This window comes from Scyliorhinus canicula, chromosome 13 (assembly GCF_902713615.1).
Source record: "Scyliorhinus canicula chromosome 13, sScyCan1.1, whole genome shotgun sequence".
NCBI lineage: Eukaryota > Metazoa > Chordata > Chondrichthyes > Carcharhiniformes > Scyliorhinidae > Scyliorhinus > Scyliorhinus canicula.
In genome coordinates, this window is record NC_052158.1 from 10,322,324 (window position 1) to 10,526,185 (window position 203,862).

The window sequence follows — 203,862 nt, forward strand, 5'->3', positions numbered from 1 at the left end:
TCAATTTTCCGGGAGCCCCTGACTGTTCACAAGTATTATAGGGAGAGGGGTTTGGCCCAGTCTCCCAACCTTCCCAGTGGCTGTGATTTGCTCCGAGGTCAGTGGGAACCCATCCCTGTTTCTGCATTTTGTCAATGACCTTTCGATATTTTCGTGTGAAGTGAAGAGATATCGACCCCTCTCACCCCCCCCCCCCCCCCCCCCCCCCGCCCTGCGGCCACTTCAACTTCAGGGGCGTCCCCTCCACTCCCTTCCTCTGGTCTACTCTCAGTCCAGATTCACCCTTTTTTGAAAGGCTGTTGGTCAGGGGCAGTTCCCGGTCACGACTATAATCAGGAAAAGATAATACTGACCAGAGCGGAGTCATGTCTCCACCACCAGCCCAAGTCAATCCGAGTCACGGCACCAAATTGAAGAGGGAAAAATGACCAGCTATTTGACTGTAGTGTACTTCACCCTCACTCTCTTCAGAGACCAGACGAAGACTTTTAGAGTTACAAAACTAGCTTTTATTTCTCAAGCTATTGCGAGGACTTTCGATATTCCCATTTGGACACCAAAAGTCCCGATTTAATGATAATACAGATAGTTATACCTCAATATATGATTGCGAAATTAGCATATACCAATCATTTGTTAAGAGTTATCTATGTCCAATTATGACTGTCGATTAAGGTTACATCATGCCGAACTGACAGAGAAATTTCGGCTAGCCAGGGGGGAACGAGCTACGGTACCTGCAGCTCAAAAACGTCTTACGAAAGGAGACAAGGACGTACCCACAACCGCCACGACAGACACTACTGGAAGACCTACTGGACGCAAGTATCCTAGAGAAAGGGAACTGTAGCGACATGTATGACCGACTGGTAGAAAGGGACGACACCGTACTGGACGCAACAAGAATGAAATGGGAGGATGACCTGGGGATTGAGATAGGGTGGGGACTCTGGAGCGAAGCACTGCATAGGGTCAACTCCACCTCCACGTGCGCAAGGCTCAGCCTGACGCAACTAAAAGTGGTACATAGAGCCCACTTAACAAGAAACCGTATGAGTAGGTTCTTCCCGGAGGTGGAGGACAGATGTGAACGGTGCCAAAGAGACCCGGCCAACCACGCCCACATGTTCTGGCCTTGCCCCAGACTTGTGGAGTACTGGACAGCCTTCTTCGAGGCTATATCCAAAGTGGTGGGGGTGAGGGTGGAGCCATGCCCAATAGTGGCGGATTTCGGGGTTTCAGACTAGCCAGATCTATTCCTGGGGAGGAGGGCGGACGCCCTTGCCTTTGCCTCCCTGATCGCCCGCCGTAGAATCCTGTTTGGCTGGCGGTCAGCAGCACCACCCAGAGCAGCAGACTGGCTGTCCGATCTCTCGGATTCTCTCCAAATGGAGAAAATCAAGTTCGCCATCCGTGGGTCAGACGACGGCTTCCACAGAACGTGGGAGCCATTCATGCAATTGTTCCGGGACCTGTTTGTGGCCAACGAACAAGAGGAAGAATAGTCGGGTGGCCAAGAATCAGGGGAAAATGGACGGGAATCGGGGGAAGGTAGCCGGGGGGGGGGGGGGGGGGGGGTGCTACGGGTTCGTTATGGGGGTTTGATGGCAAGCTAAGGCCCAAAACCAAACTGTAAATAAATGCCTATAAACATGTGCCTCGGCCATATTGGGGAATGTAAAATATGTATGCCGGCTAAAGGGGGCGGACACAGTTGTTATTATGAAGATGCTTACCTGTAAATATACATGTTAATTTTTGCGTGTTTTTTTCTTTTTTTTTCTAATAATTTGTAATTTGGTGGATATAAAATATGAAAACTCAATAAAAAACATTTTTTAAAAAAGGTTACATCATGCATAGTATATAAAATAATGAACCAATCATATTAAAGGTCCGCATGCTTAATTAAACTATCCAATCATTACAAAGGCACGTATGTTTCTCGAAATTAGAAAATATCAGTGATCCATTATCTGGGGTGTTGCCATCATTCAAGTTTTCTCCCCATTGCTATCAGCAGACATACTGGGCCATCACAATGGTTCCTTGTTACACATCGCAGAATAGAGCTTGAATTGTAACAGGCAGTTTCTCTGCCTGAAACTGGCTTCTCAATGATACATTGTGGGCTGGATTCTCCATTGGCGGAACCTCAGTTTTGCCGGCAGCGCACTCACACCCGTGGATTTCCCAACAGCGTGGGGGTTGCCCACAATGGGAAACCTCATTGGCTGGCTGCTGGGATGGAGAATCCCGCTGCCGGAGGGGGCGTCACACCAGTAAATGGGTGCTTCGGGACAGAGGATCCCGCCTCTTTGTAATATCTGACAGTCTGAATTGAAGAATTCAGCTTCCTCAGTAAAATGGTGGAACTGTAGGTTTTAAAATGGTTGCAGTATAATATCTAATATCTCAGGATGCCCAAATTGTCATCTTCACCCTTAATAACAGGTGCTCCGGTCATGTGTTTCTTTGCTGTGTTCACGTTGACTGATGTTCTTCCCAACATTGTCTGGCCCAAATTAGTGATAATGGTTCTGTGGTACTGGTATTAGCTAATGTGGTTCCATTATTCCAGCAGCAAAATAGGGATAAACCAGGGAATTGCAGGCCACTAACATCAGTGTTCTGGAAATGATTGGAAAATACTCTGAGGGACAGAATTAATCTGCACTTGGCGAGGCAAGGATTAATCAAGGATAGTCAGCTCGACTTTGTCAGGGGAGATCATGTCTAACAAATTTGATTGTACATTTTGCGGAGATGTCTCAGTGTGTAGATGAGGGCAGTGCAGTTGATGTAATCCACATGGATTTCAGTGAGGCTTTTGGCAAGTTCTCACATGAGAGCCTGATCAAGAAGATAAGAGCCAATGGGATCCAGAGCAATTTGGTAAATTGGATTTATAGATAGGTTTAATGGAATGAGGTAGAGGGTGATGGTCAAAGGTTGTTTAGGTCACTGGAAGCCTGTGTCCACCTGTGTTCCACAGGGATCGATGCTGGTCCCTTCCTGTATGTAGTATAAATGAACAATCTAGACATGAATTTGGGGGGTATGATCAGAAAGTTTGAAGATGACACAAAAATTGATGATGTGGTAAATGGCGAGGAGGAAAGTCTTAGATTACAGGGTGATGGGGTGGTACCTTGGCGCAGTGGTTAGCGCTGCTGCCTCACAGATACATAATGGGTAAAAGGGTTACGAGGGAGAGGGTAGGGCCTCTTAAGGATAAACAAGATCATCTATGTGCAGATCCTAAATGAAGGCATGGTTAGTAAGTTTGCAGATGACACCAAGATTGGTGGCATAGTGGATAGTGAAGAAGGTTAGATAAGATTGCAACAGGATCTTGACCAATTGGGCCAGTGGGCTGATGAATGGCAGATGGAGTTTAATTGGGATAAATGTGAAGTGATGCATTTTGGTTGATCAAATCAGGGCAGGATCTACTCAGTTAATAGTAGGGAGTTGGGGAGAGTTACAGAACAAAGAGATCTGGGAATACAGGTTCATAGACCCTGGAAGGTGGAGTCGCTGGTGGACAGGGTGGTGAAGAAGGCATTCACATGCTAGGTTTTATTGGTCAGAATATTGAATACAGGAGCTGGGCCGTTGTTGAAGTTGTACAAGACATTAGTAAGACCACACATGGAATACTGTGTTCAGTTCTGGTCACCCTATTATAAGAAGGATATTGTTAAACTAGAAAGAGTGCAGAAGAGATTTACGAGGATGCTACCAGGACTTGATGGTCTGAGCTATGAGGAGAGGCTGGATAGGCTGGGACTTTTTTCCTTGGAGCGGAGGGGGCTTCGGGATAATCTTATAGAGGTCTATTGTAGCCACTGAAGTTGGCCATTTCCCTGAATACAAAATGGAGGAACGCAAAGCATATAGGATAAAATGGACAATGTTTGCAGCCCCAGCAGGCTGCACCTAGCAGGTGTGGATTCTGTCTGCTCAGAGAGCAGACAGCACCGAAACGAACATTCCGCATACTAATGAGGCAATCACCGGGATAATTAGCATGTTAATGGAACACAAATGGGGAAGCAACTGCAACATTGTAAAGGATACCAGACACTCAGGCACCAACAGGGTTCGAAAACAAAGAGCCTGAGAGCCCGCCCAGTAGCTAAGGAACAGCCTCAGTATTGGGGGGATTCAAAGAGACCCAATCGATTCCAAGCTGGTAAGGTAGTCCTCCCAAAAGGGCGCGGATCCCTGAGACCTATAAAAGACAGGTCCCACACATGGGTCAGTCTTCTCATCCAGCCCTCCGCTCTCTTTGACCAGCACTCCTTCGTGGACCAGCACCTCGACCAGCTTTTGCCAAGAAGACCCTGAAGGAGAGAGAGAGAGGTTCGGACAGTAGCCGCCAGCAAGTAAGTGTCTCACAACGATCGCTACCAGAGATAGACACTCCTGACCCCTTTTAACTTATACCAACCTGAAGTCTGCAGACCAGAGCAGAGCAAGAGGCCTTGTTCCCTGACCCGGCAGTTCCTTCGAGATAAGTATTAGTTTATTTAGCGGTAGGAATAGCTTAATCCTTTTAGCGTGTGCATGGGTAGTTATTATAATTGTATTATAATAAACTCAGTTGTTTGAACTTACTAATTGGTGTATGGTTTTATTGCTTTGAACTTCACCTTGAACTTGTGGCGGTATCTTAATGATACCTGGCGACTCCAGAGCTAAGTAAAGAAACAGAGCCAAATTGAGTGTTAAGCACACTCACCCAGAACGACCAACACTATAAAATAATGAGGGGCATAGATAAGGTAGATAGTTAACATCTTTTCCCAAAGGTAGAGGAGTCTAGAACTAGAGGGCATAGGTTTAAGGGCATAGGTTTAAGGTGAGAGGGCAGAGATACAAAAGAGACCAGAGGGGAAATTTCTTCACACAGAGGGCGGTGAACATCTGGAACGAGCTGCCAGAGGCAGTGGTAGAGGCGGGTACAATTTTTTCCTTTAAAGCACATGTAGACAGTTACATGGGCAGGGTGGGTATAGAGGGATATGGGCCAAATGCGGGCAAGTGGGACTAGCTTAGTGATAGAAACTGGGTGGCATGGACAAGCTGGGTCAAAGGGCCTGTTTCCAGGCTGTAAACATCTATGAGTCTATGTTCTTTCTGTCTCCAAAGAACTGGCCCTATGTATTATGATATGTAGCTCCTAGACATGCAAATGTGCCACCTCTTAGCCTGACTAACAATCTTTAATTTGTAATTCTCAGCACACTGAGGATTATGTAGATAATATTGTAAATATCAAATTCATATACCAGCAGCAACACAAGAAGTATTCGCCACTAACAGGATGCTGCCATCACGACAAACACATGTTCTTTCCATCACGGGCAGCACGGTAGCATTGTGGATAGCACAATCGCTTCACAGCTCCAGGGTCCCAGGTTCGATTCCGGCTTGGGTCACTGTCTGTGCGGAGTCTGCACATCCTCCCCGTGTGTGCGTGGGTTTCCTCCGGGTGCTCCGGTTTCCTCCCACAGTCCAAAGATGTGCAGGTTAGGTGGATTGGCCATGATAAATTGCCCTTAGTGTCCAAAATTGCCCTTAGTGTTGGGTGGGGTTACTGGGATAGGGTGGAGTTGTTGACCTTAGATAGGGTGCTCTTTCCAAGAGCTGGTGCAGACTCGATGGGCTGAATGGCCTCCTTCTGCACTGTAAATTCTATGATTCTATGATCACACAAATGATTAATGTTGTCGATGGATTTCAATGACAGTACGATGGTAGGTCATGAATGGCGGATTATAACAAGCAGAATGTCCCTTTTCCTCTTCACAATGGGCAAGGTGTAGACTCCATCCAACTAGCCTGCGCTTGCAACACTCAAAACACGATGTCCAAAACTAGTTGTGATTGGTTAAATTTGCGACATAGGCCTCAGTATACTAAGAATTACACAGACAACCAATTTCAGATTATCAGTTGCATTCACAATGTGATATATTCCCGTAGCAGCCTCCCCGAACAGGCACCGGAATGCGGCGACTTGGGACTTTTCACAGTAACATCATTGAAGCCTACTTGTGACAATAAGCGATTATTATTATTTGCATGTACTGGAAGCTGCATATAGTAATACACAGAGTCCTGTTCTTTGCAGATAGAAAGAACATGTAGACACATTGTGCTTTGTTATTGAAAATATGGAAAGATGTGTCATTTGAAACATGGAAGTCTGGCAATATCTGGTCTGAGAGAAACATGAAAGGGTACAGGGAAAGATCACACAAAGGGTTAACAGCAGCTGCAAAAAGCAGGATTATAAAATGCAGATTCCTTCTCCCAAGCAAACACACAGGATTTTTGTATGAAGCTAAAAACAATGGCTCACACCTTCAAGTAACTATCTTAGCAAGCATCTGGAAAAGCATGGATGAAGGTTTCAGTTGAATTAGGTGACAAATGTTTAAAGCAGGCAGGTCTTTCAAGTTATAGCCAAGTGCATTTTTAGCATACAGCTAAAAGCAATGTTTGACATCTTCATTGAAATTAACTATCTTAGTAAATAGCTGGAAAGGAAAGAATGAGGTTCAGTTGAATTTGCTGACAATTCTAAGTGTGAAGTTCTCCCGATATCAGGTAAATTAAAGAAAATTGGAGACAACCTGTCTAAGAGAAACATAATTTAACGACAAAATCAAAGTCAAAATTATGAGCTGGGGACACAATTGGAAAATAAAACTATAGAAATGACAGGAGCCAAACCAAAATTCACATCTCTATTGAAACCAAAGCATTTTTGAATATCACAAAGGAACTTTGAACATCACAAAGGATAATGTAATCAGATCTGAGGGCTGAGGCCATGCCCAAACTGAATACTTAGTTGTATTAGAATGTTTAGATCAAAGATACTTTTTACAATCAAAGTGAAATGATAGTTACTTGACAATAAGGTCATAAAAACTTAATAACTGGTAGACAGAGAATATAAACCCAGAGACCAGAGCAGGAACCAGCAGAACCAGAACCAGAACTCAGAGAGAAGGAGAGAAGGAACAAGAGAAGCAAGCAGAGTTAGCTCGGTCATGGGAAAGATAAGACATAGCAGCCGAGCTAAAACAGCTAATACATCGAAGGAAGACTAGAGTTTAACAGGAGGCAGAGTCAGCTCAGAGATAGCCAGCTCTCATAGCTCAGTACATGGGATCGCCAAGACACGGCAACTGAGCGAACCAGCGAATACATCAAAAGAAGACCAGACTTTAAAGAAGATCGATTGTCAAGGTGGGCCTGAAGGTCCCTTCAACCAACCAGAAGGATCCAGAAGTAAGATCTTTTTAACTTTCTGTAAAGAAAGTGATTGCAGCTTTTAAAAGAAAAAATATATTAATAAAATAACTTAATTTAACCTGAAACAGTGGTTATTCCTAAATCTACTTTACTTACTTAGCAATGTGGGACCCAGGATCGACGCTACTAAGTGGTAAGTAGATTAAATCTTTGGTGAAGGTATGGGTTATACCGGGGGATAACTTGAAAATATAGTTTGACCTGAATAGCACCCACCGAAGCCTGCATCAGAGTCAGGGAGTGAGAATCCCTGTTCACCATTTAGAATGTCGGCCCTTTTTGGTATGGGGGAATTCTAAGAATAGTGGTGAGTTTTCAACAACAGCTTGTTTCAGCTAAACAAAACAGCTGACAGCTATTCACTGGTTCATTCCTCCTCAGGACAATGTCTTGACCAATCATTGTCAAACTGCCTGGCTTAAGGAAGGGGGCATTCCTTCTTCTCGCATGTATATAGGGCCTACTCTCGGATTGATTATTTTCGTGGTTAGTCAGGCGGTGCTGATGGGGATGATAGAGGTGGAATATGCGGGAATTGTGATCTCGGATCATGCGCTGTACTGGCTGGAGGTGAAGCTTAGTTTGGGACAGCTGCAAAGGCTGGGATGGAGGTTGGAATTGGGACTTCTGACAGATAAGGTGCTTTGTGAGAGGCTGAGAGTGGTGATTAAGAACTATATGGAACTTAATCAGAATGGTGAGGTGTCGGTGGGCATATTTTGGGAGGCGCTGAAGGCGGTGGTCCAAGAGGAGATTATTTCATTTAAGGTTCATAAGGGATGGGAGGAGGAGCACTAGCGGCTGTTAGACGAGAGAGTTGAGGTGGAGAAAAGATACTCGGCGGCGCCCACAAAGGAGTTGTTGGTGGAAAGGAAGAAGTTGCCGGGGCAGTTTGATAGGTTGATGACGGGTAAGGCAGTGGGGCAGCTGCAGAAGGTGAGTGGGTGCAGTATGAGTATGGAGAGAAGGCAAATCGTATGGTGGCCCACCAGTTGTGGTGTCAGGCAGCGTCTGGGGATATTTTGTAGGTAAGGATGGAGAAGAGGAAACTGGTGTCAGAGCCGGAGAAGATAAATGAGGTGTTCAAAGCATTCTGCGAGACGTTGTATAAGGTGGAGCTGGTTGGAGAGATGGGGGACATGGGAATGTGTCTGGATTGGTTGGAGTTCCCAGAGCTTGAGGTGGGGAAGAGGCAGGCACTGGAAGAGCATTGGGGCTGAGGGACGTGATGAATTGTATCAGTTAGATGCAGTCAGGGAAGGCCCTGAGGCTGGATGGCTTTCTGGCAGAGTTTTAGAAGCAGTCTGTGACAGAGTTGGCCCCCCACTTGTTGGGGATGTCCTCTTTTTTTCTTTATAAATTTAGAGAACCCAATTATTTTTCTTTCCAATTAGGGGCAATTTAGCGTGGCCAATCCACCTACTCTGCACATCATGGGTTGTGGGGGTGAGACCCACGCAGATACGGGTAGAATGTGCAAACTCCACACGGACAATGACCTGGAGCCAAGATCGAACCTGGGTCCTCGGCGCCGTGAGGCAGCAGTGGTAACCACTGCACCACCGTGCTGCCCCTTGTTGGAGATGTTCAGTGGGGTGGTGGATAAGGGAGAGTTGCTAGTAACATTATCACAGGCGTTGATCTCGTGGATCCCAATAAAGGGTATCTCGTTGATCCCAATAAAGGGGAAGGATCCACTGGAGTGTTGAACACAGATGTGTAAGTAATGGTGAAGACGCTGGCATGTAAGTTGGAGGGGTGTGTGTCAGAGGTGGCCTCTGAGAATCAAACAGGCTTTGTGAAGGGTAGGCAGTTCTCCAGTAACATTAGGAGGTTGCTGAATGTAATTATGACTCTGTCGGGGGGGGCGAGTATCTGAGGTTATTGTATCCATGGATGCAGAGAAGGCTTTTGATCAGGTAGAGTGGAGGGTCCTGTTTGAAATTCACGGTAGGATTGGGTTTGGGCTGAAGTGTATGTTGGTTCCAGTGAATACGGCTGGGTGGGGGACTATTTGGGGACATTACCATTTAAGGTGGTAAGAGAGTAGTTCAGGTATTTGGGGATTCAGGCCACGCATGAATGGGCCACAATGCAGTTGTGGAGCTTGACAGGATTTGTGGAAGAGGTTCAGGGGCATTTCGTTTATTGAAAAAGATTTTATTGAGGCCTTTGAGTTTTAAATTTTAACACAATGAACAGCAACACAGCCCCAAACAGCCAGCATGGCTGTACTCATCCTTACACACACTCTCATCCTCACGCGCGCACACTCATCCTCACGCGCGCACACTCATCCTCACGCACACACACTCATCCACACACACTCATCCACACACACACCCTCATCTTCACACACACGCACACGCATCCTCACACACACACGCATCCTCACACACACACACTCATCCTCACACACACACACTCATCCTCACACACACACACTCATCCTCACACACACACACTCATCCTCACACACACACACTCATCCTCACACACACACACTCATCCTCACACACACACTCATCCTCACACACACACTCATCCTCACACACACACTCATCCTCACACACACACACTCATCCTCTCACACACACTCATCCTCTCACACACACTCATCCTCTCACACACACTCATCCTCACACACACACTCATCCTCACACACACACTCATCCTCACACACACACTCATCCTCACACACACACTCATCCTCACACACACACTCATCCTCACACACACACTCATCCTCACACACACACTCATCCTCTCACACACACTCATCCTCTCACACACACTCATCCTCTCACACACACTCATCCTCTCACACACACTCATCCTCTCACACACACTCATCCTCACACACACACTCATCCTCACACACACACTCATCCTCACACACACTCATCCTCACACACACTCATCCTCACACACACACTCATCCTCACACACACTCATCCTCACACACACTCATCCTCACACACACTCATCCTCACACACACTCATCCTCACACACTCATCCTCACACACACTCATCCTCACACACACTCATCCTCACACACACTCATCCTCACACACACTCATCCTCACACACACACACTCATCCTCACACACACACTCATCCTCACACACACACTCATCCTCACACACACACACTCATCCTCACACACACACTCATCCTCACACACACACACTCATCCTCACACACACACTCATCCTCACACACACACACTCATCCTCACTCACACACACTCATCCTCACTCACACACTCATCCACACACACACACTCATCCTCACACACACACACACACACACATCCTCACACACACACACTCATCCTCACACACACTCATCCTCACACACACACTCATCCTCACACACACACTCATCCTCACACACACACACACACATCCTCACACACACACACACACTCATCCTCACACACACACTCATCCTCATACACACTCACAATCATCCTCACACACACACACTCATCCTCACACACAAACTCATCCTCACACACACTCTCACCCTCACACACACACATTCTCTCACACATCCTCTATCTCACACACACACATCCTCTCACACACACTCGTCCTCTCACACACACACTCATCCTCTCAAACACACATCCTCACACACACACATCCTCACACACACACATCCTCAAACACACACTCATCCTCAAACACACACTCATCCTCAAACACACACTCATCCTCAAACACACACTCATCCTCAAACACACTCATCCTCTCAAACACACATCCTCACACACACACTCATCCTCAAACACACACTCATCCTCAAACACACACTCATCCTCAAACACACACTCATCCTCAAACACACTCAGCCTCTCACACACACATCCTCTCACACACACTCATCCTCTCACACACACACACACTCAGCCTCACACACACTCAGCCTCACACACACACTCACCCTCTCACACACACTCATCCTCTCTGCCTCACACACACACACTCAGTGCTGACTCCCTCCAAACGTCTCTTTGCCGCGGGTCTTTCTGCTCAGCAACAACCAGATTGAATAAATCAAATGGGCCAATCACAGTCAGCCTATCACCACCCAGAGCTCCCGGAAGCCTTGCTCTGATTGGCCTACTCGATTTTATAATTGTTTAAAACTTTGCTCGTTTGAACCGGCGGCCGCCAGCTCCACGGACCCACTGGGGCCTTCACCGCAGTTTGGGAACCCCCTGGTCTCGGTCATTAATGTGAATCAGGAGGAACAGGGATCCGAGCACTGACCCCTAACAGAGGCAAATGGAGAAAGGGGAAAGAAATGGACAGAAAGTAGATCCTAATATTAAAAAGCTGATTGTTCTGTATACGATGCAGAGAAGGGGAGAGCACATTTGGTGGCACAGTGGTTAGCACTGCTGCCTCACAATGTCAGAGACCCAGGTTCAATTCTGACCTCAGGTGACTGTGCAGAGTTTGCATGTTCTCCCCGTGTCTGCGTGGGTTTCCTCCGGGTGCTCCGGTTTCCTCCCACAGTCCAAAGATGTGCGGGTTAGGCGGACTGGACAGGCTAAATTGCCAGGAGAGTGATGTGAACGATCGACCTCGGTCTCCTCTGTAAGCCTTCAGTAAATTTGATTCACCTCCACATGATATCAGAAACAGCTGAAGGCACTGGATACTGCAAAACTCTGGACCCTGACAAAATTCCAGCAATAATCCCAAAGACTGGTGCTCCAGAACTTGCCGCACCCCTCAGCAAGCTTTTCCACTACAACTATAACACTGGCAATGTGGAAAAATTCCCAGGTATGTGCTGCACACGAAAACGGGTCAAATCCAACCCCGTCAATCAGTCAACTCTCCATTATCAGTAAAGTGGTGGAAGGGGTCATCAATAGTGCTATCAAGCAATACTCAGCAATAACTGTGGTGATCTTTGTGAGGGTATCTCCAGGATGGAAGGCGTAGTGATCACAAAGACACTTGATGCTCTTTTCATGAACTAAGCTAATTTTATTTACACTACTTAAATTAGAGTTTGACATTAATTCCAATAGTAAACAAATATATAATTAAACTACAGCCACTAACACTATCTCTATATTCTAACTATAACTATATCCCATCTTCTCTAGCTCTACAATGCACTTAACTCCAGTATTCTCTTACTTTCCTCTCCTCTCTCCTCCTCCCCTTCTCTCCCAGAAGCCTAAGAGTCAGTGCAATTTATAGTATTGTCCCTTACCTCCATCTAGTGGCTAATTTTAACATAACATTAACTCTTCACATGCTGTACATTTGAACAATGTCACAATAACCTGCTCACGGACAGCTTCAGTTCTTCCTGATGTTCCTCACAGTGAAGTTTAAGTTCCTTCTCTTCCTGATTCAGCTTTTATTTTTGAACTTTCTCGACCACATTCACTAAGGCCCAATTTATACTCCGGTTTCTTTCCGGAAACACCTCTCCACGTTCCGAGCAGGAGTTTATCTCCTTCGGATTCCACCAGATTCACTCAGCTTCTGACTGTCTTGTTATGCTCTTTGCGTAGCATAAGCGGCCTCCTTGATGTGCACGCTGACAAAGGAAGGTTCAGACGTGGAGATAACTTCAACACGTTTATTAAACTATTTATAATTCTCTTACTCGTGATCGCCACTACTGTTAATCCTTCTATAGCTACTCAGACTGACAAACCAGTCTGCTACAATCCACGTGGTGGGTGTGATATTGAATCAACCCTGTGTATCTACTCACTGAGTGTCTCCACTGGAAAGAGGAAGATCATATGTGCTGTGTCCTTTATATATGGGTTGGTGTAATGCCCCCCCCCTGTGGTAGTATAATCTCTGTGTGTATCATGAATGCCCATTGGTCATGTCCTATCTACTGACCTATTGGTTGAGTGTCTGTGTATCATGTCTCTGGTGCTCCCTCTAGTGCCTAGCTAACCTACGTGTATTTACATTAACCCCTTGTGTATTTATAGTGATGCATATCACCACATCCCCCCTTTTTTCGTGTTACATATTTTCTGTACACTTGAAGAAAATTGAACAAAAAAAACAGGTAGATAAGCGATGCTCTGTACAAGTTATGAGAACAGTCATTAAACAATAAGTCCAAATCATATGTGTGAGTCCAAAACTCATTATCATGGTCGAATGTCTTTCTTGTTGGGTTGGTGAGTTGGTGATTTTGACAGTGGCTTGTCCTTGTGAACGCCATCAGTGTCCCGATGCATCAGGAACCAAGAAGTGGTCGAATCACTTTGTTGTCTGATTTGGAGTCTTTTTTTCTTCCGATACTTGTGATAGTGATGTTGGATGGCATCTGTCCTGAAAGCCAGGTTGCCTGTTGGTAGTGCAGCACATGTGAATTGGGAAGATGCATCTTCCAGCCATGGTATGTCATTGTACTGAGCTGAGCAGTAACAGTGTCCCTCATGGGCAGAGTTGTACCATGTCATGCCAGTCATAGTTCCATTGGTGTAGTCTTTGTCGTGCATGCTGTCGACAATGTTGTCTTTGGTATGCGTCGTGTCGTTGTCTTTGATATAGTTTTCATAGGTTGTGATGTTGTGTTGGTTGGTTCTGTTGTTGTGTTCGCTGCGCTCAAGGACCACACGCTGTGGATAATACGATCCTTCACACAGTTACTCGTGTCAGTGTGCGTTGTGGCATCTGCTGTCACCTTGAGCGTGCCGTCACTGAGGTTGCGGCGCTCCCTGCCTGGAGTCATGTCTGGCTTACGTGAATCAGCTTTGGCTTGTGGCCGCATCCTATCTGGAGTCTGGTCTGTTTCGCAGTTTGTCGATGCTCCCCGTCTGGAGTCATAGCAGATTCACTGGAGTCGGCTGAGGTTTCTTGATGCTCCACGTCAGGAGTCAAAACATTCAGGAATGCATTTGCTTGTGGAGACGCTCGAGCGAATGAGGCTTGAAGTAACGTGGTGTCACCGGAGTCACCAGTGGTCTCACTGTGATTGTCGAGTGCCTCTGTACACACTAGCTGAGGTCTGTCACATTGCACATCTTGTATGGGAAGTGGGATGCTGTCATCATTCGTCTCACACATAATGGATAGATCCTCAGTAGCTTCTTGTTGTTCACTTGAGCACGGCAGACTGTCATAGTCTTTCTGTTGTTCACTTGAGCATGGCAGACTTGCATCATCTGCTGCCGGTTGCTCAGAGGAGGTTGCTAAACCCTCATGGTCTTGTTCATGCAACGGACTGCGCTTTAGAGTCTTGCGTTGCTCCTATCGTGGAGGCTGTCCATGAGCTCGCTGTGGAGGCTTGTGTCACTGGAGTCACTCCTTGTGTGGAGATGTGCATTTGTCTCACTGTTGAGTCTTTCATCGCGTCCTGTGTAGAGGCTGGGACCCTTAGCGGTGCATGGACCACTCTCTGTGTAGAGGCTGGGACCCTTAGCGGTGCGTGGTCCACTCTCTGTGTAGAGGCTGGGACCCTTAGTGGTGCGTGGTCCACTCTCTGTGTAGAGGCTGGGACCCTTAGCGGTGCGTGGACTACTCTCTGTGTGGCAGCAGGCCGCTCTCTGTGGGCTTGTACCGCTCTCTGTCTCTCGGTGTCAGGCCTCAGCATGATCCTGCACCCACGAGTCGGGATGTCATATATGCTGGGCTGAAGATCCTCAAATTCGAAGAACGAATCCGCGTCTGTGTCGGATTCAGTACGGGGGTCGCCATTTCTAATGAAAAACCCTTCATCTGAGTCGGAATCTTCTAGGGCAGCATGGTAGCATTGTGGATAGCGCAATTGCTTCAAAGCTCCAGGGTCCCAGGTTCGATTCCCCGGCTGGGTCACTGTCTGTGCAAAGTCTGCACATCCTCCCCGTGTGTACGTGGGTTTCCTCCGGGTGCTCCAGTTTCCTCCCACAGTCCAAAGATGTGCAGGTTAGGTGGATTGGCCATGCTAAATTGCCCTCAGTGTCCAAAATTGCCCTACGTGTTGGGTGGGGTCACTGGGTTATGGGGATAGGGTGGCGGTGTTGACCTTGGATAGGGTGCTCTTTCCAAGAGCTGGTGCAGACTCGATGGGCCGAATGGCCTCCTTCTACACTGTAAATTCTATTCTATGCTCTATAAGACCATATCATCGCTACTTGTGTCGGAGCTGGCTCGTGATGTCCAGAGAAGAAATAAAGGTCAGTGTCGTAGTATTCAAGGTCTGTATCATCTCTTTGGGCGGTGCTAACTGCTTGTTGCACGGTTCTGCGCAGGTTACTTTCAGTTCCTGGTTGAATTTCAGGCATTGTGCTGTCATTCCAGCTGAAAGAAGCTTGTTTACGGCTTTAAGAAATTTTCCCCGAATTTTGGGACATTTCCCCTTTAAGTGGGCGTGGTTCGAGGCCTCTGACGTCATGGCGCATGTGATGTCGGTCGTTGGAAGCGAGTGGGCATGCTCAGATAGGGGTTCCTTTACTTGGAGCCATTTTCTCCACTGCGCATGTGCAGCACCTTTACTAAGATGGCTACAATTCAAAACTGCCGATTTCTGCTGCAAGCCGACCTCGTGGTGAGTTTTGCTGCTTCTTTTACCGTTTTTTTTTGTATTTTCCTCGCAGAATTCTTGGAATTTTTCCAGCACTGCCTGGAAATCGCTCTTGTTTTGCCCCTTTGGGTATTTGAAGGTCTGGAAGATTTCAGCTGCTTCTGGACCCGCGATGGTGAGTAGAAGCTTTATTTTCTCTGCATCTGCCACGCCATCCAGGTCGATCTCGAATCTCTGCCGGAACCAACGCCAGTTTTCACTGAGATTCCCTTGGCACCTGAGCTACTGCGGAACCGGAATCCCGAACATCGTCTTGCCTGGCTGTTGTTGCTGGTTGTCACTGTTTGCTGAGTTGTAACTATATGGATTGAAACAGGTCACTCCTGTGCACCATGTCTTGTTATGCTCTTTGCGTAGCATAAGCGGCTTCCTTGATGTGCACGCTGACAAAGGAAGGTTCAGACGTGGAGATAACTTCAACACGTTTATTTTTTAAAAAATAATCTTTATTCAAATTTTTCAACAAAAGATTTTCTCCCCACAGTTAAAGTAAACAAGGTGTGATTCTACACCGAAACAAGAAAAGAAATCACCCCCAAAACAAAATAAAAAATAATAACAAACAACAATACAAGAAAGAAGAAAATAACAAGCCCACCGTCGCAAAAACAAACCCCCTTCAGCAGCCCCGAACCCACCGCCCCCCTCCGTTCCCTCCCCCCCCCCCCTCCCCCGCCAGGTTGCTGCTGAGGCTGGCCACCCTCTACCCCTTCACCTGGAAATCGAGAAAGGGCTGCCACCTGTAGCCACTGTAGCCACCTAAAATGGACACTGAACTAAACAAAATGGAGAATCGCTAAGACTGCAGGGAAAAACAGTTTAGCCAAGGCAGCAGCCTGCAAACACTCATTAGCATTTTGCAAGCAGCAAAACTAGTTTCTGGCCAGGTGGAAGATCTCAAACCAAAGGTGATAATGGCAGAACGCTTTACATACTAATGAGGCAGTCCAGATCTAGGGACACACAATGGCAACATTTGGGTTTGAATAAGATACTTTAAGTGGATGTCCAGACAGAGCGGCACCAGAAGTATCCACTATAGAAACCGCCCCCGCCATCAAGAGAGACCCTCACATTGGAGGAATTCATAAGATATCGATTGGGAGCGATCCAATCAATACCTGAAGGTAAAGCCCGCCCAGGAAAAGGCAAGGACATTGGGGACCCCTATAAAAGTAGACCCCCACACATGGTCCTGTCTGTTGTTTCGTGCTCCGGCTCTGACCAAGAACTTGAACCTGTATCCTGACTCCAGCCGTTGAGCACCAGCCGCCGAACCGTAAGTGCCAATACGACGCTCGCTACGCGAACCAGGCCCACTAGACCCCCAGTGACCAGCACGCTCTCTGAAGGTTGCAGACCAAGACCGGAACGAAGGCCTCGCTCCCTGACCTTGCCTGTTCCTGTTTAGTTAAGTATTCTGATTGCTTAGTTTAGTCATAGCTTAGTCCCTTAGCGTGTGCATGCGTATTTATTATAATTGTATAATAAATATTGATCGTTTGGAACTTACTAATCGGTGTATCGTTTTATTACTTTGAACCTGACCTTGGAATATTTGTGAGGTGTCTATACGGCATCTGGCGACTCCTGAGCTGAAAATACATATACAGAGCCTAGTAGTGTTAAGCACACGGCCTTTAAACGGAGGCGTGTTAATACACTCCAATAAACGCGTTTTACACCCATAGCAAAACGTGCAACATTTAGTGGCGACATCCTGACGGGACACGGTTATAAGTGGTACCCCCACTCCGTCGAGGACCCTGAAATTTTAATTAGAAATCTGGTAAAGAAAAAGGAAAGAAATCACAAATATTCAAGGTGTTCAAAGGAATAAACGTAATTCAGAAGTGTGTTTAGTGCATGCGTACTAACAGGGTTGTAAGGAAAACCTGAAAGCATTTTTGTTGCGACAAACTTTCGGTAGTTTTGTGAACGGAACATAGCGTAAGCCTTACCCGTTTCGTGAGACATAACCTCAACACCCCCTGTTCCTAAATTTAAAGTGAGTCAGAAAAATGGCCATGCAGGCAATGGAACGCCTCATGAACCCAGAACGGTTTGTGGTCGCAGCGACCAGCAGTAGCCGGGTAGGTCAGTGTCCCGTGTGGGAGCTGGAACTCCGCAAATATCTGCAAGGAAAGGGATGGCCCCTTTGGAAAGAGTTTTGTTTGAATGAGGAGACAGGTCCCGGAAGTTTAGGACATACTTGGTGGGAGAACCTCTCTCAAATTCACAAGAAAAACATGAGTAAAGCACGTAAGCCGATGGCGATTGTGTCCTGTTTGGCACAATTGCGAGGCACAGAGGAGGTCGTTCAGACGCTCCGGGCAGAATTAGAAGAAAGAAATAGAATGAGTAAAGTGGATGTCAGGGACATCGAAAAGGAAAATATGGAACTTAGAGGGAAGTTGGCAGAGAAAGGTAGAGAGGTGGATGATGCCAAGAGGGCACATCAGTCTTGTCTAGCCCATCTCAGCAGTTCCCAGACCCAGTACGAAAAGGCCTATCAGGACGTGCAACGTGCCGTCCTGATAAGAGAAGAATCAGAGAAGCAGGTAGAGGCTTTGCAGAGGCAATGCTCTGACCTTAAAGCAGCTTTGAGAGCACTCCATGCTGCCACCACAGAACAAAGACAAAGTACTGTAGACCACGCGAAATGCAGGAAGCAGATTGCAGAGCTGCAATCGCTGCTTTCGGTGCAAAATGGGTTTCAAAGCACCTTTGGAACGCAGTTAGATGAGGAGAATGCCCCAGACTGGAAAGAGTTAAGTGAGACAGCGCAGCGTTATGTTCAGGGAACATGTGCGCCAGCAGCGCAGCAGAAAAGGCAAGCACCCCAACCCCCCACAGATCAGCTCGTTACCATTCCAATGAATCCAGTCACCACCCAGAGAAAAGCGACCATAGACGGCGCACCCGATATAACTTACACCACCCCCTTAACTGTAACCCAACTAAGGGACGCGTGTGAGAAGATCACTCTGTTTCTCCCCACCGCAGACCCCCACCAGTTTTTCGCAAAGGTAAAGCAACAGGCTACCATGTACGGCCTGGACGAGAGAGAGCAGGTTAAACTCACAGTTCTGAGTTTGGGCCAATCGGTTGTAGCAGCCCTCCCCGACCCACAGAACGTTGGCGGAGGCACCCTAGAGGAAATGCACACCTCCATTTTAGATGCCATAGGGTATAATCGAGGTGACCCCGTAGAAGGACTTAATAAGTGCCGGCAGAAGAAATCCGAGCACCCCACAGCATTCGCCGGAAGGCTGTGGATCCATTTTAACGCAGTATTTGGCGATTTAAATAGAGCCCATTTGAACCGTGAAAATATGGTTAAATGGACACGCACCATAATTTCTCATGCAACAGAAGCAGGACAGAGCGCTTGCAACAGCTATGACCCCTCAGAGGAGGCCCATAATGAGAAGTGGGTCCTGAAAAGATTGTCCCGCGCTTGGGAGCAATCAGTTCAGGGCAGAGGTAAAGTGAAATCCCCAGAAGAGGCTCTGGCTGCAGCAGACATACAGGCAGTGAGAGCGCACCAAAACCCCGCATGGGTGAATGAAGGAAAGAGCAGTCCTCCACAGAAGTCGCAGGAATGCTACAACTGTGGCCAGTTAGGACATTGGGCTAAGGAATGTAACGCACCCCAGAGATCACAGAGAGGCCAGCAGACAGGCACTCTGAATCGCAATAAAACAAAACCAATCCATAGTATAGGGATCCAGTCAGGACAGACCAATGTGGACGGAACGGACTGACGGTGTTCGGGCTCCCCCACTTGGGTCTGTGACACACTATGGGATCCATCAGGAAGACCGGTAGTCACGGCAAAGTTAAGAGGGAAGCCCATAGAGTTACTTTGGGACACAGGAGGCTCCCGCACCACAATTAACTCCACCACCACGGCACAAGCAGACACGTGGCCGACCACCTCCACCATCACACTTAGCGGGTTCACAGGACACTCGCAGCAGGGACATATCACAGCACCCGTAGCAATCCAGCTAGGGAACATTTCCACCAAACACCCCGTTGTTCTAGTAAATCTTCCCCGGACAGCAGAACACATCCGAGGGATAGATTTTATGAACGCACATAGCCTGTCGTTTGACCCAGTGAACCAGTGTGTCTGGCGAATGGCAAGATCGGACAGAGCACCCGCTACTCTCACAGTAGGAGACTACGCTAATCGGATTAGCGCAGTGGGAGAATACTCATTTGACTTGACTAGTTGAGGCAGTATTAAATAAACACAGGACAGCATTTGCCAGTCACCGGCATGACTGCGGCAGAATGGCTGGACAAATTCACGTTACCGGACCTGACCCCCGACCACAAAAACAATATAGATTTCCCCTAGAAGCAGAGGGAGAAATAGAGAAAGTGAAAGGTAGCTTATTGGAGCAAGGTGTGCTTAGAACAGTAGCCTCGACCAATAATGCCCCTATTTGGCCAGTGAGAAAGCCCGACGGATCATGGCGTCTGACCATTGATTATCGGGAACTCAATAAAGTAACCCCAGCAGTAGCCCCCACGGTAGCAACAAGTCCCGAGACCATGCTCAAACAGGGACTCAACTCCAAATATTTCACGGTTTTGGACATTAGCAATGGCTTCTGGTCAATCCCATTGGCAAAGGCGTGCCAGTACAAATTTGCCTTCACTTTTAAAGCTCAACAGTATACGTGGACATGCCTTCCACAAGGATTCCACAATTCCCCCTCCATTTTCCACCGACAGCTGGCGAATGGCTTAGAAAAATTTTCCCGCCCCGAATGTCTGGTACAGTATGTGGACGACCTACTACTGCAGACAGACACAAAGGCAGAGCACATTACGCTTCTGGCCGAACTCCTGGAACTTTTAACCGAGATTGGATGTAAAGTTAACCCAAGAAAGGCCCAGATTTTGGAAAACAAAGTGATGTATTTGGGAACAGTCATCACACACGGCAAACGCGAGATCGAATTCAAAAGAATTGATTCGATTGTCAAATTACCCCTTCCCCAGAATGTTTCAGCCCTCCGGTCGTTCTTAGGACTGGTTGGTTATTGTCGGAACCACATCGACGGATTCGCGACAAAAGCCGCCCCACTCTCAGACCTCCTTAAGAAAGGAGTCCCCTGGGAATGGCTTCCGCAGCATACAGAGGCTGTGGAAGAGTTAAAGAGAGCCCTTAGCGCAGCACCCGCGCTACAAGTCCCAGACCAACTTTCCCCCTATGCAATAGAGGTAGCGAGCACAGATCTGACCCTCTCGGCCGTGTTACTTCAGGAACGGCACGAGCAGCTAAGACCAGTGGCTTATGCCTCCCGACTGTTAGACCCAGTTGAACAAGGATTTTCAGCCTGCGAGAGGCACCTCCTTGCTGTCTTCTGGGCAGTACAATATTTTTCCTACATTACCGGACTCAACCCCACCACCATTTTGACCGAGCACACCCCCACACAGTTACTCCTAGACGGTCGACTGAAGGACGGTTCAGTTAGCCAGATTAGGGCAGCTAGGTGGACACTACTCTTACAAGGACGGGACATTACAGTAAAACGGACCCGCACACACACATTTTTAGCCGACAACCTCCAATACCCAGGACAGCCCCATGAATGTGAAATTGTAGCCCCCTTACATAACACAGGACCCTTTATAGCGAAGACACCCCCCAGGAAGATAGGGAACCCCAAACAAAGCCCCCAACCCACAGACACGTGTGGACCACTACGGATATACGTAGACGGTTCATCCACGGTTTTAGAAGGTGAGCGTATCACAGGATGCGGCATCTATGTCGAGGACGCGCAGGGGCGCGCTCTCGAAGAGATAGCTTTAAAATTACCAGGACACTTAGGCGCGCAGGCAGCAGAGCTCGCGGCCATAGCTTATATAGTGGACCACCCCGATTCTTTCCCCAGCCCAGCGGACATATATTCGGACAGTCTATATGTCTGTAATAGTTTAACAGATTTTCTGCCCCTGTGGAGGACACGAGGTTTCGTCTCCGCAGATGGGAAACCCCTTCCATCAGCCCCTTTACTCCAACACATTTTAGAAAAAGCGAAGGACAGGACCTTCGGCATTATCAAAGTAAGAAGCCACCATAGGTCATCCCCCCCTGGGAATGTAAAAGCCGACGCACTGGCTAAGGCAGGTTCCAGGCGAGGACACTTGTGGACACCCCCAGCTAGCGCACCAGCTAGCGCCCCTGTGAGCACAGTTCAAGTCTCACAGACCAATATTAAGGATTTAGTAGAGGCACAGAAGCAGGATGAGGATCTCAGGGAGATTTTCAAAGGCAACTTTGTGCCACAGTATGACAAATTCAGACACGCACTGACCACACATGAGGGTGTGATCATAAAGGATCAGCTTTATGTGGTTCCGCAGCAGGACAGGAATGAAATGATTGCTTTGTTCCATGATGGACACGGGCATCAAGGGATCGACGCAACCACGAGGCACCTCAGGCAGCTCTGTTGGTGGCCTAACCTAAGGACAGATGTAGGTCACTACATCGAGAATTGCCTTATTTGCGGCCAGAATAACCCGGAGAGGTATTCTAAAAAGGCACAACTTCGGCATACTCGACCAGTTAATGGCCCCTGGACAAACCTCCAGATCGACTTTATAGGACCATTGCCCCCTTGTAGGAATGGCTATAAATACGTTCTGGTGGTCATCGATACCTTTACCAAATGGGTAGAGGCATTCCCCTCTAGAACGAATACAGCTAAGACAGCTGCAAAGATCCTGACCCACCACATCTTCACGAGATGGGGTTTACCCCGAAGCATTGATTCGGACCAGGGATCTCACTTCACAGGACGGGTCATGAAGAACGTCCTGACAATATTTGGCATAAAACAAAATTTTCATATTGCGTATCACCCACAGTCCAGCGGGATTGTAGAGCGCATGAATCGGACCCTAAAATCCACGCTTCGAAAAATGGTTCAAGAGAACAACTCCACATGGGATTCAGTGCTCCCATTTGCACTCATGTTCATCAGAAATACAGTTTCAACTTCCACAGGATACACACCACACACACTCATGACCGGACGCCCTATGAAAGGTACAGAATTCCTTTTAGGACTGGACATGACTAGCCCCGAAGTGACGGCCCTCACACACGAAAAGACAGTTAAAGACCTGGTTGAGACTGTGAGGTCTGCACAGATTGCAGCCGCAGTTCAGCTAGGGAAACGCCGTAGACAAAGCACAGCTTGCTTTAATAAGACCGTACACCCCACAGAATTCCAGGTTGGGCAACAGGTAATGCTATCTGTATACAACCCCAGCAGTTTTTTGGCACCAAAATATTCCGGCCCATACTCAATTTCGGATAAAATTAGCCCCTCAGTTTATAGGATAAAATATCCTAATGGTAAGACCGCGTGGTTCCATATCAACCAGTTAAAGGCATATGGAACACAGGCCAACCATGCACACCATGTCCTGCTAGACGCAGCAGAACACCTCACCCCACCCACTAGAGACACGTTTCCACCATCCCCCTCACAGACCAGTTCTTCATCGGACTCGCCCACGACTCCGCCCACTGACCATGACAGACCACGCCCCGAAACGCCCACAAGCTGCCGCGGCAGAGACAGCGATACAGACACTGCCTCTGAGGACAGCCACAGCACACCACACTACAGCCCACATTGCAGCGACAATGACCCCGACTACAGTGACCCCATGGAAGTCACTTACATTAAAAACCCAGACCCACCACCCGACCCCGACGACCCCGACAATACCCATTCACTTTTGGACCCAACACTCTGGCACAGGGACAATTCGTACCGACTTGTCCGCAATGACGAACGTGACCCCCGGTCACACAATTCAAAGATATCATGCCTGATCCACACAAGGGTGTGGGATCCGGGAGAGCAGGACGACACGGTGTCTGAATCCCGATACGGCAACCCCTTTGTGACCCTGTTCACAGAGACAGAGGAAAAGTGAGGTGTCCAGATGATGTAAAATAGGAACCGCTTGAGGGAAGCGATCTCCTTTCTGATGGAACCTGCACGCATGTTTGTTTGTCAGTTTATGTTTGTTTGTTAATATGTTAAGAGATTGATTGCAGATCTTTTCAGCTGAAAAGATTGTGACCACCTCACACACCCGTTAGCTTGTCCGCAAATACCTTTGAGAACTTCGGTTCGCAAACCAACCGTTTGATTGGAGATCTTTTCAGTTGTAAGGATTGCGACCACCTCGCACGCACTTTAGTTTGTCTGCCGAAACCTCTGAGAACTTTCTATGGTGAGCAGCTCACCGTATCGTCTAAAATGTCTGAAGCCCAGCTCATTTTTCAGAAGGAGCATCTTGGCTCCTCCATTGTTTTTAGGTGCCCCTCTATTCGGCGAACAGAGGCTGCAAATCCATGGTAAACACATTCTTGCCCGTTTACTCCAGGTTACTCAGGCAGTGGAGAAATGGCACTGAGGACCCGCCCTGTCTGAGAACCCACTTTGGTCAGCCAAGCTCGGGTACGGCACAGCACGCCCTACCCGGGGATCCCATTCAAATCGTACCCATAGCGGCCCATACGCAACCCATTCGACCTTTTGTTTCCAATTTGTTTTCATTTTTCGTTAGGCAGCCCTTAGGCCGCCATCCCACATGCTATTTACATCCAGGAACATTCGGATGGTAAATGAGCAACGCCTGCGAGACGGCTCGCAGGAGGAAAGTTGTTAGGTGTATTGTGTTCATTAAATTCGCTTTTGAAAAAAAAATGAGGGGAGTCACAGGGTGTGACTTGGCCAGTCATTTTTAAGGGGTCAATTGGAATTGAAAGACAGATACACTAACAAGTACGGATATTAAGCTGTATTGACAGATACTGTGCTTGATCCCACAGCTTTCGAAGGATGAAACAGAGATCACAGCAAGGATCGGCCATACAGGAGGAAGAAAAGAAGGAGAACGAAGAGAAGATGATGGAAGCCTACTTATTGCTTTTAAATGTTATATTTGTTTGTGTGGAAGCAAGACACGTTTCCCCCACAACCCCCGCCGTAGGGGCAGCAGGGTAGCATGGTGGTTAGCATAAATGCTTCACAGCTCCAGGGTCCCAGGTTCGATTCCCGGCTGGGTCACTGTCTGTGTGGAGTCTGCACGTCCTCCCCCTGTGTGCGTGGGTTTCCTCCGGGTGCTCCGGTTTCCTCCCACAGTCCAAAGATGTGCGGGTTAGGTGGATTGGCCATGCTAAATTGCCCGTAGTGTCCTAATAAAAGTAAGGTTAAGGGGGGGGTTGTTGGGTTACGGGTATAGGGTGGATACGTGGGTTTGAGTAGGGTGATCATGGCTCGGCACAACATTGAGGGCCGAAGGGCCTGTTCTGTGCTGTACTGTTCTATGTCTATGTTTTATGTAAATGTTTCACTCACAGCAACCCCCCAGTGCTCAGCTCTGATCAGTGAGGTTCAGACCTGGTGCACAAAATTTATGACATGGTACTCCATGTCATACGTGATTGAATCACTGCTAGTGATTTCGATCCTCGTCATACTCGTACAGACCCTCAGGTTGAGGAAATGGAAAAGGAGAGCCTCCCGTTCCTGCCCCTCAACCGTCTATGGAGTTCAATCTCCTATCTTCGGTTTCCACCAATCCCCCCAGCCCCTCAATGAATAATAAAGCACTGTGTGAATAAAATAAAATATACCCATGTATTATATTGTCCTGAACTCGACTGCCGAGTCAGGAAATGTTATGTGATGTGGTATGAATGGATGAGGTTTAGTCTGTAATGAAATGTTTAAGGTAAGATAAGGATAGTTGTGATAGGTAGAGGTTCCCAGTTTTTGGTAATGCATGTCCCCTTTGACATAGCGCCAAGAAGAGATGTCAGTTAAAACATTTTTCTTCCCATAGTTAAGGACAGAGTAGACGCTCAGGAGCTTGCCGAGGTCAGGGAACACAAAGAAGGCAACCCAGATGCACTCGAGGCAACGTACATAGGTGATCTTTCACAATATTTTGATTGTGAGGATCACAAGGAGGGAATGTAGCCACTGTAGCCACCTAAAATGGACACTGAACTAAACAAAATGGAGAATCGCTAAGACTGCAGGGAAAAACAGTTTAGCCAAGGCAGCAGCCTGCAAACACTCATTAGCATTTTGCAAGCAGCAAAACTAGTTTCTGGCCAGGTGGAAGATCTCAAACCAAAGGTGATAATGGCAGAACGCTTTACATACTAATGAGGCAGTCCAGATCTAGGGACACACAATGGCAACATTTGGGTTTGAATAAGATACTTTAAGTGGATGTCCAGACAGAGCGGCACCAGAAGTATCCACTATAGAAACCGCCCCCGCCATCAAGAGAGACCCTCACATTGGAGGAATTCATAAGATATCGATTGGGAGCGATCCAATCAATACCTGAAGGTAAAGCCCGCCCAGGAAAAGGCAAGGACATTGGGGACCCCTATAAAAGTAGACCCCCACACATGGTCCTGTCTGTTGTTTCGTGCTCCGGCTCTGACCAAGAACTTGAACCTGTATCCTGACTCCAGCCGTTGAGCACCAGCCGCCGAACCGTAAGTGCCAATACGACGCTCGCTACGCGAACCAGGCCCACTAGACCCCCAGTGACCAGCATGCTCTCTGAAGGTTGCAGACCAAGACCGGAACGAAGGCCTCGCTCCCTGACCTTGCCTGTTCCTGTTTAGTTAAGTATTCTGATTGCTTAGTTTATTCATAGCTTAGTCCCTTAGCGTGTGCATGCGTATTTATTATAATTGTATAATAAATATTGATCGTTTGGAACTTACTAATCGGTGTATCGTTTTATTACTTTGAACCTGACCTTGGAATATTTGTGAGGTGTCTATACGGCATCTGGCGACTCCTGAGCTGAAAATACATATACAGAGCCTAGTAGTGTTAAGCACACGGCCTTTAAACGGAGGCGTGTTAATACACTCCAATAAACGCGTTTTACACCCATAGCAAAACATGCAACACACCGCCGAAAGAACCCCTGAACCGACCCCCTCAGGGCAAACTTGACCTTCTCCAGCTTGATGAACCCAGCCATGTCGTTAATCCAGGCCTCCGAACTCGGGGGCCGCGTGACACTGTAACAGAATCCTGCGCCGGGCTACTAGAGACGCAAAGGCCAGAACACCGGCCTCTCTCGCCTCCTGCACTCCCGGCTCCGATGCTACCCCAAAGATCGCGAGCCACCAGCCTACAACCGACCACTTCGGACAAAGTCCCCGCCACCCCCTTCCAAAACCCCTCCAGAGCCGGACATGCCCAAAACATGTGGGTGTGGTTCGCCGGGCCTCCCGAACACCTCCCGCACCTGTCTTCCCCTCCAAAGAACTGGCTCATCCTGGTCCCTGTCATGTGCGCCCTATGCAGCACCTTCAGCTGAATTAAGCTTAGCCGTGTGCAAGAAGAGGACGAGTTCACCCTTTCCAGGGCGTCTGACCACGTTCCATCCCCAATCTCTTCCCCTAGCTCTTCCTCCCACTTCGCTTTAAGCTCCTCGACCGAGGCCTTCTCCCCCTCCTGCATCAACTGATAAATTGCCGAGATCTTCCCCTCACTGACCCACGTCCCCGAGAGCACCCTATCCTGCACCCCCTAGGCGGCAGCAGCGGGAACTCCGCCACCTGCCGCTTAACAAATGCCCTGATCTGCATATACTTGAAAGCGTTCCCAGGGGAGAGGTTCCAGCTCCTCTAGAGTTGCAAACTTCCCATCAAGGAAGAGGTTCCCCATCCGTCTGATGCCTGCCCTGTGCCAACTCCCAAATCCTCCATCCATTCTCTCCGCTGCGAACCGGTGATTGCCCCGTATCGGGGCCCAGACTGAGGCCCTCACTGCCCCCCTATGCCGCCTCCACTACCCCCAGATTTTGAGGGACGCCACCACTACCGGACTCGTGGCGTACCTTGCCGGGGGGAGTGGAAGTGGGGCCGTCACCAAAACCTCCAGACTCGTGCCCACACAGGACACCACCTTCAATCTCTTCCATGCGGCACCCTCCCCCTCCATCAACCACCTGCGAATCATTGCAACATTCGCCGCCCAGTAATACCCACACAGGTTGGGCAACGCCAAACCTCCTACCTCCCTTCTTCGCTCCAGGAATACCCTCCTTACTCTCGGGGCCTTCCACGCCCACATGAACCCGAGAATAGACTTATTCACCCTTTTGAAAAAGCCTTCGGGATCAATATGGGGAGGCACTGGAAAAGAAACAAAAACCTCGGGAGCACCGTCATCTTAATCGACTGGACTCTGCCCGCCAATGAGAGCGGCAGCGTGTCCCACCTCCTGAAGTTAAGCCTGTGCATGGCCCCCCCAGGTCCTAGCTATCTGGACCCCAAGATATCTAAAGCTCCTGTCCGCCCTCCTCAACAGGAGTTCCCCTATCTCCCTCTCCTGATCCCCCAGGTGCAGGACCATCAGCTCACTTTTCCCCACATTGAGCTTGTAACCCGAAAACCTCAAGTATCTTCAACACCTCTGGCAACCCCTCAGCCGGATCTGCAATGTACAACTGTAGATCATATGCATACAACGACAGCCAGTGTTCCCACCCCCCCCCCCCTCCCCCCCCACCCGCACAATCCCCCTCCAGTTCTTCGAATCCCTCAGCGCCATGGCTAGGGGCTCAATCGCTAATGCGAAGAGCAGGGGAGACAAGAGGCACCCCTGCCTCGTCCCCCTGGAAAGCCGAAAGTCCTCCGACCTCCTCCCGTTCGTCACCACACTCGCCACTAGGGAGCTGTAGAACAACCTCAACCAGCTGATGAATCCCTCACCAAACCCAAACCTCCTCCACACTTCCCACAGGTAACTCCACTCCACCCTATCAAAAGCTTTCTCCGCATCCATCGATGCTACTATTTCTGCCTCCCCAGCCACCGGCGCCATCATCATAACATTAAGGAGCCGCCGTACGTTGACATTCAGTTGCCTCCCCTTTACAAAACCCGTTTGGTCCTCATGGATTGCCATCGGGACCACAGCATCCACCCTTCTGGACAGTACCTTTGCCAACAACTTGACATCCACATTAAGGAGCGAAATCGGCCTGTAAGACCCACACTGAAGGGGGTCTTTGTCCTGCTTCAGGATCAAAGAGATAATTGCCCTGAACATCGTTGGGGGCAGAGCCCCCCCCTCCTTTGCCTCATTCAGGGTCCTCACAAGCAGCGGGCCCAGCAGGTCTGAAAACTTCTTGTAAAATTCCACCGGGAACCCGTCAGGCCCCGGCGCTTACCCTGTCTGCATACTTCCCATCGCCTCCATCAGCTCTTCCAACTCGATTGGGGCCCCCAGACCCTTCACACGCTCATCCTCCACTCTTGGGAACTCCAGCCTATCCAGAAAGCGGTCCATCCCGCCTGCCTCACTAGTGGGCACCGCCCGGTACAGCCCCTCATAAAAGGATCTGAACACCCCATTGATGTCCTTGCCACCCCGCACCAAGTTCCCTCCTGCATCCGTGACTCCTCCTGTCTCTCTCGCTGCCTCCCGTTTCCGGAGCTGGTGGGCCAGCATCCAACTTGCCTTCTCCCCATACTCATACACCGCCCCCTGCGCCCTCCTCCACTGCGCCTCCGCCTTCCGGGTGGTCAGTATATCAAACTCCGCTTGGAGATTGCGCCACTTCCTCAAAAGCCCCTCCTCCGGGACATCCTCATACCTCCTATCCACCTTTACCATTTCCTCCACCAGCCTCTCCCTCTTGGCCCTCTCCGCCCTCTCCCTGTGCGCCCAAATGGATATCAGCTCCCCTCTGACTACTGCCTTCAGCGCTGCCCAAACCACCCCAACTTGCACCTCCCCGTTGTCGTTGGCTTCAACACGTTTATGAAACTATTTATAATTCTCTCACTCGGGTTCGCCACTATTGTTAATCCTTCTATAGCTACTCAGACTGACAAACCAGTCCGCTACAATCCATGTGGTGGGTGTGATATTGAATCAACCCTGTGTATCTACTCACCTGAGTGTCTCCACTGGAAAGAGGAAGATCATGTGTGCTGTGTCCTTTATATATGGGTTGGTGTAATGCCCCCCTGTGGTAGTGTCACCTCTGTGTGTATCATGAATGCCCATTAGTTGTGTCCTATCTTACTGACCTATTCCGACTTCGGGGGCTTTGAGTCCCTCCAAGCTAATAGTATCCGTCTCCGGGCTACCAGGGAAGCAAAGGCCAGAACGTCTGCCTCTTTCCCCTCCTGGATTCCCGGATCCTCCGACACCCCGAAAATCGCCACCTCTGGACTCAGCGCCACCCTTGTTTTTAACACGGTGGACATGACATCTGCAAATCCCTGCCAGAAGCCCCTAAGCTTCGGACATGCCCAGAACATGTGGACATGGTTCGCTGGTCCTCCCGCACACTTTGCACACCTGTGTTCCACCCCAAAGAATCTGCTCATCTGGGCCACTGTCATGTGAGTCCGGTGAACGACCTTGAATTGTATCAGGCTGAGCCTGGCACATGTTGTGAGCGCGTGGACTCTACTCAACGCATCCGCCCATAGACCATCCTCTATCACTCCTCCCAGCCCCTCCTCCCATTTGTGCTTCAGCTCCTCGGTCTGCGTCTCCTCTGACCCCATAAATTCCGTGTAAATGTCAGAGACGCTCCCTTCTCCTACCCACCCTCTGGAAACTACCCTGTCCTGAATCCACCTTAGTGTCAGGGGTGGGAAGGTTGACACCTGTTTACGTAGGAAGTCCCGCACCTGCAGACACCTGAATTTGGTTCTCCTAGCCAGCCCAAACTTCTCCTCCAGCGCCCTCATACTCGGAAAGCTCCCCTCTATAAACATATCCCCCATCGTCTCAATCCCTGCTCTCCGCCATATCCGGAACCCCCCATCCATACTTCCCAGGGCAAACCGGTGATCGTTACAGATCGGGGACCAGACCGATGCCCCCACTGCTCCCACATATCTCCTCCATTGCCCCCAGACTCTCAGGGCCGCCCCCACCACGGGGCTAGTGGAGTACCGTGCCGGCAGGAACGGCAGAGGCGCAGTTACCAACGCCCCCAGACTGGTGCCGCCTCCATTTGCTCCCATGCCGACCCCTCCCCACCACCCGCTTCCTGATCATGGCTATATTCACCGCCTAGTAACAGTTACTAAAATTTGGCAGCGCCAGCCCACCCTCTCCCCAACTCCGCTCAAGCATTCCCTTCCTTACTCGCGGGGTCTTGCCCGCCCAGACGAAGTCAGTGATTACATTGTTGACCCGTTTAAAAACGGACCGCGAAATAAAGATGGGGAGACACTGAAATACAAACAGGAATCTCGGGAGGACCGTCATCTTCACCGTCTGCACCCTCCCAGCCAGTGACAACGGAAGCGCATCCCATCTCCGAAAATTGTCGTTCTGTTGGTCTACTAGTCGGGCCAGATTTAACTTGTGCAGCCGGTCCCATTCCCGCGCCACTTGAATGCCTAGGTACCTAAAGCTTTCCCTACTAAACGGCAGCTCCCCCAATCGCCTCTCCTGTCCCCTCGCCTGGACCGCAAACATCTCACTTTTCCCCATGTGTAGCTTATACCCCGAAAACCGGCCAAATTCCCTGAGAATCCTCATGATTTCTTCCATACCCTCTATTGGGTCCGATACATACAGAAGCAGGTCGTCTGCATAGAGCGAGACTGTGCTCTCCCCCCCAGGACCAGCCCCTTGAGGCTCTCAGAGCAATTGCCAACAGCTGTATAGCTAGCGCGAACATCCTTGTCTCATCCCCCAATGCAGTCTAAAATAGTCCAATGTTGTCCTATTCATCTGTACGCTTGCCACAGGAGCCTGATACAGCAACCTGACCCAGTCAATAAAGCCCTGCCCAAATCCGAACCCCCTCAGTACCTCCCACAGATATTCCCATTCTACTCGACCAAAAGCCTTTTCTGCATCCATTACGACCACTACCTCCACCTCCCAACCTTCCGGGAGCATCATGATCACGTTTAGCAACCTTCTTACATTGGCCACCAACTGCCTACCCTTAACAAACCCCATCTGGTCCTCCCCAATAACGTCCGGAACACAATCCTCAATCCTGGAGGACAAAATTTTGGCCAGCAATTTGGCGTCCATATTCAACAGGGATATAGGCCTGTCGGACCCACACAGCTCCGGGTTCTTGTCCCGCTTCAGGATCAGCAAAATCGTGGCCTGTGACATTGTCGGGGGCAGCACCCCTCTTTCCCTTGCCTCATTGAACATCCTCATCAACACCGTCCCCAATATCCCAGAGAGCGTTTTATAAAACTCCACTGGGTACCTGTTCGGCCCCGGGGCTTTACCCGACTGCATGGCCTTCAGACCCTCCACTATCTCTTCCAACCCGATCGGGGCCCCCAGCCCTTCTACCAACTCCCCGTCCACCTTCGGGATATTCAGCCCCTCCAAGAAGTGCCTCATCCCCTCCAGCCCCGTAGGGGGTTCCGATCTGTACAGCCGACTGTAGAAATCCCTAAATGCCTTATTCACCCCTGTTGAATCTCCCACCAGGTTCCCATCTCTGTCATTTACTTTCCCTATCTCCCTGGCTGCCTCCCTCTTTCTAAGCTGCTGTGCATGCATTCTGCTGGCCTCTCTCCATGCTCGAAGATCACCCCCTCGCCTTTCTCAGCTGCTCCGCTGCCCTCCCTGTGGTTAACAAGCCGAACTCTGCCTATAGCCTCCGCCGTTTCCTTAAATGCCCTGCCTCTGGGGTATCTGCATATCTCCTATTGATCTGTAATATCTCCTTTACCAGTCGGTCCATCTCTGCCCTGTCCACCTTCTCCCTATGGGCCCGTATCGAGATCAGCTCCCCTTTGACCACCGCCTTCAGTGCTTCCCAGACCACCGCTGCTGAAATTTCCACTGTGTGGTTGACCTGCAGGTAGCTCTGAATACATTTCCTCAGCCACTCGCACATCCCTTCATCAGCCAAAAATACTACATCTGACCACCATCACGGGTGCTGGTTACTGTCTTTACTAACTTGCAGGTCAACCCAGTGCGGAGGATGGTCTGAGATTGTGATCGCCGAGTACCCCGTGTCCACCACCCCTGCCAGTAAGGCGCTGCTCAAAATAAAGAAATCAATCCGGGAGAACACTTTATGCACATGTGAATAGAAGGAGAACTCCTTCATCCTGGGCTGCCCAAATCTCCATGGATCCACCCACTCCCCCCATCTGCTCCATGAACCCTTTTAGTTCCTTTGCCATTGCTGGAACCCTGCCCGTTTTTGAGCTTGACTGGTCCAAGCCAGTGTTCTTGAAAATGCAGAAAAATGTGTCATTTGAAACATGAAAGTCTGGTAATATCTGGTCTGAGAGAAACCTGAGAGAATACAGGGAAAGATCCCACAAAAGGTTAATAGCAGCTGCAAAGAGCAGGATTATAAAATGCAGATTATTTCTCACAAACAGGTTTAGCAAACACATAGGATTCATGTATTAAGCTAAAACAATGGCTCACATCTTTATTGAATGTAACTATCTTAGGAAGCATCTGGAAAAGCATGGATGAGAGTTTCAATTGAATTAAGTGACGAATGTTTAAAACAGGCATGTCTTTCAAGTCATAACCAAGTGAAATTTTAGCATACAGCAAAAAGCAAAGATTTCACACCTTCATTGAAATTATCAGAGAATTATCATAGAATTTACAGTGCAGAAGGAGGCCATTCGGCCTATCGAGCCTGCACCGGCCCTTGGAAAGAGCACTGTAACCAAGGTCAACACCTCCACCCTATCCCCATAACCCAGTAACCCCACCCAACACTAAGGGCAATTTATCATGGCCAATCCACCTAACCTGCACATCTTTGGACTGTGGGAGGAAACCGGAGCACCCGGAGGAAACCCCCGCACACACGGGGAGGATGTGCAGACTCCGCACAGACAGTGACCCAAGCTGGAATGGAACCTGGGACCCTGGAGCTGTGAAGCAGTTGTGCTAACCACAATGCTACCCTGCTGCCCATATCTTAGTAAACAGCTGGAAAGGATGGATGATGTTCAGTTGAATTTGGTGTCAATTCTAAGTGTGAATTCTACTAACATTAAGTAAATTAAAGAAAATTGGAGGCAACCTGTCTATGAGAAACATAATTTAAAGTCAAAATCAAAGGCAAAGTTATGAGCTGGGGACAATTGGAAAATTAAACTATTCAAATGACAGAAATTAAAAGTAACACCTATTGAAACCAAAGCATTTTTTGAACATCACAAAGGACAATGTAATCAGATCTGAGAGGTGAGGTTATGCCCAAAATGAATAATTAGTTGCATTAGAATGTTTAGGTCAAAGATACTTTTTAACAATCAAAGTGGAAATAAGTTAATTGACTCTAAGGTAATAAAAACTTAGTAATTGTTAGAAAGAGAATATAAACCAAGGGAGCAGAACCAGAAGCAATCGGCAAGGGGAGGAGAACTCAGAGAGGAGAGAAGCATATTCAACATTCACAGCTCGGTCATGGGAAAGACAAGACGAGCAGCCGAACTTAAACAGCTATACATCTAAGGAAGACTAGAATTTAAACAGGAGTCAGAGTCAGCTGAGATAGCTAGCAGAGTTAGCTCTTATAGCTCAGTATGGATCAACAAGACACAGCAACAGAGCTAACCAGCGAACACATCCCAAGACGACCAGACTTTAAAGAAGATTGATTGTCAAGGTGGGCCTGAAGGTCCCTCCAACCAACCAGCAGGATCCAGAAGCAAGATCTTTTTACCTTTCTGTAAAGAAAGTGTTTGCAGCTTTTAAATGACAAAAATATAACAATAAAATAACTTAACTTAACCTGAAAAGTGGTTATTCCTAAAGTCTACTTTACTTACTTAGCAATGCAGGACCCAGGACATCGATGCTACTAAGTGGTAAGTAGATTGAATCTTTGGTGAATGTATGGGTTATACCGGGACATAACTTGAAAATATAGTTTGACCTGAATAGCACCCACCGAAGCCTGCATCGGAGTCAGGGAGTGAAAATCCCTGTTCACCACTTAGAATGTTGGCCCTTTTTGGTATTGGGGGAATTCTAAGACTAATGGTGAGGTTTCAAAAAACACCAGGGTCAATAACTGTGTTGAAGTCCCCTCCAATGACCAACCTGTGAGAGTCCATTTCCGGTATCTTCCCCAGCATCCTCTTTACAAACTCCACATCATCCCAATTTGGCGCATACGCATTAACTAATACCACCTGCACCCCCTCCAGTTTCCCACTGACCATAATGTACCGACCTTCCACGTCCGAGACTATTCTACCCGCCTCAAACACCACCCACTTATTGATCAGGATCACAACCCCTCTCGTCTTTGAGTTTAGTCCCGAGTGAAAGACCTGACTGACCCAGCCTTTCCTCAACCTAATCTGGTCAGTTACTCTGAGGTGCGTCTCCTGCAACATTACCACGTCTGCCTTCAGTACCCTAAGATGCGCAAACACACGTGCCCTCTTGACTGTCCCATTTGATCCTCGAACATTCCAGATGATCAGCCTAGTTGGGGGGCTCATTACCCCCCCCTTGGCCGATGAGCCATCCCCTTTTTTGGGTCCGCCTCCAGCCCATGCTCTGCGCCTCCACCGGTCCGCCCCCAGGCAGCCTCCGCCCCCAACCTCCTCTCTGTCCCTTAGCCCAAACCCCTCCCTCGTCAGCAGAACATTTAATCCCCTCCCCTCCCCAAGTAACAACACTCTGTAACCCAAACCCTTTAATAAACCAAACATATGCACACCCCCCCCCCCACTGAGCTTCCATGAGCTAGTCCGCCCAGCTAGCTGGCGCCGGATTATCTCCCACCTCTTGTTCCCTCCTGACCGGCCCCGCCCCAGCTAACCCTCAAAACATTTAAGCAGCATTTAGATGAGCGCGAGAAATGCCAAAGCACGCAAGGCCACGGACCAAGTGTTGGAAAAATGGGATTAGAATAGATAGGTGCTTGATGGATAGTGTGGACCTGATAGACCGAAGGGCCTCTCTCTGTGCAGTAATAACTCTATGTTGCTCTGACAACAGTATCTCCACACTGGAAATACTTTGTGGCCTTTAACACATCTGGGGCGTGCAGAGGTTGTGAAAGGCGCTATATGAATGCAAGACGTCCTTGCAAATAAATTTGAACCTCACAGGCCCAATCCCTGAAAAGATCTTCTCTGTATCTATCATCGAGAATGACTCCGTGACTTTTCCGTCTCTTTGTGTTTAAGGCTGAGTGGCTGCAATCATGAACACGATTCAGTTTCTGAATCTGGATCTTAGCCCGTGTTTCACCAGAGGCTCTGTATTCGGCAGCAAGTTCGGGCTGGGGCAGAGGGCAATGTAATATCAGTCCCCACCCTCCAACTCCTTCCTCCTACACTGCCAACACCCCATGGACCTTAACCTGGCAGCCAGGGTTCAATCCGCACTCCCTGTGTTAAATCGAGTTGTCCTTCAACAGAGTACGGTTTTATTTCTGTCCGTGGGACAGTCACCAGGACAGTAAATAGTTTTTAGTAAGAATTATCGAAGTATTGTAGTGAACCTCATCAGGAAATCGCGTAATTGAAGGTGTTCAGGAATCAGTAACATCTAAATTAAAACCGGTTTGAATCAGGAAGTGCTGAGTGTGAACATGGCTTCCAGACCACAGGTCCAGAGTTTGGCCGAGGAGGCAATTTGTCCCATTTGTCTCGATTTCTTCACTGATCCGGTAACACTGGGTTGTGGACACAACTTCTGCCGCTCCTGTATCTCCCAGTGTTGGGAAAAGAAGGAGATAAACTCCTGCCCGGAATGTAGAGAGGAGTTTCCGGAAAGAAACCTCAGGATAAATCGGGCCTTGGGGAATCTGGCCGAGAAAGCTCGAAAATTAAAGCTGAATCCGAAAGACAAGGAAAGTAAACTTCACTGTGAGAAACATCAGGAAGAACTGAAGCTGTTTTGTGAAACTGACAAGAAATTGATCTGTCTGATTTGCAGAGATTCGCAGGAACACAAATCTCACAACTTTGTGCCGATTAAAAAATCTGCTGAAATACTCAAAGTAAAAGAAAAAATATTTCATAAACTGATAGTTTTATCACATTTTCCTGCTCCAACATTTTCATTCTGTGATTTTCTCTCCCAATCCCAGGGTCGGGTGAAATCCTCCTTAAATTCTCTCACAGAGAAGAAATCGGCGGTTCTACAAACGGAACTGATACAGAAAAGGAAGATTTCTGAAGTTAGGGTAAGGTCTCCCTGTGCTGATTTTCTGGGATCTCGGTTAGTTTTTTTCCCTTTATCGCGGGACATTAATTAGGTTTCACATTTCATTTGGTAGGAACAGTCGAGCAGTCTGCAGACCCACATCACATCCGAGTTCTGTAAAATGCACCAGATTCTCACTGAGAAAGAGCAGCGTTTACTCTGAGATCTCGGGGAAGAAGAGGAGAGGATTCTAGGACCAATGGAGAAAAACAAACGAGAGATTCAGGAGAATTTAAATTCTATTGAGGAGAAACTCTCCAAGATGTGGGCAGCAGGGTAGCATGGTGGTTAGCATAAATGCTTCACAGCTCCAGGGTCCCAGGTTCGGTTCCCGGCTGGGTCACTGTCTGTGCGGAGTCTGCATGTCCTCCCCGTGTGTGCATGGGTTTCCTCCGGGTGCTCCGGTTTCTTCCCACAGTCCAAAGATGTGCGGGTTAGGTGGATTGGCCATGCTAAATTGCCCGTAGTGTCCTAAAAAGTAAGGTTAGGGGGGTTGTTGGGTTACGGGTATAGGGTGGATACGTGGGTTTGAGTAGGGTGATCATTGCTTGGCACAACATCGAGGGCCGAAGGGCTTGTTCTGTGCTGTACTGTTCTATGTTCTCAGTTGCAGAAACAGATGGAGCAAAAAGACGAGCTGATATTTCTGAAGGTGAGGGAATATATTGCGGGTCAGTTCAGTGAAACATCACAGTCACAAAGCAACTGATGATAACTGTGAAATAAATATAGAATTTACTGACAGAATAGAAAAATAATTAAACTGAAATTGTTTCAGATTCCCGGGAATACCTGTAACCTCCTGAGAATGAGTTTTCCTGATCTTCTTCACACTTGCTTTGCGATTATTTCCATGTTCCCCAAGTTTAATTTTCTCCTGGAACTCCCATTGTAATCCAGTTCCAGTTTCATGTTGTGAGTGTGTGGGTGTGTCTGGTACGGTGTGTGAGAGTCTCTGGGCGAATCGCCCGGGGCCGGAGTAAGTCCCGCCCCAGCCGTGGCCGGAATTGTCCGGCACCCGGGAATTGGGGGGCGGGAATCACGCCGTGCCGATCGACGTGCCCCCCACAGCGATTCTCCGGTCCGCGTTCGGCCGAAGTCCCGCCGCTGAGAGGCCAATCCCGCTGACGTGGTTTCAACCACCTCTGGTGGCGGCGGGATTGGGCCCCCGGGGTCCTGGGGAAGGCGCGGGGCGATCAGGGTGAGGATGTGCCCCCACGGTGGCCTGGCCCGCAATCAGGCAGGAGAAAAAGAGTGCCCCCCCTGCACTGGCCCGCCCGCCGATCGGTGGCCCCCAATCACGGGCCAGGCCACCGTGGGAGCACTCTTTTTCTTCCGCCGCCGCCACGGCCTCCACCATGGCGGAGGCGGAAGAGAACCCCCTACCGCGCATGCGCCGGTGGTGATGTCAGCGGCCGCTGAAGCACCGGCGCATGCGCGAACCGACGAAGGCCTTTCGGCCAGCCCCGACGCCAGGCGGCGCCGTCAAAAGCCATTGGCGCCGGTTTTAGCGCCAGTCGGCATGGCGCCAAACACTCCGGCGCGAGCCTAGCCCCTAAAGGTGCGGAAAATTCCGCACCTTTGGGGAGGCCAGACGCCGGAGTCGTTGGCGCCACTCCACTACGCTGGGACCCCCGCCCCATCGGGTAGGGGAGAATCCCGGCCTCTGTGTCTGTGAGCGGGACTGATGCTCAGTTCCTGTTTATTTGACTCTCCACAATCTTCCTTCCAAAATCCATCACTTTCCACTTCCGTGTCAAATCTCATCTGCTCGGAGTCTGCTCATTTCACCAGCCTGTCTAACTCCTCCTGAAATCTGTTACTGTCATCCTCACTGTTCCTCATTCATTTCTTTCAGGAGGCAGCTTGTCGGAAGAGAAGGTAGGACATGTTGTTTACTGAAACTCTGCAGTTTGATAAAATAACTCAGTAAAGTGTGCTAATGGATTTATTTATTGGTTGTTGTCACAACTTTAGAACATAGAACAGTACAGCACAGAACAGGCCCTTCGGCCCTCAATGTTGTGCCGAGCCATGATCACCCTACTCAAACCCACATATCCACCCTATACCCGTAACCCAACAACCCCCCCCTTAACCTTACATTTATTAGGACACTACGGGCAATTTAGCATGGCAATCCACCTAACCCGCACATCTTTGGACTGTGGGAGGAAACCGGAGCACCCGGAGGAAACCCACGCACACAGGGGGAGGACGTGCAGACTCCACACAGACAGTGACCCAGCCGGGAATCGAACCTGGGACCCTGGAGCTGTGAAGCATTTATGCTAACCACCATGCTACCGTGCTGCCCCAGGATAAAGGATTGTTCTTCGGACGCCAACATTTCCATTTATAATTCACACACAACTGCTTTATAATAACTATCTTAATGTCCGTGATTAAACAGTGTTAGATTTTCTGTAACTGTTCTACAATATTGTACAAATGACAAGATGTCAGGTAAATAATACAGCCTGGTTCCCAGGCTGGAGGTGATCACTTGCCTGATGTTCGCTGTTAGTATCTGTGACCTTCCGACTGACCCTGAGAGAACCGCACGGTCCATGTATCCAAGGAGTGGGTCATCCATGTCTCTGCATGGAGCCTGAGCAACCCGAGAACGTCAGACGTTAAAGGGGGAACGGGTTCTATTTTTATTCTATAATATAAACTGGTTCCGTGTCCTTAACAACCACAACAGTCGTTGGCGCCACTCCACTACCCTGGGACCCCCGCCCCATCGGGTAGGGGAGAATCCCGGCCTCTGTGTCTGTGAGCTGGACTGATGCTCAGTTCCTGTTTATTTGACTCTCCACAATCTTCCTTCCAAAATCCATCACTTTCCACTTCCGTGTGAAATCTCATCTGCTCAAGACTTGTATTTATATAGCGCCTTTAATGTAATATAAAGTCTGATGGAGGTTCACAGGAGCGTTAATAAGCCGAAATTGACACAGAGACACATAAGGAAATATTAACCCGGATAACGGAGGTGGAGTTTAGAGAGAGTGATTGAGGAAGAAAGAGAGACAGAAAGACGGAGAGGATCAGGGAGGGAATTCCAGAGCTCAGCATCTCGGCAGCTGAAGGTCCAGCTCCCAATGGGGGAGTGACTAAAATCAGAGATATTCAAGGTGCCAGTAGAGGAGAGCAGGATTCTCGGTGGATTGTGGGATCAGTTATCACAGAGTAAGGGCAGCACGGTGGCCTAGTGGTTAGCACAACCGCCTCACGGCGCTGAGGTCCCTCACGGGGCCTCACGGTAGCATGGTGGTTAGCATCAATGCTTCACAGCTCCAGGGTCCCAGGTTCGATTCCCGGCTGGGTCACTGTCTGTGTGGAGTCTGCACGTCCTCCCCGTGTGTGCGTGGGTTTCCTCCGGGTGCTCCGGTTTCCTCCCACAGTCCAAAGATGTGCGGGTTAGGTGGATTGGCCATGCTAAATTGCCTGTAGTGTAAGGTTAATGGGGGGATTGTTGGGTTACGTGGGTTTAAGTAGGGTGATCATTGTTCGGCACAACATCGAGGGCCGAAGGGCCTGTTCTGTGCTGTACTGTTCTCTCTCTCTTCTCTCATAAGGAAATATTAACCCGGATAACGGAGGTGGAGTTTAGAGAGAGTGATTGAGGAAGAAAGAGAGAGGGAGAGACGGAGAGGATCAGGGAGGGAATTCCAGAGCTCAGCATCTCGGCAGCTGAAGGTCCAGCTCCCAATGGGGGAGTGACTAAAATCAGAGATATTCAAGGTGCCAGTAGAGGAGAGCAGGATTCTCGGTGGATTGTGGGATCAGTTATCACAGAGTAAGGGCAGCACGGTGGCCTAGTGGTTAGCACAACCGCCTCACGGCGCTGAGGTCCCAGGTTCGATCCCGGCTCTGGGTCACTGTCCGTGTGGAATTTGCACATTCTCCCCGTGTCTGCGTGGGTTTCGCCCCCACAACCCAAAAATGTGCAGAGTAGGTGGATTGGCCACGCTAAATTGCCCCTTAATTGGAAAAAATAATTGGTTAATCTAAATTTAAAAAAAAAAAGTTATCACAGAGTTGAACATTGAGTTCTAGATTATTTCGACCTTTGTCTTTGTTCTACAAACTTTGGGCGCGATTTTACTACATACAAATAAATCCCATAGCGAGCGCGTGTTTCCCGGCGATTCGCATTTGATAAGGGGCCTCAACGAGGAATGCGTGGTCGAAGCCCAATGTAGCTCCATTTTGTACACTGAGGAGCTCTGCTCACCGGAGCTCCCTTGCTCGAAGGCCCCCAAGCGACCCCCAAACCCTTCCCAACGCCCCCCCCTCCCCACAGGGCATCCTCGGCCCGATCGCACCCACACAAAAAATGTTTGTTTGGCAGTACCAACTTGGCAGTACCACCTTGGCAGTGCCAGGCTGGCACCCAGGTGGCAGTGCCAGGGTGCCAGTGCCTGGGTGGCACCAGCAGTGCCAGGGTAAAACAGCAAGTGGACAGGCTAAATGTTTCTCTTCTCCTGTGATTTGTGATATCCCGGTAACTAATCTGTTATCAGACTGTGAACCTTTTTCAGGACATGGGGCTTTCCATTCTCTGCCTTTGAATTTCCAAGTTTTCCCTTTCTCAGTTATAGAAACGTGATTAATATTTCACTTTGTTCGGATCATGCCCCTGGGTGGACCTTGAGCTGGGGGAGGAGAGGGACGAGCGCCCGCTCTGGCGCTTGGAGGTGGGGCTGCTGGCGGATGAGGAGGTGGGCGGGTGGGTTCGGGGGTGTATCAAGAGGTACCTAGAGGCCAATGATAATGGGGAGGTCCGAGTGGGGACGGTTTGGGAGGCATTGAAGGCGGTGACTAGAGGGGAGTTGATTTCCATCCGAGCCCATAGGGAGAGGTTGGTGGGGGAGATGGTGAGGGTGGACAGGAGATACGCAGAAGCTCCAGAGGAGGGATTGCTGGGGGAGTGGCGTAATCTTCAGGCCAAGTTTGACTTACTGACCACCAGAAAGGCGGAAGCTCAGTGGAGGAAGGCACAGGGAGCGGTGTACGAATATGGGGAGAAGGCGAGTAGGATGCTGGCGCATCAGCTTCCTAAGCGGGACGCGGCCAGGGAGATTGGTGGAGTGAAGGATAGGGGAGGGAATGTGGTGTGGAGGGGGTTAGACGTTAATGGGATCTTTAGGGACTTTTATGGGGAATTGTACCGGTCTGAACCCCCAGTGGAGGGTGGGGGGGGGGGCGCGAATGGGGCGCCTTTTGGACAGTCTGAGATTTCCGAAGGTGGAGGAGGGGCAGGTGGAGGGGCTGGGGGCGCCGATTGAGCTGGAGGAGCTGGTTAAAGGGATAGGGAGCATGCAGTCGGGGAAGGCGCCGGGGCCGGATGGGTTTCTGGTCGAATTTTATAAAATGTACGCAGACCTGCTGGGCCCTCTGTTGGTTAGGACCTTTAATGAGGCAAGGGAGGGGGGGGCTTTGCCCCCGACTATGTCATGGGCGCTGATTTACTTGATCCTTAAGCGGGACAAGGATCCCCTGCAGTGTGGATCATTGATGTGCCATCAATTGCACGAGAGACGAGTTGCTTTACAAAAGTTAGGCTTTAATAAACTAGAACTTAGCCCTGCGGTTGTCTACAATAAAATGGACGACCGCCGGGCGTTTGACTATTTATACCTCGGCAAGGAGGCGTGGTTAACTCAGCCTCTCGACCAATTGGTCGAGAGGCACATGACCGACCAGGGCCAATGGTAAGCCGGTGTTCTGCCCCAATGGCAGACAGGTATGCAAATCATATCACCACAATCATATAGGCCGTGTGGATGCCAAGCTGTTGGCGAAGATCTTGGCCACAAGGATAGAGGACTGTGTGCCGGGGTCATTCATGAGGACCAGACGGGGTTTGTGAAGGGAAGGCAGCTGAACACCAACATACGTAGGCTTCTGAATGTTATAATGATGCCAGCGGTAGAAGGGGAGGCGGAGATAGTGGTGGCATTAGACGCGGAGAAGGCCTTTGATAGGGTTGAGTGGGGGTACTTGTGGGAGGTGCTGGAAAGGTTTGGGTTCGGGGTGGGGTTTGTCAGTTGGGTGAGGCTGTTATATGCGGCCCCGATGGCGAGCGCAGCCACGAATAGGAGGAGGTCGGAGTACTTTCGGTTGCACCGGGGGACGAGACAGGGGTGTCCCCTTTGCTCTTTGCGTTGGCAATTGAGCCTCTGGCCATGGCGTTGAGGGATCTGGGGAATTGGAGGGGTCTGGTGCGGGGTGGGGAGGAGCACCGAGTGTCACTATACGCAGATGACTTGTTGCTATATGTGGCGGACCCAGTGGGGGGAATGCCGGAGGTGATGAAGATTAACAGGGAATTTGGGGGCTTTTCAGGGTACAAGCTCAACCTGGGTAAGAGTGAGCTGTTCGTCGTACACCCAGGGGATCAGGAGGAGGGGGTTGGTAGGCTCTCACTGAAAGGTGCAGGGAGGAGCTTTCGGTACCTGGGAGTCCAGGTGGCTAGGAGCTGGGTGGCCCTTCACAAACTTAACCTCACTAGGCTGGTGGAGCAAATGGAGGAGGAGTTTAAAAGATGGGACATGTTGCCGCTGTCACTGGCTGGCAGGGTGCAGTCAGTCAAGATGACGGTGCTCCCGAGGTTTTTGTTCCTGTTCCAGTGCCTCCCCATCCTTATCCCGAAGGCCTTTTTTAGGAGGGTCAACAGGAGTATTACAGGATTTGTATGGGCGCATGGGACTCCGAGGGTGAGAAGGGTGTTTTTGGAGCAGGGCAGGGAAAGGGGGGGCTGGCACTGCCCAACCTCTGTGGGTGCTATTGGGCTGCCAACGCAGCGATGGTGTGTAAGTGGGTAATGGACAGGGCAGGGGCAGCATGGAAGAGGATGGAGTTGGCGTCTTGTGTGGAAACGAGCCTGGAGGCGCTGGTAACAGCGCCGTTGCCGCTCCCTCCAACGAGGTATACCACGAGCCTGGTGGTGGCGGCTACCCTCAAAATGTGGGGACAATGGAGACGGCATAGGGGGGAGGTGGGGTGCTCGATGGAGTCCCCGATACGGGGGAACCACCGGTTTGTTCCAGGGAGCATTGATGGTGGGTTTCTTAGCTGGCACAGGGTAGGTATTAGGAGGTTGAGGGACATGTTTGTAGATGGGAGGTATGCAAGCCTGGGTGAGTTAGAGGGGAAGTTTGGGTACATGCAGGTTAGGGCGTTTGCCAGGCGGCAAGTTGAGGGGTTCCCTCTGTTGCCCCCACGTGGGGTACGGGACAGGGTGCTCTCGGGGGTTGGAGGAGGGAGGATTTCGGACATGTACCACGTAATGCAGGAGGTAGATGAGGCCTCGGTGGAGGAGCTGAAGGGTAAATGGGAAGAGGAGCTGGGTGAGGAGGTTGAGGAGGGGACGTGGGCGGATGCACTGGAAAGAGTGAATTCCTCCTCTTCTTGTGCGAGGCTTAGCCTCATACAGTTCAAGGTGCGACATAGGGCTCATATGACCGGGAGGAGGATGAGCAGGTTCTTCGGGGGCAAAGACAGGTGTGCTAGGTGCTCAGGGAGCCCAGCGAACCACGCCCATATGTTCTGGGCATGCCCAGCCCTGGGGTATTTTGGAAGGGGGTAGCAAACACAGTGTCGAGGGTGGTAGGATCCAGAGTCGAGCCAGGCTGGGGGCTCACGATATTTGGAGTTGCAGTGGAGCCGGGAGTGCAGGAGGTGAAAGAGGCCGGTGTCCTGGCCTTTGCGTCCCGAGTAGCCCAGCGGAGGATTTTGCTTCAGTGGAAGGATGTGAGGCCCCCAAGCGTGGAGGCCTGGATCAATGATATGGCAGGGTTCATCAAATTGGAGAGCGTGAAATTCGCCCTGAGGGGATCATTACAGGCGGTGGCAGCCTTTCCTTGACTTCCTGGCAGAACGGTAGGAAAATAGGCCGGCAGCAGCAGCAACCCGGGAGGGGGGGGGGGGGGTTGTTTCGGTGGAGGGGAGAAATATGTATACGTGTTTATTGAATATGTCGGGTGCTAATCTATTTCTTCTTTTTGTAGTTACTTGGGGGGGGGGGGGGGGGGGGTTTGGGGTTTTTTTCTTTCTTTTTTGTTGTTAATATTGTTTACTTGTTGATATTTTCTGTTTTTGATATTTTGTGAAAAATCTCAATAAAAATTATTTTTAAAAAAAATATTTCACTTTGTACGTTTTCTCTATCATCAAAAATGCTGAAAACGTGACTTCCGGTGACGGAGATGTGCTGAGCAGTCGCATGTCAGGTGGCTCTCCTCCAGAATACAGTAAAATAGGTACTTTTGGCCGAATTCCGCCCACAAATTCAGACTTATTCTACTCCTGAACAGAAAAGGCAAAGAATAAGAGCAATATGTAGCAAGCAGTATCTCAAGAGGCCGCCGGGAAGCGAGAAATGGTGGAAAAAGGCTGGAGCAGCAAGTGAGGTGGCGGACCCACGAGGCAAGGGGTCCCCGACCACCCCCGAGAGAGGGAAACCGATGACCTGGACACCGCCAACCCCCCCCCCCCCCCCTTTTGGAAGACATTCCAAAGCAAGGAATTGGCCGTGATGAAGGAAGAGATCAAAGTGGAACAGGGGGCGGTCAAGGTGGCCATGACCGTGGAGCTGGTCACCATGTAGACGGCACTCAAGGAATGCGGAAGAAGCTGGAAGCTCAGGGGAATACAATCCAGAAGTTTGATGTCCCAAGACATTGGGCAGACCTGGCAAAGCACAGGGCCGGGTTCAACCAACCAAAATCAGCCCTGTACAAGGACAGGCTGAGTGACATTCCAGAATAATGAACATTATTCCCCCCCCCGCCACCCCGGCAGAGGCAGACGAGTTTGTGCGGATGAATGGCCCAGATGAAAGGCAAACAAAGCAGCGATGGGAAAGGTGCAGGGAGAGAAAAGGAAAAGAAAAGTGATGATATGAACAATGTTTGTGCGGGACAGTCCTGCCTTGCTTTGAGCAAGAGTACGAGCTCACAGGGAGGAAGGGGCAGCGGAATGCAGGAGAGGGTGAAGAGGAGACAGAGAGGATGGCAACTGATCGGACATAAGGAAGGGGAATAATCAGCCCCGGGAGGGGGGAACCACCACACTAACAGGGAAGGTTAACGCCAGGTGGTATAATAGAGAGTGGGGTCGCTGTGCATGTCCCACCGGTCAAACATAAAGTACAACTGGACTTTACACTGATCTTGTTCATAAAATAGTTAAAGTTATACATGATTGCATCAGTCATAAACAGCTCCGGAGGTGCCAGTCTCTGAAGTCTACGATTTAAAATATTTATACACAATACATTTAATACTCTGCTGCGGTCAGAGTTGCAAATCTAGGTCGGAACAACGGTGAAAGTTCTGAGTGGAGTCTAAGTATCCTCACAGGCAGACATTGCTGGCGGGGTGATGACAGGCATCGGGGGAAATGTGGGGGTGCACAGGGGGTGCAGGGAGGGTAGAAAGGGGATAGAGAGGTAATTGGGACTGTGGCGTGGAGCTTAATGATAAGGAAGGGATGGGCTCTAGATTTGCTTCAGCAAGTCGGGTTCGGGTTGTGATGCGCTAACAATTACACACAAAGACTCAAATCGGTACAAGAGAGGCTTTATTACCGTGAGATATTTATCCTCCGACTGCAGCTGGTAGAATGGCAGCTCAGGAGAACACATACATATTTATACGGGCGGAGCTAGCCGGCAGGGGCTACCGACAACCTGTAATACAGGTACTCACATATTTACACAATGGTGGATCACCACATTCACCCCCTCTTAAGAATGAGTCCGGCGGGGGTGACGTGGAACTATATACATAATCCGTGATTTATTTACAGAGGGGAGGGGAAAAAAATTAAGTGTCCATCTTGCAACCCGGTGCCCGTCATAGGTTGAGTCTGACCGGTGTTCTTACTGTTCGTTGAGAGCGACGCAGCAGTGGTGGCGACGTCTGCACAGGCGGTGTCGGTGTCGACGGCATCGGTGGTGGCGGTATTGGTGCTGGCCAGTGGCTGGACGACTCCGGGAGCGTGCCGAAATCTTCCATGTCCTCTAGTGTGGGCAGGGGAACGAGGGATGGACCTGGTGGGGCTGATGCTGGGAGCGCCGGGGGAGGGGAGGGTGGCGCGTGGGTGGGGAGGTGTGTGGGAGTGGGATCGGCACCCGAGGGAGCCAGGTCCCTGACAGAGACTGTATCCTGGCGGCCGTCGGGGAACTCCACGTTGGCATACTGGGGGTTTGCGCGGAGCAGGCGTACGCTGTCCACCAGAGGGTCTGCCTTGTGGAGCCTGACATGCCTACAAAGAAGGACCGGCCCTGGAGCAGCGAGCCAAGTCGGGAGCGACACCCCGGATGTAGACTTCCTAGGGAAGGTAAAAACACGTTCATGGGGTGTCTTGTTGGTAGCGGTGCACAGCAGTGACCGAATGGAGTGGAGGGCATCAGGGAGGACCTGCTGCCAGCGAGCGACTGGGAGGTTCCTGGACCGTAGGGCCAGCTGGATGGCCCTCCAAACCGTCCCGTTCTCCCTCTCTACCTGCCCGTTTCCCTGGGGGTTGTAGCTTGTCGTCCTGCTGGAGGCGATACCCCTGCTGACCAGGAACTGACAGCTCATCGCTCATGAATGAGGATCCCCTGTCACTGTGGATGTAGTCGGGGAAACCGAACAGAGCGAATATGGAATCGAGGGCCTTGATGACGATGGCAGACGTCATATCCGGGCATGGGATGGCGAAGGGGAACCTAGAGAATTCGTCGACCACACTAAGGATATAAGTGTTGCGGTCGGTGGAGGGGAGGGATCCTTTGAAATTCACGCTGAGGCATTCAAAGGGGCGGGACGCTTTCACCAGGCGCGCGCGGTCTGGCCGGTAGAAGTGCGTCCTGCTGGAGGCGACACAGACCTGGCAGTCTCTGGTGACTGTCCGTACTTCCTCGACGGAGTCGGGCAGGTTGCGGGCTTTGACTATGTGGTACAACCGAGTGACCCCCGGATGGCAAAGGCTATCGTTCAGGGCACGGAGCTGGTTCACTTGTGCGCTGGCACATGTACCTCAGGAGAGGGCGTCTGGGGGCTCGTTGAGCTTGCCGGGGCGAGACAAGATCTCATAATTATAGGTGGAGAGCTCGATTCTCCACCTCAAGATTTTGTCGTTTTTGATCTTGCCCAGCTGCGTGTTGTTAAACATGAAGGCTACCGACCGTTGGTCAGTGAGGAGAGTAATGCCTCCAGTGCCGCACAGCCTCAACGATAGCCTGGGCCTCCTTTTCAACAGACGAATGTCGAATTTCGGAGGCATGGAGGGTGAGGAAAAAAAATGCCACGGATCTGCCTGCCTGGTTTAGAGTGGCGGTAAGTCCGACATCTGAAGCGTCGCTCTCTACTTGGAAGGGCAGTGACTCGTCTACTGCGTGCATCCCGGCCTTGGCTATGTCTGAGCGAATACGGGCGAAGGCATGTTGTGCCTCGGCCGTGAGGGGAAATTGCGTGGACTGGATCAGTGGGCGGGCCTTGTCCGCGTATTGTGGGACCCACTGGGCGTAGTAGGAAAAGAACCCCAGGCATCGTTTGAGAGCCTTAGGGCAGTGGGGGAGGGGAAGCTCCATGAAGGGGCGCATGCGGTCGGGATCGGGCCCCAGTAGTCCGTTTAGGACTACGTAGCCGAGGATGGCTAAGCGGTCTGTGCTGAATACGCACTTCTCCTTGTTATAAGTGAGGTTGAGGAGAAATGCGGTGTGGAGAAATTTTGCAAGGTTGGCGTCATGGTCCTGCTGGTCGTGGCCGCAGATGGTGACATTGTCTAAGTACGGAAACGTGGCCCGCAGTCCGTACCGGTCAACCATTCGGTCCATTTCTCTTTGAAATACCGAGACCCCGTTAGTGACGCTGAAGGGAACCGGAAGAAATTGATACAGTCGACCGTCTGCCTCGAAGGCAGTGTAGGGACGGTCCGATTTACGGATGGGGAGCTGGCGGTAGGCCGATTTCAGGTCAATCGTCGAGAAGACCCGGTACTGTGCAATCTGATTGACCAGTTCAGATATGCGAGGGAGGGGGTACGCATCGAGCTGCATGCACCGATTGATGGTCTGGCTGTAGTCCACGACCATCCTGTTTTTCTCCCCAGTTTTAACCACCACTACTTGGGCTCTCCAGGGGCTGTTGCTGGCCTCGATAATACCCTCCCGAAGCAGCCGCTGGATTTCGGACCTGATGAAGGTCTTGTCCTGGGTGCTGTACCGTCTGCTCCTGGTGGCGATGCGCTTGCAATCTGCAGTCAGATTGGCAAAGAGGGAGGGAGGGTCAACCTTGAGGGTCGTGAGGCCGCAAACGGTGAGTGGGGGTAGTGGTCCGCCGAATTTGAGGGTGAGGCTCTGTAGGTTACATTGGAAATCCAGGCCCAGTAAAAGTGAAGTACAGAGGTTGGGGAGAACGTACAGGCGGTAACCGCTGAATTCAACGCCTTGTATGGTGAGGTTGACCAGACAGAAACCCCGGATCGGGACAGAGTGGGATCCAGAGGCCAGGGAAATCCGCTGGTTGGCGGGATGGACCGCAAGGGAGCAGTGCCTTACCGTGTCTGGATGGGGGAAGCTATCGGTGCTCCCGGAGTCAAGTAGGCAGTAGGTCGCGTGGCCGTTGATGAGCACCGTCGTTGAAGCGGTAGCCAGGTTGTGAGGACGGGATTGGTCGAGCATCATGGAGGTGAGTAGCGGGCGAACGTCCGAAGAGTCCGACGAGGAGCGGCGGCGACCCGGGTCCCATGGTCCAGTCCCGAGGGGAGGACAAAATGGCGGCGTCCGAAGTACCTGCGGGGGAGAAGATGGTGGCACCCAAGCAGTGCACGATGTGGGAGTGGGGCAAGATGGCGGCGACCATGGAGCGCACATTGCGGGTGCGGGGCAAGATGGCAGCGCCCACTTGCCACACGTGGACTTGGGGGGGAAGATGGCGGCGCCCATGGTGTGCACATTGCGTGGGTGGCGCAAGATGGCGGCGCCCACTGGCCGCATGTGGACCTGAGGGGAGAAAATGGCGGCGCCCACTGGTCGCACGTGGCCCCGGGAGCAGCAGACGGCGGCAATCATTGCGCGATCGGCTGAGGAAAGGGGGAGAGGTCGGGCGCGATAGCGGCAACAGCGCGGGCTTGACACACCGCTGCAAAGTGGCCTTTCTTGCCACAGGATTTACAGGTCACGGCACGGGCCGGGCAGCGCTGGTGGGGGTGCTTCTGCTGGCCGCAGAAGTAGCAACGGGGACCCCCAGGGTGCGCGGTGTGGCGAGCATTGCAGGCATATTGCGTGGAAGTGGCCCCAGTCGGGGGGTTGGTTGCGGGATCCACGCGGGGTAGGATGGGTGGGCTGCGCGGCAGGTGGGGTAGGATTGTACGTTACGTGAAGCGACCATCATGTAGAGCGCTAAAGCCTTTGTCGCTGTTAGGTCGAGCGCGGTCCCTTCCAGCAGTCGTTGCCGGATGGGATCCGATGCAATCCCCGTCACAAATGCATCTCGCATGAGGAGATTGGAATGTTCCGTGGCCGTGACGGCCTGGCACTCGCAATCCCGTACTAGAGGGATAAGGGCCCGCCAGAAGTTCTCGATCGACTCACCCGGTAGCTGGACGCGAGTGGCGAGTACATGCCTCGCAAACAGAGTGTTCGTTGGCTTGACGTAATTTTCTTTGAGAGGTTCCATGGCGCGTGCGTAGTTCAGCGCGTCCTGTATCAACAGGAACACGCTGGAGCTCAATCTGGAGTAGAGGAGTTGAATTTTCTGAGCCTCCGACGGTGCAGGGTCCGCTGAGGCTATGTAGGCCTCGAAGCAAGCCAGCCAGTGATTAAAGTCTTTTCTGGCGTTTGGCGATTGCGGATCCAGCTGCAAGCGATCAGGTTTTATTCTGATGTCCATGATGCGGAAAATCTCACTGTAATAAATTGTAGCGCTAACAATTGGACACAAAGACTCGAATCGGTACAAGAGAGGCTTTATTACCGTGAGATGTTTATCCTCCGACTGCAGCTGGTAGAATGGCAGCTCATATTTATACTGCTCCCTGTGGGCGGAGCTGGCCAGCAGGGGCTACTGACAACCTGTAGCACAGGTACTCACATATTTACACAGTGGTGGATCACCACAGGTTGATGGAACAAGATGGCAGCGTAAGAAGCCATTTTGGAGGGTCCCTGAATAAAGAGAAACCCCGGAGTGCAGGGGCTCACCCACGTGAGTTGGTGGCCATATTGGGTGTCCCCTGGACAAAGGGAAATCCCAGAGCGCAGGGCCCCAGCCTCGTGGTGAAAATGGCGACTGGGGCCATTTTGGATGGCCCCACAATAAAGGGAAACCCCGGAGTTCAGAGGCGTATTCACCAGGTAAGTATGGTTGATCCCGCAGGAGTGGGAGGCCAGAAACCGCCCCCCCCCCCCCAACCAGGGTAGTCACCTGGAACGTTTAGGTCCTTAACGGTCCAGTGAAAAGATCCAGAGTCTTCGCCCACCTGAAGAGTATGAAAGCCGACATAGTCTTCCTCCAAGACACACACCTGAGGGAGACTGTGGGTAAGAAAGGGCTGGGTGGGGCAGACGTACCATCACTGCTACAGGATGAGGGATAGGAAGGGGTAACCATATTGATAATTACGAGGACAGTGGGCGACATGATGGCACAGTGGTTAGCACTGCTGCCGCATGGCGCCAAGGACTCCGGTTCGATCCCGGCTCTGGGTCGCTGTCCGTGTGGAGCTTGAACATTCTCCTTGTGTTTGTGTGGGTCTCACCCCCACAACCCAAAACATGTGCAGGGTGGGTGGACTGGCCATGCTAAATTGCCCCTCAATTGGAAAAAAATCATTGAGTACTTTAAATTAAAAAAACTAAGAGGACAGTGTTCATGGCAACAAAAATGATTGTGGACCAAGGGAGACGTCATGCTCAGCGGTGTCCTAGATGGGGCACCGGTGGTCCTGGTAAATGCGTACGCACCCAACTGGGATGACATGGAATTTATAAAGAAGACCATGGCGGAAATCTCCAACATTGATACACAGTGAGAAATTGGGGGGACTTTAACTGTGTACAGGACCCACTGACGGACAAATCAAACCACAGAATGAGGAAAACAACAGGAATGGTGAGGGAACTGGGAACGTTCATGGAGCAGATGGAGGCAGTGAACCCAGTGGTTCCTGCACCCAGGTGAGAAGGAATTCTCATTCTACTCACCAGTACATAAAGTCTCCACCCGAATAGAGTTCTTTGCAGTGGGGAAATCGGTGCCACCAGAAATAGTCAGGGCAGAATATTCCATTTGTAATCTCCGACCACACTCCACACTACATGGATGTGAGGTTGGAGACGGACCGTGCCCAACACCCCACATGGAGGTTGGACATAACCCTCTTGGCCGACAAGGTCTTTTGCCATCAGCGAGTATGTTATGAACTTCCAGAACGGAGAAGTTTCACCTTCCACCTTCTGGGAGGCACTGGCTGGTGATTAGGGGAGAGATTATAGCCCACAAGGCTCGTAGAGACAGGAAAGACAGGGCGGCTCGGCAGCAACTGATCGTCTCCATCCTGGAGGTCGACAGACGGTATTCTGAGGCCCTGACCGTAGAGCTTCTGGCAGAGAGGAGGAAGCTACAAATGGACTTTAACTTGCTATCCACCAGGAAGGCAGTGCACCAACTCTGTCAGGCATGGGGGACCTTATATGAACCAGGAGAGAAGGCTAGCCACCTGCTGCCTCACCAGCTGAGAAAGCAGGCAGCCACGAGAGAGAGAGCCCAGGTAAAGGACAGCAGAGGTAACTGGTAGCCGAACCAAAAAAGTTCAATAAAGCATTTGAAGCCTTCTTCCGAGTGTCATGTGAGAGTACCTTCAATAAATGGGTGTTTAAGAAATGTACCTTTAGGAAATAGGTGTTTATCAGTGATGTCAGAGTGTGGGTGGAGCTGGGCTGTCTGTCAGCTTTTTACTTTAGTTTTAGGCTGTTTGCTGCAGGATGTGTTTTAGTTTTGTTTTCAGAGCTGGAGAGCTGCAGTCAGCTCTCCAGCTCTCTCTGTAATCTAAAAACTGTAATTCGATCATGTGGTGATTTAAAACTCAGAACTGCTCTCAGTAGTGACTTTAATCTGATGTGCTTCTGTTAAAAGTTCTTTTTTAAATCTTATGGATTACTGAAGGATTATTTAGTGTGGTATTCTTTGGGGGTTGTTTTTGAATTAATTGTTGTTAAGGTGTTCACTGTTTGTTTTAAAAAGTTTAACTTGAGTTCACAGAATAAACATTGTTTTGCTTTAAAAAATACTTTTCCATTTCTGCTGTACCATACCTGCAGAGTAGGCCGTGTGCCCCCCCATACCACGATCTATTAAAAGCTGTGGGTCAGGTGAACTCCATGATACACTTTGGGGTTCTCTAAACCCTGGCCCACAACACGAGTGCTGTCCACCTTTGAGCAGCCCCCACCCCCGATGAGGATTTGGGTATGAAATGGCTCCTTGACAGACTGGACATGCCAGTTTTGGGGACGACAGATGGGGGGAGCTGGATGCCCCAACAGAACTGGAAGAGGTCATGGAGAGCATCAACTCCAAGCAGCGGGGAAGACGTTGGAAACCCGATGGGTTCCTGTCGGACTTCTACAAAGATTTCTCACTGGTTCTCACCCCACACCTGCAGGAGATTCTTACAGACTCACTAATGTGCAGACTCCGCACAGACAGTGATCCAAGCCGGGAATCCAACCTGGGACCCTGGAGCTGTGAAGAAACTGTGCTATACAACTGTGCTACCATGCTGCCCAGAAGACCAGACAGTCATTGTTAAGGGTAGACAGCTAACTGCGAACATCAGACGGTTGCAGCTTCTGAGTGAAACCAGATGAAACATGACTTTGGTTTAACCGACGTGTTCACCATGGCCCCCATCTGCGGCAACCACAGGTTTCCACCAGCCATGCCAGACGCCACCTGTAAGAGGTGGAGACAGGACGGGGGATACGAGTAGTTCGAATCATCGGGTCATAGAATTTACAGTGCAGAAGGAGGCCATTCGGCGCATTGAGTCTGCACCACCCATGGAAAGAGCACCCCACTCAAGCCCATGCCTCCACCCTATCCCTATAAACCAGTAACCCCTCCTCACGTTTTGGACACTAAGGGCAATTTATCACGGCCAATCCACCTAACCTGCACATCTTTGGACTGTGGGAGGAAACCGGGGCATCCGGAAGAAACCACCGCAGACAAGGGGAGAATATGCAAACTCCACACACTGACAGTCACCCAAGGCTGCAATTGAACCAGGTCTCTGGAGCTGTGAGGCAGCAGTGCTAACCACTGTGCCGTCATGCCTCCCAAGGTTTAGGGTTTCTACACAGGACACAGAGTTGTGACGTTAGAAGAGCTGATGGAGACACTGGAACTACCGAACAGACAGGATCTCTGATATTCACAAATCCAAAACTTTCTCCGCAAGGAGATGACGAGGTACCGGAGGACCCTGAGAGACACAAAGTTGGGGCAGCTACTGGACACAGACAGTCTGGAAAAGGGGAACTGCAGAGACATATACGGACAACGTTTAGAAAGGACATGCTCCCCACTGGACGGAAGAAGTGGGAAATGGGAGGAAGATTTAGTTACAAAAGTAGGGTGGGGCCTCTGGAGCGAAACACTAAACAGGACCAACTCCACCTCCTCCTGCACAAGGCTAAGCCTCATTCAGTTCAAAGTGGTGCACAGAGAACATCCAACAAGAACCCAAATGAGGAAGTTGTTCCTGGAGTTGGAAAACAAATGCGAATAGTGCCAAGGAGGCCCAGCCAACCATGCCCACATGTTCTGGGCCTGCCCCAGATTTGTCGGGTTCTGGACAGCCTTCGGCGAGGTGATGTCCAAGGTTGTAGGGTGAGGTTGGAGCCATGCCCGAGAGTGGCAATCTTTAGGGTATCAGAACCACCAGAACTACAAATGGGGAAGAGGGCTAATGCTCTGGCCTTTGCTTCCCTAATCGCTCGCCAGAGAATCCTGCTCAGTTGGCGATCAGCATCACCACCCACAGCTGCAGGACAGGCTGGCAGACAGAACGGAATTTCTCCATCTGGAGAAGATTAAGTACACCATTCGAGGGTCAGAAGAAGATTTCAACAATGCGTGGGGGCCATTCATCAGCCCGTTCCAAGACAATGGGGGGGAGGGGGAACGTGGTGGGAATGCACAGGAACCAGCAGGGCCACAGAAAACAAACAGGAATGAAGGGGGGGGGGGTCAAAAGGGGGGAGAGACCCAAGGAAACGCCGAAGGGGAGCCCAGGAAGAGACTGACACGGTGACCAGAGGGCCCCTCACAAAGCTCTCAGAGTAAAACATACGCCTGAACAAAACATCTGTGGTGAAAGGAAGGGCCCAGGATAGGACCCGGAGACAGCAGAAAAGGGGGGGGGGGGGGGGGGGGGGGGGGGGGGGGGGGGAGTGGGGGGCAAAGGGGGGCGTGGCGGGGGACTGCCGAAAAGGATAATATGTGTCAATAATAATTGTTTCATCCATTTCTTGCCCAGTGTAAAAATGCAAACTTCAACAAAAATATATTTTTTTAAATGTTAAAAATTTCAACATTTACATACGTTCTAAAACTTCTAACAGACAAATTTATTGCACCTTTTTTTAACATACAGGATTATTGAGGATTATCACACACTCTCAGTATCCGCTGCCGCCCTGTCTATCGGAAAGTTCAAAGGCCCTTTACAGTACACAGCGTGGAGAGAAATGAGAAACTCCATTAACCCCGGTAAAACTCTTCTATTCATTTTCCTGATTTTAAATCCAGTTGTGACTGGACTAAAGGGTCTCCAAGGTCCCAGATTAAATATTCACTTTGCCGGTTGTTAATCCTCGGGAGCCTCTCCATTCTTATATTTTACTCTCTGTGGGTTCCTCTGGGTGAGTGTCTGAAGCCATCAGCACCGTGTGTCAAAGCAGTGAAGGGATCTGTATAACCAGAGGAATAGAGCACCAATCTCAGGATGGGAAACCCAATTTGTAGAGGAGACTGGACTGGTCCCGTCTATCATTCTGGGGAACATTTTTTATCATCGTTTATCGGGAAGACATTCAGACATTAGAGAGCAAGTGTTAAACGGCAGAGAATCTGGTTGGTGGAATTGGAGACCTTCATCAAGAGTAGGGGCTGCAGAAACTGTGAGTCTGCACTGGATAAGGGAGGGAGTGTGGTGATCTTATTGAAATGTTCAAGGTTCAAAACAGAAGGGAGAATGTAAAAATCCACAGGTTTAACACAGTCACAGACTCCAGATCAAAGTAGGTATAGTTTTAAATCTAGAATAGGGAGTTAGTATTGAGTGAGGTTGATGTTTTGAGTGACTCCATTGATGGAGCAGGTAGTGAACCAGTGAAGCCGCTGTTCACTCTGTGAATTTGCTCAGAGGCCCAGTCCATTCTGAGGGCTGATCTTCAGAACAATATCACTGTCCACTTTCCCACGGGTTTGCAGTGTGGGAAGATGTTCTGTGGTTCCTGAGGAGGGGCCAGGAGACAGGAAATCCTCCTCTGACTCCGGTGAGGAGGGTAGGGGTGACATGAATATACAGCGGGGGTGAGAGAGGGAAAAGAGCGGCGAGCAGCAGTAAGAAAAATCTCACCTCCTGGTCACAGAGAAAACATTACAACATAGGGGAAAAAATAGACCTTGAACTGAAAAACTGCCCTCATTCCGACAATGTGACCCAAAACACTTCCGTACCAGTGGAATATTGTTGAGGAACAGTCACTGTTGTAATGTAGGAAATTAGAAAACCAATTTGTGAACAGCAAAATCCCAGAAACAGTGTTGGCCAATCATGGAGTTTTCTGTTTTGCTGATGTTGTTTGTGGTATAAATATTGGCAGGACATGGAGAAATTGAACTCTTTACATCATTTCCGATGGAGTTTCCGGAGGTCACTTTCAGGCCAGTGATTCAAACATTCTACAGACTGTTCCTCTGGGTGGGGCATCACCATCCAGTGGCAGATCAAGATTCTGTTGACTCCCCATCTGAATCAAATGTCTCCAGTTTGTGTCGACAATGAGGCTTCTTCTTGTCTTCAGTGTGGGAACACCGGATACATATTTTGCAGCTGCTACATAACTGCAGAGGGTTTGGAGACATTAGTGGGAGTTGGGTAGTAAGTACTGAGAGTGAGTTTGGTGACCTTGCTCTGTTTACTGTGTAAATCTGGAGGATTCTGAAATGCAAATCACTCCAAATAGTTTATGTGGAGGGTGTCAATAGTAAGGGATGGTTTTTGCCTGAATAATCTGGGTCATTCCCATGTTCACCACACCACATTCCCACCTGTCTCCTGCGTGTCCCTGACAGACACCTTGAACATCCGTAATTGCAGACAACCGAGTTGTAGGGGTGGGGAGGGGATGGTGCGGGGGTGGGGGAAGAGGGGGCGACATGCAAAGTGAAATTGGTGACCCCAGAGGTCATCAAGGAACTCAAAGGGGATTATAAAAAGGTGGATGCCTTTGGAACTCCTCTTTGAGGTTCTGTTTCCTGGGGAAGCAGTCAAGTGGAAAATCGAGATGTTGTTTATCCTTAGAGGCGTTCAGAGGGTGAGAGAGACAAAAGGAAATGTCCTGACTCGAGAAAAGCAAATAGAATCTGCTCCTGCTGCTGATGATCGGGGTCATTGATTAGTAAGTTTGCAGACGACACAAAGGTTGGTGGAATTGCGAATAGCGAAGACGACTGTCAGAGGATACAGCAGGATTTAGATCGTTTGGAGACTTGGGTGGAGAGATGGCAGATGGAGTTTAATCCGGACAAATGTGAGGTAATGCATTTTGGAAGGTCTGATGCAGGTAGAGAATATACAGTGAATGGTAGAACCCTCCAGAGGATTGAAAGTCAGAGAGATCTAGGTACACAGATCCACAGGTCACCGAAAGGGGCAACACATGTGGAGAAGGTGGTTAAGAAGGCATACGGCATGCTTGCCTTCATTGGACGGGGCATTGAGTGCAAGAATTGGCAAGTCATGTTGCAGCTGTATAGAACCTTAGTTAGGCCACACTTGGAGTATAGTGTTCAATTCTGGTCGCCACACTACCAGAAGGATGTGGAGGCTTTAGAGAGGGTGCAGAAGAGATTTACCAGGATGTTACCTGTCATTGAGGGCATTAGCTATGAGGAGTGGTTGAATAAACTCAGCTTGTTCTCACTGGAACGACGGAGGTTGAGGGGCAACCTGATAGAGGTCTACAAAATTATGAGGGGCATAGACAGAGTGGATAGTCAGAGGCTTTCCGCAGGGGAGAGGGGTCAATTACTAGGGGGCATAGGTTTAAGGTGCGAGGGGCAAGGTTTAGAGAAGATGTATGAGGCAAGTTTTTTACACAGAGAGTACTGGGTGCCTGCAACCAGCTGGCAGAGGAGGTGGTGGAAGCAGGGACGATAGTGACATTTAAGGGCATCTTGACAAATACATGAATGGGACTAGAGGGATACGTACCTAGGAAGTGTAGAAGATTTTAGTTTAGTTGGGCAGCATGGTCGGCACGGGCTTGGAGGGCCAAAGGGCCTGATTCTGTGCTGTACTTTTCTTTGTTCTTTGTTCTTTTGTTTGTCAATATCAAGGAGGGTCTCCAAGAGGTGAAGAGTCAGCATGTCAGGCAGATGAACTTAGCGCTTGGATTAGTACTTGGAACTATGATGTTGTTGCCATTACAGACACCTGGTTAATGGAAGGACAGGATTGGCAGCTAAACATTCCAGGGTTCAGATGTTTCTGGCGGGATAGAGGGGGATGTAAAAGGGGTGGAGGAGTTGCGCTACTGGTTAGGGAGAATATCACAGCTATACTGCGGGAGGACACCTTAGAGGGCAGCGAGTCTATATGGGTAGAGATCAGGAATAAGAAGGATGCAGTCACAATGTTGGGGGTTCACTACAGGCCTCCCATCAGCCAGCGGGAGATAGAGCAGATAGATAGACAGATTTTAGAAAGGAGTAAAAGCAACAGGGTTGTTGTGATGGGAGACTTTAACTTCCCCAATATTGAATGGGACTCACTTAGTGCTCGGGGCTTGGACGGGTCAGACTTTGTAAGGAGTATCCAGGAGAGCTTCTTAAAACAATATGTAGATCGTCCAACTAGGGAGGGGGCTGTACTGGACCTGGTATTGGGGTATGATCCCGGCCAGGTGGTAGAAGTTTCAGTAGGGGAGCATTTCGGGAACAGTGACCACAATTCAGTAAATTTTAAAGTACTGGTGGACAAGCATAAGAGTGGTCCTAGGGTGAATGTGCTAAATTGGGGGAAAGCTAATTATAACAATATTAGGCAGGAACTGAAGAACCTAGATTGGGGGTGGATGTTCGAGGGTATATCAACATCTGACATGTGGGAGGCTTTCAAATGTCACTTGAAAGGAATTCAGGACCGGCATGTTCCTGTGAGGAAGAAGGATAAGTACGGCAAATTTCAGGAACCCTGGATAACGAGAGATATTGAAGGCCTCGTCAAAAGAAAAAGGAGAGAGACTCCGGTGGTGGCTATGAGGGAGTAAGTCGTACACTTGGTGGCTCCCACTCTGGCTGGACTTTTGGGCCTTTCCCCTGACTTTTTTTCGATTTTACGCGCTGAATTTGAAGGCAAGGGCAATTGGGCACCTGTTCCACACATTGGTGTATGGAACAAAGAACCAGAAGGACACAATAAGGTAGAAATAAGAAGACAAGGGCTGGGTTGAGGCTGCAGCAGAAGACAATATGGCTAATGACCGGACCTCTGGTGTGACGGCCCAGCCATCAACGGAACAGTTGATGCAGGTCATCCAGGATGGTTTTGCTAAGCAGAAACGGGACTGCCTAGATCCAATAAAGGAGTTGATCGATCGGCTGGAGCACAGACTGGACGCCCAGGATCGGGCGACCCAGAAGCTGGAGAAAGCTGGCGGATCAGGAGGAGCACCAAACGGTGGTGGAGCTGGAGGATCAGCAGAAAATTCTTCTGGAGAAGGTAGAGGACCTGGAGAACAGGTCCCGTCGGCAGAATTCTAGAATTGTTGGTCTCCCGGAGGGGGCTGAGGGAGTTGGTGTTGGCGCTTATGTTGCGAGTATGTTCCAGAAGCTTTTGGGGGATGGGGCTGTTCCCCGACCGTTGGAGGTGGACAGGGCGTACAGAGCGCTGGCGAGGATGCCGTGTGTGGGGGACCCTCCAAGGGCGAAGGTTGTCAGGTTCCACAGGTTCCTGGACAAGGAGTGTGTTCCCCAGTGGGCCAAGCGCATGCGGAGCTGCAAGTGGGACAACAGCATCTTGCACGTTTACCAGGATCTGAGCGCGGAAGTGGCCAGAAAGAGGGCAGGTTTCAACCAAATCAAGGCAATCTTGTTCAAGAAGCAGGTGAAGTTTGAACTGTTATACCCGTCGCGTCTTTGGGTTACATACGAGGACCAGCACCATTATTTCGAGATGCCCGAGGACGCAATGGACTTTGATAGAAGAAAAGGGCTGGTGCCGAACTGAAAACTTTTTGATTCAAGTTGCAACTGTTTGAGTGATGTTTGTATGTTTGTCCTATTTTTTCTCTTCTGTATTGGAGTTCTGATGGAGAAGGAGGAAATAAAAGTTATTTGGTTTTTGTGTTTTCTGTGTTTTGGTGGGGGTGGTTGGCAGTGCCTTTTACTTTGTATTACTTTGAATTGCACTACTGTGGGGGTTTCCTTTGTGTTTATTTTTACTGGGCGATTGTTTGGGGATGGTTTAATGAGAGAAGTGCTTTCGATGAGTGGGGGGGGGGGCGAGTGAGGGAACAATAGGTGGGAGACTTCTTTCGCCGAAGGCGAGGGCCACCAGGCTAGCTGGGTGAGCTAGTCTACGGAAACAAAGTGGGGGGTGTGTATATGGTTAGTTTATGGCATGGGTTAGGTTACAGAGTGTTGTTGCTGGGGGAGGGGAGGGGAGGGGTGTAGTTGCTCTGCTGACAAGAGAGTGACTTGGGTCGAGGGACAGAGAGGAAGTCGGGGGTGGGGACTGCCGGGAGGCGGGCTGATGGAGGCACGGTGCATGGGCTGGAGGTTGGCCCAGGAAAGGGGATGGCTGATCAGCGGGGGGAGGGGGGGGCACAGTGCCCCCAACTAGGCTGATCACTTGGAATGTTAGAGAGTTAAATGGGTCGGTCAAGAGGGCACATGTGTTCGCGCATCTGAGGGCTCTGAAGGCGGGTGTGGTAATGTTGCAGGAGACACACCTGAGAGTGGTGGATCAGGTTAGATTAAGGAAGGGTTGGGTTAGTCAGGTCTTTCATTTGGGGCTGGGCACAAAGACTAGAGAGTTCGCAATTTTGATTGACAAGCGGGTGCAATTTGAGGTGGGCAGTATAGTCTCGGACGGGGGAGGTCGTTATCTCATGGTCCCCGGTAAGCTGGAGGGGATGAAGGTAGTTTTGGTTAATGTGTATGTGCCAAATTGGGATGATGTGGAATTTATAAAGAGATTGCTGGGGAAGATACCTGACCTGGACTTGCACAAGTTGGTCATGGGAGGGGATTTTAATACAGTTATCGATCCCGGCCTGGACCGGTCGTGTTCAAAATCGGGTCGGGTGCCAGCAATGGCAAAGGAACTGATAGGGTTCATGGAGCAGATGGGGGGGGGAGGGGGAACGGGTAGATCCATGAAGATTTAGGCAGCCGACAGGGAAGGAGCTCTCTTTTTACTCACACGTTCATAAGGTTTATTCCCAGATCGATTTCTTCACCTTGAGCAGGGATTTATTGGCAGGGGTGGTGGATACGGGGTATTTGGTGATTACTATTTGGATCATGCTCCACATTGGGTTGAACTGCAGGTCAGTGAGGAAAGTTTTCAACGCCTGCAATGGAGGTTAGAGGTTGGGCTGTTGGCGGACGAGGCGGTGTGTGAGAGGCTGAGGAAATGTCTGCAAAGTTACCTGCAGGTCAATAACACGGGGGAAGTCTCAGCGGCGGTGGTCTGGGAGGCGCTGAAGGCAGTGGTGAGAGGAGAGCTGATCTCGATTCGGGCTCACAGGGACAAGACAGACCGACTGGGAGAGGAGATCTTACAGATAGACAGGAGGTATGCGGAGACCCGGGGACAGAGCTCTTAAGGGAATGTCAGAGGCTGCAGGCTGAATTCGGTGTGCTGTCCACAGGTAAGGCAGTGGAGCAGCTTAGAAAGGCGAGGGATGTGATCTACAAACACGGGGAGAAAGCCAGCAGAATACTTACACAGCAACTTAGAAAGAGGGAGGCGGCTGGGAAATAGGGAAGGTAATTGATGGGGAGGGAAACTTGGTAGGGGATTCGGCAGGGCTGAACAAGGCATTCAGGGACTTTTACAGTAGGCTGTACAGGTCGGAACCCCCCATGGGGCCGGAGGAGATGAGGCGCTTTTTCGACGGGCCGACTTTCCCAAATGTGGGCAGAGAGCTGGTAAATGGACTAGGGGCCCCAATTAGGGCCAAAGAGATATTTGAGGGTTTGAAGACCATGCAGTCAGGTAAAGCCCCGGGGCCGGATGGGTACCCGGTGGAGTTCTATAAAAAGTTCTCTGGGATAGTGGGTCCGGTGCTGGTCAAGGTTTTTAATGAGGTGAGGGACAGAGGGGTTTTGCCCCCCGACGATGTCACAGGCCACTATCTCGCTGATATTGAAACGGGACAAGAACCCGGAGCTATGTGGGTCCTATAGGCTGATATCCCTGCTGAATGTAGATGCCAAATTTCTGGCCAAACTTTTGGCCTCCAGGATTGAGGATTGTGTGCTGGACGTTATTATAGAGAACCAAACTGGGTTTGTTAAGGGCAGGCAGTTGGTGGCCAACGTGAGAAGGCTGCTAAATGTGATAATGATGCCCCCGGAGAGAAGGGAGGTGGAGGTAGTAGTGGCAATGGATGCGGAAAAGACTTTTGACCGGGTGGAGTGCGACTATTTATGGGAGGTGCTGGGACGATTTGGATTCGGGGGGGGGCTTTATCGACTGGGTCTGGCTGCTCTATCAGGCCCCGGAGGCTAGTGTAAGGATGAATAGGACGATTCCTGACTACTTTTGATTGTGCCGGGAGACAAGACAGGGATGCCCCCTCTCCCTACTGCTGTTTGCGCTAGCTATAGAGCCGCAGGCAATTGCTCTGAGAGCTTCAAGGGCTTGGAAGGGGCTAGTCCGGGTGGGGTGGGGGGGGTACCGGTGGAACAGAGAGTCTCGCTGTACGCGGATGACCTGCTCCCATACGTTTCAGATCCAGGGGAGGGGATGGGCGAAATCATGGGAATTTTAGTGGAATTTGGCCAGTTCTCGGGGTATGAACTGAATATGGGGAAGGGCGAGATGTTTGTAGTTCAGGCGAGGGGTCAGGAGGGACGGCTGAGGGAGCTGTCGTTTAGGTTAGTAGGGGATAGTTTCAGGTATTTAGGGATATAAGTGGTGCGGGACTAGGGCTGGTTACATAAGCTGAACTTGTCCCGTTTAGTTGAACAAATGAGGGACGAGTTTCGGAGATGGGATGCGCTCCCGTTGTCGCTAGCTGGGAGAGTGCAGACGGTAAAAATGACCGTCCTCCCGAGATTTTTGTTCGTATTGTTCATTGAAGGGAGCGTTCCGAGCATGGAGGAGAAGTTTGGGTTGGCAAGGTGGAACGATTTTAGATATTTGCAGGTGCGGGACTTTCTGCGCAGTCAGGTATCAGCCTTCCCACTCCTGCCACTAAGGGGGATCCAGGACAGGGTAGTTTCCAGAGGACGGGTGGGGGAGGGGAGCGCCTCAGACATCTACTAAGAACTCATGGGGGCGGAGGAGACGCAGACGGAGGAGCTGAAGCATAAGTGGGAGGAGCAGATGGGAGGTGAGATAAAGGATGGCCTGTGGGCGGATGCGTTGAGCAGAGTCAACGCGGCCGCAACATGTGCCAGGCTCAGCCTGATCCAATTCAAGGTTGTCCACCGGGCCCGCATGAGTAGCTTCTTCGGGACAGAGGGCAGGCCTGCAAAATGTGAGGGAGGACCAGCGAACTATGTCCACATGTTCTGGGTGTGTCCAAAACTCAGGGGATACTGGGGGGGGGTTCACTGATGTCATAGAACGATACAGCGCAGTACAGGCCCTTCGGCCCTCGATGTTGCACCGACATGGAAAAAAAAAACTAAAGTCCATCTAACCTACACTATGCCCTTATCATCCATATGCTTATCCAATAAACTTTTAAATGCCCTCAATATTGGCCAGTTCACTACTGTTGCAGGTAGGGCATTCCACGGCCTCACCACTCTTTGCGTAAAAAACCCACCTCTGACCTCTGTCCTATATCTATTACCCCTCAATTTAAGGCTATGTCCCCTCGTGCTAGCCACCCCCATCCGCGGGAGAAGGCTCTCGCTGTCCACCCTATCTAACCCTCTGATCATTTTGTATGCCTCTATTAAGTCACCTCTTAACCTTCTTCTCTCTAACGAAAACAACCTCAAGTCCATCAGCCTTTCCTCATAAGATTTTCCCTCCATACCAGGCAACATCCCGGTAAATCCCCTCTGCACCCGTTCCAAAGCTTCCACGTCCTTCCTATAATGAGGCGACCAGAACTGTACGCAATACTCCAAATGCGGCCATACTAGAGTTTTGTACAACTGCAACATGACCTCATGGCTCCGGAACTCAATCCCTCTACCAATAAAGGCCAACATACCATAGGCCTTCTTCACAACCCTATCAACCTGGGTGGCAACTTTCAGGGATCTATGTACATGGACGTCATGTCCAAAGTATTGAAAACAAGGGTGGCGCTGAGTCCAGAGGTGGCGATTTTTGGGGTTTCGGAGGACCCAGGAGTCCAGGAAGAGAAAGAGGCTGACGTTCTGGCCTTTGCTTCCCTGGTAGCCTGGAGACGGATACTGCTGGCTTGGAGGGACTCAAAGCCCCCGAAGTCGGAGACCTGGTTATCGGACATGGTGAGCTTTCTCGGCCTGGAGAAAATTAAGCTCGCCCCGGGAGGGTCGCTGTTAGGGTTCGCCCGGAGGTGGCAAACATTCATCAACTTCATCAGAATTAATTGTCAGCAGAGGGGAGAGGTGGAGGGGGGGTTAGGGTAATGTAGAATAGGGTGTCAATTAGGCGGGTCCTTGTGGGTTGGGAGTCAGCTATTGCACTATGTGTATTGTTCTATATATTGTTTTATATTGTTGTTGTTTGCAATGCCAAAAAATACCTCATTAAAATTGTTTATTTAAAAGAAAGAAGAAAAAGGAGGCATTTGTCAGGGCTAGAAGGCTGGGAACAGACAACGCCTGTGTGAAATATAAGGAAAGTAGGAAGGAACTTCAGCAAGGAGTCTAGAGGGCTAAAAGGAGACACGAAAAGTCATTGGCAAATAGGGTTAAGGAAAATCCCAAGGCTTTTTACAGGGATATAAAAAGCAAGAGGGTAGCCAGGGAGAGGGTTGGCCCACTGAAGGACAGGGAAGGGAATCTATATGTGGAGCCAGAGGAAATAGACAAGGTACTAAATGAGTACTTTGCATCAGTATTCACCAAAGAGAAGGAATTGGTGGATGTTGAGTCTGGAGAAGGGTGTGCAGATAGCCTGGGTCACATTGAGATCCAAAAAAGAGGTGTTGGGCGTCTTGAAAAATATTAAGGTGGATATGTCTCCAGGGCCTGATGGGATCTATCCCAAAATACTGAAGGAGGCAAGAGAGGGAATTGCTGAAGCCTTGACAGAAATCTTTGGATCCTCACTGTCTTCAAGTGATGTCCCGGAGGACTGGAGAATAGCCAATGTTGTTCCTTTGTTCAAGAAGGGTAGCAAGGATAATTCGGGGAACTACAGGCCGGTGAGCCTTACGCCAGTGGGAGGGAAACTCCTGGAGAGAATTATTCAAGACAGGATCTACTCCCATTTGGGAGCAAGTGGACATATTAGCGAGAGGCAGCACGGTTTTATGAAGGGGTGGTCGTGTCTCACTAACTTGATAGAGTTTTTCGAGGAGGTCACAAAGATGCAGGTAGGACAGTGGATGTTGTCTATATGGACTTCAGTAAGGCCTTCGACAAGGTCCCTCATGGCAAACTGGTACAAAAGGTGAAGTCACACGGGATCAGAGGTGAGCTGGCAAGATGGATACAGAACTGGCTCGGTCATAGAAGGCAGAGAGTAGCAGTGAAAGGGTGCTTTTCTGATTGGAGGGCTGTGACTAGTGGTGTTCCACAGGGATCAGTGCTGAGACCTTTGCTGTTCGTAGTACATATAAATGATTTGGAGGAAAATGTAACTGGTCTGATGAGTGAGTTTGCGGACGACACAAAGGTTGGAGGAATTGCGGATAGCAATGAGGACTGTCAGAGGATACAGCAGGATTTAGATTGTTTGGAGACTTGGGCGGAGAAATGGCAGATGGAGTTTAATCCGGACAAATGTGAGGTAATGCATTTTGGAAGGTCTAATGTAGGTAGGGAATATACAGTGAATGGTAGAACCCTCAACAGTATTGACAGTCAGAGAGATCTAGGTGTACAGGTCCACAGGTCACTGAAAGGGGCAACACAGGGGGCGAAGTTAGTCAAGAAGGCAAATGGCATGCTTGCCTTCATTGGCCGGGGCATTGAGTATAAAAGTTGGCAAGTCATGTTGCAACTGTACAAGGTGCTGGACAAATGACAAGTTCACTTGTGTGTCCTGGCAGGCAATTGTGATGAGGCCCAGTGTGTTAAATTGGTAGAGGCACTCTGGTCCAGAGCATCAGATCAACCTGATTCAGGTGAGCATCAGTGCCCTGAACAAATAACTTCTGGTACTTTAATGACCGTCATGTATTACATCATCCTTTTACAATTAAAGGGATTATTCTGGATTTTTTTTGTTCATTAACTATCTTATGAAGCACCAAGATCAGCTCCCAAATTCCCCAATCTTTCCTCATATCCATACCTAACCTGCACGTTCTCCCCGTGTCTACGTGGGTTTCCTCCGGGTGCTCCGGTTTCCTTCCGCTACCAGAGGAGGTGGTGGAAGCAGGGACGATCGTGACATTTAAGGGGCATCATGACAAATATATGAATAGGATGCGAATAGAGGGATCTGGACCCCGGGAGTGCAGAAGATTTTAGTTTAGACGGGCAGCATGGTCGGCACAGGATTGGAGGTCCGAAGGGCCTGTTCCTGTGCTGTACCGTTGTTTGTTCTTTGCTCTTTATGAAATGAAATGAAATGAAAATCGCTCATTGTCACGAGTAGGCTTCAATGAAGTTACTGTGAAAAGCCCCTAGTCGCCACATTCCGGCGCCTGTCCGGGGAGGCTGATACGGGAATTGAACCGTGCTGCTGGCCTGCTTGGTCTGCTTTAAAAGCCAGCGATTTAGCCGAGTGAGCTAAACCAGCCCCTATGACTCGCTCTTCGCTGCAGAGGCTCCAAGATTATCATTCATTCCAGACTCCGCTCACGTTTCATCTTCCACAGGTTACAGAGAGAGAGAGACAGAGAGATAGAGAGAGAGACAGAGAGAGAGAGAGAGAGATCTGTGTTGAACAGCCTGAAGGAAGAAGTTGGTTCAGTGAAATCATCGCAGTCTGACATACTGAGGATCAGCAAATCCTTTTGTGTCAGATTGTGCGACATGAAGCCCACAGACAACACCCCCCACCCCCGTCCTTACTGTCCTCTATCACAGAAATCTTAGATGACACGATAAAAAACACTCATTTAGGACGGGTTGGCACAAACTGCCAGCTCCTTGAGAGGAAGTGACCGTTCATCAGGTCATTTGTGTTTGACTCTGTGAGACTGGATCAGTCCAGTGTGTGAGAGTTTGATTCTGACTGATAAGATTTTAGAATCCATGAGGAAAGGCTTCCTCACCTTCATCTACAAGTGGAAGGGGAGAGAGAGGAATTAGAAATTGGTGACATTTCACTGCTTAACATGGACAACAGAATTCTGTCCAAGGTCATCAATCGAGTCAAGTCTGCTCTAGAGTTGGTGATCTACTTTGATCAGACCTCTGCTGTATCTGGAAGGAAGATCTCTGATAGCCTTGTGCTCCTCAGGGATACAATCACCTGTATGTGGGTCAGGATGTAGACACCTGCCTCATCAGCTTGGACCAGGGGAAGGCCTTTAACAGAATATCACACACCCACATGGTCAATATGCTCTCCAAAATGAAGTTTGAGGAGTAAATCTGCAAATGGATCCAACTGCTCTCTCCAAACGAAAATACCGCAATTTCCATCAATGTGTGAAACTGAAAAGCTTTCCAGTTAAATCTGGAATCAGACAGGGCTGTGTTCTCTCTCCGATCTCGTTCCTGTGCTGTCACCTCCTGTTAAATTCCTATTCAGATTTTTAAGGCCCATTTCAAATTCCCAATCTCGATCCCTCTGTATTTATAATTGATCTCTGACCTTACATTCTTCTACAAAGTCTTCCAGAAATTAGCACTTCTGAAATAAATGTCCAATTTTTCTGCACGTCGATGTTTGAACCACAGCAACCAGATTTTCATCCCAATCACAGCCCAGAATGGACCCAATAAATGAGACACATAACGAGTATAATACATTATCCCTCCTCATCCCTCTGAACCTCTCTGCAAACATTGACATGGTCAACACCACCATTCTCCTCCAAACTATCTCCTCTATTGTCCGACTCTGTGGCTCTGTCTTTATTTGGTTCCACACTTGCCAATTCTATCACAGCCAGAGTATCTCCAGCAATAGTTTCACTTCTCACCTCCATACTGCTCCCCACAGACTCAAACATTTTATCCTTGATCACCTCCTTTTCCTGATCTACTTGCTGCCACTTAGTAACCTCACCCACAGAAAGAGGGACAGTTTTCAAATGACACCCAATTCTACCTCTCCATTACCTCCCTTGACCCCCCCCCCCCCCCCCCCCCCCCCCCCCCCCCCTCACTGCCAGTGTCTTGTCAGCTGATCTGCAGCTCCAACAACACGAAAGAAGCTCAACACCATCCAGGACAAAGCAGCCCGTTTACTCGCTCCCCCTTCCACAAACATGCAATCCCTCTAACAAGGACGAACAATGTCAGCCGTGTGTACCATCTACAAGATGTACAGCAGAAACTCGCCAAGGCTTCTTAGGCAGCACTTTCCAAACCCACAACCGCTACCATCTAGGAGGACAAGAGCAGCAGATGCCTGGACACACCACCACCTGGAAGTTACCCTCTCAGCCACACACTGTGCTGACTTGGAAATATATCGCCATTCCTTCATTGTCACTGGGTCAAAATCCTGGAACTCTCTCCCTAACAGCACTGTGGGTGTACCTACACCACATGGACTGCAGAGGTTTAAGAAAGTAACTCACCATCACTGTCTCCCACCCCTGCTTTCTCCCACCCCAGCCTATTTAGACCTTTTCCCCTCTCCATCACTCTATGCCTCTCCCCTTCTGCTCCCTAATTCTCTCTGCTCTCCCACTCATCCAGAAGTTGCTGCCAGCCATCTCCCATTTCCATAAGACCATAAGACATAGGAGTGGAAGTAAGGCCATTCGGCCCATCGAGTCCACTCCGCCATTCAATCATGGCTGATGGGCATTTCAACTCCACCTACCAGCATTCTCTCCGTAGCCCTTAATTCATCGCGACATCAAGAATTTATCTATCTCTGCCTTGAAGCCATTTAGCGTCCCGGCCTCCACTGCACTCCGCGGCAATGAATTCCACAGGCTCACCACTCTCTGGCTGAAGAAATGTCTCCGCATCTCTGTTCTGAATTTACCCCCTCTAATTTTAAGGCTGTGCCCACGGGTCCTCATCTCCTCGCCTAACGGAAACAGTTTATTTGCGTCCACCCTTTCTAAGCCATGTATTATCTTGTAAGTTTCTATTAGATCTCCCCTTAACCTTCTAAACTCCAATGAATACAATCCCAGGATCCTCAGGCGTTCCTCATATGTTAGACCCGCCATTCCAGGGATCATCCGTGTGAATCTCCGCTGGACACGCTCCAGTGCCAGTATGTCCTTCCTGAGATGTGGGGCCCAAAACTGGACACAGTACTCCAAATGGGGCCTAACCAGAGCCTTGTAAAGGCTCAGTAGCACATCACTGCTTTTATATTCCAACCCTCTTGAGATAAATGACAACATTGTATTCGCTTTCTTAATCACGGATTCAACCTGCATGTTTACCTTTAGGGAATCCTCGACTAGCACTCCCAGATCCCTTTGTACTTATTATGAATTTTCTCACCGTTTAGAAAGTAGTCTATGGTTGGATTCTTTTTTCCAAAGTGCAAGACCTCACATTTTCTCACGTTGAATTGCATCAGCCATTTCCTGCACCACTCTCCCAAAATGTCTAGATCCTTCTGCAGCCTCCCCACTTCCTCAGCACTACCTGCCTGACCACCTAACTTCGTATCATCGTCAAACTTCGCTAGAATGCCCCCAGTCCCTTCATCCAGATCATTAATATATATGGTGAACAGCTGCGGCCCAAACACTGAACCCTGTGGAACACCGCTGGTCACCGGCTGCCATTCCGAAAAAGAACCTTTTATCCCAACTCTCTGCCTTCTGTCAGACAGCCAATCCTCAACCCATGCCAGTAGCTCACCTCGAACACCATGGGCCCTCACCTTACTCAGCAGCCTCCTGTGTGGCACCTTATCAAAGGCATTTTGGAAATCCAGATAGACCACATCCACTGGGTTTCCCTGGTCTAACCTACTTGTCACCTCCTCAAAGAATTCTAACAGGTTCGTCAGGCACGACCTCCCCTTACTAAATCCATGTTGACTTGTTCTAATCCGATCCTGCTCTTCCAAGAATTTAGAAATCTCATCCTTAACGATTGATTCTAGAATTTTACCAACAACCGAGGTTAGGCTAATTTGGCCTATAATTTTCCATCTTTTGTCTTGATCCTTTCTTGAACAAGGGGGTTACAACAGCGATCTTCCAATCGTCCGGGACTTTCCTGACTCCAGTGATTTTTGAAAGATCTCAACCAACGCTTCAGCTATTTCTTCAGCCACCTCCCTCAGAACTCTAGGATGTAGCCCATCGGGGCCAGAAGATTTGTCAATTTTAAGACCTTTTAGCTTTTTTAGCACCATCTCTTTTGTAATGGCAACCATACTCAACTCAGCCCCCTGACCCTTTATAATTTTTGGGATATTACTCATGTCTTCCACTGTGAAGACAGACGCAAAGTACTTATTAAGTTCTCCAGCCATTTCCTCGTCTCCCATCACTAGCCTTCCAGAATCAGTTTGAATTGGCCCAATGTCTACTTTGGCCTGTCGTTTGTTTCTTATGTATTGAAAGAAACTTTTACTATCATTTCTTATATTACTGGCTAGCCTGCCTTCATATCTGATCCTCTCCTTCCTTATTTGTCTCTTTGTTAACCTCTGTTAACCTCTGTCTTTCGCTGCAGTTTTCTCTCTCACCTCCCATTCCTCTGCCCTCTGTCCCCTCCATCTACACCCCTTCTGCCCACCACCCACAACTCTCTCCTCGCCATCTCACACATGCTCTGCTCCCTGTACATCCTCTCTCCCACTGTCTTCCCTCCCCTTGTCTCCATCCCATCCCTCTCCCCATTCTGCTATTCCACACCCCTCAATCCCACACTCTCTCTCCTACCCCTCCTTCCTTCACTTCCAGCTTCCCTAACCGTCTCTCCCCTCCCCTCCAGCATCTGCCCTCTCCCTTCCAGCTCACTCAATCCTCCCTCAGTCCATTCACACTCTACCCGACTCCAAAGTGATGTTCATCGTAGAATTTACAGTGCAGAAGGAGGCCATTCAGCCCATCGAGTCTGTACTGGCCCTTGGAAAGTGCACCCAACTTAAGACCAGGCTTCCACCCTATCCCTGTAACCCAGTAACCCAACCTAACCTTTTTGGACACTAAGGGGCAATTTACCATGGCCAATCCACCTGACCTATACATCTTCGGACAGTGGGAGGGAACCAGAGCACCTGGAGGAAACCCACGCAGACACGGGGAGAACGTGCAAACTCCACACAGACAGTGATCCGAGGCCGGAATTGAACCTGGAGCTGTGAGGCAGCAGTGCTAACCACTGTGCCACCGTGCTGCGTGTTGATAGTTCAGTTAGTAGATGGAGTATAATGTGTGAAAAGGCAGGAAGAATATAAAGACGATATATTAATCACATGGAGAGGGTGAGGAAATATATATTTCTGGAGATTGTCTTGTGTTGGTTTTAAGTGAGGATCACCTGTGGGAGAGACCTTTGAGTTGACTGGAGATTGTAACATTTAAGGTTCAGAATGTCCCGAGGGTTGACACATTCAGATCCTGTCTCAGGGCAGGAGGCTGAACCCTGATGGGAGGTCACAGGTCAGCTCAAGGGTCAGTGAACAACAGTTTGTGTTCAGTTGTGTTTAGTTTAAGGAGCTGGGAGCAGCAGTTGTTGGCAGCAGCTCAGCTGAGGAGCTGGGACTGTGGGACCGACAGGGCCAGGGGTGAGGGGATGGGGGGAGGGAGATGGGGGGGTCGATCCCGCAGTGCCAACCGGGGCCACCGTGTAGCCCTGTGGACCTGGTTGGAAACGGGGGGGTACGCACCATGCTAACGCATTGACCTTTCACCCCCTGCAGACAATGGATATTGGAATTCAACCAGCAATGGTGGCCTTCCTGCTGGTCGCCGCAGCCCTGGGGGATGCCCCGCGGCTGTACGAGCGGGAGCTCCTTGAGGAGGAGGAAGCTGCAGCAGCGGAGCAGGCAGCAGCAGAGCAGGCAGCAGCGGAGCGAGCAGCAGCGGAGCAGACAGCAGCGGAGCAGGCAGCAGCTCAGCGGGCAGCAGCGGAGCGGGCAGCAGAGGAGCGAGCAGCAGCAGAGCGGGCAGCAGCGGAGCGGGTAGCAGCGGAGCGGGCAGCAGAGGGGCAGAGGGCAGCCGCCCAGGTTGGAGAGCCGGCTGTCCAACAGGCCGAGGAGGGGGAGGTGCTAAGGAGGCGCCACATGAGGCCTTGTGTCTACTGGCACCGCCTGTCATTCGAGGACCTGCCGGACCGGGCATGCCATCGAAGACTCCCGATGATGGCACACCTGGCACCGCGGGGATAGGGGGGAGGACACCCACTCCCAAGGTGACGGTCGCCTTGAATGTTTATGCCACAGGGTCCTTCCTGGCACCGAATGGGGACCTGGATTTCACAGACGTCGGTGCACAAGTGTATCCATGCCGTCACGGAGGTCCTATATGCCCAAGCGGATCAATACATCCACTTCCATGTGGACCGAGCCCACCAGGATATCCGGGCAGGCTCGGGAGGCCAGGGCCTCCGTGCACTGGACGGTCAGATCGCCTCCAGGTTCGCCGACTAGGAGGCGGGGGAGGGGGGGGGGGGCAGGGGCACGGACACGGCATCCCAACCTCACACCCCCTCACTTCCCACCTCGGCCACCCCCTCCCCCACCTGCAGCCCCCTCCGTGATACAGACCCGCCGCACTACGGGGTGGGGACCCTGGGATGGAGGATGATGACAACCCGCTCTGCGATGAGCTCTGCTGCTCTGCATCGTATGACAATGTCTGACTCCTGCCCACGGTAACACTTTCCACCGTCCACCTGGGTGATCCCTGCCTGTGAGCTGGTCATTCCTACACACGGTCCCATCGAATCCCTGGGGTGGCGGTGGTCGGAGCGGTCAGGGTGAGGTGAGGAGGGTGGGGATCACGGGCCACCCACAGGGTCCACACCATATCCCAGATCCCCCCCAACATTCACCCATTCCCTCCCCTCCCCAGCCAGCCCAGGCTAGCGCCCCCCACACACCCATCAGACAGAGCACCGAGGCAGGTTGTAACAATGGTATCAGGTGTTTATTGTCCAGGTTTATTCCCTCGCCCCTATAACTAAACTGTGCCCTGCACCCGCGCCAACTTAACTGGTGTTTACTTTTCTGGCCTTACGGATCCTAACGATATGTCTCGGTGGTTCCCCAGACGGTACAGCAGGAGTGGAGGCGGCCTGCTGTGACTCCTGCCCTTCGACCTGGGTCCCCGTTGGCCGGCGTCTTCTGGGGCAACCGGGCCCGGATGGACCCGGCCCCTGCTCAGGTGTCCCAGGTGGCGTGGTGCCGCCATGTTCTGCCCGCTGCCCACCAGATATGCCAGGGACAGGAGGGAGGAGGAGTCCAAGGTGCTGTTGTGTTCTGGCACCTCCCCTGCGGGAGTCACCAGCACGGGCCTCATCACCTCCTCCTCCCTCGGGGTGCCCAATGGCCCCTGGGCTTCTCTCTGGGACTGGGGTGTGAGGGGAGCTACCCCCTGAGGCTCCCCCGCCACCTGGCACTGCCAGTCCTGGAGACCCGCTTTGGTTCGACCAGGGTCTGCATGCTGGAGGCCAGGGAGCACAGGGAGTGGACCATCTCCCTCTGGGACTGGGCCACCTCCCTCTGTGTCTCCGCCATGTTGGTCAGTGTCTGGGCAATGCTGCTGACGTTCCCAGCCATGGCCTGCTGTGACTGGGCCATGCTCAGGAACGCCGCTGCTATTTCCAGGTGGCTCTGGGACATGGTCGTCTGTGAGGCAGCAAACCCTGTCCTGGGCCTCGGCCAGCGCCTGCACAGAATGCCCCAGGCCTTGGGCATCGCCGATCCATAGTCCAAACCATCGCCCCAATGCCTCCACTGCGGACGCCACCCATGGAGTGTTGGCCGGGGTAACAGGCATGGTCGGCACCACCTCCTGCTCCTGCACGCGGTTGGACTCCTCCACCTGCGCCTGCAGGTGTTGGATGCTCACCGACATCCCCTCATGTAGTCCCTGGCTCTGTGACTGCATCTCCACTATCGATGGGACTGTCTGTTCCAGAAGCCCCAGACCAGACTGGACGGCAGCTAGTCCCTGGGGTGGAGGGCTGGTGTCCGAGCTGCTCCCATCACTGCTCGGCTCATGGTTGGGGGGGGGGGGGGGGGGGAACGGTGTGGGGATGGGTGGTGTTGGGATGGGTGAGGGTGGTGAGGAGGTGGTGTGGGGGTGGTGTTGCGGGGCATTGTTCACACACGTGTCCTGGGGAACCGCAACTCAGCGTGGTCTCATTTCCTCGCCCGTGGCCGACTCCACCTCGGTGACCGCCCTTTCCTCGGGCCGCCGGCCACTTTCAGGACCCTCTGCTCTGCCATGGTGAGGGGCCACAGGTCTCGTGGTCCCCCTCCTGGCTTCACCCGCTCCCAGCGTTTGTGTGCAGCCTTCTCCTGAGTGGGTGGGTGTTAGTGCCAGGGGCTCAGTGCTGCCTACTCACCCTGGCCACCCTGAGGAGGTTGTGCAGTTTTTTCTGCCGTGTATGTGGGGCTGCAGCTTGTCAGCCTCCTGAGTGTCAATCACGGACCCGGCAGGTGTGGCGCCGATTTTTCTGCCGTGAAGTCCATGGATTCTCTGTTGGTCTCAACACTTAGGGCTGGATTCTCAAATCACCGGCGCTGAAATCGCACTCTGCAATCGGCCGGAGAATCCAAAATCCAAAGGCCAAAATCGGGGACGGCGGCATTTTTCAGATGCACCGCCCCCCTCCAAAATGGCGTCAGCGGTGGGTATGCCACACGCCATTGGGATGGCCTCAGGACGTCACCTGAGGACGCATCACCGCAACCGGAAGTCCAGATTTACAAAAAGTTAGTCCACAGATGCAGCAAGTGATCAGGAAAGTAAATGAGATGTTGGGCGGGATTTTCCCATCATGCGGCTAAGTGTTGACGCCGGCGTAAAACGAGAGTGTTTTACTCCGGCATCAACAGGCGTTTTGGTGCCCGATTCTCCTGGCCACAGGGGGCCAGCACAGCTCCAGCAACTGACCTTGGCATCAACTGGGCATCGCGGGATCTGTGCAAGCGCAGTGGCATCGGCGCCAACGCACGCAGTGGCTCCCTTCTCTGTGCCAGCCCCGACGCCAAATGGGTCGGGCGACAGGGGCCGGCGCAGAGAAAAGGAGCCCAAGAGGCCGGCCCGCCGATCGCGGGCCAGGCCACAACTACCCCCCCCCCCCCGGCATCGGGGCAGCATGCCGCGATTTGTGCGGCCCCCCCCCCCGGCGATTCTCCGACCCGGCGCGGGGTTGGAGAATCCCGCCCGTTGTTCATTGTAATAAAATATAAAAATATATAATTGTTGTTGCAGCAATCCAGGGCCTTAATGCGGTCACATCTGGAGTATTCTGCACCATTTTGGTCTCCTTAATAATTAAATTATATCATTACATTAGAAGCAGTTCAGAGAAGGTTCACTCGCCTGATTCCTCGGGTGAAGGGGTTATCTTATGATGAAATGTTGAGCAGGTTGGGCCGATACCCATTGGGGTTTAGGAGATTGAGAGCTGATCTTATTGAACATATAAAACGCTGAGGTGACTTGAGAGGGTGGATGCTGAGAGGATATTTCCCTTATGGAGGAGTCGAGCATGAAGGGACAGTTTAAAAATGAGGGATCTGACATTTGAGACTGAGATGAGGAGAATTTGTTTGCTGTCATAGGGTTGTTTGTGTTTGGGAATCTCTTCCCCAGTGAGCAGTGGTGACTGGGTCATGAAATATATTCAATCAGATCGGCCATGATCTTACTGAATGGTGGAGCAGGCTCGAGGGGCCGAATGGCCTCCTCCTGCTCCTAATTCTTGTGTTATTGTAATGTAATTTCTGTCTGGTATCTTACAGGCTCGGATTGTGTACAACCTGTGCAGTGACATCGAAACGCTGCTCAGTGGAAATATCACTTCCCACCCGCTCTCTCTCCAGCTCTTTCTCTCCTTCCCTCTGTTCCCTCTCCCTCTCTCCACAATCTTGCCTTTCCCCTCCCACTCTCCTTCTCACAATCTCTCCTCCATCTCTCACATTCTCTCTCTCCCCACTACCCTGCTATCTCATTGTGTCCAATCCTGTCCCTCACACTCTGACTGGCTAGGGTCACTCCTTCTTCTCCCCCTTCCTTCCCTCCATCTGCACTTTCCCTCTCCCCTGTTCCTCACAGCCTATTACTCCCACACACGCTCTCTCTCTGTTTCATATCGGCTCTCCTTACCTCTGTCCTTCCCATGATGATCTCTCTCTCCCTGCCATGCACTCATACTCTCCCCTCTGCTCAATCCAACAGCTTTCCCTCCCACTCTATCTCCTTTCCCCCTCCCACCCTCTCTCTCAGCCCCTTCCATTCTCTCTTCAACCTAACCACACTCTCTCTTCCATTTCTCTCCTTCCCTTCATCATTCCGCTATACCTCTCCCTCCACCCTCCCCTCCTCCCGCGCTCTCCCCCCTCGCATCCCCCCCCCCCCGTCCCTTCACTTTCTTTCTTATCCCATCTTGTACATTCTCTCCCCCACTCTCTCTCTTACCCTCCCATTTCCCTCCCGCCTTCCTACTGTTAGAAACATCCCCTCATCTCTTTTTCACACTCTTGCACTCATTCCTCTGCACTCTCTCTCTCACCCTCACACTCTCCCTGCTAACCTGCTGTCTCTACTCCTCCACCTCAGTCTCTCACACCCTCCTACACTCCCTGTCACTTCCTGTTCTCCCTGCCACACCCTCTATTTCTCAACCCTCTTCCAATCTCTCTGTAATCCGGCTTCCACACTCTCAAACCCTCCAGCTTTCCATTGTAAGAAGTCTTACAACACCAGGTTAAAGTCCAACAGGTTTGTTTCAAACACGAGCTTTCGGAGCACGGCTCCTTCTTCAGGTGAATGGAAAGGCTTGTTCCAGAAATGTTTATATAGACACAGTCAGAGATGCCCCGGAATGCGGGCACCTGCAGGCAATCAAATCATCAAAGATGCAGAGAGAGAGGTAACTCCAGGTTAAAGAGGTGTGAATTGTCCCAAGCCAGTTCGGTCGGTAGGCCTCTGCAAGTCTACAAGGAGGCCTTCAGGAGACGCGACAACGCAAAATTGCTGAGCAAAAACTTATAGCTAAGTTCCGCACGCATGAATGCGGACTCAACCGGGATCTGGGATTCATGTCGCATTACATTCGGCCCCCACCAACAAGCCTGGACTTGCAGAGGCCTACCGACCGAACTGGCTTGGGACAATTCACACCTCTTTAACCTGGAGTTACCTCTCTCTCTGCATCTTTGATGATTTGATTGCCTGCAGGTGCCCGCATTCCGGGGCATCTCTGACTGTGTCTATATAAACTTTTCTGGAACAAGCCTTTCCATTCACCTGAAGAAGGAGCCGTGCTCCGAAAGCTCGTGTTTGAAACAAACCTGTTGGACTTTAACCTGGTGTTGTAAGACTTCTTACTGTGCTCACCCCAGTCCAACGCCGGCATCTCCACATCACAGCTTTCCATTGGCCACTTCTGCCTCACTTTCACTCCATTCTCACACTCCCTCTCTCCTTTCCTGCTCTCTCCCTTCACCCACTCCCTGGCTCTGCTGCTCTGATTTCTCTCCTCTGTCCCCTCCCCCTCCCTCACTATCCTCTCCCTCACCTACCCCGTTTGCCCCTCTCTACCCCTCCCTCTCTCTTCCCTCCCCCTCCCTCTCTAAATCACTGACTGTGTTATTTTAACTTTCCCCCAGCTCCAGCCTCTCTGACTCTGGATCTGAACACAGCGAATCCCCGGCTCATCCTGTCTGAGGACCGGACCAGTGTGAGACTCGGAGACAAACGGCAGCCGCTTCCTGACACCCCGGAGAGGTTTAATCAGTGGCCCTGTGTCCTGGGATCAGAGGGATTCACATCAGGGAGACATTACTGGGAGGTGGGGGTGGGGGGGGAAGACTCAGTGGTGGCTGGGAGTGGCCCGAGAGTCTGTGAACAGGAAAATGGGAATCTACCTGAACCCTGAGACTGGATTCTGGATTGTGGAGCTGGACCCCGGATTTGGTTATTTTGCCGCCACCTTCCCCTCAAAGACCCCCCTCACCCTGAGTGTGAATCCCGGGAAGATCGGGGTTTTCCTGGACTATGAGGGGGGACAGGTGTCATTTTACAATGTGGACAACATGTCCCATCTCCACACTTTCACCCACACTTTCACTGAGAGAATCTTTCCCTTCTTCAGTCCGGGAAGGAATATCGACGGGAAAAACTCGGCCCCGCTGACAATCTGCGGGATTAAAGATCACTAACAGATCCATCCCATAATTTCACACCATCTCCCTGCCTCCTGCCAGCTGTAAACTGCTGGGTGTGGGTCTCAGTCACAGGGGGTGCGGATGGTTCAAATGGTTCCTGAGCTCAGGGTGATTACAGCTGAGGGACAATAATGTTTTGGTGATTTTGTTTTTTGTTTCCTGACTCGGTGAGGAGCAACAAACACGCGGTAACTTTTCCAGTGAATCCTGGAAAATAGATTAAAATCCCCAAGATAATGGGGAATAATCAAAGCGCAGAGACGATGGAGAATTAAAACACAGACAGAAATAAACTCAGGGTCTCAGAGACTCCAGGTGGGAAATTGAACGTTAAGAGGGGCAGGGAAGAGGAACTCGGGTGAGATTGATCACCAATGGCAAGGAAATGACAAAGGAGAAAATCCAAGAGCAGGAAAATTCAATAATACCCAGGGAAGTACAAATTCTAAATTAAACAGAAGCAAAATCAATAGGGAACAGGCAGGAGAATCAGAAACATTCACAAACCAGGAGTTTCCCCGGAGAGAAAGGGAGAGAGAAATAAATGCAAGAGGGCGGGGGCGGGGGGGCGGGGGGGGGGGGGGGGGTCCACTTTGTATAAATTCCCAGGAGTTAGTGTTAGTTCTGCATTGAGCAGCTGTCAATATTTCCACCCCAAACCTCCCGAATCCTCTCCCTTCTTCACGGTGATGGACATTTCACTGTCATGGTTTTCAGCGGTGAGTCTCACATTGACTTTCAGTCGGAGGGGAGGGGAGGGGAGGGGAGGCGGGAGACCAGCTGCTGCTGTGATACTCGCTGTCTTCAGTTTGGGCTCAGGCAGTGAGTAAGTGCCGCTATCCAGCTGCCCGGCCTGCTGAGTATTTCCATCATTCTCTGTTTATGTTAATCTCCAGTTGGTTTGTTTCTTGTAATCGTGATAAATCTGTCAGTTTGACTCACTTCAAACTCTCACCGTGTTTCAATAATGTAACTTCCTTGTGTGATTAAATAACACTGACAAACTGGACTGGGTTTGTACAGGTCTGTAAATATTGTCCAGAATGTCATGTTCCAGTGGGGAATGTGTAATAAAATTGGAATATAGGAAAATCGTGTTTCTGGGAGTTTTTATTTTACATTAATACAGTTTAAAGATGTAAATGATGTGACACTGCTGTGAACACTGATCTGACAGTCTGTCTGTATTGAACATGATGTGTGAACTGATGGGATTTGTGAGACATTAACAGATAATGTTTAACCAGATGAAAAGCAGTTCAGTTGCTGCACTGGAATGTTAGTGGAGTCTCAGTTATCATTTATCTCTGGTTAGTCTGCTCTATCTCATCACTGTCCACATCAGAGAAATAATCCTGAAATCACGAGTATGTAATTACCTGTTTTATTAAAACATCATTAATGTCTCTGTAAATGGAACCTGTTCATATTGTGGTTATTATATAGAATTATAATTTACATTGGAGGGTACATGGTTACGTTTGTAAAATGATTCTTTAAACAACACAAAACAATCTGACAACCACTGGAATAGAAACAGTTTTTCTCAAAGTTTACACAGTTCATCATTAATCCAAGAAGCAGAAACTCAACCTGTTTGTGTCGTCACTGAGTCAGGGGGGGCGGGTTTCCGCTGAATATGCAAGCGGATTGGGCAGAAGGCCTGTCACTCAGAGTGAGGGAGGCGAGTTTCCCGAGACGACGTATGCTGATTGGCCGACATTCCGGTCACTCAGCAAGTGAGGTGGGTTTATGCTGATTGTTCAAGGGGATTGGTCGTTTGTCCTGTCACTCAGCCTAAGGGAGGCGGGTTTCCGGGGAATACGGAAGTGGATTGGTCAAAGTGCCACTCACAAAGATGGACCGAGAAACCGAACGTGGTACCGGAAGTCGATTTGTCAGTTATTCGGCCGCTCATCATGAGGGAGGCGGGTTTTCTGGTAACGTAGAAGCCGATTGGCCAATCGAACTGTCACTCAGAGCGCGGAAGGCGGGTTCCCGCAGATGGGGAAACCAATTGGTCGGAGCTCCTGTCACTCAGAGTGATGACGCCATGTTGCTGGCAGCAGAGGTCAGTGTGAGGTCAGTGAAAGTCAGACCTCACCACAGCCTGAAGGCCCCACCCAGCAAGAGCGGTTACTGGGAGATCAGATTGGGAGCCGACAATGGGAGAAGGAGGAATTGTCCACCCGGTAACAGGCCCAGGTAAGAGGGGCTTCCTTTTCATTGAGGCTGTGTGGGGAAGGGGGAATGTCTTTCTCACAACACCTGAATCATAAAGAACACATTCTTTAGGAGTTTTCACTGCCCTGAACTGTACAGAATATTGTGTCAGAACAATTCAGTGTCTTTTACACTCATGGAGTTTGAGGCTAAATTCTCCTTTAAAAGAAATGAAGAAATACAATGGACAGAATTAGCCTGAGAAAGTGGAATCAAATTATTTGCTGTTGTTTCTTGTTCCACCTCCACTAAAGGCTCAATGTCTGTGACATGAAACAGACTGATTGTAACTCAGAAAACCCAAATTAGATTTTTCCTGAGCTGGTGTAATACAGTTAGCCTCAGTATCCCTAGTTTGAGATTGGGAACATTTAGCCATGATCCCCACTCCTAATAGTGATTGTGTCTTGCTGTCAAGTGCCCTGTAATGGACTTAAAGGTAAAACATGGTGTTCATAAAGAGCACCCCTCCCTCCCCCATCGTGAACGTTGCAGCCAGCACACCGCCCTCTGTGCATCGAAGCCCAAACTCCCCTCTTCCTCCTTGCCAGCAATTCTGGTGTCTGATTGATCGAGTTTTGGCGGCCCACCTCTAAGATAGTGTCTGCCAACCTCCGCCTCCCTGTGCCTTACTCTCTAACGATTAGCTTCAGTGTGTCCCATAGCGTGGAAGGGGAAATCTCTTCACTCCTATTAAAGCTCAAATATTCATCGATGATAGGGAAAGCAGAAAGTTGTGATCAATGGCTTTTTAAAGTTTGGAGGAAGGTTTTTAGTGGAGATCTCCAGGGGTCTGTATTGGGACCCTTGTCTTTCTGAGATATCTGTTAATGACCGACACACTAGTGTCCAGGGCTTGATTTCATAATTTAGAGATGACACGAAGATTTGAATCATTGCCGACTGTGATGAGGATAGTCTTGAACTTGAAAAGGAGCATTGATATATTTGATTGGGCAGACAAGTGGCAAATTAAGTTCAATTCAAGTGTGAAGTAAATCATTTTGTTAAGAATCATCATCGAATCGTAGAATTTACTGTGCAGAAGGAGGCCATTCAGCCCATTTAGTCTGCACCAGCCTTGGAAAGAGCGCCATACCTCCATGCTACCCCCACACCTCCACCCTATCCCACCTGTCCTCTTTTGGATACTAAGGGCAATTTAGCATAGCCAATCCACCTGACCGGCACATCTTTGGACTGTGGGAGGAAACTGGAGCACCCGCAGGAAACCAATGAATATAGAGAGACAGTCTAAACTAAAGGGAGAAACTCTAAAGGAAGTTTAGGAACAGAGGGACCTTGGTGTCCATGTAAGTAAGTGATTGAAGCTGCCAGGACATGTTTGAAAGGCAGTAAACAAATTATTTTGAAATCAAAGTTCTAAACTGGGGGCAGACCGCCTTTAATAATATCAGAAATGATTTGTTCAGAGTGGACTTAGACTGGACACGTTTAGATTAATCTGTGACTGAACAGTGGGACACATTCAAGAAGGAAATAGGGAGAGTGCAGGGCCAACATGTTCCAACAAAGAAAAAGGGTAAACCCTGGATCTCGTGGGATATAGAATTAATCTGTATTTGGAGCGGCCTTGGGTAAAAAGAGAAAGGGAGGCTTATGACAGATAGCGAGAGCTCAGAACAGCAGCACCCTCGAGATGTACAGAATGTGCAAAAAGGAAGTTTATAGGTGAGAGAATATGAAAGGATAGTGGCAGGTAAAATAAAGGAAAATCCTGAGTTGCTTTACAAGTCCATTTCAGGGTAAAAGGGTAACTCGGGAAAGAATTAAGGCCCAGAATGGTAATTTGTGTGTGGAGCGGGAGGACATAGGTAGGGTTCCACATGAAAACTTTGTGTCAGTGTTTGCTAGTGAAAGTGACGTTGTGGCTACAGAAATCAGGGAGAACGACTGTGATTAAAATCAAAGAAGTTAACATCGATTCTGAGTGGTCTGGCAGACTTATAAATTGGCAAATATCCGGAGCCAGATTAAATGTATCCCAGACTTTTGAATGAGGTAAGGGAGGAAATAATTTTCAATTCTGCTCTGACAACAGGAGAGGTGCCAGAGGACTGGAGGATAGTCAATGTGGTCCCATTATTCACCAAGGGAGGAATGGATAAACCAGGAAACTACAGACCAGCCAGTCTAACATATTGGGGGTAATTCTGAGAGACAGAATTAATCTGTGTTTGGATAGGTAGGAATTAATCAAGAAAGTCATCATGGTTTTGTTGAGGGAAGGTCATGTTTGACCAACTTGATTGAATTTTTCAAAGAGGGCAATACATCTGACGTAATCTACTTGGACTTTGATAAGGTTCCAGATGGGAGACTGATAACGAAGGTAAGAACGAAGAACAATACAGCACAGGAACAGGCCCTTCGGCCCTCCAAGCCTGCGCCGACCATGGTACCTGCCTAAACTAAAACCGTCTGCACTTAGGGAGTCCGTATCCTTCCATTCCCACCCTTTCATATATTTGTCTGGATGTCCCTTAAATGCCACTATTGTACCTGTTTTCACCACCTCCCCAGGCAGCGCATTCCATGTATTAACCACCCTCTGTTTAAAGAAAAACTTGCCTCGGATATTTGATCTAAACTTTTCCCCACGCACTTTAAAACCTGTGTCCCCGAGTATTTGACTCTCCTACCCTAGAAAAGAGCATCTGACTATCCACTCTGACCATGCACTCATAATCTTGTAGACATCTATCAGGCCGCCTCTCAGCCTCCGCCATTCAAGTGAGAGCAGACCAAGTTCATCTAACCTCTCCTCATAGCTAATGCCCTCCATACCAGGCAACATCCTAGTAAACCGCTTCTGTACCTTCTCCAAAGCATCCACATCCTTCTGGTCGTGTGGCGACCAGAATTGTACACAATATTCCAAGTGAGGCCTAACTAAGGTCCTGTACAGCTGCAACATGGCTTGCCAATTTTTATATTGAAACCCCGACTGATGAAGGCCAGCATGCCGTATGCCTTCTTCACCACTTTATCCACGTACGTTGCCACTTCCAGTGATCGCTGGACATGCACGCCCAGATCTCTCTGCCTGTCAGTACTTGCAAGAGTTCTACCGTTTATTGTGTAAAAACCCATGGGATCCAAGGAAATTTAGCAAATTTAATCCAGAATTGGCTGAGTGGCAGGAAGCAGAGGATGATGGGCGAGGGGTATTTTCCTGACTGGAAGCCTGTGTCCAGTAGGGTCCGAAGGGATCAGTGTTGGGGCCGTTGCTGTTTGTGGTTTGCAGATAGATTTAGACTTGAATGTAGGAGGGTTGATCACTAAGTTTGCGGATGATAGGGAAATTAGTGGGGCAGTAATTAGTGAGAAGTATAGCCTTAGATTACAGGAGGATATAGATGGAGTGGTCAGATGGGCTGATCAGTGGCAAATGGAGTTCAATCCAGATAAGTGTGAGGTGATGCACTTGGGCAGGACAAACAAGGCAACGGAATACAGGATAAATGGCAGGACTCTGGGAAGTACTGACGATCAGAGGGCCCTTGGTCTGCATGTACACCAGTTTCTTAAGGTAGGAGGGCAGGTGGATACAGTGGTTAAGAAGGCATGTGGTATATTTCCCTTTATCAGGTGAAGTTTAGAGTTGAATAGGCAGGGAGGCTATGCTGGAACTGTATAAAATGTTGATTAGGCCACAGTTACAGTATTGTGTGCAGTTCTGGAATCCACATTGTAGAAGGGATGTGATCGCACTGGAAAGGGTGCAGAGGAGATTTACCAGCCTGTTGCCTGGGCTGGAGAGTTTTAGCTGTGAAGAGAGATTGGATAGACTGGGGTTGTTTTCCTTGGATTAGAGGGGCCTGAGGGGGAACGTGATTGAGATGTATAAAATTATAAAGGGGATGGGTGGAGTGGACAGGAGAACCTTTTTCCCTTGGTTGAGGGATCAATGACCAGGGGGCAGAGCTTTAAGGTAATTGGCCGAAGGTTCAAAGGGGATGTGAGGAAAACCTTTCCACCCAGAGGGTGGTGCGAGTCTGGAACTCACTGCCTCAAAACGTGGTGGAGGCAGAGACCCTCATAACATTGAAAAAGTATTTAGATGTGCAGCTGTGATGCCAACAGTAAAGTCGACACAAGGAGAACACTCGGGACCCTATTATCCGTGTTCACGTCAGTGGTGAGCTGTTAACGGAGCTTCTTGAAGGTGTAGCTGATAAAATTCATCAGTGATTGACTGTGGGAGCGGACAGACTATCTTCACTGGTCATCCTGTCTGTGGAAAATGATGTGACTCCAGTATCTTGGTGAACAAGGTTTTATTTTTATCATTATCGTTATTTATTAGTTCAGTGTTTACTGTTTTGATTATTTGCCACTTGGCTGCAATGTTATTCTTGTTCTTTATAATTTCGATCATAAACTTCTGAGATTAGATTTATTTCTGAAACATTCACTAAATATTCCTACAAACAACTCAAAGGGCATCAAAATACAAATTTCTCCTGAAAGATCATAAGAACAGCAGTGGGAGGTATTTAACCCTCAAACCTGTTCTGTCTTTCAGTGAGACATTGGCTGAGCTACGATCTAACTCCAGATACTCGCCTTTCCCATTAACCTTTACTTGACAAACATCTCTCTATCTCGGATTTGAAACTCAATTCGATCCAGCATCAGTTGTCATCTGGGGAAGAGAGTTGCAGACTTCTACCACCCTCTTTAACTTGAAATATTTCCTCATTTCACTCCTGTGAGGTCTGGCTCTAATTTCCAGAATAATTCCCATCTGTTCTTACTTTGTCATTTACTCCTTCCGGCTCCTCCAGTACCTTTTGTCATTTATCTTCAATGTGCACAGATCTGTCTTCACGTAACTAACTCCATCATCATTCCCACACATCACAACCCACAGCCAGAATCTCCCTGCACTTTCCCAACTCCATCTTTATCGTAACCACGTTCTCTAGGTTCAGAACTATCACCATCTCCATGACTGGGTCTCTTGATTTAATGGAATTATGGGACAGGCTCAAGGGGCTGAATGGCCTCCTCCTGTTCCTGTAGTTTCACATTGTTGTGCCTCTCTTGCTGTCTTTACAAGTGTTCTTCCTGGTGTCAGTACATTCTCTATTATTTTCTGTGTTTGGTTTTCCCCGGCACTTATTTCTTTTCTTGCTGACCCTGTGCCTGTCGGTAAAAATCCCTGTCACAGTTCTCCAGTGATTCACCCTCAATATTGAGCACCAGCCCGTCCACTTCACTGAACCTTTACTCAATTATTCCTGTATTATTCACTCGCCTTTTCTAATTCGCTTTCCAATCGCTTCCTTCCATTAATTCACATTCACTCCTGTCCAAGACCCAAAACTTTCCCTTCAGCTTCTTGGCAGCTGAGATCAGCAATTTGCTGAACATTTTACTGTTGACTCTCGTCTTCTTTCACGCTGGAAAGTCGAGGATTTTTCTTCTATTTGTGGGCGGCCATCAGTTTACTGTGTGTTAACATTTGTGTTTTTGTTTATTTCAGACGACACGTTCTCCAAAAATAACTGAGCAACATTATAAAGTAACAGATTGATGTGTTTGTTGTATTTTCTGTTATTAAATATTTCATATTTGCATAATTAGTGAAGAAGACTATCAGCCAATCCCAGCAGAAGGCAGTCTGTCTCTGGGAGCATTTAAAGGATGCAGCCAGTATGGAGAATGGAGACGTGTCAGAGACCTTCTCAAACCCGGGACTGAGATCTTTTCCTGTTCTCTTATTTAACCCAGAAACCCCTCAAGTGTCCACATCTACTGAATATCAGACAGAATGTAAATATTATTCATATTGACTTAAAATGAGAAATAAATGAAATGTTGGCTTTTCTTTATCTGATTATTGGATTTGAATATAAATAATAATTTAAAATATTTCAGAAAGAAAAGAGGAAAGAAACATTTTGCTCTCGGCGATCGACCTGTCTGAAAGAGCACCTTTCAGAGACCCACTCCCCCGCCCCATCCCTGTAACCCCACCTAATCTGCACAGCTTTGGGCTGTGGGAGGAAATCAGTGCACCCAGAGGAGACTCCCACTGACGCAAGGAGAACGTGCAAACTTCACACAGACAATCACCCAAGGCTGGACTTGAGACGAGGTCCCTGGTGCTGTGAGGCAGCAATGCTAACCACTGTGCCACCGTACAAGTAAGAAATGGATTTGAAGGGTGTGGAACATGAAAGTTGAAAACATTTAATAACTAATTGAAGTAAATCAGAAGGCTCATGTGTGCAATGTGTTTATAAAACCTAGAGGAGAGAGGGATGTGAGGCTAGAATTTCTCCATCAATGTGTTGATTGATCCATTTTCACCAAAAGGAAGGATTCCGGTGTCACAGGTTTGGTTTAGGGAAATCCATCCTATCACACAGAGGAAATCTTTATAGGGGAGGGAAATGTGACATTCGGTTTCGTCTGCAAGGAAGCAAAGAACAAAGTTTCTTTCACCGCTCCTGGGGTCGCTGAGCTGATCTGAGATCAGCGAGATCCCTCTAATTCCGGTTATGTGCCACTCTCTTCTCACTCAGCGATAAGGGCACTGCCACTGAACCACAACCTCTCCACCCTGTGTCCTGGTGGGGTGGGAGGACATACTGGAAATCTTAACTCTTCAGAAGGTTAAGTTTTGAACATCACGGGGGGGAGAGGTTGCTGTATGTGTTAATGGTGACAATGGATGATTCCTGATTCCTTTTTGTTGTTTGCTAATGTTAACATGTGGGCTGAGGTTTGGAGGGAGGATGGGATTGTTGTTTTTGATATGGGGATTGACATTTTATTCGTTACTGCTTATTGTCTATAAAGAAAAGTCTTTCATTGTTACAAAGAACACCGCTGCCACCTGCTGACAGAATGTGGGTGCTGCAGGAAATAATTCCCCATTAAAACAGCCCAAGAAATGGGGAGTGTCTGAAGTTTCACAGACACGATGGGCCGAATGGTCTCTTTTCATTGTGACATCATATTGTGATTGTTGCGTCACTGAGATTCGGATCGGATCAAATCCACATTTTCCAAAGTTGATTTCAGCTGAAATGAACAGAGCGCGAGGATCCCGAGACAAAGAGAGCGCGGGAAGAAGCGCGGCTCTGATTGGAGGATCAGGGGCTCTACTCAGCACTGCGTCATGTGGTGGAAAGTGCGCGCGCAAGTGGGAGAGGGGAGCGCGGGAAAGGCCTCGGAGCCCCGGGCTTTAGAGAGTGACAATGTCCCAAATTCAGCTGATTCAGGTTTCTCACCACATTCTGTCATCCTGAGTCCCACTGATTCCCCAGCTCCATTCAAACATTACACACACTGATACACACCCACACTGCAACATTACATTGTGCTCTTCATCTTGTTATTCCTCTGTTCACATCATTCCTGCCCAAAACACACGGGAAACATCTCCAAATTATCACCAAGTTTAGTTGTCAGGCGGCTACTTTACGGCCCAACAGGTGACCATTAAAGACACAAAAACAGAAAATACTGGACAATCTCAGCAGGTCTGACAGCATCTGTGCAGAGAGAAGGGAGCTAACATTTCAAGTCTGGATGACGCTTTGTCAAAGCTGGAGAACTGGAAATAGGGTCAGATTTATACAGTTGGGGGGTGGTGGGGGCGGGGGGGCGGTGCGGCTGGATAGGGGGGGCGGGGGTGGTGGAGCTGGATAGGGGGGCGGGGGGGCTGGATAGAGGGCCAGTGATAGGTGGAGATTGACAAACATGTGGACAGAAAGGCAAAGAGAAAAGCAGCGTCGAGGAAGGGAGGTAACTCGGGCTCGTCGTTGAATGAGAAGACGAGCATAAGTGCTGACAAGATGGTGGATGTTGGACCGCATGGTGGGGCCGCACTACTTACAGTGGAGAAGATGACCGAGGTGATGGCAGTGGAGCTAGAAAAGCAGTTTGCGAGGCACATGGAGGCTTTGAGGAAGGAGATGGCGGTCACATTGAAGCCAATGATGGAGGAGGCAATTGCCCCGGTGAGAGTAGCTGTGGCAAAGATATCGGCCGAGGTGAAAGAGCTGGGCAAGAAGATGAAGGAAGTGGAGGAGGCCGCATCGCAGCACAGCGACCAGTTCACCTCGATGGGGGACGAGCTGCGGAGGACGGAGGAGGTCAACGGAGGGCTCCGAGCAAAGCTTGAGGACTTGGAGAACCGCTCGAGGTGGCACAATCTAAGAATTGTGGGCTTGCGTATATTGTAATTTACTTCTCTTCACATTGTTACAGAATTCAAGTTATTAGTTGGGTTGATTGGCATTCTGTGCTGCGACGGTTATATCTTAGTTTAGTGAATTGTATGTGTTGGATTGGTGTTTCTGTTTTTTCATTTTCTGCGACTGGGTGGGAGGGGACGGTGTAGCATGACGGGAGGAAACACCCGCGATTGCTAACTAAAGTCAGCTAGTGAACGGAGGTGAGAGGAGGGCAACAGATATTGGAGCCTGGTTGGCAGGTTTCGATGGGCCTTCGAGGCGACCGAGGCGGGGTGGGGGTGAAGGGATTGATGCTGGAAGATGTATTTTCGAGTGGAAATGTTTGGGAGGGGGGCGAAGGGGTTCGATGTTAATAATTCATAGGGGCAGGTCAGGCGTATGGGGCAGCACCCGGTGGTGGATAAGAAGGAGGGGGGAGGGGGGTGAGAGACCCCCAGTTAGGATAGTCACATGGAACATGAGGGGGTACGAGGTCCGGTCAAGAAGTGAAAGCCGATGTAGCAATGCTGCAGGAGACTCACTTGAGGGTGAAGGACCAGGTGAGACTTAAAAAGGGCCGGGTTAGTCAGGTGTTTCACTCTGGACTTCACGGAAGGGCTTGAGGGGTAGCGGTGATGGTCAGCAAAACAGTACGCTTCCAGATGGAGAAGGTAGTGGCAGATCAGTGGGGTAGATATCTGATTGTGACAGGGGCGCTGGAGGGGAGGTTACTGGCGCTGCTAAGTGTATACGGCCCCAAATAGGAGGATGTGGGATTCGCAAAGAAGGTGTTTGGGGCCATTCCCGACTTGGACACACGAGCTGATTGTGGGCAGGGACTGGAACTTGATGCAGGAGCCAAGGTTGGACAGGTCACGGCCACGCTCACTGGTCCCATTGGGGGAGGGGGGGGGGGGGCGAAGGCATTAACTGGGCGAATGGTGGAAATGGGGGCGTGCAGCCGAGGGAACAGGAGTACTCTCTTTTCTCTGCAGTCCATAAGGTATATTCGCGGATCAACTTTTTCGTGGTGGGGAAGGCTTTGCTGGCTGGGGTTAAGGGGTCGGAATACTCGGCAATTGCAGTGTCAGATCATGCTCCACATTGGGTGGATATGGTGCTGAAGAAGGGGGGAAGCGCAGAGGTCGGGGTGGAATTTAGATGTGGGACTTTTGGGGGACCAAGTGTTTTGTGACAAAATTGAAAAGGAATATGTAGGTTTCAACTGTACGGGTGAGGTATCGAAGGCGGTCGTCTGGGAGGCTCTAAAGGCGGTGGTGAGGGGGAGGGGATCTCGTTTAAGGCCAGGGTGGACAAGGAGGAGAGATTGGAGCAGCAGAGGGTAATAGTTGAGATGCTGGAGGTAGATCGGAGTTATGCAGAGGATGGGGACCCAGCAAAGCTGGAGAAGAGGAAGGAACTACAGGCGAGTTTTGACCGACTATCTATCAGGAAGGTGGTCCGCCAACTGAGACGAGCAAGAGGTGCAGTTTACGAATATGGAGATAAGGCTGTTAGCAGGTCATCTCCGGAGGGAAGCAGCAGCAAGGGAAATTGTGCAGGTGAGGGAGAGGGCAGGGAAGTTGGTGGTGGCTCCAGAGCTGATTAACAAGGTTTTTTAGGAGTTTTATGAGAGGTTGTACAGGTCAGACCACCGGGGGAGATTGTGAGATGCAGGAATTTCTAGATGGGTTGGAGTACCCGAGGTCAGGGGAGGGGGACAGGGCTACATTAGAAGGAGCGATAGTGGAGCAGGAGATCACGGATGCGATTGGGAGGATACAGTCGCGGAAGGTCGCAGTGCTGGATGGGTTTCTGGTGGAATATTATAAAAACTCAAGGATAAGCTGGCACCCCTGATGGGGATGTTTGAAGAGGCGCTAGGGAAGGGTGTGTTGCCACAAATCTTGGGGCAGGCATCGATTTCCCTGTTGCTAAAAAAAGATAAGGATCCGACAGAGTGTGGGTCGTATAGGCCCATATCGTTTCTGAATGTGGACGCAAAAGTATTGGTGAAGTTACCAGCGGGTAGGCTGGAGGAGTGCCTCCCGAAGGTGATAGGTGAAAATCAGACTGGGTTCTTGAGAGGGAGGCAGCTCTTTTCAAACACTAGAAGGGTATTGAACGTCATTATGGCACCGGCAGAGGGGAAGGAAACAGAGGTGGTTGTGGCATTGGACGCTAAGAAGGCATTCGACCGGATAGAATAGGAGTACTTGATGGCAGTTCTGGAACGGTTTGGGATTGGACCAAGATTTGTTAATTGGGTAAAGCTACTGTATAAGGAGCTGAGGGCGAGTGTCCGCACAAACAACATCAGCTAGAGATACTTTTCTCTCCACCGTATTAGGCAGGGCTTATCCATAAGGGATGGCTTCTTTAATGTGTTTTGGGTGTAAGCTGGAGAAGTGGAGCATTGTGGACAAGCCCTCCGTATACACAGGATCTGCTCAGATGAAGAGGAGCGTAACAGACACCGACAGATGCTGAAAGATGCACTCGTACGAACGGGATATGGCGCTCGACTCATCAATCGACAGTTCCAACGCGCCACAGCAAAAAACCGCACCGACCTCAGAAGACAAACACGGGAAACAACTGACCCTTCATCGTCCAGTACTTTCCTGGGGAGGCCTTCAACACATCATCAATGAGGATGAACATCTTGCCAAGGTCATTTCCACACCCCCACTACTTGCCTTCAAAAAACCGCGCAACCTCAAACAAACTATTGTTTGCAGCAAATTACCCAGCCTTCAGAACAGCAACCACGACACCACACAACCCTGCCAGGGCAATCTCTGCAAGACATGCCAGATCATCAACATGGATACCACCATTACACATGGAAACACCACCCACCAGGTACGTGGCACATTCTCGTGCGACTCGACCAATGTAGTCTACCTCATACGCTGCAGGAAAGGATGTCCCGAAGCGTGGTACATTGGCGAGACCATGCAGACACTGCGACAACGAATGAACGGGTATCGTGCGACAATCACCAGGCAGGAATGTTCCCTTCCAGTGGGGAAACACTTCAGCAGTCAAGGGCATTCAGCCTCTGATCTCCGGGTAAGCGTTCTCCAAGGCGGTCTTCAGGACACCCGACAACGCAGAATTGCCGAGGAAAAACTTACAGCTAAGTTCCGCACGCATGAGTGCGGCCTCAACCGGGATCTAGGATTCATGTCGCATTACATTCACCCCCCACCATCTCGCCTGGACTTGCAAAATCCTACCAACTGTCCTGGCGAGAGACAATTCACATCTCTTTAACCTGGGATCACCCCCTATCTCTGGATCTGTAATGATTTGATTACCCGCTAATGCCCGCATTCCAAGCATTGTTTGGCATCTCTGACTATAAAAATGTTCCTGGAACATACCTCTCCATTCACCTGAGGAAGGAGCAGTGCTCTGAAAGCTCGTGTTGAAACAAACCTGTTGGATTTTAACCTGGTGTTGTAAGACTTCTTACTGTCTTAAACTTGTGACTTCTTGACCTTCTCCTCCTGATACACATGAGTAAACTTTACCCACACAAGTCAATTATTTAAAGAGATCTGGCACCTTCTTATCAATCACCTCTTGATCAGGCTGTACAATCTTTTGCATCTCCTTCACTTCACTTGGGCTTTCCTTCACCACTTTAACAAACCCCACTGTCTTATCCTGTTTTACCACATCAGCCTTCCCAGTGCTTTTCTTCCACCACCAACACTGTGACTTTACATGACCTAGTTTATTACAGTGAAAATATTTGAAACATTTCATGTCTCTTCCACCCTCCTAGATTTTGTTTCTAACCTGAGGTACACTCTCCTTATTATCTCCCATCAGATCTCCTTTACCTCTCCCATTATCGGCTAGAAACTGTTGCACGTTTTGCTATGGGTGTAAAACGCGTTTATTGGAGTGTATTAACACGCCTCCGTTTAAAGGCCGTGTGCTTAACACTACTAGGCTCTATGTATGTATTTTCAGCTCAGGGGTCGCCAGATGCCGTATAGACACCTCACAAATATTCCAAGGTCAGGTTCAAAGTAATAAAACGATACACCGATTAGTAAGTTCCAAACGATCAATATTTATTATACAATTATAATAAATACGCATGCACACGCTAAGGGACTAAGCTATGACTAAACTAAGCAATCAGAATACTTAACTAAACAGGAACAGGCAAGGTCAGGGAGCGAGGCCTTCGTTCCGGTCTTGGTCTGCAACCTTCAGAGAGCGTGCTGGTCACTGGGGGTTTAGAGGGCCTGGTTCGCGTAGCGAGCGTCGTATTGGCACTTACGGTTCGGCGGCTGGTGCTCAACGGCTGGAGTCAGGATACAGGTTGGAGTTCTTGGTCAAAGCCAGAGCACGAAACAACAGACAGGACCATGGGTGGGGGTCTATATTTATAGGGGTCCCCAATGTCCTTGCCTTTTTCTGGGCGGGCTTTACCTTCAGGTATCGATTGGATCACTCCCAATCGATATCTTTTGAATTCCTCCAATGTGAGGGTCTCTCTTGATGGCGGGGGCGGTTTCTATAGTGGATACTTCTGGTGCCACTCTGTCTGGACATCCACTTAAAGTATCTTATTCAAACCCAAATGTTGCCATTGTGTGTGCCTAGATCTGGACTGCCTCATTAGTATGTAAAGCGTTTTGCCATTATCACCTTTGGTTTGAGATCTTCCACCTGGCCAGAAACTAGTTTTGCTGCTTGCAAAATGCTAATGAGTGTTTGCAGGCTGCTGCCTTGGCCAAACTGCTTTTCCCTGCAGTCTTAGCGATTCTCCATTTTGTTTAGTTCAGTGTCCATTTTAGGTGGCTACAGTGGCTACATTCCCTCCTTGTGATCCTCACAATCAAAATATTGTGAAGGATCACCTATGCACGTTGCTTCGAGTGCTTCTGGGGTGCCTTCTTTGTGTTCCCTGACCTCGGCAAGCTCCTGAGCGTCTACTCTGTCCTTAAACTATGGGAAGAAAATTTTTTTACCTGACATCTCTACTTGGCGCTATGTCAAAGGGGACATGCATTACCAAAAACCGGGAACCTCTACCTATCACAACTATCCTTATCTTACCTTAAACATTTCATTACAGACTAAACCTCATCCATTCATACCACATCACATAACATTTCCTGACTCGGCAGTCGAGTTCAGGACAATATAATACATGGGTATATTTTATTTTATTCACACAGTGCTTTATTCATCATGGGGCAAAGGGGATTGATGAAACCGAAAAATAGGGGATCGAACTCCATAGACGGTTGAGGGGCAGGAACGGGAGGCTCTCCTCTTCCACTTCCTCAACCTGAGGGTCTGTACGAGTATGCCGAGGATCGCAATCACTAGCAGTGATTCAATCACGTATGACATGGAGTACCATGTCATAAATTTTGTGCACCAGGTCTGAACCTCACTGATCAGAGCTGAGCACGGGGGAGTTGCTGTGAGTGAAACATTTACGGCGGGGGTTGTGGGGGAAACGTGTCTTGCTTTGACATAAACAAATACAACATTTAAGAGCAATAAGTAGGCTTCCATCATCTTCTCTTCGTTCTCCTTTTTCTTCCTCCTGTATGGCCGATCCTTGCTGTGATCCCTGTTTCGTCCTTCGAAAGCTATGGGATCAAGCACAGTATCTGTCAATACAGCTTAATATCCGTACTTGTTAGTGTATCTGTCTTTCAATTCCAATTGACCCATTAAAAATGACTGGCCAAGTCACACCCTGTGACTCCCCTCATTTTTTTTTTCAAAAGCGAATTTAATGAACACAATACACCTAACAACTTTCCTCCTGCGAGCCGTCTCGCAGGCTTTGCTCATTTACCATCCGAATGTTCCTGGATGTAAATAGCATGTGGGGTGGCGGCCTAAGGGCTGCCTAACGAAAAATGAAAACAAATTGGAAACAAAAGGTCGAATGGGTTGCGTATGGGCCGCTACGGGTACGATTTGAATGGGATCCCCGGGTAGGGCGTGCTGTGCCATACCCGAGCTTGGCTGACCAAAGTGGGTTCTCAGACAGGGCGGGTCCTCAGTGCCGTTTGTCCACTGCCTGAGTAACCTGGAGTAAACGGGCAAGAATGTGTTTACCGTGGATTTGCAGCCTCTATTCGCCGAATAGAGGGGCACCTAAAAACCAAGGGAGGAGCCAAGATGCTCCTTTTGAAAAATGAGCTGGGCTTCAGACAATTTAGCTGATAAGGTGAGCTGCTCACCATAGAAAGTTCTCAGAGGTATCTGCGGACAAACTAAAGTGCGTGCGAGGTGGTCACAATCTTTTCAGCTGAAAAGAAGGTGTCCAGCCTCCAACTGAACCAATAATATTCAATACAAACAACATAAACTGACAAGCAAAAACATACGTGCAGGTTCCATCAGTGGTGGCGTGGGGCTGTGAAAAGCTGTTTAAATTTAAACACTGAACATTTAACAAACACATACAAACAAACATGCAACGAATATCGTGCAGGTTCATCAGAACAAAGGATACTGTAAATTACATTTGGCTGGGGGTGTAACTAGCATATGGAGCCAGTGCAGTGTGACCGAAGAAGAGGGGAAGGAGAGAAACAAAAATGAACTGGCATTGCTGAGGTATCCCTGCCATGAGAAGTGGTGGGTAAGCGTTCATAGTTTGCATGGGGCAGCTGGGACCTTGTAGCTGCTGTGGGTGGTGTTCTCTTTCATATCTGGGGGCGGGTCTAGCTGGTGCTGGGTGTCTCCTGCAATCTCGGGAGAAGTGTCCTGGCTGCCTACAGTTGTAACATGACCCCTGAGGCACATAAGGCGGAGCAGGCACTCTGGTGCATTGTTCCCTTGTGTACTGTTCCCTGAGTGGGGGGTTGGGGCTGTTGGTTTCATTGCTGCTTCGGGGGGCATTGGTGGGCTGATTCTGTTGCTGTTTCGGGGGGGCTTGACATTCTCAAGCGTAATGTCCTAATTGTCCACAGTTAAAACATTCCTTTGACTTGATCTGCTGTGGGCTGTTCCTTCCCTCATTTACACATGCGGGGTTTTGATGTGTTTTAACTGGATTCATGTCTGCATCTGCCTGCTCTTCGGGATTTATAAATGCTGTTTTATTGTGGACGGATTGCTGCCAAATGCGGGACAATCTTTTCAAGGCCCATTTTTCATTATGGGCTTCCTCTGAGGGGTCATAGCTGTTGCAAGCGCTCTGTCCTGCTTCTGTTGCATGAGAAATTATGGTGCGCGTCCATTTAACCATGTTTTCACGGTTCAAATGGGCTCTATTTAAATCGCCAAATACTGCGTTAAAATGGATCCACAGCCTTCCGGCGAATGCTGTGGGGTGCTCGGGTTTTCTTCTGTCGGCACTTATTAAGTCCTTCTACGGGGTCACCTCGATTATACCCTATGGCATCTAAAATGGAGGTGTGCATTTCCTCTAGGGTGCCTCCGCCAACGTTCTGTGGGTCGGGGAGGGCTGCTACAACCGATGGGTCTAAACTCAGAACTGTGAGTTTAACCTGCTCTCTCTCGTCCAGGCCGTACATGGTAGCCTGTTGCTTTACCTTTGCGAAAAACTGGTGGGGGTCTGCGGTGGGGAGAAACGGAGTGATCTTTTCACACGCGTCCCTTAGTTGGGTTACAGTTAAGGGGGTGGTGTAAGTTATATCGGGTGCGCCTTCTGTGGTCGCTTTCCTTTGGGTGGTGACTGGATTCATTGGAACGGTAACGAGCTGATCTGTGGGGGGTTGGGGTGCTTGCCTTTTCTGCTGCGCTGCTGGCGCACATGTTCCCTGAACATAACGCTGCGCTGTCTCACTTAACTATTTCCAGTCTGGGGCATTCTCCTCATCTAACTGCGTTCCAAAGGTGCTTTGAAACCCATTTTGCACCGAAAGCAGCGATTGCAGCTCTGCAATCTGCTTCCTGCATTTCGCGTGATCTACAGTACTCTGTCTTTGTTCTGTGGTGGCAGCATGGAGTGCTCTCAAAGCTACTTTAAGGTCAGAGCATTGCCTCTGCAAAGCCTGTACCTGCTTCTCTGATTCTTCTCTTATCAGGACGGCACGTTGCACGTCCTGATAGGCCTTTTCGTACTGGGTCTGGGAACTGCTGAGATGGGCTAGACAAGACTGATGTGCCCTCTTGGCATCATCTACCTCTCTACCTTTCTCTGCCAGCTTCCCTCTGAGATCCATGTTTTCCTTTTCGATGTCCCTGACATCCACATTACTCATTCTATTTCTTTCTTCTAATTCTGCCCGGAGCGTCTGAACGACCTCCTCTGTGCCTCGCAATTGTGCCAAACAGGACACAATCGCCATCGGCTTACGTGCTTTACTCATATTTTTCTTGTGAATTTGAGAGAGGTTCTCCCACCAAGTATGTCCTATACTTCCGGGACCTGTCTCCTCATTCAAACAAAACTCTTTCCAAAGGGGCCATCCCTTTCCTTGCAGATATTTGCGGAGTTCCAGCTCCCACGTGGGACACTGACCTACTCGGCTACTGCTGGTCGCTGCGACCACAAACCGTTCTGGGTTCATGAGGCGTTCCATTGCCTGCATGGCCATTTTCTCTGACTCACTTTAAATTTTGGAACAGGGGGTGTTGAGGTTATGTCTCACGAAACGGGTAAGGCTTACGCTATGTTCCGTTCACAAAACTACCGAAAGTTTGTCGCAACAAAAATGCTTTCAGGTTTTCCTTACAACCCTGTTAGTACGCATGCACTAAACACACTTCCGAATTACGTTTATTCCTTTGAACACCTTGAATATTTGTGATTTCTTTCCTTTTTCTTTACCAGATTTCTAATTCAAATTTCAGGGTCCTCGACGGAGTGGGGGTACCACTTATAACCGTGTCCCGTCAGGATGTCGCCACTAAATGTTGCACGTTTTGCTATGGGTGTAAAACGCGTTTATTGGAGTGTATTAACACGCCTCCGTTTAAAGGCCGTGTGCTTAACACTACTAGGCTCTATGTATGTATTTTCAGCTCAGGAGTCGCCAGATGCCGTATAGACACCTCACAAATATTCCAAGGTCAGGTTCAAAGTAATAAAACGATACACCGATTAGTAAGTTCCAAACGATCAATATTTATTATACAATTATAATAAATACGCATGCACACGCTAAGGGACTAAGCTATGACTAAACTAAGCAATCAGAATACTTAACTAAACAGGAACAGGCAAGGTCAGGGAGCGAGGCCTTCGTTCCGGTCTTGGTCTGCAACCTTCAGAGAGCGTGCTGGTCACTGGGGGTTTAGAGGGCCTGGTTCGCGTAGCGAGCGTCGTATTGGCACTTACGGTTCGGCGGCTGGTGCTCAACGGCTGGAGTCAGGATACAGGTTGGAGTTCTTGGTCAAAGCCGGAGCACGAAACAACAGACAGGACCATGGGTGGGGGTCTATCTTTTATAGGGGTCCCCAATGTCCTTGCCTTTTTCTGGGCGGGCTTTACCTTCAGGTATCGATTGGATCACTCCCAATCGATATCTTTTGAATTCCTCCAATGTGAGGGTCTCTCTTGATGGTGGGGGCGGTTTCTATAGTGGATACTTCTGGTGCCGCTCTGTCTGGACATCCACTCAAAGTATCTTATTCAAACCCAAATGTTGCCATTGTGTGTGCCTAGATCTGGACTGCCTCATTAGTATGTAAAGCGTTTTGCCATTATCACCTTTGGTTTGAGATCTTCCACCTGGCCAGAAACTAGTTTTGCTGCTTGCAAAATGCTAATGAGTGTTTGCAGGCTGCTGCCTTGGCCAAACTGCTTTTCCCTGCAGTCTTAGCGATTCTCCATTTTGTTTAGTTCAGTGTCCATTTTAGGTGGCTACAGTGGCTACAAAACTGATGTCAGAAACCAAGCTTTGATTTAGCTCACAAGGCTAAATCGCTGGCTTTTAAAGCAGACCAAGCAGGCCAGCAGCACGGTTCGATTCCCGTACCAGCCTCCCCGGACAGGCGCTGGAATGTGGCGACTAGGGGCTTTTCACAGTAACTTCATTGAAGCCTACTCGTGACAATAAGCGATTTTCATTTCATTTCAATTCATAATCATCTGCCATTTCTACTGCTAACCTCTCAGTTTTGACCCTCTGCTCTTCCACATGAGTTGTCTCTATATCAGGAATTTAATTTTTAAACTCCTCCAAAAGTATAATTTATCTGAGAGCTTCATACGTTTGGTCTATTTTCAACCTATCCACCTGTCAAAATGACTCTGTTTGATCAAATTCATTCCTTAAATTTCTAAACCTTTGTCTGTAGGCTTCTGGCACTAGTTCATATGCACTGAAGATGGATTTTTTCACCTCCTCATTCGTCCCAGATACCTCCTCTGATAGTGATGCAAACACTTCACTAGCCTTACCTATCAGCTTTGTTTGAATCAGTAATACCCACATGTCCTGTGGCCATTCCATTTGTTTAGCCACCTTCTCAAATGAAATGAAGAAGGCTTCTACCGCCTTCTCATCAAACCTTGGCAATGCTTGGACATATTTAAATAGATCCCCACCAAGCCTACGACTGTGACGCTCTTTCTCTTTATCCTCATCACTATCCATCAACTGTACGTTTCCCTTTACATCCGCCAATTTTAACTGACTGTCATGTTTCATGGCCATTTTCTGAAGTTCAAACTCTCTCTCTTTTTCCCTTGCCTCTCTCTCTTTTTCTTTCCCCCTGATCTGTACCTCCCTTTCTCTTTATTTTTGTTCTGCGAGGGCTATTCTTTCTTTGTTTAGTTCTTCTCTCTCCTTTTCCCTTTCCCTGATCTGTACCTCACTTTCTCTCTCTTTTTCTCATTTCGTATTCAAGCTGCTTTAATTCTTTTTCATGTTCAATTTGCTTGATTTGTAATTGAATGTTTGCCATTTCTAATGAGTCTGACTGTATCTCAGGCAATTTTAAATGTTCAGCTACCGCCATAAGTACCTCTTCTTTTCGTATGCTGTCAGGTAATGTTAGCCGCAATGTGTTTGCCAAATCTAAAAGCCTTTTTTAGTCTCTGTTCATAACGTACTGCTTGTGACCTTATCCACCCGCAAAAACTTTGGAAAGAGCCATTGTCCACAACACACTCCCTACTTAAACTGATATACCACACCTGAAAAGTAACCACAAATATGCTCACCCCTCACTATCTTTAAGTTCACTAAGCCAATCCAATCATGATAGATAGACTTTTATCCCTCGAGCCGCCAATTTGTTTTGGGCCAGAGTTTAGAGAACACTAAAGTGTATCATGGAGTTCACCTGACCCACAACTTTGAATAGATTTTGGTTATGGGGAGCACAAGGGCCACTCGACAGGTGTGATGCAACAGAGATCTAAAGTACTTTTAAAACAATACCATGTTTATTCTATGAACCCAGTTAACATTTTATAAACACAGTAAACATCTTAGTAACTATCAAGTCAAATACTCCCCCCCCCCCCAACGAATACATGTAACCCTTAATGTTTCCCAGCAACATCCATAAGACACATACGCTCTTTAACAAAGATACCAGGTTTCAATTCTCTGCTGAGAGCAGTTATCACTTTTAAATTAGCAAGTGATCTGAAGAATTTATTTTCATCAAGAGAGAGATCAAAATGACACCTTGTTTTTCTGGATGCAGCTCCAACTCTGAAAACGAAACCAAACACACAAACACTAGCTTTTTGCCCAAAGCGAAAGTAAAAAGCTACGGACCAAAACCCAACTCCACCCATACTCTGGCATCACAGCAGCTATTTGATAAACACCCATTTCTTAAAGGTACACCCACTACAGCTAATTGATAAATACCCATTTCTTAAAGGTACTCTCACATGACCGTTGCCTCCTGGATGTCAGAGTCAGGGATGTCTCGGATCGATTCTACAGGATTCTTAAGAGGGGGATCAGTCGCAACCAAAAGTCGTGGTGCACGTAGACACCAACGACACAGCTCAGAAAAGGGATGAGGATCTAAAAAGTGATTTTAGAGAGTTAGTTTGGAAGCTAAAGAGTAGGACGAGCAGAGTAGTAATCTCAGGATTACTACCAGCAACACATGCTAGTGAGACAAGAAACAGAGAGCGAGTGCAGCTGAACATGTGAGCTACAGGGCTGGATGGAAGGCTTCAGATATGTAGATCATTAGGATACCTTCTGGGGAAGATGGGACCTGTACATGTAGGACGGGTTGCACCTAACCTAGAGGGGCACCAATATCCTGGGTGGGAGGTTTGCTAGACATCTTTGGGAGGGTTTTAACTAATTTGGCAGAGAGATGGGAACCAGAGCTATGGATCAGAGGACAGAGTAGCTGTTGAACAGGCAGAAATAGTATTTCTGCTATATAGCCCCCCCCCTCGGCGGACCCCCCCTCACCCCCCCCCCCCCCCCCCCCCGGCCCCCCGGCCCACCCTCGGCACCCCCCCCCCTCGGCCTCGGCACCCCACCCCCCGGCCTCGGCCCCCCTCCCCCTCGGCCCCACCCCTTGGCCCCCCTCCCCCTCGGCCGTCTCCCCCTCGCCCCGCTCCCCTCGCCCCCCTCCCCCTCTCCCCTCGCCCCCTCCTCCCTCGCCCCCCCTTCCCCTCGCCCCCCCCTCGGCCCCCCCTCGCCCCCCCCTGGGCCCCCCCCTCGAAGGGCGCTGAAGTTCAGCTTGCCCGGGGCGCCAGCAACCCTAGGGCCGGCGCTGTTTGTGATGGACACCAGAGCTTATAAGGAGGAAGTTTTAACACATCCAAAGTACATCAGACGAGCAGTTTGACAACACAGAGACAGTGGACGGATTGAGTGAGATGTTGGTGAGGTTGATGTTGGTGAGGGCCTCAGTTTTCATGAGGAACCAGGAACAGCGAGTGGTAAATCTTTGAAATTCTCTACTCCAGGGGAGTATGGAGACTCAGTCATTGAGTAAATTAAAGATCTATAGACTTTTTACATGTTAAATATATCAAACAATATGTCGATAGTGCGGGAAATCGGTGTTTAAACCTCTCCTTCTCGTTCAACTTTAAAAACTAGTCAGTGCAATATTGTCACCTGCTGGCAGTGAGCGGTATTGCTGTCAATAAATTATCCCACAGGCGGCGCTGAGAATTCGGTGCAATGGGTACAGCACCGCCACTGCCTGGCGGGAGACGGTACTGCAGCCAAATATCATTCAGTGCCGATCACATCCACCAGATGGCGCTAATACAAATGCAAAGTACCTGGGCTGCTGGAAATCCGAAATAAAAACAAAACGCTGGCAAATCTTAGCAGACCCGGCAGCACCTGTACAGAGAGAAGTGGAGTTAACGTTTCACGTCTGTACCTTATTATGTGAACTCGATAAAAGGGTTAAGATGTGACGGATTTTAAGCATGTACAATGGGAGACCTGTAATGGAGGGAAGGTGAGATTAAATGACAAAACGTGATGATAACGGGACAAGTAAAGAAACAAAGTTCACATCCAAAAGTGGACACAAATGACAATCGCAGATTCTCTCTGAAAAAATAGGGATAACATTTACGATCTAAGATTGTTGAACTCGATGTTGAGTGATCTGGATGCTGAAGAGCCCAAACAAAAATTGTCCTTTCTTTGATTAAGCTTCATTGGAACAGTGCAGATGGGCAAACAGCAAAGTTGCAGTGAAATTGGGACAGAGAATGAAAAGGACAGGTAACTGGGAGCTCAGGGTCTTGCTAACAGACTGAACAGAGATGTTCTGATTTGGCAATCTGCATTTAGAGACAATCTCCAGCAGTGAATACTGTACACGAACTTAAAGGAAGCACAATAAATCACTGTTTCATCACGGGAGATAGTTTGTGACCCTGGACTGTGAAAAGGTGCTGTGGAGAATTGGACAGCTTGTTTCTCGTGTTTTCTTGTTTTCTGTGCATTTCCACTTACTTTACAACATCAAATGTCTCCCAAGTCAGCATGACTTGCCAGTTTTTATACTCAATGCCCCGACCAATGAAGGCAAGCATTCCGTTTGCCTTCTTGCCTACCTTCTCCACCTGCGTTGCCCCTTTCAGTGACCTGTGGACCTGTATACCCAGATCCCTCTGCATGTCAATACTCTCAATGGTTCTGCCATTTACTGTACATTTTCCACCTGTATTTGATCTTCCAAAATGCATTACCTCACATTTGTCTGGATTAAACTCAATCTGCCATTTCTTTGCCCAAATCTCCAACTGATCTATATCCTGCTATATCCTCTGACGTTCCTCATCACTATCCATACTAAAATCAGCAATGGTCCCAGCGCTGATCCCTGTGGAACACCACCAGTCACAGCCCTCCATTCAGAAATGCATCCTTTCACTGCTAAACTCTGTCTTCTATGACTTAGCCAGTTCTGTATCCATCTTGCCAGCTCACCTTTGATCGTGTGAGACTTCACCTTCTGTACCAGTTTGCCATAAGGGACCTTGTCAAAGGCTTTACTGAAGTCCATGTAGACAACATCCACTGCCCGACGTTCATCAATAATCTTCGTTACTTCCTTGAAAAACTCAATCGAGTTATCATAGATTATCATAGAATTTACAGTGCAGAAGGAGGCCATTCGGCCCATCAAGTCTGCACCGGCTCCTGGAAAGAGCACCCTACCCAAGGTCAACACCTCCACCCTATCCCCATAACCCAGTAACCCCACCCATCACTAAGGGCAATTTTGGACACTAAGGGCAATTTATCATGGCCAATCTACCTAACCTGCACATCTTTGGACTGTGGGAGGAAACCGGAGCACCCGGAGGAAACCCATGAACACACAGGGATGATGTGCAGACTCCGCACAGACAGTGACCCAAGCCGGAATCGAACCTGGGACCCTGGAGCTGTGAAGCAATTGTGCTATCCACAATGCTACCGTGCGCAAGAACAGGCTCTTCAGCCCTCCAAGCCTGTGCCGATCATGATGCCCTTCTAAACTAAAACCTTCTGCACTTCCGGGCCGTATCCCTCCCATTCATAAAACCTCCCATTCATAAAACTTTGCTGCCTCTCGCTAATAAGTCCATTTGTTTCCAAATGAGAGTAAATCCTGTCCTGAAAAATCCTCTCCAATAATTTCCCTACCACTGATGTAAGGCTCACTGGCCTGCAGTTTCCTGGATTATCTCTGCTACCCTTCTCAAACAAAGAAACAACATTAGCTATTCTCCAGTTCTCTGCAACCTCAACTGTAGCCAATGAGGATACAAGGATTTCTGTCAAGGCCCCAGCAATTTCCTCCTTTACCTGCCTCAGTATTCTGGGGTAGACCCCATCCGGACCTGGGGACTTATCCACCTGAATGTTTTTCAAGATGCCCAACAAAGAACAACATGTGTCCCATTTAGATAACGCAGAACAAGGTGCTGGTTCTGGGTCCTCAGAAATTGCGTCTTCTGTTCTAACATAAAGGACAAAACGACAAGAGCTCTGAAACAGGAAACCCCCATCACACAGGCCAGGAAAATAATCAGCTACGGTGGGAACAGCTCCAAGAAACAGACAGGGTGGTGAATTACTAATCCTGCATGAATTGTACGAAGAGTGTTCTGTAGATGCTGATCTCCATCATCCAACAGCCTCCATTAAGATGCTCCATGAAGATTCCATTGGAACGGATTTAGAAATCAGATTACATCAGCTCCCTCCAAGTCACTCCCCATCCTGACTGGGAAATATGTCGGCCGTTCCTTCAGTGTCGCCGGGTTCAAATCTTGGAGCTCTGTCGCTAACAGCACAGTGGGTGTACCTACACCTTAGGGACTGCAGCGGCTTCAAGAACACAGCTCAGCACCACCTTGTCGAGGGGCAGTTAGGGATGGACAATAAATGCTGGTCTAGCTGATCACACCCACATCCTGGAAATGAATGAGACATGAATTACCAGAATGACACACATCATATTAGTTACAACAACCAATAATTAAGTAAATATTCTCCACATGAACGTCTTTTTATTCATTCACTCATGGAACCTGAAAATTGTTGGGAGAATTGATGCTGACAGCCCTGTCTCAATGAATCTCAGTGTGATAGTGGGTCAGACACTGTCCTTTCCCCCTCTGGGACTGGGTGGGACAGTGGGTCAGACACTGTCCTTTCCCCCTCTGGGACTGGGTGGGACAGTGGATCAGACACTGTCCTCTCCCCCTCTGGGACTGGGTGGGACAGTGGGTCAGACACTGTCCTTTCCCCCTCTGGGACTGGGTGGGACAGTGGGTCAGACACTGTCCTTTCCCCCTCTGGGACTGGGTGGGACAGTGGGTTAGACACTGTCCTTTCCCCCTCTGGGACTGGGTGGGACAGTGGGTCAGACACTGTCCTTTCTCCCTCTGGGACTGGGTGGGACAGTGGGTCAGACACTGTCCTTTCCCCCTCTGTGTGGGACAGTGGGTCAGACACTGTCCTTTACCCCTCTGGGACTGGGTGGGACAGTGGGTCAGACACTGTCCTTTCCCCCTCTAGGACTGGGTGGGACAGTGGGTCAGACACTGTCCTTTCCCCCTCTGGGACTGGGTGGGACAGTGGATCAGTCAGATCTTTTACTCTGAGTTTATAAAGTTTACTGCCTCATTACACATTGCCATATACAAAGTAGTCTAATCCCTGGTTGGATTCACAACATATTGTTATAGGAAGCTGTCCCAAATAAACTCTTATGAATTCTTCCTCATGGCTTTCTCTGTTAATTTGGTTTTCCCAATCTACATGAAGATTAAAGTCATCCATGATTAAAGTACTGCCTTTTTAAATGCTTGTGCCTAGAATCTGAGGAGGTAGGGGAGGCTTTAAATTTTGCTTCAATATTCACGGGAGAGAGGGACCTTGTTGCCCAAGAGAACAGTGTGAACCAAGTTAATAGGCTCAAACAGGTTGATATTAAGGAGGATGTGCTGGAAATTTTGAAAAGCATCAGGACAGATAAGTCCCCTGGGCCTGATGGGATATACCCAAGGTTACTAGGGGAAGCGAGAAGAGGAGATTGCTGCTCCATTGGTAATGATCTTTGTGTCCTCACTCTCCACTGAAGTAGTACCGGATGATGGGAGGCAGGCGAATGTTGTTCAAGAAAGGGAATAGGGAAATCCCTGGGAATGACAGACCAGTCTGTGGTGAGCAAAACACTGGAAAGGAATCTGAGATTTATGATTATTGAGAAAAACATAGTTGGATTAAAGATAGTCAGCATGGCTTTGTGAGGGGCAGCTCATGCCTCACAAGCCTCATTGAATTCTTTGAGGATGTGACGAGACACATTGATGAAGGTCGGGCAGTGGATGTGGTGTATATGGATTTCAGTAAGGCATTTGATCAGGTTCTCCATGGTAGGCTCATTCAGAATGTTTGGGGGCATGGGATACAGGGAAATCTGGCAGTCCGGATACAGAATTGGCTGGCTGAAAGAAGACAGCGACTGGTAGTGGATGGAAAATATTCCGCCTGGAGGTCGGCGACCAGTGGTGTCCCACAGGGATCTGTTCTGGGACCTCTGCTCTTTGTTGTTTTTATAAATGACTTGGATTATTCGGCGATCACTATCTCAGATCATGCCCTGCACTGGATTGACCTACAGGTTAGCAAGGAGAGTAGCCAGCACCCGCACTGGAGACTGGAAGTGGGACTTTTAGCTGATGAAGAGGTGTGTGGGCGGCTGAGGAAATGTATTTAGAACTACCTGGAAGTCAACGACACGGGTGAAGTTTCGGCGGCAGTAGTCTGGGAGGCATTGAAGGCGGTGGTTAGAGGGGAGCTGATCTCGATAAGGGGCCCACAGGGAGCAGGTAGACAGAGCAGAGATGGACCGACTGATAAAGGAGATACTGCAGGTCGACAGGAGGTATGCGGAGACCCCAGAGGCAGGGCTTCTAAGGGAGCGACAGAGGCTATAGGCGGAGTTTGGCTTGTTAAATACAGGGATGGCGGTGGAGCAGCTGAGGAAGGTGAGGGGGGTGGGGGCGGGGGGGGGGGGCGATCTATGGACACGGGGAGAAGGCCAGCAGAATGTTTGCACAGCAGCTTAGAAAGAGGGAGGCAGCCAGGGAGATAAGGAAAGAAAAGGACGGGGATGGGAACCTGGTTGGAGATTCAGCAGGGGTTAATAAGGTGTTTAAGGAGTTTTACAGTGGGCTGTATGGGTCGGAACCCCCAGCTGCGCCGGAGGGGATGAGGCACTTCATAGGGAGGCTGAATTTCCCGAAGGTGGACGGGAGGTTGGTAGAAGGGCTGGGAGCCCCGATCGGGTTGGAGGAAACAGCAGAGGGTCTAAAGGCCATGCAGTCGGGTAAAGCCCTGGGGCCGGAGAGGTGCCCAGTGGAGTTATATAAAACCTTCTCTGGGATATTGGGGCCGCTGTTGATGAGGACATTCAATGAGGCAAGGGAACGTGGGGTGCTTCCCCCGATGATGTCACAGGCCACGATATCATTGATCCTGAAGTTGGTCCGGGGGGGTGGGGGTGGGGGGGGGGGGGGGGGAGGGGGGTGGAACACAGAGTCTCGCTTTACGCAGGCGACCTGTTCTTGTATGTTTCTGACCCACAAGAAGGGATGGAAGAAATTAGGAGGATTCTGGCGGAATTTGGCCCGGAGCTGTGTGGGTCCAACAGGCCGATATCCCTATGGAATGTGGACGCCAAACTGCAGCCAAAATCCTGTCCTCTAAGATTGAAGACAGTGTTCCGGACGTGATTGGGGAGGACCAGATGGGATTTGTTAAGGGTAGGCAGTTGGCGGCCAATGTAAGAAGGTTGTTGAATGTGATTATGATGCCCCCAAAAGGTAGGGATGTGGAGGTAGCAATGGATGCAGAGAAGGCTTTTGATCGGGTAGAATGGGAATACCTGTGGGAGGTATTGGGACGGTTCGGATTCGGGTGGGGCTATATTGATTGGGTCAGGTTTCTGTATCAGGCTCCTGTCGCGAGTGTACGGATGAATAGGACAACATCGGACTATTTTAGGCTGCATTGGGGGACGAGACAGGGGTGCCCCCTCTCCCCACTGCTGTTCACGTTAGCCACAGAGCCACTGGCAATTGCGCTGAGAGCCTCAAGGGGCTGGAAGGGGCTGGTCCGGGGGCGGGGGGGGGGGGGGGGGGGGGGGGGAGTGGAACACAGAGTCTCGCTATATGCAGGCGACCTGCTCCTGTGAGTATCGGAACCACTAGCGGGGATGGAAGAAATTATGAGGATTCTGGGGGAATTTGACCAGTTTTCGGGGTATAAACTAAATATGGGGAAAAGTGAGATAGTTTGCGGTCCAGGCAAGGAGGCAGGAGAGGCGACTGGGGGAACTGCCGTTTAGGGTGGTAGGGGAAAACTTCCGATACCTAGTCATCCAGCTGGCATGGGAATGGGAACGGCTACACAAGGTAAACTTGGCCGATTAGTAGAGCAAATGAAGGATGATTCTTCGGAGATGGGACGTGCTTCCGTTGTCACTAGCTGGGAGGGTGCAGACAGTGAAAATGACGGTTCTCCCGAGACTCCTGTTTGTGTTTCAGTGTCTCCCCATCTTTATTCCGCGGTCCTTCTTTAAACAGGTCAACAAGGTGATCACTGGCTTTGTCTGGGCGGGCAAGACCCCGCGAGTAAAAAAGGGGATGCTGGAGCGGAGCCGGGGGGAGGGCGGGCTGGCACTGCCGAACTTTAGTAATTATTATTGGGTGGCGAATATAGCCATGATCAGGAAGTGGGTGGTGGGGGTGGGAGTGTATGGATGTGGCTTCATGCAAGGGCACCAGTTTGGGGGCGTTGGTAATGGTGCCTCTGCCGTTCCTGCCGGCGCGGCACTCCACCAGTGGTGGCGGCCCTGAGGGTCTGGGGCAACGGAGGAGGCATGTGGGAGCGGAGGGAGCTTCGGTGTGGTCTCCAATCTGTAATAATCACCGGTTTGCCCCGGGGAGGCTGGATGGAGGGTTCCGGAGGTGGCAGAGAGCAGGGATTGAGAGGATGGGTGATATGTTTATTGAGGGGAGCTTTCCCAGCCTGAGGGAGCTGGAGGAGAAATTTGCAAACCGCTCCATACCCGCCCCACTTTTCCCATTCCCCTCTCACCGAGCTCAGCTACTATTGATGTTTCCCATTTCTCCTCTCGCTCTGTATCCTGCACTGCTTGTCCATCTCTAACTTCTTTCTCAATCATGTGGCATTGTTGCTGAATTCCCTCACATATTCCCGGATCCTCTCCCTGAGGGGTCCCGCCTCGGTTCCTCCTGGAATAACCCCTCAGGGAATTGCATGTCTCGGCCCCTCATTAACTCGAAGGGTGGAAATCCGGGATATGGGTTTGGAGTGGCCGGTAGGTACATCAGAATTCCCGGAAAGACTGTTGCCCAGCCTTCCCCGGTTTCCAGAATTGCCTTTGCTATCGATGTTTTAAGATTCATTCTCGCAACCATTCCACAGCTTTGTGGGTGATGGGATTTGTGGAATGTCTGCTCAATCCCCATCTGTTTGCTCACTTCCCTGACAATATTCCCGGGGAAATGAGTGCCCGGGTCTGGCTCCATTTCAGTTGGAACTCCCCATTTTGGGATTCTTTCTCCCGCCAGTATTTTAGCCGCAGTCAAGGCAGAGCAGTCCCGGGTGGGGAATGCCTCCATCCATCTGGAGAACTGATCTATTATTACTAAACATTCCCTCTTTCCCTCTGATGGAGGGAATGGGCCCGGTCAGATCGGTTTGTGTTTGTTCCCAGAATCCCTAGGATGGGGTTGGTGGTGAAGTTTTATTCCCGTTGCTTTTCCAGGGTTATATTGGGCCCAGGTAATAACTGGGCTGTGTCCCTTCCTCACCCCTCCCACCACCAGCACCGGCCCAGAAGGTCCAACATGTTATTCCGGCCGGTAGGTTGTGTCCCGTGGGAATCTCCCAGTAACAGTTTCTGATACTTTTCGGGGCAACTACCTTTCCTTCTTTCCTCCAGACCCCATCACTATCTGGGATTGCTCCCCATTCTCCCCACGCTGCCTTTGAACTATTGTGTCCATTCAGTATATTCCCTTCTGTCAGGCTGGAGACAGCTACACTGTCCTCTCCCTCCTCTCCTTCCTGTGCCGCTGTCTCTGTGGCTGCTCTGTCTGTCTGATCATTTCCTGTCTGTTCAGGGCTTTGCATTCTCCTGTGGCCTTTGATTTTAATAACTGCCGCCTCCTCTGTCCCTTGAATGTTTGGGGAAGTTCTGGGTCAGTGTTTCCTGTGGGAGCGGCTGCCCACTAGAGCTGACGTCCCCTCGCCCACTCCGGGCTCCCGCACAGTCATGTCCTGCACCAAAGGCACAGCGGCTCTGGGTGGAGATATTGGGCCGCCTGCCCCTGGATAGTCTCAATGCTTCTATCAGGGCCGCTAACTCTGCTCCTTGGGCTGATTTACTGGCCGCTAACCGGCCGCTTGCCTTCAGGAAGCCGCCTTGCTCGGCCACTGCCCATCCTGTTCCCGGGTTCCCGCCTGTTATTTTCCGGGATCCATCCACAAATAACGTTATCTCCGCCCCTTCTCGGGGTTCCTGCCTCACTCTGTCCACTTCCTCATCCCCTGTCTCTATATGGCAAACATGATCCTCTCCTTCAACATTCAGATACCCTGGGGGTTATTCCCATCATCCCTGACTGTGGCCATCCGGCCATTGGGGGGCAGTAGCAGACTCGCCCATTGAGCTCTTCTGACATCAGAGCCGGGCTTCAGCCTCCCCAGATTCACAATTTGCACGATGCCATGTTCCGTGTGTCAGACTATTTCCCCCAGCATCGTGAGCGCTTCCCTCCCTTTTACTGGGCAGGCTGCACAGTCCATTGCTGGGATGGATCTGCTCAGCCCCACAGCGACTGCTGATGGCGGGTTAGAGTAATAAGCTGCAGCTCGCTCCCAGTGTCCGTGTAGCTGCCTCACTACAGCAGTGTAGTCATTCCTGTTGTTGGGATAGTATCAATGGGATGGGCCACTCAAATCTGGCAGCACTGACGCTGGAGCTGTTGCCATTCGCTGTTTAATAGGGTAAATGTCCCCTCACAGCCCTCTGTCCATTCTGCCCTTTGTCATTCCTCACTTGAAGCTCCGCCCCCCTTTTCCCAGATTGGGAATGGTGCTGACTATTCCCGCACAGTTGGCTATAAAGTTCGGGCAATAGTTAAACAGTCGCAGTATCTGCCGGACCCCTCGGACAGTCCGGGGAATTGGAAGGGCCGAATGGCCTGTTTCCGTTCAGGGGGCAATGTCTTGGATCCCTGAGAAATGAGCGAACCCGGGGAGGTGACTGTTACTCGTCCCACTTGAGCCTTTGTAGGGTGAATGTTTAGTCCTGTTTCCTCGATGACTCGCAGTAATTGTATTAACTCCAGGGTGTGGCTCCTATGGTCATCGGAGGTCTAAAGGAGGCCATCCACGTATTGCAGTAAAACTCCCCCTGTCCCTGTAAAATCTATTTCCTCAATGGCTTTGGCCATATTTGGGTGGAATCTCCCCGGACTGGTCTGAAACTCCTGTGGGACTCGGCTCCAGGTAAATTGTCTTTCCCCTGTTGTAAAGGTGAATTTAGATTGGGAATCCAGGTCAAGAGGTATTGCCCAGAATCCATTGGAAATATCCAATCCGGTGAAAATCCTGTGTCGTGGATGAAGGGAATTCAATCTGGAAGATGGGCTTGTTCCAATTGGATGAATGCGGGGTTGACTACATTCAAAGCAGTTTATAGATCATAGAATTTACAGTGCAGAAGGAGGCCATTCGGCCCATCGAGTCTGCACCGGCTCCTGGAAAGAGCACCCTACCCAAGGTTAACACCTCCACCCTATCTCCATAACCCAGTAACCCCACCCAACACTAAGGGACACTAAGGGTATTTTAACATGGCCAATCCACCTAACCTGCACATCTTTAGACTGTGGGAGAAAACCGGAGCACCCGGAGGAAACCCACACACACACGGGGAGGATGTGCAGACTCCGCACAGACAGTGACCCAAGCCGGAATCATACCTGGTTTAGTCAATGGTCAGTCTGTACGACCCATCAGCATTTTTCACTGGCCAAATAGGTGAGTTGGTGCAGGAGGCTGTTTCTAAACTATTCCCTGTTCCTCTAAATCCTCTATTATATCCCGGCAGCCCTGAGGGATTCTGCAGCAATGGGATATTGTGGCTCAGCCTGATGTAAAGGGCCAGGTATCTTCCTGGGTTGTACCTTTAAATATCCGCAGTGGAATCGAGCGGGAACCTCCACATCCCCGATTTGAAGTGTTCCCCATTCAATTATTTTCGCTTCTATTTCCCCTCCTACTCCTTGAATCAATCTGGTTTGTTGGGTTGTTGGGAAATTGCTGTTTGTCAGTGAAATGGGTGCCCCCTGTGTCTATTAACATTCTGCAATGCCGGCTCCCTAACACCACCTCAATAACCATCCCGGGCTCCTTACTGCCCCCAGCACCGGGGGCCCAGGCCACCTATTCTTTTCCTATTCAGTCTAATCTCCTGGGCAGCTGATGGCGGGAGACGGGGTCTGATCCTCTCTGACCTTCCTGCTGTTTGGGATCTGCCCCTTGCATTCCTCCTCTTTTACCCCAACATTCCGCCTTGTCCTCACCCTGTCTCTCCCAATTCACACAAACTTCCTGCAGCTTCACTTTATTACCTCCAGTTGTTTTATGGCCACCCCTTGCTCGATGTCCCTTCTTACCGCAGCGGTGGCAGGTGGCAACCGCCAGGGGCGCCACTGCAGCTATTTCTACAGGGGATCCCCTCTCGCTGCTGTTATTATTCCCTTGTTCCTGCTCTAAATTCTCTGCCCACATCAGGCATCCATTATAGGTTTCCAAAGTGACCAAACCAGTGTTTAAAATCTCCTGGTGGTCATCACTGAGCCCCTCCTTAATCAGACTGAGGGAGATTTGATCATCCCGCTCTGATTCCCTCTCTCCCCATGACTCCGGGAAATCCCCCCATTTTCATTCTGCAAACTCTGAGGGTGACTCGCCTTTCTTTTGTTTAATCCCCAGGACCAATGCCCAGTGAACAGCCTCCTTGAGCTCTTCAACCCTGACCCCGTCACCCGAATCCTCTGTCAAGTAAATCCCTCTCTTAATTCTTCCATCCAGTTTCTCCCAAGTAGCCCGATCAATTTTGACCTTTCCTGATGAATGCACATCCCGTGGTGCTAAGAAGTGGCTTCTCTGAGCTCCTCGAGTTTGTTCCAGAAGTCTAGATTGTTGTCCCTTTTATTCAGAGGGTAAAGCGGCGAGCAGCATCTGGCGCCCCTTAGTGGTGAAAGGGAGAACAGCAGTATCTGTTCTTTGCCCTCCCGGCTTAGCCTCTGCCTGGCGTGGTCACCCGGTGATAAGGTGCCGTCGGGGTCAATTTTCCGGGAGCCCCTGACTGTTCACAAGTATTATAGGGAGAGGGGTTTGGCCCAGTCTCCCAACCTTCCCAGTGGCTGTGGTTTGCTCCGAGGTCTGTGGGAACCCAGCCCTGTTTCTGCATTTAGTCAATGACCTTTCGATATTTTCGTGTGAAGTGAAGAGATATCGACCCCTCTCACCCCCCCCCCCCCCCCCCACCGCCCGCCCTGCGGCCACTTCAACTTCAGGGGCGTCCCCTCCACTCCCTTCCTCTGGTCTACTCTCAGTCCAGATTCACCCTTTTTTGAAAGGCTGTTGGTCAGGGGCAGTTCCCGGTCACGACTATAATCAGGAAAAGATAATACTGACCAGAGCGGAGTCATGTCTCCACCACCAGCCCAAGTCAATCCGAGTCACGGCACCAAATTGAAGAGGGAAAAATTGACCAGCTATTTGACTGTAGTGTACTTCACCCTTACTCTCTTCAGAGACCAGACGAAGACTTTTAGAGTTACAAAACTAGTTTTTATTTCTCAAGCTATTGCGAGGACTTTCGATATTCCCATTCGGACACCAAAAGTCCCGATTTAATGATAATACAGATAGTTATACCTCAATATATGATTATGAGAAATTAGCATATACCAATCATTTGTTACGAGTTATCTATATCTAATTATGACTGTCGATTAAGGTTACATCATGCATAGTATATAAAATAATTAACCAATCATATTAAAGATCCGCATACTTAATTAAACTATCCAATCATTGCAAAGGCACGTATGTTTCTCGAAATTAGTAAATATCAGTAATCCATTATCTGGGGTGTTGCCATCATTCATGTTTTCTCCCCATTGCTATCAGCAGACATACTGGGCTATCACAATGGTTCCCTGTTACATATCGCAGAATAGAGCTTGAATTGTAACAGGCAGTTTCTCTGCCTGAACCTGGCCTCTCAATGATACATTGTGGGCTGGATTCTCCATTGGCGGAACCTCAGTTTTACCGGCAGCGCACCCACACCCATGGATTTCCCAACAGCGTGGGGGTTGCCCACAATGGGAAACCTCATTGGCTGGCTCCTGGGACTGAGATTCCCGCTGCCGGAGGGGGCGCCACACCAGTAAATGGGAGCGTCAGGACAGGGGATCCCGCCTCTTTCCCGTACCAGCCTCCCTGAACAGGCGCCGGAATGTGGCGACTGTGAGCTTTTCACAGTAACTTAATTGAAGCCTACTTGTTACAATAAGTGATTATTTATTTATTTATTATTATTGAGCAGAGAAGGCTGAGGGGGAACTGGTTGAGGTGTATTAAATTATGAGGGACACAGGGTACATGGGAAGAAACATTTCCCCTTAGTAGAAGGGTGAATAACCAGGAGACAAAGATTGGACCAAAGTACCAGGTCATTTAGAGAGGATGTGAGGGAACACATTTTCACCCAGAGGGTGGTGGGAATCTGGAACTCGCTGCCTGAAAGGGGGGTAGAGGCTGGAACCCTCACAACATTTAAGAAGCATTTCGATGAACATTTGCAATGTCAGAACACACAATGCTACGGACCAAGAGCTGGAAAATGGGATTAGGATAGATCGCTTCTTGCTGGCTGGTGCAGACACGATAGATTGAAAAATCTATGACTATGATAACACTGTCTACACGTTGGAGATACTTTGTGGCCTTTGACAGGCCTGGGACACCCAGAGGTTGAGACAGGCGTTGTATGAATGCAAGGCTTTCTTGCAAATAAATTTTCCCTCATAGGCCCAATTCCTGGAAAGATCTCCATACTTTTCATCAAAAATGACTCCTTGAATATTCTGCCTCTTAGTTTTTAATGCTGAGTGATTGTAACCGTGAACACAGATGAGGGGCCTCACGGTAGCATGGTGGTTAGCATCAATGCTTCACAGCTCCAGGGTCCCAGTTTCAATTCCCGGCTGGGTCACTGTCTGTGTGGAGTCTGCACGTCCTCCCCGTGTGTGCGTGGGTTTCCTCCGGGTGCTCCGGTTTCCTCCCACAGTCCAAAGATGTGGATTGGCCATGCTAAAATTGCCCGTAGTGTAAGGTTAATGGGGGGATTGTTGGGTTACGGGTATACGGGTTACGTGGGTTTAAGTAGGGTGATCATTGCTCGGCACAACATTGAGGGCCGAAGGGCCTGTTCTGTGCTGTACTGTTCTACAGAGGGGAGAGGGGGCAGGGGGCTGTGGCTGGTGGTGTCCAGTCAAAAGCAATGGTGCATTTAAGGCATTTTACCAGGAGCGGTGTAGGTTCAATCCCCGGGTGGAGAGCTCGGAGATGGAACAATTCTTTGATGGGCTGGACTTCCTGCTGGAGGAGAGGAGGAGGGGACAAGGGTGGGAGGTGCTATTGGTGCTGGAGATGGTTCTGTGCAATCGGAGACGGCACCGGGGCCAAAAGGTTTTCCAGTGGAATTTTATAAGCAAATTGCAGCATTCCTGGCATGACATGTATTGGGGATGTACAGTGACACTTTACTGCAGGGGGAATTGTTGGCTACCCTGGCGCAGGCGTCCAATTCCCTGATCCTAAAGAAGGATAAGGATCCGGTGGAGTGCGGGTCTAACAGACCCATTTCTTTGCTGAACGCTGTCATATAAGCAGAGACTAATTCCCGATTAGATTCATTGAAGAGTGAGGGGGGATCTCATAGAAACGTATAAAATTCTAATGGGATTAGAAGGGGTAGGTTCAGAAAGAATGTTCCCGATGGTGGGGTAATTCAGAATTAGGGAGCGATGAGTTGAGGACAAGGGGTAAACCTTTTAAGACTGAGGTGAGGAGAGATTTCTTCACCCTGAGAGTGGTGAATTTGTGGAATTCACCACCACAGAAAGTATTTGAGGTGAAAACATTGTGTAATTTCAAGAAGGAATTAGATTTAGCTCTTGGGGCGAAAGGGATCGTGATATGGGGGAAGACGGGATCTGGGTATTGAACTTGATGAGCAACCATGATCATAATAAATGGCGGAGCAGACTCGAAGGGCCAAATGGCCTCCTCCTGCTTCTATTTTCTATGTATGTTTCTATGAAGGCCCTTCGGCGCTGAAGACCCGGGTTTGATCCCGGCCCTGGGCCACTGTCTGTGTGGAGTTTACACATTCTACCCTTGTCTGCATGGGTCTCATCCCCACGACCCAAAAGATTTGCAGATTAGGTGCATTGGCTACACTAAATTGCCCCTTAATTGGAAAAAAAATAATTGGGTACTCTTAAAAAAAATGTATTAAAAAAAAAATTTAGAGTACCCAATTATTTTTTCCAATTAAAGGGCAATTTAGCGTGGCCAATCCACCTATCCTGCACATCTTTGGGTTGGGGGAGTGAAACCCAGACAAGGGGAGAATGTGCAAACTCCACACGGACAGTGACCCAGAGCCGGGATCTCTAAAAAAAAATTTAAGTTTCCATGAAGGTGGATGGGGAAGATTATGGGGCTGTTAAGGAATTATGGATCCTTCTCAGGGTACAAACGTAACGTGACCAAGAGTGAGGTACTTCCGGTAAACTCCCTGTGGAAGAGTGGACTCGGGAAGCACTCGTTCAAGCTGCCATGATGAAATTCAGATTCTCGGTATTCAGGTGGCTCATGATTGGACCTTGATGCACAAACTGAACTCGTTGAGTGTGGTGGAGAGGGGTGAAAGGGGACTTGAAGAGGTGGGATGCTCGCCCACCCTCCCTGGTGGGTAGAGTACAGACGATCAAAATGAACATTCTACGAGGCTCCTATTCGTGTTCTAGTCTCTCCAGGTCTTCCCCAAAGCTTCTTTTGTTAGGGTGGATAAGCTAATTTCAGCCTTTGTGTGAGCAGGTAAGACACCCAGGATTTGGAGAGCCTTTCTCCAGAGGAGACGGTGTTCAGCTGGTTGGTGTTACCAAATTTAATGAATTACCCGCCGTGAATATAGAGAAAGTGCGGCGGGGGTTGGGATGGGGACAAATGGAGGAGACTTCCTGTGTTGGGTCATGTTTTAAGGTATTGATTACTGCCTCCCCCAACCCGTTCTCCTGGCCAGGTAGTGGTGGCATCCCTTAAAATGTGGAATCAATTGAGGCGGCATTTCAGATTGGGGGCAATTTGCGAAAATGATAGACTTGCACCGTCAGGGATAGATGCAAAGTACAGGATTTGGAAGAGGGAGGGTATCGAGAGGATTAGCGATTTGTTTGTGAAGGGTACATTCAAGGGACTGGAGCAGTTGAAGGAAAAATACAAACTCCCGAGGGGGGGGAGCAGATTTAGGTGCAGGCAGGTGAGGGACTTTGCTCACAAAGGACTCCCTTCTTTCCCCCATTGCCGAGTCATACATTGATGGATGGATGATATCACTCGATGAGTTGTGGGAAGGGAGGATCTCGGATATATATGGGTGGTTGCTGGAGATGGGGAAGCCTCCATTAGCAACAATAAAGGGGAAGTGGGAGGAAGAACAGGGCTTGGTACTAATGGGGGTGGGGGGGTGGAGTAAGATTATGTATCGGGTAAACGTGACTTTCTCTCGTGCCAGGCCGATCCTGATATCATTCAAAGTTGTCCATAGGGCTCACATGACCAGAGGGCGGATGAGTGGGATCTTCCCTGATGTGGACGATAGGTGTGAGATGCGTTTAAGTGAATCAGGAGCATATGTTCTGATCCTGCCTGAAATTGGTCGAGTTCTGGGCCTCAGTTTCTGAGATCATCGGCGGGATTCTCCAATCCTGCGGCTGAGTGTTCATGCTGTCGTAAACACCGTTGTAAACGGGGCATGAACGGGCCACTCCCACATCTAATTCTGGCCCCAAAATGGGGCCACCATGGTGCTGGAGCGGTTCACGCTGCTCCAACTGCAGATCCCGGTGCGAATTGGGCACCGTGGGATCCGAGCAAGCGCAGTGGGCTCCTTCAACATGCTGGCCCCGTGCAACATGGCGCAGGGCTACAGGGGCATAGGAAAGGAAGCCCCCAGCCAGAGAGGCTGGCCTGTGGATTGATGGGTCCCGATCACGGGCCAGGCAACATTGGAGGTCCCCCTGGGGTAGGACACCCCCCCCCCCCCACAGGCCGCCACCCGACCCTTACACGCGGAGGTCCCGCCAGCTCAGAGCAGGTTAGAACGGCGGCGTTGGGATTCGGCTCTTTGCCTATGGCCACTCGGCCCATCCATGCCGGAGAATCGGCAGGCAGGCCACGTAGAGCAACCCGCGACTGGTGCCGCGCCAACCACGTCGGCTCCAATGGTGCCGATTCTCCGCACTGCGGAGAGGGGGAGAGGGGCTGGGGCAGTGCCCATTGGTGACGATTTTTGGGGTGTTCAATTTGCCGGAGCCTCCAGAGGAGAAGTCGGATTCTCTGGTTTCCCGGTGACAAATCCTCCTTGGAAGAAGTCGCGGAACACCAGCTTAAAGTCCAACAGAAAGTCCAACAGAAAGACATCTTACTGTGCCCACCCCAGTCCAACCCCGGCATCTCCACATCAAATCCCACTTGGTTGGAGGTCGGCGGGACCACCCAGGGTTTCAGTGTGGTTGGGGACGTGGCAGAGTTCCTGCCGCCAGGAAACTCCAGCATTCCCTCAGGGGGTCAGAGGAAGGGTCTCACTCAAGGTGGAATCCGTTCTTTAAAAATGTGTTTGTTACCAGCAATTTAGGGGTGGGGGAGGGTGGGTTGGGGTTACTGGGGGTTTTGTTTGGCGTTATAATTCGTTTATTTGAAAAGGCAAATCTTTTTCATAGATCGGAGTGTGATTTATATGTTTGTGGAATTTTCTGAATTATTTGGATTAAAATATATTTTTGAACAAGGATCTCCGCCTGTGTTTACCAGAGGGTTTAGTCTTCGGCAACAAGTTCAGTATGGAGCAGAGGGCAATGCAATATCAGTCCCCACCCATCTCCACCTCCTCCCTCCTGCCAACACCCCGTGGATCTTACCGTCGCAGCCAGGGTTCAATCCCCTCTCCGTGTTAAACCCGTTTGTCCTTCAACGTATGAAGGTTTTTATTTGTCTGTGAAAAAGTCGACAGGGCAGTAAATAGCTTTTAATAATAATTATCGGAGTATTGTAGTAAACCTCATCGAGGGAAATGCGGAACTGAAGGTGTTCAGGAATGCGGTAACATCCAAATTTCAAACCGGTTTACATCAGGAAGTGCTGAGAGTGAACATGGCTTCCAGACAAGAAGCAGAGAGTTGGACGGAGGAGACAATTTGTCCCATTTGTCTCGATTTCTTCACTGATCCGGTAATACTGGATTGTGGACACAACTTCTGCCGCTCCTGCATCACCCAGTGTTGGGAAAAGAAGGAGATAAACTGCCCGGAATGTGGAGAGGAGTTTCCAGAAAGAAACCTCAGGACAAATCGGGCCTTAGGGAATCTGGCCGAGAAAGCTCGAAAATTAAAGCTAAATCCGAAAGAGAAGGAAAGTAAACTTCACTGTGAGGAACATCAGGAAGAACTGAAGCTGTTTTGTGAAACTGACAAGAAATTGATCTGTCTGATTTGTAAAGATTCGCAGGAACACAAATCTCACAACTTTGTGCCGATTAAAAAAGCTGCTGAAATACTCAAAGTAAAAGAAAAAATATTTAATAAACTGTTAGTTTTATCACATTTTCCTGCTCCAACATTTTCATTCTGTGATTTTCTCTCCCAATCCCAGGGTCGGGTGAAATCTTCCTTAAATTCTCTCACAGAGAAGAAATCGGCGGTTCTACAAACGGAACTGGAACAGAAAGGGAAGATTTCTGAAGTTAGGGTAAGGTCTCCCTGTGCTGATTTTCTGGGATCTCGGTTAGTTTTGTTCCCTTTATCGCGGGACATTAATTATGTTTCACATTTCATTTGGTAGGAACAGTCGAGCAGTCTGCAGACCCACATCACATCCGAATTCAGTAAAATGCACCAGATTCTCACTGAGAAAGAGCAGCGTTTACTCAGAGATCTCAGGGAAGAAGAGGAGAGGATTCTAGAAACAATGGAGAAAAACCTTCGAGAGATTCAGGAGAATTTAAATTCTATTGAGGAGAAGATCTCAAAGTTGCAGAAACAGATGGAGCAAAAAGACGAGCTGATATTTCTGAAGGTGAGGGAATATATTGCGGGTCAGTTCGGTGAAACTTCACAGTCACAAAATAAGGATGATAATTGTGAAATAAATATAGAATTTATTAAACCACCTTTGTGACCATTTCTGGGGGTTTAAGCTGTTGTCAGTGAACTAAACACTCCCACACAATCTGCAGAATCTCAGGAATACCGGAACCTCCCGGAAATGAGTTGTCCCCATCTTGATACATGTTTGCAATTATTTCCTTGGTCCATTAGTGTACTTTTCTCCTGAAATTGACATTGTCATTCAGTTCCATTCCCATGTTGTAAGTGTGTGGGTGTGTCTAATACGGTGGGTGTGAGAGTCAGAGTCTGTGAGCGGGATTGATGTTGAGTTCCAGTATCTGACACAAAGATGATCTTCATAATATCATCAATTCTCCAGCACAGGGGGAAACAATTCGCTCCATCTTATCTGTACCGGGTCTGTGATAGAGATCTCCAATTAGTCCCACTGTCCCGGCTCTTTACCCAGATTGGGGGCAATTGTACCCTTCACAAATATATCTCCAAATCCCTTCTGAAAATTAGCATTCAACCTGGTATCTGCACCATGTCAGTCAGCTCATTCCAGTGAATCGCAATTCATTGGCTGAATAATTTTCTTATCTCTTATTCACAATTATTTTGAAGATTTGTGTATTTGTTCCCCCTATTTTGTCCGTTGCTGTATTCCTTTTAAATTCTGATTAGGATGACCTTTCTTCGTTCTTCCTTTCAAAATGGACAGCACGGTAGCACATGGGGATAGCACTGTGGCTTCACAGCGCCAGGATCCCAGGTTTGATTCCCTGCTAGGTCTCTGCCTGTGCGGAGTCTGCACGTTCTACCCGTGTCTGCGTGGGTTTCCTCCGGGTGCTCCGGTTTCCTCCCACAGTCCAAAGACGTGCTTGTTAGGAGGAGTGGCCATGATAAATTGCCCTTAGTGGCCAAAAAAAAGGTTAGGAGGGATTATTGGGTTACGGGGATAGAGTGGAAGTGAGGGCTTAAGTGGGTCGGTGCAGACTCAATGGGCCGAATGGCCTCCTTCTGCACTGTATGTTCTCAAATACATCACTTTATATTTCTGTGTTGAATAATTTATGTCCCTGTGTCTATTCATTCACCATCCTGTCTGACACCTCCTGAAATCTATTACCATCATCCTCACTATTTGTGATTTATTTATTTCAGGAGGGAGTTCATCGAAAGAGAAGGTGGGACATTATCTTTACGATTCTGTAAGAAAAACATCTCAATTATGTTGATCTGATTGTCAGTGGATTTCTTTCCTACTTCGAGTGCCAACATTAGATTTTAAAACGGTTATAAGTTAGATGACAATAACTCAGTTTGTGATAAATGTGCCAGTGTTTTCATTAGTAACAAGTTTTATCGATGTGATTAATGACTTGTCTCCAATATTATATTAAAAGTCAAGATTTGACATGTTTAAAAGCACAGCCCTGTCCCAGGACCTGCAGTGATGATTTACAATCTGCAGTCTGCCTGTGAGGTAGTGACCTTCCCCCTGACTCTGAGGGAGACACACGGCCTAGGTTTCCCAGGTGTGGGTCATTCAAACAGCTGCATTGCACCTGACAGACCCGAGAGAGCCTCACCTTAAAGGAGAACCGGCTTCTATTTTTATATTGGAATGCAACCTTGCTCTGTCCTGAGAACAGCCACTACAACAACAATTTGTAATTATATAGCGCCTTTAACATGTTAGGAAATTGCAATGTGCTGCACCTAAGGAGATATGAATACAGATGGCAGTGAGTGGTTGTAGACGGCACCTTACAGGACAAAAAAAGATAGTTGTTTGGCAGTAATGAACTTGAGTAATGCTGAAAAATAAACATTTTTTGTCTTGCAAGCATCCCGACATTTTGCAGGAATGCAAATCTAAATAAATTTATACTGGATGTAAGAGAGGGCTAATTAGTTGTGAGGTGCACTTTGATTGATAGAGGAATTACCATGGTGAATGCAGAAGTTGATGGTGACTGATAGTTAACTTCCAAGCATTGTTTCAAATTTAAAACAGACAGCTTAACACTGATTGGTCACGGCATTGCCCTGAAGAATGAACCAACAAATTAATGGCTGTCGCTTATTTTGTTTTTCTGAAACAGACACAATGCATGTCCATGTTCTTTCTGTCTCCAAAGAACTGGCGCTGTGTATTACAATGTGTAATGAAAGAGAAAATGTTGGAAAATCTCAGCAGGTCTGGCAGCATCTGTCGGGAGAGGAAAGAGCTAAAGTTTGGAGTCCGATGACTCTTTGTCAAAGCCGTTAGCCGACTCTGAAATCGGGAATGTCGATCGGGTGGAGAATAGCTTCCAACGCCAAAATCGCTGTAGATACCGGTTTGACGCCAAATTGGGATTTTCCGGCCCCCCAAACCTGACATAAATGCGGCGCTAGCCGCACGGCCTGAAAAGCACAGTAGGCATATCATTAGTGGGCCTGATGCTCGATTCTCCAGGGCCTCCGCGATTCAGCACCTCGGATGGGCCAATTTCCCAAAGGCATGTTTCTAATGAGCTTTTAAAAATCGTGAACCTAGCATGCTGACTGATGAGCCATAGAGAGGAGGTAGGAAGTGGCGAGGGGTGTCTACGGGCTTCCAGCCATGCTGGCTGTGGTGGGGGGTGGGGGGAGGCCCTACCAGGGCCAGGTGAGGGGAGGGGGGGCGAGGGGGGACGGTCTGAGGGGCCGGGGAGCCCTCCCACAGGACCGGCCGCCATTACGGTGGCCATCTTGCTGGCCACCCACACCGGCCCCTGGGTGTGCGAAGTGACACCGGCCATATGGATGGGCACCCCCCCCCCCCCCTCTGACCACCCCACCCAACCGGCAGCCACCCACTGGGGCACCAACCCAGGCCACACCGACGGCAGACCCCAGCGAGGGCAGTGGCAGCCAATGGTGCCCCGGGGTCACCGACGGGGCCAGAGTGAGGCGGTGGGTGGGGGGAACATGCATGGGTGGGGCCCGTGGTGCCAAACAGGAGCCACCATGTAGCCCATAGCACCTGGATGGGCATGGCTGTATGCACCATGCTAACATCTTTGCCTTACACCCCCTGCAGACAATAATGGCTTTTGGTCATCAACCTACGATGCTGGCCGCCTTGGCGATGGTCACTGCCCTGCATGAAGCCCTGTGGCAACGGGAACGGGGGAATCTCAAGGAGGAGGCAGAGGCTGCAGCAGAGGAGCGGGCTGCAGAGGGGAAGGTGGCAGCCGCTCAGGCTGGAAGGCCGGCCACCCAACAGGCTGAGGAGGAGGAGGTGCCAAGGAGGCGCCACATGAGTCCCCGCATGTACCGGTGCTGCATGTCCTTCGAAGATCTTCCAGACCGGGCATGCAGACAGAGACTGCGGATGAGCAGGGAGACTGTCAGACATATCTGTCAGATGATGGCACACATGGCACTGCAGGGGTATGGGGAAGGACACGCGCTCCCGGTGGCCGTCAAGGTGACAATTGCACTGACGGGGTCCTTGCAGTTGCCGAGTGGGGACCTGTCCGGCATCTCACAGGCATCGGCACACAGGTGCATCCGTGTCGTCACTGACGCCATGTATGCCCAGTGGTACATCGAGTACCCTGTGGACCACCCCACCAGGATGCCTGGGCAGTGGGCTTCGCTGCCATCACCAGGATGCCCATGGTCCAGGGGGTCATTGATGGGATGCATGTCGCCCTACGGCCAAGGCGGATAACAGGCCGTATTCACTAACAGGAAGGGGAAACACTCCATGAATATACAGCTGGTCTGTGATCATCAGATGTGTACTATGCACGTCTGCGCCCAATTCCCGGGCAGTGTACATGACACGTTCAAACTGGCACATTCGGTGATCCCAGACATGTTCGAGGGGCACCCCCTCCGGCTGCGGGGCTGGCTGCTGTGGTTACCCATTGTGGTCGTGGCTGATGACGCCTAAATGGAGGACACAGACCGATGCGGAGACCCGCCAAAATGATGCCTGTACGGTGAGCAGTGGTGTTGTCGAGAGGTGCTTTAGGGTCCTGAAGATGCGCTTCAGGTGCCTGGACTGCTCTGGAGAGGCCAACCAGTACGAGGTAAGGAGGGTCGCCGGCATCGTAATGGTCTGCTGCTCCCTCCACAACATCGCGCAGCAGAGTGACGATGTGCTGGAGGAGGATGAGGATGAAGGCCCGGCCTCGTCCGACGAGGAGGATGAGGGGGAGGAGGGGACAATGAGCGGGACATGGGGCCTGGCCAGGCACGGGAGGCCGCATAACGCTACCGCCAGGGTCAGTGCGCATGGGACGCTCTCATCGTGACACGTTTCACTGATGAGGGGGAGAGGGGGGGGGGTTTCCTGGCCAGTGTCATGGACACCATCATCCCAGGCCCACATTCCCTCACCTCTCACACCACCAAACGACCCGCATAAACACCCCATCCGTTGCACATACCTGCGGCGCTACAGGCCGGGGTCACTGGGTTGGCAATGACAACAGGTCTGGTTGATGGGATGGAGGATGATTACAACCCGCTCTGTGATGAGCTCCGTGCTCCACATCGTTTGACAATGTTAATCCTGTCTCATTACACAGAATAAGATCTAGGACCGCTTGTTCCCTTGTAGGTTCCTTTACATACTGTTCCAGGAAACTATCGTGGATACATTCTATAAACTCCTCCCCAAGGCTGCCTTGACCAACCTGGTTAAACCAATCGACTTGTAGATTAAAATCCCCCATGATAACTGCTGTACCATTTCTACATGCATCAGTTATTTCTTTATTCATTGCCCACAACACCATAATGTTACTATTTGGTGGCCTATAGACTACTCCTATCAGTGACTTTTCCGCCTTACTATTCCTGATTTCCACCCAAATGGATTCAATCTTATCCTCCATAGCACCAATGTCATCCCTCACTACTGCCCGGATGTCATTCTCAAATAACAGAGCTACACCACCTCTCTTACCATCCACTCTGTCCTTCCGAATACTTTGATACCCTTGGATATTTAACTCCCAGTCGTGACCATCCTTTAACCATGTTTCAGTAATGGCCACTAAATCGTAGTCATTCACGATGATTGGTGGCATCAACTCATTTACCTTATTCTGAATACGACGAGCATTTAGGTACAGTACCCTTTTGTTGGCTTTCATAGCTCTGTTTTGAATCTTAACACTGCTATCAGTAACCTCTCCAAAGTTATTTTTCCTTTGAACTTATCCCAATGTCTCTCTTTCAGGAGGAAAGTGGGGTGGGCAATCAGAGAGGTTTAGGGTTGAAATTCCAGTTTCGGGACTATGTAACTAAAGCTCAGCCACCAATAGTTGAGCAACTGGAATCAAAGTTGAGGAGTTCAGGATTCTCGGAGCGTTTTGGGATCACATGTTACATTATGGACGAATAAGCTGATGCTCAATGTTTGATGTTTACATGGTTTCTAATATTCAAGCGTTTTGATTAGAAAGCAGCAAGTGTGCAGACTGAATGTAAAACCTGTCATGTTATAAGTGGCATCTTCTTGAGTTGTCTACACAAAGGCATCTCCAACCCACAACACCACAACCCCACCAAGGGAAAAGATCCCAAATCCATACCAGCCAGACACGGATCCAGCCCAATGGTGTTGACGCAAGTTGGATCCACATCTGTCGTGCAGCAAACTGGCTCACCAAGGAGACCAAGTTGCCATGGCAACATGTACTTTACATGCACGTTATAGGCAGCAGCTTTCAATAGTGATGACTGAGGCTCCAATTTTTTTTGGTCACCTAGTAGGCCATGAACCTCTCCTAGTCTTGACAGGCGGGATACTGAACACACTTTCCTTGGTCAGCAAGTCTTCGAGTGGGAGTTTAATCTGGGTTTGTGGCTCAGAGGTAGAGACGCTACTCACTGCACCCGGAAACCTCCCCAATATGTAACATCTTAGTAACGACTGTGTTAACAGGTTACAGAATGTTTTATTCATCAGGATGTTTCTCTTCTGGGGCAGCACGGTGGCACAGTGGGTTAGCCCTGTTGCCTCATGGCGCCGAGGTCCCAGGTTCAATCCCAACCCTGGATCACTGTCCATGTGGAGTTATGATGTGGAGATGCCGGCGTTGGACTGGGGTGAGCACAGTAAGAAGTCTTACAACACCAGGTTAAAGTCCAACAGGTTTGTTTCAAACACGAGCTTTCGGAGCACGGCTCCTTCTTCACCTGAAGAAGGAGCCGTGCTCCGAAAGCTCGTGTTTGAAACAAACCTGTTGGACTTTAACCTGGTGTTGTAAGACTTCTTAATGTGGAGTTGCACATTCTCCCTGTGGGTTTCACCCCCACAACCCAAAGATGTGCAGGGTAGGTGGATTGGCCAAGCTAAATAGCCCCTTCATTGAAATTTTTTTTAAAAATTGGGATATTTCTCTTCTTTGGCATTGAACTTCCAACTTATCTTTTACTCAGTTATAAGAATAAGATTAACATTTCACTCTTTATCACATTCGGCACAAGCTTCCCAAAAGGGAACAAAACCCACAGCATCTGCGTTTAGCCGCATGTTTCCTGGCACTCGCAGTGTCGAGAAACACAAGGCTATTCAATGCTACTCGGCTTGAACAAGGGGCCTAAACGGGCAACGTGTGACCAAGACCTCACATAGCCCCGTTTTGTACAACAGGGAGCTGAGCTCACCAAAAATCCCCTTGTAGCGAGAGGCACCTGATATCCACCCAGCCTGAACGCAACATGGGAGGGTCCCCCACAATGGAAAACCCCAACCTAATCATGTACATGCAACAAATGCCAGCTTGGCACCTTGGCAGTGCCAACCTGGCACTGTGACAGTCCTCCTACCAGTTCCACCTGGGCACCTTGGTAGTGTCAGCCTGGCACCCAAATGGCACTGCCAGGCTGTCATTGCCAGCATGCCCAGGTCAGACCAGGAGTGCCAGGGCACCACTCCACCCAAGTGGCACATGCAGCTGGAGGCCTCCGATCCCCTTGGGGACCCCCATGAGTACCGGTCCGTATGGTCCCCGTTTGTGGTGACCAGGACCAAACAGCACTCGCCCGAGGTCCCTGAGGCAAAGGGATTGAATCCCAAAGCCTCGGGTATCTCGGGAATCTGCACATTAGAGTAAGGCTTTAATATACAAATTTGCCAAAATTCTCCTTGCAATGTCTCACGAGATTGTGTTGAATCTCACGAGCATTGCAAGCCAGGTGGATCCCTGGAGCGGGTCTCCCAGCTTTCATCGGCCACACTTCGCGAGATGCTTTTCCAGCACAGCGTGACCAGAAGGTTGTGCCCACTCTCTCTAATACAAAAAGAGCTGAAAGATGGGAATGTTGGGATAACTTGACCATTCATAGTATGTTCACAATATTTTAACAAAGTTGAATTTATAACATAAACTGTTTAATGTTTACAGGATCAGTGATGTGATTTACACACTCTCAGAAGGTGATGTCTCCCTGTCTGTCGGAAAATTTAACGGCCCCTTACAGTACACAGCTTGGAGAGAAATGATAAACTTCATTAATCCCGGTAAAATGATTATCCTAATTTTCCTTATGATATGTCTAGTTTTTAAAAAAAATATTTTTATTGAAAGCATTTTTCATATATACAAAAATACAAAAGCCAACCTTGGCAACAGGTAACCAACAACGCACCCATCCCGTGTCCCTCCCATCCTCCCATCCTCCAACCCGCCACCATCAAATCTGCCTCCTTACCACTTACCCCCCCCAACAAAACAAAATAACTCTTTCCCCCCGACAACTCAATTCGCTTTAAATAAGTCAATTGTCATGGGAGTGTCCCTTTAAGAAATGTTTTTGTGTTCTCACATGGCTTCAGTGATGTCATTGTGTGGGTGGGGCTGAGCTGTGGCTCTGAGTTTTTTAAACTTTTACTTTGAGTTTTGGACTGGTTTGAACTGCACAGGTTGAAAGAAGTGTTTTTTCTCTATCTTCATTTTAAAAGCTGTTCCAGGCTACTTGGTAATTTCAAAGAGATAATTGCTTTCTGGAAGGAATTCAAACCTGCTGTTTGAAAAGAGGAACAGAGTATCAATAACATGTCTTATACCAGTGAGAATGCCGTGTGCTGGGACACACCTTTGAAAAGGGGTTTCTGGTTTTACTTGGATTTTGTTATCGGATTGGAATAGTTAAGGGGGAATTCATGAAGGGTTATACGTAGATTACTGTAGTTGTGGGGGGTCTGTGTGTGTTTATACAAATGTTAACTAAATTCTGAGAATAAAGCTTTTTTTGATTAAAAGTGCCTCAGATGTCCATTGAATAACACCTGAAGGGTAAGCTCTTGTGCTCAACCCAGCCAAATAAATAAACAGTTATAGGTCAGGTGAACTCCATAATATACCTTGGAGTTTTCTAAACACTGGCCCATAACAAAATTGGATGCTCGTGGGATAAAAGTCTATCTTTTGTGATTGGGTTGGCTTAGTGAACTTAAAGACAGTGAGGGGTGAGCATATTTGTGTTTCCTTTTCAGGTGTTATATTCAAGTTTAAATAGGGAGTGTGTTGTGGACAATGGCTCTTTCAGAGGCTCAGGTGTTTTTGGGGGTGGAGAAGGTCACGCGCAGTACCTTACAAATGGAGACCAAAAAAGGCTTTTAAATTTGGCAACACCATTGCAGTTAACATTGCCTGACAAAATATGAAAAGAAGATGTAATTGCAGCGGTAGCTGAACATTTAAAATTGCCTGAGACACAGTCAGAATCATTGGAAATGGCAAGAATTCAATTACAGATCAGGCAGCTTGAACATGAAAAAAATGTAAAAAGCTTTAATGTGAAAAAGAATTAAAGCAGTTTGAAGGCGAAATGTGGGGAAAAGAAAGAATAGCCCTTGCAGAACAAAAAGCGAGAGAAAGGGAGGTACAGGTGAGGGAAAAAGAAAAGAAGAGAGAGAAAACAGAAAAAGAATGAATAGCTCTAGCAGAACAGAAAGCGAGAGAAAGGGAGATCAGGGAAAAAGAAAAAGAGAGAGAGGAAAAAGAAAAAGAGAGAGACTTTGAATTTCAGAAACTGGCCACGAAACATGAAAGTCAGTTTAAATTGGCAGAAATAAAGAGAAACTTACGGTCTGAAGATAGTGATGAGGATGGTGAGCAAGAGCGTCATAGTTGAAGGTTTGGGGGGGATCTATTTAAATTTTTCCAAGCTTTGATGAGAAGGATATAGAAGCCTTTTTATTTCATTTGAGAAGATGGCTGAACAAATGAAATGGCCACAGGACATGTGGGTATTACGGATTCAAACAAAGTTGGTAGGTAGAGCTAGTGAGGAGGAGCTAGTGAAGCGGTATCTCCTCATGAGGAGGTAAAAACATCCACCTTAGTAGTGCCTGAAGCTTACAGCCAAAGGTTTAGAAATTTAAGGAAAGAACCTGGTCAAACATACATAGAGTTTGACAGGATCAAGCAGAGTAATTTTGATCGGTGGATAAGGGCTTTGAAAATAGACCAAACGTATGAAGCTGATATGGGTTTCGACAGCTAGACCAGCATTTATTGCCCATCACTAATAATTCCCCTTCAGCAGGTGATGGTGAGCAGCCTTCTTGAACTGTTGCAGTCCCTGAGGTGTAGGTGCACCCACAGTGCTGTTAGGGAGGGAGGTCCAGGACTTTCATCCAGTGACAGTGAAGGAATGGCGATATATTTCCAAGTGTTATGGCCCAGGGTTTAGAGAGCCCCAAAGTGTATCATGGGGTTCACCTGACCCACAACTTTTATGAGATTGTAGTATGGGGAGCACACAGCCCACTCCACAGGTGTGGTACAGCAGAAATTTAAAAGTAATTTTTAAAGCAAAACAATGTTTATTCTATGAACTCAGCTAACCTTTTTAAAACAAACAGTGAACATCATAGCAACCATTAGTTCAAATATAACCCCCAAAGAATACAACATTCTAAGTAACCCATAAACTTTCCTTTTAACATCCATAAGCCAACAATCTTTTTACAGGACACACCAGGTTTAAATTCTCTGCTGAGAGCAGCTATCACTCCGAATTCACTAAATGATCTAGAGATAGTCTTTAGATGGCAGAGAGATCGAAATTACACCTTCTTTGGCTGGCTTCAGCTCCAACACTAAAACGAAACCAAAAAACAGACACACCCAAGCTTTTCCTCAAAATGAAACTAAAAAAAAGAGCCAGAGCTCAGCTCCACCCACACTCTGACATCACTGCAGCCACTTGAGAAGACAAGCATTTCTTAAAGTGACATTCCCATGACACAAGAGAGGATGGTGAGTGAGGCTTGTAGAGGAACTTCCAGTTGGTGACGTTCCCATGTGTCTGCTGACCTTGTCCTTGTACTAACAGAGGTAGCAGATTTGGAAGATGTCGTCAAAGGAGGCTTGGTGAGTTCTTGCAGTGCATCTTGTAGATGGTACACACGGCTGCTACTGTTCATCGGTGGTGAAGGGAGTGAATGTTTGTGGAAGGGGGAGCAATCAAATGGGCTGCTTTGTCCCGGATGGTGTTGAGCTTCTTCAGTGTTGTTGGAGATGCACTCATCCAGGCAAGTGGAGCCTTCCAACTTGTGCCTTGGGAATGGCTCCAGCTTCTGACCTGCTCTTGTAGTCACAGTATTTTTTTCATTAGACAGTTTCAATTGTTTCTGGACAATGGCAACCCCAAGGATGTTGTTATTGGGGGATTGTCGTGGAAATTATAATACAGACAAATTCCTTGTGGTTCGATTTAAGGAAATTTATTTGCACAAATATATTTGCGGGGAGAGAGTGTTCCAGCTGCATAGCCAGTGCACCACACTCTGACATTCGATTGAAGGAAGCATATCTTTATAGTCTGAAATAACAGCTTGAAGTAAACAGCCATGTTTATATTAAATAGACCTTGGAAAGTACGTAAGATGAAATACGTAGGACGTATGTTCTTGCCCTTGGTGAAAAACAACTCGAGTACACATTTTGTTATCTTTCGGAGGACAATGTGTTATCATAATACGGCCGAGACCAAAATATTAAGCAGCATTTTGTTTATGTTACCTGACCTACTTATTTTTGTTCAAAAGCAGTGTGAAACTATATAGCCAAGTATTTCCCAGCATGCTTCTAAGTTGGCAACTCATAAATTTCCCTTCCACAGAGATTCAGCAATGGGAATGCCATTTAATATGAAGGGGAGATGGTTTGATTGTCTCTTCTTGGAGATAGTTATTGCCCCGCACCTTTGTGTGGGACGAATGTTACCTGCCACTTGTGATCCCAAGACTTAATGTTGGTCCGGTCTTGCTGCATTTGAATTGGGACTACTTCAATATCTGAGGAGTTGTACATTGTACTAAAAATTGTGCAATATTCAGCAAACATCGCCGCTAATCTTATGATGGAAGGAAGGTCATTGATGAGGCAACTGAAGATGGCTGAGTCCAGGACATTACCTTGAGGAGCTCTTCCATGTCTGCCTGGGGCTGAGATAATTGGGTTCCAACAACCGTAACCATCTTCCTTTGTTCTCAACCTAAGTAAATGACAATTTACTTCAAATCTATCAGGGCTTCTTGATGCCACACTGGTCAAATAATACCTTGATATAAAGGGCAGATACTCCCACATCATTTCTTGTTTTCAGCTCTTTAACCCACTCTCCTTTCATTCCCTCCCTCCCCACCCCTTTCTCCCCCTCCCCTCTCTTTTTTCTCTCTTTCTCCTCAATAATGCAGCTCATTCTCTCCCCTTGTTATTCTCTGCAGTCGGTGCTCCTTCCCCTAACTATTTCTCCTTTTCTCACCCAGCACTCTCTTTACCCTCTTCCTCATCTTCTCCCCCTTGTGCCCTGTCCTAAACTCCCTCAACCCCTGACTAGTGCTCCTTCCCACTCAATCACATTATCGCTCTCCTCCCATATCTACTCCCATCTTTCCCACCTCTTTCCTTGCCCTCTCACACTCTCCTCCACACCGCCACTCTCCTGTGCCCTGCTTCCACTCTCTCCTCCCCATTCTGCTGTTCCTCTCCACTCCCCATGCTGCCCTTTCCACTCTCGTCCTGAATTCTCTCCCTCTTCTTCAAAATCTCACACTCTCCATCCACTCCCGTGCCCTCTCTCTCCCCTTCCCAAGATCTGTCACCTCATCCTTCTCTCACGCTCTCCCCATTCTAACCCGCCCTCTCCTCCCTCCATCGCACTCTCCCCATTTGACCTGCACTAGTCCCCCACCTCCTTTCCGCTCTTACCTCTACCTCCCATGCTCTCTTCCACCCTTGTGTTCCCTCTTCTCCCTTCTGCTCTGCCCTTTGCCCTGTACTCCCCCCCCCCCAAACTTCATGCTCCGTCTCACTCCACTACACACTCACACCCTCCTGTTCTCTCTCTCTTCCACCTCCTCTCTCTCCTCTCACCCCACACTCACTCTCTCCCTCTTCAACCTCACTTTTCCCATACCCTCTTACTTCTTCCACATTCTGCACACACTGTCCTCTCCATTTCTGCTCCATTTCTTCTGTGGCCCACCAAGCTTTCTACATCTGTTTGTCCTCATACTCTCTCAATATTCTCCTTCTCTGAGTATACTCTCACCTACCTGCATCCCCACACCCCAAACTCTGTCTCCTTTGACATCACTCTCCCCCCCCCCCCCTTCCACCCCCGCCACCCTCTGACTCTGGGTCATTCTCTCATCACCTCACCCTCCTCTCCCCTCATCCTCTCACTCTCTCACTCTTCCCCCCCCCTCTCCTGTCTCTCCCTTCCCACTCTTTCACATACTCTTTTTGCTCTTTCACTCCTTCTCCTCCCATTCTCAAACACTCTCAACCCTCCTTGACCATCTCTCATTCCCTGTTCCCTTCCCGTGCTCTCTCCCCACTCCGTCTAACCACCTATCCCTCACTATCTGCTGTCTCCTTCCGGCTCTATCACTCCACTTGCACTCACACTCATCTCTCAATCTCTGTAGCTATTCTCTTCCGTTGTTCAGACTCTTGATCTCTCCTGTGACCCACTCTCCCTCCCCTCCATTTCTCCTCTGACCCACTGTTGCTCTTGCACCACCTTCTCTCTTTACCTTTCAGACTCTTTCCTGCTCCATCTCTCGCTCTCATCCCTCTTCTTCCTCCCTCAATTCTCCCTTCCTCATGATCCTGCTCTCTCTCTCTCTCCCTCCTCCCTCACTGCCACCCTCTCCCATCAACCCGATTCGCAGCTCTCTCTAAATCACTGACTGTGTTATTTTAACTTTCCCCCAGCTCCAGCCTCTCTGACTTTGGATCTGAACACAGCGAATCCCCGGCTCATCCTGTCTGAGGACCGGACCAGTGTGAGACTCGGAGACAAACAGCAGCCGCTCCCTGACACCCCGGAGAGATTTGATTACTGGTACAGTGTCCTGGGATCAGAGGGATTCACATCAGGGAGACATTATTGGGAGGTGGAGGTGGGGAACAAGACTGGGTGGGAGATCGGAGTAGCCCGAGAGTCTATCAGGAGAAAGGGAAAAATCGATACGATTCCTGAGAGTGGATACTGGATTGTGTGGATTAGAACTGAAAGTTTATATGTTTCCACCTCCCGCTCTGATATCCTCCACATCTCAAGTGTGAATCCCCGGAAGATCGGGGTTTTCCTGGATTATAAGGGAGGACAGGTGTCATTTTACAATGCGGACAACATGTCCCATCTCCACACTTTCACCCACACTTTCACTGAGAGAATCTTTCCCTACTTGTGTCCGGGAGTGAATGACAGCGGGAAAAACTCTCCCCCGCTGACAATCTGTGGGATTGAAGGTCACTAGCAGACCCATCCCATAATTTCACCCATCCCATAACACCATCTCCCTGCCTCATTGGTGATGGCCTCAGAATATAGAAGCAATTCATTATTTTTTTGAAATGTAATTCAATCCTTATTCGACTCCTGGACCAGAAAACAAAAGTATTTCCTTTATTTTGGCTTTGCTTTCGATTCTGGATTCCTACACAATCTATTTCTGAATGAATTGACCCTGATTATAAATTTGCTACCAGTGTAATTTTTAAGAACTAATTTACGGGATGTGGGCCTCACTGGTTAGGCTAGCATTCATTGCCCGTACCTAACTGCCCACCAGAAGGTGGTGGTGAGCTGCCTTCTTGAAGGTGTATGTGCACCCTCTGTGCTGTTAGGGAGGGAATTCCAGGATGGTCCCCCAACGACATTGAAGGAACGGCAATATACTTCCAAGTCAGGGTGGGGAGTGACTGGGAGAGGAACCTCCAAGTGTTGGAGTTCCCACTATCTGCTGCTCTTGTCCTCCGAGATGCAAACGGTCATGGATTTGCAAGGTGCTTCTTGAGGAACCATGGTGAGTTCCTGCAGTGAATATTGTAGATGGTGCACATGGCTGCTGCTGTGAGTTGGAGGTGGAGGGACTGAATGTTTGTGGAAGGGGGAGCAACCAAGAAGGCTGCTTTGTCCTGGATGGTGTTGAGCTTCTTGAGTGTTGTTGGAGCTGCACTCATCCAGGCAGGTGGAGAGTATTCCATCCTGACTTGTGCCTTGTAGAAGGTGGACAGGCTTTGGGGAGTCAGGAGGTGAGTTACTCGCCACAGGATTCCTAGCCTTTGACCTACTATTGCAGCCACAGTATTTATATGGCGCGTCCAGTTCAGTTTCTGGTCAAAGGTAACCCCCAGGATGTTGATAAACTGAGCGGCAGACATTAGAAATGGTGCTAATGTTTACACCGGCATTGCAGCCATCACCACATTAGGGGTGGTGGGAAAGGCCCCTCTTTCAGATGGGATGCCTCGGACAACCATCCAATCATCAGTTGGCAATAGCTTTGACCGTAACATTGTTATTCAATTCCCCTTTGAAAGTTACTATTCAAACTACTTCCCCCACCCTTCAGATAGTGTTTTCCAAATAACCTGCTGTGTTAAACACCCTCCTCCACTGTTCTTTGGTTCCTTTGCCAAAGTGTTCTGCACCACCCCTGTCCCCCTGCTGCAGACATTGTGTCTCAGCAACAATTCAGGCCAGACTGATCTGTGTGTCTCAGTAACCCCACCAAGCAGTGCTCGACAATTCTGACAACACCTTTATTTTTCATTCAATTTTTGGTGATTTGGGCTTCGCTGGCTCGGCCAGCATTTGTTACTCATCCCTAATTACCCTTGAGAAGGTGGTGGTGAGCTGCCTTCTTGAACCCGCTGCAGTCCCTGAGGTGTAGGTACACCCACTGTGCTGCTAGGGAGGGAGTTCCAGGATTTTGACCCAGTGACAGTGAAGGAACGGTTCCCCGAACAGGCGCCGGAATGAGGCGACTAGGGGCTTTTCACAGTAACTTCATTGAAGCCGACTTGTGACAATAAGCGATTATTATTATTATTATTAAGTCAGGATGGTGAGAGACCTGGAGGGGAACCTCCAGGTGGTGGTGTCTGCATGCATCTGTTCTGCTAGTCCTTCTAGCTGGTTCTGATTGTGGGTTTGGAAGATGCAGTGCATCTTGTAAATGGTACACACGGCTTCTACTGGGCATTAATGGTGGAGGAAGTGAATATTTGTGGAAGGTGTGTCTGTTGATACACAGACAATTCAGAGAGGTGAACAATACGGCAGCATGGTAGCACAGTGGTTAGCACAGTTGGCTCACAGCATCAGGGTCCAATGTTTGATTCCCAGCTTGGGTCACTGTCTGTGTGGAGTCTGCACGTTCTCCCCATGTCTTCGTGGGTTTCCTCCTGGTGCTCCGGTTTCCTCCCACAAGTCCCAAAAGATGTGCAGGTTAGGTGGATTAGCCATGCTAAATTGCTCCTTAGTGTCCAAAAAAAAGGTTCGGTGAGGTTACTGGGTTGCGGGGATAGGGTGGAGGCGTGGGCTTAAGTGCGATGCTCTTTCCAAGAGCCGCTGCAGATTCAATGGGCTGAATGGCCTCCTTCTGAACTGTAAATTCTATGATTTTATGAATATGTTTTTTTCTGTAGTGTTTCTGGGATTCTTCCAAGATATTCACTGTGGTTGCTTATTGGGATAAATGCTTAATTAGAAAACTTACCTGTTAAACTAATCCGAAGATTGTCTGTACATATCGATGTTTTTTAACCTGAAAGTTCGTTATCTGGTTCCAGTAAAGCACTTTGGAACATTTTGCTACTTTAACTGTGCTATACAAATATTAGTTGCTGTTTTCCCCATTGTATTATTTTTGTTGTATTAACCTAATGGACTGTTATGCTGTAAATCAATGCAATTGTTCTGAGTTGTGGATATTGTTCTGAAAAGAGTGCAGACTCCGTCTTCCATCAGCGAAGAAAACTTTAAGAGATTCTTGGAGACTGAGCCGGAGGTTTAGGCCAGAGGTTCGGCTATATGTTAACATGAATTTTACTCAAAGCATAAATGGTGTCAAATCAATGTAAACGAATTATCAGCTACTGTTTCAAATCTCACTGATACTGAATAAAGTTTCATAATAGTCACCAATTTTGTTGAATCATACTTCTTGTTTAAAAAAGCTTTATCAGCAACACTTTAAAATGGAAACAGCGGGAGCAATTCAGCGGACTCAAGTTAAAGTTCGCTGAATGGGGTGGTTAGCAGGGAGTTTCTCGGCATTGAGGCCATTCTTTAAGTCATTTCCTGCGCTGTGCAGTGCAGGAAGGCTACCCGCGGATCGAGGCACCATTTGGAAAGGCAGCCCCAATATTTTGATTGCCCGCACCGCCTCCCCCTGCCAACACCCCCCTCCCTCACGCCCCCACTGGGGCTTCACTACACCGTCATTTCACCCAACTTACCTTTTCAAGGGTCCTTGAGCCCCCCCTCACCCCACACCTTATACGCAAGGCCAGACCCGTGGTAGGGCAACCTGGCACCTGGACACCATGGCACTGCCAGCCTGACACTTTGGCAGTGCCTCTGCTAGTGCCACCTGGGCACCATGACACTGACAGGTTCGTACCACCAGACTGGCAATGCCAAATGGCAGGCTGGCAGTGCCAAGGAGCCCGGGTGTCAGCAGGAATGCCAACGTGCCACCCTGATATTTTGCCTGCCACCCAAGAGCCTCAACTCACCAGCAAACCCCCGACGAGCCATCACAACTTTGTGAACCAGTACCAAATGGAACCCGGTTGAGGTCTTGCTAGCGAAGCAGGCCCCTGATGATTTGGGCAAGCCCATATTTAAATGAGCCTAATGGATTGTCCAGCGAGAAACAGATTTTGATGTCAAATGAGATTCCGTTGAATCTTGCAAGACGTTTTGAGTGTCACGATTCCCGATCCTGGCCTCGCTGGAGATTCTCCGGCCATGACCCAACACCAAGTCATAGAATCCCTACAGTGCAGATGAAGGCCATTTGGCCCATTGAGTCTGCACAGACGCTGGTACTAAGGGGAAATTTACCATGGCCAATTCACTCAACCTGTACATCTTTGGACTGCGGTGGTGTTGCTCTTTAGAGTCGCCAATATGATACTGAGGCTCTTTTTATGATATGATTTTATGTCCCAACAGCGTTGCCAATACTGTGGGTATTTATATTCCTCTTACTGAACCACAAAGCTTTCCCGTATATCGGTCAAATGACGACACAACCAGTTAGTCAGTTCAAGTTCAAAGATAGTTTATTTACATACAAGGGTTACTTCGACATGCAAACACAACACAATATACCACAAGATAAACTACACCTAACATCTACACTAACATATACTTAACTTCAGGGCTACCAGCTCTGTTCAGATGGATAAGGCTTTTATCCTAATCTCGCATGGCTGGTTACAAGAAGTGGCTCTGTCTCTGCTGGGCTCATCCATCAGGTAGCAATTGTTGGTCTTGAACTTGGCTGTCTGGGCTGCGATTGGGTTTCTCTTCTGCTTCCGCCATGGCGGAGGCCGTGGCAGCCGCGGAAGGAAATCGTGCACCCAGGGCATTGGCCCGGAGTCTGAGCTGGGGGACCCCGATCGCGGGCCTGGCCACCGTGGGGGCACCCCCCGGGGTCTGATCACCCCCCGTCCCCCCCCAGGACCCCGGGGCCCACTCGCGCCGCTAATCCTGCCGTTGCAGAGGTGGTTCAAACCTCGGCGGCGGGAGAGGCCTCCCAGCGGCGGGACTTCGGCCCATCCGGGCTGGAGAATCACCGCAGGGGCCTCGCCGATCGGAGTGGCGAGATTCCGCCACCGCCACTTCCCGGGTGGGGGAGAATCTCTGCCACGGCGGGGGCGGGATTTTCGGCGGCCCCAGGCGATTCTCCGACCCTGCTGGGGTTCAGAGAATTTCGCCCATAGTATCTGTTATTATCTTCGGTTAATATCTTGTTTTATTTGTCTTTCTCTTCTTACTCCAATTACCCATTATGATCGTCACCATGTGTGACTCCCTCATTTTTTTTTCAAATAACATTTTGAGAAACAAGAAATGCCAATTTTTAAGTGCAGAGATTCTCGCAGCTTGTGGTCGATGTCAGGAGTGGGAGGACAATTTATCTGTCCAGTCTTTCCTCACTTGAGGCTCATATCTTAGCGGGGGGGGGGGGGGGGGGGGGGGGGGGGGAGAGGAGGGGGTGGCGCCGATCAGTCTGGGGCTGGATCAGTTCCTTGAGTGCAATCCTATTGTTCTGGGGAAACGGGCCATTAGAATGCCAATGTGTGGCATGATCTGGCAGATATGTTGCACTGCCTCCCTGCTCAGCCGGAGTCACAGATGGCATGCGCGGTCCAGCAGGTCCTCGAATGACAGGCGGTGCCGGTATACATTTAAAAAAAAAAATTTAGATATCCAATTCATTTTTCCAATTAAGGGGCAGTTTAGCGTGGCCAATCTACCTAGCCTGCACATCTTTGGGTTGTGGGGGTGAAACCCACGCAAACACGGGGAGAATGTGCAAACTCCACACGGACAGTGACCCAGATCGAACCTGGGACCTCGGCGCCGTGAGGCTGCTGGGCTAACCCACTGCGCCACTGTGCTGCCCTTTTGCCGGTATACATGAGGCCTCATGTGGTGCCTCCTTGGCACCTCCTCCTCGGCCTGTTGGATGACCAGCTCTCTATCCTGGGCAGCTGCCTCCTGGTCCTCTGGGGCACGCTCTGCTGCTGCAGCTACCTCCTTCTCCTCGAGAACTCGTACAGCCACAGGGCATCCTCCAGGGCTGCGGCGACCCGCAGGAAGGTCACCAGTGCTGTTGAATTCCAATATTCATTGTCTGCAGAGGGTGAAAGGGTGACACGTTAGCATGATGTGTACCCCTTTGTCTATCCAGGTCTACCGGGCTACATGGTGCCTCTGGTTGGCACTCCGGGGTACATCCCCACTTGTCCCCCCCCGCATCTCCATACATGCCCGGCACCGTGGGGGCCTCTAGCGCTGGCACCCATCCCAGCTGGTGCTGTCCTTGCCAGGGATAAGCTCTGCACCCCCGCCTGGCACCCCCATAGTGACTACGCTGGGTGGCCGTTGTCCTTGGATAGGCCGCTTGATACCCCACCGGCGGCTGGTGGCCAAGTGAGGGTGGGTATGGCGGAGGGTGGGGACACTCATACCATACCTAGTACAGGTATTAGTGTCACAGGTATGCTTACGTTAACACTGCAATGAAGTTACTGTGAAAAGCCCCTCATAGCCACACTCCAGCACCTGTTCGGATACACAGAGGGAGAATTCAGAGTGCCCAATTCACCAAAAGCTAAATTTCCAGCAGAGGGCACTCCAAGGTTTGACAACTGATAGTGTTCCAGAATCTGCATTTCACACCTAGAGTTCACAGTTCGTTTTGATTTGCACTTCATGAACACATCAACTGTTGCTCAACAGTGGTGTTTATACTCGCTTGCTTCCTTCAATGTAATGAAGTAAAAATCTTTTCAAAATTGGCAGTACAGTGCCCAGTGGATAGCACCAGTGCCTCACAGCATCAGGGACCCAGGTTCGATTCCGACCTCAGTCTGTTTGGAGTTTGCACGTTCTACCCATGTCTTTGTGGGTTTCCTCCGGGTCCTCTGATTTCCTCCCACAGTCCAAAGATGTACAAATTTGGTGGATTGGATATGCTAAATTGTGCCTTATAGGGATAGGGTGCAGGATTTGGCCCAGGTTAGGGTGCTCTTTCGGAGAGTCAGTGCGGACTCAATGGGCCAAATGGCCTCCTTCTGTACTGTTGGGATTCTATGATTGTATGTGATGGTCGAAGGATGTTTGTGACTGGAAACCTGTGTCCAATGGTGTTTCACACGGATCGGTGCTGGGTCCCTTTCTGTTTGTAGTGCACATTAATGAGCTGGATGTGAATGTAGGGGGTATGATGAGTGAAAACTGGTGGTGTGGTAAATAGTGAGGAGGGATGCCTTAGATAAAAGGACAATATAGATGGATTGGTCAGTTGGGCAGAAAGTGACAAGTGGAATTTAAGCATGAGGTGATGTATTTTGGGAGGACTAACAAGGGAAGGGAATACACAATGAACGGTTGGCCCCTGGGAAGTACAGATGATCAAGGGACCTTGCTGTGCATGTCCATAGATCCCTGAATGTATCAGGTCAGGTTAAGAAGGTATATAGGATACTTGCCTTTATTAGCTGAGGCACAGATTATAATGGCAGTGAGGTTATGATGGAGCTGTATAAAACACTGGTTAGGCCACAGTTAGACCACTGTGTGCAGCCCTGGTTGCCACTAGAAAATGTGCAGAGGTGATTCAGCAAGATGTTGCCTGAGTTTCAGCGATGAAGAGAGGCTGTTTAGGTTGGGGTTCTGCTTCGAGCAGAGAAGGCTCGGGGTGTGTGTGGGGGGAGGGGGGGGGGGGCTGATTGCTGTGTACAAATTAATGAAGGACATAGACAGCTTAGATGGTAAGAAACTTGCCCCTTTAGTAGAGGGGTCAATAACCAGAGGGGTTAAGGAAAGGGGCCAGGAGGTTTAGACGGGATTTGAAGGAAAGCTTTTTCACCCACAGGGTGGTGGGAATCTGGAACTCACTGTCTGAAAGAGTAGCAGAAGCGGAAACCCACACAACATTTAAATAACATTTAGATGAGTGTTTGAAATGCCAAAGCACACAAAGCCACGGACCAAGTGTTGGAAAAATGGGATTAGAATAAATAGGTGCTTGATGGATAGCGTGGACCCGATGGGCCGAAGGGCCTCTCTCTGAGCTGTAAAAATTATATGTTGCTATGACAACAGTATCTCCACACTGGAAGTACTTTGTGGCCTTTAACACATCTGGGTCACCCAGAGGTTGTGAAAGGCGCTATATGAATGCAAGACGTCCTTGCAAATAAATTTGAGCCTCACAGGCCCAATCCCTGGAAAGATCTTCTCTGTATCTATCATCGAGAATGACTCCGTGACTTTTCCGTCTCTTTGTGTTTAAGGCTGAGTGGCTGCAATCATGAACACGATTCAGTTTCTGAATCTGGATCTTAGCCCGTGTTTCACCAGAGGCTCTGTATTCGGCAGCAAGTTCGGTCAGGGGCAGAGGGCAATGTAATATCAGTCCCCACCCTCCAACTCCTTCCTCCTACACTGCCAACACCCCATGGACCTTAACCTGGCAGCCAGGGTTCAATCCGCACTCCCTGTGTTAAACCGAGTTGTCCTTCAAAATACGATGGTTTTATTCCAGCCCGTGAAAAAATTGACAGGACAGTAAGCAGCTTATAATAATAATTATCAGAGTATCGTAGTGAACGTCATCAGGAAATCGGAGAACTGGATGAGTTCAGGAATGTGGTAAGATCCAAATTAAAACCGGTTTGAATCAGGAAGTGCTAAGTGTGAACATGGCTCTCAGACAGCAGGGCCAGAGTTTGACCGAGGAGACAATTTGTTCCATTTGTCGTGATTTCTTAACTGATCCGGTAATACTGGATTGTGGACACAACTTCTGCCGCTCCTGCATCTCCCAGTGTAGGGAAAAGAAGGAGATAAATTCCTGCCCGGAATGTGGAGAGGAGTTTCCGGAAAGAAACCTCAGGACAAATCTGCCCTTAGTGAATCTGACAGAGAAAACTCGAAAATTAAAGCTGAATCCGAAAGAGATGGAAATTAAACTTCACTGTGAGGAACATCAGGAAGAACTGAAGCTGTTTTGCGAAACTGACAAGAAATTGATCTGTGTGATTTGTCGCGATTCGCGGGAACACAGAGAGCACCGCTTTCTGTCGATTAAAGAAGCTGCTGAAATCTACAAGGTAAATTAGAAAATATTTTATAAACTGATATTTTCTCCCATTTTCCTGCTCTGACGTTTTCATTCTGTGATTTTCTCTTCCAACCCCAGGGTCAACTGAAATATTGCTTAGATACTCTCACAGAGAAGAAATCGGCGGTTCTACAAACGGAACAGAAACAGAAAGGGAAGATTTCTGAAGTTAGGGTAAGGTCTCCCTGTGCTGATTTTCTGGGATCTCGGTTAGTTTTGTTCCCTTTGTCGCGGGACATTAATTATGTTTCACATTTCATTTGGTAGGAACAGTCGAGCAGTCTGCAGACCCACATCACATCCGAGTTCAGTAAAATGCACCAGATTCTCACTGAGAAAGAGCAGCGTTTACTCAGAGATCTCAGGGAAGAAGAGGAGAGGATTCTAGAAACAATGGAGAAAAACCTTCGAGAGATTCAGGAGAATTTAAATTCTATTGAGGAGAAACTCTCAAAGTTGCAGAAACAGATGGAGCAAAAAGACGAGCTGATATTTCTGAAGGTGAGGGAATATATTGCGGGTCAGTTCAGTGAAACTTCACAGTCACAAAATAACTGATGATGATTGTGAAATTAATAAGAATTTACTGATAAATTAGAATAAAAATTGAACTGAAATTGTTTCCCTTCCTGACCTATTCTACTGTTGTCTCTGAACGAACCGCCCCACACTGTCTACAGAAACTCCGGAGTGAAATTAATTCTCCTGGACTTGATCGTTGCTTTGCGATTATTTCCGAGTATCCAATTTTAATTTTCTCCTGGAACACCCATTGTAATCCAGTTCCAGTTCCATGTTGTGAGGGTGTGGGTGTGTCTGGTACGGTGTGCGAGAGTCACTGTGTCTGTGAGCGGGACTGATGCTCAGTTCCAGTTTATTTGACTCTCTACAATCTTCCTTCCAAAATCCATCACTTTCCACTTCCGTGTGAAGTCTCATCTGCTCTGAGTCTGCTCATTTCACCAGCCTGTCTAACTCCTCCTGAAATCTGTTACTGTCATCCTCACTGTTCCTCATTCATTTCTTTCAGGAGGAAGCTTGTCAGAACAGAAGGTAGGAAAAGTTCTTTACTGAAACTCTGCAGTTTGACAAAATAACTCAGTAAAGTGTTCTTATGGATTTGTTTCTTGATTGTCACAACTTTAAAGGATTGTTCATCGAACGCCAACAATTCCGTTTATAATGCACATAAAACTGCTTTATAATAACTATCTTTATGGCCGTGATTAAACAGTCTTAGATTTTCTGCAACTGTTCGGCAATATTGCACAAATGACAAGATGGCAGGTAAATAATACAACCTGGTTCCCAGGCTGGAAGTGATCACTTGCCTGATGTTGGCTGTTAGTGTCTGTGACCCTGAGAGAGCCGCACGGTCCGTGTATCCAAGGAGTGGGGTCATCCATGTCCCTGCATGGAGCCTGAGCAACCCGAGAAAATCAGACGTTAAAGGAGGAACAGGTTCGATTTTTATTCTATGATACAAACTGGTTCTGTGTCCTTAACAACCACAACAGCAAAGACTTGTATTTATACACATAGAGACATAGACATAGAACAGTACAGCACAGAACAGGCCCTTCGGCCCTCGATGTTGTGCCGAGCAATGATCACCCTACTCAAACCCACGGATCCACCCTATACCCGTAACCCAACAACCCCCCCTTAACCTTACTTTTTTAGGACACTCTGGGCAATTTAGCATGGCCAATCCACCTAACCCGCACATCTTTGGACTGTGGGAGGAAACCGGAGCACCCGGAGGAAACCCACGCACACACAGGGAGGACGTGCAGACTCCGCACAGACAGTGACCCAGCCGGGAACCGAACCTGGGACCCTGGAGCTGTGAAGCATTTATGCTAACCACCATGCTACCATGCTGCCCTTTAATGTAATATAAAGTCGAAACGAGGTTCACAGGAGCGTTAAAAAGCACAAATTGACACAGAGACACATCAGAAAATATTAATCCAGATAATGGAGGTGGATTTTAAAGAGAGTGGTTCAGGAAGAAAGAGAGACGGAGAGGATCAGGGAGGGAATTCCAGAGCTCAGGGCCTCGGCAGCTGAAGGTCCAGCTCCCAATGGTGGAGTGACTAAAATCAGAGATATTCAAGATGCCAGTAGAGGAGAGCAGGATTCTCGGCGGATTGTGGGATTAAGGGTTGAACATTAAATTCCAGATGTTTTCAGCGTTTGTCTTTGTTTGACAAACTTTGTTTGTAAAACAGCAAGTGGACAGGCTAAATGTTTCTCTTCTCCTGTTATTTGTGATATCCCGGTAACTAATCTGTTATCGGACTGTGAACCTTTTTCAGGACATGGGGGTTTCCATTCTCTGCCTTTGAATTTCCAAGTTATCCCTTTCTCAGTTATAGAAAGGTGATTAATATTTCACTTTGTACATTTTCTCTATCATCAAAAATGCTGAAAAAAACACGTTCTAAAATCTTCTAACAGACAAATTTATTGCACTTTTTTTAACATACAGGATTAGTGAGGTTGATCGCAAACTCTCAGTATCTGCTGCCGCCCTGTCTATCGGAAAGTTCAAAGGCCCTTTACAGTACACAGCGTGGAGAGAAATGATCAACTCCATTAACCCCGGTAAAACTCTTCTATTCATTTTCCTGATTTTAAATCCAGTTGTGACGGGACTAAAGGGTCTCCAAAGTCCCAGATTAAATATTCACTTTGCCGGTTGTTAATCCTCGGGAGCCAATCCATTCTCATATTTTACTCTCTGTGGGTTCCTCTGGGTGAGTGTCTGAAGCCATCAGCACCGTGTGTCAAAGCAGTGAAGGGATCTGTATAACCAGAGGAATAGAGCACCAATCTCAGGATGGGAAACCCAATTTGTAGAGGAGACTGGACTGGTCCCGTCTGTCATTCTGGGGAACATTTTTTATAATTGTTTATCGGGAAGACATTCAGACATTAGAGTGTAAGTGTTAGACGGCAGAGAATCTGGTTGGTGGAATTAGACACCTTCATCAAGAGGAGGGGCTGCAGAAACTGTGAGTCTGCACTGGATAAGGGAGGGAGTGTGGTGATCTTATTGAAATGTTCAAGGGTCAAAACAGAAGGGAGGCGGAGAGAGTCAGCGTCTCAGTTAAACTGAGTTCGTCTCTTTCCAGCATCCGCTGGCGGATCACGGGAGACAGCATCCCAGTCATGTAAGCGTCTCTGATGAGTAGCTCCATGTGCTCTGTAGCGGACACCGCTACACAGGCGCAACCTCTCCCCAGGGCATAGAGGGCCCGGGCGTATTGGTCTAGAGACTCACCGGGGACCTGCTTTCTGGTGGCCAGCAGATGTCGAGCGAATACCCTGTTGATCGGTTTGATGAATTGTCCTTTTAGCTTTTGTATAGCGTCATCATAATCCGTTTCCTCTTTGATTATTACGTAAGCGTCAATACCCACGCTGGAGTGGAGGACGTGCAGCTTCTGTGCCCCGGTTGGGGGGGGGGGGGGGGGGGGGGGGGTGGTTGTAGATGCTAGGAACCCTTCGAGGCAAGTCAGCCAGAGTTGGAAAAGTTCTGCAGAATTCGGAGTTTGCGGGCTGATGCGGAGGCATTCGGGCTTGATGCGGAACTCCATCTTCAAAGTCGTAGTCAATTAAATTGATGTACCATCGATTGTACGCGAGGCGAGTGATTTACCAAAGTCTGGCTTTAATTGACTAGAACACAGCTCTGCGATCGTCTACAGTGGAATGGGACGATTGTCAGGCGTCTGAGCATTTATACCTCGTTAATAGAGGCGTGGTTAACTCAGCCTCTCGGCCAATCGGTCGAGAGGCACATGACCGACCAGGGCCAATGGTAAGCCGACGTTCTGGCAAAAAAAAAAACAGAAGGGAGAATGTAAAAATCCACAGGTTTACCACAGACACCGAGTCCAGATCAAAGTAGGTATAGTTTTAAATCTAGAATAGGGAGTTTGGATTGAGTGAGGTTGATTTTTTGAGTGACTCCATTGATGGAGCAGGTAGTGAACCAGTGAAGCCATTGCTCACTCTGTGAATTTGCTCAGAGGCCCAGTCCATTCTGAGGGCTGATCTTCAGAACAATATCACTGTCCACTTTCCCACGGGTTTGCAGTGTGGGAAGATGTTCTGTGATTCCTGAGGAGGGGACAGGAGACAGGAAATCCTCCTCTGACTCCGGTGAGGGGAGTGGGGGTGACATGAATATACAGCGGGGGTGAGAGAGGGAAAAGAGCGGCGAGCAGCAGTAAGAAAAATCTCACCTCCTGGTCATGGAGAAATCATTGCACAATAAATAGACCTTGAACTTAAAAACTGCCCTCATTCCCCCAGTGTGACCCAAAACGCTTCCGAACCAGTGGAATATTGTTGAGGAACAGTCACTGTTGTAATGTAGAAAATGAGAAAAACAATTTGTGAACAGCAAGATCCCAGAAACAGCATTGTGAGATGATGTTTTCTGTTTGGATGATGTTTGTGATGTAAGTATTAGGCAGGAAAGAAAGGGAACAAAATCCTTGCATCAGTTACGATGGGGTTTCTAGTGATCCCTCTTAGACCAGTGATTAGACCATTCTACAGGCTGTTCTTCTGCGTGGGGCATCACCATCCAGTGGAAGATCATGATTGAATTGAGTCTCCAGGAATATCAAATGTCTCAGTTTGTGTAACATAGAAACATATATCGAAAATAGAAGCTGTAGGAGGCCATTCGGCCCTTTGAGCCTGCTCTGCCATTCATTCTGATCATGGCTGATCATCAAGTTCAACACCCTGATCCCACCTTCTCTTTAGCCCTAAGAGCTATAGCTAATTCCTTCTTGAAATTACACAAAGTTTTGGCCTCAGAATTCCACAGATTCACCACTTTCTGGGTGAAAAGAAATCTCCTCACCTCAGTCCTAAAACCTCTAATATTGGACTCCCTCACCATTGGGAACATTCTTTCTGAATCGACCCTGTCTAATCCTGTTAGAATTATGTATGTTTCTATGAAATCTCCTCTCACTCTTCTAAACTCCAAGGAATATAATCCTAACTGATTTAGTCTCTCCTCAGATGACACTCCCACCATTCCAGGTATCAGCCTGGTAAACCTTCGCTGCACTCCCTCCATAGCAAGAACATCCTCCTCAGATAAGGACACCACAACGATGTAGTAAAACATCTAAGGGGCAGCAGGGTAGCATGGTGGTTAGCATAAATGCTTCACAGCTCCAGGGTCCCAGGTTCGATTCCCGGCTGGGTCACTGTCTGTGTGGAGTCTGCACGTCCTCCCCCTGTGTGCGTGGGTTTCCTCCGGGTGCTCCGGTTTCCTTCCACAGTCCAAAGATGTGCGGGTTAGGTGGATTGGCCATGCTAAATTGCCCGTAGTGTCCTAATAAAAAAAAAAGTAAGGTTAAGGAGGGGAGGGGGGGAGGGGGTTGTTGGGTTATGGGTATAGGGTGGATACGTGGGTTTGAGTAGGGTGATCATGGCTCGGCACAACATTGAGGGCCGAAGGGCCTGTTCTGTGCTGTACTGTTCTATGTTCTATCTCTATTCCTATACTCAAATCCCCTTGCTATGAAGGCTAACATACTATTTGCCTTGTTTACTGCCTGCTGTATCTGCGCACTTACTTTGAACGACTGATGCATAAGGGCACCAAGGTCTCGCTGAGTATCCACCTCTCTCAATTTATACCCATTCAAATAATAATCTGCCTTCCTATTTTTGCTACCGAAGCAGATAACTTCACATTTATCCACATTATACTGCACCTGCCAGCATGTGTCCACTCACTCAGCTTGTCCAAATCCCGCTGAAGCATCTCTGCATCCTCCCACCCAACTTTGTATGATTTGCAAATTTGGAAATAAAACATTTAGTTCCCTGATCCGAATCATTAATATATAACGTGAATAGTTGGGGTTCTAGCACAGATCCTTGCGGTAACCCACTAGTCACTGCCTGCCAATCGGAAAAAGACCCATTTATTCCAACTTTTTGCTTCCTGTCTGCTAACCAACTTTCTATCAATCTCAAGACACTACACATAATCCCATGTGCTTTGTAAAAATACATTTAGAGTAACCAATCATTTTTTTCTAATTGAGGGGCAATTTAGCATGGTCAATCCACCTACCCTGTATATCTTTGGGTTGTGAGGGGTGAGACCCACGCAGATACGGGGAGAATTAATCTGCTATGTGAGATCTTCTGAAAGACTAAATAAACCACATCCACTGGTTCTCCCTGGTCAACTCTACTAGTAACAACTTTTAAAAAATTTGGGTAGATTTGTCAAGTATGATTTTCCTTTTGTAAATTCATGCTGACTTTGTCTGATTACACTACTGATTCCTAGCTCCCTATACTCTGCTTTCAGGACCTCATCCCTATTTTTTTACCTATGTCATTGGTACTGATGTACACCACGACCACTGGCTGTTCACTCTACCCCTCCAGAATGCCCTGTAACCACTCTGAGACATCCTTGACCCAGGGAGACAACATACCATCCTGGAGTCTTGTTCGCAGCTACAAAAACACTTATCTGTTCCCCATGCAATCGAATCCCTAATAACTATTACATTCCAAGACCTTTCACTCCTCCCCTCTGCAGCAGAACCAGCAGAACCAGTGCAACAAATTTTGTTGTTGCTGCTTTCCCCTGAGAGGTCATTCCCCTCAACTGTATTCAAAACATTATATCTGTTTTGTAGGGGAACGGCCACAGGAGATTCCTGCTCTTCCTGCCGAGCTCTCTTGCTCTGCCTGGTGCTCACCCATTCCCTTCCTACCTGTGGAATCTGAGCCTGCTGTTTGACCACCTCTCTATACGTGTTATCAACGACACACTCCACCGCACGGATGCTCCACAGGTTCCTGCATGGCCGGGCTATCTATTCATTTACTTTGTTACGAATGCTGTGTGAATTCAGATACAGAGGGCTGGATTCTCTGTTTCAGCCGGCTCGAGAATTCACAGGAGGTTTGCCACGAAAATATTGGTGCCAACCCCTCACCGATTCCGGGACTAGTGAGGGGCTAGCAGTGGCGCCGGGTGAAACTCCCGGCTCCCACGCCAAAAATGGCCGAGTCCCGGGCCGCGCATGCTGATGACCTGCATCGGTGGTGCGGTGCACCATGGCCCGGCCATGCAGGAACCCCTGGCCACCCCCTGGCCAGCCCCCACCAGTCTCCTCGGCTCTCACAGAAGCCCCCCCAGCAAGAGGCATGGACCCCGGCCGAATGTGGCAGCGCTGGACACAGCGCGCAACCAGGTTCCTGACTGCTGAGACCACACGTGTCCCGCGCAGTAGGGAATGCGGCCCATCAGGGTTGGAGCATCGCGGGAAGGCCAGCCAATGACGCGCCAACGCCGTTGCAATGGCGAGCGCCGTTCGCCGCGATTTCCAAGGGGGCGGAGAATGGTCGATTTGGGCGTCGATTCTCCGCCTGATTGCCAATTACGATGTCGGCGTCGGGCAACGTCGGAGTCGATGCTCCGCCTGATTGCTGATTACAACGTCGGCAACGGAGAATCCAGCCCAGAGCCTTTAGTTTTGTCTTTCTATTATATTTGTACCATCTAGTCTTGACTATTGATGTATTCTTAGGTTTATGACTGTCTCTTCCTGCTATTGTATGATCCTCATTGCCCATATTATTATGATGGCCTCCTGCCTTGAATCTATCCCTGGATTTGCTACATCTGCTCAAACTCCAGTGCTGGTGTCAGTGTTCCATGAACCGGATCTCACTTCTCCCACACCAGTCTCTGAGCCAATCATTCATCACTCTAATGATCTGATCTTTCTGATGCCAGTTTGCACACAGCTCAGGTAATAATCCAGAGATTATTACCTTTGAGATGCTGCTTCCTAATTTGGTACCTAGCCTCTCATGCTGACTGTGCAGAACCTCTTTCCCTGTCCTTCCTATGTCGTTGGCACAGACATGGACTGTGATGACTGGATCCTCCCACTTCCAATGTAAGTTCCTCTCCAGCTCTGAGGAGATGCCCTGAACCCTGACACCGGACAGGCAACCAAATCAAGGTTTGGTTTTTGACATTCTTTTCAGTCTGTGAAGAATACAAACTGAGGTAGCGAAAAATCCACAGGTGGTCAAGGCAAAGGAGAAATGTTGGGGATATTAAAGAGATTTTGCCTCGGGTTAAAAGGGAAATTCAGGAGAGTGAAAAGAAAAGTGATAAGAAAACTCAGGTGTTTTCATTGTAATAAAGTTGGACACACAAATTTGCAGTGTTGGTTTCTTAAAAAAAGTACCGGGAAGAAAGAGTCTATAAAACAGGATAAGCCGTTTGGGTTTAATAAAATGGCAAAAGAAACCATGGTTACAGCTGAGAAGGTGCAAACGTTTGCACAGCCTGTTCAGAGGTTGGTTAATAAATAGGTATCAGGTCTTGTCAAAGATTTTATTTTTGAGGTCAAGGTTTATTCATGTGTACAAGACGCAGTAGGTAAAATCTCACCACATACAGGAACAACTTAATCTCGAATGGTGAGAGATAAGGAGGTATGTAGTTCAGGAGGAGTATTGCCAGAAACGGTGAGAATCTGTGGAATTAATGACAAATTGAGTAGTTTGTCAATATGTAAGGTAAAGTCAGAATGTCAGGTGAAAAATGGTGGTAGGAGGATAAGAGAAATGACGTTTTTTAGGGGTACAGTTTATTCTGGGTAATGATATAGCTGAATCAGAGGTAGGAGTGATGCTGACTGTGGTTGGAAAGCCTGTGGAAAGCAAACAACTGCGATGTTGCAAGAAGCATTTCCTGGGGTGCTGACAGATTGTGTGGCAACAAGATTACAATGCGACAGGTTGAGACAGGAGGAGGCAAATTTCAAGGAGTAAAGATAGGGAAGCTGAGGTTCAGTTATCAGGAACAATTTTTGACCAGATAGTTGATAAAGAACAGAAGCAGGTGGGGTATGAAGCTGATATCTTTTCAGCTCAGGAAAATTGGTAAAGTTACAACAGAAGGATTCAGAGATGAAGCAGTTGTATCTGAAAGTCTATACAGAAATGGAATCTGAGAGTATGAAGGGGTGCTATTACATGAGAAATTATGTTTTAATAAGTAACTGCCTTTACATATGCAGGCAGATATTTCAGTTCTGTCCAAACAAATTTCTTTCTCCAAGGACTCTGCACCAAGATAAGCAAGTAAAACCCGGTTGTTAGCTTCATACATAAGTGGTATTTGAAATATTTGGTTTGCTTAATTGGAACATGGAGGCAGGTTTCAGGAAACAAGTTAAATGTTGTAACTGTTGACTGTAAAGCTAATTCTTTGTTTCTAATCTGCTTAATTCGGTTAAATTAAAGTTTGTTTCAATAATAAAGCTATCTACTGGTCAGTGTTATCACTCCTGTGGTGCAGGTTCTCATAGCTCTTCCAAATGCACATTGTTGGGTTCTAGTCTGGGATCTTAACCAAAATTGTGGTTCTAGACTGGGCCCATAACAATTCTTTATTTTTGAATATGAGAGGCAGTATTAACTGTTTGCTTTGCTGACTCTTGCACAATTAAATTCATCTGCTTCTTTCCAATCATGGAAGTTAATGGCTTTAGTCTCTTAGTAAGTAACTGAATGGTGGAGCAGGCTCGAGGAGCCGAATGACCTCCTCCTGCTCCTAATTCTTGTGTTCTTGTAATGTCATTTTTGTCTGGTATTTTACAGGCTCAGATTGTGTACAACCTGTGCAGTGACATTGAAACGCTGCTTAGCGGAAATATCACTTCCCACCCGCTCTCCCTCCAGCTCTTTCTCTCCTTTCCTCTGTTCCCTCTCCCTCTCTCCAAAATCTTGCCTTTCCCCTCCCACTTTCCTTCTCACATTCTGCCTTTCCTCTCTCACATTCTCTCCCCCCGCTCCACTATCTTTCTCCTTCCACTCCCTGTCCGTCACTCTACCTCCTACTCACATCTCTCCCTTTTCTTCCCTCTCTGCCTCGTCACCCATCTCTCCCTCCCCTCTGTTCCCTCTGCCTCTCTCCCAACCTTGTCTTTCCCCTTCTGCTCACCTTCTCACAGTCTGTCTTCCCTCTATTACATTTCTCTGCCTCCCATCATCTTACTCTTCAAATCCCTGACCCTCAGTCTGTCCCCTCCTTACATTTCTGCCTTTGCCCCTCCCCCCCCCCCTGCGACCCCCCCCCCCCCCCCCCCCCCCATATCCTTCCATGGAATCCATAGAATTCCTCCAGTGCCGAAGGAGGCCATTCGGCCGATCAAGACTGCTCCAAACCAAAAAGGAGCATTCTACCTCGGCCCCTCCCTCCTCCCACACCCAGCAATCCTCCCTCCCCCCCAATCCAATCGCTGTATCCCGTACATTGATCGTGGCCAATCTACCTGAACTTCACATCTTTGGACTTTGGGAGAAATCAGGAGCACCTGGAGGAAACCCACACAGACACGGGGAGAACATACAAACTCCACCTAGAGAGTCACCCAAGGCCGAATTAAATCCACATCCCTAATGCTGTGAGGTAGCAGTGCTCACCACAATGGCACTGTGCCGACCTCCACCAACACTTTCTCCTACCCCTCACCTCTCTCTCTCTCCTTCCCTCAGTGTTTCCCACAATCTCTCTTCCCTTCCCCACAATCACCCTTCTCCTCCCAGTACTCATCTGTCCCTCCAGCTCTGAATCCCCATTCTCCACCCACTCTCCCTCTCAGCCCCTTCCCATGTTGTCTTCCACCTACACATACTCTTTCCCCACTTCCTCTACTTTTCCCTCATCATTCTGCTGCAGCCCTCCCACTCACCCTCCAACCCTCCCGCACTTTCTCCACTGCCCCTGCCACTTTCTTTCCTATCCTGTCTTGCACAATCTCCCTCCCATTCTATCTCTCTCTCACACTCTTCCTTTCTCTCTCTCCCGCACTCCTGCTCTCACTACCTTCCCGCTCTCTATTTCTTACACTCTCCCACTTTCGTATTCACCCTGTCTGACACACACAGTCTCTCCCTGTCAGCCTCAACTCTCTACCGATCCATCTCGCTCTCTCACAGCCCCACATTATCCTGCTCGCTATACACTGCCCTCTCTTTCTCACCCTCTTCCAATTTCTTTAATCTGGACTCTCTCCCTCATCCTGCTCTTATTATCACTACTGCCCAGTTTTCTCTCTTCTCAACTACACCCCTCTCCTCCCTTCTGTTCTCCATGTCTCTGTCACTCCCTCTCCCCTCTTCCCCCCCCCCCCACTCTTCATGTTCTCATCCCATTCCTGCTCCCTCTCCTCTCACATTCATTATCCTCCCCTCCCCTCACACAAACCTCTGTCCTCTGCTCCTCACTCCTCACACTCTCTCCCCTCCCCACCCCCTCTCTCTAAATCACTGACTGTGTTATTTTAACTTTCCCCCAGCTCCAGCCTCTCTGACTCTGGATCTGAACACAGCTCATCCCCTGCTCATCCTGTCTGAGGACCGGACCAGTGTGAGACTCGGAGACAAACGGCAGCGGCTCCCTGACACCCCGGAGAGGTTTGATTCCTGGGAATGTGTCCTGGGATCAGAGGGATTCACATCAGGGAGACATTACTGGGAGGTGCAGGTGGGGGAGAAGACTTGGTGGGAGCTGGGAGTGGCCCTAGAGTCTGTGGACAGGAAAGGGGGAATCTACCCGAGCTCTGAGTCTGGATTCTGGATTGTGAGGCTGGATCCCGGATTTGGTTATTTTGCCGCCACTTCCCCCTCATCAACCCGCCTCATCCCGAGTGTAAAACCCCAGACGGTCGGGGTTTTCATAGACTATGAGGGGGGACAGGTATCATTTTACAATGCGGACAATGTGTCCCATCTCCACACTTTCACCCACACTTTCACTGAGAGAATCTTTCCCATCTTCAGTCCGGGATGGGATATCGACAGGAAGAACTCGGCCCCGCTGACAATCTGTGGGATTAAAGATCACTAACAGATCCATCCCATAATTTCACACCATCTCCCTGTCGCCTGCCAGCGGTAAACTGCTGGAACTTGTTCATATTCTGGTTATTATTATATAGAATTATAATTTACACTGAGGGCTCCATGATTACATTTGTAAAATGATTCTTCGAACAAAACAAAACAATCTGAGAATAGAAACAGTTTTTCTCAAAGTTTACACAGTTCATCATTAAATCCAAGAAGCAGAAACTCAACATGTTGTTTGTGTCGTCACTGAGTGAGGGAGGCGGGTTTCCGGGAAATGGGAAAGCGGATTGGTCGGAGTCCCTGCTACTCAGAGTGAGGTAGGTAGGGGTTCAGGGAATAAGCAAGGTGATTGGTTAGATCGCAGAGATTGAGGGAGACGGATTGGCCGAAGCAATCGTCACTCAGACGGAGAGAGAGAGAGAGAGAGAGAGGCGGGTTTCTGGGAATGTGGATTGGCCACAGTGGCTGTCACTCAGAGCGGGGTGGCGGTGAGCAGCTGAGGGTGACATGAGAAGAATTTACAATTGAGAAGGAGGAGGTGTTTGAAATGCTCTTTACTTTAGAATAGATAAGGACTAGGATTTGGATGAGATGCAGCCAAGGATACTGGGGAAAGGGAGAATGGAAATTACAGAGGCTCTCGGGATAATCTTCCAGTCTCCCTTGGAAACCGGGGAACAAGGATAAAGCCGGGAACTCCAGACCAGTCAGTATGACCTCACTGGGAGGGAAACTGTCGGCATCTTCAGTAAAATCAGCAGCCACTGGGACAAGTGCTGGATAATGAAGGGGAGCCAGCATGCATTCATTCAGGGAAAAATCAGGCTTCAGTAACTTGCTCAGTTTATTATGGACATAACTGGGGAGGTCGGACATCCGGTGGCGGCCATGGTGTGCCTGGCTGCACATTTGGTAGCTCCCGTTTGTGGTGGTGTTTATGGACCTTTCCCCCGGCTAATAGGTGGACCTGTTGATGGGAAAAGGTGGAAGAGTGTGTTCCCTGGTGGATGGATTCATGGACCAGAAATGTTTTTTTAGTGAGAGGAGCTGTTGGAGCGAGAAACTGTGCCTGTGACACAGAGGAAGATGGCGGAGGGTAAGGGATCGCCCTAACATCTCAGTGGTCTAAGGAACAGCTGGTGGACGTCTTGAACGAGAAGCACACCCAGCAGAGAAAGGAGACGCTGGCGGACCTGGCGAGGACGGTGGATCCGATTAAAGCGGGGATCGACCGCGTGGAGATGAGGTTGGAGTCCAGGCAATCCGGAAAGTGGAGGAGATGGTGGGGGAGTATGAGGAGCAGTTCACTGCGATAGCGGCCGAGATGGGTGTGATGCGGGATATTCAGAGGCGGCCACAGGAGAAGGTTGAGGATTTGGAGAACTGGTCCCAGAGACAGAACCTGAGGATCGTGCGGTTGCCGGAGGGCAGCGAGGGAGCGGATGCGGGCTCTTATGTGGCCAGGATGTTCGAGAAGTTCGGAGAGGGGGGGTCTTCGAAGGGCCCCTGGAGGTGGACCAGGGGCACAGGGCACTGATGTGGAAGCCGCAGGGTAACGAACCGCCGAAGGCGATGGTGACGCAGTTGTATAGGTTTCTGGATAAGGAGCGGATCCTGAGGTGGGCCAGGCAGACGAGGTGGTGTAACTGGGAGGGCAGTGAACTCCGTGTGTACCAGGACCTGGGTGCAGAGCTCGCCAAGAGCAGAGCGGACTTTAACAGAGTGAAGGATGCCCTCTTTAAAAAGGGAGTGAAATTTGGGATGCTGTACCCCGCTCACCTCTGGGTGACCTACAATGGCCGAGAATATTATTTTGGGACCTGGAGGAAGCGATGGAGTTTTTGAAGGACAATGGACTATCAGGAGAAGAAGGACATTGAACTTTGAAGGAGGTGTTCTTTTTTCTTTGGGGGCCATTGGCTTGTGTACTTCTTTTCAAAGCTTTTGATCTTTCAATGATGGAGTTCTTGTTTGCATCGGGATAGTGTTTGAGCGGGGGGGTGGTACAGGAATCAGAGGGGGGTAGGATGCTAGATGCCATGAGCAGGGGCTGCCAGGCTGGCTGGGGGAGCTAGTTCACGCAAGTGGGGATGAGCAGGTGGTTAGAGTATTGATGGGGGTTGTGATTGTTGTTTTGAGGGGGGAAGCGGGGGAGACTGCTTTTGAAATGTGGTATGGGGAAGGTTGATAACAGTGGATATCCAAGGGCGGGCCTGAGGGATGCGGGATGTGTGCTGGAGGCTGGCCCGGGAGGGGATATAGCTGATCGGTGGGGGAGGGGGGCGGGTGTGCAACCAGGTTGTTCACATGAAATGTGAGAGGGCCGAATGGGCCAGTCAAGAGGGGTCGTGTATTCACGCATCTGGAGAGCCTAAAAGCAGTAGTGGCATTTTTACAGGAACTGCGCCTGAGGACAGGGGACCAAAATAGCCTCAGGAAAGGGTGGGTAGGGCAAGCATTTGACTCCGGACTGGATTTGAAGACAAGGCGGGTGGTGCTCTTAATAAATAAACGGGTCGCTTTTGAAGTAGGAAACATAATGGCAGACTCCGGGAGGATGTTGGTTATGGTGAGTGGGAAATTGGAGGGGTTGCCGGTGGTATTGGTGAATGTTTATGCCCCAAACTGGGACGATGTAGATTTTCTAAGGCGGGTGTTGGGGAATGTCCCGGACTTGGACTCGCACCGGTTGACGAAGGGGGCGGGGGGGATTCTGGAGCTGAAATTCGATCGGGTTTGTTAAGGGGATACATTTGTCAGCCAACATCAGGCGGCTGTTGAATGTTATAATGTTATGTTGCCCCCGGAGGGACAAAGTGAGGGGGTGGTCGCCATGGATGCAGAGAAAACCTTTGACCAGGTGGAGTGGGACTATTTGTAGGAGGTGCTGGAGCGGTTTGGGGAGGGGCTTGTGTATTGGGTCTGGCTGGTGTATCGGGCGCTGGTAGCGAGTGTGCGAACGAACCGGGTGAGTTCAGAATATTTTGGGCTGCATCGGGGGACGAGGCAGGGATGCCCACTCTTCCCATTGCTCTTTGCCTTGGCCCAAGAGCTATTGGCAATGGCGTTGAGAGCGTTAAGGGACTAGCAGGGGATAGTCCAGGGGGTGGAGCACAGGGTTTTGCTGTACGCGGACGACCTGCTGCTTTATATTTCAAACCTGTTGGGAGGGATTGGGGGGGGGATTGTGAGGATATTGGAGGAATTCGTTCGGTTCTCGGGGTACAAATTGAATACAGGGAAGAGTGAGGTTTTTCCAATTGAAGCGAGGGGGCTGGAGAAGAGGCTGGAGGAGTTGATGCCTCGAGTGGTTTTGGGGAACTTTCGGTATCTGTGCATTCAGGTGGCGGGGGGGTGAGAGCAGCTGCACCAGCTGAATTTGGCTCGGTTGGTGGAACAGATGTTCCAGGGTGACTAGATGGGGGGCTTCGGGGGTGGCAAGATCTATTCATGGGGGACAGCTTTTTAAGCTTGCAGGGTTGGTGAAGGAGTTTGAGTTGCCCAACGTGAATGGGTTTTGCTATTTACAGGTGAGGAATTTTGTCCGGAAGCAGGTGTCATGAGAATGTCACTTTAACCCGGCGGAGGATTCTCCTTCAGTGGAAGGATGCGAGGCCCCCAAGCGTAGAGGCCTGGGGCCTGTGGCCACCGCAGGCCAATGATATGGCGGGTTTCTTAAATTGGAGAAGGTGAAATTTGCCCTAAGGGGATCAGTGCAGGGGCTTTTCAGGAGGTGGCAGCCCTTTCTGGATTTCCTGGCAGAACGATAGGAAAAGGTCAGCAGCAGCCGGGGAGGGTGGGTGGTTGCTTTGTTGTTTTGGACCGAAGGGACGGGCATAGTTATTCTATGCTAATGGCGGCCGTTGATTTACTTCTTTCTCTATGTATGGGGGGGGGGGTTGTCAAAGGGGTGGGCGCGTGTTTTGTGCGAATGGCGGGTGTTAATTTACCTCTTCCTTTGTGTATGCGGAGGGGGGTTACTGTTTTTTCTTTTTTCTGTTCTTTGTAAACATTTATTTTACTTTTTGTTGTTGATATTTTATGAAAATATTGAATAAAAATTATTTTTAAAAAAAAAGAATGTCACTTTAAGAAATGTTTGTCTGCTCATGTTACTGCAGTGGTGTCAGAGTGCGGGTGGAGCTGAGCTGTCTGTCAGCTTTTAGTATCACTTTGAGAAAGCTTGGGTGTGTGTGTATTTTTGGTTTCGTTTTCAGTGTTGGAGCTGCAGCCAGCCAGAGAATGTGTAATGTCGTTCTCTCTGCCATGTAAAGACTATCTCTTGATCATTTGGTGAATTCAGAGTGATAACTTCTCAGTAGTGAATTTAAACCTGATGTGCTTCTGTTAAATTTTTTTTTTAATGTCTTATGGGTGTTTTAAAAAAAAGTAAGGATTCTTCGGGGTTGTATTTGAATTGATGGTTGCTAAGATGTTCACTGTATGTTTTAAAAAGGTTAACTTGAGTTCGTAGAATAAACAATGTTTGGCTTAAAAATTACTTTTCGATCTCTGCTGTCCCACACCTGTAGAGTGAGCCGTGTGCTCCCATACCACAATTTATTAAAAGTTGTGGGTCAGGTGAACTCCATGATACACTTTGGGGTTCTCTAAACCCTGGCTCATAACACAGGTACTGCCCTTTCCTCACCTGCCGCCCCAGGGGATGCAGGACAAGACACTGTTAAGAACAGGGGTAGGTGAGGGTAAAGTGTCGGAAATATATACGTTGATGGATTGGGAGGGAGCCCCGATAGGGGTAGTGAAGTGCAAGTGGGAGCAAAGGTAAGAAGTTGGAGGTTGGGCTGTGGCAGGAGGCTCTGAGGATGGTAAATGCATCCTCGTTGTGTATTCGGCTGAGCCTTATTCAGTTCAAGGTGGTCGACAGGGCACACATGATGGTAGCCAGGATGAGCAGGTTTTTTTGAAGGAGTGGAGGATTGGTGTGGGCGTTGTGGGTCTGGGCTCGTGAATCATATCCATATGTTTTTGGGGCTTGTCCGAAGCTTGGGGGATTCTGACAGGAATTTGACGATGTTATGTCGGAGGTTCTGAAGCTGAAGGTGGTCCCGAGTCCAGAAGTGGCGATCTTTGGAGTGTCAGAAAACCTGGGAGTCCAGGGGGCGAGAGAGGCCGATGTTTTGGCCTTTGTCTCCCTGGTAACCCGGAGATGGATATTATTAGAATGGAGGGACTCGAGGCCCCCAAAACCGGGGGGTGTAGGTGAGTGACATGGCAGAGTTTCTCAGGCTGGAAAACATTAAAGTTCACCTTGAGAGGGTCTGTGGAGGGGTTTGCCCGGAGATTGCAGCCGTTCATCAACTTCTTTGAGAACAGTTAAGATGCCAGCAGCGGAGGGGGATAAAATGGGGAGGTAGGGGAGTTAGCAATTGGCGGGGGGGGGGGGGGGGGGGGGGGTCGTCCGCTTTTTGAAAAATGAAATGAAAATGAAAAAATAAAATGAAAATCGCTTATTGTCACAAGTAGGCTCCAAATGAAGTTACTGTGAAAAGCCCCTAGTCGCCACATTCCGACACCTGTTCGGGGAGGCTGGTACGGGAATTGAACCCACGCTGCTGGCCTGCCTTGGTCTGCTTTAAAAGCCAGCGATTTAATTGATTTTGGTTATTTGCAGCCCTGTTGGCTTGTGTTGTTTTGTGATTGTGTTTGATGTGTAAATATATAATAGCCTCAATAAAGTATTTTTCAAAAAGAAATGAAATGTTGATGTGGTATATGGATTTTCAAATGGCCTTTGATACAGTGCCACACAACAGACTCTGAGCAAAATTCTGACTCCTGGAACAAAACGAAAAGTCAGCACTTCACAGAATCACAGATACTGGGTGGGATTCTCCGTTCCTGCAGCTAAGTACCGGCTCAAATGGAGAATTCGCGGGAAATCTACGTGTGAAAAATCAGCGCAAACCCCTGACCGATTTTGGTACTGGTGAGGGGCTAACACCGGTGCCGACCAAAACTTCCGTCTCCCGCGCTGAAACAGGCAGAGAATGGCTGGGTCCCGGACCTCTCGTATGCACAGCTAACAACCTGCAGCGGTCACGCTGCGCAACATGGCGCAGGCCGTGCCGGACCCAACCCATAAACTGTGACCCCACAGCCCACACCCTGACCACCCCCCCAACCAGTCCCCCAAGCCCCTGCTGAACCACCCCGGCCAGCGGCACGGATCACGGTTGAGTGTGGCGATGATGGACACAGGCTGCAGCCGCTGCACCGCTTTCCCGATTTTTTGCAAGGAAACATGTCCTTCGCTGTCGGGACTCAGCCCATCTTGAGTGTGCCAGCCAATGAGGCACCAACGGCATTGCAACTGTGCACGGCGCGCGTCAGGATGAGGCAGGTTTGGAGGGGACGTAGACTCGCAAAGTGTCGGAGCCCATCCTCCGCCTGATCACCGAACACGATTTCAGCATCGGGCAATGGAGAATCCCACCCACAATCTTTATATCAGCTGCAAATTTTTAAATCATGTCCTGCACATAACAGTCCAGGTCATTAATATATATCAGGAGGAGCAAGGATCCCAGCCCTGAGCATTGGGGATCTCCACAACAAACCTTCCCCAATATGAAAAACTATCAAGATTATTTCCTGTCACTCAGCCAAATTCTTATCCAGATGCAAATTTTCCCTTTTACCCCATGAGCTAGAAATGTATCCCCCAGAACCAGGTCCACCAGTGTCTGTCCTCTCATTGGATCGGAATCATAACTGCAGAAAACGATCTTGAACACTCTCCAGGAACTCTCACCCTTGTCCCTTTGCACTATTCTTATCCCAGTCTATATTTGGATAATTGAAGTTCCCCCATTATAATCACCATATAATTCTTGTACGTCTGTAATTTCCTTGTAAATTTCTCCACATCCCTTCCACGAGCTGGTAGTCTGTATACTACACCAATCAATGTTGTTGCATCTTTTTCATTCCTTAACTCTATCCAGAGAGAATCCATCCTTGACCCCTCTGGATAATCTCTCTCCAGTAGTGTAATGCTATTTTTATTTAATACTGCCACTCCACTAACCTTTTCTTCCTTTCCTGTCTCTCATAACTAGCTTGTACCCAGGAATATTTGAAACCCAGTGCAGTCATTCTTTCAGCCGGGTCTCTCTTTTCGCAATAATATTATACCTGTAGTTCCATTTGTCAACCTGTTCCTGTAGTTCACCAATTTTATTAACAACTCTCGAACATACATGTGCATTAATCCTGATTTCTACTTTTTAAATTTCCCCCTTATTCTGACACCATCTAATGCCGACTGTATTTCTATCAAGCTCGCCGAGTATTCTGTTTACCTTGATACTAGTCTCTAATTATCCTCCTTTATCAATTAATACCTCTCTGCTTCCCATTGCCAGTTTTTCTCCTCTTCACTCTGAGTTTACCCTCAAGTTCTCATCCCCCTGTCAATCTAGTTTAAATTCTCCCTAGAAACACTAGCAGACCTCCCGCTGTGAGGTCATTAGTTACAGTTCTGTTAAAGTGTAAATCATTCTTCTTGTACAGGACCCACCTGCCCTGGAACTAGTCCCAATTCCTCACAAATCTGAAGCCCTCCCTCTTAATCCATTTCTCCAGCCACGTATTGAACTGCTCAATCTTCCTATTCTGATGCCCGTGCACGTGGCATTGGGAGTAATCCTGAGATTACTGCTGTTGATGTTGGGGAGGGGAGCGCGGGAAAGGCCTCAGAGCCCCGGGCTTTAGAAAGTGACAATGTCCCAAATTCAGCAAGAAGTCTTACAACACCAGGTTAAAGTCTAACAGGATGGTTTCGAACACGAGCTTTCGGATCACTGCTCCTTCCTCAGGTGAATGAAGAGGTATGCCTCCCCGAACAGGCGCTGGAATGTGGCGACTAGGGGCTTTTCACAGTAACTTAATTTGAAGCCTACTTGTGACAATAAGCAATTTTTATTTCATTTCATTTCATGTTCCAGAAACATATATACAGACAAATCCAAATATGCCAGACAATGCTTAGAATGCGAGCATTTGCAGGTAATTAAATCTTTACAGATCCAGAGATAGGGGTAACCCTAGGTTAAAGAGGTGTGAATTGTCTCAAGCCAGGACAGTTGGTAGGATTTTGCAAGTCCAGGCCAGGTAGTGGGGGTGAATGTAATGCAACATGAACCCCAGGAAAGGAGGGAGGAATGTACCCAACGCCGCCCTCATCCTGATGGCCACCTTTGTGTGCAGCTGCATCAAGCTGTGCGTAGACCCCGGGTATGCAAACACCAAGTGTCACTACATACTGAGGTTGTACCTGTCCCCGGTGTTACGAAGGATGGGCCTGGCCTCATTGCCGAGGAACGCTCCAAGTAGTTGGACCGTGCCGTACCACCTGTCCCTCGTGGAAAATGTTTTGAAGGAAAACACCTTTGACCACAAAGCAATGAAGCAGTGGTCAGCACGTAATGTCCTCGAGACCCTCAGAGAAAAGGAGACTGTGGAGGACGTTGGATGGTTCCCTGAGTAGACTGTCAGAGCCATCTGGCAGAATGCCTCATCACCAGAACTTTCAAACAAGCACCAAGACCTCGCTTGGCTGGTGGTGAGAAGGGCCCTCCCTGTCAGATTCTTCATGTACACCCGAAGGCTCAGCACCGTTGCACGCTGCCCTCGGAGTGGCTGTGGGGAAATGAGACAGTCACACGCCTCCTTGTGGAATGTGCCTTTGCAAAGAAGGTCTGGAGTGAGATGCAGTGGTATCTGTCAAGGTTCATCCAGAGCAGCTCTGTAACACAGGACTCTGTGCTCTACGGACTGTTTCCAGGGACACACACTGAGACAAATATCAACTGCTGCTGGAAGGTCATCAACTCGGTGAAAGACGCTCTTTCGTCTGCCCGAAACTTGCTGATCTTCCAGTGCAAAGAATTGTCCTCGACTGAGTGCTGCAGACTGGCACATTCCAAGGTCCAGGACTACGTGCTGAGGGACGCACTCAAGCTTGGGGCAGCTGCCGCCAAGGCGCAATGGGGAAAGACCCCAGTGTAAGGTCTTACCAGCAAATGTACACCGAGGGGTTGGTAACAGTGTAAAGTCCCTCGGTCCGAGTCTTCAATACCACAATGTATGCAAGAAACAAAGCAATGTAAATATTTAAGAAAGAACTGTAACTTAAAGTAGGATACGTGTGTAACGTTATCCCAATTGAATTGAAGAAAGACAAATGAATGTAACTCAGATGGAAATGTACAGTCAAGACAATTTGAAATGTTCTATAAAGATTATTATAAATTTAATGAATAAAGTATATTTTTTGAAAAAAAAATGAATCCCAGGTCCCAGTTGAGGCCACACTCGTGTGTGGAACTTGGCTATAAGTTTCTGCTCGGCAATTCTGCGTTGTTGCGTGTCCTGAAGGCCGCCTTGGAGAACGCTTACCCGGAGATCAGAGGCTGAATGCCCTTGACTGCTGGTGCTCCCCGACTGGAAGGGAACATTCCTGCATGGTGATTGTCGCGCGCTGGCCAATCAGATTGAGCCGACAGCTCTCGAAGGCAGAACTTCCTCCTAATTGATTCACCTGAGGAAGGAGCTGCGCTCCAAAAGGTCATGTTTGAAACAAACCTGTTGGACTTTAACCTGGTGTTGTAAGACTTCTTACTGTCCTAATTGATGGGAAGGGAAGTCCCTTATTGGAGTGTGTAATGATTGCAGGACAGGCAGTCTCAGCAGGCAACATCCAGGCTTGGGCTGACGTGTAACAGGTAACATTCACGCCACACAAGTGCCAGGCAATGACCATCTCAAACAAGAGAGGATCTAACCATCGCCCCTTGACATTCAATAGCATTATCATCACTGAATACCCCACTATCAACATCCTGGAAGTTACCATTAATCAGAAACTGAACTGGACTAGCCATATTAATACTGTAGCTACCACGGCAGCTTGTGAATAGTGTGAGATGATGCATTTTGAGAGGACTAACAAGCCAAGAGAATATAAGGAATGGTTGGATGCTAGGAAGTGCAGAGGATTAGAGGGACCTTGGGATCCCTGAAGACAGTAGACAGGTAGATAAGAAGGCATCTGGAATACTTGCCTTTATTATCCGAGGCATAGAATATAAGAGTCGGGAGGTTATGATGGAAATGTATAAAACAGTTGTTAGGCGACAGCTAGAGTACTGTATGCAGTTCTGGTCGCTGCACCATAAGAAGAAGCTGATTACACTAGAGAGGGTGTAGTGGAGATTCACCAGGATGTTGACAGGGTTTCAGCTATGAACAGATGCTGCTTAGGTTGGGGTAATTTGAGAAGACTGAGGAGGACCTGACTGAGGTGTACAAAGTTATGAGGAACATAGGTAGGGTAGATAGGAAGAAACTTTTCCCCTTAGTAGTGGGGTCAATAACTAAGAGATATAGGTTTAAGCTGATGGGCAGATGATTAAGAGGGGATTTGAGGAAAACCCTTTTCGCAAAAGGGTGTGTAAATTCAGAACTAACTGCCTGAAAGAGTAATAGAGGTGGGAACCCTCACAATATTTAAGAAGCATTTAGATGTGCACTTGAAACACCACAGCATACACGGCTGCAGACCAATTGCTGGGAAATGGGATTTGAATAGATAGGTGCTTGACGGCAGGTGCAGACACGATGGGCTGAAGGGCCTCTCTCTGGGCTGTAAAATTTGATGACTCAATAACCACCACCTGTAGGTCCCACCAAGCCACTCACCATCCTGACTTGGAAATCTATTGGCAGTTCCTTCACTGTCACTGGGTCCAAATCCTGGCAGTCCCTCCTTAATAGCACTGTGGGTGTACCTGCACCTCAGGGACTGCAGTTCAAGAAGGCAGCTCACCACCACCTTTTCAATTAGGGATGGCCACATCCCAAAAATCATAGAATCTCTACAGTGTATACAGTGTAGAAGGAGGCCATTTGGCCCGTTGGGTCTGCACTGGCCCTCCGAAAGAGCACTCCACCCTTGCCCACTCCCCTGTCCACTCCGCCCTATGTCAGTGACCCTACCGAATCTGCACATCCCTGAACACTAAGGTCAGTTTATCATGGCCAATCCTCCAAACCCGCACATCCTTGGGCTATGGGAGGAAACCGGAGCACCCGGACGGAGGAAACCCACGCAGACACGGGGAGAACGTGCAGACTCCACACAGATTGTCACCCAAGGCCAGAATTGAACCCGGGTCCGTGGAGCTGTGAGGCAGCAGTGCTAACCACTGTGTCACCCTAAGTGAATTAATAAATATAAACAATTAGTGAGTCCTGCGTGTGTATGTAGCCTGGGGATCTCAGCTGTGGTCCTCTGTGGTCAAATAGTCGGCCTCTGCTGCCATCTGGTGGAACAGGGTGCAGGCTCCTGGCTGCTGGCATTGTGCTCTGCCTCTAGGTGGTGCTGTTGACTGGGAGAGGGATGTTGGAGGAGTGCAGTCCCGGCGTGTGACGGGTTAAACAGCAGTTACTAACACAGGCAATAAGAAAGCTCAACAAAGGCAGGGTGATGTGTGCAGAGAGGCAGAGCGAGAGAGAGAGAGTGCCAGGCAGGACGACAGAGAAAGTGAAAGGAAACGGGACTGGGGTGCACGCCCTCTTCAGTCGTGCCTGACGCTGCATAGTGTTAAATTGGTGTGAGGGCGAGGACACGGGTGGGGCTGTGAACACCGAGCCCCCAACCACCTCTCTGAGGGACTGAATCCACGCTGCTCCTGGGAAACTTGGCATCAACCTGCGATTGACAGAATCTCAGTGGACAAGAGCAGAGAGATGCAACTCTGGCGCAAGGAGGCACTCTGCCCCTGACACATTCCCCGCCCACCGCCTCCTTTTTTAGCCTGGCATAAGATGGGGAGGCAGAGTGGCACCCTGTCTTAACTCTGGCAAGATGCCAGTTCCTGGACTGGGTGGGCTGATGTTGCAGTGCAGGCTGTAAGGGCAGGAGGTGCGAGTCGAGCTGGTGATACAATGAGGGCTGGATTGATGGTTTTTGCACTGCTGCTCAACTCCGTGCTGGTCACCTTATCCCAGGTAAGGACGAGGGTTTATTTCCCAGGGGATGTGGGCCGGCTGGTAGCCGATGTGCTGAGTGGTGGAGAGTGCTTTAATGGTGGCATTGAGATCTCTGATTTTAAACTTCTTTCCCAAGTTGTGGCAAGGCTGACACTTACTGGCTGTGCAGAATTGCCCAAATCCTGGTAGTGGGTCATGAAAGAACATACAACAACAGTGCAGAACGAGACCATTCGGCCCTCGAGTCTGTACCGACCCACTGAAGCCCTCACTTCCACCCTATCCTCGTGACCCAATAACCCCTCCTAACCTTTTTTATCACTCAGGGCAATATATCATGGCCAATCCACCTAATCTGCACATCTTTGGACTGCGGGAGGAGACTAGTGCACCCAGAGGAAAACCACGCAGACATTGGGAGAACGTGCAGACTCCGCACAGACAGTGACCCAGCGGGGAATTGAACCTGGGACCCTGGCACTGTGAAGCCACAGTGCTAAACACTTGTGCTACCGTGCTGCCCTAAGTGGGTCGGGAACATGTTGGGTGTGGTGTGGGCCTGGGGTCATCCAGAGATAAGGGTGGCAGTCTTCTATCCCCACAGAGGCATCAGGGAAACAATTGGATTTGCACGAGTTTGACAACTTTATAACCACTTTTACTAACTCAAGTGTGGCTGCGTGGGCAGCGCTCTCTCTCTCTCTCTCTCACACCTCGGAGTCTGAACATGCAGAGTTCAAGTCCTACTCCCAAAGAGTTGAGTGTGGATTCCAGCGGACACACCCAGTGAGGGCAGTGCTGCGCTGTCGGAGGTGCTGCCTTTTGAGTGAATCGTTAAACCAAGGACCCTGTTTGCCCATTCGGGTGGGTTAGATATGCCATGGTACTGTTTGGAAGCCAATGGGGGTGGAGTCTGGGGCGAGGGTGGTGAGGGAGGGGGTGACCTGTGCACTATTCATCCTTCAAGCAAAATCACAAAAAAACAGATGATTTGATCATGATCACAATAATATTCATGGGATCTTGTGCACAGATTGACTGCTGACTTCCCTACATTACAACAGTGACTACACTTCAAAAGTACTGCAGAGCTGTAAAGTGCTTTGGGACTGTTAAGGTGGTTAAAGGAATTGAAAGGGAGAAAGAGAGAGAGAGATGGTTTCCTTTGTTGCCTGAGGAGCGAAGGGAGGGACAGGGGTCCAGAGGGGCAGAACCTTAGAGCCAGGATATTCAGGGGTGATGTTGGGAAGCACATCTTTACCCAAAGCGGAGTTATGTCAGGAACTCTATCCCCCAAGAAACACTGTTGAATCTGGGAGATTGATGGGGGAGGGAGGCGAGGGGGTACAGGGGAAGTATTTTGTGGGGCCTGCAGGTGAACATTTCAAAACTGGGCTTGCTAGATTTTGGTTGGGTAAAGGGTACTGAAGAATAAGGAGCTAAGGCAGATTGATGGAATTAATATTCAGCGTCTAATTGAAGTACAGAACAGTTTCAAGGGGTTACATAGAACATAGAACAGTACAGCACAGAACAAGCCCTTCGGCCCTCGATGTTGTGCCGAGCAATGATCACCCTACTCAACCCACGTATCCACCCTATACCCGTAACCCAACAACCCCCCCCCTTAACCTTACTTTTTTAGGACACTACGGGCAATTTAGCATGTCCAGTCCACCTAACCCGCACATCTTTGGACTGTGGGAGGAAACCGGAGCACCCGGAGGAAACCCACGCACACACGGGGAGGACGTGCAGACTCCGCACAGACAGTGACCCAGCTGGGAATCGAACCTGGGACCCTGGAGCTGTGAAGCATTTATGCTAACCACCATGCTACCGTGCTGCCCATAATGGTTGAATGGTCTCCTCTTGCCTCAATGTTCCTCATTCCCATTTTCTGAATTCTGTTGTTACCTAAAACCCAGCAACAGAATCAGTGCCACTAGAGAAACCAGCCTGGATCAGGGCAAGGGGAGGGTGTGGGGGTACGTGTCCAAGCGAGGTGTTTGTGTGCGCCTGTGTTACTAATGTAAAATTTCCGGTGCTATTTCAAAATGTTGAATCTCGCTTTCCTCTGTATATGTCTGTGTTCCATAGAATTCCTACAGTGCAGAACGAGGCCATTCTGCCCATCGAATCTGCGCCTATCCTCTGAAAGAGCACCTTAACTAGACTCATTCCCCTACCCTGTTCCTGTAATCTGTACATCTTTGGGCACTGGGGCAATTTAGTGTGGCCAATCCACCGAATCGGCACATCTTTGGACAGTGGCAGAAAAGTGGAGCACACGGAGGAAACCCACGCAGACACGGGGAGAATGTGCAGACTCCGCACAGAGTCGCTCAAAGCCGGAATTGAACCCGGGTCACTGGTGTTCTGAGGCAGCAGTGCTAACCGCTGTGCTGATGTAAAATATCTGATGCTATTTCAGAATGTTAAATCTCACTCTCCCATGTGGGGATCGGTGTGTGTGATGTGTGCTTTATGAACGTGGATGCCATGGTAATACGATGATTAAGTCAGGATGTTCGGTGTTCTCTGGGACACTGTCAGCAATTCGCTGGCCGCCCAGCTCTCTCCCATCTCCGAGTTAGACAGTGGTGGGTTCCACTCCCACACCAGGCACTGTGGGAGCGCTGCAATCTCGCAGGTGCTGCCTTTCCCACGAGATGTTAAACCGAGGTCCCGTCTTGCCGCTCAGGTGAATCTAATTGATCCCAGGGTCTGGACAGAGATTAACTAAACTCTCCCCGGTGCCCTGGTCGATAATTATCCCTTTAAAATAGAATCACTTCAAATAACTCATCTGGCTGTTTATCATGTGACCATTCATGGGCGGGGCTTACTGTGTGCAAATGGACTGTTTGCAAGGCAACAGTAATTACACTTCAAAAATAATTTTCCTGGCTGTAAAGTGCTGAGATCTGAGCCCATGAAAGGAGTTGAATAAAAGCAAGGTTTTTGCTTCCTTTAGTTTGGGAGCTGCATACGGCTATCTTCACATAAAACTGTTGCACCGAAAGACCTTATTGTTTGTAGCTGGCCTATCAGCACAGAACGCACTTCCTTTTATTTAACACTGGGCCACTCGGCAAATCCACTCTGACCAGTTGGGCTGAATGGACGGTTCCTCTGCTGTAAATTCTGTGTAATTTTATGTATTTATTTAACCGGCTCAGATCAAGGCTGTGTTGAGGAGGACCGCGAAAGCTGACTGTAACTGCGCCTTCAAAATGCCCAGCCCTGAGGAGACAGGGTGGAGCGGTGACAAAGCTTGGGCTGGGGGCCTTCGCCCACAGGAGATGGCAAGCTCGGCTTCAAAGTGCAAGTGTTACTGCGGGGTCGACCCCTGTGAAGGCAAGGGCAAGCAGGAAGCGGCGAGGACAACGATACAAGTCTCGGACTTGACCACAGTAAGTTTCAGAGTTTAGCCAGCACAGTCTTTGGCGTTGTCATCTGAGGACTGCGGTGGGATATAAACCAAGAGACAGAAATATAGATGAGAATAGCCAATAGTGCCCATAGCTCAGTGAAAGGCTCACAGTCTGGTGAATTTTGTATGCCACATGGTAAACTAGGACAGATAGTACAGGAACCAACAGACTGCCAATGCTGACAATATGCAGCAGGTCGGTCAGTCTGCGAAGAGAAAATGTTTCAGCTGTCATCAATGCTGGAAGATGAGTAAACACAGTAAATGAAACAGAAGGAAAAAAGAGGAAAAGGGGCAGAAGGAAAAAAAGAGGAAAAGGAGACCGGGAAGGAGAGGAATAATGCAGTCAGAGCAGAGCAAACATTACCTCTCGCCCAAAGATGGGTGGCTGCTGTTCTTCCTTCGCTCCATATATCTTTCTCACTCCTTCCAGCATTCCCTATATCCTTTATTGCCCTCATATCTCCCTCCAGTACCTTTTGAATGTTTGTTGATAGGATCTGAATGTTGTTCGCGAGGCCAACAGTTCCTGTCCACCCTGAATTTCCCTTGAGGTGGTGGTGGTAAGCTGCCTTCTTGAACCGTTGTGGTGTCGGTACACCCACTGTGCTGTTTGGGAGGGAGCTGCAGGCTTTTGACCCAGCGAAAGTAAAGGAACGGCTGATATATTTCCAAGTCGGGGTGTTGAGTAACTTGGAAGGGAACCTCCAGGTGGTGGGGTTCCCAGGTATGTGCTGCTCTTGTCCATCTAGATGGTAGTGGTCGTGGGTTTGGAAGGTGCTGTCTAAGGAGCCTTGGCAAATTACTGTAGATGGCACACAGGCTGCCACTGTTCGTCAGTGGTGGAGGAAGTGAATATTTGTGGAAGGGGAACCAATCAAGCGGCTGCTTTGTCCTGGATGATGTTGAGTTTCTCGAGTGTTGTTGGAGCTGCACTTATCCAGGCTAGTGGAGAGTATTCCATCAAACTCCTGACTTGTGCTTTGTACATACATTTTAGGGAAGCTTTGGGGAGTTAGGAGATAAGTTACTTTCCACAGAATTCCTATCCTTTAACTTGCTCTTGTAACCACAGTATTTATATGGTTAGTCCAGTTTAGTTTCTGGTCAATTGTAAGTGGGGGATTCAGTAATGGTCACAGATTGTCAAGGGGCGATGATTACATTCCGTCTCTTGTTGGAGGTGGTCATTGTCTGGCACGTGTGGCGTGAATGTTATTTCCTCTTTATTTCCCCCTCTCCCACCCAGCAGTCCAGCAGATTGTTCACACTGGTCACTGTGACCTTTGACCCCTCATGGTTCGTGCAGACCCAGGTTCCCCTGGTATCTGACTCTGGTGTTTTGGTTCCCACAGATCCAGGCACTGGCTACTGACCTCCAAGAGATCTTCGACAACGCAGAGACAAAGAGACTAAACTCCTTCTCGGCCAAACTGAACAGTCAACTGAAGAAGCTGGAGAAGGTATGTGGACATTCACCCTCAGGATGTGGGCAAGGCTGCCATTTATTCCCCATCTCCAATTGCCCTTGGAAAGGTGGTAGTGAGCTGCCTCCTTGAAGCCGCTGGAGTCCATGTAATGTAGGTACACCCACAGTGCTGTTAGGGAGGGTTCCAGGATTTTGATCCAGGGACAGTGAAGGGTCCGACCTGGTGACTTGCCAGTAGTGTGGGATTGGAGTCATACATATGGCCAGACTGAGTCAGGACAGCGGGCTTCCTTCCTTCAGAATTCTAGTTGAGATTTTCCGATAGTCTGGTAATCTCATGGTCACCTTTACTGAGCCCAGCTATCTATTTCCAGGTAGTTTTCCACAGAGTTCATGATCTCAAACTGAGGAAGGAGTCGGGAAGGGGTGGGGTCAGTGTTGGGGTGGGAGACATTGTGGGGGGGTGGGTGTGGGTGGGGGTGCAGTGCAATGGGAAAAAGTTTAAACTCGTATTCCTTGGATTATTAGATCTCTAAATTCCCAATACAGAACCATAGCCACTGCACTAACATACTCCCTGGATCGAGTTATTAAGTGTCAGCTCATGGCTGATGGATAATTCTACAGGAATGTTCCAGGTATGTGCTAAGTGTGGAGGAATTAGGGTAGCTGCTCACTGATGGGGATGACAAGGAGATGGGATGTGGTGTTAATGGCGGCTCTCATTGCTGAAACTGGCATCTTGGCCAACAGCCCTAGAACTAAAGGCAGCGGGGAATTGGTGCGGATGGTGGTCGTGAGGATTGGCTTCTCACCAGCTGATCTTCGGGCAGTAAATATTTCTGCATGGAGGCTGTGTTCCTGCCTGCAACCATCCAATTCCACAACTTATCCTGACAGGGAAAATTATTGAAATGGATCAGACTCTGATCATCAGAGAGTGAAAGAGACAATTGACTGCATTTCTGGTCAAAGGGGAGACATGGGGCGCGATTCTCCGCTGCCCAGGCCGGGTGGGAGAATCGCAGGAGGGCCGCTCTAGCACCCCCCGCGATTCTCCCCCCCCAAAATGGCGTGTCGCGTTTTGCTCAATGTTTTTCACGACGACTGGCGATTCTCTGGGCCGGATGGGCCGAACGGTCTGATAACCCCGACCTGTTCACGCCAGCGTCAACCACACCTGGTCGCTGCTGGCATGAACAGCGCACGACAGGTAATGTGGGGCCTGTGGGGGGGCGGATGGAGGATCGAGCACCACGGGCGTGCTCGTCAGATGTCTGGCCCGCGATCGGTGCCCATCGATTGTCGGGCCGGTGTCTCTAAGAGACGCACTCTTTTCCCTCCGCCGCCCCGCAAGATCAAGCCGCCATGTTTTGCGGGGCAGTTAAGACCATAAGACATAAGAGCAGAATTAGGCCACTTGTCCCATCGAGTCTGCTCTGCCATTCAATCATGGCTGATATTTTCTCATCCCCATTCTCCTGCCTTCTCCCCATAACCCCTGATCCCCTTATTAATCAAGAACCTATCTATCTCTGTCTTAAAGATACTCAGTTATTTGGTCACCACAGCCTTCTGCGGCAAAGAGTTCCACAGATTCACCATCCTCTGGCTGAAGAAATTCCTCCTCATCTCTGTTTTAAAGGATTGTCCCTTTAGTCTGAGATGGTGTCCTCTGGTTCAAGTTTTTCCGACGAGTGGAAACATCATATCCACATCCACTCTATCTAGGCCTCTCAGTATCTGTAAGTTTCAATAAAATTCCCCCTCATCATTCTAAACTCCAATGAGTACAGACAGAGTCCTCAACTGTTCCTCATATTACGAGCTCTACATTCCAGGGCTCATTCTTCTGAACCTCGTCTGGCCCCTTTCCAAGGCCAGCACATCCTTCCGTAAATATGGGGCCCAGAACTGCTCACTATACCCCAAATGGGGTCTGACCAGAGTCTGCACAGACTCGGAAGTACATCCCTGCCCTTGTATTCTAGCCCTCTCGACATAAATGCTAACATTGAATTCGCCTTCCTAACTGCCGACTGAACCTGCACATTAACCTTATGAGAATCTGGGTGTGGCACAGTGGTTAGCACTGCTGCCTCACGGCGCCAAGGACCTGGGTTCAATCCCGGCCTCGGGTCACTGTCCGTGTGGCATGTGCACATTCTCCTTGTGTCTGCGTGGGTCTCATCCCCACATCCCAAAGAAATGTAGTAGGTGGATTGGCCACACTAAATTGCCCCTTAATTGGAAACAAGAAATTGGGTGCTCTAAGTTAAAAAACAAACCTTAAAAGAATCTTGAACTAGGACTCCTAAGTCCCTTTGTCCTTTGCAAGGGGGCATATCTATAAGATTCAGGGTGGGAGATATAGGAGGGATGTGCGAGATAGGTTCTTTACTCAGAGAGTGGTTAGGGTGTGGAATGGACTACCTGCTGTGATAGTGGAGTCGGACACTTTAGGAACTTTCAAGCGGTTATTGGATAGGCACATGAGGCACTCCAGAATGACAGGGAGTGGGATAGCTTGATCTTGGTTTCGGACAAAGCTCGGCACAACATCGAGGGCTGAAGAGCCTGTTCTGTTGTATGTTCTATGTTTTATGTTCTGATTTCCTCAGCCTTTTCCCATTTAGAAAATAGCCTACACCTCCATTCTTCCTACCAAAGTGCATAACCTCACATTTTTCCACATTGTATTCCATCTGCCACTTCTTTGCCCACTATCCTAGCGTGTCCAAGTCCTTCTTCAGCCTCCCCATTCCTCAGTACTACCTGTTCATCTGCAGGGGAGGCAGTGGTGTAGTGGTATTGTTGCTAGACTAGTAATCTAGAGACCCAGAGTCATGCTCTGGGGACCCGGGATTGAATCCTGCCATGGCAGATGGTGAAATTTGAATTCAATAAAAATAAAAATTAAAAGTCTAAAAGATGATCTTGAAACCATTGTCAATTGTTGTAAAAACCCATGTGGTTCACTAATGTCCTTTAGGGAAGGAAATCTATCATTCTTACCTGGTGTGGCCTACAGATCCGACAGTATGTGACTCCAGATCTACAGCAATGTAATTGACTCTTAAATGCCCTCCGAGATGGGCAATACATGGCCCAGCCAGTAACGGCAACATCCCATGAACGAATTAAAAATAAAATCTTTGTATCATCTGCAAAATTAGCAACAGTGCCCTCAGTTCCAGATCATTAATTTATATTGTGAAAAGTTGTGGACCCAACATCTACCCCTGAGGCACATCAATAGTCACTGGCTGCCATCCTGAAAAATACCCCTTTATCCCTACTCTCTGCCTTCTGCCAGCCAGCCAATCCTCTATCCATGCCAGGATCTTACCCTTAACACCATGGGCTCTTAACTTATCTAATAGCTTCCTATATGGTACATTGTCAAAGGCCTTCTGGAAATCTAAATAGATCGTGTTCACTGGTTCTGCTTTGTCTAAGTTCCTTGTTACTTCCTCAAATAACTCTAACAGATTTGTCAGACATGACCTCCCCTTGATGAAGCCGTGCTACCTCAGTCCTATTTTACCATGCACTTCCAAGTACTCTGCGATCTCATCTTTAATAATGGACTCTGAAATCTTACCAATGACCAAAGTCAGGCTAACCGGCCTCTAATTTCCCATCTTTTGCCTCCCTCCCTTCTCAAACATTAGCCATTTTCCAATCCTCTGGGACCCTCCCTGCCTCCAGTGATGCCAGAAAGATCACCACCAAAGCCTCCATAATCTCCTCAGCCATCTCCTTTAGAACCCTGAGGTGTAGTCCATCCGGTCCAGGTTTATCCACCTTCAGACCTATCAGTTTCCCCAGAACCTTCTCCTTAGTGACACTCACCACTGCCCCCTGATTTTCCTGAAGTTCTGGTATCCCACTGGCATCTTCCACCATGAAGACTGATGCAAAATAACTATTCAGTTAACTATCAGTCACCATCAACTGGTGCATTCCCCATGGCAATGCCTGTACAAGTCACAGACCACTTGCCAATTCTCTTCCCATACAGTATAAATTGTTGTTATCCCTTTTTGGTATGGTTGCAAAGTGTCCTGATGATTATAAGACGTTAAGCTTCGACATTTGTCTTTTGTTAGCAATACTCTAGTTCTGCACTGCCAAACTACTATTGTCAGCTTTTAGTGATTCCTGTATGTGGCCCCCTGACTCTCTGCTACTCCATCATTCCTAGTTAATGGTGCTGTTTAATTTAATGCCATCAGCAAAAGCAGAAAACCAGTTCCCTGTTCCCCCATGATTGAGAGTTAAGGAGTAGTCTGATCCAATTGGGCCGAACGACCTGTTTCTGTGCTGTACATTCAATATCATTAAAGAAGTGGCTGCAAAGATTGTTGTATTTGTTTGATGATGTTTTGCATTCATGGGGGTGTTTATTTTGAACTAGAGGCTGGAACGTAATGTGCCCAGCGTCAACACCCTCCTGAAAGAGACCTTTGAGAGGATTGTTCAGCATCGTTTCATCTACCAGAACTTCTCCATCACCATGAAGAATGCCAGGAAGGAAATCAGCAAATTCAACTTCCTACTGCAGAAACAGCAGCTCTTCCCACCGGATAAATCTGCAAAGGTACCAGCGCAGCGAGGCACCCAGTGGGTACAGAATACCAACCTCCCGTTAGGTTCCGGCACAGGATTTGTTATGGGCCATGATTTGGGGAACCCCAAAGTGTATCATGGAGTTCACCTGACCCACAGCTTTAAATAGATTTTGGTTTTGGGGAGCACACGGCCCACTTTACAGGTGTGGTGCAACAGAGAACTAGGATATTTCTAAACAGGAACAATGTTTATTCTATGAATCCCATTAATATTTTTAAACACACACAGTAAACATCTTAGCAACCATCAACTAAAGTACTCCCCCCAAAGAATACAGTACTCTATAAGTAACCCTTAACCTTTCCTGACAACATCCATAAGACAAAGGACCCTTTTAACACAGAGATCAGGTTTAAATTCACTACTGAGAGCAGTTACCACTTTGAAATCCTCAAATGATCTGGAGACAGTCTTTAGATTGCAGAGAGAGATCCTTATACAGCTGTTTGCTATACCTGCAGCTATCCAGCTCTCAAAATGAAACTAAAACACACTGTAGCTGCCTGCTCAAAAAAGAAAGTGAAAGTCAGACAGCCCAGCTCCACCCACTCTCTGACATCACTGCAGCTATCTGACAAACAGCCATTTCTTAAAGGTACACCCACTACAGGTATTCGATAAACACATCATTTCTTAAAGGTACTCGCACATGACAGGGTTTGAGGGGATCCCTCAATGATCTAATCAATCACTAACTTAAAATAAATAAATAACAATTTGTGGCTTGTGATGACTGTGAGCTCCGTCACTGAAAACCTCAAACCTCTTTTTATTCTTCAATGGGGTATGGGTGTCACTGGCTAGGCCAGCATTTCTTGTCCATCCCTAATTGTCCCTTGAGAAGGTGGTAGTGTTGGTGAGCTGCCTCCTTGAACTCCTGCAGTCCATGTGGTTTTTGGGAGGGAGCTCCAGGAGTTTGACCCAGTGAAGGAATGGCGATATATTTCAGGATGGTGTGAGGTTTGGTGGGTAACCTGGAGACCAGGTGTTCAGCATCACCTGGTGTTTTCTTTAGCTGATGGTTCAAAGGCACAGATTTAAGGTTTTGATAAGAGATACAGAAGCAGGGAGGTGAGGAAGACATATTTTACACAGTGAGTGGAAATGACAATGAAGATGATGGGAGGGGAGTTTTCATCAGGAAAATTAGACAGGTACATAAGGGTAGTTAATTTGCCCGATTACAGGACAGTGCAGGAGTCTGGGGCTGATTGGATTGCTCTGCAGAGTCAGCTCAATGGGCAGAATTATCTCCTTTTGTACTGTAATGACTCTGTAGTAATCCACGGGAGGCAGGAGTTCCGTCACCACACCAATATTTATTTACAATAACAATATTACAGGAGCAGCTACAAACAGTGCTGATAGCAGTCCAGTCAACTTAAGACTGGCTCACAAAGCCTACACAGGTGATTATATGGACCCCCTCAATGAGCTATCATTGAGGGAGCTCATACTCCAATTGGCCAACCAGTAAAGCTAATTGGAGTTCATTACAGACTCTATGGCGGTGTTCCCATGTACCTGCAGTCCCTGTCCTTCCATATGGGAGAGGTCACGGGATTGTAAGGTGCTGCCTAAGGAACCTTGGTGAGTTCCCACAAAGCACCTTGTATATGTTACACACGGTTGCCACTGTTCATCAGTGGTGGAGGGAGTGAATGTTTGTGGAAGGGGGAGCAATCAACCGGACTGCTTTGTTCTGAATGGTGTTGAGTTTCTTGAGGGTTGTTGGAGCTTCTCCCATCCAGGCAAGTGGAGAGTTTTCCATTACACTCCTGACATGTGCCTTTTAGAACATAGAACATTACAGCGCAGTAATGGCCCTCGATGTTGCGCCGACCCGTGAAACCATCTGAAGCCTATCTGACCTACAGTACTCCATTTTCATCCATATGTCTATCCAGTGACCACTTAAATGCCCTTAAATTTGGCGAGTCTACTACTGTTGCAGGCAGGGCGTTCCACACCCCTACTACTCTCTGAGTAAAGAAACTGCCTCTGACATCTGTCCTATATCTACCACCCCCCAATTTAAAGCTATGTCCCCTCGTGTTGGTCATCACCATCCGAGGAAAAAGACTCTCACTATCTACCCTATCTAACCCTCTGACTATCTTATATGTCTCTATTAAGTCACCTCTCAGCCTTCTCCTCTCTAACGAAAGCAACCTCATGTCCCTGAGCCTTTCCTGGTAAGACCTTCCCTCCATACCAGGCAACATCCTAGTAAATCTCCATTGAACCCTGTCCAAAGCTTCCACATCCTTCCTATAATGTGGTGACCAGAACTGCACGCAGTACTCCAGGAGCGGCCGCACCAGAGCTTTGTACAGCTGCAGCATGACCTTGTGGCTCCGAAACTCAATCCTCCTACTGATAAAGGCTCGCACACCATATGCCTTCTTAACAGCCCTATTAACCTGGGTGGCAACTTTCAGGGATTTATGTACCTGGATGCCGAGATCTCTATGTTCATCTACACTACCAAGAATCTTGCCATTAGCCCAGTACTCTGCATTCCTGTTACTCCTTCCAAAGTGAACCACCTCACACTTTTCCGCATTAAACTCCATCTGCCACCTCTCAGCCCAGCTCTGCAGCTTATCTATGTCCCTCTGTAACCTATAACATCCTTCAGCACTATCCACAACTCCACCGACCTTCGTGTCATCTGCAAATTTACTAACCCATCCTTCTACACCCTCTTCCAGGTCATTTATAAAAATGACAAACAGCAGTGGCCCCAAAACAGATCCTTGCGGTACACCACTAGTAACTGAACTCCAGGATGAACATTTGCCATCAACCACCACCCTCTGTCTTCTTTCAGCTAGCCAATTACTGATCCAAACCGCTAAATCACCTTCAATCCCATACTTCCGTATTTTCTGCAATAGCCTACCGTGGGGAACCTTATCAACTCTTTGTTCAGCATCACCTGGTGTGGCTCAGGAGCTCCACTGTGGCATGACAGTCTCTGCTGCATTAAGACCATAACAGATAGGAGCAGGAGTAGGCCATTCTCCCCTTCAAGCCTGCACCACCATTTAATAAGATCATGGCTGATCAAACACTCGCTAAGTCCACATTGCTGCCTTATCTCCATAAACTTTAATCCCCTCGGGATTACAAGCCTAATGATCTCAGTCTTGAAAATGTTCAAGGACTCGGCTTCCCGGGGTAAAGAATTCCAAGATTCACCGCTCTTGGAGAGAAGAAATTCTTCCTCAAATCCGTCTTAATGAGCTCTCCCTTATTCTGCATTTATGCCACCTGGTCCTACACTACCCCGTAAGTGGAAACATCCTTCCAACATTTACCCTGTCTCAGCGCCAGAATCTGATATTTTTCAATCAGGGCACCTCCCATTCTTCTGGTCTCCAAGGAGTACAGACCCAACCTGATTAATCTTTCTCATACAGTAGTCCCTCCATACCCAGGATCAGATGAAGACAGAAGGTTGAGAAGGTGCAGGATATCCTGGCCTCTGGACTCTTATCTCAAGCAGCTGAGCTTTTTATTTACTTGTGACAATAACAATTAGATCATTAGACCCTCTGGTTACTGAGCCCTCTGATATTATATTTCCGTTTTCCTCGGATGGTGATATCCAGCACGGAGGGGACATAGCTTTAAATTGAGGGGAGATAGATATAGGACAGATGTCAGAGGTAGGTTCTTTACTCAGAGAGTAGTAAGGGCGTGGAATGCCCTGCCTGCAACAGTAGTGGACTCGCCAACACTAAACGCATTCAATTGGTCATTGGATAGGCATATGGACGATAAGGGAATAGTGTAGAGGGACTTTAGAGGGGTTTCACAGGACGGCACAACATCGAGGGCCGAAGGGCCTGTACTGCGCTGTTATGTTCTATGTTCTCTGTCAAAACTTGGTTTTGAACATTTAATCATCTCTGCTTTATGGAACATCTGTTGCTGTCTTGCAGGGCCTGGTGAAGTTGAATCCGAGCAAGCCATCATCTCTGAATGGGAACATGTCAAAGAACATCAGCCCAAAATATTTGTCCAGCTCCCAGTCCCCGGCCACCCAGACTCCCTGGGTGAGACCACACACGCCCACTGCTCACCCTGCAGTCCCCCTCACCAAGGCAGTTACTGGAACACCTCCGGATGTGAACGGAAACATGAGTAAGTTCAGGAATGATGCTTCCAAAAATCCAGGAATCCTTAGAATTCCACCATTATCGTTGTCTGAGGGTGTTTGGAAGGTGATGATCGAGATTAGGCTTGACTGATGAAGACACTGTCCGCTGTTTCCAGTGAACGGCTAATCACCTAGTGCAGGCACTGTCCACTGTATCCAGTGAGTGAGCAGACATCTGGTGCGGACACTGTCCACTGTATCCAGTGAGTGAGCAGACATCTGGTGCGGACACTGTCCACTGTATCCAGTGAGTGAGCAGACATCTGGTGTTGACACTGTCCACTGTATCCAGTGAGTGAGCAGGCCTCTGGTAAGGCACTGTCTGAATGATTTAATAAGTGAGCAATCACCTGTTGGAGGCACTGCCCACTGTATCCAGTGAGTTAGCAGTTCCCTGGTGTAGACACTGCCGTCTGTATCCAGTGAGTGACCAATCACCTTATGAAAGCACCATCCAGAGTATCCAGTGAGTGACTGATTACCTGGGGTAGGGACTGCGTACTGTCTCCAGTGAGTGCCTATTCACCTGGAGAAGGCACTGTTATCTCTATCCAATGAGTGAGCACTTACCTGGTGTAGACACTGCTCACTATATCCAGTGTTAGCAGTCACCTGATTTAGGCACTGCCCACTACATAAAGTGAGTGACCAATCACTGAGTGTAGACGCTCCCACTCTACCAGTGAGTGAGCAGTCAGCTTGTGTATACACTGCCCACTGTGTCCAATATGTGCCAATCACTTTGTGCAGGGGCTGACTGCTCTATTCAATGAGTGAGCAATTACCCAGTGTCAGCACTGCACTCTGTATCCAGTGAGTGACCAATCACCTGGTGTTGGTACTGCCCACTGTATCCAGTGAATGATCAATCAACTGGTCCAGGCACTTTCCTCTGTATCCAGTGAGTGACCAATCACAATGTTGTGATAGTCGTGAGAGACAATATAAAATAAAGGATACAATTCTAAATGGGGTGCAGGAGCAGAGGGACCTGGGTGTATATATGCATAGATCACTGAACGTGGCAGGACAGGTGGAAAGAGTAGTTATTACAGTATATAGTGGCATATGAAGCTGGGCCTGGCCCCTCTGGAGGCCATATTCGGGCGAATTCAGAATGTCCAAATTATCTTACGGCAAGTCTTTCGGGACTTGTGGGAGGAAACCGGAGCACCCGGAGGAAACCCACGCAGATACGGGGAGAACGTGCCGACTCCGCACAGACAGTGACCCAGCCGGGAATCGAACATGGGACCCTGGAACTGTGGAGCAATAGTGCGACCCACTGTGCTACCTTGCCATTGTTAGTTTGGTGGTTATCGTAGTTTTATTAGTTTGGTGATTATAGTAGTTTTGTTAGTTTGATGGTTATGGGAGAGAGGTGGTTTGTTCCTGAAGCTGCCTCCTCTGATATAAATGTGTTGATCCAGAAAAAAACTCTCCCTCTCTCTGTCTCTCTGGGGTCTAGTTCAGGAGGATGGCTGTGGTGGAACTCCAGTAATGATCAGGGACCCGAGGACACACAGCAGCTACGGGCGTGGAGAAGGTGTCTGGATGAAGGACTCGGTGATCAATCAGGAGCGAGTGTACGTCGCCAACTATTTCTTTGGCACCACCTTGATCGAGTTCCGCAGCCTGGAGCATTTCAGACTGGGTAAGGTTTCTGAATACACCACACACCAACTTTCCCATCTTAGGGCACAGAGATGTGGGCGACTATTCAGCCCATCATCATGGTGCTACCTCTTCGGCACTAATATCACATTTGCTTCTAATATATACCCTGGCGCTTGCTGGACCAACATTTATTGCCTATTACTAATTACACTTGAACTGAATGGCTTTTTCTAGAATTTACAGTGCAGAAGGAGGCCATTCGGCCCATCGAGTCTGCACTGGCTCTTGGAAAGAGCACCCTACCCAAGGTCAACACCTCCACCCTATCCCCATAACCCAGTAGCCCCACCCAACTCTAAGGGCAATTTTGGACACTAAGGGCAATTTATCATGGCCAATCCACCTAACCTGCACATCTTTGGACTGTGGGAGGAAACCGGAGAACCCGGAGGAAACCCACGCACACACGGGGAGGATGTGCAGACTCCGCACAGACAGTAACCCAAGCTGGGAATCGAACCTGGGACCCCGGAGCTGTGAAGCAATTGCGCTATCCACAATGCTACCGGGCTTGCTAGGCCAATTCACAGGACTTTGAGAGTCAACCACATTGCTGTTGGTCTGGAGTCACATGTAGGCCAGAACAGGTGAGGATGGCAGATTTCCTTCCCTAAAGGATATTAGTGAACAAAATGTTTTTTTTATTGCAATCGACAATGGTCACTTTTAATTCCAGATTTTTATTGAATTTAAATTCCATCATCTGCTGTGGTGGGATTTGAACCCAGGTTCCCAGAGCATTACTCTGAATCTCGATTACAAGTTCTAGCGACAATTTCTTTACGTCGCATTGAGGAGGTTAAAGTTGTAAAGGCATTCGATTGAGGATTTGCTCCACTCTCATTCAACCCCAGACGCTGCACTGTCCTTATAATCCTGCAAATATTGTCCAAACCTCTTCCTATTCAAACCCCCTCAACCGCGCTTCCAAACAGCAGATCACAGCGGCTCACCGTATAAAGAGAAGCAAATTCCTCCGTACAAATGGGTTCAGCTTGAAATTTGTGCTGAGTCTCTGCAATGAGACTCTAACTTGGTGAGATCCCCCTGCAGTGGGACTGGAGACTCTCACAGTGAGCCCACAGAGTGCTGATGGTCTGACTGTTGTGGTCATAGTTAATATGGTGCAGCTCAGGGATGCCTTCAACTGTGGTTCACACTCAGTTAACAAACTGGCATTGCAATTGAAAGGAGTGAGACTCCTGTCACTCTCTCACTCTCTCTCTCTCTCTCTCTCTCCCCCAACTGTCTGACACACTCACACTGAGTGCTGTTTGAAAGCATTTCGTGGACCACAAGTTGGGATCTAGTTTTTGAATTGATTCCAGACACAGACAAGATGACAGGCATTGTATTTGGCACGGGATTAAATGGGATAGAAGGCACAGAAACAGGTCATTTGGCCCATCCAATCTATGCTGTCCTTTATATGCTTCATTGCACCTCTTCCCATCTTTCTTCCTCTAACCGCCCTTGTAATTTAAGCCTGAGCTGACACCTTGGGACAGGTTCAAAGCCAGAAGATATACTCAAGCTGTTCTGAGATTAAATTGGTCGGAACATGATTGTCTGACCTTGGAGACATGAAAATGAAATGAAATGAAATGAAAATCACTTATTGTCACGAGTAGGCTTCAATTAAGTTACTGTGAAAAGCCCCTAGTCGCCACATTCCGGCGCCTGTCCAGGGAGGCTGGTACGGGAATCGAACCGTGCTGCTGGCCTGCTTGGTCTGCTTCAAAAGCCAGCAATTTAGCTCAGTGAGCTAAACCATCCCCTGCCACTTCACTCGCTTGTGTCTTTGTTAACTTTTAAAAAATTATGTTGTGGATGTGTGGCAAGCCCAGTTTTTGCTGCCCATCCCTAATTGTCCTAACGGCCATTTTAGTGGACAGTTAAAACTCAGCCACATTTGCCATGGATCTGGAGTGACGTGTAGGCCAGACCGGGTAAGGACAGCAGATTTCTTTCCCGAAAGGACATTAGTGAACCAGATGCGTTCTTATGACAATCGATGATAGGTCACCATTATTCTGTTTATAGCTTTCCATTCCACATTTTACAAAGAACAAAGGACAAAGAAAATTACAGCACAGGAACAGGCCCTTCGGCCCTCCCAGCCTGCGCCGATCCAGATCCATTATCTAAACCTGTCTCCTATTTTCCAAGGTCTACTTCCCTCTGTTGCCGCCCGTTCATATACCGTCTAGATGCCTCTTAAATGATGCTGTCGTGCCCACCTATACCACCTCTGCTGGTAAAGCGTTCCAGGCACCCACCACCCTCTGCGTAAAAAAACTTTCCACGCACATCTCCCTTAAACTTTCCCCCTCTCACCTTGAAATCGTGACCCCTTGTAACTGACACACCCACTCTTGGAAAAAGCTTGTTGCTATCCACCCTGTCCATACTTCTCATAATTTTGTAGACCTCAATCAGGTCCCCCCTCAACCTCCGTCTTTCCAACGAAAACAATCCTAATCTACTCAACCTTTCTTCATAGCTATCACCCTCCATACCAGGCAACATCCTGGTGAACTTCCTCTGCACCCTCTCCAAGGCATCCACATCCTTTTGGTAATGTGGCGACCAGAACTGCACGCAGTATTCCAAATGTGGCCTAACCAAAGCCCTATACAACTGTAACATGACTTGCCTACTCTTGTACTTAATAGCCCGTCCGATGAAGGCAAGCATGATGTATGCCTCCTTGACCACATACGTTGCCACCTTCAGGGTACAATGGACCTGAACTCCCAGATCTCTCTGTATATCAATTTTCCCAGGACCCTTCCATTGACCATATAGTCCGCTCTTGAATTTGATCTTCGAAAATGCATCATTTAGTTATTTATTTCTTTATAACTTTTTTATTCTCCTCCTTTTTCATTTTAGATGCAAACTTCAGCAAGGCGAAGGCAAAAACATCTGCCTCCGCACCCGCTTCCAACCCCCGCCGATCCAATACCCCGAATATGGCCTCCAGAGGACCCGGCTCAAGCCTCACATGTACCACCTTTGAAAATACACTGAAATCCTCCCTCCAAACCCCTCCAGTGTTGGACAGGACCAAAAGATATGACAGTGGTTTGCCCCCCCTCCCCAACACTCACAAACATCCTCTACTCCCTCAAAGAGTCGGCTCATCCTCACCTTTGTGAGGCATGCCCTGTACACCATCTTCAGTTTATCAGCTCCAACCTTGTGCACGAAGTTGAGGTATTCACCCTCCAGAGCACCTCACATCACAACCCCTCCTCCATGCTCTCTCCCAACTCCTCCTCCCACTTTCTCTTAATCTCCTCTAGCGGTGCCTTCTCTTATCCCAGAATCGCCCCAAAAATCGCCGACACCACTCTTTTCACCGTTCCCCCTGTCGTCAGCACCTCCTCCAAACAGTGTGGAGGCCGGTGCCGCCGGGAAGCTCTGTATCTCCTTCTTAGTGAAATCTCAGACCAATATATACCTAAACAGTGTGCCCTGCCCCACCCCATATTTCACCTCCAGCTCCTTCAATCCTGCAAACCTGCCCCCCCAGAAACAAATCCTTTAGTGCCCTAACTCCCTTCTCCTCCCATCACTGAAAACTCCCAGCCCACTTCCCTGGCTCAAATCTGTGAGTCCCCCGAATCGGTATTTCCCTTGGGCCCGGCCCCAACCTAAAGTGCTGGCGCAACAGCCTCCAGATTTTCAATTTCGCTACTACTACTGGACTCTCTGAGTATGTCCCCGGGGCTATCGGAAGTAGTGCTGTTGCCAACGCCCTCAGCCCCGACCCCCTACACAGACTCTCCTCCATTCTCCTCCGTCCATCCCTGTAACCCAGCTCCTCACCTTTTCCGCATTCGCCGCCCAGTAATAATATAATAAATTCGGAAGACCCCGACCCCCGACTGACGTCCTCGCTGCAGCAGCACCTTCCTAATCCTAGCCACCTTCCCCTCCCATATAAATGAGGTAATCATCTTTTCAACCTCCTTGAAAAATGCCTTTGGCGGGAAGATCAGCAGGCACTGAAAAAATAAACAAGAATCGCAGCAACACGCTCATTTTAATTGCCTATACATTCCATATTTTATTAATCATAATTAAATTCCACCAGCCATTGTGGGATTTGAACCCAGGTCCCCAGAACATGAGCCTGGCCCTCTAGTTACTAATCCATAGTATTACCACTACCTCCCCTGCTAAACAGACTATTCTAATCCACTCCTGGCTGCTGGCCCAACTTCTGCCTGCCATAAAGTGATCTCATCCAAACCCCTCTGCCCGTGTCCGATTTTGTATCAATTCCTGTTCACACGTCACTCCCTGTGCTCGCTGACCTACACTGGCTCCCCATCCGGTCCAACAACATCTCCATTTTTAAATTCTCATTCTTGTTTTCATATCCCTCCATTCCCTCACCCCTTCTTATCTCTGTAATCTCTCCTCGGCCCACTGAAGATCTCTGAACTCCTCTCATTCTGGCTTGTTGACCCTCCAGGATTTCAGTTGCTCCGCCATTGGTGACCATGTCATTCGCTGCCTGGGTCCTGACCTCTGGGATCTTGCCCTGCCTTCTTTCTCTATCTCTGCCTCGTTAAGACTTCTCGAAACTTCCCTCTTTCTCTCGCTCATATCTCCTCCCTTAACTCCAAACCAAATTTCTTTTGGTGTTCCCTCCTGTGAAGTACCCTGGGATATTTTATTGTCTGAATGTTGCTATGCAAATGCAAATTGTTGTTGTTGCTGCTGCTACCAAGAGCCATGATTCAGTGGGCAGCACATCTACCTCTGAGTCAGACTAATGCCTCCGAGATCCTGAGCACAGAACCTAGGCTGACATCCCTAGTGCAGTACCCAGGGAGCATTGCACTGCCTGAGGGCTTTTGGACGAGATGTTTGATCGACATCCCGCCTACTATCACAGGTGGATGGACAAGATCTCATATTCGCTATGAATATGAATGAGGGGCTTGGGCGAGGAGGGGTCCAGGGGAGGTGGTGAGGGAGCTCTGCCCGGTGTACTGGAGCCTGACCAACTAACATGACTTTAAAATAGATTAGCACGTTGCTGCTTGTGGGATCTTGCTGTGTACAAATTGACTGGCGCCTTTCCTACATTTACACCAGCCTTGACACTTCAAGAGCACCATTTAGCTGTAAAGGGCCTCGAGATGTCTTGAGGTTGTGAATATAAGGTGCTACAGAAATTGAAGTTGTTGTTGTAAAGATGGCTGACATCCATTATGCTTGCTTTCCCCAGGCCGGTGGAGCAACACCTACAAACTCCCGTACAGCTGGATGGGGACGGGTCACGCTGTCTACAACGGCTCCTTCTACTACAACAAGGCCTACACGCGGAACATCATCCGCTACGACCTTGGGCAACGCGCGGCCGCCAGCTGGGCCTCGCTGGACGATCTGGTGACCGGGCCGAGTCAACTCTTTGGCTGGAAGGGCTACTCTGAGGTGGACTTCACGGTGGACGAGGGGGGCCTGTGGGTGGCCTATTTCTCCAGCGACTTTGGCTACCTGCCCGAGGAGGTCCTTGTGCTCAGTCAGCTGGACCCTGTCGATCTGACCGCCAGGAAGGAGACTACCTGGAAAACCCAAGTGCAGCGGGCCTGGTACAGCAACTATTTCCTCATCTGCGGGGTCTTCTACGCAGTGGATCTGCGGGGGGAGCAGAAGGAAGGCACCATCACCTACGCTTTTGATACGCACACCGGTTTCGAGTCCAACCCAGGGCTGATCATCCACAGCAAATACTCTTACCTCACCCAGCTGGACTACAACCCAGTGGACAAGCTCCTCTACGCTTGGGACAATGGATTCCAAGTCACTTACAATGTTCTGTTTACTTACTGACCCCACCACCCCTTGTGTGTGAGACTCTGCGCTAGTACGCCAGCAGGCTCCAGCATTATGCAGTTTCACAATGCAGAAACAGGCCATTTGCCCCAACTGGTTGGTGCCCCGTGAGAGCTCCCTTCCTCCAGCCCTTGCCATCTCATCCTATCAACATTTCCCATTCACCCCCGTCTGCTTATCTGCCTCACCCCACAACCTTCCCAACTCAAGTCCAAATGCTTAGGTCAAAGATGTCAGCTTTAAAGAAGCATCTTACAGGAGGAGAGAGAAGAAGAAGTGGAGAGGTGTAGGGAGGGAATTCCAGAGCTTACGGCCTGGCAGCTGAAGGCACGGCAATTAAAATCAGATACTCGAGACCCAAATCAGAGGCTGGAAGAGATGACAGAGATTGGGAGGGAAGAGACCAGGGTGGGATTAAAGCCAGAATCAGGGCAGGAATGTGCACAGGATACTGGTAGCAGTCACACCACGTGAGTGTACCATGTTTTCAATGCACTCTGATGGGATCAGGAGTCGATGTTATATTTTCTCTGGGATTGTGGTGAGTCACCAGCAAGGCAGGTATTTATTGTCCAGGCCTAAGTTGCTCAATGTCTGGTTGTCGTGCCGAGGGCATGTCAAGGGGCATTAAGAGTCAACGTGTAGAGTGCGGACTGGAGTCGCAGGTAAGACCAGGCTGGCTGGGGGAAGGAGGGTCTGAAGCTGCCTCACCTCCCTGAAGGGTATCAATTAGGTTTTAATAACAAGACGGACTATTTTGAGACCGTTGACTTTTTCTGGTGCCAACTCTGACAAAAGGACAGCTTCATTGAAATTCACAGCTGGCCACAGCATGAACTGAACACTGCAGGTTACAAGTGCAGGAGCATTATCCTCCCCGTGTGTCAGCTGTGACTCGGGGTGTAACACTCTCGCGTCAGAATCGAATCATGGGTTCAAACCCCACTTTGTGTGCAGATAATCCAGGCTGAAGCTACCATTGCAGTTCAGAGGGAGCGTGGCACTGCCAGAGGTTATATCTTTACAAATGAGACATTAAACCTCCTGAAGCTGCTCTTCCGAAGGGATGTTCACCCTGTTGGACTGACCAGTATTTATTTGTCTCTCTTCCTGAAAAGGTTGTGGGAGCAGAGTCTTTGAATGTTTTGAAGGCAGAGGTGGATAGAAACTTGGTAAGCAAGGGCTTGAAAGATTACCAGGGGCCGGCGGGATACAGATTTGAGGTTACTATCAGATTAGTCATCATCTTATATAATTATTTTTAAAATTAATTGATGGGATGTGGGTGCCACTGGCAAGGAAAACATTTATTACCCATCCCTAATTTCCCTTCCCAGGTAAAGACATCAGATTTCCTTCCCTAAAGGACATTAGTGAACCTGATGGGTTTTTACAACAATTGACAATGGTTTCATGGTCGTCATTGGACTTTTCATTCCAGATATTTATTGAATTCAAATTTCACCATTTGCTGTGCTTTCATAGAATCCCAATAATACAGGAGGCCATTCGGCCCATCAAGTTTACACCGACCCTCTGATAGAGCACTCTGCCGAGGCCCAATTTAGAGTGGCCAACCCACCAAACCTGCACATCTTTGGGTTGTGGGGGTGAAACCCACGCAGACATGGGGAAAATGTGCAAACACCACACGGGCAGTGACCCAGAGCTGGGATCGAACCCGGGTCCTCAGCGCCATAGGCAGCAGTGCTAACCACTGCGCCACACCGTGAGGCAGCAATGCTGTCCCGTGCTCGGAACCTGAGTCTCTGGATTACCAGTCAAGTGACAATACCACTGCACCATCATGTCTCCAATGGCTGAGCAATCTCAAGGGGCTGAATGGCTGACTCCTTGTTTGTGTATGCTCATCCAAAATTGCTATGAGATGTGATCCAGAGATTACTCAAGCGGTCTATATTTGATTTGATTTATTGTCACATGTACCGAAGTACAGTGAAAAGTATTTTTCTGCGGCCGAGGGAACATACACAGTACGTACATAGACAAAAGAATAATCAACAGAGAACATTGACAAATGGTACATCAACAGAATAATCAACAGCGAACATTGACAAATGGTACATCGACAAACAGTGATTGGTTACAGTGAGGAACAAGGGGCCAAACAAAGCAAATACATGATCAAGAGTAGCATAGGGTGCTGTGAATATTCTTGCAGGTAACAGATCAGTCCGAGGGGGAGTCGTTTAGGAGTCTTGTAGCTGTGGGGAAGAAGCTGTTCCTATGTCTGGATGTGCGAGACTTCAGACTTCTGTACCTTCTACCTGATGGAAGGGTCTGGAAGAAGGCAATGCCTGGCTGGGAGGGGTCTCTGATAATGCTGTCTGCCTTCCTCAGGCAGCGGGAGATGTATACAGAATCAATGTGGGGGTGACAAGCTTGTGTGAACGCGTTGGGCTGAGTGTGAACTTGATGTATGCAATTTGATTGTGATTCCCCTAACTGTGCAACAGTGACTACATTTCAAGCATAATTGAATGCTCTAGGACATCACGGGACATGTGGAAGAAATGCTAACTTTTTTCCCAGAAAAATTAAAGTTCATTCTCTGATTCTGCAATTTAGAAAAAACTAATTTTGTACTGAAGTTGTGGATTATCCTTTTGATGATGTCAGTGGTTATTATTTCACCGTGGGAAGCCCCTGTTAATGTTGAGCATTCCCACTTCAGATATGGTGCAATCAAGTGGCTTTAACTAAGATGAAACACATTGCCATTGTATGGACTTTTCTCTCTTATAGTGGCCAGTGAAACACCTCAATTTATAGACAATTTGTGGAATGTTAACTTATTCTCTTTTACACCGAACTCAAATTAACTCCAGTAACTTCCTCCTCATTATTCCTCGATAGTTTGCTCCAGAGGGATGCGACTGAGGGGCAAGGAAATAATTCCTGCCATCTAACCTTTCTATCTGCTACCTTTATACACATGTCTCCACATCTCAGATCACTTAACCGATTAAATCAAATCCAACCTCTTCACCTTTTGATATGAACTTCAATTACAACAGCAGCCAAGAAGCTCAACACCATCCAGGATAAAGCAGCCTGCTGGATTGGCACCCCATTAACAATATTCACCCCTTCCCACCATCGATGTACAGTGGCAGCCGTGTGTATCGTCTATAAGATGCGCTACAGGATCACACCAAAACTCATTCTCCTGCAAATCCCAAACCCACAACCTCTCGCATCTAGAAGGACAAAAGCAGTAGATACCTCAGAACACCATCACCTGGATATTCTCCAATCCTTACACCTTCCTGACTTGGAAATATATCACCGTTCCTTCACAGTCCCTGGCCCAAAATCCTGGACCTCTCCCGAACAGCACTGGGTGTACCTACACCTCTGGGACTGCAGTGGTTCATGAAGGCAGCTCACCACCACCTTCTCAAAGGGCAATTAAGGATGGACAATAAATGCTTGTCTTGCCAGCTCACATGGCAAAGAAAAAACTTCTGTCTGCATGTGTTGAAATTAAAGCATCCTAGCAGATTCTGAAATGTATTTTTTTAAATTTAGAGTCCCCAATTATTTTTTTTCCAATTAAGGCGCAATTTAGCGTGGCCAATCCACCTATTCTGCACATCTATGGGTTGTGGGGTTGAAACCCACGCAGACAGGGGAGAATGTGCAAACTCCACACGGACAGTGAGCCAGAGCCGGGATCGAACCTGGAACCTCAGCGCCTTATGCAGCAGTGCTAACCACTGTGCCACATGCTACCCCCCCCTGAAATATCATATTTTCCTTTGTGTCTTCAAACCCACTTCACCAAATGGCCAATTTTGGATGTTCAGGAGAACACAGAGAGGGTGTAGCCGAGAAGGTTTATGAGGGACGGTGACTTCAGTTCGAGACCGTCTGAAGAAGTTGGGTTTGCCCTGCATTGAATGGTGAATGTTGAGGTGGAGAATTGATTGAAGTGTTTTAAACCCTGAATGGTTTTGTTCAGAATAAAGGCAGAGAAGGGTCAATAACCAGAGGGACAGTGATTGAAGGGGATTGGCAGAGAGGGCAGGGATGGCAAAACCTGTTGTAATCTGGAACGCTGCACCTCAAAGGCCAGTGGAACTGGAGCCAATAGTCACATCAAAAGGGAATCAGATAAACCCTTTATAAAATAGGAGAAAACAAATCGATAGGATTGTACAAAGATGGCAGGGACAGCTGGGCTGAATGGCCTCTTGTGCTTTTTATAACACTTCCTGAATGTGGATGTGATGGAGCTGATGTTGCTCGAGAGAATCGCATTCGATGACTCGAGAAACATTGCTTCAGCCTCCATCTGTTCCCTCATGTCAAACACATGACTCTTTGGAGTGATCTTCAGTGTCTCAGTCAGTGCCTTTCATGGGTAAGGCTGAATATTGTGAGGATGACGAGAGTCTCCAGACACCAAATCAATGACAGTGTCGTTCTCCACAACACAGGAGATCTGGCTACCACAACCCCATTCCGAGGCAGAGGATCAGAAATATCTTCCTGGCAGAAGATCAGTTCAATATGACAAGCACTATAAAGTCACCCTGACAAAACACCTCACATCACTGCACTGTTAATCAACTGGGGGTCATATGTCTGTCCTCCCTCCCCAAACAGCAAGCTACACTGAGCTGTGTCTTAATATATCACAGCAACATGAAACAAACCATATCAGTGTGTGATCCTCCTAAATCCTGTCACCTCGTGGAATCTGGCTTTAATCCTGCGAGCAGAATGAAGGGAATGTTTTAATCTCCTTCTGTGGAATGTACAAGAAACAGAGGGCCCACAAAGTCGCCCAGCGACAGGCCCGCACTCGCCCAGCGGCACTGACTGACCCTCGCACAGTGGCAAAGCTGTACTGTTTGTTTATTTTTAAAATATGTTTATTAAAGTTTTACATAATAACAAACAGCAACAGAAATACGAGAATCAAAGTACCAGAAACAAAGAAAAAGTTAAAAAATTAAACTCTACCTAAAACCCCTAACAACTGGTGGTGTCTAAATCTTTAAAAGAGGAAATGAACAGTTTCCATCTCAGCTCGAATCTCTCCACTGCTCTCTTGATGGTGAATTAAATTTTCTCCGAAGGCAAGGAGGGCGTTAAATCCCCCCGCCCTGCCAGACACACTGGGCAGAGTGAGAGTCCTCCAACCGAGGAGGATCCACCTCCAGTCTATTACTGAGGCAAAGGCGACAATGTCCACCTCCACCCCAGTGAACTGCTGGTAAATCCAAAACCCCAAATATGGCTACCAGCAGACATGGGAGTAATTCCAAACAGAGCATCTCCGACATGGTGCTGAAAGAGGAAGCCCAGAAGTTGGCAACTCTGGGACAGGACCAAAACATGTGTGTGGTCAGCTGGGGCAAGCGAAAAGTGATCACATCTATTCTCGACATTTGGAATAAAAACCACTCAACCTCGCCTTGGTCAAGCATGACCTATGCAACAACTTAAACCTGAACTTGGCCCAATCAGGCACATGAGGACGTGGAGTTAACCCTGGAAAAGGCCTCTCTCCAAGTCTCACTCGTGAGTATAGGGCCCAGTTCACTCTTCCAATTCGCCTTCACCTTGTCTGGTAGACAGGGATCAGGTTCAGAAGCGAATGGGACCATACAGATCTGAGATAGACCTCCTATTCAGCAAGGAGGAAGGTGGAGCCAGAGGAAAGGAACGGAAAGCCTTGAGAGAGAAAACCCAAACTTTTTTATAAATTTTTTTATTGGGTTTTTGAACAAGGTATAATTACCGTTACGTACACAGGATAAGAAACATATATATATATATATATATATACACACACACATATATAGAAGAGAAGGGCACACCCAAACATATCAAAGAGAAGAAAATAGTACATAGTAAAACAAAAATACAATAAAAAATAAAATAGAATAACTCGTAGGGTATTGTGCACCAGCTTGACAGCGGCAGCTCTGCACACCTGGCAAAATTATTTACAACACATAAGTAGGTGACTGTTTGCGGAGAGGGGTGTGGTGATTGGGGAGATAATTACAGTGTGCGATACTTGGCTATGTTTCGTGTTGTTGTCGCCTGCTTCTACCGGACAGATCTCGCTGCCGTCTCGCGCTCGCCTCCGCTGCTCCTCCCGTCCTCCGTCTTTATTTTCCTCGTTCCCCGCTCCTGGAGATGTCATGCTCATTTTGGTATCCCGTGCCTTCCTTCCGGCTCCCATTTCCCTGCGCCCCCCCCCCCCCCCCCCCCCTCCCTCCCTCCCTCCCCGGTTCTCCTCTCTTGTTTCCCCCCCCCCTCCATGGTTTGCCTTTCTCTCCTCAGGTTTAGCTGTCTCTCTCCCCACCCCTCCCGGTCTATCTCTCCATTTCATGCCTTGGCTACTTTCCCCTGATTCTTGGCTACCTGGCTATTCTTCCTCTTGTTCATTGGCCACAAACAGGTCCCGGAACAATTGGGTGAATGGCTCCCACATTCTGTGGAAGCTGCCGTCTGACCCTTGGGTGGCAAATTTGATTTTCTCCATTTGGAGAGATTCTGAGAGGTCGGACAGCCAGTCTGCAGCTCTGGGTGGTGCTGCTGACCTCCAGCCAAACAGGATTCTACGGCGGGCGATCAGGGAGGCAAAGGCAAGGGCGTCCGCCCTCCTCCCCAGGAATAGATCTGGCTAGTCTGAAACCCCAAAGACCGCCACTATCGGGCATGGCTCCACCCTCACCCCCACCACTTTGGACATTGCCTCAAAGAAGGCTGTCCAGTACTCCACAAGTCTGGGGCAAGACCAGAACATGTGAGAAATCCCAAACTTGAGAGTAACGAAAAGACTAGAGTTGAGCAGCTGAAAATGTTCTGCTAATTCTCTGAAGCTGGCAAACTTCTCCACAAATAGGTCACCAAAGTTCTGGATCGATAGAGAAATACAGCACAGAACAGGTCCTTCGGCCCACTATGTTGCACCGAACTTTTGTCCTAGGTTAATCATAGAATTTTGGACACTAAGGGCAATTTTTCATGGCCAATCCACCCAACCTGCACATCTTTGGACTGTGGGAGGAAACCGGAGTACCCGGAGGAAACCCACGCACACACAGGGAGGATGTGCAGACTCCACACAGACAGTGACCCAAGTCGAAATCGAACTTGGGACCCTGGAGCTGTGAAGCAATTGTGCTATCCTCGTCCCTTTAATTTCCATGAGTTAAATATTGAGTCCAGCCCAGAAGTAAGAAACGGCAATTGTTACAGATAGGGGCCAGTGAAGACGCGGAAAGGAGTTTAAAATGTTGCTCAACCTGTTTCCAGATTCCACCACTGGGTTCGAGGAGAATCTGGTGGGAGAAAAGGGCAAGGGTGCAGTAACCATGTCAAGGAGAATGGATGTAAAAATAATATTTATTGTGACAAGTAGGCTTACATCAACACTGCAATGAAGTTACTGTGAAAAGCCCCGAGTCGCCACATTCCAGCACCTAATCGGGTACACAGCGGGAGAATTCAGAATGTCCAAATTACCTAATAGTATGCCTTTCGGGACTTGTGGGAGGGAACCAGAGCAGCCGGAGGAAACCCATGCAGATACAGAGAGAACGTGCAGACTCCGCACAGTGACCGAAGCCGGGAATCGAACCTGGGACCCTGGTGCTGTGAAACCATAGTGCTAGTCACTGTGCTACCGTGCTGCTCACCAGTGCAAGACTGAGCCTGCATTTGGCCTCAAACTGAATCGGGATCACTGATCCACAATAAGATTTTTTGAATATTGGCAGCCCAGTAAAAATAACAATAAGTTTGGGAGGACCAAGCCTCCTGTCCCTCTGGGGTAGCTGCTGGGAATCTTACCCACTCAAATAAAAGCGGATAACTGCGGATGCTGGAATCTGAAACAGAAAATGCTGGACAACCTCAGCAGGTCTGTCAGCATCTGTGGAGAGAGAAGGGAGCTAACGTTGAGAGTCAGGATGACTCTTTATCAAAGCTGGAGAACTGGAAATAGGGTCAGATTTATACTGCTGTGGGGGGTGTGGAGCGGTGGGGCTGGATAGCTGGAGATTGACGAAGATGTCATGACCAGAAAGACTAAAGAAATGTAAACGAGGGTGAATGTGTTAAGCAGAACAAAGGGAAGCAGTGTGGCAAATAAAAGCAGATATCAATTTATTAATCTTAGTAAAAAGGATTTGGGTGGAAAAATGGGGAGGCATTGAAAGAGAAGTAAAAACCTTGGGAATATGTTCATTTTTATTGATTGAAAGAAAGTGTCGCTTCTCGGCCTTTTGGTTAAGATCAAGTGTAGCATCTGTTCTTATTGGCTAAGATCTGGTATGTCTCTCTTGTGGAGACCATGAATTGGATTCAATTTGAATTTGAATTATTTTTTGGAGCAGGCAAGGAGCTGGATTAGGAGCTGTCCACACTCTGTGCCCTGGCTTTGTAACTCAGAAAAAGTAATAAACAAAACAAATCAATTTATTGAGGGAAAGTTGTTCCACCTCTGTAGGTTCGTTTTAACAAACAGGCTTGACTAATTCAATGTGCGAAGTGAGGCCCAATGCTGGGCTACCCTGACCCAAACTTGTCCTAGAGAGCTGCAAGGACAATGTGCCTAAATGGGCTCACATTTCAGGGGGGGTTGACCGGAAAACATTCACTCCTGCCTAGGTTTAACTTATAGCCTGAGAAGGCGCCAAATGTATTAAGTGTCTTCATTATGCCATTGATGGAGGAAGTTAGGTCTGTAATATATATAAGTGGGTCATCCGTATAAGGAGATACCCAATGTTCCACCCCAGCTTGATTAATATCCCTCCATTGACTCAAAGTCCCCAGGGCTATAGATAGCTGCTTTATTGTCAGGGTGAATAAAAGTGGAGGAAGTGGATAGCCCTGCATGGTGCCTCTATTCAAGGGTAAGCAGTTTGAATATAAAGTAGGGGCATTATACAACAAGCAGTTGTACCAAATTTATGAGGTAAATTTTGGCCAAACTCAAGTCTCTCGAGAATCTCAAATAAATATTCCCATTCCACACTCAAAAGGTTTTCTCAGCGTCGAGAGATACTATCACCTCTGGCTCTGATGCAGTGGAGGGGGAATAGTGTAACATTTAAAGGTGCCACATATTGGCTGATAAGTGACAGCCCTTTACAACGCTTGTTTGATCCTCCGGGATTATACTTGGAAGACAAGGCTCCAACCGGAGCCTTAACAAACAGTTTGAAATCTCTATTTAAAATTGAGATGGGTCGGTGTGAACCGCACTCGTTTGGCTCCATGTCCTTCTTAAGGAGCAAGGGAAGAGGCTTGGGTAACGGTCAGAGGCAATGAACTGTGGGACAGGGAGTCATTAAACATATGTAATACCAACAATGTGAGCTGTTCCGAGAACCTATTATAAAATTCGATCAGAAAGCCATCTGGGCCAGAGGCCTTATTAGCCTGCATCACCCAAAACGTTTTAAAATCTCGTTTGGTTATAACATAATATAGAAATGTACATTGAAAATAGAAGCAGGAAGAGCCCATTCGGCCCTTTGAGCCTGCTCCACCATTCATTATGATCACGGCTGATCAATACCCTGATCCTGCCTCCCCCCCGCCCCACCCATATCCCTTGATCCCTTTAGCCCCAAGAGCTACATCCAATTACTTCCTGAAATTACCACATCATTTTGGCCTCAACTGCTTTTTGAAGTAGTGAATTCCACAGATTCACCAGTCTCTTGAGTGAAGACATTGTTCCTCACCTCAGTCCTAAAAGGTTTGCGCCATATCCTCAAACTATGACCCTCAGTTCTGGACTCCCACACCATCAGGAACTTTCTTACTGAATCTACCCTGTCTAATCCTGCTCGAATTTTGTAGGCTTCTATGAGATCCCCTCTCACTCTTCTAAACTCCAATGAATATAATCCTAACCGATTTAGTCTGCCCTCATATGACACTCCCACCATTCCAGGAATGAGCCTTCGCTGCACTCCCTCCATAGCAAGAACATCCTTCCTCAAAGACACCAAAACTACACAATACTCCAGGTGTGGCCTCACCAATGCCCTATACAATTGCAGTAAAACATCTCTATTCCTATACTCAAATCCTCTCACTATGAAGGCCAACATACCATTTGCCTTCTTTACTGCCTGCTGCTGTGCCTGCGCGCTTACTTTCAGCAACGGATGCACGAGGACACCCAAGGTCTCACTGACTATCCACCTCTCTCAATTCACCACCCATTCAAATAATAATCTGCCTTCCTATTCAAATAATAATCTGCACCTGCTATGCATGTGGCCACTCACTCAGCCTGCCCAATACCCACTGAAGTATCTCTGCATCCTCCTCACAGCTCACCTACCTCCCAACTTTGTATCATCTGAAAATTTGGAGATAATACCCAGATTATTTCCCTTGTCCAAATCAGTAATACAGATCCCTGTAGTACCCCACTCGTCACTGCCTGCCAATCAGAAAACATTTTGCTTCCTGTTTGCTAACCAGCTTTCTATCAATCTCAAGACACCATCCATAATCCCATGAGCTTTAATTTTACATATTAATCTGCTTTGTGCAATCTTGTCAAAAGCCTTCTGAATGACTATATAAACCACATCCACCAGTTCTCCCTGGTCAACTCGACTAGTTAAATCTTCAAAGAATTCCAATAGATTTATCAAGCATGATTCCCTCTTCATAAATCCAGGCTGACTTTGTCTGATTATACCACTGCTTTCCAAAAGCTGTGCTATGAAATCCTTGATAATGGATTCCAGCAACTTCCCTACTACTGACATTAGACTCACTAGTCTACAGTTCCGTTTTCTCTCTACCTCCCTTTTTGAAAAGCTACCCTCCAATCTGTCGGAACCATTCAAAAGGCCAAAGTATTTCAGAAAATGACCAGCAAGGGATCTATTATTTCTAGGGTCACTTCCTCAAGTATTCTGGGATGAAGATCACCAAGGCCAGGAGATTTGCCAGCCTTCAATCCCATTAATTTCCCCAAAACCATTTCTTTCAGATGCTCACTAAAACTTGTGTTTCTCAGAACCTCCGGTGCATTATTTATGTCCTCCTTTGTGAAGACAGAAGCAAAGTACAAATTTAGTTCCTCAGTTATTTCTTTGTTCCCTGTTACGAATGCCTCTGTGTCTGACTGTAAGGGGCCTACATTAATCTTTAATCAATCTTTTTCTCTTTACATAACGTGGATTCCAACTCACACCTCTTGTCTGCCTTGACAGTTGGATGGGCAGGTTATCCAGAACCTCAGGCATGTTCAAAGTGTCCGCAGGGGGCTCAGATTGATACAGGTTGCAGTATAGGATTTAAAAGCCGCACTGACCTGGCGAGCAGCGGAACTGATTGCCACACGAGTGTCTGGGGAATCTCATGGGGTGGCTGCTTGATGTTTAATTAGATGAGCGGCTTTCTTCCCATATTCAGAAAATGTACACCTGGAGTGCTGTACCTGTCATACAGCCCCATCAGTGGACAGAAGCTCGAACTGGGTCTACAACTTTTTTCTGCTTGCCAATAGCTCTGGAGCAGGATTGACTGAGGATTGGTGATCTACCTTTAAAATGGAGTCCATCAGCCTCTGCTGCTAAAACGTCTTCATCTTTAGCACATGTGCGCTATAAGAAATAATATCACCCCACCAAGGACAGCCTGAAGAGCCTCTCAAAATGGAGGAGGCGAAACTGAGTTGGACCTATTAAATTTGATATAGTCGTCGATAGAGATGGGTAGGCACTCGTGAAATTTTTTTTTTGAAATTGGCCAGCCAAGCAGTGTTCAATCTCCAGGGTGGGCATTGGGCGAGGACAGATTCCAGCAACAGATCAACAAAGTGTGGGGCATGGTCAGAGATTACGATTGCAGAGTACTCCACCTTCACTACTGAAGGGAGGAGAGCATTATATAATTTTTAAAAATTAATGCAGAAATATGTATGGTGAACACCAGAAAAAGAGAAATAATCCTTGCCACTCAGGTGCAAAAAAATGTCAGCGATCTACTCCCCTTCATCTGAGCCAGGAAAGAAGACAAGTCCCTGGCCGTCCTCAAAGGGACAAAAGATTTGGGATTAGAGCGGTCCAATTTAGGGTCCAAAACACAGTTGGGATCGCCTCCTAAAATAATAGGCCGAGAGACAAAGTTGGGGAGGGAGCGAACAGTGAATTCATTAAAATTGAGACTTCCCAGTTAGGACCATAAACGTTGACCAGAACTAAATAAAATAAAAAATAAATAATATTTATTGTCACACTGCAATTAACTTACTGTGTGATGCTCGATCAATGACTCCAGAAGCGAGATTGGATGACAATTGAAGGCTTTATTGGACTAGATGCTTCCCCCAGCAGCACAGGTACAGAAGCTGAGGAGATACAGGCTCTTATACTCCGCCTTACTGGGTGGAACCAGCAGGCAGGCTTCACCAATGATCTTGCTGTCTCAGGTACTTCCCACACCGGGTACCATAATACCCCATATACCGACTACCACATTGTGAAAAGCCCTAGTCGCCACACTTCGGCACCTGTTCAGGTACACAGGAGAATTCAGAATTCTCAACTGGTACGGGAATTGAACCCGTGCTGCTGGCCTAGTTCTGCATCACAAACCAGTTGTCTAGCCCAAGTAACCAGCCTACTGGGGTATTGGACAGGGAACCACAAACAATTATGTATTGATCACTGGGGCCAGCCACAATCTGAGGAGAACTGGACTATTTTATTGATCAAATCACCGTGCTCCTGCCCCTGCTATTGAAACTAGAATGAAAAACTTCCGCCACCCAACTTTTGCGTAACCTGTTCCGATTCTTAATGTGCAAATGGGTTTCCATTTATATTATTATATCCAAAATATCAGAGTTTAGGCGCTTAAGATGAGCGAATGCTCTCGACTATTTTACAAGGCCTAGCAAGTCTCTAACATTCCAGGTAATCAGCTAGATTGGAGGTCTCCTCCCACCCCTCAAACTGAAGTCAGACATCCCCAAGGGAGACATCAAACAAGGACACAGCTAAGACAAAGCAAAAAGATCCACCAAAGGTGGCCATCGGATTAAGTCAGATGACTTGACAGAGACCAGCAGATACCATCAGCAAAATAATACTAAAACCCACCCCATCCTTCAAAAATGCCATCACAGTTGAGTATAGCCGCACTCCAAAGCAAAAGAAACAATGGCAAGCTACTTAACTTAAAGCCTACAACTGACAAAACATAACTAAACACAAACTCTAAGCTCATTTAAAAACTATTCAGAAAACCCTCCAATCCCACTCCCGTGAACTAACAACCTTGTTAGCAGGGAGAGACCCGACTGGAGAATAAAAATTCATTCAATTATGCTGGTGACTAATAGCCATGTCAAATGATAACAATGAAAAGAAAAAGGGGGGAAAAAAAGGTTAATATAAGGAACAAACAGCAGAATCTCTCAAAATAACGGCAAAAAAGAATACACCCAAACCATGAACATGAAAATAATCAAATGCAAAGTGCTCGTGTACAGAGCCATAACAAATTAAATAGAGCACAACTTGTGTCTCTGGACAAAGGAAGCAGCCTCTCCCAGTGAATCATAAAAGTGGTATTTTTCTTGGAACATTACTCCAAGGCAAGATGGATAGATCATCCCGATCTTGACTCCATACTTGTACAGGATGGATTTAACGCTATTAAAAGTGGGTCATATAAGGTCTGCAACCAAGGATATCTTGGTACATCCTACTAGAGTGGCCTTCCCACAGTCCAAAGATGTGCGGGTTAGGTGGATTGGCCGTGATAAATTGCCCGTAGTGTAAGGTTAATGGGGGGATTGTTGGGATACGGGTTACGTGGGGTGATCATTGCTCGGCACAACATCGAGGGCCGAAGGGCCTGTTCTGTGCTGTACTGTTCTATGTGCAATCCCGATGCTTCCTTGCCAAAAGAACCACCTCCTTCTCTTTGAAGCTCTGAAATCTTGCTATAAGGAAAATCTCTCAGGTGAGGGTGAGGAAGCGAGCGGTGGGCCCGGTCTAATTCTGGGAGGGTGGGAAATGGAAGTACACTCTCACCCACAGTCTGGAGGAACACAAGAAATACTCAGTAGGGTGCAGCCCTCAATCCGCTCTGGTAATCCTACAATATGAATATTCTGTTTTATGGATCTATTCTCCAGGTCAATCAGCTTAGTTGTTGATGATTAGCGAACTTTAAAAAATTAAAAAAAATTTTTTTTTTTTTTTTAAAAAGAGTACCCAATTCCTTTTTTTTCCCAATTAAGGGGCAATTTAGCATGGTCAATTCATTTAACTTGCACATCTTGGAGTTATGGGGATGAGACCCACGCAGACACAGGAATGTGCAAACTCCACATGGAGAGTGACCCGGGGCTGGGATCAAATCCGGATCCTCCTCGGTGCTGTGAGGCAGCAGTGCTAACCACTGTGCCAACACAATGATTTGTTACCTTTGACCACAGAAGCAAGGTTGGACTCCAGGGAGATGATCTATCTCAATGGTCCAACAGAGCTGTCACCATTTCCTCAATTGTGGCTTAGACAGTCATGCAGGTGGTTTCAAGAACCAAACGATTGGGAGCCATGGCCTCTTCAATTGATTTTTCAAGATCCACTGCCAATTTTTGCATATATTTATCGAGCTCGATCGCCAAAACGTTGGTAAGAGCTCTGGCCATTAGTGGGGTGGTTGGAGAAGACACTGACTCCACCATCTTCCCTCCAGTAGATCTCAAAGAGGCATCAGTGAGTCGGTGAGTTTTGCAACAATTCTTTTTTGGCTCTGCCTCCCTTGGGCATCTCAGAGACTAAAGAACTTTGCACAACTAAATTTCAGGATTTCCCCCCAGGAGTTAAAGGCCCGTTAAGCCAAGAAAAAGGGTAAAAAAAGTCAGGTTTCCAGCGTGAGCCAACCCGCGTGCACCTTCCCCTCACATTGCACCACTGAGTTCCACATGTGTTGTTTGTCAAGTAAGTAAATGAAAACACCAGCCAGTTTGATCTCTAACACCTTTATTATAAACATCAACATTTTATTGTATTCAGAAATAAAAAAAGTTATTTACACACAAAAATTCAACACGCGAGACATTTGCATAGTTCACAGGATGAGACAGGAATAGTTACAAACATTCTCAGCAACACAACACCATTGAAATCTCACCACCAGCCTTCACCTCTTGCATAACTTGACATTACAGAACAGTCTTTTGGCTTAAGGGGTGTACAACTATGTGCTTCTGAAGGTTTGTGCACCCCAAAAATCTGCATAATAGTCCATGCTGCCAGCGCATTGGGTGCCAACAGCACAAAGCTCAACACAACCCACTTCAGCCACCCGCCCCGTATCCAGCCAGGCCCAAATCTGGAACAGGT

At 48.8% G+C, this 203,862-nt stretch overlaps 4 protein-coding genes, 1 long non-coding RNA gene and 1 pseudogene across 6 annotated transcripts in view; all 6 read left to right on the forward strand.

Moving 5' to 3' along the window:
• LOC119975746 overlaps nt 1-4,341 on the forward strand; it is a 17,543-nt gene extending 13,202 nt beyond the window's left edge. The window contains exon 3 of the long non-coding RNA XR_005462787.1: nt 4,303-4,341. This is a non-coding gene — a long non-coding RNA (uncharacterized LOC119975746). The remainder of the gene's footprint in view (nt 1-4,302) is intronic.
• A 32,064-nt stretch (nt 4,342-36,405) lies between these two features.
• Nucleotides 36,406-135,579, forward strand: LOC119976468 (zinc-binding protein A33-like). The gene is made up of 8 exons (XM_038817006.1): nt 36,406-36,958; nt 37,049-37,144; nt 120,050-120,589; nt 120,680-120,775; nt 120,869-121,102; nt 122,302-122,348; nt 128,538-128,653; nt 134,367-135,579. The coding sequence occupies exons 1-8, from the start codon at nt 36,548-36,550 to the stop codon at nt 134,912-134,914; spliced, it is 2,088 nt and encodes a 695-aa protein (XP_038672934.1). The 5' UTR covers nt 36,406-36,547; the 3' UTR covers nt 134,915-135,579.
• Nucleotides 72,334-79,787, forward strand: LOC119975743 (E3 ubiquitin-protein ligase TRIM39-like). Its single transcript, XM_038815569.1, is given in 3 exon segments — nt 72,334-72,642; nt 78,703-78,893; nt 78,895-79,787. Coding segments are annotated over 3 exon segments (690 nt in total). The 5' UTR covers nt 72,334-72,503; the 3' UTR covers nt 79,255-79,787.
• A 7,182-nt stretch (nt 135,580-142,761) lies between the features above and the next one.
• LOC119976469 (zinc-binding protein A33-like) lies at nt 142,762-155,481 on the forward strand. Its single transcript, XM_038817007.1, has 6 exons — nt 142,762-143,300; nt 143,390-143,485; nt 143,579-143,812; nt 144,342-144,364; nt 145,806-145,921; nt 154,702-155,481. The coding sequence occupies exons 1-6, from the start codon at nt 142,890-142,892 to the stop codon at nt 155,250-155,252; spliced, it is 1,431 nt and encodes a 476-aa protein (XP_038672935.1). The 5' UTR covers nt 142,762-142,889; the 3' UTR covers nt 155,253-155,481.
• A 70-nt stretch (nt 155,482-155,551) lies between these two features.
• On the forward strand, nt 155,552-189,782 carry LOC119975727 (olfactomedin-like protein 2A). 2 transcript variants are annotated; one of them, XM_038815553.1, is made up of 7 exons: nt 155,552-155,792; nt 170,455-170,688; nt 172,064-172,171; nt 176,558-176,740; nt 180,723-180,924; nt 182,409-182,594; nt 187,866-189,782. In XM_038815553.1, the coding sequence occupies exons 2-7, from the start codon at nt 170,509-170,511 to the stop codon at nt 188,468-188,470; spliced, it is 1,464 nt and encodes a 487-aa protein (XP_038671481.1). In that variant the 5' UTR covers nt 155,552-155,792; nt 170,455-170,508; the 3' UTR covers nt 188,471-189,782. The 2 variants fall into 2 exon arrangements, with proteins under 2 accessions (XP_038671481.1, XP_038671480.1); XM_038815552.1 differs by lacking the exon at nt 155,552-155,792 and adding an exon at nt 166,752-167,290.
• Nucleotides 189,783-196,730: 6,948 nt separating this feature from the next.
• On the forward strand, nt 196,731-196,846 carry LOC119976870 (annotated as a pseudogene).
• Nucleotides 196,847-203,862: the final 7,016 nt, after the last annotated feature.

What these genes read in the sequence shown, in the direction of transcription:
- LOC119976468 (XM_038817006.1), top strand. Translation starts at nt 36,548, where the DNA reads ATGGCTTCCAGACCACAGGTCCAGAGTTTGGCCGAGGAGGCAATTTGT. An exon ending in ACGAGCTGATATTTCTGAAG is followed by an intron (nt 121,103 to 122,301) that starts GTGAGGGAATAT and finishes TATTTATTTCAG; the next exon opens with GAGGGAGTTCATCGAAAGAG. An exon ending in GACATTATCTTTACGATTCT is followed by an intron (nt 122,349 to 128,537) that starts GTAAGAAAAACA and finishes TAATGTTTACAG; the next exon opens with GATCAGTGATGTGATTTACA.
- LOC119976469 (XM_038817007.1), top strand. Translation starts at nt 142,890, where the DNA reads ATGGCTCTCAGACAGCAGGGCCAGAGTTTGACCGAGGAGACAATTTGT. An exon ending in GGAAGATTTCTGAAGTTAGG is followed by an intron (nt 143,486 to 143,578) that starts GTAAGGTCTCCC and finishes TTCATTTGGTAG; the next exon opens with GAACAGTCGAGCAGTCTGCA. An exon ending in ACGAGCTGATATTTCTGAAG is followed by an intron (nt 143,813 to 144,341) that starts GTGAGGGAATAT and finishes CATTTCTTTCAG; the next exon opens with GAGGAAGCTTGTCAGAACAG.
- LOC119975727 (XM_038815552.1), top strand. Translation starts at nt 167,228, where the DNA reads ATGAGGGCTGGATTGATGGTTTTTGCACTGCTGCTCAACTCCGTGCTG. An exon ending in AACTGAAGAAGCTGGAGAAG is followed by an intron (nt 172,172 to 176,557) that starts GTATGTGGACAT and finishes ATTTTGAACTAG; the next exon opens with AGGCTGGAACGTAATGTGCC. An exon ending in CCTGGAGCATTTCAGACTGG is followed by an intron (nt 182,595 to 187,865) that starts GTAAGGTTTCTG and finishes TGCTTTCCCCAG; the next exon opens with GCCGGTGGAGCAACACCTAC.